Genomic DNA, 288,358 nt, shown 5'->3' with positions numbered 1-288,358 from the left:
CACTTCTGGAAAATGTTACTTTCAGGGAGGTAAGGGATTTACAATTAGGGAAAAAAAAAAAGCCAAGAATTACAGTATTATGAGCATGTCATCTATGTCTGAGAGTCCTAATTGCCAGACACAGAAATGCTGGCTCATACACCACATCAAAAAAAAAAAAGAGGAAATATCATTAAATGTAAGTTTGGAACCCTCATTTTCCTCTATAATATGGTATATTTCTACCAATCTGACAATGTGAGGGCGTCACGGAGTAACAGGGGGATAAGACCAGGGCAACCACAAATGAACCTAGGGGCGACAGGCCTGCATCAGGCGCAAGACCGTTAGCACAGCTGAAGTGCATTTACACCAATGCAAGCAGTATGGGCAACAAACAGGAAGAGCTAGAAGCCACTGTACAGCAGGAAGGTTATGATGTGGTTGCCATCACAGAAACGTGGTGTGATGACTCTCATGACTGGAGTGCTGCTATGGATGGCTATAAGCTCTTTAAGAGGGACAGGCTAAGCAGGAGAGGCGGTGGGGTAGCGTTGTATGTTAGGGAGTGCTTGGACTGTGTCGAAATTGAGGAAGATGGTGAGGATGACAAGGTTGAATGTCTATGGGTAAAGATCGGGGGAAGGTCAGCAGGGCGGACATTACTGTGGGAGTCTGTTATAGACCACCCAACCAGGATGAGCAGGCGGATGAGGCATTTTACAAGCGGCTATCAGAAGCCGTCCGGTCGCTGGCTCTTGTACTCGTGGGTGACTTCAACTTGCCGGATGTCTGCTGGAAATACAACATGGCAGAGAGGAAGCAATCTAGGAGATTCCTCGAATGTGTGGAGGACAACTTCCTCATGCAAGTGGTAAATGAGCCCACTAGAGGAGGGGCCCTGCTTGACCTGTTGTTTGTGAACAGAGAAGGACTAGTGGGAGATGTGAGGGTCGGTGGCCGTCTTGGGAATAGTAACCATGAAATGATAGAGTTTTTGACAGTGGGGGATGTAAGGAGGGGCAAGAGCAGAACTTCTGCCTTAGATTTCCGGCGGGCAGACTTTAGCCTGTTTAAGATGTTGGTGGACAGAGTCCCTTGGGAGTCGGTCCTGAAGGGCAACGGAGTCCAGGAAGGCTGGACATGCTTCAAAAGGGAATTGCTAAATATTCTGGAACAGGCTGTCCTGGTGTGTAGGAAGACAAGCCATCAGGGAAAAAGACCGGCCTGGTTAAACAGAGAACTTAGGCTAGAACTTAAGTGAAAAAAAAGAGGCTACTTGCCCTGGAAGAAGGGTCGGGTAACTTGAGAGGTCTATAGGGACGTTGCCAGGTCGTGTAGGGAGAAGATTAGAAGGGCCAAAGGTCAATTAGAGCTTGATTTGGCTGCTACAGTCAAAGATAAAAAAAAAAGCTTTTACAAATACATCAACAGCAAAAGGAGGGTCAAGGAGAGCCTCCCCCACTTGCTGAATGAGGAGGGTAGTGTAGTGTCAGGGGATGAGGAAAAGGCAGAGGTGCTCAATGCCTTCTTTGCCTCAGTCTTCAATGTCAGAGTCCGGTTGTCCTCAGGAGACTCGGCCCCCAGAGCCTGAAGTTAGGGACGGGGGGCTGTGTGAACCTCCCGTAATCCAGGAGGAGAAGGTTAGTAACCTGCTGTGCTAATTGGACACCCACAAGGCTATGGGCCCGGATGGGATTCACCCCAGAGTAATGAAGGAACTGGCAAATGAACTTGCCAAACCACTCTCGATTATCTAACAGCAGTCCTGGTTAACTGGAGAAGTTCCAGCTGACTGGAAATTAGCAAATGTAATGCCCATCTACAAGAAGGGCTGGAAGGATGATCCAGGGAACTATAGGCCTGTCAGCCTGACCTCGGTGCCAGGCAAGGTGATGGAACAGATCATCCGGAGTGCCATTACACGGCACATGCAGGACAATCGGGGCATCGGGGACAGCCAACATGGATTCATGAAAGGCAGGTCCTGCTTGACCAACCTGGTCTCCTTCTATGACCAAGTGACCCGCTTAGTAGATGAGGGTAGGGCTGTGGATGTAGTCTATCAAGACTTCACTAAGGCATTTGACACTGTCTCTCACAGCATCCTCCTAGACAAACCGTCTGCCCGGGGCTTGGATGGGTGGACTCTTCAATGGGTTAAAAACTTGCTGGATGGCCGAGCCCAGAGAGTGGTGGTGAATGGGGCAAAGTCCAACTGACGGTCTGTCACTAGCGGTGTTCCCCAGGGCTCAGTTCTGGGGCCGGTGCTGTTCAATATCTTTATAGATGATCTAGACGTAGGGATTGAGTGCACCCTCAGTAAATTTGCAGGTGACACCAAGCTGGGTGGCAGTGTTGATCTGCTGGAGGGTAGGAAGGCCCTACAGAGGGATCTGGACAGGTTAGATAGATGGGCCAAGACCAACCGCATGAGGTTCAACAAGAACAAGTGCCGGGTCTTACACTTGGGCCACAACAACCCCATGCAGCGCTACAGGCTGGGGGAAGAGTGGTTAGAAAGCGGCCGGGCAGAAAGACACCTGGGCGTGCTGATCGACAGCCGGCTAAACATGAGCCAGCAGTGTGCCCAGGTGGCCAAGAAGGCCAATGGCATCCTGGCCTCTATTAGGAATAGTGTAGCCAGCTGGTCTAGGGAAGTGATCGTCCCTCTGTACTCGGCACTGGTGAGGCCGCACCTTGAGTACTGTGTCCAGTTCTGGGCCCCGCACTTCAAGAAAGATGTTGAGGTGTTGGAGCGAGTCCAGAGGAGGGCGACCAAGCTGGTGAAGGGTCTGGAGGGTCTGACCTATGAGGAATGGCTGAGGGAGCTGGGGTTGTTTAGCCTGGAGAAGAGGAGGCTCAGAGGTGACCTTATTGCAGTCTACAACTACCTGAAGGGAGGTTGTAGTGAAGTGGGAGTCGGCCTCTTCTCCCAGGCAACTAGCAATAGGACAAGAGGACATAACCTCAAGCTTCACCAGGGGAGATTCAGGCTGGACATTAGGAAGCATTTCTTCTCAGAAAGGGTCATTAGACATTGGAATGGGCTGCCCAGGGAGGTGGTGGAGTCACCATCTCTGGATGTGTTTAAGAAAAGACTGGACATGGCACTTAGTGCCATGGTCTAGTTGACATGGTGGTGTCAGGGCAGTGGTTGGACTAGATGATGCCAGAGGTCTCTTCCAACCTGATTGATTCTGTGATTCTGAGTGTAAGCAGTACTTGCCAGAGTAGGAACAGGTGGCCTTAAATTCAATACAAAAACAAGGATTCAGGTATCTAACTAAATCTGTATGGATTTAACAAATGCCAAGGGAAAGAAGAAATAATTAAAAGGAAAATGCAATAAAAAATCTGTCTGCCAAATGTTTAGTGTCTGGCCCTGGACCCAGGCGCACTAGGACATGCCCTCTGCAGGCTGGGGCACTCAGCAGTAAGGTCCTTATCTGCTCTCTGGAATGTTTCTGGATTTTATCTGAAAATTTTTTAATACAAAATTTGTAAAAAATCCAGGAAATCTTAAGCCAGCCATTTCTGAAGAATATATTCACTCATTAAAACATAAAGTGACTAGCCCTAGGCAAATGGGAAAATAAATATCTGAACGTAAGCCAATGCTCTGTGCTGCAGCAACATGGGATACTGCAAACCAAGCTATTTCAGTGTTGTTGTGCAAAAACTCACAGTAGCTATTTAGGAATATGAAAGCAAAACAAACAAATTAGTAGAAGCAAATGCTGAAGTTCCTTTCGAGGCATAGGATTTTAGAATATAATAATAAAGTGATAAGAGGACTGCAATAATATAATTTTCTCCACTGTTCTCCAGGTCACCTGCTGCTGCAGTCCTCCTCTGCCAAAGCCATGTAGAAGTCTTCATAGAAATAAAATCCTAAAATAAATCCTCTCTCCTCCCCCTTCAAAGTGGGAAGGGTTTTCTTGCTCTCTTAAGCCCTGTTTCAGTTACTCAGGTTGTTATCTGTATAAAACTGACACATGAGACACAGGAGCTAAGAAAAACTCTCACCTTCCTGAACGAAAGGAAGGAGGCCACCTCAGACACCAAGGCCATCTCAGATGTCATTCTGTACCTCTGCTCAGGCAACTACACTGAGTCTTTACGAGGGAAGCAAATCCAGATGAAGAACTTTGGGTATCTGTATGTAGGTAGCTGTGTAACTCATAATCACGGTCTGTGGACATCTAGTCAATAGAGTCAGCAGTGCCTAGAGAGGTACTCAGCTGATCAGCCAGTGGCTTTCTGCTTCCAAGTGCCTTGATTTCCCCAGGATCTAAAGACTCTGCTTGCCCAGTCCCCATTGATCTCCAGCAGTCATCTGTCTCTTGTGGAAATGCTTACATGCAAAAACCTGAAGATGCTCGATCTTGTACAGAATCTATCCTTATTTTCGGACCCTACTGGATTCCTTTATTCTTGTCTTTCATGCATACTTCAAAGACTTGTGTGTAGCCCTCTAGTTAGTCAGATCCTTGGTGATGGGCTGCTGTTCAGCTCTACACTTACCAAGAGAGAATGAGGACAGTGGTGCCAGTTTTTGTGCAATCCTGTGTAGAGGGGTTTTTGGAGCAGAATGGTCATGTAATGAGCCAGAAGTATGAGAGTATGGAGTGAAGGCCTAGCTGCGTGAGAAGATTCATGTAGCTAGTGTCAGCAAGCCGACCTTCGAGAGATGAGGAAAAACAGCAGCTGAGCAAACAAGAATTGAGGGAGTAGCCGGTGGGAGCCGAACACGGAGGAGAAGAAACAAGAACTGATGGAGCCAATTAAGGAAGGACCAGTGGCAGAGCAGTGACCAATCAACACATCAAAGAAGAGTATGTTTAGTAATATTAACGAATAGCAATGCACATGCTTACAGCCAGGGAAAGTACAAAATGTATAAAAGGGACAGCTTATGCTTAATAAATGTCTTCACTTTGATTCACATTGGATTTTGTGGAAGCGTGTTCCTTCTCCTCAGATGGTGACCCTGATGAGACGCTGATCGACAGCAAGTTCGGGGAATAGCCCAGAAGGAGGTACACCGGCTGGAGTACTGCTCAGCAGGTCTGAAGACCGGGGCGAGACGGAGGACGACTCGCAAGAAAAGAAAAGAACGTTGCAACGGGACACTTAGTGAGGTGAGCAGCCGGGGGAAAAAGGAGATGGGCCAAAATATTTCTAAAGAAGAAAGTGCGATAGTAAGGCTTCTCCTACATATCCTCTCTAAGAGAGGAGTGAAACATGATGAGCATTTGCTCCGTAGACTGTTAGTTTGGTGTCGAGAGCATGGGTTCCCTTCGGACCCCCAGAGCGCTTTTAAGGTGGACACTTGGGAAGATATTGGAAAGGGTTTATGGGAAGCGATAAGCAGTGGGGAAAAGGAGGCAATAGAACTGGCAACTGCATGGAGGGCTGTTCTTACTGCTCTTCAAGAAATGAAAGCAGAGAGGGCTGTTGCAGCAGGGGCTTTTACGGCTCTGCGTCCAACAGAGTAACCTGGGGCGAGAGGTCTTTGTGTTTTTGGTCAGCCGCCAATACCGGTTTTTTCAAACCCCTCCGCACCACCAGAAGAGCAGGAGAAAATTGAAATACCCCATAAACCAACAGGGGAGCCCCCTAAACCGGAGGAAATGGAGGATGATGAGCATCAGCCCGAGCCCACCCCCCCACCCTTCAAGCCTCCGCGAGCCGCCAATCTCGCAAATCGCGCCGAATACGAATATCCCCCTCTGCCCCCGTCGTCTCCCCTATCGCCTGCCGGCGGTCCAGGGAAATTTAAGGATCCGGTGGCTTGGGCGGAAAAATTGTTAGCAAAATTACAAGACCTGGAAAGACAGACGACCTTAACAGAGCGACAGCATAAGGAGGAGCAGAGAAGAGAAGAAGAAAGGGAACGCCTACGCGGGGGGGCCAGGGGGGCTGGGGGGGGGTGCTGAGGCGGCTGGGACTAGCCGCATGAGAAATATGGATGGGAATGTTGGTATGCACTCTGTCATGGGGGACGGGGGAGGAGACGATCCGCGATTACGGTGGCGAGGAGTTATACAGAATGCGCTAGTGGAGGGGGAGATTCTGCCCACAGCTTTCCCAGTTATTTTGGGAAATCGGAGAGAACCACCGCGCTGGGTAGGATTACAGTGGGAGATTGTTAAGGAGGCACGGAAAGCGGTACAACAAAATAGGTTGCATGCACCTTATACCCAAGCATTTATAAATAGTATCTTTATGTCTACGCTTTTAACACCTTTTGATTTTAAGCAATTGATGGCGATGATTTTAACCCCAATGCAGGAACTCTTGTGGCGGACGAGGTGGCATGACGCAGCACAGGCTGCAGCTGTGGAAAACCTGGGGAGGGGAGATAATGATCCTCTTTTAGGGATAACATTTGACCAACTGGTGGGAGAAGGGCAGTTTAGTGATCCACAACGACAGGCACGACTTAGACCAGAAGCCTTGGCACTTACTGCCACCTTAGCCCGAGAGGCTTTTAAAACCCTCCCAGAAGATGGGAAAGTAATTCCTGCCTATACAAAAATAAGGCAAGGTCCATCTGAGCCTTATATGACATTTTTAGAAAGATTGCGTGAAGCATTGGAAAGGGCATCGCTGACCGATGTAGCTCGAGAGGCGTTGCTAATGTCGTTGGCAGTCGACAATGCTAATCCTACTTGTAAGCGCATTTTACAGACATTACCCAAAAATTCTAGCCTGGCAGAAATGATGGATGCGTGTGAGCGCGTAGGAACAACGGAAGAAACAGCAGGATACATGGCGTCAGCCTTTGCAGCTGCGGTGAAACCTCTAGTACGGTCAGAGAGAGGCAATCAGGGACCAAAATGTTACAACTGTGGCAAACTGGGACACCTTAAGGCTCAATGCTGAGTAAAAGGTCACGAGTTTGCAGGGACCTGCAATCGCTGCCGGAAATACGGTCACCGTGCAGATGAATGCCGATCTAGATTCACTAAGCAGGGAACTCGGCTGGGAAACGGGGGGGCGAGCGCGAGGAGACCCAGCGCGATGACACAAAACAGGTCTTCCACCCGGGCTGCCTGGATAGCGTCGCCGCTGCCACAAGAGGGAGTGCTGGGGTGGACATTGCCACAGCAGTAGAGGTGACTCTGATAGACCCGCAAGTGCAATGCATACCCACCGATATGAAAGGCCCACTGGGTCACGGGTTGAGTGCCTTACTTATCGGGCGATCCTCTACGACCCGAAAAGGTCTTTTCATTTTACCCGGTATAATCGATGCTGATTTTACAGGGGTCATATCTATTATGGTATGGACCCCCCTGCCACCAATTCATATACCCAAAGGAGAAAAAATTGGACAACTGGTCCCCTTTAAATCAGCTGTGCCCACAGCTGGGAATCAGATAAGAGGCGCTGGGGGTTTTGGATCAACAGGCCAGGCTGACATTTATCTGGCAATGGATATCAGCAAGGCAAAACCAACAGAACGGGTAACACTAAAAGAACCTGGTGGGAAAACTTGCGTGGTAATTATGCTGATTGATACTGGAGCAGACGTTACAATAATCAGTCAAGCAGCGTGGCCTCATTCGTGGCCATTGGAGATCCCCCCTACGCCCATTTTGGGGGTCGGGGGAATACAGACCACTAAAATCAGTACAAATGTGATTTGTTGCAAATTGCAGGATGGGAGTACCTGTACAGTAAGACCATATGTGATGCCTGTCCCCATTTGTTTACTGGGGAGAGATGCATTAAGTCAATTAGGGGCACGTTTGGTAACTAACAGTGAGGTTTTTTAGAGGCGGCCATTGATGAAGGGCGACCAATCCTAAAACTAACCTGGAAAACAGAAACCCCAGTTTGGGTTGATCAATGGCCGCTGTCTGCAGAAAAAATCGCCCACCTTGAAAGCTTGGTACAGGAGCAACTGGAAAAAGGTCATATTGAGCCCACAACAAGCCCATGGAACACCCCAATATTTACTATTCCGAAAAAAACGTGGCAAATGGCGTTTGTTACATGACCTTCGAAAAATCAATGAGGTCATGGATGATATGGGAACCCTACAACCAGGGCTCCCATCCCCCAATATGATCCCTAAAGACTGGGACATTTTAATCATTGACTTAAAAGATTGTTTCTTCACCATCCCTTTGCACCCTGATGACTATCAGAAATTTGCTTTTTCGGTGCCATCAGTGAACAAAGCTGCACCTATGAAACGCTATCATTGGGTTGTGTTACCACAGGGAATGAAAAATTCACCGACAATGTGTCAAATGTATGTGGCCTGGGCACTTGCTCCTGTGCGAAGGAATTTTCCAAATTTGATTATATACCATTATATGGATGACATTCTAATAGCAGGGAAACAATTGGATAAAAAACAATTGATTCATACACTGCAGGCTGAACTAACAAAAGGTGGATTGCAAATAGCTCCAGAAAAGGTACAACAGGAGGAAAACTGGAAGTACCTTGGGTGGGAAATTACCAAAACAACTGTTAGACCCCAAAACCTAGAAATTCGTGTGAATATCAGTACTTTAAATGATGTACAAAAACTGTTGGGAGACCTCAATTGGGTGCGAACCCTGTGTGGTCTCACCAATGCTGAATGGGCACCTTTGATGCAATTGCTAAAGGGAGGAGGCGGTGCAGATGCCCCCCGCACATTGACACAGGAAGCTGAGCAGGCATTGAAACACCTGAGTACCAAAATAGCTATGGCATACACTCACCGTTGGGACCCAGATTACAGTATTGGAGTATTGGTTATCAATCACGATCGCCACCCCCTGGCATTAATTATGCAGTGGGTGACTGACAAGGATCCTCTACATGTGCTGGAATGGATCTTTTTGCCTATGCAACCAAAACGTACCATCACTACGAAAGTAGAGGCCATAGCACAACTTGTAATGAAAGGAAGGCAGAGGGTTGTAGAGATAGCAGGCGTCGAACCTGCTTTTTTGGTTATTCCACTGGTTGCAGAGTATCTACAATGGGCATTACAAAATTCCATACCATTACAAGTTGCGTTATTGGATTATAGGGGCGAGTTGAAGGTACATCTACCCCCTCACAAATACTTCTCTGTGCTGTAATTGGGTCAATGGGAAGAATTACCAAAAAGGTCAGAACGTCCGGTCAGTGGTGTCACCGTTTTTACAGATGCTGGAGGCAAAGCTCAAAAAGCAGCACTAACATGGTTAGACAATGGGAAGTGGCATGATGTAATTTTATCTGACATTCAAGGGTCTACACAACAATTAGAATTGCGAGCTGTGGTAGAGGTCTTCAGGCGATGGAACACAGCACCTGTTAATGTGGTATGTGACTCTTTATATGTCGTAGGGATTGTCCAGAGGATGGAGCGTGCTCTGCTCAAAGAGATAGCTAATGAACAACTATACCAACTTTTTCATGAATTACGGCTTTTGCTGACAGAGCGACTGCATCCATATTTCATCACACATATCCGTAGTCACACAGGACTCCTGGAAGGCTTAGCTGAAGGCAATGCTCGGGCAGACAAACTTGTCGCACCTGCCTGGGCTGCGCCTTCAATTGATCGCTTCGCTCAAGCACAACGATCCCATGCCTTTTTGCATCAATCTGCTAAGGTACTGCGGCATCAGTTTGGGCTACGCAGTGCAGATGCACGTGGGATAGTCCAGTCCTGTCCAGACTGTCAACATCTTGGGGGTGGTTTAGCACCTGGTGTCAACCCCCGCGGTACTGGACCGTTGGAGATATGGCAAATGGATGTAACACACATCCCCGAATTTGGACGGCTGAAATATGTCCACGTGAGTGTTGACTGTTTCTCCCTTGCTACCTGGGCTACAGCACAAACAGGCGAATCCAGCAAACACGTTCAACGACACATGCGTTCTGCTATTGCAGCCCTGGGCATTCCACAGACGATTAAAACGGACAATGGCCCAGGCTATGTGGCACGTGCCACACAGGACTTTTTCCAACTGTGGGGTATAACACATGTAACAGGTGTCCCACATTCACCAACGGGACAAGCTATTGTGGAGCGCATGAATCAAACTCTGAAACACCTTTTACAAAAACAAAAAGGGGGAGAGCCAGGGCTATCTCCTCCTGACAGGTTGTGTAAAGCGCTTTATGTACTAAACTTTTTACGCTTGCCACAGGACTACTCTGTACCTCCAGCAGTAAAACATGGTGCAGGGTTAAAGGGACGTATGGAGGCTTTTCAGAAAGAACAGGAACAAGCCAAAGTGATGGTAAAAAATGGGGTGACTGGTGTGTGGGAAGGTCCAATGAAATTAATAACGTTGGGTCGAGGGTATGCATGTGTCGTTACAGATACAGGAGCCAAATGGGTACCAGCTAAGTGGGTGAAGCCGTGGCTACAAAAACAACCTGAACTACAGGAGCCAACTCAGGATCTGCCTCGGAACACTGACCTCTCGAGAGATCCAGTGCCCTGACTGCGGGAAGTGTGAAAAAAGGTTTGCGTGGGAGGTATAGAAAAGGGAGCAAAAGGCGCAGTCATGATGAAGCAAGGGGTTGTTCTTTCTGTGTTAAGCCTGCTTTGGATCCTGGACCTGACAAAAGGCCATCAACCGATAGTCCTTCCACCTACACCATGGAAGGGGAGTCACAACTTTTGGGTGACTCTGATGCGGAGCTTGAACCAGATGCAGTTTTGTGCCTCCTTAGCTCAGCCTGAACAACCCTTTCATACATTTCTAGTGGGGGTCCCCTTAAACAGATCTGAAAGTAAGGAGATAGTGGCAGGGTTGAATGTGCTGAAACAGAGCCTCTGTGAGAATGCAATGAAATGTGGTGAACATTGGGATTTATGGGACGATAGCTTGCCTGTCAGTCCCTTAGAGCCCCAAGAACTTGACATCCTAGGAACTTTAGAGGCAGAATCCTGTGTGTTTTTCAATTACACAGAGGGATCAAACATTTATCAGAACGACATAAAGAGATTACAAAATGTCACACCCAGTAATCCATTGTGGCAAAATGAATCTATCTGGTGTGCAAACGTAGGGCGTAGTCGAACAGAGCCAGCACCGGATTTGGCCATGCCTAGAAAATTACCAGAAGGTTTATTCCTAATTTGTGGAGATAGGGCTTGGCCAGGTGTCCTGGTTTGGCCTAAACCAGGCCGATTTTCCTTTCAGTGATTTTTACTTTCAGCTAAGTCTCCTCTAAATAACTGCACTTTCTGAAACTAACTGCATGTTTTTGCAGACAGTCTCTGCTTCCAGGACTGATAACGCTCGAAGTTTGTAGTTATCGCTGAGGCACCGGTAGGGATGTTGTGCAGTAAGGCTCTTGCTGTACTTTTTTCTTAGAGAAACCAAGGTCACCGCTGGATTCCTCACTGCTTACAAGTGAAAAGCTGAAGGGGGGGTCGCAGCTGCAGGGGGGAGCAGACAGGGCAGGTGACCCAAAATTGACCAACGAGGGTATTCCATCCCATACACGTCATTCTCGGTATAAAGCGGGGGGATCACGAGGGTCTCTCCCCTCTTGCTCGCTCTTGCTCTTTCTGCTATGGCCGGTGTCCAAGGAGGACTCCGACTGTTTTCCTGCTGCCCCCGATCCTGATCTGTGCATCCCTGAATCCAGCTCTCGACCGTCGCTAGGCCCAGCCTGGGCCTTCCCGGAGCCTGCCCTGCAGTGCCGGTGGTGACGTTGCCGACATCGGGGGAGCTCGATCTTGGTTTTGTATATATATTTGTATATATTTGATTATTCCAATATTATTATTATACTCTTTTTCATTATTATAGGTTTATTAAAACTGTTTTAACTTTCCAACCCGTAAGTCTCTCTCCCTTTTCCCTTTCCCTTTCCCTTCGGGTGTGTGGGGGGGGGAGGGTTAACAGAGAGCGTCTGCTGCAGGTTTAATCGCCAGCCCAGCTTTAAACCGTGACAGATTTATTGGCGCCCAACGTGGGGCTCGAGAGAAGCTCCAACAGGTTCCTCTGATAAGTCGAATCCCGGCTCCGACGGGAGGAGACCCGGAGAGCTCAGCTGAGAGAGTATCAGATTTCTTCCTTTGAGATTTACGAGGGGTTGGAAATTAAAACAGATAGCGAAGATGCTGATGTCATTTTTGAATGCTGTGTTATCTCATCTCTTTATAAAGCCTTTTACAGAGTTAAGTGTAATGATACCTTACTTGCCGTATGCGCTGTTTGTTACTGTTTATGTGCAGTTTATCACTGCTGGGCACTGGTCAATGTGCATTGTTTTGTTATGGCGTTTCATACTGATTTATGTCGTGATAAACTGGGCTGTTACTATTCTGACCGCGGTAGCAGCGATTTTATCTGCGGGCTCCGGGCGTCCTTTAGCTGATTGTGTTAATGATTACACTTCCAATTTTACTTTGGGAAATAGTACCTTCTCCTTTTCTGCCAAGCTGATTCCTCTAGATTTTGTGAAATTCGGATGGTGCTGTCTAGGTGGCATGTTTTTATTTTCGCTTGTCCTGAATGTGTTTCTGATGTGGGATAAGATTAAGTATCGGTGCAGGGACAGGTGTAGGTGTTATGCAGCCACCTCAGATCCTACAGCGTGTGCTGCCGCTACAGCCACTAAATCCACTGAAACCTCGGCAGCCTGCACCACAGCTGCTACACCCCCCAAGATGGCCACTGCAGCTACTCAGACTCTAACGAGTCTCAGCACTCCCACGACAGCCACTGCATCTACTCAGAACCCAGCATCTAACGAATCTGTACCAATTGCTCCTGTAACCAGGAAGAAATACAGAAAGAAATCAGCTCGTGAAGAGGAGGATGATGACTCAGAGCCTTCTAAGGCAGAGCCATCACAGGACCCAGGTGAGGGCCCTTCTCAGGCAGAGTCAGGGCCTGACACAGATGGGGGTTCCCTTGATCGTCATTTTAAAGCAGACCCATTACAGAAGAAAGGTCGTTCTAAAGCAGAACTATCACAGGAGGAGGACTCGGATGTAGAGATAACCTACCACTCCTTATCCCTGAAGGACCTGAGAAATATAAGGAAAGATTTCAGCCGTTATGATGGTGAGCCAATTATTACCTGGCTGCTCCGATGCTGGGATAATGGGGCAGATAGCATGCAATTAGATGGCAGAGAAGCCAGACAGTTGGGATCCCTGTCCAGAGATGGTGGTATTGATAAGGCGCTTGCAAGAAAGTCAAACACTATCAGTCTCTGGAGGCGACTCTTGTCAGCTGTAAAGAGCAGGTATCCCTATAAAGATGATGTTATGAGCCACCTAAGCAAATGGACCACTATAGAAAAAGGTATTAACTACCTTAGACAACTAGCTGTGCAAGAGATCATTTATAGACACCCACGGGACATTGTAGATCCTGTAGATCCTGATGAAGTGGAATGCAACCGATCCATGTTCCGGAAGGTTGTGAAGAATGCTCCACCGACATATACCCATACATTGTCAATATTAGTCTGGGGAGAAAATGCTATGGCACGACCTAGTGTGGATGAAATGGCTAACTGTATGCGACAGTATGAAGATAGTATTTCTTCCCCACTGCAGGCCCGTGTCTCGGCTGTGGAAAAACTGACAAAGGAAAACAAGGACTCATTTAAACAACTGTCAGACAAACTGTCCAGGATCGAGAATAAACTTGACTCTCTACCTACACAGGCACGTGTTGCAGCTGTTAAGAGAAAACGCCCTCCTACAGGACCAGCTCAAAGGAAACGGAACACATCACGAGGTATCCTGTGGTTTGCCCTGCGTGGTTATGGGGAAGACATGAACAGATGGCATGGACAACCTACCAGTACCCTACAGGCACGAGTACGTGAGTTGCAAGCTAAAAGAAATACCAGAGAGAATTTTTCTAGGAGGATGGCTGCTCCAGTTACCAGTGAGCAGGACCCCAGTCAGGGTAGATGGGCCTCAAATTCCTTTTTCCAAAGTGTGAATAGGAGAAATGAAGGTCCAGTCCCTGTGAGCAGCACGAATCCATTTCTTGATTAGGGGGGCCCTGCCTCCAGCCAGGTGGAGGAAAGGGACAACAGAGTTTATTGGACTGTGTGGATTCGATGGCCTGGCACATCAAAACCACAAAGGTATCGAGCCTTGGTAGACACTGGTGCACAGTGCACCCTAATGCCATCGGATCATAAAGGGGCAGAATCTATCAGTATTTCAGGAGTAACAGGAGGATCTCAAGTGTTATCTGTATTGGAAGCCGAAGTGAGCCTAACTAAAAATGAATGGAAAAAGCACCCCATTGTGACTGGCCCAGATGCTCCGTGCATCCTTGGCATAGACTACCTCAAGAGAGGGTATTTTAAGGACCCAAAAGGGTATAGATGGGCCTTTGGTGTAGCAGCTGTAGAGACTGAGGACATTAAACAGCTGTCTACCTTGCCTGGCCTCTCAGAGGATCCTTCTGTTGTGGGGTTGCTGAAGGTTGAAGAACAACAGGTGCCAATTGCTACTACCACGGTGCATCGACGACAATATCGCACCAATCGAGACTCCCTGATCCCCATTCATAAACTGATTAGACAATTAGAAAATCAAGGAGTGATTAGTAAGACTCGCTCACCCTTTAATAGTCCTATATGGCCAGTGCGAAAGTCTGATGGAGAATGGAGATTAACTGTGGACTATCGTGGCCTAAATGAAGTTACGCCACCGCTGAGTGCTGCTGTGCCAGACATGCTAGAACTTCAATACGAACTGGAGTCAAAGGCAGCCAAGTGGTACGCCACCATAGACATTGCTAATGCATTTTTCTCTATTCCCTTGGCACCAAAGTGCAGGCCACAGTTTGCTTTTACCTGGAGAGGTATCCAGTACACCTGGAATCGACTGCCCCAGGGGTGGAAACACAGTCCTACTATTTGCCATGGACTGATCCAGACTGCACTAGAAAAGGGTGGAGCTCCAGAACATTTGCAATACATTGATGACATCATTGTGTGGGGTGATACAGCAGCAGAAGTTTTTGACAAAGGGGAGAAAATAATCCAAATTCTTCTGAAAGCTGGTTTTGCCATAAAAAGAGGCAAGGTCAAGGGACCTGCCCGGGAGATCCAGTTTTTAGGGATTAAATGGCAAGATGGGCGTCGCCAGATCCCGATAGAGGTGATCAACAAAATAACAGCTATGTCCCCACCTACTAACAAAAAGGAAACACAAGCCTTCTTAGGTGTTGTGGGTTTCTGGAGAATGCATATTCCAGATTACAGCCAGATTGTACGCCCTCTTTATCAAGTGACCAGAAAGAAGAATGATTTTCAGTGGGGTCCTGAACAACGACAGGCCTTTGAACAGATTAAACAAGAGATTGTGCATGCAGTAGCCCTTGGACCAGTCCGTACGGGACAAGATGTTAAAAATGTGCTCTACACCTCAGCTGGGGACAATGGTCCTACCTGGAGCCTCTGGCAGAAAGTACCAGGGGAGACTCGAGGTCGACCCCTAGGATTTTGGAGTCGAGGATACAAGGGTTCCGAGGCCAATTACACCCCAACTGAAAAAGAGATACTGGCAGCATATGAAGGAGTTAGAGCTGCTTCAGAGGTAATTGGTACTGAAGCACAACTTCTCCTGGCACCCCGATTACCAGTACTAGGCTGGATGTTCAAGGGTAAGGTTCCCACTACCCATCATGCAACTGATGCTACATGGAGTAAATGGATTGCATTAATTACACAGAGGGCTCGAATAGGAAACCCTAATCGCCCAGGAATCTTAGAAGTGATCATGGACTGGCCAGAAGGCAAAGACTTCGGAATGCCACCAGAAAAGGAGGTGACACGTGCTGAAGAAGCCCCACCATATAATGAACTACCAGAGGATGAGAAGCAGTATGCCCTGTTCACCGATGGATCCTGCCGTCTTGTAGGAAAGCATCGGAAGTGGAAAGCTGCTGTATGGAGTCCCATACGACGAGTCACGGAAGCCACAGAAGGACAAGGTGAATCAAGTCAATTTGCAGAGGTAAAAGCCATCCAGCTGGCTTTAGACATTGCTGAACGAGAAAAGTGGCCAAGGCTGTATCTTTATACTGACTCATGGATGGTGGCAAATGCCTTGTGGGGGTGGTTAAAGCAGTGGAAGCGAAGCAACTGGCAGCGTAAAGGTAAACCTATTTGGGCTGCTGAACTGTGGCAAGATATTGCTACTCGGCTAGAGAAACTAGTCGTGAAGGTACGTCATGTAGATGCTCACGTACCTAAAAGTCGGGCAACTGAGGAACATCGAAACAACCAACAAGCAGATCAGGCTGCTAAAGTGTTCCAAATAGATTTGGACTGGGAACATAAAGGTGAACTATTTTTAGCTCGGTGGGCTCATGACACTTCAGGTCATCAAGGAAGAGATGCAACATACAGATGGGCTCGTGACCGAGGGGTGGACTTAACTATGGACTCTATTGCACAGGTTATCCATGATTGTGAAACATGCGCCGCAATTAAGCAAGCCAAACGGTTAAAACCTTTGTGGTATGGGGGGCGGTGGTTGAAATATAAATATGGGGAGGCCTGGCAAATTGACTATATCACACTCCCTCAAACCCACCAGGGTAAACGTTATGTGCTTACCATGGTGGAGGCGACCACCGGATGGCTGGAAACATACTCTGTGCCCCATGCCACTGCCCGGAACACTATTCTGGGCCTTGAAAAGCAAATCTTGTGGCGACATGGCACGCCAGAGAGAATTGAGTCGGACAATGGGACTCATTTCAAAAACAGTCTCATAGATAACTGGGCCAAAGAGCATGGCATCGAGTGGGTATATCATATCCCCTATCATGCACCAGCATCTGGGAAAATTGAACGATACAATGGGCTGTTAAAAACTACCCTGAAAGCAATGGGGGGTGGAACCTTTAAAAACTGGGATAAGCATTTGGCACAAGCTACCTGGCTAGTTAACACCAGGGGATCTATCAACCGAGCTGGCCCTGCTCAGTCAGACCTTTTACATACAGTAGAAGGGGATAAAGTCCCTGTGGTGCATGAAAGGAATCTGTTGGGAAAAACTGTCTGGGTTCTTCCTGCTACGGGCAAAGGTAAACCCGTTCATGGGATTGCTTTTGCTCAAGGACCTGGATGTACTTGGTGGGTGATGCTGCAGGATGGTGGAGTCCGATGTGTCCCTGAAGGTGATCTGATTTTGGGTGAGAATACTTAATTCTGAACTGCATGATGTTAATTGCTGCATAATACTAACAGTGTTCATAAGTGTCTTTCAGGTTAAGACAGTGGTGACGAGACCAGAGCTAGCTGCAAGTGGCGTCCAGTAACCTCCTCGAGACTGACATCTTTAACCTGCAACCCGTGGGCATGAACTGTGACAAAACTCATACCATGTCTCCTGCCCTGAGAGACTCCTAGCCAGATGGAAACCCACAATCCTGAACTAAATGAACTTGATGAACTTTTTTTTTCTGTATAGAGATGAATCATAAACTAATGTTATCTGTATATATTTTAAAATGAAAAGTTAGTGGTGATCTGAGTATGACGTGAATGGTATGGAATAAGGGGTGGAATGTCCTGGTTTGGCCTAAACCAGGCCGATTTTCCTTTCAGTGATTTTTACTTTCAGCTAAGTCTCCTCTAAATAACTGCACTTTCTGAAACTAACTGCATGTTTTTGCAGACAGTCTCTGCTTCCAGGACTGATAACGCTCGAAGTTTGTAGTTATCGCTGAGGCACCGGTAGGGATGTTGTGCAGTAAGGCTCTTGCTGTACTTTTTTCTTAGAGAAACCAAGGTCACCGCTGGATTCCTCACTGCTTACAAGTGAAAAGCTGAAGGGGGGGTCGCAGCTGCAGGGGGGAGCAGACAGGGCAGGTGACCCAAAATTGACCAACGAGGGTATTCCATCCCATACACGTCATTCTCGGTATAAAGCGGGGGGATCACGAGGGTCTCTCCCCTCTTGCTCGCTCTTGCTCTTTCTGCTATGGCCGGTGTCCAAGGAGGACTCCGACTGTTTTCCTGCTGCCCCCGATCCTGATCTGTGCATCCCTGAATCCAGCTCTCGACCGTCGCTAGGCCCAGCCTGGGCCTTCCCGGAGCCTGCCCTGCAGTGCCGGTGGTGACGTTGCCGACATCGGGGGAGCTCGATCTTGGTTTTGTATATATATTTGTATATATTTGATTATTCCAATATTATTATTATACTCTTTTTCATTATTATAGGTTTATTAAAACTGTTTTAACTTTCCAACCCGTAAGTCTCTCTCCCTTTTCCCTTTCCCTTTCCCTTCGGGTGTGTGGGGGGGGGAGGGTTAACAGAGAGCGTCTGCTGCAGGTTTAATCGCCAGCCCAGCTTTAAACCGTGACACCAGGGCTGCCCAGTAAAAAACTGGGAGGTCCGTGTACCATAGGTAAATTAAGCTTACTAATGCCTACACGAAAGGTCATATTAAACCACACTAACCTACACAAGATTAAAAGAAGTGTCACTACCTTAGGGAAAGAATGTAAAGATGAGGTAGAACTATGGTCTAGGACCAAAGTAGTTCTTTCTTCTATTTTTGCACCGGGTGTGGCTGCTGCACAAGGACTAACACAATTGCGAAATTTTGCTTGCTGGGTTGCAAAAAGAGCTGATCAAACTTCTAGAATTTTAGGAACATTAGCCAATGATGTAGATAGTATCCGACATGCTACCTTACAAAATAGAGCTGCTATAGATTTTTTATTATTAGTGCACGGTCACGGATGTCAGGAGTTTGATGGGATGTGTTGCATGGATCTGAACGATCATTCCAGGTCAATTCATAAGCAGATCAAAGAGCTCATGGATGCCACACAGAAAATACGGGAACAGCATGGGTTCCTGGATGACTGGTTGGGTAATTTGGGAATTGGAGGGTGGCTGGTCGGATTGATTAAAATGCTATTGATGGGATTGTTTGTGATTTGTATTATCATCCTTGTATTACCGTGTTTATTCTCCTGCTTGCAAAGGGCCCTGCAGCGGACAATAAACACGGCCTTTCTGGCTCAAGAAAAGAAAGGGGGAATTGTAGAGGGGTTTTTGGAGCAGAATGGTCATGTAATGAGCCAGAAGTATGAGAGTATGGAGTGAAGGCCTAGCTGCGTGAGAAGATTCATGTAGCTAGTGTCAACAAGCCGACCTTCGAGAGATGAGGAAAAACAGCAGCTGAGCAAACAAGAATTGAGGGAGTAGCCGGTGGGAGCCGAACACGGAGGAGAAGAAACAAGAACTGATGGAGCCAATTAAGGAAGGACCAGTGGCAGAGCAGTGACCAATCAACACATCAAAGAAGAGTATGTTTAGTAATATTAACGAATAGCAATGCACATGCTTACAGCCAGGGAAAGTACAAAATGTATAAAAGGGACAGCTTATGCTTAATAAATGTCTTCACTTTGATTCACATTGGATTTTGTGGAGGTGTGTTCCTTCTCCTCAATCCTGTAACTCTTCTATTGTATTTATAGTTAAAGGGCCCTACTGCTGTTATGTTTTAGATAGTGGATTAGCTGATGAGACTGTCTGAGATAGCAAAGGGCTGGCCCTCAACACCTAGCTAGTTTTATGGCCTAAATTCAATAAATGCTCACACTAATACCACCATGCTTTCCCAGAATACAGCCAGGCACAATTTACAAATGTGGTCTTGAATGTTATTATTTACTGATAAAATCTGGTAAAACAGTTCACCTCCTCTTCCTGGACAACAGATTTCAGAAGCTGAAACTGCCCTGCAAAATTCAAATTCGAGGTTGGATGTTAATAATAAACATGAGATCAGGACTAAACTCTGTAATTTGAATCCCTTGCTTACAGACCAGTTAATAATTTTCACACACTTTTCATTGAAAGCAACAATGTTGTGGATGCACAGACAGGTTCAGTAACTCTGCTATCATGAGTACAATTATAAAATAAACACAATGGAGTAAATGAGAAAGTGAGAGAATGAATTTGCCAGCTGGGAGTCTTAGCAAAATGGTATTCCATGACCTCAGGAACCATTCAGTACAATGAAACCTTGTCTATCTTTGGCAATATATTCATAGTAAATGTAATTGACTGTTCCTCTCTGAACTTTGGGACTGTATGGAACTGATCTTGTCTATGAAAATTAGATGTTCAGTAACGTCTTTGCTTTATCAGAGCAAATTGATAGCAATGGTCATGCATAAATGGGGAAATATTTCTGGAGACGCACACTACCTGCATTTGGGGAGGAGGAAGGGTAGATCAGTGTGAACCAACACATAGCCCAGGGGCATCTGGACTCCATCTGTGGCTGGAGTGGTCCTTGCTCTGTTTTGTCTGAAAGGAGTCCAGTTCAGGTACTCCAAGACCTCTCTATAACATGAACCAGAAAATATAATTAAGTGGGTACAATCAGGAGATTATCTTCAAGAGTGCAATCATAACACAGATGTGCTTGGAGTGTCCATGTACCTCTAGTCATTATTTGTTTTTCCCACAGTTCGGGGTGCCACAATCCATACACTGCCGTGGATCTGGCAATAGTGTGCAATATAGCATAGCACTGAAAACCAAGAGGGTGTGCTTTTAAAATAGAGAATATACAAGCTGTATGGAAGCATCCATGTGGGTAAGGGAGCAAGTAGACAAATAGCTACCATAGCAGACCTATCCTAGAAAGTTTCTTTTCATATGGGCCCTTCAAAAAATGTAGCTGATATAAACACACTGGAGAGAAAATATTAATGTATATAACAAAATGCTCAAACTTGGACGTGTTCAAAAAGTCCAGTTTTTCAACACTGCTGATCATTCCGAAATTCATTAATACTATTTGCATATGTTTCGCAAGTTTTGCTTTTTGCGTGCAAATCTAAAAATAACAACTGTTCCCTAATACACATTCATCATATTGAGAGAGAGAGAGAGAGAGAGATGTATGTATGTATATAAACCCTGGAATTTTTAGAGAAAGAGACAGTCTACATCTAGCCTCTGGCCTTTGTATTATAAATATATGTAAGACTCCATTTATATATTACTGAGGAGTTTCAATTAAAATCCTATTAAACTTTACATTTAGATGCAATTTTCATTTATAGTGTAGCTCAAAGACTTAGCAGTATTTAAAAAAGACCCATAAGAATTAGCAATAATATATGTTACAATAATTTTTGCATGATATATTAAAGATGAACACTTGATTATTTAGATAAGCCAACAAGTTCAATATTTTTACTTGCCTCCATACCCAGGAACTTCCTCTATCCCATAAGAAGTGAAACAAATCTTACTCTATTTCACTTTGATACAAAACCTGCTTCTTTTATTTTGGCTTCCCAAATAGTAAAATGAATTTTAATGCAGTAATTTGCTATCCGTGGAAGAAAGTACAGGAAGGGACCAAAGTGTGCCTCCCATGAAGTAAAATCGTATAGAAACCACAGTCTCACTTAGACATGAGTTCATCCCACCAACTGTATGGCCTTAACTGAGTGTCCCAAGCAGACGTCACACAGACCCATGGAATTTTATTTAATTGGTTAGAAGAAAGAGTTCACCTCTAGAGACCCATTTAGATGGTGTGTGGGCTGCAAGTGCAAAGCAAAGGGTTTTGTGACTGATGCGTCTGAGGAAGTGAGCTGCTCCTGCATCTGCACCAGCTGCAACTTTCCCAGGGCTGATGCTTTCCAGCCTAAGTAAATTGCATTGCTGTAACCAAAATGGGTCATACTGAAGGAATAAGTTATCATTGCTAGCGTTGAATCAGAGAAGACAGGATGCACTCTTGAAGCCAGTGGGAGATACTAGCAAGCATTTCTTGCAAACCCTGAAATATAAGAACATTATTACTCTTATAAATCATCTACAATATTTCTCAGCACTTTGTCAGCTAAATATCTACAAAGTAGGTCACACAAAACCAAAGGAAACTTAGAATCATCCACTATCTAGCTATTATCCTGTTAATTTTTTTCTAAAACTTGTTCACAATAATTTACTGAATTTGAGATGTTTATATCTATCGTTTTTTGGTTTTAATAAAAGAATTTCCCAGAACTTTTGACTTCCGTCTTTGCTCTATTTCCCCAAAGTTATTTTTAATTTCAACTGAATATAAAGTACTAACGTTAGGATGAATTATGGCCTTCATGTCAGAGCTAGAGATATCCACAGAATATGTTTGTTTTGGAGAGCTTTTCTTTTCTCTGATGCCCTACTATTAATAGAAATATTAATATTTGTCCTCCTTTGAGCTGCCTAAATAGAGGCAGTAAGTCACACAGACCACCTGGCCTCCAACTGCTGCTCCAGAACAATACAGGTCTGTAGGGCCTGTCTTCTGTTCACCAGTGACTCCTCGTTCAGTTGCCTTAGGACATCATAAATGGCATCAGGAGCCTTTGTTTAGGCAACTGAACCAAGTCTTTTCTGATACACTCATAATGTGTCAGGGAGAGAAAATAAGAAATGTTTGTCATTGTAGGAATCTTTTTCAATTGATCTTAAAATATCTCCTGAGAATTAGTCTTTTTCACTGAGGATTAGTTTTCTTACGGTGATGTGTCCTCTTGCAAAACCAAGCAGTCTTTGAGAACCACAGCCTTGGTAAGGGTTCATTTTCTACACTATGTAACAGCAGGAGGAAAAATTCTTCATTTTTAACAGAGGAGTAATAATGACCTGATTTGGAAGGCAATGAGGAGTATGACGGTCTTTGTGTGACATTTTTTAGAAATTGTCTTAAACTTACCAACATGTGACTTCAAAAATGGCAAACCATGAGTTGCACATTGCCCCAAGTAATCTGCATGACGTTTTACGTACCGCAGCTATTGAAGCATATTGGTATTGGGACTGACTCCAGTTGTTTTCACATCCTTTAGAAGAATATAAAGTCTTAAGTAAATCTATTTTTCAAGTTAGGACAGATGCCAGATGTAAGCTGTCCTTTTACATAAGTGTAACTCCAGTGATGTCAACGGAGCTGCCTCAGCTCCTGCATCATGCTGACCCAGTTCCCCCAGATGAGGTTCTTGGTGATTGTCTCTACGTTCCAGGTTCTTTCCACCTGCATTGCATTGTTCCTAAATAATTTGTTTTTATTTTAGGGCTTTTAAAATTCATGGGTTTTCATGAATCTTCGAAAGAGCTTCAAAACTGGAAAGATTTCCACAATGTTTGGACTTGCTGCTTAGTCAGTCAGTCCTTTGCTTGTGTTGAATTTAACATGGCAGTAGACATGCTGGTTTGCTATTTACTCCATTACAGCTTTATGTTGGAATGAAATCAGTACATGAAAAATCTGGAGATAATATAATAATCATGATGATTATATAATTTAGTTAAAAATATATGTGAACTTTTCTAGTGACACTTTATTCTTATTATATTCTTTCTGCATTTTTGGTAAAGGTACAAGTTAGTTCTTCTAAATTTATTCATATAACTTTGTCAATCTGTACTTGAGTGTCCAAAAATTATTTGGCTCTTGTGTCAGTTGAACATCTTGGTCCTAATGATGAGGGTATTCTCAAGACACTTCAACTCTCCCAGATGATGTCAGCCAACAGGCACATAGGTCAGCCAGAAAAAGCTGTTTAAGGATGTACACAGAAAAAGCAACAAAAGGGAAAAAATAAACACAAAGAACATCATGGGCCATATGCCTTCCAGTTAAAGGAAGATTCCCCTATGGGGAAAAAAAAGAAGTCTTTAACTACAAAAATAATTATCCTGTCCCTTTTGAGACCACTTTCATACCAAGAAATGTAGCAAAGAGATGTTGTAACGTTGGATTAAACAGCTTTTTTCACTACTAGCTGCCTCAACCAGTTCAAGCAATTATCCCAGTTTATCCAGTGGCTCCATGGCAAAAAAAGATAATTTTAAACGCTTTTACTTATACCAGCCTGCCTACAACTCTCGCGGCTTCAATACTGAGAGAGATTTAAAGGAAATGAAAACCAAAAGAGGCCTTCTTCAGTGTGTTGGTTATCGTCTTGCCAAAACAGCCATCTGTGTATAGAGCCAGTCTCTGTATTACTTGTGGCCTTTCCTTGGCTTCTGCTCAGAGACCTTAGGAACTGTTTGTTGTTTAATAGAGGCCTCAGAGATTATTCTTGGAGAGAGTTATTTCTGTAAATCAGAATACATGGACTGAAAATTATTTTACAAAGCCTTGAATAGGAGCAATTGGGTGCACTCTTCCTCTACTAAATATTTGCTGGGAAACAGCAAACCAAATTTGAGGTCTACACCCTCGAATTTTTGTTTGTCATTCAGCAATTTACTACACCCAGGGACATTGTCTGGTGTCTATGCAAAGACTTCTCAAGTGAATCGATGCTGTCATCACAATACGAAGGTTACTCGCTTTCTTGAAGAATTAGGCCAATGATAGGGAGCAAATTTCTGTGTCAAAAATACTGGCAACTTAACAAGAATTCATGTTTGAGACACTGCATGGACATACATATAAACATGCATGTTTACAATTACTATGTATTTGTCTGGGAGTCATGCATTAGAAATTTTTCCTTTTTGTCTATGATGTAAGATAAAAATTTAAAGGAAATCACTTTAAAAAAAACACACAAAAAAACTATTTTTTTGTTTGTTTCTTTGTTGAAAAAAAAACCCTAAATCCTGAAGTATATTGTATGGAATGGAGAATAATTTTTTTTGAGCTGAAAATAAACATGTTTGGTAATTTATCTTTGGAATGTAATTTTAAAATAATTGTCATTTTCTAAATGCAAAGGTTTGAAAAATGAATAGCTTAAATGTTTTCACAAATATCAATGTGAAATTTTCTGAACTTTCTCCTTCTTTGGCTGAATTTGTTCTCCCAGAATTAACCTCAAATTAAGGAATCATTTCCATCTTTCCTATTGTGTCTTTATGAGCAATTTCTCACTGAAGAAAAATTAAATTCCAGCATTACTAAACTGTGTCCACTGAATCAATAGCAGAGTTTTTTGGCTTTCAGTCTTGCTCTCAAAGAATAAATGCAGGCAATCTATTTAGATTACACTAATATTTATATTGATAATTTAATTATTGAATTCTTACTAGTGCTTGGCACTTTAGTGAGCTGACAGCTAGAGAAAGACCCACATCTCCATACCTGCAACAGGTCATAGCATGAAAGCTACCCTGAGTGAATTAGCTGGGGTACTGAAACTAGCATAGATGCATTAGTTACTCAGTTATGCTCACCTCCGTGTGTCTGTGGTACTGCTTCGTGCATATTGACACACTCTAGTGTACAAAATAGAGATTTTCAAAAGCCTGGTCAATTGTTTCTCACTGTGAAGATGCAGCAGAATGCCTCGGAGTCAAACATAGCAGTCATGAGCCTAACATTGCAGTCCTGAGCCTTTCCCTTCGTGGATTCATCACTTTAAGTTGTCATGATAAGTTGTCATAAAGTTATGGTAAGTTGTCATAACGAGTCCAGGGTGAGTGATGGCGGGGATAACCTAACAAGTAAAATGATCAAAGTTGATGTAAGGTGTCAGACCATTGGGTGAGGGAAAGTTTTTGTGTTCTTGATCTTTTTCTCTTGCAAGACATTGGGATACACATGGAATAAAACATGACTTGACAGAAGCACTTGTAACAGAATCAAAACTTTTAAAATCATCTAAATCACAGAATCACAGAATCACAGAATGTTAGGGATTGGAAGGGACCTCGAAAGATCATCTAGTCCAATCCCCCTGCCGGAGCAGGATTGCCTAGACCATATCACGCAGGAACGCGTCCAGGTGGGTTTTGAATGTCTCCAGAGAAGGAGACTCCACAACCTCTCTGGGCAACCTGTTCCAGTGTTTGGTCACCCTCATCCTAAAGAAGTTTTTCCTCATATTTATGTGGAACCTCCTGTGTTCCAGCTTGCACCCATTGCCCCTTGTCTGTCAAGGGATGTCACTGAGAAGAGCCTGGCTCCATCCTCTTGACACTTGCCCTTTACATATTTATAAACATTAATGAGGTCACCCCTCAGTCTCCTCCTCTCTAAGCTAAAGAGACCCAGCTCCCTCAGCCTCTCCTCATAAGGGAGATGTTCCACTCCCTTCATCATCTTTGTGGCTCTGCGCTGGACTCTCTCTAGCAGTTCCCTGTCCTTCTTGAACGGAGGGGCCCAGAACTGGACACAATACTCCAGATGCGGCCTCAGCAGGGCAGAGTAGAGGGGGAGGAGAACCTCTCTCGACCTGCTAATCACACCCGTTCTAATACACCCCACGATGCCATTGGCCTTCTTGGCCACAAGGGCACACTGCTGGCTCATGGTCATCCTGTTGTCCACTAGGACCCTCAGGTCCCTTTCCCCTACGCTGCTCTCCAACAGGTCTGTCCCCAACTTGTACTCATACATGGGGTTGTTCTTGCCCAGATGCAGGACTCTACACTTGCCCTTGTTATATTTCATTAAGTTTCTCCCCGCCCAACTCTCCAGCCTGTCTAGGTCTCTCTGAATGGCTGCGCAGCCTTCCGGTGCGTCAGCCACTCCTCCCAGTTTTGTGTCATCAGCGAACTTGCTGACAGTGCACTCTATTCCCTCATCCAAGTCATTAATGAATATATTGAATAGTACTGGTCCCAGTACCGACCCTTGAGGGACTCTGCTAGACACAGGCCTCCAACTGGACTCTGTCCCATTGACCACCACTCTCTGGCTTCTTTCCTTCAGCCAGTTCACAATCCACCTTACTACGCGATCATCCAGACCACACTTCCTCAGTTTAGCTGCGAGGATGCTGTGGGAGACAGTGTCAAATGCTTTACTGAAATCAAGATAGACCACATCCACAGCTTTACCATCATCTATCCACCTGGTTATGTCCTCATAAAAGGCTATCAGGTTGGCTAAGCATGACTTCCCCTTGGTGAAGCCATGCTGAGTGCCCCTAATGATCCCCCTATCCTTGATGTGCCTAGAGACAGCACCAAGGACAAGTTGTTCCATCACCTTTCCGGGGATGGAGGTGAGGCTGACAGGTCTCTAGTTACCCGGGTCCTCCTTCTTGCCCTTTTTGAAGACTGGAGTGACATTTGCTTTCCTCCAGTCCTCAGGCACCTCTCCCGTTCCCCATGACTTAGCAAAGATGATGGAGAGTGGCCTAGCAATGACTTCCGCCAGCTCCCTCAGCACCCGTGGGTGCATCCCATCAGGGCCCATGGATTTATGGACGTCCAGATTGCTTAATTGGTCCCTGACCCAGCCCTCATCTACCAAGACAGATTCCTCCTCTATCCTGACTTCTTCTGAGGCCGCAGGCGTCCGGGGCTCCTCAGGACAGCCTCCAGCAGTATAGACAGAGGCAAAGAAGGCATTCAGTAACTCCGCCTTCTTTTTATCCTCTGTCTCCAGGGCCCCCACCTCATTCATCAGTGGGCCTGCATTGCCTCTAGTGTTGGTTTTACCTGCAATGTATTTGAAGAAGCCCTTTCTGTTGTCCTTGACCTCTCTTGCAAGGTTTAATTCCAAGGAGGCCTTAGCTTTCCTAGTTGCCTCCCTACATCCTCTGACAACAGACTTCTATCCTCCCAAGTGGCCAGCCCCTCCTTCCATGATCTGTACACCCTCTTCTTCCACTTGAGTTTGCCCAGCAGTTCCCTGTTTAACCATGCAGGTCTCCTGGTACCCTTCTTTGACTTCCTACCTGCTGGGATGCTCTGATCTAGAGCTCGGAAGAAGCAGTCCTTGAATGCTAACCAACTATCTTGGGCCCCCTTACCTTCTAGTACCCTGTCCCATGGGATTTCCTCTAGCAATTGCTTGAAAAGGCCAAAGTTGGCCCTCCTGAAGTCCAGGGTTGTGATTCTGCTAGCTATTCTGGTCCTGCCACATGAGATCCTGAACTCTACCATCTCATGGTCACTACAACCAAGGCTGCCCTCAACCTTCACCTCTTCAACCAGACCCTCCTTGTTAGTGAGGATAAGATCCAGCAGCACTCCTCTCCTAGTTGGCTCATCCACCATTTGCATCAGAAAGTTATCATCAATGCACTGGAGGAACCTCCAGGACTGAGGATGGCTGGCTGAGTAGGCCTCCCAGCAAATATCAGGGTAGTTGAAATCCCCCACGACAACCAGGCCCTGTAATTGCGAGACTGCTCTCAGCTGCCTGTAGAAGGCCTCATCACCCTCCTCATCCTGATCCGGTGGCCTGTAATAGACACCCACAACAGTATTACCCCTGCCAGCCTGCCCCTTAATTCGCACCCACAAACTCTCAACTCGCTCCTGATCCGCCCCTGGACAGAACTCAATACATTCTAGCTGCTCACTCACAGAAAGAGCAACTCCACCACCTCTCCTAAAATTGTGAATCAGAACAGACTTCAGTAGATGAGCTTTGTCTGAACTCATAGACTAGGAAATACAGTAGTATTTGGATATCATTTTGTATTTTTTTGTAATTTTAGAAGAAATGAAATACTCACAGGTAAAACTCAATATGAAGTATTTTTTTTTAAGTGAAGTTCAAAAACATATCCGCGGGTGCTGAGGGAGATGGCGGAAGTCATTGCTAGGCCACTCCCCATCATCTTTGCTAAGTCGTGGGGAACGGGAGAGGTGCCTGAGAACTGGAGGAAAGCAAATGTCATTCCAGTCTTCAAAAAGGGCAAGAAGGAGGACCCGGGTAACTAGAGACTGGTCAGCCTCACCTCCATCCCCGGAAAGGTGATGGAACAACTTGTCCTTGGTGCTGTCTCTAGGCACATCAAGGATAGGGGGATCATTACGGGCACTCAGCATGGCTTCACCAACGGGAAGTCATGCTTAACCAACCTGATAGCCTTTTATGAGTACATAACCCGGTGGACAGATGATGGTAAAGCTGTGGATGTGGTCTATCTCGATTTCAGTAAAGCGTTTGACACTGTCTCCCACAGCATCCTCGCAGCTAAACTGAGGAAGTGTGGTCTGGATGATCGGGTAGTGAGGTGGATTGTGAACTGGCTGAAGGAAAGAAGCCAGAGAGTGGTGGTCAATGGGACAGAGTGCAGTTGGAGGTCTGTGTCTAGCGGAGTCCCTCAAGGGTCGGTACTGGGACCAGTTCTATTCAATATATTCATTAATGACTTGGATGAGGGAATAGAGTGCACTGTCAGCAAGTTCGCTGATGACACAAAACTGGGAGGAGTGGCTGACGCACCAGAAGGCTGCGCAGCCATTCAGAGAGACCTAGACAGGCTGGAGAGTTGGGCGGGGAGAAACTTAATGAAATATAACAAGGGCAAGTGTAGAGTCCTGCATCTGGGCAAGAACAACCCCATGTATGAGTACAAGTTGGGGACAGAGCTGTTGGAGAGCAGCGTAGGGGAAAGGGACCTGAGGGTCCTAGTGGACAGCAGGATGACCATGAGCCAGCAGTGTGCCCTTGTGGCCAAGAAGGCCAATGGCATCCTGGGGTGTATGAGAAGGGGAGTGGTTAGCAGGTCAAGAGAGGTTCTCCTCCCCCTCTACTCTGCCCTGGTGAGGCCGCATCTGGAATATTGTGTCCAGTTCTGGGCCCCTCCGTTCAAGAAGGACAGGGAACTGCTAGAGAGAGTCCAGCGCAGAGCCACGAAGATGATGAAGGGAGTGGAACATCTCCCTTATGAGGAGAGGCTGAGGGAGCTGAGTCTCTTTAGCTTGGAGAAGAGGAGACTGAGGGGTGACCTCATGAATGTTTATAAATATGTAAAGGGCAAGTGTCATGAGGATGGAGCCAGGCTCTTCTCAGTGACATCCCTTGACAGGACAAGGGGCAATGGGTGCAAGCTGGAACACAGGAGGTTCCACATAAATATGAGGAAAAACTTCTTTAGGGTGAGGGTGACCGAACACTGGAACGGGCTGCCCAGAGAGGTTGTGGAGTCTCCTTCTCTGGAGACATTCAAAACCCGCCTGGATGCGTTCCTGTGTGATATGGTCTCTGTAATCCTGCTCCGGCAGGGGGATTGGACTAGATTATCTTTCGAGGTTCCTTCCAATCCCTAACATTCTGTGATTCTGTGATTCTGTGATATATTCAGTGAATTTGTGGTCCATTGATACTTAATTGAACAATGTTGCAGCAAGTGAGTTTAATAATCAAATTTCACAATTTTAAAAGTAAATCCTCTAAGTATAGCTAAATGAGGCTGGATTTTCACATTTTATTTTTCATTCTCAGACACTCATCTGATCATTGTCAAGTATGTCCAAAACACATTTTGGTCACAGCTTTCCCTTGTGAATGTAAATCCAAGACATACTACAATATCTTACAGGACTTTTTGATGGTGTTCGATTCTCAGTTTCTTTTATAATGCTTAAAAATGGTATTAATCAACTTTATACTTTATTTTTCCTGATCCATTCTATTTCATTTTCTAAAATACAGTGCATGAAATATTAACTTTATTATTTTGACCCAGCCTTAGTTTTTCCTGAGTCCTGGAAAACGTTCAGCTGAAGGTTCCAGGGCACCACAGAACACTCTGGAAAAAGAAAACTTATTCCTCCATAAATATCAGGAAAAGCATTTCAGAGTAACAAAACAAACATGATTTAAGTATTCTGAGGTCTTATTTGATCATATTGCTCAAAAGGTTCCTCAGTTATTCTGTCTATTTGTGAACAACTGCCATGAAAATATACTGAAACCACTGAGAAAATAGGCATAGATACCTTCAGAGGCCATGCAACAGATGGAGTAATGCTGGATCAAAGGAACATGAACACTTTCCCTCAATTTCTCACCAGCTGAGACTCTTTCAGTTTCAAGGCGACTTATGTCTTTTGGGCAGAGTATTGCTTCTTGTCCTTACTGTTCAGGGACCCACAGGATGGGTCCTAGTCCTTTTTATTTACTAGTGTAGACATAGCCATAAAATCTAGGATGTTATGTCATAGTGAGGACTGGATCTGTCAGGAGCTGAGACATCAAGCAGTGTGAAAGAGGGAGGAACCTGATTGCCCAAGGACACTGCAGCTGAAAGCCCAACAGATCTGCTTTGGGAAGCAAAAAAAACCATGAAGCTGGTGAAATTACAGCTTGTGAGAGGAAAAGAAAGCTGGAATAGTTAAAGAGTGAGGTACTCTCTTATTCCTTCCTCTCTTTTTCTCCTCGAATCTTGTGGCCTCTTTGGGGAAGAGAGAGGGTATGAAAGTTGGAGAGGAACTTACAATTTGATCTATGAGTTATTTGGCCAACAGTCTCTTTCCATGCCCAAACCTGAATCACTGAGAAGCCTGATATGGCAACTGCAACGTGAAATCTGCCATCAAAAGCCTTCTCTGAGCCCCCATGTCCTCATCATTGCTACCTATCATGCGGTCTACATGGAGAAACTTTAACAAGAACACAGCAGTCCCCTTGGTGGCAAACACTGAATAAACACAATCCTTTACCAATATAATCATTCCCAGTTTTCTTACTTCATGAGTCCCACCTCCTTTCAGCACCAGCAGTTCCTCTTGCCTCACTGGCACAAGCAAGCTCCTTGCCCAACCTGGAGCTCATTTTCCTGTGGGCCTCAGGTTGTCTCCAAGGAGAGTTAAAACCAATGCCTTGTTCACATAGATGGCCACATAAACCCTGAATTATACCTTTGTGGCTTCAGTGTAGTATAAATATATTCTAATGATTTATCATGTATTTGCTTTTCTATTTCACATAAATAAAGCAGAATATTTGTGAAGCACACTCTGTCAATGTTAATATAAAAATCCAGATGTATGTTTTGTCAGACTACTGCCTTATGCTGGATATTTGAATAGAATAATTTGCTGCTGATTGGTGAGTTATTTAAGGGAACAACATGTGTGTACATGAGAGCGTATGCTGCATTGCAGCTGCTGCAGCTAGTGCCCCGGGTTCAAGATACGCACAGGTGAATGATTTCAAGTCTCAAGAATGAAAAATAGCCAGCCATTTGCATTGGTATTTCACAGACCTGTGAACATATCAACTTAAAATATGCAAACAGGTGGTGTTACATGAATCTGCTACTGTTATTTATTCTTTAAAAAGAGATACGGGGTTTTATTTTTGTCTTTCATGAAGTACTGCTACACTGAGATAAAGAAGCGTAATCTTCCCAACCCTTACCTCTTCTGCCAGCCATCTCCAAGTCTTGGAGCAACTCAGAATCACAGAATCACAGAATCAGCTGGGTTGGAAGAGACCTCTGCGATCATTGAGTACAACCTTTGACCTAACACCACTCTCTCAACTAGACCATGTCATTAAGTGCCACGTCTAGTCTTCTCTTAAACACCTCCAGAGATGGTGACTCCACCACCTCCCTGGGTAGCCCATTCCAATGCCTAATAACCCTTTCTGTGAAGAAATTTTTCCTAATGTATAACCTGAACCTCCCCTGGTGCAGCTTGAGGCTATGTCCTCTAGTCCTGTTGCTAGTTGCCTGGGAGAAGAGGCCAACCCCCACCCGGCTACAACTTCCTTTCAGGTAGTTGTAGAGAGTGATAAGGTATCCCCTGAGCCACCTTTTCTCTAGGCTAAACAATCCCAGTTCCCTCAGCTGCTCCTCATAGGACATACCCTCTAGACCCTTCACCATCTTTGTTGCCCTCCTCTGGACTCACTCCAGCACTTCAATGTCTTTCTTGAAGTGAGGGGCCTGGAACTGGACACAGTACTCGACGCCTTGTTGAACTTCATGCCATTGGTCTTGGCCCATCTATCTAACCTGTTCCAGATCCCTCTGAAGAGCCTTCCTACCCTCAGGCAGATCAACACTCCCACACAACTTAGTGTCGTCTGCAAATTTACTGAGGGTGCACTTACCCTCATCCAGATCATCAATAAAGATATTAAACAGGACTGGGCCCAGTACTGAGCCTGGGGTACACCACTAGTGACCAGAAGCCAACTGGATGCGGTACTGTTCACCACCAATCTCTGGGCCTGACCATCCATCCGGTTCTTAATCCAGCGAAGAGTGCACCTGTCCAAGCCATGGGCTGCCAGCTTATCCAGGAGAATGCCATGGGAGACAGTATCAAAGCCTTTGCTGAAGTCCAAGTATACTACATCCACAGCCTTCACCTCATCCACTAGGTGGGTCACCTGGTCATAAAAAGAGACCAGGTTGGTCAGGCAGGACCTGCCTTTCCTAAACCCATGCTGACTGGGCCTGATCCCCTGGTTGTCCTGTATGTGCTGTGTAATCGCACTCAAGATGATCTGTTCCATGACCTTGCCAGGTACCGAGGTCAGGCTGACAACTCCTGTTGTTGCATATGTTTGCAACAGGATTAAGGTTTCATCAAGGTGGCATATAGTCTAAATCAGAGCATTTTAAGAAAGAGCAAATTTGCCCTAAGTATTCTGTGATGGTATGAAGTTGAACATTTTGTGAGTAAATTATGTTACTCATTCTTCATGCAACGGTCCAGTTCTGGTTACTTTTCCCTACAGAGGCTAATGTTGTTGACTTATCAAATGACAATTTTTTTGTTAGCTAGAAATGAAAGCTTTACCATACAGTTTCCAAATGATTCATTCTCAAGAATGAAGAATTGCTCTCAAGGGTGCTGGCTGTACAGTAACCACCAAGGCCAGTGCTAATAAGTACAACTCTACTGAATTGGAGGTGCCAACTATGGCAACTTAAAATTAAATTTACATCGCAGTTGTATAAGGTGGCTGCTCTGTCATGCTCTGTTCTTACCGCAAACACATGACCTTCACACAGTGTACTAAGAAAAAGTTGGGTACTGCAGTCAAATACTCCTCCATTCCTATTTGGAAGTGATGCTGGAGCAACTTGATCTTGGTCTCAAAGAAAATATTTATTCAGCAGTACACCGTATGAGGAAAGTTATGCAATATCTTATATCTTAAGATACATTGTTAACACTCTGCCAAATTCTGATCTTAGATATATGTGGAAAAACTCATATTGCATCAACTGAATTAGTCAAAACTAACTGGTAGAAATGACAGTAAGATTTAGCACATCGATGCCAAATGGATTTGCACATATATATCTGAAGAGAGGAAGGAATTTGCAAATACAGGGCCAAATTGAAGATTTCCCACTGATTTTTCTGGGCTTTGTTTCACACCGTAAAGTAATTTCAGAGTCAAATAACACATATTTAGCAATGACTGTGTAAGGGAGAATACATCCGCTGTTCTAACAAGCTTTTTCAGAAGTAGTTAGCAACTTTTTGCTTTTGTCACATAAAAAAGTTTTGCTGAAAGAACTTTGTCAAAGTGCTACATACCTCCAAATATATCTGCTCTGCTGTTACCCTAGTTTTAAGTCAGTGCTAGTGAGTGTAGATTATACCTTAAAAAGGCTACTCATATGGGTAAAAAGAGTTTTTCTCTTTTCTTTAGAAATGGAATTGAAATTTTGCTTTTAAAAAGTAACTAACTTTCTGTAAAATTACTCTAGTAACTTTCTGTAAAAATATTCCAGAATCCATCTGAAATAACTTACAAGAACAGAATATAAATTTTATTTCTAATAAAATAGAAATATTTTTTATAAACTTTTTTTTTTCCTGGCTTTGCAAACTTGTATTTAAATTTCTGATTGTCAGCATTTGAAAAAATCTGGTCTATGACTGCATCTGCAAATATTTTACTCCATACATGTGTGTGAGAGAGAGCTCATATTAGAGAAGCTTAGAGCTTACCTTGTTATTTAATCAGCTAGTTGTTCAATAGTAGTCAGAAAAACAAATCAAGTGTTGGAAAGGAACAGAAGCGAAAACAGGAATTAAAAACCTTCTGCCACTGTACAAGACTATGAGACCTTTACATCTTGCATTCTGACTGCATTTATGTTGCCTCCATTACAAAGGAGAATACAATAGCAGAGGAAAGAGGAGGAGGAGGTCAAGAAGAGGAGGGCAAGAAGAATGATTAAATGTTTGGAACAGTTTCTGTACAACAAACGAAGAAGGAACCTCTACTACTAAGCAAGAGAGAAAGGAAGGAATATATAGTCCATTAAAATAATGAGTGGTGTAGAGCAAGGAATGATTGTTCACTGTCTTTCACTTTCCTGCACAAGATGATGTAAAAATAAGAATATCTTTAGCCTGGAACTCTGGAAATATTAAAAGTTCAAATAGTTTAAAATGCACGATTGGAAAAAATATTGGGAGAAAACCTATAGACATTAAATAAAAGACATCATTGCCTCTGAATGAAGTTGTTTCTGGAAACCATCCCTGCATTCTGGGCCTGATTTTACCCTTTGTCTTAGACTTCAACTGCTGTATAGGGGTTCTTCTGCAGAAAAACAGGATATAAGGAGGAGTTTGGTTTTACCTGATACAAGCTGTCCTATCTTCTCATTTGGAAACTGCCACCCAACTGAAGTTGTGGCCTGTAAATATCAGTTGTCTGGAGGAGGAAGAATGGCTGCAGTCCTCATAGGAAACGACACAAACTGCTAGGCCACCACTACAGTGTCAGTTTAGTTTAAAATGAAAAGTTAAAAGCACAAAAGAAAGACAAGAATAAAATAACACTGAAAGCTTGATAAGACAGACATAGAAATCTTTATTCAAAAGATGGTATTTTAAAAGGATAAAACTTTATCATGTTGCTCCTCATTTTTCAGTCTCTGCAACAGGATTAAACAGTGCACATGGGATTGTTGCATGTTCGATTTTAGTCATAATTCACCAAGCAATAATGCTATGTCCCAGCTTTACAACGCCTGCTGATCTCAGGAAAGATTACTTGTTGTAAGGACTGTCTGTGCAATGTTTTGGTAAATGTGGCTGGATACCCCCTTCTGTGCTGAGAATGCACAAACCATGAGCAAGGTACCACCTGCAGCTGCTTATAAATGCCTTTTGATACACCCTGTGGTCTGTGATTCTGTGCTCAGTGCACTGAGCAGGACAGCTGCCATCACTTGAGTGGAAATTCATGCGGGATTTCAACTGCTGTGGGCTTCCAGCTCTCAGTTTCTTTTTCCCAGCAGAGGCTGCAAGTCTCTGTCCCTTGCTGGGGTGATCTTCAGAGGCCTGGAGGCTGTGTCAGCTCCAGCGGGACTGTGCGAAGTAGTGCTGTACATGGTCTGAGTCAATGTGTGAACGATGCGTCAACTTGAAACAGAACAGCTGCCAGCCTGTCAGGTTTGACCCTTTTTAATATCTGATTACCTACACACCTCATCAAATCCCTTTGAGAAACATTAGTTGAGACACATTTACAGAAACAACAGTTACGCAGTTTTCCCAGCTATAGTGATTCAAAGTACCACACAAGACAGTAGAGCATGATTTTGAGACACACTAATCCATTTACATATTCTTTATATATTATTCCTTAAGCTTCCAAGTATAGTTGAATCAGTCCTTTGATATTCCAGAATAACAGTATTAGTGTCAACATGATATCTATCAGGCAAAATTATTCTTTCAATTTTGACTAAAAAGCAGCAGTTAGTGAGCTTCTCTCTCATGCCTTCATTGATTATAAACTCAGTTTAAATTCAGCCTTTTGACTCCAATTAGAAGTTTGAGATTTCCTGGGAACAGATGACATATTTATAACTCAATATGTTTCTCTCATCCATCTGTTCTCTGTTGGCAGGTTGTAAATTATTAGGACACATACTGTCTTGTGTGTATCTTTGTATGTGCAGAAGAGAACAAGGTGGGAATGGTTTCCTGCTCTAATTGGCATTTACGTTCTTCCATTGTGTGAAAGTTGTATAATAATAATCCATGGATGGCTTTTTGATCTTCTCTAAACACATTTATTTCTGTCCTCACTGAGGGTCACCTCATCAGTGGAGAGTCATAGTAAAAGGACAACAAGCACTTCTGCAGACTGGAGCGATGTCAGACATAAATTTCAGACTCTGTGAAAACTGACAGGTTCCAAAACCAGTCGCTTGTAAAAGCGAGGGAAAGCACAGAACCTGATTGGTCCTGACATACATTTAGGGACAGTTACATCCTCAGTAAGTGATTTAGTGGGAAAATAAATTGTTAAACTTGTACAGATAATTCCAATCACAAACTCAATCCCTGTAGGCATAGCCATCAAGCCAAAAAAACATATCTTTTTCATCAACCTAAAATTTGTTTCAGTATAACGTATGTAATTTTTAACTGCTGTAGTTTATGTGAACCCACTGCTGGAATCAATTTTCTTTGAGAATTCTCCATTTATCAAGTTTCTTTTACAAACTATAGTTACGTGGCTGGCTTTGGTGGATAGACAGTCGAAAGTTGAAAAGCAAACCTGTGGGAATAGCAAAGGTGTAGAATGATTGTGCTGTAAATGCTGCTCTAATTGCAAAGGCTGAGAAAGCCAAAAGAGCAATACAGCTTTTATGGAAATTAAATAAAAAAAATAAAGAATGCACCAGCCACCCTAGGCAGGATTATTGAGGAGTCAAGGGATGGTATTCTTGACAAGGCATCAAGCCAAACAGCATTTGTCCAAAGCTGATAAGGAAAGAGGGGTTAGAAATTGGAGAAGCTTAAGCAGATATTTTTACGATTTTGCTTAGTACAAGCAAGATCTCCAAGGACTGGGCCCTGGTTAGGATAACCCCATTGTTAACAAAGTGGTCTAGGGATTTACTTAGAAATTATATATCAATGCATTTAGCCTCATATGGGACAAAAGTGTTTCATGAGATCAAATAAAGATACCCTTGGAAAAATCGACAGCCTGAGAACAGCCACATGTTCTCAGGAAGTGGAGATTATGCCTGAGCTGGTTGGAATTCCTGGCAGATATTATTACTGCAGAGGTGTGGGGTGATTTGCTATAGTAGCAAACAAAAGTACAGATTTTGCACTGTGGTTATTCAGATATTTTGATCATATAAACATCTGAGAACTTTAAACTGATGTGGATGAATGTTCCTTGCTTCAAGGATGAGCAAAACTGGTTAGTGAAATTAAAGGTTTTTCTTACACTCTTCTGGCTTAATATTTTTAAGCCATTATCAGATTTAAACTGTGCATTTAGGATTCCTGGGATCTTGTAGTACTGGACACATTGAAAAAAAAGGCATTTGTGAATACTCCGGTTTTTGCACTATTAAGACCACGAGAAGCGCGAAAGAAACAGGAGGCAAAAAGTACTTTAAAACATTTCAGAGTTCTCTAAGATGTATTCTGCCACGTGGCAGAGCCAGCAGAGCAGCAGAGGGATAGTATAGTTCACTAGAGAAAACTGAGCTTTACTTTGATTTGCTTAGTTTGTGAATATGAGCAATGTTTAGTACAATCTTAGCAATGCTTAACAATGCTCTTGTGTAAGTATGTTTAAGGCTAGAATCACCTCAAGATTAATGGTTTTGTTTTCCTCTTAGTGCACCAAACCACAGCTGACCTACTGGGATCAACTGATTTCTTGTTGGCTGCCATTGTTGCAGTATATTCAGGTAACTTTTATTGGAAAAATGGGATATTAGGTGAGCACACAGAGAGGAGCCAACTTCAATGAATACTGAAGTTATGGCTCCACGAAGAACTTCTTCAGGAACAGTAAACTGTGCAACTTGGATGACTGTTGAGATTTCATTATCACTGTAAAATTCCCAGATTGCATGGATTAGACAGAAGAGTTATCAATATGAACAACTGTCAAATGAAAGCTTTCCAACAGACCTTAAGGAAAGAGCTTTAACCACCAAATCAGATTAAGAGTAAATTATTTTGTGAGTGACATGGGATTACAATAAGTCAAAGTAATAGTTGGATTCTCAAAATAAATATATCCCAAGTTATTCTATAAAGTTCATAACTCTTTATGTAGGGAAAATACTAGAGATTGTTACTCTAGGAGTGACAAATACACGTAATGGGAAGATTTTAACCTGTACATCCTAAATCATTTTGGTTTTGAAATGAAAAAAATACAAAAAGGCAATCTACAAAAAGTGGCTGCCATTTAAATATTTATTTTAAACTCTCACAATAAAGTCTTAACTCATGGCTGAAAATTAAGGTTGCTGTTCTCACTTAAAGAAAATGGGACAAGAGACCATGAAATCTCCCTTGCCTTTACACTAAAAAAACTGTGTTATAACATTCAAGAGAAGTGAAGATTTGAGAAGAGGAACATTTTTTCTTCTTCTCTGACTGCTATCAAGAGATCTTCAGCAAAATTAATCCTATATCTGTCTCCCAGATCTTTTTGGTTTCTTTCAAAGAAATGTCTTGCATACATCTCTCTGTCAAATGGCTACTAGTCTTACCAGGGTAAACAAGTGACTGTGAGAGTTGAGGAGCATTTGCTCTCTTCTTGATGGCACAGACTGGGTTCAGTGTACGCCAGTAGTGGTGAATGGGAGCAGCACTATCCCCAAGGTTTTGGTGAAGGTTTCAGATGAATGCTGCAGCTGCTGTGGAAATTTTCCTTCTAGGCATCAGGCTTAATCTTAGTCATTGTAAAATCTCACTGAGGGCCACTGTCCCTGAAGAAGCCACGAAATCTAGGGGTACACTCCTATGTTCAATAGCTATTTTGCCAATTTTTTAGAGTTGAAATTGTAACTGCTAATGATTCTTATTTTCTATTGAGTCATTGAAATGTTACCCAGATTTTCGATTTAGCACTAGACTTGTTTTTTTGGCCTCGGATGTATTGAAATAGTTAAGACTGTTAGAAGCAGATGCTAGTCCAGATGGAATTGAAACCAGATTACTGAGGCAAGGAGTCTAAAGTAACAAATTATTGACACATTTCATTACTTCCACTGCAGTCTACAATATTGGACAAATAAGTTATATAAATTCACAGCTTAGATAGCTTTTGGAACAAAGGAAGTCCATGAATTCTTTATGGTTAAACATGATATCTAATCACTCAAGTAACACTGCTTTGCTTAAAACTGCAGATGTCATTTTTGGATTATGTTTTATATTGGGTTTTTTTTGATGAGCAAAATTTGCATGATTTCTTTTGTTATAAGAATTATCCTGTGTTACAATCTGACATCTATTGTTGTGGGGTGGAAATCTATAGAAAACTTGGCTTCAGTCATACTGCTCTAATGGCTTAATTTTTATTTAGAACAGAAAATGGCAGTGTCGACAGATCAAAGTTCTCAAAACTAAAATGAATTCCTTGGATACTCCAGAGATATGTATCCACATTGGATCATATTATCTACAATTCTTGCAATAATCATTTTATGTCTGTCTATAAACACAGAGCAGATGCAAGTTCCCCCTTCTCTTAATGCCCTTATACATCCAGCATTAGGAGAGTCTGGCTTAGCGTGCAGTCCATTTACATAACTTTCTGTGTCCAGTAGATTTCATCCTGCATTATTAAACAATCCAAGTGTTGGCCTTATGTTTGACCTACAGTGGTGAGAAATTCCGTGCATTGTCTAGACAATACAGAACACCAGAACTTTGTTTTGAGGAATAGATATCTTTTTTTTTTTTTTTTTTTTTTTTAAATGAAGGGGCAGACCTTCAGGACACTATGGTGAGACTTGTACTTCCCTAATTATGATGGATTTTATTTCCTTGTAGGTTACTTGATTGAAGATATCACAGAATCACCGAATCAACCAGGTTGGAAGAGACCTCTGGGATCATCGAGTCCAACCATTGCCCTCACACCACCATGTCCACTAGACCATGGCACTAAGTGCCATGTCCAGTCTTTTCTTAAACACATCCAGAGATGGTGACTCCACCACCTCCCTGGGCAGCCCATTCCAATGTCTGATAACCCTTTCTGAGGAGAAATTCTTCCTAATGCTTAACCTGAACCTCCCCTGGCGAAGCTTGAGGCTGTGTCCTCTTGTCCTATCGCTAGTTGCCCAGGAGAAGAGGCCGACTCCCACTTCACTACAACCTCCCTTTAGGTAGTTGTAGACTGGTAGTTGTAGACTACAACCTCCCTTCAGGTAGTTGTAAACAGGTATGTTTGGAATCAGGCCAGAGGCAAAAGCAAAAGGGGTTATACAGCAAGAAAGAACTTGCACCATCATCTGGAAGTGGAAGAGGTTTCCTGTTACTTTTCATAGTTTTACATGTCATCTTGAGAGCTTCAGGAAGCAGAGTAGGAAGTTGACTGCACCTTTATGGATTCCACAAATTTTAATTGCTTTCAAGTCATGCGTTATTTTTTGGAGGGGCTTGAGGACAATAGTGTTTTTCCTTTAGATGTTGCTGAAAAAGATACACAGCAAAAAACACTCAATTTTTCCACAAAATTCTGTACAGGGCTCTTGATCACAGTAAGGAATACTTCCTCTGCTCAGCTTATTGCTTCTAGTTTTATGCAATTATGATTCTAGTAGGGTTGGATCAATTGTTAGTCTTGAATTACAAAGGCATTAAAACAGGAATACACTTTTACACACTTAATCACGTTCTTATGTTACCTAAAATATAGAGGAGAAGGGCGGGGAATGCAATTTTTCCCACAATTTTTTTTTCAGAAACTCAATAATTATTGTTTCTTATTTATATTTAATTGTTGATTTCCTTAGTGGAATTTGGGGGTGGAAAGGGAGAAGTCAATAAAAAAGCAGAATTCTTCCACTATAATACCAAAATATGCAGAACTTTCATTGGAAACCCAGACACTTCATTACAAGGTTTCCAGAGAAACCACAAATATTTCTAAAAAAGAAATCCCCCTGCCTTGAATATTTCTGTTTAATAGCAAATCTTCTGTGAAAATCCTTGTTTTGTAGAAACCGACCAGCATGCTTCTGATATTTGGTTGTAGTGGAAATAATTTTCAGTTTCAATTTTTTAAAACATCTTTGTTTATCACATCATTCACCTTTTTTAAACTTGGAAACTCTACAAACCAAATCTAGAATAACTGTCAGATACATCAGTCCTTTATAAGGTAGTATACTTCATGATATCATAGAAATCTCATATATATTTGGCCAAATCCTGTGAAGTATGAAAATATAAATTGCCTCAAAAGAAATACTTTGGAGAAAGATAATCAATGTAGGCCATTAACATTCCAGGTGTTAACATCAACCAAAGAACAATGTAGCTACCATAACAAAGAATAATGGATAGGAAGAAATATTCTTCAAAACTTGGTACAAAGCTACATTTAAACATAAAAATTACCCATGGATTCTGCAGCCATACTCTTCTTTTCACAGAAATTGTTTGCAATACAGATTAGTACAGAAGGAAAAAATAACAGATAAGTTTCAGCTGTGGTGTATTAATCCATTTCTATTTTATGTCCTACTTTATATATATATGCTGAGTATTGCCAAACCAATAGACAATCAGTTCACAAAAGTCTGATTCCCTTTTGTTCTAGAAGTAATAAGCTGCCCAGAAAAAAATTAAGTGGATAAGAAAATGCAGCCTGACACAACAAAACAGAATTCTGCTGATATGTGTTCTGACACTGAGGAATTAAAGAAAGCTAATTGCTATTGTTTCATTTTATCCTGTTTGAAAGGAAATAATTTTGAAGGGTCAAAACAAACCTAAGGTTATTCAGCTAAAGGATAAAGCAGTTAAGAAATAATTGAAGTTAGAATTATTTTGCACTGTCTCCTGAGAGAGAGTTTGTATATACTGTCACACACATTTTCTGTACACAGAGACATGCATGGGAAACATGTTTGCATGTGGAAGACCGCTGCCCAAATATGGTATTACTTATTGTAGGCCACCCATAACAACACTGCATTGAAGTAACTCTTCACCACCAGCAATGATTCCGTTAACCTTTGGTTAAACACAGGAATTTAAACTATGGAAAGGTCTGAAACCTGACACAGTCCTTTGACACCTCAGTGTCTGTCATTAAAGATAATCCTGCTTTAGGTACTGATTTCTGAAAATAGAATTAAACTACTTTGGTTTTTGATCTTAACCCTTCCATATTACAAATGTAACCCTGCTGTGTTAGGAGACTTCCTGAATTACTGCTTCTCCTTTCAAGTCTGTGTGTTTGTGAAGGAGCTTTGGGGGGAGCACAGAGGCACGCGAACACAAACTGGGCAACTCTGTCACCAGCAAATGAACTGACTATCTGGGTCGTAGTGATCGGTGGACCACAAAAAAAAACAGGACTTCAAAGTCTGATCACTCCCCATCCTTCCTTCGCTTTTTCACGCTTTGTATAGAGACATTGAATCAGAAAGATAGACAACATGTTGCTTGTTATGTTTTTTTTTTTAATCTTTTCTTGTTCTGAGCATCATCAATGCCATGTCACTATTTTTAACTTCATCTCCCTGGAGATTTTGCTCCATCTTTTGCCACGCTTTCTGGCAGGTAAGACCTCCCTGTGATGGAGGCCCTGGGATGAGCTGAGAGGCTCGCATTCTCAGATATGCTTTTACTCCGTTTTAACTACTACATTTTTTCCCCTCTTCCTCAACTCTGTTTATCCAAGTTGCTAAGAAAACCTCAGTGGGAATCTCCTGATATTTCCTCAGCCTGCTGTTCTTTTCCTCTGTGCAACATTAAACACTTTCAAACAGTCACATGGTTTCATTTTGCAGTGGTTGTGTCTCGCCTGGATATACAAAATAAAATAAAGAAGTCAGAGGAGCACAACTCAGCAGCAGATTTCCACTGGAAAATGTGTGGGGATCCAAAGTTCATAGCCTATGAAATATGAGAAAGTCTTTGGATTTATACTGTTTTTGAGAAATCGCCCATCAGTTTTTTGGGTAGGTTGTGCACTGCAGTTGAACTGTGATAAGCAGAGTCCTGGCTGAGAATAGCCCAGGCATTGACTGTCCTGCAGAGATAGCTCTTACACCCCTAATCACCGGAAATACTGTTGGGGAATAGGACATCACCCCACAAAGTGGCTCATCTTGGAAGTACAGCAATAGTCTGACCTGAGAAAAGCAAACCCTGGCTGACAGCAGAAGACTTCTATTGAAGCTGAACATGAACACTGACCAGACTCCACAGGTGACCGTGCCCTCCCCAGCCCTCTCCAAGCCACCTCGACTCCACTGGATGCTGAAGAGCCAACCAGTCTTTCCAAGCAGCTAACAGTTACATAACTTTTAGAGAGAAAACTTCTTTCTTTTTCCCCAGCAGAAACTTACCAACCTGCCTTGTCAGCCTGTAGCCTCTTGGCAATGCACATAGGATGTTCCTATCCCCCAGCTACTCACAGCAAACTGAAAAAGGAAAAGAAGAGGCTTTATGCTGTTTTCTTTTAGCTCCATGAAGTATGGGCATGCAGCCCATGAAGGACAGCTTGGTCCTTGACAAGTCTTCAAGTGGCACCTATTAACTTTGTCCCAAGGGGCTGTAGTGCAGAAAAAGTTTCTTAAAATTGAAGCCCATCTTGCATGTCTCTCTCTAGCCAAATTTCTGGTTCATCTTCACAGGTGTCATAAGAAGGAATAATCAAAAAGTTTCAATATTATTAGTTGCAACAGGGCTGTTGAAAGTTTCGATATGAATGGAGCTGGTTTAGGATCATGCCCATATTAACATTTTTAAAGCATTTCCGCATGCACTTTCTAGAAGGAAAAAAAAAGACAGCCAACCTAAGGAAGCTTCAGTTTAAAGCTGATCAATGCAAACAAGGAAAGACAACCAGTGTTGAAAAGGCTTCTTCAGGGATGTGGCCTTTATGGAAGGAGGAAGGTGAAATTTTACCCTTGTCAGTGAAGCTCGTTTCACAGTACCGAAGAGGGCATTGCATTTTGGCAGGGTCCTGCTGGCTGAGTATTAATGCTGTTTACTGTGCAATCATTGTTTCTGATAACAATTTGCAGGGCACTAAATGGAGATAAATACTTTAGGATGCATAGAGTAATCAAATATATCCTAGTGGATTACCAAGTTTATCCCTTCCATGACACTAATCTCATAATTCACTCACTGAGCACTAAAGATTTCTCTTACATATTAGATCTGTTTGATAATCCATTCAGTGTTTTGACATACTTAGTACATTGCTGTTCATGTTCCTTCCTGGATAACAGTTTAATACGGTGATTTGCAGATGCCAGCAGGAGAGTCAGACAGGTGCATGCATAAACAGAGTTTCTCCGTGTTCTCATTGATGATGCAGGAACCTGGTGGACTCCAAAATCCTTGTTTTCCCTGCCTTGCTATTTTGTATAAAAGCCTCGTTGAGTGTAGTTTCTGACAAAGACAATACATAAAAATAACTCCAACTAGCCTTTCCTGACTTAATTTTTGTGGAGAAAGGAGAATGTTTCATTTTGGTTTGGTTTGGTTTGGTTTAATTTACATTATGTTCCAGATTAAAGGCCACAAATTCAGGATCCATTTGATAGACACTGAACCTGTCCCAAAGTTCTGAGACACAGTGTTAAAACCTTCAGAAAAGGTATAGCCCAGAGGATAATTCAGTCCCTATTGAAGCACCTTGACTGTCCATGCAATCACAGATGTTAGTAATTCAAAAGGTTTTACACTGACTTCGTTATCTAGCTTCCTTTGCCTTTAGTAGGAATAGGATTGCTGTGCATTAGGACATTAATTTTCTCTTATTCACTAGGTGTGACATGCTCTGAAAGTACTGGTTCCTGGACGTGCTCTTAAAAGGGTAGACAATTATAAAATATCCCATTTAAGAAATATGTGGCATTAAGTACAAAGCTGGGGCCTCCACAACAGGGTAACACGAAGGTTTTTTGTAAGTCAACAAACTGACATGGAGAACCACATCCTCAAAACACTTCAGTGTCTGACTCATAAGTGGAAACGTCTAACTAGACACAAGCATGTGAAATAATGATGCTGATTTGGGTTCCTTCAGGTGTATATTAGTGGTACTGAGAAGGGTGGTTTCAATTAGTGTGAGATATGGTGCCTGAGCTCTTGCCTTCATAGCGAGAGCTTCATCTGACCCGAAGAAGACAAAGAGTGGAAGGAAGGACATTAGTCCCATCTTCACCATGGGGCCCCAAGCTCCCCATCACGTGCAGAGTAGATGAGAACTGAACTGCAGTCCCAGGGCATAGCTGCCATGAGAAATGGCCTTTCAACCATTAAACCTCCATTCAAAATGCTGCTTTTTCTCATGGTACATACTCCGCAAGCCTATGTTTCCTTACAACTGAGGTGATCAGACTGAAATCTTCACTGAGTGTGTAACAGAGCACCAGCTCCTCCATGCTGTACCATAGGCACTGTGTAAACTTGGATGTGGAGCCAGAGCACTGCCTGGGCAGCCGTGAGCAAAATCGTGTTTGTCAGTCGTGCTTGTGGCCCACGGGTAACCAAATTCCTTCTGGTTTTGTTTCATCTGCATTCATTTGTATTTGTTCAGAGCTGCTAAGTTCACATCTTTTGAAACTCAAAGTGGACAAAAGAGCACGAACAACTGTATTTCTCCAGCTTTCTAAATATTGATTCGCTTCTGGTTTCTGTAAGAAAATGACATGGAGTTCTAGTAATATCTAAGGTTATCTGTGGCCTTGTGACCTGTGAATCATAACCTCAGTGAGACTCTGGTTTGAACACTGGGAAGTGGAAGGTCAGAGAAACGAGCTATCTTATGTATGGCAACAGGATTAGCAGTTTGGGCTGCTCTGAAGATATTAATTTGAACCATCTTATGGCCAATATCACTCAAGTGCACTTAAGAGAATAAAAGGAATTCTTGAGCTCTTGAAAAGACACAGTATTTTTTATATTGCTAAATGTTATTCCAGAGTAAATAGAGGCACCAAAATGAGCTGATTAGTTGGGGAGTTAAAAATATAAAATTATAAGGATATATTTTCATTTTCCAATGAATTATTCCTCATGAGTCAAAAACCCTATTGCAATGTGATTCTTGGACCATGCAATAAAACCAGTGTATGAGAGAGTAATTAAAAGACTTTCAGGATAATGCGTTATGCATAAGTTGGCTAAATTTAGGTTAGAAGAACAAACTAAATTCTTACATTTACAACTGATGAGCATTTGTCTCGAAGACTAAATAGTGTGGGTTTTTTTTTTAAATATAGTTCAGTTCCCATCTCAGAGTATGACTTTCCTTTCTTTGCTTCTTTCTTAGGCCTCCTGACATGTGCTCCACATACATATCTCTGATCTAGTCAAATTGTAGTAAAACATGACTTTTTTAGAATGGTTTTGTGGGATTCCCCTTTCTCCATCACCTACATTTCCTGGAGCAACTTTTTACTCTGTAAATATCATTATTTTCCTTAGGGAAGGTCTACACTGCTATAAAACCAATGTATTTTTAGTCCATTTGGAATAAATTGAAATCAGTGAGAGTTCAGTACTTTTAAAACTGAAAGCACGTACCTAAATATAGACTTAACTTTGACCATCTATGCTGGAAATCTTAATCATTTTTATTAGTCGTTTTAGTTTCCTTTTTTTTAGATTTTTCATTACATGTTTAGTTGATTCTGGAGATGAATAGATCTTTGGAAAAGCTTCTTTTGGAACCATAGGTGGCAGCAGACAGCAGAAACTTCAGCAATAAAGGCTCCTCTGCATCTCGGAGTGAGTTGAGAGGGCAGGATAGCTTGCTTTGTTGTAGGATGAATTCTCTATCTATGTTTTCTCCACACATTGGGTGGCTATTTAAACTCTATTTTTTATACATTTATATTATACCTAATTGTACTGAAAATAGAAGCACTTTTTGCTTTTTTTTTTCTCTGAGTACTTACATGTGTAAAATGTTAACGTGAACAGGCCAGTCACCTTATAAATCTCCTTTGATTTCCTGCATCATGCGTTGTCTTGCAGCAGTATTGTTTCACAGAATCACAGAATCAATCAGGTTGGAAGAGACCTCTGGGATCATCGAGTCCAACCATTGCCCTCACACCACCATGTCAACAAGACCATGGCACTAAGTGCCATGGCCAGTCTTTTCTTAAACACATCCAGAGATGGTGACTCCACCACCTCCCTGGGCAGCCCATTCCAATGTCTAATGACCCTTTCTGAAAAGAAATTCTTCCTAATGTCCAACCTGAACCTCCCCTGGCGAAGCTTGAGGCTACGTCCTCTTGTCCTATTGTTAGCTGCCTGGGAGAAGAGGCCGACTCCCACTTCACTACAACCTCCCTTCAGGTAGTTGTAGACTGCAATAAGGTCACCTCGGAGCCTCCTCTTCTCCAGGCTAAACAACCGAGCTCCTTCAGCCGTTCCTCGTAGGTCAGACCCTCCAGACCCTTCAGACCCTTCACCAGCTTGGTCGCCCTCCTCTGGACTCGCTCCAACACCTCAACATCTTTCTTGAAGTGCGGGGCCCAGAAGTGGACACAGTATTCAAGGCGCGGCCTCACCAGTGCCGAGTACAGAGGGACGATCACTTCCCTAGACCGGCTGGCTACACTATTCTTAATAGAGGCCAGGATGCCATTGGCCTTCTTGGCCCCCTGGGCACGCTGTTGGCTCATGTTTAGCCGGCTGTCGATCATCACCCCCAAGTCTCTTTCCGCCGGGCCGCTTTCTAACCACTCTTCCTCCAGCCTGTAGCGCCCACCGGAAATCTAAGGCAGAAGTTCTGCTTTTGCCCCTCCTTACTTCCCCCCAATCTGTTTTAGATTATATCAAACTGAGGCAGGTTTTCTGATCTACTCTTTGGGCTGTGGGACAGCTCACGGTGGCCGGGAAGGAGATTCAGGAGATACTGGCGCCATGGGAATTTGCACAAGTCACACAACGGAAAAGAAGCAGTGATGGAGCTGCCAGCTCCTGCCTCAACATCTGTTAATAAACCCACAGCCACAGAAGTAAATTTTCCATCTCTTCATTTTACACTGTTGGATACTCAAAACTGCTCTTGCTTATAAATTTATTTTTACAACACAAAGTCCAATGTATTTATTATAGTCTTTTCCCAAAGCCTTGAAGACTCTAAACAAATGCCAAAGCTTTTGTAGCATGCTAAAGACGAGGGACTGTATCAGTCCTCTCTGACACTAGACACACCTCCACGTACATGTTTAGGGAAAGGCCTGTCTCCTCCTGTGGTAAACCTTGCATTAGTTTCTTAATCTAATAAACAGAAGAAATTAGTGGAAAAGCCTTTGCTGATGAGGCTGTACTTCTTAAAAATACTGACATGTATTTGTATTATCTTTGGCTTGTGACCAGGTAGTCTGAAAGCCATCACTTTCACTCCACAGGAGCTGCTTTACTGTGTGCGCAGCCCAGAGGTGTGCAGAGACAACACCTCATGAGAAACTGCCATCACAGTGGCTCCTGGGCCATGCTTCTCTCCACTCTTGGGATAGGGAGTTATTCTAGGACAAATGGGTAGGAGGGAAGCAGGGGGACTTTATGACTCCCCCATTGCCTGGACTAGGGTACATATAGCCCTGATGTGGCTTTCAGACAGAAAGATTTGGGCAGCTGGTGGTCAGTGCGCAGGAATGGGCCAGGATTTGTGGGACTCAGGACCTGCACTGATGTTGCTCCAAGGAGTTCCTGATTTCCTGGAAGGACTGAACAAAATCCCTCAAAAAGGACAATTTTTGTGCCTGGCAATGTGATACTCACTCCACATGAAGCCAGAGCAGAAGATTGGAGACAAGAACCACTGCATAAGTCCAGGAGGAGAATTTTGCCTGAGCGTTTTACAGAACAAACAGCACTAAGCAAAGCTATCAAAGAGAGATTAAATAATCATCTCTGGTGGATGGAAGATGAACTCCAAATTAGAAGATTTTAAATTAAAAAAAGAAAAAGTTTTACTTCAAAAGAAGAAAAGTAAGACGTATATCCAGGAGTTCTGCTCCATTACTCAAAAGAAAACAAACCAGGGGTTTGACAAAGCAGCTGAATGAGATCAGCTCTGAGATTTGTAGTTTCCTTTAGAGCAGACAATGATTCTAAATATAAGCATGAGAGGGCTGCAAAAGAATGGAGATCCGCATCTTTTAGTGGAAGAGTAAATATTATCCAAAGGTGATTTATCTACTGGTGAATTCTTGTCTCATGTTAAAAGCATGAACTGTTTCTCCGGCAGCATGTTACCAAAAATTCCTCTTAAGAAGGAACTGCTTTTTAAGTATAGCTTTAGCTTTTATCAGATGTCAAAGTATCTCCATTGCATTACAAATAGTAAATACAAGCAGAATGTAAAATGGTGACACTGTTCCTTTTAGGATTTGGAAAATTAATTGGATACTAATTCTCCTCTAATAAACATATTAACAGATTCCTCTGCCTAATTCTACTTCATTTTCCCCCTTTTCCTGTGCTTTCATCTCTGTCATTTCTGCATACACTTTGTCAGACTGACTTGTTCTTTTGCTGGCTTTGCCTTCAGCTTCCTAGTCTTACTCCTTTGCATTCTTAGCTGTATTATCCTATAACTGCCATTTTCTCACTCTTCCTTAACTCTTTCTTACCCATCTCAGTGTATCAAGATTCTCCAGTTTTCCTTTTCCTTGTTTCAGAGGTTTTTCCCCTCTTTTTCCTACTGGGCTTAAGCAGATGCATGTGAGTTACACTTCTGGGGTCCTATTAGGGCTCCTAGGGTTGACCTGGCAAAGCATCCATCTTCTGTTTAAGCAGAGAGAGGTTCCCCTGTGTGCATATGGGCCTATTTTTCCCTCCGCAGCCGTGCAGAGCAAATGACTGTCAAGAAAGGTCCCTTCCCTATGGTTTGGTAGGGACTGACTTTGCTCTCCCCATAGGTGGTGATGTGGTTGTGAACACAAGCATCTGCACATCTTTGGTCTTCTGTTAAATGTGGTGCTTTCCTTCCTGTGTTTATTTCCAGGCAGCAGAAGGCAAGCACTGCCAGCAGTTTAAAAGGAGGCACAGGGGCACTATTAAAGTGAGAGAAAGGTGAGAAGCATAATGAGAGAAAGAAAATTTATGGCAACACTTTGGGGCTCATGATTCTTTCTACCAAAACACAGGACAGGTGTCTAGGCCTTCATGTACTTTAATACGTCAGTGTTTTTGGGGGGCCACATTTACAGTATATATCCATTCTTTAATTTTCTTTAGTTGAACTCATTGGTTTGGAAAACTGCACAGACCATTTTTATGGAGAATAAGGTCTGCTCCCAACAGAAATTTTAGCTAGTGGAAGAATAAAGGCTCTAATTTCACAAGATTTTGGATGGGCATCGGTTCTATTTCATCATCGGGACTTAAAATTCACACAACAGGATACAGCATTTTCTAAAGGAAATTTTCAATTTTTAAAGGACTTGCTACAGAGCTATCTTGACATAACCATAAGCAGTATGTCTCCTCAAAGATCCATACTAAATTGCTCCCTCTGCAAAAATTAAAAAAGCACACAGACAAACAAACCCCTCAAAGCATACAAAAGCAGAGGAGGCTTTTATATCATATGGGTGGACTCTTCAATGGGTTAAAAACTGGCTGGATGGCCGAGCCCAGAGAGTGGTGGTGAATGGGGCAAAGTCCAACTGGTGGCCGGTCACTAGTGGTGTTCCCCAGGGCTCAGTTCTGGGTCTGGTGCTGTTCAATATCTTTATAGATGATCTAGATGTAGGGACTGAGTGCACCCTCAGTAGATTTGCAGATGACACCAAGCTGGGTGGGAGTGTCGATCTGCTGGAGGGTAGGATGGCCCTACAGAGGGATCTGGACAGGTTAGATAGATGGGCCAAGACCAACGGCATGAGTTCAACAAGAACAAGTGCCGGGTCTTACACTTTGGCCACAACAACCCCATGCAGCGCTACAGGCTGGGGGAAGAGTGGTTAGAAAGTGGCCCGGCGGAAAGAGACCTGGGGATGCTGATCGACAGCTGACTAAACATGAGCCAGCAGTGTGCCCAGGTGGCCAAGAAGGCCAATGGCATCCTGGCCTCTATTAAGAATAGTGTAGCCAGCCGGTCCAGGGAAGTGATCGTCCCTCTGTACTCGGCACTGGTGAGGCCGCACCTTGAGTACTGTGTCCACTTCTGGGCCCCGCACTTCAAGAAAGATGTTGAGGTGTTGGAGCGAGTCCAGAGGAGGGCGACCAAGCTGGTGAAGGGTCTGGAGGGTCTGACCTATGAGGAACGGCTGAGGGAGCTGGGGTTGTTTAGCCTGGAGAAGAGGAGGCCCAGAGGTGACCTTATTGCAGTCTACAACTACCTGAAGGGAGGTTGTAGTGAAGTGGGAGTCGGCCTCTTCTCCCAGGCAACTAGCAACAGGACTAGAGGACGTAGCCTCAAGCTTCGCCAGGGGAGATTCAGGTTGGACATTAGGAAGAATTTCTTTTCAGAAAGGGTCATTAGACATTGGAATGGGCTGCCCAGGGAGGTGGTGGAGTCACCATCTCTGGATGTGTTTAAGAAAAGACTGGCCATGGCACTTAGTGCCATGGTCTTGTTGACATGGTGGTGTGAGGGCAATGGTTGGACTCGATGATCCCAGAGGTCTCTTCCAACCTCTTTGATTCTGTGAAATCTGATATTCTGTGAAATATCCCGCTGATATGAGCAGGAGTCAGGGAGAGGGGCTTTGAACACTCCTGGGGGAGAAGGGAGTTCCTTCACAGTGCGACAGACGTGGCACAAGAAATATGGAGCTGCTATGTCTCATGAGTAACCCCTTCCTTTCAGCTGTCTGTCTTTTCTCTGTCTTCATTATAGTCCCCTATCCCTGTCTTCTCTCTTTCCTGCTACCCTTTCATGCTCCCTTCTTGCTGACATATGCACTTTTCATTTATTTAATTTTTGGTGCTTTCTGGATTTTTTTTTTTGGCCTGAGGCTGCAGTTCCTCTAGATAAATTTAAAAAAGGTGATTTTGATTGGCTGTGTCAAGCTGTCTTCAGACATATGGATTTGTGTTTGTGCGTACGCACACCACAGGTCAGAGTCAGGCGACACTAGTAGCATTGGCTATATTCAGGGGTTACTGCATCTCTCCTCAAGCTGTCCAGTAAAAGCTGGTAGGTAGGAATGCCTTCTGGCACAACTACAGCACAGTCTGATTTAAATTAAACTTGATCCTACCTATAGAGTTAAGCTCTTGTTGCTATTGCTGTTTCAGTTTTGTTCTTCCCAAGGAGAAGTGAGTGGTGTGCCAATCCCAAAGGAGGTTGAGGCATGGGCAGAGCTGCAGTTTGAGCTGCAGATCTACAGAAAAGAAAGTTGTTATTATAGCTGGAAGGTTTTTTTAAGGAACTGTGTCTTGGGAACCTGTTATACAGCTGATCATAAATGTAGATGACTTGCCTACTTAATAGGCCGGTACTGAATGCTAGGGCACTTAGAACATTGTGCATTTAAATTACATCTCCAGCCTTAGAAGATATTAAAAATTAAGGATCTATATGCTATGGAAAACACATCTACATCTATTGATCTGTGAAAATTTTGTGTATTCCTGTTTTAAAAAACAGGAATAACTTTATCTGTGAAGGGTTAATTGTAAGGTTACTACTACCATTAATCATATTGACTATTTTTTAAGTATCTTTCAAGGCAAGTGACATTTTAATACAAATCAAATCCAGAAAGACCATTTTTACTAATTGTAACTCTGCAATTCATGCAATTCATGTGCTTTTATGTATGTAGTTACTCATAGCTTTAGTATTCATTTAAAAAGCTAGGTTGGTTTGAATGAACACAATGAACAAGTCAAATTAAGCAAAAAATCCTGAGAAAATGAGGATAAATTGACTACAAAGAGACATTAAACCTGACCCCTGTAGTGTTAAAAGGCATACAAATGGAGCAAGAGGCATTTCTGGCTAAGAGATCAATGGAGGTTTGTCACTGCCATGCAACATGATCAAATGGATGATAGAAGAACACGTCATAAAGCAAGAGAAACAAGCATCACACTTCAGTTTACATCTTTGCCCGTGGAATTCAAGAAACATTTTATTTTAGAGGTTGATAGAGAGCTGCGTGATTTGAACTTAAAATGAGAAATATAGTTCCATGATTTTGATTGAGGAAATTGAATAAAAAATACTGAAATATGGATTTGAAAGGTTAGAAATTAATTTCTGGACATTCTGCAGGCAGAATTGCTTCAAGTCTGCTGCAGCCTGAGAAACCTTCACGCGAGTCACACTGGCCTCCAGGCGCAACTGCTGCACCACCTTCTTCATGGCCGCCACATTGGAGGAGCCCGACATGGTGGGAGCGGCGGCAGGCACGGCAGCCGGCAGCACACCCAGCCCCAACTTTCCAGACTCCCTTCCTAGAGTTTGTCTAAATTTATTAATATTTCTTACAAGGAGAGATGGTGGCTTGTAAAATGTTGTCATCCTGTTGTAGAATGGCATACTTAAAGTAAAGCAAATCATGGACTCCGCAATTTTAAAAAATGTTTTATTAGAAAGAATAGGAAACCAGATCCACTTTTTTTCAAACCCAGATAAATAAACAGTAAATATCATGCTTTTGATTTTAAATGTATTTTGGCTTTTGCAGTAGGATCTGCAAAAATAGCATTCTTGGAGACCTGCAAAAATATATCTTTTGAGAATATGAAGGAAGGCAGACCACATATTTTGCACATAAATGAAGACCATTTCAAAAAACTGCTGGAAACTGAGACAAAACAGCTCTGTGAAGAAACTGCTGAGTAAGGAGTAGTTTCGTAACTTATTCAGCAGAAACCAGCAAATTAACCCTTAGCCAAGATTATTTCAAATATATATATAAATATATACAAATACATAAAACCAAAGGTCTTCCCACTTAAAACCAAACAAACATCAAATTGTAACAAAACCAGAGAACCCTGTGGGGCCTTGTGATCTTTAAGAAGTGTTTAAAAAAATCCAAGCAGTTTTTTCTATTCTATAGAAATAAACTGGTAAAGGAAAAAAAAAAAAAACAAGAGGGAAAAAAAAGAAAAAAAAAGAAGTCGTTACTCTATTATCATCATCCTTTAAAAAAGAATCAGATCTTTGTTGTGCCTGATCTCAGGAACTATTTAATGAACGAAACAAAGCAACAAACAGACAAGTAAAAAACTCACCACATTCAGATTTTGCTTGTCATGTTGGTCCCATTTTAATTGATGAGAATGTTACTTTTGATTTCAATGGGTTCAGGGTAAACTTTTTCCTTTTACATGTAGCAGAAGTAGAATGACTGCAAGCTGCTTTCCCAAACAGACTTTATTCATATGACTAAATCACTATGTCTAAATGTAAACGGCAAGAGTCGTCTCTACAACCTCATGGGCCACACAGTTACTTTGTTGCTTGTTATTATAGGAACTTTATATTTTCCAATAGTTGAATTGTCCATCTTGCCCCACACTTTTAATACAACAAAATTACTTGTTAGCAACCTATAAGAAGTCTTCTAAGGTTCTTTTAACATTTATATCCTTTTGAGGCTTTGCACCCTTTGAATAGGGTCAGGGCTGCCTCTACAAATTAAATGACCATTATAGGAAATATAGACATGTTATTTACAAGTTCACAATTCTTTATTTTCTATACAGTTCTGATGAGCATTTTTCATAGTTGTAGCCTAAGCACTGTGTAGAACTGGCATGCTTCTGATATTCACAAAATGTAATAAAAAAGTAAAATAATTAATGATAAATTCCGCACATGCAAGGATACTGTAAAATGAATCCATTGCCTTAAACTATGCATTTATGCAATTTTTATATACCCTAACATATATCCTGTGTACTTTTGATGGAAATATTCCATGCAAAATCACATATTTTCTTTAGGATAATATTTCACATTCTTTAAACTTTCCATTATTTTTTCTACATGACATTCAGATTGCCTTTACTGAAAGAAAGGAAAAACCTTGAAACATAGCTACTTTTGTTATCACACTATAAATCCTAGCTCAGGGATTATGCCGATTATCTGATTTACCTCTACAGAGCAACTGAAGAATTTATGCTTGTTACCGTTATCGTTCTTCATACGTTTGACTCAGTTTATTTATGAGAAACTTGTCCTTAAAGAATTTAATGAAAAATAATATTTGCACAAAGTATTTGACTCTGGGATTAACATAAATCCATCCACCATTCAAATTCAGTTCATTTAAGAAAAACAGTATTTGGAGTGGTCACCTTGAGTGCTCTGAGATGAGTTTTAATGAAGGTGTCTCCATAATCTTTTTTCATGTTGGCATTTCGCTGCTGAATAACATTCTACTCAATAGACTGTGGCTGATACATTTCAGTTCTTCAAAATCTGATGTTGTTGCTGAATAATCTAGTATGGTTTTGCATTCTTATTTAAAAAAAAAAAAGACAGACAGACATCCACTGACTGGCACCAGATTCGGGCAGAATAACCAGATCCAATTGTTCTTTACTGGAAAATCATTGCAGCCACCTTCTTCTAAACGAAGCCTCCCTTAGTCATCAAAATGTGGGGTGGCTGTTGAAGAGTTTTTGCAGGTTATGGAGTGATAGCGAAGAGATTTCGCATCATCCCTATGTGTTGCTTTCAAGAAGCTCTTCATCTTTTATCTTCAGACTGTGACAGTGGTGCTGCTGAGGGCAGTGTAATCCTGGTTTGTTCTGGGATCCACCGCTGAATGCCTTTAAAAGTCCAAGGGCCGAATCATCATGGTGGTGGAGCGCAAGGAGTAGCTGGGGCCTTTGAAGTAATGCCACTTGATGCCATTGAGCTTTCCGTGGTTTTGCCCAGCTGTGTAGAACATCCCATTGAGATTGGAGGGGCCACAGGCATCAAACCACCACCCTGATAACATTAAGACAAACAATCAAACTGAAGTGCACTAAATATTTTTATTTTGTTTCATAGATTTAGCTAATTAGCAAATTCTGGTATTTCCAGGCTCACAAATACTGCTGGCATGGTGGTGGTGGGAGTATCTTCAAATTTTCCTTTTCTACTCTTTTGTGCCATTCTGTAGGCAGCAGTGCTGGAGAATGCACAGTTGTATTTACAGAGCTGAAAAGTATTTTAAGTCCTAACTCATTCTGTTTTTTTATGCATTATGTGAAGCAAGAACAAGGACAACAAAGACAAATAAACTGCTTTGATGTTTAGACAGTATTATTATTCACCCATCTCATGTAAACATCAGAAAAAGACTATTATTCATAAGTATGTTGCATAATTTCACTTGTTTCATTATTTTGAGTACAAACATGATTTAATTTTATTGACTGGTCCTTTTCTGTTACTTTAACTGTGATTGTTCAATTGCTCAGTTTGCTTTTCCTCTCAGGTTAGATGTTCTTAGCAAACATGGGTTACGAGTATAGTGGTACTGCCCTGTTATAATAATTACAATATTATAGATGATAATCAGTATTCAGAATGGTGTACAAGGAGACAGGTAGACTCTTTCTTTAAGACATGATAAATTTATAAACAAGACTCAGTAACTTAATGGAAGGGCTAAGTGAAGAAGATAATTATAACACTATAGAATGCTGACAGTCAGAATACCTATGTGCATGGATAGGTGATTTAGATGATTACCTGAGTGTGCGTGCATTTCTGTGACAGTATGGTCCACTTCAGTCAAGGTCTATTCATTGCATGTACAGTTTGGGCCAGAACAGTGGCATTCAATCCTTAATGTTACTATTTTGAATGAAAAAACCTATATTAAATCTTGAGCCTCTTAATCTTGATCTTGAAATGTGCCAAATGCTTTTGGGTCAGCAGTGTCAGGAAAGTCCTCACTCCGATCCATCTGACTTTTGTTCAGTTCTCTGCAAAGCCTCTGAGCAAGTTCACACTTGGCACTTAGAAAACTGACAAAAGTCCTTTCTTTTTTTTCTTTTTTAAAAAGGGGTTTATAGGCACTTTATTCACATGTCTACAGGTAGCAGAAAATTACTAGTTACCTGCCTATTATTGACTACAAAAAAATATTAAAAATGTTACTGATTGATATCAAAGTCAGGTTTAGAAATTTGCTAACTGCCTTTTCTTCCCCCCTACCCTGCCTGTGCTTTCACAGCAAGATATGGCTTTGTACTCATTAACCCTTTGTGCTCTGTGTGCAATTGCATATATTTTATTCTACTGGAAAGATAGGGCAAGAAACGTCTTGACCAGATGCTTGTGCTTCTAGTCCACTGCTCCAGCAGCTGCATTGTAAGACTGTTCTGAAAAGCAAGGTGACACAGATTTAGAAAAAAACCCAGAACTTTACTTTCTGAGGGCAAACCAGAAAACTGGTTTACAGAATGGCCCTGTGAACAGTTGTGTTGGCATAACTGAAGAGTAGTAAACTGAGAAGTTAGGTTAAAAAAGAAGTGTAACAGCTCAGGAACTTTTCAACCTGATTTTTCTGCCAAAGAAAATGCATGTAGAGCCATACCTCCACCTTTGTGAGTGCTCTGTTAACATAGCACTGAAAATAAACCAGAAGTATTTATCAAGTAGTTGTGAATATTACTAACAATGACAGAGGTTTTGCTACCATTTGTACAACTAAATGCAAAAAATTCAAACTTGCTATAAGTGTAGGTTTGGTTGCAAACTGTATGCAAAAAAGGTCATCTCACTTTTAGATGTCTGCAGTGAAAATATGTATATATGTCTTTAATCAGTGGAGAAAATGGAGTCAGTGGTGAAATACAGTGTAACTCTTCAGATCTATTTTAAATTGTTGCTTTAAGATAAAATTAGTCAGTCAACTCTACATCCCCAAGATCTTTTCTCGTTAAGGTGGATTTTAGATTGCCGCAGGAGTTAAAATTTTAAGGAAAACTCCAAATAATGTGAAACTTGGCAACCCTGAGATTACAGAACACAAACTGACAAAGATAAACTAGGTGACGTGCTGACTCCACTGAAAGCAGTGGGAGTTTTGCTGTATGTCTTGATGGGAATAGAATTTTCTCTCCAACACCTTACAGGCTATGTAATGTAATAGGAAGATGCTTGCTTCAAACTGAGGAAGGCAGAATGAATCCCCAGACTGCAAAGAGCTAATATTCCCAATGTCAAAAATATATTAACCTCAATGGCTAGGAACTCTATTTGTCAGGAAGGTTTCTGCTGGGTTTTTTTCATGGTAAGACCTATAGGCTCTGTGAGTCTTTAACACAGGTCTCACCTTTCCATGTGATATGGTTGTACTGAACATTTGCCTTCATGTATGAAGGCAAATAAGATCATAAAAATCAGGTAATGGCTTTTGCTTTTGGTGGTTAAATGCCACTTTATTTTAAAAAGTTATTTTGGCCTGCACATCACAGCACTGTAATCTTCCCAGAACCCCCTGCAAACCTTTTTCAAGCACCACCAGTAGTTATAAACTGATCATCCAGTGAGTGACTACTGAATTCTGCAGGTGTCACTGTGGATTGAAATGCAAAATTTTAAATTTTCAGTGTGTTTCCCACTCCGACTTCTGGAAACGGAATTAAACTGTGAGAAGCTCCTTTTAGTCAATGTGCACTGCCCTAACGAATCCTCCAATTTTGCATTTTCAGTAGTTAGCTTTTTATCTACCTATAACAAATGTATTGTACGAAGGTATTTTAAACTATGCTGTGTTACTACTGATATGATATTGACCATGATTAACCTTCAGATCCAGTGCTTACTCTCTCCTTTGTATTCAGATCCATGTAATTTATGTTTCTACTCTTGTAAAGTAATTTCTTAGATTTTGGATAATACTTAGTGGGTTTTTTTCAGAAGTAACACTTCATAATGAAATCTTGAGGGAAGAATTTATGCCAGATAAATTCTGGCAAAATTCTAATTTGATACAATTGAGCTCCCTTTGATTACAATGTTATACCTAAGGGGATAATAACCAAAGAAAGAGAAAGCTGTACAGCTTATGTTTTACTGTAACCAGAGCATAATCTTGTAGAAACTTAAGAGAAAGATAAACAGAGAAAATCTAATCCTAATTTTTCAAAACTGGAACAAAGATGCAGCTGGGTTCTGTTTGTGGTGTTGGGATGAAGACACGGCAAGCTGTGCTAGTTACCATTTCATCTTAAAGGAACAGCAATAGATGTGTAAATGGCATTTTTGGGAAGAAGGTTTTCAATGGTGCCCTATAAAATCTGTGTTAAAAATTGAATGAGTTGAAGAAACACAAAATTTTATAAGCCTTTTGTGTGGACCTGTTCAAATCTCTCATCATAGATTTCTTCTAAATAAATATTTCTTTCAAAATGTGTTTTAATGAGCATTTTTTTTTTACTATACGTTCCTGTTAGTGACACTGTATGATTTTTTTTAAAGATGTTTCCTAATACCTCATTACAATCTTGGGTTTACTTTCTCTCTGTCTTTCTCTTTTTCAAGTGTTTTTTCCTCCATATGGCTATTTCTCTCCGTCCTTCCCTGCAGTCCTTTAAAGGCTCTTAATTACCCATAGGGCCTCAGATTATCACAAGACTTCCTACTGCATGTCTCAACACCAAAATCAACAACTTTGAATGGATTCAAAGGGAATGTTTTTCAGACGCCTTGTATATTGGGGGAAAGAGGAATGGAAGGAGTGACTTTCTTGGTAGCTTTGAGGAAGATGGGGAACGGAAAACAGAGGTTTCTGAAAGAGATACCTGCAGCACTGCCATTGCAGAAAACACCAAATAAAGCAGCCCCAGAGCTGTGAGACAGTCTAACCCAAGGAAAGACTCTCAGTAGCTAGATGTTGGCTTATTTCATGGAGTTCACAGGATTTTCCTCCCATGAAGAATCTGGTTTATTTTTCACTCCAAAATAATGGTTTTCTCAAATAAGTATCAAGTCTTCACTGAACAGCAGTAAGATTTCATCCTCAGAGGTAACTTTCAGTAGTGTTTTCCATGGGATATTTGAATCATGCATGAGAATAATGAAGGATGGCCATGGTAAGACATAATAACAGAAGCAAGATTTTAAAGTGACTAATGAAGTGTTAAAGAAGAGGCTTTCATGAAAAGGTTAAGAGAGTTTTTATTCAGAAACACAGGTAGTTTCTTCAAGTTGTTGTGATCACAAAGTCACTAATTGCTTATTTGAACTGAGGGCCAGTTCAGTGTTTTGAGGTTAGCCCACCTCTAATAATTTGTATAGTACAAGCAACATTATCATCTCTGTTTGCAATAAAAATCCTTAGGTCATAAAGTATATTGTCCAAACAAAAAATAATTGAGATAATACACTGGCAAATTGTTTGAAGGTTCAGCTATACAAATAAACATGAATCCCCATTGTAGACAGCTGCTCTTCTGGAGCAGTTAAAGCATGCTCACGCTTTGTGGACTCTTATGCTTAGGTCTTTAATTAGTGTTACTATTATCACTGGGAAGCTGTTAAACTTCGTTTAGACTCTTCTCATTAAATAAATGTGTTTTTAATGCATCAGTCTATTTCAGCCACCTATCAACAGATAGTTCAGCTCCACATACCTGCTTGTACTATATCTTTGGCTGAATATGAATGTATATTGAGATAATTTCCACAAATTCTTGCAAAAAGCTAACTAATAACGGAGCATTGCTCAAATGAATAATGTTATTACACGAAAAAACCCACGACCATATTTTAGAATGTTTTTTTTAAGTTACAAGTATAATTTTTATATGATAGAATCTTCTTTGTTAAAAGCAACATAAAAAAGGTTTTTGTACGCCAAAGCTAACAGCTTTCCTTTTTTGGCTTGTTGTATAAATTGTAGTTAAGCATGTATGCATGTAAAATTCTTTGTTAGTAACCTAGTGCTCATCAATTCATGAGGGCACTGTAAATCTAGCATACATTGGGAACTTGCTGATGATCACTCAGGTTTGATGAGACGTTCTTAGTTGCCTTTTAGATACTAAAAGAATAGGTGTCTAAATCCTGCACATTTGATGGCAGACACTTTTTTCACATATCTGTCTCTGCTCTCCCTCCTGAGTACACTGAATGACTCCAAATGCAGTAAGATGAATACAATCCATTCAATAAGATCCCAAGTATGTTTGAATGGTACATTTGTATGGGTTTATGGGATAAATGAATCTTATGCAAAGTCAATACTTATTTCTAGCCCTCTGGGTTTGTCCATAAAATTTAGTGCATTTGGCAATAAAGCCAATAAGAACAATTTCTAATGCAAAAATATTGAAACAGTCTTCATTGTTCAAAAGACATAATAGTTTATGTTATGAAAGATTTCAATGTTCTGACATTCTGTACTTTAAAGAAGTTAGATGGTAATACTTAGGCTGTGTTTGACTTTGTATTGGTAACTTCTCAGCTAGAAAACTGGGTGCAGTTTTGGATGACACCTCAAGCTATATGGGGATCCACTGGACAGAGTCCAAAAGAGTAAATGTAAGAGGAAAGATTTAGGGCTGTTCAGTCCAGAATTCAAAAGACAGATTGCCAACAATCTCAAAATAGTAAAAATGCTACTGAAAAAAAGCAGCTTTTCAAAGGAATGCAAATGAATGATCTATTCACAGAATCAATCAGGTCTTTCCAGTGATGGAGGATAGGACAAGATGGAACAGACTTAAATTATCATAGAATTAGTTTAGTGAACAAGTAAAGATTTCTTATATTAAGTGTAGCCAAACTCAGTAACAGATTATATTATGAGAATGAATCTTTATCACTACAAGTCTTGAAGATGAACAGAAAGAGAGAAAAAAAATGGATTGAGAAGAGTCTGTTTTACAAAGGGACTAAATGACCTCTGGAAGTAACTTCCAGGCCTATGTTCTTTTATTTGTTCGTGTTGGATTGACCAGACTATCACTTAGCAATTGATGCTTGACATTCTGAAGATTAGATCAGAATTTAGCTGTCAGGACATAAGATGAAAAGACATTAGCTTTTCATATCAACTGGATAACACACTCCTTTTTATAAGGACCTTTTTATGAGGTAAAAATAACAAGAAACTTGCAGACTGGTGACCATGTTTTGATCTTCTAAATGTAGAGCAATTTTTAAGTTTGTCACTTCTTGGTGTTCTCCTAATACTTTATTACTATTGTCCATACTTAACCCTGATAAATATAGCAATATAGTAACAATGTTGTTAAAAGTCCTGAGTAGTCATATGTCTAATGAAATATTTCTAATATTTCTAGCATAAAACAAGTAATATTCCAATCACTTCTTATCACATGATGGTTTTATTTTTCTATCAAAATGTTAGGCAATATAAATAATACTTCATGAATGATGTTTTATAAGTAATTTCTTTATGAAAGCAACAATATGTATAAAACCTAAAAAATTATGTTTTCCTATGTAAGTAGGTGTATATCCAGGGGTTTAAGTTGGATACTTTTAAGTGTGCTGACATTGTTACTTTCAAAGTTTTTGTTTTAAACAAAATATACAAGAAACTGTAGCTTTTTCTGATTGGATGACATATGGGCAAATTTCTATATTCAGCCAAGAACTTCCCTCCAATTCATGACAAGAATCCTCCATAGCATTCTTGCCAGAGATTCATAAAATTTACCACTTTGAGAAAAAAAGCAGTGAAACAACAGGCAATGAGTGCACCACTGTTTGGGATTGTCACTGAGCAGTCTCTCACTTAATAGATGAGAAATCCATTAAGGATTACTAAATACGTGGGAACCATATCTGACTCAGGAAGCCCCTGAGATGCAAAAGATACTGGGAAAATACTCAGGGGAAGTATAATTTATTTGCATTGTTCTTATGCCCTTACTGAGGCATCTGCTGCTGACTGCTGTCAGAGACAGGAGACTGCATCTGGATGGACCTCTGCTTCCAGTAAAATAAAAAAGTTGTTACAATAGTCCTATGCTGTTTCAATGCTAGCTAGGCATCTAGAAAGTCTCCCCGTCGCTTTGTCCATCTATTTCAGGGATCAGAAGTTTAACAGTTCTCTCTTGTCACCTGAAGCAAGGTAAATGCCTGTTTGAACATCTCAGACTGCAGCCAAAGCAAATCATCTCAAGACTCTTTCACTATGAGTCAAGTTACCATAAGTCACTTTCCAGAGACCAAAAACAATTGCACAAAGAATTCCTGGGGCTCAGCTGACAGGTGGTATCCTGGCAGGATGCTCTAACTTGTCCTAGAGTCCACAAATCTGATCCAGAGACATTAAGTGCTCTTCTACTGGAAATCTATCTGAAGCGCCTTGGACACCTACTCAGTGCTTCATTCTGGTGACTGTTACATTTTAAGTTTCTTGCAAAAAGCTGTATATGTATCTCACTAGGGTACTCTTCAGAATAATGCTTGAAATGATATAGGTATATAAAGTTTTGTTCAGCTTACTGGCCTGAGATATTGTTCCAGTTCTTGACAGGTATTTTGATGATATAAAAATGTTTTACTATTTTGATAAATGTTAAGTTTAAATGAAGAAATTATTTGAATAAATATGCTTTGCATGCCTTTAAAGTAAACCAAACATGCTTAGATTAAATTTTCCAAAGCACAAAAAAGCAGCTAAAACATTGAACTACCATGTAAATTTCACGGGGGCTAAGAATCCAGCTCATGCATGTGCTTTTGAAGCCATTCCCTAAAATCAACGTTAAGATAGAGGCAAATAGCATAGCATGGCTCTTAAAAGGACAAGAAACACGCACACACAAAACTCTGTTGATGCTACTGTATTATTCTCCCAGTATTTATTTTCTTGTTCTGGGGAAGAGGGAGGACAGAAAGGAGGAGAGAGAATAATAGTTTTGATAGAGACCAAATAAAACTGACAACTAGTAAGATCACAGAGAGAAATGTGTGTTTTCCTTACATTTTTATTTTCAGTCTTGACTACAACCATATCACAGTCTTGAGCTTCACCTTATCTCAGCCTTTATTACTGACGTAAATATATTCAGTTCACCTCATAGAGATAACAAGCTCACCAAAACTGTCAAGATAGCTAGAAACCTGCCTGTAGATTTCATATCATTCATCATTAAAGATCTCTCTGTGATGTTGCCAAAACTAACAGAGGCTGATATCTTTTGGAACAAAAAAAAGAGTTTTTCCAAAACCTGTTATTGCAACTTTTCTTATTTAGTCTTTGTCTGTGCCACAAAACTGAAATCTACCCACTAAATGAATGTTTTGGTATTTAATTCAATTTCTGATATTTCTTAAGGAATGAGAAAGTAGTTTCAAGGAATAAAGCAGAGTGTTTGAGGAGAACTCTAGCATGATTAAAGTCTTTCTCTTCTTAAATGACTATGAATTATTCAGTGCTGTACAGTCTATCTCCAAAAGACTAGTACTCAGAGTCTAGTCTAAAAGACTAGACTCATCTATCTTCAAAGGCTAACTTCATCTCCTTTTACTCTGCAGTGATATGTTTTATTTGTGGTTTCCTCACCCTTTGGTAATTCTCCCCCTTCCTCCTTATTCCTTTCATTTGCTACCAATATATTCCAATATGTGGTTTTCCTGTTGATTTACAGGACTGCTGCAGCAAAATATATGTGAACCTTGTGGAATTGTTGTTCAACAGCAGTCTGACCTTAGCAGGGCATTGACCTGCCACAGAAGTCAGGGTAGCAAAATAAACAAAAACCCTCAGCTCCCAGATTTAGCTGTCTGGGAGCAGAGGTATTTCCAGGCAGCTCGGATACATGAGTCTGCACTTCAGCACAGGCACAACTCACATTTAGGAACTTCTCAGTAGACTCTGGCTTGCCCTGAAAGTAAGGCACTTTAATTACCATGGTCTCTCAAGGGAAAGGTCAACACTGTTAATTAAAATAAACTATTGACTTCTTATCCATTATCTCTCTTCAGAACTACCTGGTAACTTCCTTTTTTTATAGAAATTGAAAGGCAGTGTCTGATCACCTGTCTACTGGAAGAAGTTTCCCATGCTGAGTTTTAATAAGATAACACTAGATGAAGTTAGGAGAGTTTGAAAAATTGGCGCCTTAAAGACTTCCCCAGCTGGGTCATTTCCAACTGGCAAAAGAGAATGAGGAGCTAGGTTGTATATTTGATATAAATTCCCAGTGATGGGAACCCATCATCTGTTAGCAGATGATAGCTTTAGAGGCTTATATATGCCTGAATGTGGCCTGAGCTGGATTCAGTCAGAGTGCCAGTAACCACAAATAATATCAGTTTAACAGTCTGATCCAAAATACTGAATAATTTATATGCTATAGGATTATTTATATTTTTCCCAGAAAATTAGAAATCACTGAGGAAGAGTCTCTGAAGAAGATCAGAGGTGAAGATAAAGGCCTTTCTTGGTCATACAGTCAATGAACCAAAGAATCCCAATTTAAGCTTTCTGCTTTAATGTGGTGTCCTAAACATAAAAATGAGCTTGCCCATACAGGGACTAGGACTAAGAATAATTTGTCAAAGAAAGTTCTCACTCTTGTGCAGAGCTTTTGGTGTCTGTATGGAGAGATAATTTCAGATACTCCTTTGCATTGGAGGCAACAAATATAAGCTGTATACACTATACTTGCTGGTATTCAGATTGACTTGGTGCTTTAAACTGTCTTGATATAACTTCTCTGTGCTCTCCCTCACTTTGACTCTTCTTTCTTTCCTTCTTCAACTTGACTCAGCTCGCTAAGAATACTGTTTTAAATCTTCCAGAACAGCTAAGTGCCACAATTTGAACAGGGGGTTGCAGATCTAGTCTTTCACAGGTGAGTGTATTAGCCATTACATTAAATATGTCTGTATGTCTATATATATTATGCTCATATAAAAGAGAAAGCTGAATCATTATAATTATTTCAGTAACAGAATCACACCCCTAAGTGAAATAGATAATATACTGCAAGTCCAGATTCTGTTTTTTTTAAAAACTTTACCTTTTATTATCTATTTTTCTCTCTCCTGCATTTTCTCTCTTCTTTTTATGGCTGATTCTCCCACCTCTCACAGTTTTTTCCCCCTTCTTCATCTCTAAGCTTCATCTCTCTTACTTGGCCTTTCTTGCCTCGACTATAACACTAACTTATGCTTTCCCCCTTGACATTGTTGCAACAGCTTTAGTGCAGAAGTATACTGACTGCATCTCTGAATAATCCCTTCCCTGCTGATAGGAATCTTGAGGTACTGGCACTACCACAATATATATACAGAAAAGAGTAGAAATAATAATAATAAAAGGAATTTTCACACAGTGCTCACACATCCATGAATGCAACTTCATCCATGGTTGCCTTAGGGAAACAGAGTAGATTCCTATCATCAATGTACCACATATTTTCAGAGTTGTTGTACTCACCTCCAGTCAACATGAGAGCACATTTACACATGCAGTTGTCATTGTCAGCATCTTTTGTACTGAATTCAGCACCATGTAAGATCAGGCTACTCTGTTTTCCAGCTGTTCCACTGTGACCTTTTAGATAAAGCCTGAAACAGCAAGAGAAAACAATCAGTGTCACCAAAAAGAAAAATAGAAGATCCAGATCTCTTCCCACATCAGGTTTGCCTTGTATGAAGCATACTCAGAAAATTCAGAAATGTCTTGTGTTTTGGCTCCATCTCTTTGTTTCAGGTGTAAAATGGGGACATTCAGGGTTTTTCAGTGTATTTGTAGTAGCACATTATCCCTGCCCCAGAGCAGAACAGAGCACAAGGAATCTGTACAGGAAAGTGCAACAAAGTGAAGGGAGTCAGAGACAGAAAAGAGAATGAGGAGAGGTGCCCAGAGATCTGGAACACATTGACAGAATAATTGAGTACTTGAGCAGCTGGTCTCTTTACTGTGGCACAGAAACAGCACTCCCAGTTAACAGCAGCCACTTCATTAATCCCTGGGCTCGAAAGAGGATTTCAGCAGTTTCAGAGTTTTTAATTCCACCAGTTACAGCACAAGCCAGCAACCCAGTTCTGCCAAAGCTGTCTCTGAGTGATGAATGGAGAATAACTTAGAGTTCAAGCCACAAAAGTTTTCATGATTTGCAGTGCTAAATATCCCTTTTCTTGAGGAGCCTTGTCAACTAGTTGAAACCACAACCATGAACTAGGAGTCTGAATCCAGCTCCAGCAAGTAACAGAGAGTTTGTGGTGCTCAGTGCTGTAATGTCCAAAGCCAAGTGTGCCAGCTGCAGAGATGCTGAACTGAGTACCTCTGTTCTAGCAAGGAAACATTGTGGACCTGGACATGTCTGACCTGAGTTCATAACTGCAGGGACATGCACAAGAAAATGCTGAAGGAAGGGAAGGGAAGGGAAGGGAAGGGAAGGGAAGGGAAGGGAAGGGAAGGGAAGGGAAGGGAAGGGAAGGGAAGGGAAGGGAAGGGAAGGGAAGGGAAGGGAAGGGAAGGGAAGGGAAGGGAAGGGGAGGGGAGGGAAGGGGAGGGGAGGGGAGGGGAGGGGAGGGGAGGGGAGGGGAGGGGAGGGGAGGGGAGGGGAGGAGAGAAGGGAAGAGAAGGGAAGAGAAGGGAAGAGAAGAGAAGAGAAGAGAAGAGAAGAGAAGAGAAGAGAAGAGAAGAGAAGAGAAGAGAAGAGAAGAGAAGAGAAGAGAAGAGAAGAGAAGAGAAGAGAAGAGAAGAGAAGAGAAGAGAAGAGAAGAGAAGAGAAGAGAAGAGAAGAGGTTGCACACAATGGTTTCCTTTGCCTCTGCTTAAGCATCTCTGTGAGACAGACAGCACTGGGAGACTGATGCTCACAGCAAAAACTATTTCCTGTACATAGTTATCTACATCAGACATCTGACCAGTTTGTTCTTGTTTTTTCATAAAACATTGCTGGAAGAGGAAGGTACCCTTTGCCATAATAGCTTCATATGCAGGAAGGAGAAGACAGGAGCTCAGTGTCTACTGGAGAATTATGAAGCCGTAATCCTTACATCCCAGGAGCAATCCCTAGCCACTGGAGCAAGAGAGAGGGGAAGAAGCATCCCTCACCTGTCTCACTGAAGCTCTACAGGCAGGAATACATGAGCCACAGGGCTAACCAAGAATATGATTTGGTATCTAGTGGGATAGACTTCTACACTGAAGATAAGGTGAGAAATATCAGTTCTGTTTCTTCTAGGGTTATTGAAGAGGGGCAAGTATATTTTTTAAATATCAAATGTAAAATGCATGAGGAGCCACAGGAGCAGAAGCAGGACTCAAACGTGTAAAACAGAAGAGATGCCTCTTTCACTCTGGGATTTACAGCTGGGAGTGCTATCCTAGGAAATGCCTTCACAAATTCTCCCACAAACACAGTGAATAAGGAGAGCAGTTATGAGTCACTGATTGCTGTCGCTGACTCTTAGATTGCTGTTTATTTTTATCCAATAACTTTGGATGAAGAAAAAAGTAAATGCCTTTACCAGACTGTCATTCCTCCATTTGTTTGTACAGAAGATTGATACTTTGCTGCAAAGTGGTCATAGTGTTAACAGGAGGAGTAGAGAGCATCCCTAACCCATTCTAGCCTACACAGTAGTAGTTAAGCCATTGGCATTTTTCTGTGATGAGGAAGAGAGTCTGTCCCCCAGACTGAGATTAAACAAAACCCAGTTCTTCCGCAGAACTTTGGCTTTGGAGCTCTGCTTATGAGAGGGAGGAGAAGGGGCACATAGGCACCATATGGCAGCTTTCCTTAATCAAGTGCATGGCTGCTGACTCTTTTTTTTTTTTTTTTATCTTGCATGCATCTGTGGGTGGATATTAGATCCAAACAAAGCTTATCTGATTAAACTTGTCATGGAAACTTGTTACAGAAAAGCCTCTTCTGGATATCCCAGTGAGGTTACTGAGCCCTCTCAAGACATGAAGACACAGAATCAGCACTTGGGGCTCTAGTGAGTCTGAGATTCATGCTTTCAGACTGACTTAAACTTCACCTAATTTTCAAATAAATTCTTCCTGTGTGTTCTTTCTCCATCTTTAAAAATGGTGACAATAGATGCTAAGCATAAACTTGTTACAACAAAAATTTATTAAGAAAAGACAACTGTCAGGGCTATTTTTCCAAAGTAGTTACAATGTCTGCCTTCATTTGAGTTTAATGTTGTATGTCACCTGATCCAAGCCTGATGATTAAATACCTCTGGACTTAATCCTAGAGTTAATTTTGTAGATGGTTAAGTACACATGTAAAAATTCTTGGATTAAACATGAATACTATGGAGAGTCAAATACCCTTGGACAGCACAAAAATGTAAGGCAAAGTGTGAGCCTCAATAAATGATCATGAAGATTCTTAGAAATCTATCAAGGAAAAACCTAGGAACAGAAATCCAGGAAGATCATTGCATTATGCTGTTGTCCAATCACAGTGGCAGTTAGCCCATGATTACCATGTTACTCTGTCAAAGGATGCTTGTTTTAGACAAGATTACTCTAAGCTCTGTCTTTGCTCATGTTCATTTCTGTTCCACACAAACGAAAGGCTGGAATTGATCCCATCTTCATTCATTGGACTTTTGCCTTGCTTTGTAAGTTGTGCTTAATTTTTTGCAGAACAAAATAAACTTCCCTGAGGTTGTGTTGATAGAAAAATTACTTTGTCACATGATATCTACAATCTGATTTCAAATGGCCATACATCCTTACTATATCAGCAACACCAAAGCTCACAGAAGTCTCATAAAGTCAATATAAAAAGCAAATGCTGTTTACTTAAATCAGAAAGACAATTCTAGCCAGATCAGGTTATTAACAATCAACACTATAAAGCCCACTTAGTCCAATAAAAAAAAATCATACAATGTGAGAAAACAATAAAGAAATGAATAACACTTGGTGTGCAATGTTTTCCCCAAAGGGGTAGGGCATTAGGATTATTTACAAGCTCATATTCTTGCCCTGATATTTCATAAACATTCCATTCAGTACAGAATTAGATCTTGCCAGTTATGTTTGACTTTCCCTCAACACCATTTGTCTCGTAGGTCTCCAGTGACTTCAAAAACATAAAGCTTAGCCTAGCTCTAAACTCCAGGAGGCTTACCACACTGCAGCATTGTAAAGATGAACCACAGGGTGAAACAGTAATTCTCTTGCTTTGGGTCTTTATCCCTGAACTGGCATTGTCCAACAGTTAGGAAAAAATGATACTGCAAAGCTGGCACTACTTTAGGCCAAAATCATCTTTCAATCAAAAAATCAAAATCGATCCTGAAGCAGTCATTTCTTCTCTTTCTGAGCTTCCATTCAAGCTATATAGGTCTGAACTAGCCTGGCTTGGGATAGCAAGTCTGCATAGCATTAGGGCAACTGATGAGCCTGCTAGCTCCCAGGCAGCAGTAGATATCTTACCACTTAGTTAATTTTTTAGTATTCACAGATTCAGATTGATAGGATTGAACCTATAAAATAAGCTCTGAATAAGTACCAGAACAAAATTTCCCTCCCTTAGAAAAGATGACAATTCAGGGTAGAGTTCCTCTTGGTTGTTCTTGAAGGAGACAAAGGAAAGGAAGTTAAAAATAAAAAGCAACTCATTCCAGTCAAAAGTCAAGGAGCAGTTTCAGGACTACATCTCCAGTCTTCCCACTTGCTCACAGCAGGGAAAATCTGAAGATCAAGGAAAGCAGTGGAAACACTGCTCAGATTTACAAATTAGGTGGGAAAAGCAAATTCGTTCTCAAATAAGCAAGAAGAACAAGTCTACTTTATCTGTATACAGTGCAATTAAAATAGCAACAAAAAAAACATTAGCAAGTAAATCATGAGTAAGTAGGAGTAAGAGAAATACTGTATATGTATACTAAGTTTTGAGGACATCTAATGACATTTTTATGAAATTCTAAAATCACCATGAGGACCATAGCAGCTGATGGCATTCATTTAGAGACTAGCAGCTTTCCTAGTTGTTGCACTTAAGAAGAAACAGTACATTTAAAAAAAAATTGCAACTGTTACCTCTTATCTAGTGTTAGAAATTCCCTCCATATTTTTTCCATGTGATATTATAGCAAGGGCAGCTTTCAATCTACACACACAGATGGTGAGGAAGAACTCTCCTAAGCATGTTTTGCTTTTCAACATTCCTACTGTGCCACACAACTTGACTATCTGTAGTCCCTTGAAACCAAAGCAAGGTATATGCTGTGGAAAGGATAGTTCTAAAAATATTACATAAACAACTGCAGGGCAGCCTGAAAGCTGTTTCTAATTTACATCAGAAATTTTTCCTTTTGAAGTGATTATATTACCTGTAATTCTTCTTTCAAGTATATACAGCTTATCTGTGTTCACACCATGTTTGATGAGTGTAACAGATGAACCTGAGATAATTCCAAATAAATTACAAAAAGATTTGTACATTTCTGCAACATGCAATTATGAATATACAGAATGGGATATTAAAAAAATCCAGGAAGTAAATGCAATCATAAATCCATGTGAAAAAGTTGTGTGCTAAATATCATTAAAAGTATAGGAAATAGTTCATGCTTCAGTGCTTGCATATAGAGAATCTGATCTTAGAATTTGTATTTATTTATTTATTTATTTTTATTAGAACTAGTGAGAGGTCTGTAGGACTCCCTGAATTTAATGTTAGCAACTTCTTTCTCTAAATTTTTTTTTCCGTTAGAGTAATTAGGGAACACTCAATCCTTTATTTAAAGCAGTCCCTCAATGAAATAGCTAAGAAGTCATATCCAGCTTTGTTGGTGAGTAATGCATACTTTGTAAATAAACAAAAAATGTACTAGCTTACTGCAAGCATTAACAACAATCTGCTACTGACCGCCAAACCAAGATGATAAGGCAAATTAAGTAATATTTGGGTCACTTAAGCAAGCTTTGTGTCAACAGAACCTGATTCTTATGGGTGACTTCAACTACCCAGACATTTGTTGGAAGAACAGTACATCAGCTCATATGTAATCCATCAAGCTCCTGGAATGCGTAGAGGACTGCTTCCTCATACAAATGTCAGATGTGCCAACCAGGAATGAGGCACTGCTGGACTTTCTACTCACAAACCAAGAAAATCGGCTTTGTAATATCTCGTTTAGTGATAGCCTTGGCTGCAGTGATAACAATATTGTGGAGTTTGGGATCCTGCTGTGCACACTAAAGGTTAGTACTAAGACAAAGGTTCTAGATTTTTAGAAGAGCAAACTTCAGCTCGCTCAGAGCTCAGTTGGGAGAGACTCTGTGGGAAGCTTCCATGCAGGATAAAGGAGCTAGCGAGTGCTGGGATTTTTCAAGAATACTCTCCTGGAAGCACAAAAATGGTTCATCCCCTTTAAAGGTAAGGGAAGTAGGTGGAGCAAGAGATTCCCTTGGTTTAACTGTGAGCTTCTGAGTCTGCTCAAAGCCGAAAGAGAAGTGTATCAGAGATGGAAAAGCAGATGAATACACCTTGAGAACTACAAGGGCATTGCCAGGGCGTGCAGAGATGCAGTTAGAAAAGCAAAAGCTCAGTTTGAATTGAAATTGGCTGGAGATGTCAAAAACTACAAGAAAAGGTTCTTCAGGTACATAAACACAAGCAGAAACAGAGGAAAATATTGCCCCACTGCTAAACAGGAGAGGTGAATTAGTTACCAACAATGCTGAAAAGGCAGAAGTTCTCAACATTTTCTTCACCTCTGTCTTTACCAGCACTGTTGGGCCTCAGGTCTTGGGACCAAAAATCCAGGTTGATACAAACACAGACCCACCATCAGTGAAGGAAGAGTTGGTATGTGAACTGTTACAGGATCTTGACCCCTACAAATCAATGGTCCCTGACAGTATCCACCCAAGGGTGTTAAGAGAGCTGGCTGATGTAGTTGTGAGGCTGGTCTGCAGAATCTTTGAGAAGTTGTGGAGATCAGGGGACATCCCAGAAGACTGGAAGAAGGCTAATGTCACTTCGATCTACAAGAAGGGCTTAAAGGAGGATCCAGGAAATTATAGGCTCATCGGTCTTACTTTAATCCCTGTGCAAGTTATGGAATGAAACCTCCTGAGTGCTCTCACAAGTCAAATGAAGCACGTGATTGGGAAAAGTCAGAATGGATTCACCAAGGGCAAATCGTGCTTGACAAACTTGATTGCCTTCTATGACCAATAACCTACTTGGTTGATGTGGGGAGAGCGGTGGATGTTGTCTACCTGGATTTCTCCAAGGCTTTCAATACAATTTCCCACAGCCTCCTTCTTGAGAAACTGATGCTTTATGGTCTAGACAAATGGTCTGTGCAGTGGCAGGGGAACTGGCTGACAAGCCACACCCAGAGGGTGATGATAGCTCCTTTTCAAACTGGCAACCTATCACAAGTGGGGTCCCCCGGGGGTCTATAATGGGTCCAATGTTGTTTAATATCTTCATAAGTGATCTGGATGATAGGATTAAATGTACCCTGATGAAGTTTGCCAATTATACCAAACTGAATAGGGAAGTGGACACTTCAGAAGGGTGAGACACCCTGCAGGAAGACCTGGATAGGCTGGAAGAGTGGGCTAACAAGAACCTTATGAAGTTCAACAAGGACAAGTGTAAGGTCTTGCACCTGGGAAAACATAATCCAGGAATGCAGCACAGGCTGGGATCTACCCAGCTGGGGAGCAGCTCTGTGGAAAGGGACCAGGGGGTGCTGGTGGACAACAAGCTCAATATGAGTGAACAGTGCGCTGCAGCAGCAAAGAAAGCCAACAGGATGCTGGGCTGCATCAACAAGGGCATCACCAGCAGAGATAAAGAAGTCATTATTCCACTTTACTCAGCACTTGTCTGGCCACACCTGGAATACTGTGTTCAGTTCTGGTCCCCACTATACAGAAAAGATGTGGACAGGCTGGAGAGGGTCCAGAGAAGGGCCACAAAGATGATGAAAGGACTGGGAAGTCTGCCATATGAGAAAAGGCTGAGAGAACTGGGTTTGTTCAGCCTTGAGAAAAGAAGGCTTAGGGGAGACCTCATCACCATGTTCCACTACTTAAAAGGTGGCTACAAAGAAGATGGAGACTTGCTTTTTACAAGGAGTCACATGGAAAAGTTGAGAGGTAATGGGTACAAGTTAGTCCTGGAGAGATTCTGACTGGAGACAAGGGGAAAATTTTTCACAATGAGAACAATCAGCCATTGGAATACTCTCCCCAGGGAAGTGGTAGATTCCCCAACATTGGACAATTTTAAGATTCGGCTGGACAGGGTGCTGGGACCATCTTGTCTAGACTGTGCTTTTGCCAAGAAAAGCTGGACCAGACAATCTTTGAGGTCCCTTCCAACTTGATATTCTATGATTTTTTATGATTCAGCATTAAGAGATGTAGAGTACCATCTCAACTACCTCAGTGTGCATGGTCTTAAGCATTTTAATGAGTTAAGATAAGATCTGATTTCATCATTGCCACAATACTAAAAATTGAAACACAAATCTCCATGACTGGAATTCATAACGATAAGTAATGGTGTAAGATTCCTAACCATTAAATAGTAGGAGCCTTTCTTCTACATCTCAACCTTTCTTCTAAGCCACTGTTCGCTCCTTACACCTGGTGTGTGGAAATATGTCTACATCGGTAAGTGTGGACAAACACAAGCTCACACTGACTGTCCTCCATGTTAGGCATGTGAAAGGCATCTTTGTTTTTAAAACCCATATGACTGTCATTATTTTGTCCTCTAGTTTTGAAATGTCTGAGGTTGAGGAAGGATTTAACTTGAATCTTCCATCTTGTTCACACCTGCATCTAAATTTTAAATAGCTTCAGTTTGTGAAATGAAGCCCACTCCTAAAGATGCTGAATTTGGCGGTTTTATGAATTGCTGTGTTAGTCAACTAAATTCCATTTATAATGATACTTAGGTGATTTAAGTCCCTTTGTGAACCAAAGGCCACTAGCCTGCAACTATTTAGGAGGTCCCCGTAAGAGATTATCCTCAGGTTACTTTTTTAATTCTAGACATTAATTGTAATAATACTAAGTAAAAAACAAGACCCCCAGAAAAACCTCCAAGCATCCTCAAAAAGAGATAGCAGTTCTATTTTAAGTTCAGACTTTTTCTCAAAAATGCTTTGTTTAATTATTTGGGGATCACAAATAATTTGTTTATCAATAAATAAAACATAATGTCTACTGAAGTAATATTAAATGTTGTTGGCTCCTTGTAGTTTCCCAATGTGCCGTTTCCTGAATATACTACAAAATTAAATGAAGTCTCCCAATAGTAACAGTCGTCCCTGAATAGCAAAAGCACCTCTGTAATATAGACATCTTCCAAATATTTAATGATAGATAATGTGTTGTGAACAGGAGACAAAACCTAAACAATCACTCTAGAGAAAAACTGCCATCGCTGAGGTTGAAACTAAAATGTCTGCCAAAATCCTGTTAAACATGGAACTATATGTAATGTGGTAACTATCTGTGAAGCCTAACCTTGGTATTCAACTATTTCATCATTTGATACTCCCACTAAAGGATAAAGAGAAATATCCCTGGTGTGTGCTAATTTGTAAATTCAGTGGAAAGACCATCTCTGTGTTGGAGGTAGAGCATGAGCCATCTGTGGTGATCAGGGAGATCCTTGTGAGTATGAACTGTTCTGGGTTGCAGCGTAGAAAGCATCATAGTGGGTGCTTTTGTCCTTCAGATTACAGCTAGATTGCCTGGGCACCCCTTTGCATCCTTTATCTATGTTAGGAAATAAAGCTTCTTCTTAAACATAACATAATTTTTCAGGGAAAAATGTTTAACTTAGGTTTTATTTGAGCAGTGCATACTCTTCTTATGAAAACAAACAAAATCAAACCAAATCCCAATATTTCATCGTAAATCAAGATTGGTTAACTAACAAGAACTTAAGACCAGATGAGGTAAATAATCATAGAACCATAGAATCATAGAGTGGTTTGGGATGGAAGGGATCTTAAAGATCATTAGAAGTAAATTAAAAGCCACTCTCAAAGAAAGGAAAACAGTTTGGAGAAATTTAAGAAACTAGATAGGGTGCAAGATGACAAAAACTTCTTTAGTCACCACTAGTCTCATAAAATATTGAGCTGTTGCTAACCCATTTATCTGAGTTGCAAGAACAATTCACCACCTTTATTGCTGCCTGTCTTTGAAGGACTGACGTAAAAGTACCAGAGAGAAGAAGAAAGGGCATGTCACAGTTGGTGTCTGACTGGAGAAAACCAGCAATATTAACCATAAAAACCTAACAATACTAAATTTTTCCCACTCTTAACTTTAGTCCAATCTTGAGCAACTGTGTAGGTGGTAAATTCATGGACTCTTTATTTAACTTTATTGTATTCCTAATAGAGTTTGTAACTCTGTGAATGGTAGACATGATGGTTCTGCAAACTGTCGAAAACCTGAATAATGCAGTAACTAGCTCTGACAATTTGAATAGATTTTTAATTTGGCTCTTAATGTTCTTGCCGCCAGCACATGAAAATAATTTCTTCCCACAATTCCTTAAGAAAAGTGTAAGACACAATGACCTCTGCATTTCTCCATAACTGCTCTGTAGCAATGATTCACGGATGTAATTATCAAGTTTGACATTACTGTAACTCCTTGCCTATTGAGACAAGTGAAATGTGCCAGCCAAAAAAATATTAATTCAATATATCCAGAGTAAGAACACATATCTTCCAATTTTAAAGATAAAATGGTAATATAAAATACAACAATAAATGGATATGACCAGTTTTTCCTTAGAATTGTTTCAGTACAGCCTGACTATGGGACAACAAACACTACATGGTAGACAGATCCTTCCCTGGGACTGCACACTGTTAACAGAAAAGCTTGTTTTCTCTCTGAAGATCTTGTGCTAATTTTAGCTTGTGTTTGAGCCACGCACACCTGACGGGTCAAAGGAGAAAAATACGTTTATTCTGGACAATGAACAAGCAAACATAACCTAGCCATGAATAAGAATTACTGCAAACGGTACAATAGTCTAGTAAGTCTTGCTCTGGTATTGAATATGAATTTATACAAATAATGCCACAAATTTGCTTTTTCTATATTAAAATTCTTTAATAATTGACTAAAGATCTGTACTTATTGGGAACAGATATACTGAGCAGGGATAATTAAAAGACATCCAGATTTACTATCAGTTAAATTTTTCCTACTGTAAGGCATATGGCCTGTCATACTTCTGTATGCAGACAAATGGTGCTTTGTCACATATTACAAAAAATGTTTAAAAATATGTTTATTCTGGACACTGAACAAGCAAACATATGTTTCTACCACTTGAAATACATGTTACAGAAGCCACAGAAACTGTCACTGCAGCAGTGTGAGCTGCTAGGTTTGCAGCTGATGTCGGTAACATAGTGGTGATGGAGAGGAAACATACGGCAACACTGTTTTTTACTGCTAACAGGGACAGAAACATATTTAAAGTCTACTATCACAATGATGTGTTGAACAAAAATAATTCCCTCTTCTCTAATCTGTCACCAAACACAGCACAGAAGAGATACATTAATCTGATACTACCATTTTCTGTTAAAACTGTTTTTCAACACAATACTTATTAAAACAAAATCACCCACCAATTTTTTTTTTTCCCATGGAAATCTGAAAAGAAACTTTTCAACTATTCGATTTATTACTTTGTTATTAATGAAAAGTTAAGATCTTGCTACAGAAAAAAGAATCTCACTCTCCACCAGCTATATAAATGCTAAGATTTCCTGTTGCAACAGAAACTACCACTTTTAACCAGATTCATGGCTGCATAATACATAATACGTTAATTTAGAAAGTATAGGGACTGTATTAATTTTAAACTTGAAATAACTAGGGATGATCGATGTTTTAGACAGACACATAAACACTGAATATACACTAAGATGATAATGAAAATTGTTTCGATAACATTGAAGATAGATAGATGAACTTCTTAAAAAATAAAATACAAAATTAGAATTTATCTGAACATTTTCCCAGGACACAGGCAAAGCCAAGGTTAGAGAAATTTGGTTAACTTAAAATGTAACTTAAAATGTAAAAATATTTTTCTCCCTACTCAACTACACTTCCTAGGTTTGGCTGAAGCCAACAGCAGAAACGCCAAAATTGATTCTCAAGGGATTCTTCAGCACAGAAATACAGGGACCTCCAGAGAAACTCATATTTTAAAAGTTTCTAAGGTTTATATAAGTAATCAGACCTTCTGCTGCTTATCTTTACTGAATTGCTGAATCTTGTGATGTTTGTGTATTTTTATTTAAGGATCTTTTATTTAAGTATTTTTTACAGCCATTGAAGCTAGTGGAAAAGTTCAGTGAACATTGGTTTGAAATTTTATTTATCTGTAAATTGATTAATCCTGTTTGAAGATGCAGTAAGAGACGCACACAACTCCAGTAAAATTTAATAATTCTTCCAAAATATGCTTGAAGTTCCAAAAGAGTCATAAATATAGTTTGTTGAAATCCATGTAGATATATTGTAATAGTGGATTTCATAAATCTATGCTTCAGTTGTACTGAGGGTGATATTAATTACCCACTGTCATCCACATAGGTTGTACATTATCCTAATTAACAGTTTTAGATAAAATAGACATGGAAAACTTCATGTATCAGCATGCTGTTAATGCTAAATTTCACTCCGATGACTACTGCAGAGATACTAACTTCTTGTTACCCTGCAGTGTCATTGAATGACATCGTTTACAGGCCACAGTAAAATATTTATCACACAGTTTACTTAATTGAAAATAATTAATTATAAGTAACCATAAAAGTTAAAAATATAGATGTACGTTAAAAATTAATATAAATCTTACTGAGATATGTTGGTGTTTGGAAATTAATGTGTTTAAACAGTATATAAACAATGTGGTTTGGGGGGGTGCTAGGGTTTTGTTTTGTGTTTTTTTGTGGGGTTTTGGTTCGCTTTTTTCTTTGTAAAGGGTGTGCTGGAATTATGGCTGAAATTAGCTATGGTTGTGCTATAAGAAGGTTAAGTACCAAAAGTCCATCTCTACTGTTGAATTATGCTAATTAAAACTTTGCTATGTTATATGTTATTGTTTGCAATTAGAAGAAGAAATCTGTGAAGATGCCATTTAAACGTGTCATTTCTTTTCCATATACAGAGATGCAAAAAATATAGCTAATTGCATTTTCTTTTTTTCCCCAGCATTTACCTGAAGCTATGATATCAGTAAAACCTATTTAAGGATGTCTGTTATTAATTCATAAATACCCTTTTACAAAATAGAGTTTAAAAGTCCTAAAATCCTAACATTTTCAGAAAAAAAAACATTATCTGTGCACTCAGCAATTACATATTCTCGCTATTTTCAGATTCACTGAAATAACAAACTACTATGCTTATTACAAGAAAATTCAGAGGTTTATTCATACATCACTGAACTGGATGAGTTTTGTACATGCTTAATTCTTGAGGTTCCATAGATTATATATGTATTTTATTTAATTTTATTTTTTAAATTAACAAAGAATATAAGTAACTTTCTAAGTGGAGATAGCTTTTTATTTTACCTGGATACTGGACCCTCACTGTTTTCTTAATTGTGGAGGTTCAATCAAATGTTTGTACAGCTTAGCAGAAAACTGCAGTCTACCTGAAACAAGTCACTATCCCAATGATTTGTACTACCTTTCAGAGCAGACATTGATGTGATAATTTAATTGATATTGGCCCCTTTCTTAATATTAGGCTGTTTCTCTAAAGTTCCATGGTCATGCTAACATCTCAGGTCACAAATCAGGCAGTGAGATAACTAACTTCGAAACAGGCCTGTCCTGCAGAAAAAACAAATCAAGAGTAGTATATAGTACCACAAACTATTCAGTTTGCTATGAGAGCAAGTGGTAAGAATCAGATAAGAGAGGAGCAAAAAGATAAGAGCAAAACCAAGTACCAGCACTGAGATGATGCCTTTAAATTCCAAAGATTTTGCATAAAACAAAATGGGACAATGTCCTTGAAATAACCTGTTCCAAAAATGTCACTGAAGCTGAAGTATCTCTTATAAGGAGGCAGCCCTTGTGATTCATTTTATGGAAACATTTACACTGCTACACAGTGAAAGTAAAGTGCTGTCACTGTTAAAGAATCATGCCTGCTTCACACAGGCTTATATTGCTTAAAGTTGTGTGTAATGGCTAAGGCTGTTGGCTAAAAAAACAATGAGAGGCACACTAGTTCACAGAATTCCTGACTTGAAATATGAGTACTGAACTTTGTTTTTCTCAAATTGAATGTTGAATGAAGTGTAACCTGTAATCACCATTAAGAAATTATTTAAATACTGAATTGGACATAACAGCTAGATTGAATAGCCTTTTTTCCTGTGTTTCCACTGGCATGACAATTAATTGAAACTGTGTAAGGTATCTTTAAAATATCGATGTTTTTTTTTCTCCTTGTAAAGATCTTGTGTGTAAGGAAATAAATAATTATTGATAGAAGTGAAAACAGTCTGCAATTAATTTTTCATCCTTTTTTTTGGTTATTTGTACTTTATCCTGTACTAGCAGTGCAATCTTCTTTTACAATTATGCTCCTTTGATTATTTGAAGATTCTGGTTTTGAATTTTTTCCAGTGTCAATGGTTTAATGACCCTCTCAAATCATACTACAGCATTGCTATAATGTAGCTGGAATGGAATGAGTTTGCAGCTGCCAACACACTACGATTTAAAGAAATAACTTAATGAATAGGACATTAAAATAAATATTTTAGGTTCTGCATGAGATTTTCAAGATTTATGATGGGATTCACGTCAAGAGATGTGTGCTTCCCACTGGGTGAATATCAGAGGAAAATGCAGGGATGTTTTGGGGGGATACTATTTTCAAAGCAAAATATTAATCAGGGTTTCCATTCCCTTACCTATGTTTGAACCTGTTCAGCCCTGATGAATAATTAAGTTCACAATTTATTAATTTCTACTAGTTAGATTAATGGGCTTAATCTGGTGGCTGTGTACTTGGACTCACGACATCAGTAAACAGTAAAGGATGTTGAAGAATCACTTTGTGGAGATGACAGGATATGTAATCATTTCCAAATATAGAAACAATATAAGGCAGTATTGCAGAATCACAGAATCACAGAATCAATCAAGTTGGAAGAGACCTCTGGGATCATCGAGTAACGTAATGGTCATGATCTCTTTCTGACCATAATATTTTTTTTTATATATTTTTATGTCATCTTAAAGAGTATGCAATGATAATGAAGCAAGAGTGACTTGACCTTCAGTGAGAGCTCTGGTGGTCCTGCCTGAGCAAAGTACTTAGTATGTGCTTAAAATAAAAAAAAATACTTAAGTGCATTGCTGAATGACAGCATAAGTACACTTCAAAAAAAATTTCAAAAATGAGAGAAGGGGAAAGAGAAAATGAAAAAGGTGGGGAAGAGAAAGGAAAAGCTTCTCTTATTCATATAATATCATTCACACCAGCAATATGACATTTAGTTTTTTGATTAAAGTTTTGTGATATTGAAAACAGGATGTAGAACGGAAGTACTTATATATTCAAGCATGTCCCACCTCCAGCCTGAATAGTATGCAGCAGGTCTGGCTCATTCCCTTTACTCATTAGTGACTGTATTGTACAACATGCTATGCTCATCTTCTGGCCTTTATTATCATACAAAGGTTAGGCTTTCATTGTAAGGACGAATATCTAGGAAATGGTAACAAATTTTAAAAGTGACTGATACACAGAGGGTTTCTCTGAAACGTTCATGGTTATTTGAAAAATAAATATTGGCTTCACTGTTTGCTTGGTTTTCTTAATGCAAAATTAAGTTTAAAAAAATGCCAAAATGAGTTATGTGGCACTAAGACCTCTGTAGAAAAATATAAACAGACTGTTAAAACATATTTCAACTCCCTTGGCGTCATTTGTGGCCGATAAACAGCCATATATGAGTGAAAGGTTCACTGACTGTCACCCATTTTTGATCCAAGTTCTTTGCTGGTGCCACACTGACCAGGCTAACAGGGATCAGCATGTCTTACATAGTTTTTTTTCCCCCTAAAAACCCAGGTCGTGACCTTGTAAGAGGTGTGATTCACAATAATTACTTCTTTGGTTCAAATGGCATTGAGCTTGATACAATGAGGTTTTACTTCAGTGCAACTGAATTACAATGATAAATAAAAGAAAGACACAAATGATGCACGTGCATTTGGATCAAGTGTGGTGAGCTGTTCCAGCACTGGTTTAAAATTGAAAACGCATCAGCCTCTAGTATCTGATGAAACAGAAGACTGAGGACTCTGTATGGCCCCAGGCACTTATTTTTCTTTTTCTGATTAGGCTTCCGTTGTTATTGAGTACCTCCTTCTTCCACGATAATAAAGAAGGTTTATTTAAACTTTGCAGAGCAACCAAATAATAAAAAGTACACTGCATCAGATACCACAATATTTCTGTGTGCTGGTGTTCAAAGTTGTTATCTCTTTGTAGGTTTATGTAAATTGGTAGCTCTTTAGACATGGTGTATACCTCTGCTTTGTGCTCTAACTCACCTGCTGCATTGCTGCTGTGGACCAAATAATGAATAATATCACTTTTTATTACCATTCCTTTAGAGAGAGGCACAGCAAAATCAAGTATGTTTCCATTTGATAGGGAAAAAAAACAAAACTTAACAACAAAACAAAAACAAACTCTTAAAGACTGATGCAACAAATGACTCTGGAAAAATCTAGGATGATCCCTTTCCCAAATTCACAGAATCACAGAATCACAGAATGTTAGGGATTGGAAGGGACCTCGAAAGATCATCTAGTCCAATCCCCCTGCCGGGGCAGGATTGCCTAGACCATATCACACAGGAACGCGTCCAGGCGGGTTTTGAATGTCTCCAGAGAAGGAGACTCCACAACCTCTCTGGGCAGCCTGTTCCAGTGTTCAGTCACCCTTACAGTAAAGAAGTTTTTCCTCAAATTTAAGTGGAACCTCCTGTGCTCCAGCTTGCACCCATTGCCCCTTGTCCTGTCAAGGGATGTCACTGAGAAGAGCCTGGCTCCATCCTCTTGACACTTGCCCTTTACATATTTATAAACATTAATGAGGTCACCCCTCAGTCTCCTCCTCTCTAAGCTAAAGAGACCCAGCTCCCTCAGCCTCTCCTCATAAGGGAGATGTTCCACTCCCTTCATCATCTTCGTGGCTCTGCGCTGGACTCTCTCTAGCAGTTCCCTGTCCTTCTTGAAGGGAGGGGCCCAGAACTGGACACAATACTCCAGATGCGGCCTCAGCAGGGCAGAGTAGAGGGGGAGGAGAACCTCTCTCGACCTGCTGACCACACCCCTTCTAATCCACCCCAGGATGCCATTGGCCTTCTTGGCCACAAGGGCACGCTGCTGGCTCATGGTCATCCTGTTGTCCACTAGGACCCTCAGGTCCCTTTCCCCTACGCTGCTCTCCAACAGCTCTGTCCCCAACTTGTACTCATACATGGGGTTGTTCTTGCCCAGATGCAGGACTCTACACTTGCCCTTGTTATATTTCATTAAATTTCTCCCCGCCCAACTCTCCAGCCTGTCCAGGTCTCTCTGAAAGGCTGCGCAGCCTTCCGGCATCTCAACCACTCCTCCCAGTTTTGTGTCATCAGCGAACTTGCTGACAGCGCACTCTAATCCCTCATCCAAGTCATTAATGAATATATTGAATAGAACTGGTCCCAGAACCGACCCTTGCGGAACTCCGCTAGACACAGGCCTCCAACTGGACTCTGTCCCATTGACCACCACTCTCTGGCTTCTTTCCTTCAGCCAGTTTACAATCCACCTCACTACCCGATCATCCAGACCACACTTCCCCAGTTTAGCTGCGAGGATGCTGTGGGAGACCGTGTCAAATGCTTTACTGAAATCGAGATAGACCACATCCACAGCTTTACCATCATCTATCCACCGGGTTACATCCTCATAAAAGGCTATCAAGTTGGTTGAGCAAGACTTCCCCTTGGTGAAGCCATGCTGAGTGCCCCTAATGATCCCCCTGTCCTTGATGTGCCTAGAGACAGCACCAAGAACAAGTTGCTCCATCACCTTTCCGGGGATGGAGGTGAGACTGACTGGTCTATAGTTACCCGGGTCCTCCTTCCTGCCCTTTTTGAAGACTGGAGTGACATTCGCTTTCCTCCAGTCCTCAGGCACCTCTCCCGTTGCCCACGACTTAGCAAAGATGATGGAGAGTGGCCTAGCAATGACTTCCGCCAGTTCCCTCAGCACCCGCGGGTGCATCCCATCAGGGCCCATGGATTTATGGACGTCCAGATTGCTTAATTGGTCCCTGACCCAGCCCTCATCTACCAAGACAGATTCCTCCTCTATCCTGACTTCTTCTGAGGCCGCAGGGGTCCAGGGCTCCTCAGGACAGCCTCCAACAGTATAGACAGAGGCAAAGAAGGCATTCAGTAACTCCGCCTTCTTTTTATCCTCTGTCTCCAGGACCCCCACCTCATTCATCAGTGGGCCTACATTGCCTCTAGTGTTGGCTTTACCTGCAATGTATTTGAAGAAGCCCTTTCTGTTGTCCTTGACCTCTCTTGCAAGGTTTAATTCCAAGGAGGCCTTAGCTTTCCTAGTTGCCTCCCTACATCCTCTGACAACAGACTTCTATTCCTCCCAAGTGGCCAGCCCCTCCTTCCACGATCTGTACACCTTCTTCTTCCACTTGAGTTTGCCCAGCAGTTCCCTGTTCAACCATGCAGGTCTCCTGGTACCCTTCCTTGACTTCCTACCTGCTGGGATGCTATGATCTTGAGCTCGGAAGAAGCAGTCCTTGAACGCTAACCAACTATCTTGGGCCCCCTTACCTTCTAGTACCCTGTCCCATGGGATTTCCCCTAGCAATTGCTTGAAAAGGCCAAAGTTGGCCCTCCTGAAGTTCAGGGTTGTGATTCTGCTAGCTATTCTGTTCCTGCCACATGAGATCCTGAACTCTACCATCTCATGGTCGCTACAACCAAGGCTGCCCTCAACCTTCACCTCTTCAACCAGACCCTCCTTGTTAGTAAGGATCAGATCCAGCAGCGCTCCTCTCCTAGTTGGCTCATCCACCATTTGCATCAGAAAGTTATCAAAATTCTCTCAAAGTCTCACAGGTACACTTGACTTTTTGACTCATAAAAGAAGCGAACTCATGGAAAATACCACACCACTTTGCTGGTATTATCCTGAAAATATAGTGAATTAGTGCAGAAAGCATTCTCAGAATGAGGCTCTAGAAACACTTGCCAGTAGAGCTGTTAATGATAAAAGGGGTGAAAAAAACCCTGGAGTTGGTTGGCCGGGCAGCTGGTAACAGACTTTCGTGACTTTAACCACAAATTTACTAGATTAAAGAAAGGTCAGTCTAAGAATTTCTGCATGTTTTTTTTTGCAGGCAGATGAAAGCTTGCTCTGTCAGGTCTCTGAACAGACATGAGCTCATTCTGCCCACACTCCATCCTGGTTGGAAGCTGTACTGTTGCAATAAGCGCGACACTGAGGCTAGTTAAGGGCAGGATATATTAGCTTGGGCTTGATGCCATTTTGACAGGTCTACTGAACTTCTGTTTAGCTCAGAGTGTGGGCAGAGATTCAACAGCTATGTGGGCACAGACAGTGCACGTGTCTTTGTTAGAAACTGTACAGAAAGGGTCTCCAGGTCCCATTCTTCTTTGCTTCTGCATTGTGGAGAATTTAAGTTTGAATTTTTGGCTAATGGTGAAAACTCTGGACATTTTGGAAAATTTTCCAAGAAGCATTATTTTTTTTTATCTGGAGATATTGTCACTAATGCAAAATAAATTCATCATAATCTTGTAAACTCTTAGTGGTTAAGTTCACTCTGATGGAGGTCTTGGTAACCTACAGGAAGAATATAATTTTTTAAATTGAAGTCAGACCTACATCTCATTCTTTATATCCACATTCCAGCAGTTTCTGGACTGGCATTTGGAAGTGTCAGTTTCTTCAGTTTTGATCAAGGTTATGACAAGAATAATGTTCAGGTTAAAAATTTTGAGCTGGACCTGAATTTGGATCCTGAAAATGTACTCCACTTCCAGACATTCACAGATAATGGTGAAGAGAATGATGGAATATTCATTAAAGAAACTATTCTAACACAGAAATATTTTGTAATCCTGTATTTTACTGAGATTTTTTTCTCATTCTGCATTTTACTTTTACATTAGTCTCTCACAGTCCTTTACTGTTTGCACCCTTAAACTTATAGATTCATTATGTTGCAATCCTAAATCATCGACGTATCAGTGATTAACAATCATTAATGAAAGTAAATGTTCACACTGTGATGCTTTATCCACCTGTAACTTTTGACGTCTTTACACATATCCCTTACACTTCATACACAAATTTTCACTATGCTAATCTACATTCTGATAATCATTATAAGTTATAGAGAGTTTTAACACTTATGATGTTATACAAGAATTAAGTAAATTTAAGCAGTGAAAAAGTGACGTCACAGAATCACAGAATCACAGAATGTTAGGGATTGGAAAAGACCTCAAAAGATCATCTAGTCCAATCCCCCTGCCTCAGCAGGATTACCTAGATCATATCACACAGGAATGCGTCCAGGTGTGTTTTGAATGTCTCCAGAGAAGGAGACTCCACAACCACTCTGGACAGCCTGTTCCAGTGTTCAGTTACCCTCACTGTAAAGAAGTTTTTCCTCATATTTAAGTGGAACCTCCTGTGTTCCAGCTTGCACCCATTGCCCCTTGTCCTGTCAAGGGATGTCACTGAGAAGAGCCTGGCTCCATCCTCATGACACTTGCCCTTTACATATTTATAAACATTCATGAGGTCACCCCTCAGTCTCCTCTTCTCCAAGCTAAAGAGACCCAGCTCCCTCAGCCTCTCCTCATAAGGGAGATGTTCCACCCCCTTAATCGTCTTTGCGGCTCTGCGCTGGACTCTCTCTAGCAGTTCCCTGTCCTTCTTGAACTCAGGGGCCCAGAACTGGACACAATATTCCAGATGCGGCCTCACCAGGGCAGAGTAGAGGGGGAGGAGAACCTCTCTTGACCTACTAACCACACCCCTTCTAATACACCCCAGGATGCCATTGGCCTTCTTGGCCACAAGGGCACACTGCTGGCTCATGGTCATCCTGTTGTCCACTAGGACCCCCAGGTCCCTTTCCCCTACGCTGCTCTCCAACAGCTCTGTCCCCAACTTGTACTGGTACATGGGGTTGTTCTTGTCCAGATGCAGGACTCTACACTTGCCCTTGTTATATTTCATTAAATTTCTCCCCGCCCAACTCTCCAGCCTGTCTAGGTCTCTCTGAATGGCAGCACAGCCTTCTGGTGTGTCAGCCACTCCTCACAGTTTTGGAGGGGTGGGACATCAAGAATACTCAACTGCTGATTAAGAAAATTATTGTAACATTCAAAATTAGTTATTTTGTTAGGTAGTTTTTATAGAAATAGAACCAAATATCACATCACTTATGTCCCTGTGATGGATAGCCTGAATTTAAATGCCACCTGATCTTGGAGATATCTGGATATCCTACACATGATAGTTTTGATATAAAAAAAATTCCTCATGGGTGGCAAATATGCAGAAGTGTCTGAGCTTCACAAGGTTCTTTTATTCAGGAACTGTTTAATGTCAAAGCCCAGCAGAGATGAAGAAATTATGTTACTGGTTTCTATACTAAATTCTACACTTATGCAAACATCAGTAGGTTTAAGCTCTTTATAAATGCTTTGACAGAAGTAAATGAAAGAAACATGGCTTTTCTTGGTGTTGTTATTGGCAAAAGTGGGAGCTCTTACCTTGGGGACAGTGAGGTCCATTCACACCAGGATTTTATAAACTTTGTTAAAATACTTGTTTGACATTCTTTCTTAATACAAATATGTAGAGGTGGCATAAAGCAACAGAGGCTTAAAAGAGAGCAACACCGTGCAAGAAGAATAACAATATAGCTTACTCAGAAAGATAATACCAACAAGATGAGAGTAGTCATTTTATATTGGAGAACAAAAAAAAATGGCCATTACCTTATAAAATCCTGTGCAACTTGCTTTCAGGTACCCCATCATGCTCTGCCTGTGCCTGATAGCTAGGGAATAGCTGGTGAAATCTCCACTGAGCTACAATAAGTAACAAGTAAGACCACTAACGAGTTTCCATAGATATTTTTTCTGCCAATACTTTCACACATTGAAGAGTTGTCTCAGATTTGTGTGCCTGTGCAGTAGCCCTCAGAAGGGATTTCACTATACTGTTCTTGCTTTGCATGATGTTGTTCTCACATAAGTCTACTAAAATTTTTTTCTGTAGAGATCCTCACCAGGTAATAAATACTTGAGCTACCAGTGGTTGTTACTCTCCACTTTTCATGTAACAACTTACTGATCTAAGTGGTTACCCACCATATAGGAGCTGTGGCTTCTATTCACTCAGCAAGACAAAGGTTTAAAACCATAAAACTTCCCTCACAACAGTGCCATAACCAGCGACATGTGTCCCACTGCAAGATTCACTGAGCCTTAGAGGGAGTACAGCAGAATAAGTCTGCAGCAGAATTGTTTATATAGTGTTCAGAGTACAGGGATAGTCCTCACTGCTTCATAACATGTTTGCATCATTTAATCAGAGCCTATTTACTTCAAAATGAGACATAATCCATGGAGCAGGGAGCATAATCTTAGCATTCTCTTTCCCACATCATTGACAAATGACCCAGTACCTACTCATTCACTGAGCAGTGAATTCTTCCCTGCACAGCATCAGAGCTTCATCAAGGATCCTGTTCCCCTGCAGCACGGATTGCTGCTTTCTCTTGGGAAGCAATAACTATGGTCTGGATCCCCTCTGGCAAATGAATGCATTAACCCAGGGTCTTTCGTTTCTTTCCTAAGACAGGACATTGTCTCCTACCTTCAGGCTGTAGGCTGTGAACCATCAGTGGATATAAATGGATGCCTTGCTATTTTCAGAGTTTCCTAATGGTTAACTCTAGGCAGCTCTCTGCTCTCTGTGTTGCCCGATTTGGCTTCTGTCTAAGGAGCTTATCTCTCCCCAGGCATGCACAGAGAATCGAGTGTCTCAGCTAGGGTCCTGCAGTCTGTTCCTAGGGCCCAACAGCTTTAATGTTGGCACTGAAAATCTTTATTGCACCTACCTGTAGGAAACTATGTCTGATTTGTGAATAAACACTTAAATTCATTAAATCCAGGATGATGTTTAAGTCTAGTGAATTGTTACAAACCATTTTTTTTCCTTGCCTGAAGTAATTAGTACTTTGAATTTATGTGTTTATTTTATTGTAGATAAGCTTTATGGGAAAATAAGATACTTTTGTTCTTACTCATATATTTTTCTTTTCTTAAAAAATGAATCCAGGAGCCTGGAGGAGGAGATAATGACATGCTCACTATGTCCCATAGCTATAGCTGTGGTGGAACATATTGGAAAACAAGCTTCTCTCCAGCTATGTGGTCGAAAAGCCCTGAAACACCAAAGGAAAAAAAGTTTCAAGAAACATAAGAGCCAACCAAACTTAATTATGGAAAGTTTCTTATCAATAGCCTATCAAAAACCCCTGGAAGGTGGGTTCTTCAGGTACATGAAAATGAATATATGGAGAAGAGATATTCAGTTTTTGTGAAGGAACTACATCAATCTGGAGAAGGCAATTAAAATTAACTATTTGAGGGAAAAGGGTAGAGAAAAGCAAGACTGAAGACAGCAACAGTTTAGAAATGTCTTGAAAGATCTAATAATTAAAATAAACTAATAGATATTTAACTTTTATTGATGAATAAATGGATACACAAAAATGGTTAAGTCATTGTTATATCAGGCATATTCCAAGTAACTCACACTTGAGACTTTGCTTTCCTCCTGGAAAACAAGGCTGCTGTACAGCCAACAGTGTATACCTTGTAAAGCTTGTATACCAGCACTTTTCTAAAATCTCAAATAAAGAATTTCCCAGAGTTTATGGAACACCTCTGTTGGTTTCCCTCCATATCCTAGACATTGGTGCATTAAAGAGCTCTAGACTTATGACCAAAATAAAACACAAAAAGAAATGTTAGGGGCTTTTAATGGTGTGTTTTAACAGATACTGTCTGATAAATTGTATCATTTCAGGGCTGACCTTGCATATATGAATTGGTATTTGACTTTCTAAAAAAACCCCAATATTTTCATATTGCCTGAAATGCAGTTATGCCTGTGATCAGTTGATTTAGCAAGGTGAGGAGGTTTGTGCTCTTCAAAGTATATTACAGTAACTGAGTATGTAGATTATCTTTATCAAAAGGTCCCGAAGACTAACAGCAGCATTCATTTTACACGGAACTGTTCAGAACTAAGAAGGCTAGTGATGAAAACTGCAAATATCTAACTCTTTCAGAGGCAATAATACATCTTCTGTGTATGGAATTATTTGTGCCATGACACCTATAATGAACCACATAATACAATTCAAAATTAAATTTCTCACTTTAAAAATATTTAAGTTATGAGTCAAGAAAAATATTCGTCAATGCCTTTCTGTCATCTGAAAGAGAGTTTAGTGAACTATGTTAGTACAAGATCTCATTGGTAGTTCTGTAACAATTTGTAGCTCTTGGAAAATCAATTATTATACTTCATATGGACGGATATAATTTAGTATTGAAAGTCTGTTATAGCTGTGTCTGGTACAGCTGTGCTTTCATGGCTGCAGCCTGTGCTCTTCACTCAAACACGGCAGACAGTCACTAGATTTTGCAGATCTGCCAGCTATGAAGTTTCAGGGGCTTAACAAAGAATTACATACCACTTCATGGAGGGCCTATTTTGCTAAAATGAACCCATTTTCTTGCTTCTTGAAAGGAATACAAGTGAAAAATGCTTTGGTGCTGGCAACTGCCCTGCTGCTCCCCAGCCAACTTCCCACCAAAACAGGCACTAATCCACTATCCAACAAAGCCCTCTCCTCTCTCCTCAGGAGCTGCACATCATCCCTCTTCTATCCATTCCCATCATTCTCTCTCACTATTCACCTCCTCTTCTCTAGTCAGTCACTCCTTTACAGTATTCAGCTTTATGTATTTAGAGGTGGGAAATGATCAGCTGTGGATGGATAGTATACACAGGGATTTATGTGGATTAAGTTTTATTATTCATAAACTCCACAAGCATATTTGCATCAACTTTCAGTTAGTCAGAGAAAATGTTATATTTCTTTTCTGCTTACATTTGTAGATAGTGTATGGACTGCCAGTGAGTTTAGTCATTGATATAATATAGCAACACTGGCCTGATTCCAGAAAGACCCCTGGTTAATGGGCATCAGATTGAATCCCTGCGCTTCCAGTATTTAGACTTGATGTAATATTATTGGACTGACAGTGTTCTTAAATAGAACAAAGTTATTTCAGCCAGATATCTATATATACATATAGACATTAAATCTTTTTTTCATATTATCCATTTTATACCATTGTTTGGTGAAAAAATATTAAATAGATTTTCAAATCATGGAAAGTATGCACACCACAGATATCATTCGGTCTGTTAATAGGATTTTGCATGGGTATTTCCTCTGAAGTAGAATTGCAAATTGAATTTCAATCTTCCAAAGAAAAGTGAATTACTATGGTTTTAAATTTTTGCACCATGTCTATTTTTTGAGTTATTCTGTAGTTTTCATATTTGACAAGAAAAGTACTAGAATCTGGGCACAGGACTGGATCTCAGAGGATCTGAGATTTTCTTGCTTTGCTACAGATTTCCTGTGTGTCCTCCACCGTACTTTTTCTTCCCCATCTGAGAATGGTCCCTTTGAAGGTTTACTGTGATAGAAATAACACAGAAGCAACTAAGCAGATGGCTCAGAAAAACTTACAAGTCAGGCTGATTCCGTGTTTTACCTAAACTACTAAAGTGACACACAAAAAAAGTTACTTATGGCAAATGAACCACTGAAAAGCGTGGGTAGCAACAAAGAACCACACCAATATTTAAAAATGAGGTTTTATACGCTGGGGAAAGTGTCAATGGCCTGTTAATGTCCTATTGCTGAAACAGTAATAATCTCTGGAATAGAGTTTTAAATTAAAGATACACAAAACCGGTTGTCCCCATAAAAGTCACACTCTCAAATAATAATTCCTTTTACCTATTACAGCATTTTCCTTGGTACAATTTAAAAGACTGTAAAAAAATATTTTTTTCTCTACTTTACAGAAAGAAAAATGATAAATTTTTGTAACAAATTCCAACATTAGTTCAACAATGATGATTAAATAAATCAATAGCCTCCACCTTAAAAAAAATCAAAGATTAACATTACATCAAGCCCTCTGGCTCCAGGCTACCTACCTATTTGCCTAAGAAAACAGAGAGAAATAATACTATTGCTGAAACTAAATATACAAACTCTTAAACAAACAAGAGCTAAAAAATTCAATACTCTGGGGACACCTTATTGTGGCCTTTCAATACTTAAAGGGGGCTTATAAGAAAGATGAGGACAAACTTTTTAGCAGAGCCTGTCGCGATAGGACAAGGAATAATGGTGTTAAACTAACAGAGGGTAGATTTAGACTAGACATAAGGAAGAAATTTTTTACAAAGAGGGTGGTGAGACACTGGAACAGGTTGCCCAGAGAGGTGGTAGATGCCCCATCCCTGGAAACATTCAAGGTCAGGTTGGATGAGGCTCCAAGCAACTCAATCTAGTTGAAGATGTCCCTGCACATTGCAGACGGGGTTGGACTAGATGACCTTTAAAGGTCCTTTCCAACCCAAACTACTCTACGATTCTATGATTCTACTCAGTGAACTAAAAATTCTCTGCTACCAGCTTCCATAAAGTCTAACATTTGTTTACATTCAACAACTGATCTGGTTTCCCAAAGTAAAGCCTGGAGAGAAACAGTATTTTGGAGAGCTTGGAAACTGTACTACCTAGATCTGTGAGAATCACAGGACCCTGTAAGTGATTTGAAGTGACTTGAATCATTTCAATGACTCTTCCTCCTGTTTGCAACAAATTCCATCAACTTCTTGCCTCTGAGGACCCGTACATCTAATTCTTCTCTATGTAACTGATATTGTCCTGTCTACTTGCCTGTTGCTTGTTCCACTAATAATGTATCTATGCTCTCTTTCATTTTCTCATAAGATTTCCTAATCTCTTTATCATGCTGGTTCCAATATAAAGACTGTTCTCCTTAATTTTAACTATCAAAGGTCAGCCATCACCTTAAGTACATGATTCACAGAAGTTAGGATGCTCTCTGTCCATCATCAGTTTTTACCTATACCTACAGCATTTCCAAAGTGTTGCTCACCTCAGCAGCACTGCCTCATCATTTAATCATATTGCTCTATGGATAGGACCAAAGGTAGTGAGTCATTGCAGCAATAGAAAGCTTCTCTAAATAAAAGAATGACTAAATACTGGAATATATTGTCATAGGGAGGTGAGGGTATATTCAGCCTCTCCAAGGGTTCTGAGGTACAAATAGCTCAGCTGATTAAAAAGTGTATTTCCCCCATTCTCCATCCCATGCCTTGCTTGGAAGTGCTGCTCCTGTATCATGAGTAGTAAAATCAGATGCGTGTGCAGACTGAAATTACTGCTGTTCAAAATCCAGCACCAGTGTATCTGCTTTCATGAACTCATATGTGAGATTATGAAGTCTGGTTCCTGAAATGCCAACACATGGTACTTTTCCTGTTTAATTCTGGAGGATCTGAGGACACTGGTCAAAGCAGCAGTATGCCATATCTGTACAGCTCCTAAGAATGTCAAACAATGTCAATAGACTATCAAGAGTGGGCTAGGCAAAGTCCGTACAGGAGAAGAGGAGAGGCTGTGTGTCTTCTGGGAATCTCTTTCAACTTATGTTTTTGTAGTTCTATGAATAATTCCTTTGACTTAAATTAAGAAACGCTGGGCTAAATGGGACTTGCAAGACCTAACTCTTCTTACTCTGTGGACATTTTACTTGCCACAGTGTAAGACTTGCAAAGAGACTGGCAGAGATAATTTTCAGCATATCTACAGACAGCCCTCTGTGTAATCATTTGGTATAGAGAAGAAGCCTAAGGATGTTCTAAAGGAAATTAAACACTTAGATACTTCCATGTTATTGAAGGTTTTAGATGTGGTGTAACATTGATTTTCCTGTTTCAGTTTTCATTTATCATTATACGTTTACTGCTTCAGTATCCACCTTCTGTTCTCAACTTTCTTCTATGCAGTCATCATCTGGGTTAAATAGATTTTATTCTGCATTCCCAGAAACCCATTTGGAGCTGTCTCATTTTGAAAGAGAAACAAGTATATTTTTAACTTACAGGTGTTCTTCATTATTCTTTTTAATCATAGATTCTTTAGGCTAATAAAAAGTAGTAAAGAGAATACAAACAGCCCAGAGGAAAACCAGAACCCTTCTGAAATCACCAATTGGGAGTTATCCAGACTGAATCAAATTTTGCATAATGTTGGGGCTAGATTTTAGAAAAACAACATGAAAATGATTTCCCATATTTTCTCAGACACATTTTGTCACTTCATGGTATTTGTTTTCTTTTTTTTTTTTTCTAATTTACTATTTTCAAATGTGAGACCTGGAATCTTATTTTTTTTTGTATCTTCCAAATGTACAAGGTACTGCCACAGAATAAATGAAAGATGTTCCACTTCTTAAGCTTTTCCTTTCATTTCAAGACCCTTTCTCTATTTCAGGTCTCCTTGATCTACTGCTCAGACCAACTTGGAAACTTGTCTATTTACTGGTTATTATTTCTTAGTGAACTAGTATTATTTGAAACTAATGTAGAGTGCACCCAGCCTACAAATACTTATTTTTGCAAACAGTGTTGATGAAGCAACATTTAATGTGGATCACTAGCAGAAAATCCTAACTTCCAAAATAAGAGAGTATCTAGTTTGTTTGGCAAAATTATTTCAAATTAACAGCAACTGAAGTTTTGAAAAGGTATGCTGTTCTGTGTTCGAGGTATTGAAAGCAAACATGGCAAATGCCTGGCAACTGTGAAGGAAAGGCAGTGCAAGCAGGAGGTTGGGAACTGTGGTTTTCAACTTCAGAGGAATCATTTAAATTCTTAATGGCAGCTCCTCAGATAAAGACAAAACAGCATTCTCCGAAGAGTCGCCAGCTGCATAGGACTCAATAATCAGGCCTGCCTTCTGGTGTTGCTTCTATCACAGATAGTGATGCTGGCAAGCAAAATAAAGAGGTTTTATGTCATAGGATGCATTCTTGTAATAATTTCTAAAAGAGCCCAATATAATTTTGATTTGCAAAATGTCTGTTGGACATATATCTGTCTGGACTAGGGACTAGTGCATTTATCACACATGAAAAACCATTTAGATTTGCACGTGACTTACACTTTATTATTGCCAGAACTGTCACTGTATTACTCAGTTATTTTCTTTAAATATACAGATACATTTGAGTAAAAATAATTCAGGAATTCATCTGAAACCCACAGGGCCAACAGAGATAGACAGAGTCTTTTTACCTCTTCATGTTTCCCTCTCTGTTTATTCCAGAATAATGTGAATTGAATTTATTCCCTGTTCCCTAGACAGAGGAACTTCAGTTGTACCATAGAGGCCACACAGACAGCATCAGAGCTTGTTCTGTTCTTTAATTAGACTATGGAGTAGGACAGGAACCAAAACTGCAGTCACTAGTCCCAAGTCAAATTCCTTCTGATTTTTGCAGACAAGTGACTTGAACATGGATAGCAGAATTTATCCCTGTTACTCAACTTTATACTTTTTTTGAGGCCTGTACACCCTTTCTGATTTAATTTCTACACTTTTGAAGTACATCTCTCTTGCTTTTCTTGTTCAACAAGAAGAATTTTCATGGATCAGCTTTCACAATTGTTTTCGTGTTCAGTAAATATGGTTTATATCGCCAAAAAACCTCCCTTTCTTCTAATGAAAGTGGGTTTACTTTCCTTTCCTAAATATTTCCCTGTTCATATAGACATCCTGGAGACCTAGACTGATTCAGGATGATTTTCCAGGGCTACTCTGATGTCTATCAACACATTAAACCTAATCTATTTAAGAAATCTCCAAGTGCCTGTGTTATCAGACAAGGCAGAGAAGCAAATCCTATGCTCAAGTCCTTTAAAGGCTCTTTATTTGAAGCAAAGTTTATAACAAAGGACATACGAAAATTTGAATAAAGTTTAAATCTTGGGCTAGTACTTGCTCTTTGGCTTTCAAAGTTAGTGGCACACCACTCTCTTCTTCCCATGTCTATTGTTTCAGTTTCATGCTTCTGAGGTAGAAATCCTTCAAGTTGTAATGAAGAATCCATATCCTTTTTTTTATTAAATCATTTTTGAGTTCTGATTGTCTCAGATATGCTAAAAGTTATACAATTTTTAGCAGTTCTACCAGCCAGCATGATTAATAGATCATCCTTTGTTCTCAGATGTTACTTTTACTCTAACCTTCCATCACTGAGAAATCACATTTCTGTTTTACTTTCACCCTCTTTATTAATTTTCAATGAAAATGAGTATCATATTATTGTCCTTTCTCATATTTAACAAGTAAACAATGAACAATATTTATCACTTAGCAGAGTCAAAAGAATTTCAATAGAGTCTTACCTGTAATTCTGCTTTTCATTTCCTATGTGAAATCTGTCATACTGTGAATATGCCCGGTTTCCTTCCCAGTCCATTAATTCAATTCTTAGAGAATATTGCCTCTGACTTGTTATTGCAAAGATAAATTCATTTCCCAGCCAATGTTCACCTGATGGGCTACCAAAACCCTAGAAAAAAGTTGGCAAAATAACTAGATGTAATTACTGTAACTGATAGAATCTTCATACAATAATAAAACCATCATTATATTTTACCTAGACATTCTAATTACTGGTCATAGATTTCTGTGCTCCAGTTTGACTGTCTCTAAAATTAGTCTAGTAATACATACCATGTAGGAGTCTTGTGCAGTTCAATTGATATTTGAAAGTTATTGAGGTTATCAGTTGAAAATCACTTTCCAGTTACAAGATATTAATAGTATGATGTCGTATTTGCACATCTTTCAATGGGAATACTGGACATAGTAATATTCTGTAGTATAGTTCATATGGTGCTAATCCTAATTATCATTAAGACAATGAAGTCAAAACAGAATTTTGCTATACACTATAAAAGGTTAAAAAGAGTTTAAATTAGCCTAGATTATACACTGACTTCAAGTTAGCTGTGGATGATAGCTCATGTTTTAATCTCTAAAGAAGAATTCCTTTGCTGTCGAGTGTCTGCCACAACTGAACAAGGGAAGTTTTCAGTTTAAAATACTCTTCTGTATGTAAGACCTGCTGGACAGGGCAGCATCTGTGAGTGATCCCCAGTTATAATATTTATTTACTTCATTCTTGGTCTGCTAAAGCTCATATTGGTTAAGATTTTAGCTACTACGAAGTTATTTTTTTCTCACCTTGCTGAGGTGAAATAAGATACCTATGTAAGTTCTGATGTTTTGAAATTTTTAAATTAAGGAGTTAGGAGTATTTCTATAGACTATCCAAAACACAGGAGAGGGTACTGTAATTTTATTTTCTAAGAATGAAAAATAAACAGCAGTAGAATATTTAAGGTACCTAACTCTCCTCATATTTCATATATTTAGATCATATTATTTCCAGTTAAGAAAACTACACCATTTTCAAACACAGAAAAATAATAATAAAACAAAAAGTATAACCAGTTTTTGAAATGTATTCCCAGACCTGTATTTTTGTGCATCTTCCAGGTTTTAAAGTTGTTTAAATTTTAGTGAATATTTTACTAAATTAAATTTAAGGTTTTATTTAATGCAATTAATTTAATTTACTATTTATTAAAATTACTTTTCTTTATAAACTATTAGTTCATACCTGAGAACTCTTAGCTCCATTTTTGTTCTCTTTAAATAATAAAAAATATTTTAAACTGTAATCTTTACTTGTGAAGAACTATTTCAACATGTCTATGCTTGTTCATATTAAGATAGGAAAAATCGGAACTGGAAATCTCCTGATTTGCTTACGGTGATGTACTTGGACTGTTTCAGAAGACCCTTCTGAAAATTTCCTGATAAAATTAAATGAAAAATTGGATTATTTTCTTGCCTGTAATAAAAGTTCACCCTCTGTTACTAACCTATGACTGGCAGCTTTAGAAAGAAACAAACAATAAAACAGTCCTGGGTTTGGAATAGATTAGATTGCATCCAATCTCAAATATTTTCCTTTCTCATTCATTGTAGGAAGTTACTTTCCCTCTGCACTCCCCCTCATGGTATTTAACAGACAACATTTGCTCTTCGTTTCAGACCATGAATTAGACCACGTGATCTGCCATTGATTGAGCCAGTGTAATTTTCAAGAACAAGTTTGAACATTTCCAGAAAGCACATATTTTTTAAAAGGGGTTAAAATTAAGAGACTTCCTTGGGACTAGAAGTTAGGTAATGGGAGATGTGTCCGTGAGACACATTGGCAAGAAGTTGATCTTCAGACGTTTCAGTGATTCTTAATGTGAGATGGAAACACTGAAAGTACATCCCTCTCTCTGTTTTGTTCTTTATTGCATTGCCCTGACTCCAGCTTTAACTAGTTTCACAGAATCACAGAATCACAGAATCACAGAATCAACCAGTTTGGAAGAGACCTCAGGGATCATAGACTCCAACCGTTGCCCTGACACCACCCTGTCAACTAGATCATGGCACTAAGTGCCATGTCCAGTCTTTTTTTAAACACATCCAGAGTTTGGATGTGTGTAAACAGACCAGTTTGATCTATTGAAGATGAAATCCTGCCTCCCCACAGGCCATGCAGGAGCTGAGTGAAGCTGCAGCGTGGCTAACACTTCACTTAGGCAATGCATAGATATACCAGTTGCAAACTTCTAAAGAAACTTAATTTTAAAAATTTAGAAGCTTAAAAGTTTATGACTGGATCAAAAAAATATAAAACAGAGGGATTTGCTTGTTGTTCCTACAGGGAATTACATCAGAAAGCACTCTACTCAGGAGTCATTTTTGTTTTCACTAGCCTACCTGAGCAGATATTTCGTGCTCACTGATACTAGAGGCTGAGAAGAAATGCTACATTTGGCTACGCTGAGCGAAGTACACTAGTTTATGTTTCAAATAAGCATATCTGCCTTTTGGATCAGAGAACATCAAGTGATACCCACAGACAAAGTGCTTAGTGTGCAAGAATTGAAATTCAATAGTCTGTGGTGAGTCTCAGAGAAGACTCAAACTGAAATATGGAAGGATATTATTAATTGGCTTTTCCTTTTCTGCACATTACTTCATTATATCCTCCTTCTCAAGCAGATGATTTCCTGCATAAATCCCTGTAAATACTGGTTGTAGCTAATACTGGTGATATCTTGCTTTGACCACATCAGTCTTCCAGTGTGAGCTTCTGCTCCTCCATCTTTCCTGTGATGGTGCTTCTGTTCTCACCTACTGCTTTGATCACATTCACAGGCATATTTGGCTTCATACATACTTCCTAATATACAAAAGCCTGTTCCTCACATGTATAAACTCTGTCTACCACTGACATACCCGTCTGTAGTTTTTGCTGTTTTCTATCTGTTCCTTTGATCCTTTCCAACTCCTTGACTTGTCTCTCTGCCCTATGACTGTCACACATGTTGTCTCCTGTTCAAGAAGCTTTGGCAGCATCATACCAGAGCAGTCAGTGGTTTGTGGTCATTGCCACTTGTCTCAGAAGAAGGGAAAATATTCTCTGCAATGACTACCTAACAGGCAGTTTGTCTCCCTAAGATCCAGAAGGCAGAAGCTGGAACATAGGTGATTATATACCAGCTAAAGCACATTTCTTTGCAGTTTACATGGTTTCTTATTCACAGAAGATATATTACCATTATCAGCACTCTCCCTTTAAAAGAAGATTTTCAGGAAATCCTTTCTCCCCTTTTCCCATTGCTGGCAAGATGAGGGGGCTCCCCTTTGAACAGTGGCTCTATTGAATTACATTTGTCTTATCTTATTTAGATTACAGCCTATTCAGGATGTAATACATGTGGCTTTTTTAACATTATGTGTTCCCATATGTATTCTATATAAACTCCAGACACCATATATAATTATTCTGGAATAATAATAATTTTTCTTCTTTGCATTTACACTTCCTTCTCCCTTTTCACATGTGTTATTACACTAAGATGAAAATCTATCACTAAGTGGTTTGCTCTCCTGACCAGAGGAAATGAAGTTGCAGCAAAAGGGAACAGAAGGAATATAAAAGGGAATATAAAAAATTATGAGGGAAGCCACCACATTAGTAACGAAAAACTGAATCCTATTATAAGGAGCTACAATACTGAAACTGAGATTAGAAATGCCTAGATCAAGAATCACTCTTTTTTTTTTTTTCTTGTCAGGAGCAACTTCTTTTTAAACAAACTCATTGCTCTTATGGAAAGAAAAACAAGGAAGTAAGTGAGATATAAAACAAATCTCTGAAGCAAGGAATGTTCCTAAGGAGAAGTAGCGTATTTTATCAAACACCTAATACGGCTGGAAAAAGAAATAAACAAACAAACAGGCGCCACCATATTTTCATAGATCTAAACCAGAGAGGAGCAGTACATTTCTGTTAACCACAGAGCTGGGAACAGTTTCTTCAAGTATAATTTTATTATGCCAAATTCAACTGTTTCCAGCCTGTATTTAGTCTGCAGTTTACTGCCTTTATTTCAGACCTGAAGAAAGACTTGCATGCTTGTTGTTTTTTCCAGATACTTTGGCTGACTTAATAACTACACAGCCTTCCTTGTTTATATCTTACTTAGACTGTCGTTGCTACAAGAACACTACTACTTTGACAAGATATGTAAGCTTTTGTGTGCAGAAGAGAATAACATATTATTAGCCAAAAAAACCTGAAAAACATGATTTAACTTTTTGTTTCCTTTCCCAATGGTGAGGCTGGCAAAGAAAATGATTGTGCCAGGTTCTTTTGATTTGCCTTCAAGAATTTTAGACTTCAAAGTACACTTCACAATTTTATTGTCAAACACAAAACCTTTTTTTTTTCTTCAGCCAGAAAACTTACGGAAACAAGCTTGTGCAATTGTTACGTCCTTTATTTTTGTGCAATACTTTTTAAACACTTTTGAGGTTAGGATAGAAATCACAAAAACTTGAAGTTCAACAAGGTTTCAGGAGAATTAGCGCCTGGCATGAGCTGCTGCTGGGAGAAACACTGAAGCAGAAGCTCAGCAGTTGCCTATTCCAATTCCCTATCAGCAGGCACAGACCAACCAGCCAAGCTCAGATGCTGAGCATATATTGCCTTGGAGGATCCTTAGACATCTGGGAGAGATTTGAGGGACATAAAAGGGGAAATTAAGCTATTGCCACAGAGAATCTTATAAAATAATAGGGATTCAGGAGATTATTAGTAACGAGAATGGGACTTTATGCAGAACACAGGAAAAAAATCCACAGAAAAGCAGACCTCATTAATTTTGCTGTTCATGAGAAAACTCACTAATTGTTCAGTAATGAAAATTCAGTAATGAAATCCAAGAATTTTCATTAACAGAACGTTTATGTTTATACTGCTGCTCAAATCTGTGGGGTCCCAACTGGTAAGATGTCTTCAGCCTTGCCTTAGACTATGCTTGTCATCTTCTTTGGACAAAGAGTTTGGTTTTGAGAATGCCTTAGGGCATAGTGTTAAATCTTAAAAGTTAACATTAGCAGTCACCTATCTCCAGACCCATAGCTACCATTAAATGTGTTTGTTTCCCAGTACATATATACTCTGTCAACATACTAATTGTTTTTTGCATTCATATTGCTATAGCAAATACTTCCAGAATTATTTGTTAGAGTTTTGTAATTAAACTCAAGGAAGTACATGAGGTGATCCAAGTCATCTTCAGTTATCAATCTACTAGGAAAAGGAACATCTGTATTTCATGAATGTGTTTGTAGTTAACCACATTTTAAGTCCCTCTGAAACCCAGTGGGTCGTAAGCACAGTTCTAAAATTGCATTTTAAATGACTAAGAGAAACTATTTTGTCATTAGTTTTATATATTTTATTGTATATTTCCAAGTAGAGGGAATAATTCTTTAAACTACATTTTATTCCAAAAAAACTCATTTTGCTTTTCCTTTGAAATTTGCATAACATTTTGGGATGACTGGCAACTCAGAGTCTTTAAGTTCCCAAAAGAGTGCTTAACGTAATAGGGAAAGGTAAGAAATTTCCAAAAGTTTTCAGAGTTCTCCTGCTTTTTCCTCATTAGCACTTTATGGAAGTTGAGAGAATATAGCAGGGAAATATGCTTATGTTATCACAATATGGTTTCTTAACTGTCTACTACTAGCCACAGACAGGATACAGAAATCTTTGCACTGACATAGCATAGATTATTTTAATGTTTCATTTTATGGTCCACAAACAGAAAACATTTATATTTTTGCTGCTGAAAATTGCATTAAGATCATATTTTGGCAAAGTTTGATCTGAAATAAGTCAGTTTCACAACCACTTAGTAAAGTAGGTTTTTTATCAAGGAATAATCAGGTGACATTTTGTGCTACATTTAGAATAGATTGTTCTTGTAGACATGAGAATACTTGTTTTCAGAGCACAGAAACGACACAATATAGAACCTTACTAACAGTTTTAATCCCATTTATGTACTAGGATGAAGCAAAGGATCTTTCTGGTTCTTTATGCCTATAACTATATAGTAAATTGTGTAAATTCTGACATAGTGCCCAACTGTTGTGTAAAAAATTAAATAAATATTAATTTGTTGTTCTTTTGAATGCATTAAAATACTTAGAACCAGGAATCACGCACAAAAGTACATGATTTTATAATATTTACTCTAAATGACATCCGGGTTCTACATCACCTCATTTCCAATTGCATGGTGATTAACATAGTCAAAACTACTGATGCAGTCATGAGTACAAAGAAACGGAATTCAATACTGGTTTTAAAAATGACCTTAAGAATTTACAAAGTTGATACTTATTCAAAAATAATAAGTAGGGTGCAAAAGAGTTTTATTAGCTTTGGCAAAATCCTTGGGGGCATTCTGCTTGAATCATGTTACTCCAAGTTCATTAAACAATTATCTCTCTTACTTTATTTATTTTGTCTGATAATGCTTATAGGAAGCTTTGACTTTTTATAGACAAAACAGAATTGAAACCAGACACAGTCAATATATCCTATGGGTTCATCCCCTGTCAGACAATTCACTGAATAAAGCAGTGTTTTACAGCAGCAGTGTCTTCCCAGAAGCCATAAAGAATATTCAGCTCCTTTTGCCTTAGCTGAGCATGTAGAATGGATTTTGTTTAAGAAGACATTTTCTAAAAAGGTCATTTATACTTCTTCGTTCCCATCATGTTGAATTATTCATTTCATTATTTGAAATAAAGATGTGGTCTATAGAAATGACTTCAATTTCCTCAGAGAACAAATGTGTTAAATAATGTTAACGTATGGGAAAATAATGCTAAACATTCAGAATTATTTTTATGAAATACTAAGAAATGTTTAGTAGCAAGTTTTAAAAATATGTTCAGATTGAAGCCAGAGGTACCTTCTCAAAAGACTAAAACAAAAACTAACTTCTTATTGATTTAAATAAAGAACTAAATGCCTGTATAATCATTCCAAGTTTGAAAAGTGTGTCTCAAAATCTTGTTCGTATCCTGCAACAATTCAGGCTGTTGCACTTCATTCTAGACCAAATATATTATTAGGTGGACAGAAGTTAGGTTCACTTTTTCCTTTTTACTTCTCAAACATGCACAGCATCAGTAGTAGCAGACTTCCTGATGAGTAAGAATCACAGTGACACAATCCAGGTTTGAGGTGCAAACCTTACACAAATGTTACCTCTGGCTAGGCAATGGGCCCCAAACAGCTCAGTTTCCTACAGTGAACCATATACAACAGCCAGTGCATCTTCCTCAAGCCTGGATTTCAATCTACCTACCTTACTGTTTAACCAAAACCAGTATTGCCTGCTGAGACAAATTACGTTGAAAGCCTCTCTCCCAAACCACCTTCTTCACTCTAGGAGAAGTGGACCCTGGGAAGTGGGAAGTGGGAACTGGGACCTGCCTGTGGCAGGGGGGTTGGAACTAGATGATCTTTAAGGTCTCTTCCAACCCAAACAATTCTATGATTCTATGATTAATATACAGACACATAGTGTGGCTCCTAGTAAGTGCATAGGTATGGGTGTGTTTTAAAGAAAAGAAAACTCAGTTTTTGTATTCTGAGAAAGATGACTTGGGACCTTAAAAGAACTTTCTGGTTTGATCTTTGCAAAGAAATAAATTGTATGGTTTAGGGCTAAAAATTAAAAAAAAAATCTAAAAAAATGTACTTTTGTTTCAATTCAGGCGAAAAGAAAGAACCTTTGGAGGTAGGACTTAATTCACTTTTTAAAAGACATCAATTAATCCCAAATAGCAAAGACGCACATGACTAGGAGCATAGATACTACAGGAAAGACCAACGTTCAAACCCTCCGTATGTGAGTTTGAGCAGTGATTTGAATCTCAGCCCCATAATCTGTCTAAATACCCCAAGCATCAGACTTATGGGTTGCTCTTTTCTCTCTTGCTTGGGCCCAGCTTCTACACTAAATAGCTGAACAGGAATAGATGATGACTGACACCAAAGACAAAAATTTATAGTGCTAATTTGACACATGAGCCCCAAAGTGAAGGGCTGCTCCGGTGAATCCCAAATGGAACAGATCAGGCAGGAAATATTCCTCCCTGAAGAGGAAGTTGTTCTCTGATGAGAGCATACAACTATCATTTGGGATGACCTCTGCTACAATTCTACTGAATGTTCAAACTACTAATTTTAAAAATAACCTCTCAAAATCTCATCTGGCTCTTGTAAAATAGAATTTCCATCTTTTGGTTAGAAAGTTTCTTTGATAATATTAATCTTTCTCATGGTGCTCTGCTACAGGCTGTTGGCATAATTAAGACGAATCGTGATACTACATAAAAAGTATTAAGTTTTACCTGTAAGGAATACCTTACATGGTTATATTAACAGCCTTTGGAAGAGTACACAAGTCTTAGCAGTATACATTAATGGTGTTAAACTGAGGCACTGGTGGCAGAGTAGGCACAAGTATATAGCCATGTGTCAACACAACACTTGAAACTGATGTTATCCAGTACCATTTGCATAGGGAAGATTGTGCTGCGTATAACACATTTAAAACACAACTGTGTTCCAACACAAAACTCTGTTTAATTTTACAACCAAAAAAATTCCCCAAAATAAAGAAGATGCTTCCTTGTGTGGTAGTGCCTTCTTTGGTGCCCAATCTAGTGATCCAAAGCCCTTAAAACAAATATTGTTTCATTCTTGCCGCCTTAGATCATACTGTTGAAATGCACACTGCAGATTAAGCCTTGGTCAGGAACAGAATAGTTTCATGAGCAAGTTTTCATAAAACTGAATAGGGTCTCTCACCACTTTGGTATCATGTCTGTCTCCACTGGACATGCTGGATTTAGACCTCAGGAGAAGCAGAGAACATGCTGCCTCTTTTTATAACACTGATGAAAGTGACAATTATCTGAGTAACAGTTGCAGTCAGAAGTGACTTTTTATTAAACTAGAGTGACATGTCATTTTTTATCATAGAAGGGTGGGTCTCCGTGAAAGGCATTACTCACACAATATCTTAATACACATTCCAGTCACTAAAAATCATTTCCTTATATCCAAATTACTTGGTAAACATTTGAAAGAAACAAATGACTTCCATATCATCTATCCCAGTCCCTTGACATAAATGATTTTTTTCAGATGTAAGCAACTTATAACTCACAACTTTGAAGCACACTATCATAAGAAATGTATTTGTGACTATGTTACAAAATTATTCCTGTCTGAAGTGTGCCTTTTTTATCCCCTTGTACTCATAACTCACTCTCATAAGCTTATTCATGCAACATAATAATTCAACACCACCACCACCACCACTCCCAACCAGTCTTGTTTGTTTACAGTACAGAAGCAACATGGCTTCTGTCTTTCCTAAGGACATGTCTTCCCTAATTCTTGCCTTTCAGGCCCATCCTGTCCTCAAATCCTTCATTTCTGCAGGAAGGACAATGCTGATATTGCAAGGCACTTTATAAAATTCTTCACGTTACTGGCAGGGACAGAACATGAAGCTGTTTCTGGAGAAGGAATTGTGGGATATAAGTCCCGCTAGTCAACTAGCTGAATGGATGGATGTAGTAGAGAGAGTGTTATGAAGGCTTTCCTCCTTCTACAAAACTTTCTGTATCCCATTCCTATTCCTATTATTCCCAGGTTATCTTCAAAATGCCACCGCATATTCTTTGAACCAACAATTCTTTCCCTCAGAACAGTTTCACTAAGCCACATGGGGAAGGAGAAGCTGTGAAGAGTGTTCTGAACAGCCCCTACTGCTCTGCTAAGCAGAAGAAAGCAAACCAGAATAACCCATGTGCTAACAGTAAAAGCTTCTCTGTTCTGAAAACAAGGCAGCCCTGTGCAAACTGCCATTTGAGAATGGTCCATTACCCCTAACTGCTTGGACATTATTTGTGGAATGTTATTTGAGTCAGACAACCAAAGCTCCACTAAAATTAAGTGATGAGGATCTTGTGTCACAAGACTGTGTTCACACAGGCCATGGCCCTGATCAATATGCTAGTGCAGGTATGGCATAGGAGTTGAGAAAGAAGGAAGTGAGTCAAATAGGAGCAGGATCCCCATCCACTGGATCCCTCCTCTGCGAAACAGGGAAACACAAAAACTCTCGTTAGAAGGGTGACATAGGTTTTTCTTATAAAATCCAATTAGCTAGTTATCAGGAGAAGCTGTATATCTTTGCCCTTGGGATGATACTTCATAACCAAATAATTTGGTTCATACTTCATAACAGTGAAGATGAAAATTTATGTCCATATGAGATCAATCAATAATCATACTTCTAAGGTTTAGGTATCTGACCATATGTACATTAAGTGTAATATTTTGTTGCTTTGCTTATATTTCCTTCAGTTACTGTTTGTGACCAAAAAATAGATGACTTGAATATAGCTCAAGCCAAAATCAATGCAGGATTACTGTCATAAAATCACAGGACTGTTGGTAGCTAGGAATCTCTAGCTAGTATGTGTATGTGCATTTTCCACAAGACGATAAAGGCTTCCTAATTTTAAATTCCTGCCAAAATTACAAATAATTATCTGAAAAGCCAATGAATGTCTTAATTCCTGTGAACAACATCAGCTTCTTTCTAAATCTCCTTAACAGCAGTTAGGTGAAGTTAGTTTCAACAGCCATTTCAGTACTTGTCATCCTGTGAACCCATGGAGCTGTGTCATATGCTTGCAGTGGAATATATTTTTTAGTTCCCAGAAATCTCTTTTCTTTAGTCTAAAGGGAAAAATTTAGCATGAACAATAAGGTTTTGACAGACTCATTTAATTTGTAATAGTCACAGAAAGAGCAGTTACTATCTTCATAGCTCTTTGATAGTATTTGAGTTCTCTTTTAAAGAACACAAGTATACAGCAAATGTATCAATATCAGACTACTGTGAATGCAAGAAATGTGAAGATTTTGCGGCCATATCAGTGCATAACATAGCTTAAATACTTATAATCCAGAAAAACATTTAAAATTAATTCAGAATAGTTAGATTTAACAAAACTGAGAATTATGAAAGATATTTTTTCCACAAAATGAGCATTCAAATTATGAGCAAATTTATTTTTTCTGTCAAGAACATTCCCCTCAGCCAGGCCATATGTTTTATGTATTTTTTTTTTAAAAAAAAAACACATCTGAAGTTGTTTTCCAATACAATAGTGGAACAAGAATCATGAAGCTTGCACAAACAATTTAAAACCATGCCTTGTGCATTGCTTTTTATGCAGTCAGCCTCTCACTTGAAAAAGAAAGTGATGAACATAATAGTCTAATGTGACTGGAAGTGACTGGAGTTCTGTCTGTAGTTGTTTGATTCTTCAAGTGTTTGGGGAGAAAAAAGAATCTGCACAATCTTTGTAAATAGACAAAACTACACCAGAGAAATATCTATCATCAATTAATGTTCCAAAAGGGAACAGTACAACAGCTTGAGTTTTTGCCTCTTTGCTCAGGTCAAACACAATGTTAATTGTGGTGATGACCTATTTTGAAAAAGAAAAAAGTGCAAGTTAGTATTGCTACTGAAGCAATATGGAACAAAAAAAATATCAGAGTTTAGAAACAGGAAAGGTGGACAGAAAGAATGATAACAAAACTGAAAACTGGAACAGAAACTTTCACAAGAGAAATCCAAATAAGACTTAAAACAGATGGAGACCATAAAAGGAATTAGGAGACCACATTCTAAAACAGGAGCTGGACACTTTGCAAACAAAAATTAAATGTAAGTAATATCTGGAAGTTTTCAGAATGAACCAAAAGATGGTATTAAGAAATAAAATCTTTGTTGGAATGGTAGGTCTTGTTATGAATAATTCAGGTAGATCTAGACACACAAATACAAAACTTGCAGTCTGTAGGACTTGCAAGGAGTGGTGAGGTGAAAACATGAGGTGACCAGCAACCTGATTGTCACAAACTAGAACGTCTTCCAGGAAATGGGTGAGACCTAAGTCCAAACTAGAGTTTACTCGTAGAGGTCAATTGTAGGAAGTGTATCAAAGATGGTAAAAAACATCATACCTAGAAGGAAATCAAAGACTTACAGTCTGAAGAGACGGTCAGCTGTCTTTTAGGGAAGTAGTGAATCACCAGACTTGTTATACCAGTTATAATTTACTGAGGCTCAGAGGAAAGTCAGATTATTCCAGACGATGTAATGTAAATGCCCACTAGAACTGCATCCAGAAATATGTCCTGAGAAAGTTCTGGTAACCATCTCTGTGGTCCAACTCTCAGTGTGCTGCAGAATTTAAGCCACGGAAGAGAATAAATTATCCTGCTCTGGCATCATACCGTATTGGCACTATGGAGTTAGCCATCAACTTCACCCAACAGCTTTAAGGAGAAAAGAAAAAAAAGAAACCCTAACAGAAATGGAAGTGGTTTTGTAGAGGTGCTTTTCAGTCACACACAAATGCTAGTGATGACTTCTGAGATAAGTTGGCAGCAGACTTGTTTTAAGCACCGAACTAGTGTTGGACTCTTAGATGTTAAGCAGGAAGACGAGATTAAGGGGGTGTGGAATTTACCAATGAACTTCATTCTTGCCTCAAAGAACCAAAAAAAAAAAAAAACCAGCTGCTGGTCAGGAAGATAGGAGGTGGTTGCCATAAAGCTTAAAAATTCAGCTGTGAGTCTAATACATACAAGTGATCCTAATCTAGCTCATGACATTATGAATGATTAAAAAAGTGATCGCTTTCTTTCATCAGAGAAAGGAAAATAGCATTACTGCAGCAATAAAGGCATGCAGTTCAACTAAATACTGACACGCAGGAAAAAAAAATGGCTAGGAAAAGTATTGTTGTGGGCTGGCCAAGGCACGTAATTTGAAATACCTATTGATAGTCTTTCTCCAATGACAGAAAGTAAGAAAATAATTTTAAAGGTCTGAGGGAGCCCCCAATAGACTCGTAACCCCCAATAAGCTCCCCTAGAAAACTGACAGTGAATGTTGGGCTATTGAGTGTGGAACAACTGCGAAATTCATGGGAATTATTAAACTAGACATGGTAACAGACTAGAGAAGAGGGAATCCAATACTCCATCACCTAATTTGGCAAAAACGGAGACAGTGACTGGGAAAGGTGCATTCATCCAAGAACTGAAAAGATGGAATTTGAGCAAGAAGTCTTGATAGCAGAGTTAGCACATGAGCTAATAATTTGTTTGGATTTGATTATTGTTAATGACTGCCTAATAAATTCCATAAACGTTGTCTTAGAAAGTAAACTTGTGGAAAACTCCCTTCTAAAACTGGCTCAGGTTTGCAGATGGTAAGCAATGGTTTTATAAATTATATTCTCCTTTTACAGATCAAAACTCTAATAGTGTTTTACATTCCCTCCTCAGGCAAGGAAATATGAAAAATGGTTGAAACATGCTTCAGAGTGATCTTAGTTGCTGCTGTTAAAGAAATTACTTGTTGCTCCACTCCTGATTTTCTGATAAGCAACAAATAGTATAATGGAAAATCCATTGCAAAATGAGAAAGAACAAATGTAGTAGATTCTGATAAGAAAAGGATGGGAGGATGAACTCTCAGGGTTTCCTCTGAATTTCTTCCAATTAGTATTGAATGTACGAAACTGAAATGGCTCAAGAGATTTCATAGTCGGAAATTAGTTCTTAGAAGCAAAGGCACAAATTACACTGCATGGCATAAGACTAATAATAAAACAGAACGATACTGGTAAGCATATGTGTCACTAAGGAAGAAGACAGCATATCCAGTCTTGCATGACAGTAAATCTGTGTAAAAGGTTTTGTATTCATTACCTATTGTTTTAGATAACAAAGAAAGTGTAACTTTATTTTCCACAGTGGAGACTGGATGCCAATGGAAATGGAACCAAAAGAACAAGGAGAAAAGTTAGTACCACTATTACTGTAATATCACTGATTTTGTGGCAATTTATGTATGGATGAAGTTGTATATTTCTTACTTTCAAAAGGTTTATGGCTAATTTATTTCTCTCTTAACCTGTTTCCTGTGTTAGTGTCTGGAAAATATATAGAACAGGAGTTGAAGTACTTCCATGTAAGCTGAAGATACCTGCATGAACTGAATCAAACACAATGATTGCTTCCAAGTTTATCTGCAGGGTGCGTTGGTGCCAGGTACCTCCTGTAACCCATCAGTGCTGTCACTGACCTTTGCAGAGGATACTCCATGTGCACCCTTTCCAAGCTACCTGATGTAAGAATCTCAGCTTAGAGTCAGAGAAAATGTGCAATGGCCTGCTAAAACTGTAACAGCCAATAACTTGTGAGAGCACTAGCAGTACCACTGGTTGGTGGCCTGAGTCCCTGTTCCCTCAGAAGCTGGCAGTCAGTACTTGCTTGTAACTGAATAACTTCAACAGTTTTCCAGGTTCTTTTCCAATAAGAACTAAATTCACAGAAACTAAAACAAGACCCAGAGACTTATTATTACTGTTACTATATTATTATGATATTACACAGAATCGCAGAATCACAGAATCAGTCGGGTTGGAAGAGACCTCAGGGATCATCGAGCCCAACCATTGCCCTGACACCACCACGTCAACTAGACCATGGCACTAAGTGCCATGTCCAGTCTTTTCTTAAACACATCCAGAGATGGTGACTCCACCACCTCCCTGGGCAGCCCATTCCAATGTCTAATGACCGTTTCTGAGAAGAAATGCTTCCTAATGTCCAACCTGAACCTCCCCTGGTGAAGCCTGAGGCTATGTCCTCTTGTCCTATCACTGGTTGCCTGGGAGAAGAGGCCAACTCCCACTTCACTACAACCTCCCTTCAGGTAGTTGTAGACTGCAATAAGGTCACCTCGGAGCCTCCTCTTCTCCAGGCTAAACAACACCAGCTCCCTCAGCTGTTCCTCATAGGTCAGACCCTCCAGACCCTTCACTAGTTTGGTCGCCCTCCTCTGGACTCGCTCCAACACCTCAACATCTTTCTTGAAGTGTGGGGCCCAGAACTGAACACAGTACTCAAGATGCGGCCTCACCAGTGCCGAGTACAGAGGGACAATCACTTCCCTAGACCGGCTGGCTACACTATTCCTAATAGAGGCCAGGATGCCATTGGCCTTCTTGGCCACCTGGGCACACTGCTGGCTCATGTTTAGCCGGCTGTCGATCAGCACCCCCAGGTCTCTTTCCACTGGGCCGCTTTCTAACCACTCTTCCCCCAGCCTGTAGCGCTGCATGAGGTTGTTGTGGCCCAAGTGTAAGACCCGGCACTTGTTCTTGTTGAACCTCATGCGGTTGGTCTTGGCCCATCTATCTAACCTGTCCAGATCCCTCTGTAGGGCCTTCCTACCCTCCAGCAGATCAACACTCCCACCCAGCTTGGTGTCATCTGCAAATCTACTGAAGGTGCACTCAATCCCTATGTCTAGATCATCTATAAAGATATTGAACAGCAGATATTGGCCCCAGAACTGAGCCCTGGGGAACACTGCTAGTGACCGGCCACCAGTTGGACTTTGCCCCATTCACCACCACTCTCTGGGCTCGGCCATCCAGCCAGTTTTTAACCCATTGAAGACTCCACCCTTCCAAGCCCCGGGCAGACAGTTTGTCTAGGAGGATGCTGTGGGAGACAGTGTCAAATGTCTTACTGAAGTCTAGATAGACTACATCCACAGCCCTGCCCTCATCTACTAAGCGGGTCACTTTGTCATAGAAGGAGACCAGGCTGGTCGAGCAGGACCTGCCTTTCATGAATCCATGTTGGCTGGCCCCGATGCCCCGATTGTCCTGCATATGCCCTGTAATGGCACTCAGGATGATTTGTTCCATCACTTATTCCAACAGAATATTGTTTATTTCTGGTAGATTTGTGGCCCTAGTAAGATGCAAGCACAAGGATGTCTTAGCAAATCCAGAAAGCTGTATCTGAACTATGGGCTGAGAGAACACATATTAAGTTCAACCACTCCAAGTAAAACCAAGTACCATTTTGTCCCCCACCACACTACCTGGTTTCCATTGGAAGAAACACCAGGTAGATGTGTCAGGAAGGAGAGGGGGTGTGATCCAATCGACACTGCACACCTTCTTTGAACAATGAGGGAATTAAGTTAGTGGTATCCTTGCCTTGAAGCTCAGACTCTGTCACGTATTCCAGTAATCCACAGAGCACCCACTAGCCTCTATCATCCAACATTTGGTGATATAAGATAATCACAAAAGGGTGCCTAAGGTAGTTACTTTGGTGAAATGGTTCACAGAAGCAGAGACAAGCCTAAATCCCATCTTTTCTCATCACTTACTTATAGGATAGCTATCAGTAAAAGTCTAAAACAGATCCTTTTTATTTGGTAGAAGTAAATGATCTCTTAGAAGACTATGGCATTCCTAAAGAGAAGCGAAATTAATTCAGACTGCTTGAACTACACAAAACCAACATAATCTAATCCTGAACAGTCTCAGGATAATTTGAGGAAAATGTTTGACTAAGTGAAGTGATATATATGAAAAAAGGCCACATGGGAAAACTTTTAAAAGAAGGGCTGTTTTTATTAAATGGCCTAAGAAAAAGCACAGGAGAGAAAAACTGATTAAATCTCAAAAATTCTAATTTCCTCATAAGTAGAAATGGTAGAATCTTCAACTTTTGGTTCCCCCAAAATAAATGGATGTTTTCTATTTTATTTGAATCAATCAAAATAGAGCAAAACAGTTTTTAAGTTTCCTGCTAATGTAAAACTTTATGAATTTTAAAAACACATTTCCAATTTTGCAAATCTATTCAAAAATACTTATTTGTCATTTTAATATTATTTTTACTTCACATATATTGTGAAACAGATTACATCCTCTGGTTATCCATAGTAACAGAGGTCTGACCCAAATGGTTAGTTTTTACTCATATAATTTATATTTTCAAGTAATATAAAAATATTAAAAAGAAAGCATCCATAAAATCGAAAATTACATTTTGGTTCAATAACCTGATACTACATTTATTTCTGAAATGTAAGTTCTGTAGCAGAACTTTTTCCCATATACCTTTTTACTGAACTGACCTTGCTTTTATTTTTAAACATTTTAAATGTTCTCTTAATATAGTGCTTTTTGAAAACCGTTGGAAAACAGATTTTGCTTTTCCAGGCTGATAGCGCAGTTCTGAAAACTTCACTGGGAATGTCATTGAAATCCAAGCCAGTCCTCAGGGACTCAGAGAAAGGAGCTCCATCAGAAAGTTTGATCAGGCAGCGAATTAAAAACCACAGAAGTTATTTAGATTAGAGTAAAATTTTTTTGAGTTGGCAAAGGAAACATAGCGTGCTGAAGTCATGTCATCTGTAATTTGGTAAGTTATTTATTTTCTTTTAATCCTATTTGAAGTATCAACATTTCCAGTACATTGACTTGATTGGCAGAGGTGTTGTATGACTTGGGATAAACCCCAGTAAAAATTTTCACGTCTGTCTGAGATGCTCCAAGTTCTGAAGGAGTTCCCCTCAGCTGAAAACATCCATGCATTAGGAACACCATTACATGCCTATTACCCCTTAACATCACAGCAAGTCAAAACTTCAGAGGGACAGACAGCAACATTCGTTAGTGCGTACACCTGGGCCTGACCTCATTTTAATCTCAGTAACTGATCTGAAAGAAACCCTAAGTCAAGGAAAATAATGTTCAACTAATTGAGTAAAACGAATATTATGAATTTTTAAAGTAACAGACATAACAAAAGGTAGCTCATAAAAAGCTGCAGGACCACACCACATCACTATAGGGAGAACTGTCTGCTTAAGATAATAGGAAGTACTATTTGAAATCTAACAAACACTTCTATGAACTGTACAGCTATTACACATTTTTCACCTTACCATTTTGTATTCTTTCCAGCTTTTTTGAAAATCCAGACTCCCATCTTCTCGGTGCTGTATAACCATCCATCCTCCTCCAGCAATTTCCATATTGCAAAAGACCTAATCAGTAATAAAAAAAAAAGGCAATAAAACAAACTTGCATTGGAATCCTGTCATCTTAGGGGAAAAACTATTTGTGAATAACGGAACTAAGGAAGCCTGTTTTCCTATGGCTTCATGCCCTATGCCCTCAATGGTATCCTCAATCGCTTGATTATAACCGGAGCTCTCCTTATGTTCAGTGTAATTCTCCCACTAACGTTTCCTGTTCTTTCAGCACATTACCCAAGAACATCTGCCCATCATCCCCCTATGCATCCTCAGCTTTCCTCTTCACATTCCCTCCATGCTCCTTTTCTATTTTCTCTACAGTGCCCCTGAAATAACTTCCTTCCTCTTAACAAATAAGTATTTTTTTCAGTGATAATAATGTTTTCTATAGCTTTTAGCAGAGTGTCATTCTGTCTAAGAAAAAATCTTCAGGAATTCTTACAGAAAATACCCATTCAAGTAGTCCAAAATGTGGCACAGGTGAGATTATTCTGTTTTGCTTTGCATTGTAATGTTACCTACAGTACAGAGTGCCAGGCAGCGTCCCAAAACAGAAACAGCTGATCTCAGTCTAAGCTGCCTTACGGTTGACAGAAGACATAGACAGGAACAGGCTCAAGAACAGAGGTCTGTGCGACAAGCTCAGAAGTTAAGACCTATACTGAATATGTAAGATCATACCCTACCATAATTGCACTAATAAAATTCTAACTTAGATATTGAGATTCTGTATATTAAGGATAATTTAACAATTTTACAGTTTTGCTGAAACTTGATGTTAGAATACTGCATCAACTGAAATCTGTTAACAATATTAAATAATCCATATAATAACCAAAATGGATATTTAATTTTCATTCATTTTTCACTCTTCTTACATTATCCTTTCAAAAATATAGAAGGTAAATTATGAAAAAATGCAAATATTGCTTATCCATTCACTTTTCTTGGTACGTGGCAAGTGATAGTATTAATTTCATATTTTTGTATGACGCTTGATTTTAAGACCAGGCTAAGTTTCTCGGTGCTACTCACTCAAGCAAATTTTCCTGAGTTTCATTACCATGTAGTCATCCGTGCCGTACTGGCACTGCAGCTATCTTAAATTTCATTTGTCTGTGCTCTTGAATAGTTATATCCCTCTTTTTAAATAAGATGTCAATATGTAAGAGAGTTGAAGAGGTGTCATCCATCAGTTTAACTTTTGGCATTCACATCAACAAGAGTCAATCCATTCAGCATTGGCTGGTAATTTAAAGCTTTAAGTTGCTTTGCCAAATTGAAGGTTACTATCCAATTCAGTTAAATAAAAATTCATCCCTCAGTTGACTAGAGAACCATATTCTACCCTCAGGCAAATCAATTCCAAATCTTTCCTACTCATAAGCATTGTCATAGTAATCCTGTCCAAGTGCTTGTGCTTTTGTTTTAATTTGCTCCAGGCATGCTGAGTGAAGTCCCTGTGTAGGTACAGGAAGGAAACAGAACACCAAACAGTGCAAACATGTGAACTTGATTTAGGGTAACTGCAAAAAAACCCACAATTTGCTAGACAAATATTTTGGCCCTATTCCTCCTTCAGGGAAGACACTGTGACTCAAAACATTTATCTATAGGATTTAATTTCTTTAGTCTGATTTACAGTGAGAATTTCTAAATGATGAATTTACTTCCCTTATAAGTCATTTCAAGCTCCCGTGAATCCCTGCCAATTTTTAAAACATTAAATCCTCAACTCTATTAAGACTACTCATTTTAAAGATGCACACAAACAAATGATGGGGTTTTCATACTAAAATATAATAAAATACCTTTAAAAAGACTTCAATGGTTTCTGAATAAAATAGCAAATTAAAAGAGAAAGCTGCGTAGTGAAAGAAAGATTTACAGTAGCACATTGTTCACTAGCCATCATTGTGTGGTCTGGCACTTTCCAAGGCGGTAGACACAAACACCTGCCATATTAACAGGAGTGCCAAGCCGATTATAGATGTTCATTGTGCATAGCTCTAGCCAACAAATGTCCTGGACTGGCTTCTGTCCTAGACAAGGTCAAGGCACTCAGCCATTAAACAGCTTTTAACATGTTCTGATATTTCACCCTCTACCAGAAAAGGAAAGTATGAAGTGACTTTGGATCTGTATGCATCTTTAGATTCTGAGTTTATGGTCAATAATATAACCTGATTTAGGTTAAAAGGGCATCCAAAACATTGCACTCTTGCTCTTCCTTAAATTCATGGGTAAAAATGTTCAAGCTACTAAAAGGCATATATGAGATTATTTATACATGTTTTAACTTTATGGACTAAATTATTATAAACTTCATAATAATCATTTAGAGATCAGCCTGATTTTAAAATAAACAAAAGGAAAGGGGTTACCACATACTGGTTTTTAAGTGCATGCACACTAAGACATCACAAATCTACATTGTTGGCATGCAGCAACAAGATCAAGACCAGCCGTTTGAGAGTCAGGGAATGTGTATCTGCTATGTAGAAACCAAGCCTGAAGGTAACCATGCCAGGACAACAATCTCCACAGTATATGTGGCTAACATACACCTAATGGGTTGAAATTCTGGCAGATATGCTCAGAGAGACCATTGACACTAATTTGGTAGGAAGTCAACAGGCAGAATGTGGAGGGGAAGGAGTGCAGGCTGCATTCATGGCAATGGTGGCAAATGCTTTTGCAGAGCCATGAAGACCCAGATATATAGACCTCACTCGCAATTAATAACATTACATTTTCTGTGAAGTGCACCCAGAAGTTGGTAGAAGTCATGCTTGTGAGGCCATTAGAGGAAACAGTAAGACAGTCCAATACATTGATCCAAGGGGAGATACAGAGGTTCTGTGTGCACTTAGACCAGCCCACCTGGCCTACTTTAGCTCCCAAATGTGACATGGTTCCTTCAGCTCCAAAATGGTGCCAACCTCACTCCCACTGTTCCTCTGCTTATCAGCAGCCTCTGATTCCCCTGTAGCTGACCCCACCTCTGCAGGGGACTGAGAGGACTCTTCTTGCCTTGGCTCTTACTATGGCCTAGGGACAATCATTTGTCAACAGCATCAGGCATTGCACACATACACACATCAAAGTAAGCCAATTAGCTTCATACTTTAAGCCTATCTTTTTTTCTTCCCATCTCAAAAATATGGAATATTAAGATCCTTTTAAACAGAAATGAATCTCTAATTTTTGAGGCAGGGTTGGAAGCCAATGAACTAAACTAATGAACTGTTGAAGCTAGGAACATGAAAGAAAAATTGCAATCTAAATTAGTAAGCATATAAAAATGAGGCATATAAACGGTATGGAGCTGTAAGCACGGAGGATAATTGTCTCTGAATATATGAAGGTAAACCCAGCAAAATACTAGAAATGACAGTAACATTTGTATATATGACAATGAGATATTTTCTATTGAATGTCAGGATTCTAGTAAGTATCCCTTAGGAAATATAAAATGAAATTAAGGTATATTTTTGTGACCTGAAGTATAAAATTACTATAAATGAGAGAGTTGCCAGTGGCTGCAAGTATTACAGAAGGTAACAATATATTAGGCCTCTTAAGACACGTCAGAGTTGTGCATTGCATTAATCCAGATAACTAAGCTGGCTTTAAACAAGCGGGTATGTCTCCATGGAGTACAGATCAGGTTACTATCTCGGGTCCCAAAGTAATCTAACTGTGTCAGCATGGTGCTACCTCTGGGCTAATTAGTCCTGGCACAGTGCTGCACTGATGTGATTTTGAAGCTATCTCAGTTGGAGTTAGTTCAGCTATCTCTGCACAGCACTACCTTGCAGACTGTTAATACAACCTTAATGTCTGAAAAAACATCTGTTAAAGCAATCACACTCCTCCCGTGCCTGGGATCAACTCCTGCTGTGCTATTGCTAGGACAAGACAGGAACAGGTGGTAGCAGAAATGCCCCCAAGACTCTCCGCCCCCCATCCCCCACCCCCGCCGCCCCTCAATTTTCTTGCTAAAACAGGAAGCCTCCAGGAAAAAGTAATGCAATGATATCAGCTGAGTTGTACTGCCTGTATTGATTGATTGCAGTGTCTGCAAACAGGGATACAGCAGAAACACAGGGTGGCTTCCATAGTGTCACTGTCCTTGTATTACCAGTGAAGTGGGCTTAAGGTAAATATACCAGAAGCATCAGTGCCACAGTGCATTCAGGTAACCATTGTTTTTCATTGCAACCCAGCTTCGGGGGATGGTTTATGAACTTTAATAAGGCAAAGAAAAGCCACTGACAATTTGTACATTCAATTTGGACTTTGATGTTACATCTCTGTTCTGAGTTGAACAGCTTCTACAGAACTGCTTTTATTGTTGTCCTGTTCAGTAATGCTTAAAGGCGTCTATGTATTTTACATCATGTCAATTATTTTTCTGTTCACATTCACCAGAATTATATTGTTCTTTGCCCATAGCACTCTCCCACCTCAATTCTACTCATGATTTAATGAACTCTTAATTCCTTAGTAAACTATAACACCTTGGCATCTACAGGCTTCCAAAGGCCTCTAGTAAAACCAAATTCAATTTAGAAATAAGTTTTACATATCTTAATATCATCATAAAATGACTATAGACAATAACATCAGTAATATTATTGCCTTTTTCTGTTTGCAGGGTCACCATTTTAATGCAGTAAGAAGTAATTCTCCAAACACATGTGGCTCCCTTACTCCAGGTTGGCCCAGTTTCTGGACACCACTGTGTTTTCCTCTCCCAGGTAATCAGATCTTAGCCTTGTTGGGGACTGTTCCTAATAGTGCCCCATCAGAGAGACAGACAGCATTCCTCCATGTATTAGTTAGGCTTAAGTTATTCTCTCACGTTCCTAGCTTCAGCTGTCTCAGGTACCTCCATGTATTAGTTAGGCTTAAGTTATTCTCTCACGTTCCTAGCTTCAGCTGTCTCAGGTACCTTAGCACCAAAAGCCTTCCAAAGAATCAGTCTCCTTTACTGACTACTGTTTCATTTTCATCAAAAATAACTCACAAAGATCTTTTTTGAGAACAGGATTATATATGCTTCATCATTTCAAACAGTGTTAATATTCAGTATGCTGTGTTCTTTACAGTCAAAAATACTTTTCCCTGCTCCCTGCATAAGAAGCAAGATTTTTGTAAACCTTTATCTTTAAAAACTACTCATTCTACTATTTCTTTCTCTGTGCTACCAGATAATCCCCCATCTGCTTCTTCATTACAGCACTTTACTAATTCTTTTCTAAACCTTATTGTAGATTTATTTGCAGCCATATTCTGATTCAACTGAACTTGCCAAGTGGGAGGAAGTGAGTCAGCTATTGAATGTATGTTGGAACTTAGGAAGGATTTTCTGTCAGCAAGAAAGAAGAATGTCTGCAATAATACAGTTTATCATTTTCTTCACTCTATTGTATTTTTTTCAAGACTGAATACAGCCCAGGTTATTTATACCAGCACAACATTTTGCAGAATGAGAATTTCAATAAAGGCTTCAAATGTTCCTTTAAGGCCAGAGCAACACCATATTAACAAAAAAGAAAATAAAACAAATATTTACTTTACCTTTTTAGGATCTGACACGTTGTTAATATAAATAGTGTAGACCCCACTTTTGTTAAAACCAGATTGGTATACATCTGCACAGTCTCTGAAAGGCTTTTCTTCCTCTTTTTTTGCATTCTTTAGTAAAACTGCAAAACAAAAAAAATGTGATAATATAAGTTACAACAGCAATCTTAAGCATTTCTGCATCAAGGAAGTCCACTTTTGCACATGGTATTCCTTTTAAACATACACAGTAACAACTGTCCTATGGTCCTTACATAGTGCATTTGGTAAATTCTATTAAAGAACTAGTATGAAACCTTCAGACAGACAGCAGAGTAGGCACCAGTAGAAGTAAACCATGATGCAAATAGCTAAACAGCATCCTGTCTACCGAGAGGTGAACATCGCGTGTTCCTTCTGAGTACAAAGGTCTGTGCAGCTGCAGGTGTTGCCCCTGACTCAAGCTGTATCTGGGAGGTTGCCAAAGAATGTCCCAGAGATGGCACATGGAGGCGGACAAGCTTGTTCAGTGTTGTGATCTGAGAGAGATGCACACCTAAGATATCAACACAGAACCCTGGAAAGAAAGATCCTGTGCCTTTCCTCCATGAGGTACTGCCTTTTGAGCAGCCTAAGGGCTTGGGGCAAGGGAGCTGTTTGCTTAAGTTCATTTTTTTGGCAGAGAATTATTTCATCATTTTCATATCTACATACATAAAAGTTGTTAGTTACAATTATTGGAAAAAAGAAGAAAAATCAGTACTACTGAAGTCAGTTGTTTAGAGTCATGATTTATTGACTTTCATTTTGGCTCAGAATAGGAAAACAATGTTAGAACACCAGTGCAGATCTTGATACTGTATATTGCAGACAGACCACATATGAGTCTGGGCTGAGAAATCAGGAGGACGAGATGTTTGAGGATCCCAGTCTTGAACAGCCAGGAGATTCCCTGTAGAAGGAGTAACATCTGAGAGTGTTCCTTCACTTTCACAAACAAAAGTAGCGTGACCCCACACGATACTGAGGGATATGACTTCATTCCAACAACACATACTTTAAGCACATCAGTATTCCCATGGAAATCCATCAGTCTACTCAGATTCTTAAAGTTAAGCATGTCTTTAAGTGCTGTGCAGGGCCTGGGCCGGAACTTCATTAATCCCTACAATAAGGAAACAATATTTAAGTCCTCCAGACACAATCATCATCTGGTGACAGACACATCTTTTTAATTTTTGGCTTGAAAACGTGAGTTATAGGTACAAAAGGGACTATGCCTTATTCACTCTCAGTGAAGTGGCCTATGCTGCAAAGCTAGTGCTTAATGACAATGGTGTGTACAAAAGCAACGGCCTTGCACAGCGTGTGGGACTATCCAGGCCATGAGATGATATGCAATAAAGCCAAGGCTTCGTAGCTTGATATACTATCTCCCCATTGAAGACCTCAAAGCAGTATTATAGGATGGCAAATTTCTGCCAGATCAATTGGCATAAATACCGTTTCACAGATGGGGAAACTGAGGAAGAGAAAGGTTAAAAGTTTTACCTCAGTGATTTTGTGAAAAGGCAAAAATAGAAAAATAATGAAAATCCATCCCTGAACTGTAAGACTAATCTGCTCTCTAGGTAGGCATTTTACACATGTCATATTCTTTTTTCCCTTTTATGTGTTTTATTTGTTCTTTTACAATTTGATTTTAACAAACACAACCCCTTTACTTCTCCCTTTCCATGTATTTGCTGCATATTTATTATTTTTATCCAACACTATCAATAAAAATAAAACCTGGTTCATATACTTGCATATGAATTTCAATTGGAAAATCAATGGCTTTGAAACTTGGCTATATTTGGAAAAGGTAGTGCTGGCAATGCAGCAGGTGATGATGTACTACCACTTCCCTGTGAGATGGCAGGGAATGAGATCCTCAGCACGGTACGCATCAACAGTGCGCTCTCAAAGGTGCCTTTTTTCAGATAAGACCTAGAACTGAGGCCTTTACGGTTTATGTTAATTAAAAATTTCATGGTACTTTCTTGTAGGCAGATGGTGTTAGTATCAGTAGCCAAAGACTAACTTGAATAATTACCTGGGGCCAGAGCCAAAGTCTAGAGGAGTTAAAGCAAAGCCTCTCATTGATTTCAGGGGGCTTTAGATTAGATCCATTCTTCCTGGTCTGAATTTCTCTAATACTGTTGTTTCAACTGCAGACATCAGTCTCTCATCTAAAAAATGCATTTAGTTGTGCAGAGGCAAAGTGCTCATTTCCTTGAGTTTTAAAGTACTTATATTTTAATATCTATATATAGAGAGATTACCTTACCTCTATTTAACCATTATACACACATCAAAAACCACTTGGAAATAACTACTTAAGAGGCAATCATGGAAATTTGAATTTGGTTCATTGTTAAGTGAAAGTTAGACAAAAAAATCATGAGAATATCCTAAAGTCCATATTATTTAAATTTTAAACAAGTCAAGATTTTAATTCAGAGTAATTAGAATTAGATTTGAAAATAATTTTCTAAGGAGATAGATCTCTAGGATGCATACTTAGAAAAATCTGGTGAGTGAGACAACTAGGGAAGGCGTCCCACTGGACCTTTTGTTTGCAAACAGGGAAGAACTTGTGGGTGATGTGATAGTTGGAGGCTGTCTTGGGCATGGCAATCATGAAATTTCGATTCTCAGAGAAGTAAGGAGGGGGGTCAACAGAACTGCCACCTTGGGCTTCTGGAGGGCAGACTTTGGCCTGTTTAAGAGCCTGGTTGGCAGAGTCCCTTGGGAGGCAGTCCTGAAGGGCAAAGGAGTCCAGGAAGGCTGGACTCTCCTCAAGAAGGAAATCTTGAAGGCACAGGAGCAGGCCATTCCCATGTGCTGAAAGAAGAGCTAGCGGGGAAGAAGACTGGCCTGATTGAACAGAGAGCTTTGGCTGGAACTCAGGAAAAAAAGGAGAGTTTATGACCTTTGGAAGAAGAGGCAGGTGACTAAGGAAGATTACAAAGATGTCGTGAGGCTATGCAAAGTTAAAATTAGAAGGCCCAAAGCCCACCAAGAACTTAATCTGGCTGCTGCCGTAAAAGACAATGAAAAATGTTTCTATAAATAATTTAGCAACATAACGAGGGCTAAGGACAATCTCCATCCTTTATTGGATGCGGGGGGAAACATAGTGACAAAGGCTGAGGAAAAGGCTGAGATGATTAATGCCTTCTTTGCCTCAGTCTTTAGTAGTAAGACCAGTTGTCCTCTGGGTATCCCACCCCCTGACCTGGAAGACAGGGACAAGGAGCAGAATGAAGCCCCCATAATCCAAGGAAAAATAGTTAGTGACCTGCTATGCCACTTAGACACACACAAGTCTATGGGGTGAGAAACTGGCTGGACAGCTGGGCCCAAAGGGTTGTGTTGAATGCAGTTAAATCCAGTTGGCGTCTGATCACAAGTGGTGTTCCACAGTGTTCAGTATTCGGGCCAGTTTTCTAATATCTTTATCAATGATCTGAACGAGGGGATAGAGTGCACCTTCAGTAAGTTTGCAGACAACACCAAGTTAGGTGGGAGTGTTGATCTGCTTGAGGGTAGGAAGGCTCTGCAGAGGGATCTGGACAGGTTGGATCAATGGGTCGAGGTCAATTGTATTAGGTTCAACAAGGCTAAGTGTCGGGTCCTGAACTTGGGTCACAACAACCCCATGCAACGCTACAGGCTTGGGGAAGAGAGGCTGGAAAGCTGCCTGGCAGAAAAGGACCTGGAGGTGTTGATGAACAGCCAACTGAATATGAGCCAGCAGTGTGCCCAGGCGGCCAAGAAGGCCAACAGCATTCTGGCTTGTATCAGAAATAGTGTGGCCAGCAGGACTAAGGAAGTAATTGTCCCCCTGTACTTGGCACTGGTGAGGCTGCACCTCAAATATTGTGTTCAGTTTTGGGCCCCTCACTCCAAGAAAGATGTGGAGGTGCTGGAGCGAGTCCAAAGAAGGTCAATAAAGCTGGTGAAGGGTCTAGAACACAAGTCTTATGAGGAGCGGCTGAGGCAACTGACATAGTTTAGTCTGGAGAAAAGGAGGCTGAGGGGAGACCTCAGACCTTATCGCTCTCTACCTGAAAGGAAGTTGTAGCGAGGTAGGTGTTGGTCTCTTCTCCCAAGTAACAAGCGACAGGACAAGAGGAAACAGCCTCAAGTTGTGCCAGATGAGGTTTAGATTGGATATCAGGAAAAATGTCTTCACTGAAAGGATTATCAAGCATTGGAACAGGCTGCCCAGGGAAATGGTGGAGTCACCATCCCTGGAGGTATTTAAAAGATGAGTAGATGTGGTGCTTAGGGACATGGTTTAGTGGTGGACTTGGCAGTGCTGCGTTACTGGTTGATCTTAAAGGTCTTTTCCGATCAAAACAGTTCTATGATTCTAAATACATTTTTTCCTCATTCTTAAAGACTAGAAAAAGCACAATAAAACTGCTGTTGATGTAAAATATGGACAGATAGGTATTCCCAATTCCTTCCATCGTTCCTCTCAGTATCAGACAGCTGAAATACCTGAGATCACAGATGTGTTCGTTTCCTATAGACTAAGCAACCCAATATCCTTCTTTTGCAGCAGTCGGTTTTATTCAGTGAACCACTCTAGCCAGCAGATGGCTTTCCTTGGGTGTCTCTCATCCCCCTCTCAGCAGCTGATGCTCCCACTGGAAAGAAAGCTCAGCTCCTTGTGAAGGAGTTGAACTTTTACAGATTGCAGCATAATATATTAAGCATGACAAGCACAAAGTTCAGTTTTTCATAATATATCAGACTGCAATTTGCAAGAACAGCCCAAAGTTATCAGAAAATTAATACTCAGGAATGTTACTAGTAATGTTCTTTTAGGTTAAAATATGTTTTTTCTATGGTTTGCTGTTGTTTTTCTAACTTAATATTCCATACAATTTCCAAACCACTTCTACCTACTATAGCTCCAGACTGTTTTTTCTATAACATTACATAGACCTTGAACTTCACCAAGTGAAGTTCCTGAATGATCCATTGGCTCACATATGGGAGATGTGTAAGTAATTTTTTTTAAAAAGTAACAAGGCTCAAATAAAGTAGTTCTAAAACAAAATATGTAGCCATTACATTTCAAGATCTTAATTGACTTTACACAGATTTGTAATGTTAGTTTAACTATTTTCAAATACAGTGTTTATGCCAAAGTTTTATGTACCTGAAGAAAAAGATAAGCCTATGTCAAGCAAAATAATATTATCATTTTTAAAACCTGTGTGCTTAGCCAAAATTTGGAACCCTGGAGGGGCTTTTTTATTGCCTTTTCTGGATGAATAAACTGGTGCTGAAGTCATGCTCCTTTGAAGCAATGATGCCTATGTGGAAAATCCTGCTTTCCTGAACAGAAGGAGAATTAACAAGAGAAATAAGTTCTTTCATTGCACTTCTAAAAGTCTTTTGGTCAAGTTTTATCCCAATAATTTTCTCCTTGGGCTATGCTACCTGTGTTCCCCTACTTGATGAATTGTTTCTTTCAGTTATCAGTCTTTCAGCTGTTTCTTTTCCTAGATGCCATGGATGATGATTTGAGTCTAGGCAATACAGCAGGTGCCATCCATAACTGCCCAGAGCTCTGTCAGATGGTTGCTCCCATGTAGAGCCAACAGCCCTGGCAGTGAAACTGCTCTGTGGCCTCATGGAGGAACAAGAACCCAAATCAATGAGGTTTCTGCTAAACCAGAGGCTGTGAACTGCCAGGGCTGAGCAGATGTTCTGCTGCTCCTACTAACAGGATATTAACCTTCAGCAGAAAGCCAGGGTCGGCATCTGAGGTTGTAGCCTCTTAGTTTTTGTAGAAAGGGTTACTGGAGCTTGCAAATGAGAGAGCTCAGATATGTAGCGACTTTTCCCAAAGCAATAGCTAGGGAAAACCCTTACCTGATTGTTAGTTGTGTGTGCCTCTGTGTAGGGCGAGACTATTTTTCTGCTATCAGTCATGAAAACAAGTCAATAGTAAATGAGTTTACTAGTTCCTAACAGCTATCACAAAGGAAGAATGCCTGTTTTTCTGCCTGGGTTTAAAGAAATACAAACTGACTACTAAGAATAAATAGATTCTGAAATATTTAGTAATCTGAAGTTCTCCTCTAGGAACATGAAATTTAAAACACACAATATTTAATTTTTTTCCTAGCTATACAAAAATTATCTAATCTCATCTTTACTAGAAAAAAAAATTAAAAATAATATACTTGATTTTTTAAATTGAGATTGATGATTGGTTTTGAGAAAATGAAGTGGTTATCTCATTGCTTTTCAGGTTTCTGTCAGATATTTGATGAATGAATTTGCAGTTTGCCTGCAAGCAATAAAGAATGTTAAACTGCAATTCATTATGTTGACTGAATCAATAAAATCACATTCATATTTACTAAATTGTTTAAGATCTGAACTGCAATATTTGTGAAATCATTTGAGACTGAGTTAATCACTAGTGTCTTATGTCCTTTAGTGATACTGCCAGCAAATGGAAGGCAGCTGTTGGGTTTTTTTGCCTGATAGTGACTTATTTGGACAGATATGCAGACATTTCTGTAGTGTCTTAGTGAATTATTATATTTTCATTGTTTTAGTGTTTTATTTAGATGAATCTGATTTTCTTATAGGACTTAATAATCACTGTACATATCAAAATGCATTTAAAAAAATTCTTCATGCTTTTGAAGCCAGGAAGTAAAAGTCTCTCTCCATATCTTATTGGCAAAGAGAATTGATCTAAATTTTAGCTGCTCTATCAGAAGCATCTGAGGTGAAAATTTCTGTCCCCAGATGAGCAGCTTCTAAAAAAACAAAAAGGAGAAGTTTGTAAACTGATGGCTTCTGCCTACAGCTGTAGCATTCCAGGACAGGGTCATTCAAGGACTACCAAATGGTAGTTTCTGTTGCAGAAGATCTAGATCCAGACTGCAAATAAGTTTTGCCTTGATCTTGTCATGGTTCCAGACATATGGTGGGGAATCCTATGTTTCTATAAGAGACTCTGTATCTCTGACCTCTTTCCCAGCCATTTGGGTGCAGCTGCTGTGCACCACCACAGTTCCAGTTATCATGGCAAACAGCGCCTGGCTTGCGAAGAATCAAATCAGGAACAGTTTGCTAATGTTATCAAAAGGATGTCAGTCAAATATCCCCAGTGAACAGGCCTGGAACATGGCCCATACATGTATATATGTTCCCAGACTTAGCAGCAGGAACCACAAACAGATCTGACAGAGAAAGGGTGAAGATTATTTTTGTTTTGAGGAGGAAAAATATGCAAAGAGTTACAGCCACTCAGTTTTTGCTGACTTACAGCCAGAGGTATGGTCTGTTTTTTCAGTGGCCTAGAGTCTCCACTTGAGAACAAACATTAAACTGCAACCTAATAGCTGGCTGTCATGTGCAACTATTGCCTGCAACAAGACAACCCTGTGACAACACAGTTGTGCTGCAAATCTTACACAAACTACAGGGAAAGGCACAAACCTGGAGGCCGACTTCAAGTCAGATATGCTCTCCAGATAGACACAGTGTTGCCTACAAACTAAAATGATAGCCGTGGAAGAGCACACTTGTGTCCCTGTCAAAAAGGACTTGAAAAGTGCATTTTCTGGATTCTAGTCTGTTCAGGTATGTAATACATACTATGTGTTTTTCCTCTCCAAAAAGTATTTCTGGATTATTAAAACTACCACCGTCACCCAATATAGCCAATCTGAAAATGAGTTAGAAAATTACAATCTATTGAGAGTCATGAAATTAAAAAATATTGCAGTTACTTGTTATTGATAAAACATCAGCAACTTTTGATGCATCTAACTAGTTAAGTAAATGTTTTAAATGTGAACTTATATGCACTTAGTATCCAAATCTATGTTATTATAAAGACAAACTACCACTACCTCATTCAAAACTTTCTCCAATGTCATCTTTATTTCCTCCTGTATTAATATTATGTTTTATTTTCATCTCCACAAAGTCTGAATATCATGTTAAAAAAAAAGGAGGGGGATATTAGTATGAAAGCTGCTTGCACATATCTTGGAGTTCAGCAGTCTTCTCAGGTAAGTCATTGTTTGTGCATGCTTGTGTACTCACGTTTACTTATTAGGGAGATGAGAGAAACTTTAGGACTGGAGTTTGGACACATATTTTCCTTCCAGCAAAGTATGCATTCACTAAAATGCGTTTCAAAGTAATATTTCTTTGCGAGATTGCTCTGAATCTGACTGACAAAAAGAGCTGGCCAAAGGCAAACTGGAAAAAAAAAAAGTTCATTTTGACATACTGGAATAAAATATTTCTGTTCTGGGAACTGTTGCTCCATAATCAAGTTTATAGATTATAAATTATCAGATTCTAGTTTATAAAACTTTACTGTCAAAACTTTATTGTCAAGGCTCCCATTAATCCCAAATGAAGTTATGAGAGTGGCTATACCAGGTTACATTGCTGCTCCAGCCTCTCCAGTGTCCCATCTCCAGCATCAGAGGCCCTAGAGGTCACGGGGCTTCCGCACCAGACTTGATCTTTTAACCCTCACTGCTCTTCTATTTTCTTCTGTGCTTGCACCCTCATAATTGCTTATTTTCTCCTTATTTTTTTTCTCCTTTAGGCCTTTCCCTCCCCAGGAGGACCCTAAGGTTTTGCAAGGGCTGGGCTAACACCTGGAGCAAAAGAGAGTCTTCAATAGGAACAGATGTCCAAAGCAGATGACTGGAGAACAGCAGAACAACAGGCAAGCATATCCAGGAATTTACAGCATAGGCGCTTCCTCTGCCAGATATAATATCTGTATATTTATAATATCTGTATATTTAATCGGCTTTGAAATAATTTTCTTCTACTATTTTCTCCAGTTGCTTTTTTGAAGCCACATGAATTTTAATCGTTCGCAGCGTCCTATACGAAGGAACTCCATACAAGTACCATGTGAAGGACATTCCCCCATTGTTAGCTTTTAACTTGTGTATTTCAGCTGGTGACCCTTCATTCTTGGCTGTAAGTGTCAGTAATTGTGCATCGATGCTCTACAAGCCACCTACAATTTCAACTGCATTCTCCTTCTATTATCTTCTACGCTGCCTGAAGTATCTCTGATATGCTTAATGAATGCTATTTCACATCTTTGATCATCCGTCTTTGTAGCTTTTTCCATCTTTTTTTGTTTCGTTTTTTTTTTTTTTTGAGACGTGTGGTCCAGTATTTCATACAGTATTTGAGCACATAATGAATTATACTGTGGTACAATTTTTTCTGATTTCCTTTCTGTTCCTTTGTAATAATTTATAGAACACTATTTTCATTTTGACCATTAATAGGCAAATAGCAGCTCTTGTGTCTTTCATTCAAGATTTCCTTGTGAGCTTACCTTGAACTTATATGGGTATTTTAGAAGGTGGGAGAAAACATGAGCTCTAGAACTCCTTCCTCAGGCACGCTCATCTGCTGAATGATTAGAATGGAAAATGCTGGCCTTCATTTAAGTGTTCAGAGTTTATGGCAGTATAAGTACATATATGTATACACACACATTTTTAATATCTAAAGGAACAATCAGTCATAACCCATAATATAATCCATAATATGGATTTCAGATCCATAGTTTTAAGGTGGGGATAAAAGAGAAAAGGTGTAGCCATTAGATGCCTCACATTAACATGTACAGAAATGTTTTAGCAGCTAACAGAATATTACTTTTCCCTCTCACACACCCTCTAAGAGTCTGAAGTAAGAAAGGCAAACAATTGCATAGCAAGAGCACTCAAGCTATCCAACTATGTATTAAATAAATCATTTAAAGCAGAAGTTCCCTCCTGTAGTGCTGCATGAATTGACTTGGTCTTGGAAAACAGCGTTAACGTAGTGAGCTTTCACCCTCTCCAGGGCATAATTATTTACTGCCTAATAAATTATCGACAGTTATCAAGTTTGTTTCACAATAAATCCAGCCTTAGTGACTGGTAACAACAATAATACTTCGATTCACTGTGCATTTGAAAGACATCACTTAGGAATACCATAAAGTGGTCCTCATTAGTGAGCTGAAATAGAATGCCTTATTGCCCATTTACAAAGAGATTAAGACACTTAATTATCCAGCTGCAATATAGTTCCTTAATAGTTTCTGTTTGAGACAGCAATTTTGTGAGTAACCAGCCATTCACTGGGAGATGAGAACTAAAGAAGTCTTTCACAAACTGCTACAAGGGAAATTAACCCACTGGCTTTGTTTAATATTTCTAGCGTCCATATTTCTTTAACTGTTTTATATTTTTTCCACACAGGCACCCTAATGTGCATTTAGTGTTTCCAGCTGAAGAATGGTAGGCATACAAAGAAATTTTTCACTAACAAGCCATTTGAGTGACACCAGTAGCATTGTTAGTTGGTTTATATATGCTGATATCCCTTGTAATGTCTTGGGTGTGAGTGAATAATACCATTTTCACAAAACAGAGTGAAGAGGGGTTTGGCACTAACGTGTACTCTGTAAATGAGGGTGGGTAATTGATTTCAATATTAACAATCAAGAATTTAAATGTAAAAATATGTACTTAAAGTATTCATTTTTCAGTACTAATAAATATTGACCTCCTGCTGTGACCATCAACAAGTTAATAGGGATAATTATGGGAATCTCCAATTCTGTTTTGAAGAGTTTAAGTGTTTTCTGACTGACATAAACTTCAAATGCTCCACATTCAAATTGACTTATTTCAGTAATGAATCTCTATTAAACCAAAGTCTGACTTGATCCTACCTAATACACTTTTTTGCATTTTATGTTAAGGTATCCTTGCCTGAGCAAGGTATGAAAATAATTTTATTTTTAAATTATGATGATTTGGAATTAATATTGTTATTTATTTAGTTTTAGAAAAAAAGAATATAAAATTAAGCTGCCCCAATGTAGATACTGATCATATAAATAGCAGCACTAATATCATCACCCTTTAACAGATAATATGGAGAAAAAAGGTACTTGCAGATGCAATTCACCTCATCCTAAGACAAGCCACTTGACAAAAGTGTCTTTGTTGACTCTAAAGGAAGTCTAGACCAAGACTCTACATCTACACTGTAAATGTTAGGTGAGTCAGGTGAGGCTGACCCCCAAAACCCCTTACCTGAGCTTTCAGAGCATCTGTGAAAAATACATTACAATACAGAAAATCTCCAAGGGAAACAGGAAGTCTATAGCACCTGAACAGAATAAACAAGAAATACAAACTGAAGCTGGTGCTGATGAGTATGTTTAACTGAACATCTACACAACTGTACAAAGACAATCTTGCCTCTGACTGCAGCCCTGTAGAGCTTTCCACCTCAGTGGGACCATATGCTCAGTTGGATCCAGCTACAGTAAGGGTAAGGGGACCTCTCTTCCATGGCACTAAGTGCAAAATTAAGATCCAATTTTTCGCCAGCTTTCAAAATATAAATAAAGGCAGATCAAAAAGTGGAATGCATCTTTATAATAGTGAGCTTTTTGACATTTTCTGATAGTGATGTTCTGATCTCTTTTTAAACTAAAGGTATTTCTGTTATTGCTTTAAGATGTCTTAAAAAAAGGAAACTGCTTGCTCATAAAATCTCTAAAGCAGGAGGAAGTAGAGAGAAACTGAGCAAATGGATATTTTCTGTATTCTCGAACACACATACTGTCAAACTTTGCTGAAGCTATTTGCTTTGAAACCTTTGGTGATCAAAGTACTTCATGACAGAATAAGATAAGTGTGAAACACCAGATTCAGGCTTCAGTGCTCTGGTGTGGTCACTCCAACTTTATCAAGTCTGTAGTTTTTAGTTCATTCTTAATTAATATTAAGAAAAATAACAATAAAAAATTGGAATTCATAGATGAAAAGCATCATGTTTTGTTTTTACATTGGTAATAAAAATGCAATTTCAGGTAAAAAAAAAAAGTCTGTCACTTTATTCATGCATTCTTTTCTCATGACCATGTTTCAAGCACACTCCTGATCTACCTCAGATCTACAGCTTGCAGCCAAAGTTGGTCAGAAAATTCTGTGCCTCTAACAAAACTCTTTTTTTGTTTCTATGCTTCAGAAGAAAAATAATGAAGTGACTGATATGCCGTACTCTAGGTTTCTGCCTCACTAGTTATGTCTCATCATGTTGAATAAAACCTTAGCAGTGTCAAGGATGAGGTAAAAAGAGGAGGCAAGTGTTTAAGGAATGAAAAGATATAGTTAGGGAAATGGTACCAGACAAAACATGCTGTCACCTCAAAATATATCTCAGATGAGATATTATTCTTTCTGTGCACAGAAAAAAGATTACCAAGAACTGTATCATACAACCTTACTCTTCTACACTGCTGTCTAAAATCTATTAGATTTAAATATACTGGTTATTGTATTCCAATATATGGCTGAATCATTATAATATAGAAAATTTTTCTTGCTGAATACAGTCCAAACATTAAGATTTAAAATTACCTTTCAGAACACCTGAATCTGCTGTTCTGTCCTGGGATTCCCACTGGGATTTTTTTTTCAAATTCTGGCTTGTATTATATAAGGTGTCTTTGAAGTCTTTCTAATGAAGTAGGCCAGCATCACTGCTGGGGTAATTCTGCTCATGTCAAAGGAGTTTCCCTGTGCCTGTAACCTTTGGGTCATTTCTTTGAAGTTCTCGTTCTATTCTCACTCTTTTCAGCATAAATTTTAACATCATAACAACTGTGGTCTAAGAAGTGGAATAGACTACTTACTGATTAATGTTTTGAATAAATTAATTGCTATGCCTTTTAGAAGCATGTATTCCATTAAAATAAATTTTTGGACATATTTACTTTTCCTGCATTATTTTCTAAAATATAAAACCTACCCACAAGCCAGAAGATTTGTACCTTTTCAGAAATGCCAGACCCACTAACCGTGTTATTTACTTCATGAACTCAATAGGCACTTCTGGGGAGGTAAATTCCTAGCATATATGTGTATTATTTTGAGAATTAAGCTTAGCTTCTTGTCAGCATTCAAGAGGAAGTTAATGCTTCATTTCTCTGCTACTAGGAGGTAAAAAAACCCAGACATTCATGACAAAGCTTACTCTACTGTTCCATTACTCCTCTGAAGTATACAAGTTTAGACCAAACATTTTAACAAGGTATGTTATTATGCAGTCTGACAGACAACATAAAAAAACAGAAAAGAAAACTAAGTTTATGGTCAAATATACTTTTCCATTGAATTTTTACATTCCCTTATCCTGTGGGTAGGAGTACTCAGGCAGCTATCTCAAGTTATGCAAATTAATGTTAACGCAACAGACACTCTAGATCTATTTTCTTTACTGGAAAACAAAAGGACAATGTGTTTGAAAATGTATGTGACTTTTGACTGGGCATATTTTGTGACATTTGGCTTGAAGCATTATTTCCCACTGGACTAATACAATTTCTGAATTACTTGTTTTGAACTTATATACACTTCTTTGACGATGATGTTATCTATTTCTTAACATAATTTGTAGTGCATTCCTTGTATTTTTCTTTTTAAGTAATATTTGTTATTACTTAAAACTATAGTAACTATAAGTTACTACTACTTAGCACTACATACCCTTTTCATAAGTAATATTTCTAATGTGGAAGCTTAGAAAGTCTGTCACTAAACTAGCTACTGTGTTACAGATTTATTGCTTGACAGTGACAGCAATGTGACAAAATGCTTTATCCATCCTCAGACAAATAATATTCAAAGTATTGTGAGGAATGAACAGTTTAGAGAAAACGATAATCACAAAATCTTTTATGACCTTTGCAAAGAATGATGTGGTGTCTATCCAAATCTTATCTTCTACAGGTAAAGGACTTCTATAGCCTTGGAGATAGTCGTGCAATATCTCTGTGGTAATTAATTAAGTCTTCACCTCAATGTTTCTATTTCTCGGTCTTTTTCTTTGGAAAAAATAAAAGTTTCAGGCAATTAGCTATGTTTGAATTTGGAGACTACTTAACCTTTAAAAAGTTTCTTTGCATTTTCACCATAACGAACAATCATTTCAATTGGAAAGCTTGTGTCTGAAAGTGTTGCTTTTTTAGAAATTCTATTTTAGAAATGTATTGGTAGCTGCTGCCAAGATTGTTACCCCTGCCTAAAAAATACATAAACAATGTGACAAATCTATTTAGCCATAGACACAGGCCAAAAGGGAGATATGTGAGTCCCCACAGTATCTTGCATATATTTGACTTTCTGTAGGCTTTGTGACCTATTAGAATGTCAATTTTAAGGATTACATGCAACTGAAATTCTAGAATCACTCACACTTGGACAGAGGTGGGTGGTATTTTGGAAACCAAACTCACAAACAATTCCAAGTTTTACGGGTGGCCCCCATCACAAAACCAGTCTGTACCAAAACTGACACAGAAAGTGGGATCTGGATTTTGTATTTAGGTCCATCTGTATTTTAAAAATTTATCCTTTGTGTGGCTTTTACTTTTTTCTCTCTTCCTCATTTGCCTTTATATCCTTCAGAAAATCTTTTAAAGTTTGTCTAGCTACGGTGGAAGTACCAAAGCAGATTTTTTAGGGTTGTCATCGAGTACTAGGGACTATGTTAGGCAAGCTTCTCAGAGTGTAAAACTAAACAAAAGCAGTTTCTGTTCAACCCTGTCTCTCTACACTGTTCAGCTACATTATTCACAGGCTCGTAGCAGGCAAACTTCTGAAAGTTTTCCAACTTATTTAAATGAATCTAAAAATAAATCTTCTGATATGATTATGTCATTACTGGAGGAAATTCATCTCATGTTTTGTAATCAAAAAACAATGGTTATCACCAGTTCGTTTGAAATAATGTTGTTTAGCTGTATTATTATTATTTTATAAAAAAAAAGTTATAAAATTACTAATTTCAGTTTCACAAACGGGAAAATCCTGAATACTATGACTTTTAAAATACGGTTTTTAAAAATACATATGCATACATGTGATACAAAATATATCTACTTACATTTTAAATTTATGGTTCAAAATCCAACAAAGCTACTTAAAGCCATTCTCAAAATATCATAGGGTTTAGTCTTTGCAATTCCTCTCAACTCTTGTGTTCATCCTTAGGAAGTTACTGATCTTTGACAATCTGGCCTTCTAGTCTTGATGCCTCACTTAGGTTGTGCTTCCTTTCAAAGATGAGTGTCCCTGGTTAAAAGCCTGAAGTTTTTAAGGGGACCTATCCTTTGCTAGCTCTTCAGCTTTCTAATAATTCAAAACTCTTTATCAATCTCAATGATATCTAGCAACTTTAACTTAATCAAGTACTATCTTTTATCAATGGAAAATATCTCTCAGTGTTACTGGCTCTTCCTTTTCTCCCCACCATTAGTTATTTTGTATGCTTCTGTAACATCATCCTACTGTTGCGTTTAAGGTGTGTTGTGTTTAGCAGGGCTAATTTGGCAGAAGTTAAACCCCCTTGCATTCCAGCGTGTCCTCAGATACCAGAGGGGATGGGGGTGGCTGAGCTTAGCTTCTGAGCGATGCTCGATTTGACACTTTGGATTTTGGCTGAAATAGGCAAAAATAGGCACTATCAGTCTGGCTGCGTTCAACAGCTAATATGTTGAACTAACACAGGTCCTGCAGGGCCCAGTCATGGTCAATGAACTAACACCGTTACAGATTATGCCATGAATCTGGGCACGTCCACCGAAATAAAAGCCTAGTGACCAGTTCCCCAGGTAAGGCAATTTATTTGAGCAACAGATAGAGATTCTTTTAGATTGCCGGTGATGAATACACTGTCTGCAAAGCATGCTTAGGTACCTATGAACGTATATATGTTGCAGGATGACTATATAGCGCTATTAATATGATTACAAATACAAGCTTGATTTCTAAGTTTCCCGGGGAAGCACCTGGTATAACCAAGTGTACGAATCACAGAATCACACAGAATCACAGAATCAATCAGGTTGGAAGAGACCTCAGGGATCATCGAGCCCAACCATTGCCCTTACACCACCACGTCAACTAGACCATGGCACTAAGTGCCATGTCCAGTCTTTTCTTAAACACATCCAGAGATGGTGACTCCACCACCTCCCTGGGCAGCCCATTCCAATGTCTAATGACCCTTTCTGTAAAGAAATTCTTCCTGATGTCCAACCTGAACCTCCCCTGGCGAAGCTTGAGGCTGTGTCCTCTTGTCCTATCGCTAGTTGCCCGGGAGAAGAGGCCAACTCCCACTCCACTACAACCTCCCTTCAGGTAGTTGTAGACTGCAATAAGGTCACCTCGGAGCCTCCTCTTCTCCAGGCTAAACGACCCCAGCTCCCTCAGCTGTTCCTCATAGGTCAGACCCTCCAGACCCTTCACCAGCTTGGTCGCCCTCCTCTGGACTCGCTCCAACACCTCAACATCTTTCTTGAAGTGCGGGGCCCAGAACTGAACACAGTATTCAAGGCGCGGCCTCACCAGTGCCGAGTACAGAGGGACGATCACTTCCCTAGACCGGCTGGCTACACTATTCCTAATAGAGGCCAGGATGCCATTGGCCTTCTTGGCCACCTGGGCACACTGCTGGCTCATGTTTAGCCGGCTGTCGATCAGCACGCCCAGGTCTTACCCAATGATGTCCCTATGGCTGGCAAAGAGACGTTCAGCCTCTTGACTGATCCTAGAAGTCGTCTCCCTGACTTCTCAGTGATGGTATCTTCCCTACCTTGCCTCTTTCTTAAGGGGTTTTTTTTTATACTATTTGTCTATGTTTAGGTGGAGCTTGAGTGACTCTAGTCATACATTATTTTTGATTGGTGTAAAATGCTCTCACTTTAATTTAAAGGTATAGGCTAAGAAAAATTCAGAGCACATGATCAGGGGTTAGAGGGAGGCAGGTAACTTTTGGGATGGAGGTGTGTTTTGGTATTATAATGAGATTATAATGAGTGAAGTTCATCCACAGGACACGATTTCGCCACAGTTGCTGTCTCAGTGACCAAGATTCTGTGTGGAACAGGGTATAACTTCTTGCTGGACAATGGCTATGTGATTTGTCAGCTACAAGCTACCATGGAGTTCTCATACCTGCTTTGTTAACAGAGCCTGGACACAGTTATCTCCACACTGTTCCAGCCTCCATTGTCTCAGATTTGGCTTGCCAAGCTCCCTTGGTGTGCAAACATCTAAGAATGCATGTCAGGTTGTCTGGGGAACTATTATGGTACATGCCGACCATGTCCCACCCTAGACGTTTTCTTAGTTCTGTAAAATGTGTATATAACTTTACTGTCAAGAAATATGCCTCCAATAGTTTAAGTAAGTCATCCCCCCGACAGTTAATTCCACACCCACATACCTTTTTTCCCATCTAATAGTTCTGTGTGCTATAGCTCTCTCTCCTCATATGAAAATCGTTCCACATCTCTAATTATTTCCATTGTCCTATTCTTTTCTGGACCATTTCCATTTCTGCTATACCCTTTACGAAATTAGATGACTGAGATTTACCAAAGTATAAGACAGAAGTGGTGTCACTGATTTATGTATCACATATTGTTATTCTCTATCTCCAAACAACCACCAGTTCTCACAGAATATTTTATGTTTTGAACATTAGTGCACACATAAGAACTTGTGTAAGACTATCTAAACTTCATATTTTTGTGTGAATGTAGAGTAGTTCCAGTTCTACTTCCCAGCATGCATACTTCTCCATCTTCAATATATATTTGCACAGACTGAAGCTGGTATTGTACTTTGGTAAAACCAAATGCTTTAGTACTCAGCCTTCATTAGAGTGGTCTTGTGCTCCAGGATAATATTATTATTATTTTAATCTAAGCTGTCTGGTTCCTTTTTCAGCTGTGAATGTGCTTACCAAAAATTTTGGTCATCTAGACTCAGACAGACAGTAAGTGGAAACTTTTCTGCAATTATTTCTCTTTAAATTATTCTCTTTAAATAAAAAAAGGTATCCAAGGAAAATTCTGAACATGTTAATACAAAAGTTAATGGAGCCCAAAATCAAGAGTTTGAGTGAGGCTATTAAAATTATATTTAGGCATTTAACTGTGCTGAACATCTTTTGCTTCCACACTTCCTCAGAAGCAAAAAAAAAACCTGTTGAAAGTTCATGTTTTCATGCACCTGGATTTGTACCCAGGAGCCCAATTTTAAACATTCACTTCTGTAATCCTCACTCAAAGTTTTTATTAGAAGCAGCTGAGGAAACTAAATTTAGGAAATATGTTGGTTTAGTTGTTTTTTTTTTTACTTTGAATCAAATTCAAAATTATTAGAAAATCTGCTTCTAACCTCAAAAAGAACTTACAGTATATCTTTGTATAGGAATAATATATCTTTCATTTTGATATTAATTTTGAAGTACTCCTGAGCTCTATTAGGACACTCTGAACACAGCTTTGCCAGGTTTCATTGCCAAAAGACTGTAAAACACAATAAAAGATTTGCATTGCATCACAATGTTTCTCTCCTGATATGAGAACAGCCTCCTATGAAGAATGTTATTTAATTCAAAATGCTGGGGAACAGTACAACAGAATAAGCAGAAGGGAACATTTAGAATGAACATGAGGGGGAAAAAAGTTTTTTTAAAAAAAGTAGTCTATCAACACAGGCGAGAGTATGCAACACTTCCAAAGGAAGAGATACAATCCTCATCACTGGAGCGGTTCAGATTTAAGCCACACAAGTTGCATGGGAATATATAGTAGAGAGCAAACCCACACTGCCTTGAGCTGAATAGTTTGAATGATCTAATATGTCCTTCTGCCTTAAATGGAGTATTGAATAATGATGCAGGTGACAAGGTTTTGATTGGGGGATGGGGTTGTCGTTTGGGGGTTTTGTTTGGGTTTTGCTTTTTGTTTTTTAGATAATTTATGGCACTTAGACGTCCAGAATTACAATGAGCAAATATGCTGGGCTCTTCGGACTGCTGGTACTTAACCTTGTATAGACCTCTTTCATACATGCTTCCACACTCACTGAATGACTAGCACAATTTACACATCTACAGTTTCTCTCTGAGTTGTACCCTTTCTCAGAAGGGTTTTGATGGCTTCTTCCCAGATGGATATTATTTTCTTTCTTCAACTTTATTTCCCCCAGTATTTTTAATCCTCTGCATGCCATACCAAGCACAGCTGTTAATCCCCTTTTAGCTGTTATTCTTAGCATATACCTTTTCTCTTGTATTCTCCCTTGCTTTTCTTCTTACCTCCATTCTGTATGACTTTGCCTTATTTTTTGTAGTTACTAATTTGTTCTTTCCTGTGTCCCATTTCCATTCTTTGCAGTGGTCTTCATTCACCTATCTCCCTTGACCAGTTCTGATGAAAGGAATTTCTTTTCAGAGGCATTCTGCATTGTCTTTAGTATTTGAAAATTGAAATCCTACCTGAATTTCTTTCCCAGTCTCTGTAAGAAACCTATTTACTAAAAAAGGCAGACTTGAGGAGAATTGTCGTAGAGTCTTTGTCAACCTCTTCTTTCAAAAGATGTTGTTTCTATCTTTTGCGTTTGTAGTGTGCCTAATGCACCCAGAAAAAAATAAAGAAAAACCAGCAAGGCAGAAGGAAGTAAAATGATCCATTATTATAAATAAAATCTCATTCAAGAGAATAAATTAATTTTTTTGATGTCTACAGCACCATAAATGCCCACATCCAAGTTCATCAATTACAACCCATATATATGTGCAAAATTCTGGGTTACTTTCCTTTGTTTAGTACCTTGTTCTCTCCATTGGTTGTAAAGGAAGTCTGGAGTAAATTAGATATAGGGATCTCTAAAGTTAACATCCACGGTTTGTTGGATTACTCCCAGCAGAGGAGAGAGATGCTCAGAGGAACAAATCAGTATTGCTAATGTGAAGTCAATGGAATTATGGTCTACATCAGCTATGGTCAAAGTATAACAACTCAACGATATTAAATTCAAAAAATCAAAAATGGCCGTTAGTAAAAGGGTCAGACTCAGCACCGTCTGAGCCTTATTTGATTTGTGGGTTCTCATCAGTTCTTTTGTCCTCGATTATAATGTCCTTTTCTTTCTTGCAATAAACTCATTAAGTTCTCCTTCCTAAAAATTCAGGACTTACTTCAGAAGAAATTTCCTAGTACTTCTAATGTCTTATAATGCTACTTTCTTACCTCCTTCCTTGGAACAGAGGGTGATCAGAGTGTGAACTGTATCCATCAATTCAAGCTGTTGTTTCTGCAGGACACTGTTATTGCTTGTTGCCTTGTTTAACTGCTTCTCTAGTTCCTGGATTATGTAGTTTTGTCGTGTGACCAAGCTTTGTAGAGTTTCTTTTTCCTCTTTCAAAGTGTCCAGCTCCTCTTTATGCCTTTCTTCCATTTCTAAAATTCTGTGCTCAAGTAAACTAAAATGAAATAAAATAATTAGTAGATATTTTTTCATGCCAACATATTTATTAATGCAGAAAACAGAACTATTTCATTTTTCACCATAGAATTCAGTACATAAATCATTTATACTAAAAATGTCACATCTACTAATTCAGCCCATTGATTTCTTCTATCAAGGAGCCAAATATAACTGCTAAGGTTCTATTTTGTGATGTTTGCATGGTGTAATGCTTAGAGTAAAGTACATGAAACTGCATATCTAGTTGTTACGCTCACCCAAGTGCTCAAGCATAGGGCCAGTAACACATTTGTATATAGAAGTTCAGGCAGAAAAGCCTAAGGTAGGCAAAGAAGGGAGAAGAGCAGGGCATTGAAGAGGACATCATTGGTAGTATGGATGGGTCAACATGATAAGAGAAAAAAATCAGGGGTAAACTAAGGAAGAATTTGTAAAGCATCTTACCACTGAATGGAAGATAAGCATCAGGATCTATGGAGTACCATAGGGGTATGGAACCCAGAATAAAAGTACCATTTGATGTGGCCTGTGAAGCTGGGAAAGGAATTGTGCACAAGATGAGTGGTATCTGCTTTCACATTAAGAATATTACTATTTCCCCAAAAGATAAATCAGAAGTTTGTGTTTTAAGGTAGGATTCCCTTGTTTTCCTTGAGTCCTTGTAGATATTCCCCCCCTTGCCTTTTCTAGTTCCGTAAATGGCTCCTCGGATAGAAAACTGTTGGGCATCATACTACGCAACCTGTTTACATCAATTTTTATAAATAATTTTACACATGTATGGAAAAACATTCTCCAGAATAATATTCTTTTCCTAGTATCTTCTCTGTCCTGAGTCAGAAGTGTACAATTTACAAAGATCAAGCTGACAGCAGCGGCAGCAGCGAAAGCGGCGGCAGCAGCAAAAGCGGCGGCAGCGACTTGAGGTTAGTGCGGGGGCGAGGGCGACATCGGGCTTAACCGGGCGGTTTTTCGTACTCTGGCCCCCCCCTGAGCCCCCCGCGAGCATCAGCCCCAAGCTGCTTCCTCCTGACCCCGGACCCAGAGGTTCCCGGCAACGAATCAGGAGAGGAGGGGGCGTAGCCGGAGGCACCGTGGAGGCACCGCGGGCGATTTAAACGCTCCACCCCCTGTTATCGGGTGATAAAAAACCTCCTGGAGGGCAGGGACTAGTCAGAGGGGAGTGGGAGACTCAGCTGTAACTGTGTGAGTCAGCAGTGACTGAGTGTGTCCTAGGGCAGGAGAGGCTGCAGTTGTTTGCAGCTTGTTGGGGAGGGCACTGACTCCCTCCCAGTGCACAAGGTGAGGAAGGTACCAAGGAGCTGTGAACCAGGGGTGGCACCAACAGGTATTTCCCAGTTCAGTGGAAGAACAATGGTATCTACCCGGCGGAAGAAGACCAAAATGGATGTGGGAACCCAGACAGAGCTCCCACGGAAGGAGGCGATGGTGCAGGTTGCGGGCTGCAGGGAATGCTACACCGTCTCTGTGGTGTCAGGGGGCTGTGTGCGCTGTGAGCAAGTAGATGATCTGCTCGGCCGAGCGGCACAGCTGCAAAGCCAGGTTGAAAGGCTTCAAGCCGAAGTAGAAAGGCTTAGGAGCATTCGGGAGGCTGAAATGGAGATAGACTGGTGGAGCCAGGCTCTGCCCTCCCTGCAACAAAAATGGGAGCACCTGCAGGAGAGCTCCCAGGATCGAGGGACCCCTGTACTCTGCCCCTCTCAGGTGGAAAACGATAACCTAGAGGAGAGGAGTGAGTGGAGGCAAGTCTATGGCCGTGGCAAAAGGCGAGTGCCCTCCTTGCCTGCCTTGCCTCCACAGCTGCCTCTGAGCAATAGATATGAAGCCCTAGTGGAATACAGCCGGTCCAATGGGGATGTGGTAGAGAGGCAACCTATATCAGAGGTCCCACCACAGTCAGAAAAACCTGACAGGCGTATAGCTACCTCCTCCACAAGGAAGAAGAGAAGAGTTTTAGTGGTTGGAGACTCCTTCCTAAAGGGATCTGAGGGCCCAATATGCAGAGCTGACCCCCATCACAGGGAGGTCTGCAGCCTACCTGGAGCCCGAATCAGGGATATCACCAGGCAACTCCCCAACCTGGTGAAGGCCACAGACTACTACCCCCTGCTGATCTTCCAGACAGGTGGGGAAGAAGCTGCATCCCATAGTCTGAGGGGGATGAAGAAAGACTACAAGGCCCTAGGACGGTTGGTGAAAGAGTCTGGAGCACAAGTTGTTTTCTCCTCCCTCCTTCCATTTTCAGGTGATGAAGTGGGATGGAACAGTAGGATTCTCTCTATTAATGCCTGGCTAGGAGACTGGTGCTACAGGCAGGGCTTTGAGTTCTTTGATAATGGCTGGTTTTATAAGACAACAGGCGTGACAGTGATACATGGGAAAGGTTTATGTCGTAGGGGCATGTCCTGGTTTGGCCCAAACCAGGCCATTTAGTCTTAGAGAAACCAAGGTCACTGCTAAATTCCTCACTGCTTACGAGTGAAGAGCCAAAGGGGGGTCGCAGCTGCAGGGGGGAGCAGACAGGGCAGGTGACCCAAGATTGACCAACGAGGTATTCCATCCCACACACGTCATTCTCACTTTCCTATTTATCACTAACCCACTGCCTCCTGGAGGTGGGGCCCAGGAGGGAGGGGCCCTCCTGTCTCCCACTGATTGGTACCAGCTTTGCCAGTTTCCAGTTAAAAGCCTGCAGGTGTGATGGCAGTGGGAGCTACTGCATTTTCCCCTCTGCCCGTGCTGGGGGGAGCTACTGCATTTTCCCCTCTGTCCATGCTGGGGGGAGCAACTCTGCCTGAGGAGGATTTCCAAGCTCTCAGTCTTGGTTTTGTATATATTTGATTATTTCTATTATTACTATTATACTCTTTTTTTCATTATTATAGTTTATTAAAACTGTTTTAACTTTTCAACCCATAAGTCTCTCTCCCTTTTCCCTTTCCCTTTCCCTTGGGGGGGGGGGGGGACAGGGTTAACAGAGAGCATCTGCCACCTGGTTAATAGCTAGCCCAGCTTTAAACCGTGACAGGGCAAAAGGGTTCTGGGACAGGAATTAGCAGGGCTCATTCGGAGACCTTTAAACTAGATTCGAAGGGGGATGGGGTAGTAGCTGGGCTTGCACCACTGGGGCAACGCTCTAGTGTTGAGGTAGACCAGGAGGCCTCCCATCCCCCTGGGGTGAAATCGGTGTGCCCAGCTCGATCCCTGAAATGCCTGTACACCAATGCACGCAGCATGGGGAATAAGCAGGAGGAGTTAGAAATCCATGTTCGGTCGGGGGGGCTATGATTTAGTGGCAATTACAGAGACTTGGTGGGATGCCTCGCATGACTGGAATGTGGTCATGGATGGCTATGTCCTGTTCAGGAAAGACAGGCCACTAAGGAGAGGTGGTGGAGTTGCTCTTTCTGTGAGTGAGCAGCTAGAATGTATTGAGTTCTATCCAGGGGCAGATCAGGAGCGAGTTGAGAGTTTGTGGGTGCGAATTAAGGGGCAGGCTGGCAGGGGTGATACTGTTGTGGGTGTCTATTACAGGCCACCGGATCAGGATGAGGAGGGTGATGAGGCCTTCTACAGGCAGCTGAGAGCAGTCTCACAATTACAGGGCCTGGTTGTTGTGGGGGATTTCAACTACCCTGATATTTGCTGGGAGGCCTACTCAGCCAGCCATCCCCAATCCAGCAGGTTCCTCCAGTGCGTTGATGATAACTTTCTGATGCAAATGGTGGATGAGCCAACTAGGAGAGGAGCGCTGCTGGATCTTATCCTCACTAACAAGGAGGGTCTGATTGAAGCGGTGAAGGTTGAGGGCAGCCTTGCTTGTAGTGACCATGAGATGGTAGAGTTCAGGATCTCATGTGGCAGGACCAGAATAGCTAGCAGAATCACAACCCTGAACTTCAGGAGGGCCAACTTTGGCCTTTTCAAGCAATTGCTAGGGGAAATCCCATGGGACAGGGTACTAGAAGGTAAGGGGGCCCAAGATAGTTGGTTAGCATTCAAGGACTGCTTCTTCCGAGCTCAAGATCATAGCATCCCAACAGGTAGGAAGTCAAGGAAGGGTACCAGGAGACCTGCATGGTTAAACAGGGAACTGCTGGGCAAACTCAAGTGGAAGAAGAAGGTGTACAGATCATGGAAGGAGGGGCTGGCCACTTGGGAGGAATAGAAGTCTGTTGTCAGAGGATGTAGGGAGGCAACTAGGAAAGCTAAGGCCTCCTTGGAATTAAACCTTGCAAGAGAGGTCAAGGACAACAGAAAGGACTTCTTCAAATACATTGCAGGTAAAGCCAACACTAGAGGCAATGTAGGCCCACTGATGAATGAGGTGGGGGTCCTGGAGACAGAAGATAAAAAGAAGGTGGAGTTACTGAATGCCTTCTTTGCCTCTGTCTATACTGCTGGAGGCTGTCCTGAGGAGCCCCGGACCCCTGCGGCCTCCGAAGAAGTCAGGATAGAGGAGGAATCTGTCTTGGTAGATGAGGGCTGGGTCAGGGACCAATTAAGCAATCTGGACGTCCATAAATCCATGGGCCCTGATGGGATGCACCCATGGGTGCTGAGGGAGCTGGCGGAAGTCATTGCTAGGCCACTCTCCATCATCTTTGCTAAGTCGTGGGCAACGGGAGAGGTGCCTGAGGACTGGAGGAAAGCGAATGTCACTCCAGTCTTCAAAAAGGGCAAGAAGGAGGACCCGGGTAACAAGAGACCGGTCAGCCTCACCTCCATCCCCGGAAAGGTGATGGAACAACTTGTTCTTGGTGCTGTCTCTAGGCACATCAAGGATAGGGGGATCATTAGGGGCACTCAGCATGGCTTCACCAAGGGGAAGTCATGCTCAACCAACTTGATAGCCTTTTATGAGGATGTAACCCAGTGGATAGATGATGGTAAAGCTGTGGATGTGGTCTATCTCGATTTCAGTAAAGCGTTTGACACGGTCTCCCACAGCATCCTCGCAGCTAAACTGGGGAAGTGTGGTCTGGATGATCGGGTAGTGAGGTGGATTGTAAACTTGCTGAAGGAAAGAAGCCAGAGTGGTGGTCAATGGGACAGAGTCCAGTCGGAGGTCTGTGTCTAGCGGAGTTCCGCAAGGGTCGGTTCTGGGACAAGTTCTATTCAATATATTCATTAATGACTTGGATGAGGGATTAGAGTGCGCTGTCAGCAAGTTCGCTGATGACACAAAACTGGGAGGAGTGGTTGAGATGCCGGAAGGCTGCGCAGCCATTCAGAGAGACCTGGACAGGCTGGAGAGTTGGGCGGGGAGAAATTTAATGAAATATAACAAGGGCAAGTGTAGAGTCCTGCATCTGGACAAGAACAACCCCATGTACCAGTACAAGTTGGGGACAGAGCTGTTGGAGACCAGCGTAGGGGAAAGGGACCTGGGGGTCCTAGTGGACAGCAGGATGACCATGAGCCAGCAGTGTGCCCTTGTGGCCAAGAAGGCCAATGGCATCCTGGGGTGGATTAGAAGGGGTGTGATTAGCAGGTCGAGAGAGGTTCTCCTCCCCCTCTACTCTGCCCTGCTGAGGCCGCATCTGGAGTATTGTGTCCAGTTCTGGGCCCCTCAGTTCAAGAAGGACAGGGAACTGCTAGAGAGAGTCCAGCGCAGAGCCACGAAGATGATTAAGGGAGTGGAACATCTCCCTTATGAGGAGAGGCTGAGGGAGCTGGGTCTCTTTAGCTTGGAGAAGAGGAGACTGAGGGGTGACCTCATTAATGTTTATAAATATGTAAAGGGCAAGTGTGATGAGGATGGAGCCAGGCTCTTCTCAGTGACATCCCTTGACAGGACAAGGGGCAATGGGTGCAAGCTGGAGCACAGGAGGTTCCACTTAAATTTGAGGAAAAACTTCTTTACTGTAAGGGTGACTGAACACTGGAACAGGCTGCCCAGAGAGGTTGTGGAGTCTCCTTCTCTGGAGACATTCAAAACCTGCCTGGATGCGTTCCTGTGTGATATGGTCTAGGCAATCCTGCTCCGGCAGGGGGATTGGACTAGATGATCTTTCGAGGTCCCTTCCAATCCCTAACATTCTGTGATTCTGTGATTCTGTGAAAGGCATGTCAGATAGAATAGAGGAGTTGTAGACATAAAGGAGAGCTAATATCTGTCAACAGTGAACAGGAACTTTTTTCAGGCCAGTGCTTTGATGCTGTGGTGGGAGTTTAGCAGAAAGATTTTATTAATATTAGATAAAGAAATTAATTCAATCCCTCTGCTGCTTTCTGTTCAGTAATTCTACTGTATACTCCAAAAGAGGTGTTTCTCATGCCCATAAACCAACTGGTGGTTACAAACTTGCCAGCAAACTGCTTCCTGTTCAAGTCAGTCTTAGTATTATTTATTTGCACTCTTCCTCCACCTTTGTTTTTACTTCTGGATAATAGATCAGTGGCAAAATGCCTGCATAATTTCAGGTCATTTAACCTAACCGAAGAATGTAATAAAATCCATATGGAGTTGTTCCTACTAGATATCACGGAGCCTTAATATGAGCTGTTACAAATGATAACAATACAAAGATTAAATTCAGGCCCTGGATTTGCTGTACAAGCTACAGTAATATAAAAATTTTTCTTTTTTTTTTTTTTTTAAGAAAAGAAACCAAGCAGCAAATCTCTTTTTCTGAAATGTTATAAATGTTGGACTTACTTATAAAGATATAGGAGAAAATATACTTTGTAATATCAGCATATTTAGTTCTGTGAAAAACAGAAGCATCTGGATAAAGAGGGGAAAAAATAAAGATGGGAAGGGAAAATGTTTTTTTGTGGGGTCCCAAATGCAAAGGGGAATATGATATCTCATTCTAAAATGCTCATGAATTAGTAAAGAAAGCATAACAAGATTCAGTGGACTGGAATCACATGACAAAGTTTCAATCTGAAACAAAGTACATATTTTGAAGCCAAAGACAATAAATTATTTTAACACCTTATCAGACCTGTAGCTGACTTTTTTCATCACTTGAACTCTGACATTAAACACGATGCCTTTATACTCTAGACTTATATGGATTTTTTTGAGAATATTTATGTGAAAGTCTTGAGCTTTGTTATGCAGAAGGTCAGACTAATTAGTTTAGTTAGGCAGAAGTGGTTGAAAATATTCTGAAGGGACAGGTTTTAGTCATAAAATACTGTTAAAAAAAATTCTATGTGAATTTTATCTGTTCTGTGCACTTTTTCATGGAAATCATTGAAATGCTCATTTTGATTGTAGGTTTTAACTTTTCTGATACACTATAAGTTATATCAATGCAGTCTGGATAAGAACAAGGTGGGTCCTGGGCACAGTCTGTGATAGAATGGGTGCTAGGTATGACGGCATCCCAGTCTGACATCTTACAGTCCATTGAAAATGTTGTATATTGTCAATGTAAGAGAAGATGCCATTCTTGAAGCCAGAATATCGCTTTATAGTTAAAAGGTAAGTAAAGACAAAAAAAGTTCCCTTTATCTTTGTCCATATCTTAGTACAGTACAGGGCATTTTGCTAATTCCACAACTTCCTATCTGTGTGTGCACATCTAAATGATTTCCATATCTGAATGATTTCATGCAAAGAAAGAGCCTTTGACAGCCACAATTTGTGTATTTCATTATTTGTTTCCCACCATAGCCTAAGACCACAGTAAATGAACCCATGGTGATGACAGTCTTATTTGTATCAACACTGGCCATGTCAGCAAGAAGGAAGAATGTTTAGAGCTTCCCAGTTTGGCATCTACAGAGACAGACAGCAAGCAGATGTTTTATGGCTTTAGTAATAATATCTCCTAATATTTATGAGTAGTGTGTTAACAACATGTGGTAGAAAGATGGGAGTGTCACAGCACTTGGTTCCTTTACAGTTTTCTATGTAGATTAAAAGTCCTGTTATTATAAACTGCAAAACTAAGTTATTTTAAGGAATGCATATGCATATATGCAATAACCTTTCTATATCCATAAATCTACATCAGATAAGAATAAGTCCTCAGGATAAGACCACTTCCTATGTTCCTGGGAGAAATCCAAAACATTCATTGTGTTTTACTAAAAATCAATGAAAAACCTTTGGTTAAAGCTCCAAATGAACAAAAGCAAAAACTTCACATAGATTGGGGATTTCTGGACTGGCCTGTTCCAAAAGGAAGAAATCCTTAAACAGCGCAAAAAAGCTGCTCTTACGGCCCTGAACTCCAATGTGGCCAGAATTTTTCATTTGCATTGTTACATTCATATTTATAGCTCATTTAAATTAAAAAAAAAAGTGCTAGAAACCTCATAAAAAAATCTTGAAACAGGTTGAAACCAATTACAAAGATATTTAATTTTATTTTTTTAAGGGTTGTGAGATCACTCTGTTCTCTCTTTTTCCTTGTGACATCACACAATTTCTAATAGACAAAGACCACAAAGAAATAATTTTGCTGAGTGCCTGTTGAAGATATTTTCTCAATTTTTTAAAAAGGCATTATGAAGACAGACCTAAAATGAAAATATTTCTACTAGTTTTCATTAATGAGTATTGCTGACATAAAATATTAAAGAAAACAAAAAGAAGGCTGTCTCTATACCAATTAATCCAACAATCTGTAAAAGCTGACTGAAATTGTTATATAACATTCTTTTATAAGACTTTCCAGTAAAATGGTATGGGTATGATGTAATGACTTGATTTTTTTTTACAGTAGTTTTACTGTATATGTTTCCTATACATTTGTAATTCCTATACATTTACTATATTCAAAATTCCTATATGTTTGAAAACATTACTGACCTAGACAGATGAAGCCTTCATGGGAACTGAAATACTCACAATAAAAATAAATCATCATTCACCAGAAGCATCATATATATACATATATATTTATGTACACAAGCACATACATATATGTATATGTGGTTTTTATAACTGTAGCCTTCAATTTGGGGAAACAAATCAGGCATTTGGGGAAGAGAATGAAGTTGTGAAGAAACAAATATTGTTAACATGGATAAATACCAATATTATCCACTGGACAATGACTCTTTGGAGTCATTATCTAGAAGACAAACTAAAAACAAACACACACACACCCTCCAAACTCAGACAAACTTAATTTTCCTAAAGGTTAACTATGTTCAGTGTCTACCCTGGCAAGGGTGATCTTGGCAAGGCTAGGAATCTATTTTCAACCATACAAATGATGTGTTAAGTTTGTCAGGATATAAGCCAGTGGGATGCCTCAGTGCAACTGTTCTGTGTCCAGCTGATTCAGAAAAAGCCCTCTGATAACACTGGAGAGGGTAGAAGGCCCATACAGAAGTCAAAGAATGACTTCCAGTGAAAGCTGCTGTCATTTTGAAAGGTGATGAAGTAGAACATATAGAAAGCACTCTGGTAACTCTCTGGGGAGGAAGGAAAGTCTGGTTTAGACAATCTGCCTTATAAGGTAGGTAGTTTATTCACTAATCCATTCCAGACCATGGCAATTTAAGAGATTTTTTTTTTGTCTTTGTTTTCAGAGGCCTCAGTTTAGACATGTGAGAACAGGATATAGACCAGATCTTAGAGATGGACATCTTTCGCATTAAAATAATCTTTTAAAAAATCTGGATTTATTAAAAATACAGATAAAAGCACTTACTTTGTTGAGCTATTCAATAAGTAAGACAAGTAATGTCACACTAGAAAAAAATTCTTTGTCTGTATGCATGTGGTTCTCTTTTATTATGTATGTATGCGAAGACAAACAGGTAAAGGATTTAAATGCTTATTTTTGACTGCAAGAATGATATTTTCTCATTGAGACAGCTTCTTTGTACTTGCTTTTACATGAGCAAAATTTTCCCTGTATTGTTAGGTGCTGACCACTTATACTTACTTACTTTGGTGGTCTGATATTGTCTGATCAGTTTAAGGAAATAGAAAAATATGTGTCTCCATATTTCTCAAGGCCAGTAAAGTAATTGGCCACTTAGCATCAGTAAGCTTATTTTTATATCAGTGACAAGATAATTCCCTTGAAATCACGAAAATGAAGTCAAAAATTTGGATTTATCTTTTTAGTATATCCAAAACCTTCAAATAGACATATTGTGTTTCCTCATCTTTCACACAGTCAGATGGAAATTCAAGAATTGTTCTTGAGCCCTCACCTTTCATAGGATACAATTGTTTTTGTACTGAACGTGTTAATCTAGTTTGTCTGCAAATCCAAGCTGGATTTTATGTTTAAATTTAGCTTCCACTATTTATTGCTGGAAGATCCAGAATTCCATTATATTTTCCCTCATTTTTTTCATTTGGGTCAATAAAATTTGTTTTCACACTTGCATGTTGAAAGAAATGGCACACAATAAGTTAAATGCAGCTGGTACACTGGAAAAAAAAAGGGGGCTCGTAAAGGCACTAAAGCAGGGAAATCTTTCAAGAATAAATCAAAATAGTTTTTAGAAAGTTCTTGTGGGAGAAAAAATTGCAATGGAAGAAACCACCATTTACATTATAGTGGGTGGGAACCCACAAACCTAATTATTTATGGCATGAGAGCAGTCAATAGAAACATGATTCTGGGGCAAATGTGACTCTACTCATGCCATGGAATATCTTTCACTTCAGTGAGATAAAAAGAAAAAAATTGGCCACTCTTCCCAGCAGAGGCAGGAAATAAAGAGAAAGGTCAATAATAGATATATTTCTAGTTTAAAGAACATGCATTAGTCCCGTGTTTATATGCAGTGTTCAATTTATTTAAGGATAATATACAAGTTACTGTAGTACATCAGCAATCGGTTATTATTATTACTATAAGATTTTGCACTACTTTCATCCAAAATCCAGTTCTTTGAAAGTGATTAAGATCATTATTTTTACTTTATATAGAGGAAATTTTATCACAGAGAAGGAAACGATCTGCCCACAGCACACCGTTTTGATTATTTTTGTGATGATAATAGTTCCTACACTCGTTCTCACTGTGGTATATACCTATGCAAAAGAAAGGCCCTTTCCAAAAAAGCTTACAGTCCATGTAGGCAGTGGGGATAAAAGGAGGTTTTGTTATTTTATTGATGTGAAAGTGATATAGAGAGGAATGAAGACATTTTAACTGCAAACAACTACCGAACATAGCCTGACGGGTAACCTATAATTATTATTTAAAGTTAAGCAAGCTAAAATCATTGGCATGTCCAGAAACCTAATATTTGCTGAGATCACCAAGATTTGTCCCATAGTGAACCTGACACACAAATAATCGGTTTCAGGATCAGGACCTACAAGGCCAAGATTACACAGTTCTTTGTTAGGAGTAGATGATGATACAGGAGCTGATGATCCATATTTAAGTGTAATCATAACAATGCCCTCTCCCTAATTTTATCACTCCCAAGGAAAGAGTAACAGAAAGTGGACAGCATATGCCAGGTTCTTGCTTCATTACAAGATAAAACTCTGTGTGCTTTTTCATTAATCCACATACAACTGTACTTCTGAGAGAAACAACTGGGTATAAAATGTGCCTTTTAACATATCCCTCCTTTTCTTCTGAAAAACCAAGGCAGACCATTTTGTCATGTCTCAGACCATTTCATCATAAAGTCAGCCAAGTCAAAGGTGAACTTAAGTAAAACTTATTTGTTTACTGACATGAAGCCTTTACACCCTGACACATTGCTAAGATAAATAAATTCAGATTGTTAAGTACACGAGTCTCAGTCTCTTGAGCAGTCAATAAAATCTTGTTGCTAACCAGGTTGCAGCAGATAAAAATACAAGTATTGATATACTTAACCAATGCTTGGGTTAAACCCAAATTGAAATAGGTTTGTAAAATATGAAGAATGAACTGCCTCCTGCACATGCCTACTCTCTCCATGGACTGCAGGGAGAGCCCACATACACAGTTTAGGTGAACTACTTAATTTTGAGATGGCTGAAGTCGAAGTTAATCCCATACTAATCTATTCATATTTCCAATCGGTCAAGGGAAATCTGTGGAGTTGAAGAGTTTTCAATGTAATCCAACTTCTCCACAGTAACATTTGCTGGAATCCCTGCTTATAAACGGTTGTTAGATTAAATACATTAAGCTGGTTTTCATAACCAGTAGCAATAATTGTACATTATTTGACCAGTTTTGCAACTAAATATTTAGCAAACACATTTCTTTGTAACAATATTTTCTATTTTTCATCATTATCTGGTTCTTTGCCTTGTTTTCCCAGTAGCTCCTTGCCTATCGTGGTGTTAATCTTCCTTACACATAACCCTGGGCAAGGTCTTTCCACCTCAGTTGGTGGTGCCTGTCCTGCAGCACCGGAGTCACGCCACCTTTTTTGGCAAACTGATCTCATTTTTAACAGTCCACTAAAGCTTGTACAGGAAAATTTGGTAACCACCTCACTCTTAAAGCTGTTTGCCTTATTTCAATGTCAAATGTAGATACAGGAACTAGAAACCTTAGATCTAGTCAGACTTACCTCACAGTTGCTCTTTCTAGAAGGGAGCTGAGAATGAAGCTGCGGAGTGACAGCACTCTCTGTCCTCCCTGCTTAAATCTGGCTGTTACAAAGGCAGGAATATGAGCCTTAGGTCTCTAGAAGGGCAGCCGAGAAGTAAAATGGCTTTACCCACTGCATTGAGTGCAGGTGTCCATGTTTGGGCAGCCTGGGGGCTGCAGGGCGGCCTCTGTGAGGAGAGGCTGGGGCCGCTCGATGCCGGACGCAACCAGTTTCAGACGGTTCCAGCCGGCTCCAGTGGACTCACTGCAGGGCACAGCTGAGCCCAGCAGCCAAGGTGGTTACATCTCAGGGAAAATATATTTAAGAACGGGTAAAAACACCACATGACAGTGTAAGGAGCGAGGGAAAAAAGTGAGAGAAACAATGCCGCAGACACCAAGGTCAGAGAGGAAGGAGGGGAGGAGGTGCCAGAGCACAGAGTCCCCTGCAGCCTGTCAGAGAGACCATGGTGGAGCAGGTATTTCCCATGGAGGTCCCCACGCCGGAGCAGGTGGAGATGTCCAGAAGGAAACTCCAGCCTGTGGAGAGCCCACGTTGGAGCAATCTTATCCTGAAGGACTGCAGCCCATGGGAAAGAACCACGCTGGAGAAGGGAAAGAGCATGAGGAAGGAGAGGCAAAGTGTTGTGAACTGACCCCAACCCTCATTACACATCCGCCTGCACTGCTCGGGCGGGGAGGTAGAACAGTCAGAAGGGAAGCTGAGTCTAGGAAGAAGAGGAGGTAGAGGGGAAAGGTGGTTTTGGTTTTGTTTTTATTTCTTACTATCCTACGCTGTTATTAATTGGCAATAAATAAGGCTGGTTTGCCCATGACAGTAACTGGTAAGTGATCTCCCTGTCTTTATCTGAACCACAAGCTTTTTCATCATATTTTCTCCCTCTGTCTTGATGAGGGGGAGTGAGAGGGTGGCTGAGTGGGCATCTGGCAGCCAGACAAGGTCAACCCACCACACACACTCGCTGAGATAGATTGCAGTGACTTCAGGTACCGAGTCTCTGTGTCACAGAAGACCTCTCTCACAGAGGTGTTTCTGTGTAGCACAGAAAGGGACAACACTGGAACTTCATGACTCTCACTTCACTGCTTAAAAAGTTATGTGCTGATAAACAGTTTTTTCTTCAATTTCAACATAAACCCAAAATGTTTATCATTCACTTATTCTTTAAATGGAGCATGGCTCTAAGTATACTGTATACAATTGAGTCCAAAAGGAGAGACAGATCCTTCTTAGTGTTAGATCTTTATATCCATTAAAATTAGAAAGATGAACTACTGAAGATTTTCTGTTTCTTATGCACTTTAAGGTAGCTGATAATCTCATAATTTATTGTTAATATTTTTCTATTTGAAAGTGCTCATAAAAGTTATCCCTGTGCTTTTCAGTAGCAGGAACTGTGGTCATATGACTAAGTTGCCATGAAGCAAACTGAGATGTAAACTTACAGTGCACACAAAAATTAGTAAGAATCAACTTTCATTTACCATGCAGGAGTTAACACAGTGTAAGTTCACACCCTAGCTCTTTCACCTATTTCATAAATACTACCTATCCTTTCCACTTATCATATTCACTTCTTCCATTTCATTAGTTGCTTAGAATAAAGTATGCACAGACCACTTTGTGATGGACAGAGAAAGAGTGTACTCATTCTTACCTGTTTTTCTCATGAATTTTCAGGATTTCATGTGTCTGTTGCAGCAGCTGTTTTTCTAGCTTGTACGTTGACAGTGAATTTTCCAGTAGCTGAATTTCAAGTCTAGATGTTTGATTCAGCACCTTAAGGATAAATTTAAAATATTAATGCTTATATTGTCCTGGTTATGTTGTTATAGCAACATAATGCAACCATTTCATTCTGATTTGATGATTCGTCAAAAATTATTTCTAAATTCTTTTTTAACCTCAGCTGCTCAGCTGGTGCAAATGAACTTAATCAAGCTACACAGATATGTACCAGCTGATATTCTGGCACCCTCTTTACTGTAGAATAATACACGACCAGCAGAAAATGGAAAAGTGACTGCCAAATAAGCTTTATTTCAATGGAAGGAACAAGAGGCATGCCTCAAACATGCATTCCTACAAAGCATGCTTAAACCAGAAGAGGGCAAGAGTACTTGAACTGAAGCCAAAATGTTGCATCTGCTGTTTTGTAAATAGAGCTCCTACTTTAGCTTTCCCCTGAGTTCTCTCTTTTGCAGTGTTGGCAGAAGTCTGATGTCTGCTTATGTTATCACTACTTGCACTCTTACACAGATTTTTAAGATGAAGGCTGTGATCCTAAATATCACTTTATGCAATTGTCTTTCACTTTAGTGGTGGGCTCTATCAATAGCACAAGTTTTACTAAGTACATCAGACCAAAAGAAGCCTTTTTACTAGATGATATTTTTTAAAAAAAAAAAATAGTTCAAAAGTGGAAAACCAGAATACTTTCAAGAATGAAAGCAATAATATTAATTAATGTTAGCTGATTTTGTTGGTATATCGTCGTTCATTACATAGAGTCTGGAGGAGTGTGTATAAATTCTTTTTGTAGGTATGTGTGCACACAATAGCTGAGATGCAATCACTTATGGAACTGAACACGATGCCTCTTTAATGGAACCTATCAGACCTTTATTGGAAAGAGTATTTATCGGTATCATCATAGGATTATATGGTAACATTTTCTCATGCATGTCTGATAGGAATTTGTTACAGAACATAAAGCAAAAAAGAATGTCTCTCAAACTCAGTCCAGTGCCTTATTTTTGTTTGAAATTGTTGACATTCACAGAGCAACTTGAGTTGTCCTTTTTTAAGGGTAGAGATATTGAAAAAATTGTAAATTCTCATATGCAACTCTTATGTTTTCAAGATGGATATATTTGGAAGTGCCAGGAGGCATCACCACAGTTTCAGAGGGACCTGGCAGAAACTGAAGGTGTATTACGAAGGTTGGCAAGGGGTAAGAAGACTGGAAAGCACCAATAGGTTTCCAAAGAGGATACATCTGTGGAGCAGCCTACAAAACGTCAGTCGAGCTTCAGGTAGAGAAGAAAGCCTAAAGGGAATCAGTGGGATTTTGGATGGATCAGGGATGGGAGGGGTCAGTGAGATTTTTAAGAGGTGGAGGCTTTATCTTCAGTCCTTCAGACTCCTCCTTACTCTGGTATGAGCACTTCTTATTACAGGCCTGTCTTTCTCCTCCTTGTATCCTGCAAACCTTCACCTCTCTGCCATGCAGCTATCTACCTCCATCACTGTCAAGAGCAGTCTCTTTTCACTTTCTTGAGCCACCTGCACCACCCTTTTCTGACTGATGGTAGAGCCAGGGACTTTTTCGTATTGCTGAAAGAGGAGAGGTGGGAAATGCCATCACTGAGCTGAAAGGCAGAGCAAGTACTGCAACAAGGAAGAGCCACTCCCACTGATATCTTGAACATCCCTTAAATTCTTCAGCAATAGGTATAGAAGGAGGAAGTCATCTGCTCCTTCATACAGTTGCCAGGGATACCTGTACCTTGAAGTGGTTCCTCAAAGTAAAAGTGAGACAGAGGCAATGCACATTTTTTCCCTTACATGCTTAAAGGAGAAAAACATAAAAGAGTACTCAACACTTACACCTAGGCAGGTCTTTTGGGATATAAGAAGAGTTCCCAGCAGTGTGCCCAGGTGGCCAAGAAGGTCGACGGCATCCTGGCCTTTATTAAGAATAGTGTAGCCAGCCGGTCTACGGAAGCGATAGTCCCTCTGTACTCGGCACTGGTGAGACCGCACCTTGAATACTGTGTTCAGTTCTGGGCCCCGCACTTCAAGAAAGATGTTGAGGTGTTGGAGCAAGTCCAGAGGAGGGCGACCAAGCTGGTGAAGGGTCTGGAGGGTCTGACCTATGAGGAACAGCTGAGGGAGCTGGGGTTGTTTAGCCTGGAGAAGAGGAGGCTCAGAGGTGACCTTATTGCAGTCTACAACTGCCTGAAGGGAGGTTGTAGTGAAGTGGGAGTTGGCCTCTTCTCCCGGGCAACTAGCGATAGGACAAGAGGGCACAGCCTCAAGCTTCGCCAGGGGAGATTCAGGTTGGACATTAGGAAGCATTTCTTCTCAGAAACGGTCATTAGACATTGGAAGGGGCTGCCCATGGAGGTGGTGGAGTCACCATCTCTGGATGTGTTTAAGAAAAGACTGGACATGGCACTTAGTGCCATGGTCTAGTTGACATGGTGGTGTCAGGGCAACGGTAGGACTCGATGATGCCAGAGGTCTCTTCCAACCTGATTGATTCTGTGATTCCTACATCTCCTTTTTCTTTCCTGAACATATGATACTACTGTCCATAGGTCTTCACCTCTCATGTTCCCATTTAGATATTCTGTTGGTACTGAATTGAAGATTTTCCCTAAAATTTTCATAAGCCAATATACTATGTTTTAGAGACTGAGGTCATTTGCGTTCACAACACTTATAAGTGAGTGTTGATCTATTAACCAAGATGTAGAAAAAATGGTGCAGGGAACCTGTGTAAAACAGCATATCTGTCCTTCATAATTACGGTTGTTTCTCAGTGTACTGTAATGCAATTACGTAAGAACTTGGTAATGATGTTGTAAATGTGAGTAAGGACATTAGAACAGAAAATATGATCTTTCAAGAAGTACATATGTAAATAGAGCAAATCGAAAAAATGCAATACTTTAATTTCCCTGTTCTAAATAAACAGTGAATGCAGTGCAGCTGGTAATATACTGTGAAGATCAAGAGGAAGTCAGCAAAAATAAGGAAAACAAATTTGCATCTTAAACAGACAAAAGAATTCAAAAGGCAAAAGGTAGTACGTATCTTTACAATAAACCCAGTATGAAATTGTACTCTGTGTTATGACAGTGATACTCTTTGTCACTTCAATCACATCAGTAATTTTAGTGCTAGGAATCACATAGAGATGGCTCTTTAAATCCATGTGAGATATAATTTTACAGTAATAACAAGTACACAGTGTTTTATAAAGAAGCCTATTCTTGTCCCTCTTTTTTCACAGTTTAAAAGCTGCCGACATACACTACTTTTCAAAATGCTGGAAACATCTTGCAGAAAATAAACAAACGTTCTTGTTATAGTAAAGAAGGAAACAATGGAGATCAATGACTGGTTTAGCCTGAAACTCGTTATTTACCTTGACACTTGTATCATTCACAGTTGGTAGCTGGGCTCTTTATTTGAAGTCAAATGTTGATTTAGTTTCCTGGACAGTCCTTCCCACCTTACCCACACAGAGCTAAGTATACCAACCAAATGAAATCAGAAGAAAGACACATAATAAGGGTCAGTCAGCACTGCTGTTGGTACCAAAAAACAGAGTGTGTACGTTTCTTGGAGCCCTGTGTTGAAATGTTTTGAGTGGTGATGCATTAGAAAAGATGGAGGATGGGAAAAGTTCTCTGCAATTAACAGCTTTTAGAAAACTGCTCTGGGAACATACCTGGGTTTCAACGTCCGTGAGTTTTCTCGTCTGCTCTGCTGTCTGACTGAGGAGACTGGTCCCTATCTCGAGCATGGTGGCGGTGTGGTTCTGCACAGCATTCTGCTGCAGCTGCACCATCTCTGATTTCATGTTTTCCACAATGTAGTTCTCAAGCTGTAAAAGAGAAAAGGTTGTAGCTGTGATATTTTTACCTGTTTAGGCACTCTGGTTACATAAGGGTGCATAGCTGGCATTCTTGCCAGAAGTGGAAATTTCAACATTTTCAGGGGGAGCCCAAGTCTCAGCTGACCCTGTGACTGCTGGGGTAAGGACCTGACTATCTGGGTATCCCCTTCCAGTCACAGATTCGCAATATTTTTCCAAGTATCATGGCCTGCTGGCATGAGCTGGAGCAGCACCTGTCTGACTCCATCTGTGTCAAGGTTGCAGTGAGCATCTGTGGTAAAGATGTCACGGCAGCTCCAAAATAAACCCCTAAAAGAACAAAGCTCACCACAGGGAAATACCAGGTCCTACTTCTACAACATAACTTACATGTGAGTCCTACCTGGAAGAGATCCTACCATGTCCTGTGTCCCCTGGATTGTTCCTATCTCACAGTCATAGAATCATAGAAGCATAGAGTGGTTTGGGTTGGAAGGGACCTTAAACATCATCTAGTTCCAACCCCCCTGACACAGGCAGGGACACCTTTCCACTAGACCAGATTGCTCAAAGCCTCATCCAATCTGGCCTTAAACACTGCCAAGGAGGGGGCAGCCACAACTTCTCTGGGCAACCTGGTCCAGTGTCTTACCACCCTCACAGTAAAGAATTTCTTCCTAATATCTAATCTAAATCTACCCTCTTTCAGTTTAAAACCCTTCCCCCTCATCCTATTGCTACTTGTCATTGTAAAAAGCCCCTCTCCCACTTTCCTGTAGGCCCCCTTCAGATACTGGAAGGCTTCTAGAAGGTCTCCCCGGAGCCTTCTCTTCTCCAGGCTGAACAGCCCCAACTCTCTCAGCCTGTCTTCATAGGATAGGTGCTCCAGCCCTCTGATCATCTTCATGGCCCTCCTCTGGACTCGTTCCAACAGCTCCATGTCCTTCTTACATTGGGGATCCCAGAGCTGAATGCAGTACTCCAAGTGGGGTCTCAGGAAAGCGGAGTAAAGGGGCAGAATTACCTCCCTCGACCTGCTGGCCACATTTCTTTTGATGCAGCCCAGGGTACGGTTGGCCTTCTGGGCTGCAAGCATGCACTGCCGGCTCATGTTGAGCTTCTCATCAACCATCACCCCCAAGTCCTTCTCCTCAGGGCTGCTCTCAATCTATTCTCCTCCCAGCCTGTATTTGTGCTTGGGATTGCCCCGACCCACATTCAGGGCCTTGCACTTGGCTTTGTTGAACTTCATGCGGTTTGCACAGGCCCAGCTCTCAAGCCTGTCAAGGTCTCTCTGGATGGCATCCCTTCCCTCCAGCGTGTTGACCACACTGCACAGCTTGGTGTCGTTGGCAAACTTGCTGAGGGTGCACTCAATCCCACTGTCCATGTCGCCGACAAAGATGTTAAACTGGACCAGTCCCAGCACCGACCCCTGAGGAACGCCTCTCGTCACTGGTGTCCACTTGGACATTGAGCCGTTGATCATAACTCTTTGAGTATGACCATCCAGCAGTCATTCAGCAATATGATTTTTTACTGTGTTAGATCCCCACAAAGAGTTTCACAAACTCAGCAATGAATGCAGCTTAGTTTAGCTGTGACCAAAAAATTGTATAGGAATGGAGACACTGTCATGGTAATAAAAAAAGGATGTTATTGACCAAAAAACATAGAAAGCTGGTTTGCTCCTTTGCTTTTGTTGCCCCAATATTGTTTGGTTTGCACTTGCACTCTGTTGAACAGAATCTGAATTAGGACCTTCTAAATAAACTGGGCACCCCAGAGCGAGGGTCACTTTTTTTTCGGTTTGTTTTAGTTAACATAGGAAGGGTCATTCCTTTCTAGCTACCTAGATCCTCGCCTTGCCACAACAGACCATAAACCCAGGAGTAGTTTGCAATATGATGAGATTGTTTCTTACTTATATAGGCATTGTTCTGGCATCTTGCTTGATGTGCTCCATAAAGTATTAACATAAAAAAAGGTGGCCCAGAACATTGTTTTCAATACCTTTCACTGAAATCAGATGGAGTCCAGCCGATTTGCACCCAGTGAAGGTTTGGTCCTCAGTTTCATTTTGTGGCTGATCATGTTTTTTCATGGTTAGCTGATTCCAGACTTAAGCAACCACTGTTTTACCTAATAATTTTAATCACATTTGACCTGCTTCTGCAGCAGTAAGCATGTTTCATTGTGAAAGGTAAGCTGTACAACTAAATAGTAAGAACCAGATGGAGTTGATTTAAAGACTGAAGAAAGGAGCAGGAGTCAGATATACAGTGTGATTAATAAGAAGGACTGCTTTCATCTTATCTGTAAGCATTCCTGTGCTTAGGGGTAGCTACTGTTAGATGTTTTGATGAGCCACATCAGCTGAGCTCACAAAAGATTTATTACAAATTTGATCATTTATGTGCACCTCCTACTAGTTTTAAAAGCATTTTTACAGAGAAAAAACTCTGCCACTGTGTAAAATATTTTTTACATAAGACAGTTGTTGTTGGTCCATTTGTTTATCCCAGTTTGGAGAAGCACTTAATACCTATGATGGTCAAAACCAAAGTGGATGTCCCACAGTTTTAGACAACAAAAACATTTGCTTGAATTGCCAGGTAACCACTCTGGGCTGGAAACCTGCAGAGTGTTTTAAGTTGTGGGGAAAATTTATTGTTGAATACTCTGTTAAGTATTAAAATGGGATTTAACAGCCAAGGAATACTGTGCATTGCAAAACAACGTCCGCAATGGATGTCACCATTTTCCACTCCCAGTGTAAGTTTACTCTTAGTTTGTTACTGTGAGATAAATGTTACAGATATTAAGCTAGTTCAAGGGAGATTTTACAGATCCATCACATTTTTACACCATGCTTTTATATTCAGAAGTATTTTGCTTGTATATTTCTTTCCCATCAGATAATGTATTTTTAGCCACCCTTTACTTCTTGTTGTTTTCTAGCCAGCATTTTTTTTTTCCAAACTATCCTTTGGTTGCGAATAATCCCTATGAAAGAGCACCACAAACTAGATGGCTGTGCTTCTCCATATTCTGGTCCAGATACTGGAACATCTGAACAATAAGGTCAAATTTCTCCCACAGCTTTCACCTCCTAGAGAAACATAGGGCTCTCAAGTACAATGGTACAGCCCATGATGGGGCACCAACACGTATATTTCCTCACATCCAATTTTTTTTGTTTCCAGATAGGATCGTAGCGTGTCTGTGGTGTGGCTGTACAGTGTTTGATTTGTTAGTCCGTGGCTTTCTGAAACTGCCTTGCCGTACATGGGCCATGTGGTACATGTGTGTAATGGAAGTCTGGGAAAACCCATGCAAAAATATGGTGGCTACACTTATTACACATCAGAAATCAGAAATTAGATATTTTCATACATCAATAAAAAGAAATACAGATAGGGATATAAATATAAAAAGACATTTATATTTCTAACTAAATCTTTTGCCTATTATTTTACTCACATTACAGAAAGGATCGTTTCTGAAAGATCTAACTGCATCTGAGTGGAGCTACAACAGGTTTCGACTAGCAAGAACACAGGCATAGACTGAGACATATTGGATAACTTGTACTTTTAATTATTGTAGTCTATCACACTCCCCATGGTATTCAGTCTTGGGCAATTGCCCTTGGTTACTCACCCATAAAACAACCTCTGGTTGAATCTGAGACTGACTCATTATAACAACAAAGCTGATTTTCCTGTTTCAGAGTTACTCATTATACGCTTTTGTAAATATTTGATGTTCAGTACACTGCCACAACAGTTTCTGGGAGCACATCTCAGGAGTATCAGGAGCTATTCACTCAAGCAAAGGAGGGTAGAAAAAGAACTAATATAATGTATAGGTTCTGTTACATTAATTCCCCTTCCTTCCCCCACTTCTGTTAGTTTGCTCAGTAGATTTATTGGTTGCAATACTGGCCTTGCTAAAATCAATGGCAAAATTCCCATTCACTTCAATAGGCCAAGATTTCACCCGTTGTTTTTATTGCAAGAAACCAACATTTACCAGGTTCGTTATAGCCAAGCATTGAGTTTTATCTGAAACCTTCCCTTCCTTGGAGGCTTTGTATTAAGTCTACTGAACCTTAGACTGAGCTTTCTTTGTGTTTACCTAAGAGGAATAGCATCTATTTAACAGGTGATAAAAGGATCCTTGCAGGGTGGCCTCACAGGAAATATGACATGCAGAAACCTATTCACAGAAGTAAATTCAGGAACGTTTAGGGTTTTAAGCCATTTTTTAGAATGCCTTCATCTTATAAGTAAGTTAAATTCAGTTTTACGGAGACTCTGCATTAAACAGTAAATATACAATGCATGATTAAATACGCCTTTCAGGTGAATCTACTTTTTACATTTAGATTTTCAAATCCTTATATTACTGTTTCTTCTTATTTCAGTTACTTTTTGTTGCAAAAGTGAAACAGAATTCTTTTCTGCATTATTTTCCCTCCATTCTACCCCTTCCACTCTATGACTTTCTATAGTGCATTGATGTCCCTGTTATTAATTCTGCTGCATCTGCTTTCAGTAAGACTCATTACATTGCACAGGAGTTTTCACTAATGCAGAATTACCGGTGGGATGCATAATAACATTGTAACATTCTCAGAAATAAAACTGTCAGAAGGTTCAGTGTTATTGTTTAATAAACATTCCAGAGGATTATGCATTAAAAGTATCTAGCTTTTTCTGGACAATGTTTGTTGAATAATCTTCATAGAAACCACCCAAACACTAATAAAACTATTAAAATGGAAACTGTAACTTAGGGTCTAAGTAAATGATAATGGTTTGTGGCAGATGGCTTATAAATATAAAATAAGAGCTTTTCCTTTAACTTTGATCAAGTAATGTTGGTCCCATGCAATTATATGGTAAGGACTGCTATGATATCCAGATGACATTAGGTTTTCATACAGTGCCTTTGAACAAGAATGCAAGTTAAAGTAACAATAGGCTGCTCTCCCTCTCCTACCATTAACCACATATTGCACATCATTTGGAAAAAAGAAAGACAATGCACCAGTAATATTTTGTGTTTAGTGGGAATACGCTGGAAGAAGTTGAAATATATAAAATGCCTTAGATTTTCTTTGACTTTTGCAGAAGACAAAAGGGTTAGGAAGGAGTTTATCACCAAGAAAAGCAATTTTGCTTGTGTATTGAAAAGGTCAACATTATATGTATTTAAAAAAACCAGCATCTTCTACGAACTATTTCTCAATGGGAAAAGATTGATAAAATAACAAATTTATAATGATACAGCTTTCTCATATTACAGATTCTAGGAGTAGAGACCAAACAGAATACATCCTTCCACTATTTCTGGCCATATGTTGTCAGTGGGAATCAGGGGAAATGAACACGGATGGCACAGAAAGACAATGAATAATGTTAGCACGCTAATCTGCACCTGATTTGGAACAACCTTACCTGGGCTTTAAGCGTGTCAAGGAAAGTGCACATCAGCCAGAAAAAAAAATTGTAGGTATACCATCAAATAGACACTAAAGATGACTACTTTTCCAAATCTATCCTCAATTAGACTTAGGAGGATTGCAATATAGATCGCACCAAAGGAGACAAGAAATCATCTGCTTGAGGAAGAAACTTCCTCAGATCTTGTGTAACTGATTATCTACATTAAGATGATACAGAATGCATACTGATAATTCCACTGAATTTATGAAATCAACCATTGCTGTGCTAAAGTGAAAGCTTTAAATGACTGGTACAAAAACTGGACTCACAGAAAGGCCTGTTGAGATATGTAGTACATGAAACTTTCACAAAGAAATCATTGGTTATGAAATATATATAAATATTTGTGGGTTTCAATTCTATAATGTGTCCTGGTTTGGACTAAAACAGAATTAATTTTCCTTTCAGTGATTTTTACTTTCATTTAAGTCTCTTCTAAGTAACTGCACTTTCTGAAACTAACTGCATGTTTTGCAGACAGTGTCTGCTTCTAGGGCTGATAATGCTCGATGTTTGTAGTTATCGCTGAGGCACCAGTAGGGATGTTATGCAGAAAGGCTGTTGCTGTACTTATTCTTAGAGAAACCAAGGTCACTGCTAAATTCCTCACTGCTTACGAGTGAAGAGCCGCAGAAGGTTCGTACATCCAGGGAGAAGCGGACAGGACAGGTGACCCTAAATTGACCAGCGAGGTATTCTATCCCATGTCATTCTCAGTATAAAATGGGGGGATCATGAGGGTCTTGCTCCCTTCTGCTATGGCCGGTGTCCGAAGAGGACTCTGTCTGTGTTCCTGCTGCCCCCGATCCTGATCCCTGCATCCATGAACCCAGTTCCTGACAGTTGCTGGGCCCAGCCTGGTTCTTCCCGGGGCCTGCCCTGCAGGGTTGGTGGTGACGTGACCGGCATCGGGGGAGCTTGATCTTGGTTTTGAATATATTTGTATATATTTAATTATTATACTTTTATATTATTATAGTTTATTAAAACTGTTTTAATTTTCCAACCCATAAGTCTCTCTCCCTTTTCTCTTTCTCTTCCCCTTCTGGCGGGGGTTAATAGAGAGCATCTGCCACCGGTTTAATAGCTGGCCCAGCCTTAAACCGTGACAAAGGAACCAGAAAGTAATCCAGCAACTCTATACATAGCTCAACAAACACTTTTGAGGAAAGCTGGCTATAGAAACTGTTTTATCTTTTTTTTTATGCAATATATCTAGCAAGAAAATAAGACTGTTAGTTTTTCTGTTGCCTCTCAATGATAGTAATTATTTGCATAATACTTGTGCAATTCATTATTCTATACTATTTCTGCGGTTTCATAGATTTCTATAATATTGCAACTTATCATTTTGATTTCTTACTTAGATATTCCTTATATCTTAATCCTAAATCGCAATATTTTGGTTTTCCTGATTCTATTCCTGACAGAGAAACAAACAATGACTTGCCGAGTGTGTATATCCTCCTAAAATACCTCATGTTGAAATGAATATATGCAATTCTGAACTGAAACATTCAGTTATTTTTTCCAAACTTAATGTTGCAAACACATCAAGGATACTTTTCTTTAAATCCCTGAATCTTTGAATGCCTGAATCTTTGGCATTTCATTTGTTTACTATCTGCCTATAAAGCATAATTAATAGACATAATTAAATTCCCATCAGGAAAATAAATGATGGTTGATTATAGAGTTGTATAATCATGGAATCATTTAGTTAGGAAAAGACCATTAAGATTATTGAGTCCAACTGTTAACCCAGCACTGCCAAGTCCATCACTAAACTAGTACTATTCAATATATTCATTAATGACTTGGATGAGGGAATAGAGTGCACTGTCAGCAAGTTCGCTGATGACACAAAACTGGGAGGAGTGGCTCCCACACCAGAAGGCTGTGCTGCCATTCAGAGAGACCTAGACAGGCTGGAGAGTTGGGCGGGGAGAAATTTAATGAAATATAACAAGGGCAAGTGTAGAGTCCTGCATCTGGGCAAGAACAACCCCAGGTATGAGTACAAGTTGGGGACAGACCTGTTGGAGAGCAGCGTAGGGGAAAGGGACCTGGGGGTCCTAGTGGACAACAGGATGACCATGAGCCAGCAGTGTGCCCTTGTGGCCAAGAAGGCCAATGGCATCCTGGGGTGTATTAGAAGGGGTGTGGTTAGCAGGTCAAGAGAGGTTCTCCTCCCCCTCTACTCTGCCCTGCTGAGGCCGCATCTGGAATATTGTGTCCAGTTCTGGGCCCCTCCGTTCAAGAAGGACAGGGAACTGCTAGAGAGAGTCCAGCGCAGAGCCACGAAGATGATGAAGGGAGTGGAACATCTCCCTTATGAGGAGAGGCTGAGGGAGCTGGGTCTCTTTAGCTTAGAGAAGAGGAGACTGAGGGGTGACCTCATTAATGTTTACAAATATGTAAAGGGCAAGTGTCATGAGGATGGAGCCAGGCTCTTCTCAGTGACATCCCTTGACAGGACAAGGGGCAATGGGTGCAAGCTGGAACACAGGAGGTTCCACATAAATATGAGGAAAATCTTCTTTACGGTGAGGGTAACTGAACACTGGAACAGGCTGCCCAGAGAGGTTGTGGAGTTTCCTTCTCTGGAGACATTCAAAACCCGCCTGGACGCGTTCTTGTGTGATATGATCTAGGTAATCCTGCTCCGGCAGGGGGATTGGACTAGATGATCTTTCGAGGTCCCTTCCAATCCCTAACATTCTGTGATTCTATGATTCTGTGATTCTGTAAACCATGTCCCTAAGCACCACATCTACTCATCTTTTAAATACCTCCAGGGATGGTGTCTCCACCACTCCCCTGGGCAGCCTGTTCCAATGCTTGACAACCCTTTCGGTGAAGAGATTTTTCCTGATATCAAATCTAAACCTCTCCTGGCACATCTTGAGGCCATTTCCTCTTGTCCTATTGCTTGTAACCTAGGAGAAGAGACTGACACCCATGTCAGTACAAACTCTTTTCAAGTAGTTGTAGAGTGCGATAAGGTCTCCCCTCAGCCTCCTTTTCTCCAGACTAATCAACCTCAGTTCCCTCAGCCGCTCCTCACAAAACTTGTTCTCTAGACCAACCACCTGCAACAGCTTCATTGCCTAGCTTCGATTATGTATGTTTAATTTATAGCCTGCATAAGATATATATGTGTATATATAAACTGTGAACATATATATCCTCACATGCTTGGAGGCTTACAGATACAAATAGCCACTACTTGTTTTTTTAGTATGTGACCAGTAAAACCATAGCTGCATTCTCAGCACACAGCGGCCAAACACTCTTCAATTCAGCCCCAGCTGACTGATACTGAGATTTCTAATCCAGGTGACTTCCAATGTACTAATGACACTTGACCTCATGGTGTTTGAGCTTGGTTTTATAGCAACCTTCTGTTAAATAAAAGCTCGCTATGAATATAGAAGAATCTTTTAGCTAGTTAAAATAATAAAATGAAAAAAAAATCAGGTTTTCCTCTTCAGATAAACAAAAAGATGACAAAACATCTTTTTTTTTTTTGTCAGAAGAAATCAGGAATAACAGATGTAAGAGTTTATTCCAAAACACACAAAGTAATCTTTTTGCCGCATTCAGCATCAGTAAAGTGTCTGCAGTAGTTTTGTCTCCTGTTCTGAATGTCACAACTCAAGAAAGATGTACATTATTTTGGTAGATATGGAAGGCAAAGAATGGTCAGAAATCTATAAAACTGAAAGACGTAGGAAAGTTTAGCTTAATAAGAAGACTAATGAGAAAATAACTGACTAGAAGGTCATAAAACTGCAAAGACAAAGAGACTAATATTCTTTTGACATCCATAAGGCTGCAGTAAGTGAAGTTTAACTTTTACATATTAGGGGAAAGTTTTTATAACACTACAGGTAATAAAATACTGATAGGGATTCTCTGGGAAAACCATGAAAATTCCATCACTGAGGATCTTAAAAGGATACTTTAGGTAAAGATCAGGCAGATTATACATTATTTTATGGCTCTTTCTAGTTCTATTTTTTTCATTCTTCTCAGGTTTTTCATTGCTTTACTTCAGACCTAAGCTCACAGACTCAATATTTGGAATCAAATTGTATAGTAAAATCTCCACTGGAAAGTTATTGAGGATGTTTCTGAATGTATGAATATACCTCAGCAGGGACACAGTCTGCAGAACCATCTGAGAAACTATTGTGTGAACCAGCTCTGCAACTATAAAATTGCAGCACTGTATTGTACTCAAGTTATTTCTATTAGACTGCTTTAGAAACTACAGTCTCTGAAAATCTATCAATTAGTGGATACTCAAGCTTGTGTCGGTGGCAACTTGGCATCTCTGTACCATGCTATGTTACGCAGTAAAGTACATAAAATGTAATAGACAGTAATAGATAATGATGGTGGAAGCATATGTTGTATGCATTCCACTGGAATCTTGGGAAACTGGAAGCAAAAGTATTTTTATTAAGCATTACACTTTAATGCGAATAGAAATAGTCCTTACTATGCCAGTCAAGACAAGATGTGTGGAACAGAGTTCTTTGTTTCAAGATATCAGAAAACTTCCTCAGTTAGGTTTGCCCAGTACCATAATATTCAATATATGAGGAATTTATGGGAGCAAGAAGGTTAAGTTTCACCTCCTCACAAAGTATCTGGCATATTAAAGACAGTGTATTGACTTAGGCCAAGTATAGGCTGTACTGGCCTGATAATTCAATCTGAGATTACTACTAAGGCATCTTCAAGAAATCTTTCCAATTTGTTTTCAAAGTTTTATATCACTAAAAGCTTGCCCAATTCTAAACTAAAACACAAAAATCCATATAAATGAAAGTTGTTTGTCATTTCAAAAGTAATTAATTACAGTTATTACAAAAGCGTACAAAACACTTTAAGAGTCAATTTCAATTACTTTTGTATGAATATTAAATCTCTCTCAGTTTTTAAACCTTAAGGCTTAATAAAGTCAATAAGCAGCATAACAGAGAATCATATCAAATGTGATTAAATGGTCCCTTAAGGAAGCTACTTATAACAAGTAAATCAGAACAATATGTTCCTATTTTCTATTGATTAGTAATATTTCTGGTTCAAAGAATTATCCAGTTTAATGTTAACATTTACAGATTTTATTACAGCATCAACTATATTTTTCTTTCTTGATCTAACTTTCCAAACCACTTAATTTTATAAACTAAATTAATTTATGATTAGGCAGTTGAACCATCCCCAATATACACTGAAGAGGAAGGCATAATTGTAGAAAAGGCAAAATCTGCAGTCTTACTCTAAACACATTAACATCTGGGGGGATTTTTAAAAAAAATATTTTTCTATTAGAGTGTGGAAATAATTAATTTTCTTTGGCAAAGATACTTTTGGTGAGCAGTACTTTTCAGAATGACTAATTTTGTAACAACTTCTCTTTAGAAGAATATTTAGACACCTTATGGCTCATTCCTGAGGATGGACATATGACTTATAATCAAAATTAATTCCACTGAAATACCTCCTCACTACATTATGTACGGTTCTTGAAAAACATAATCTTAAACTGCATGAATAGTTCTGGTTACTATATTGCACTGCCAGCTTATAGCTAAAGTTTCAGTGAACCTGGGAAGCTGTAGCATAGATTGGGATCTCTATATAACTTCTTACTTATGTTATAGGAGGTAGTATAATGTTTTAACATTATATTACTTAATGTATTTTTAGTTCTGCTTTGTTTCTTACATTCATCACCATGACATATGAGTGTATGGTTGGTATTCTGTGTAAGAAAACACTTTTCAAAGAAAGGCTGTGAAATTAAGACTCAACGGGCATTGCGTTCTAGTCTTTGCACAAGTTTATTCTTTCTGTAGTGCCTTGTATGAATGTCACAGAAGGGGAACCACTTTATTCACTGTCATGAGCTCTGCCTTCAGCTCTTAGGTTCTCTGTTTTAGGTCTTCCCTGACAAAGAAATCACAAATCCTTTTTATTACCATTTGTCTGTCTTTCCTGTGTAGGTTGTAACTTTGTTGGAGATGATTATCCTTCTGCCTCTCATCAGTGTGTGATACAGAGTCTCAAAATCAGCTGAAGACCCAGGACATTGTATTATGATGATGACTGTCAATAATCTACGGTCTTAATTTGTGATCTTTTTTGAAAGCGTAAATGGGCAGTTTAGATGCACTGAAACCACTGAAAGTACTACAATTTTAATACTTATGGGGCTACAGGAATGCAAGGGGATCTCCTGGGCCATCACACACCTTCCCCACTGTTCCAGGCAACTACTTATTTTTACCTTTAACCCAGAGAGATCCACAAACATCCACTCCCTGCATCCCACCGGTCTTAAAATACTCAGTGGAACTCATGATCTGTGCACTATGCATTCACATTCTCCGTGTGTGTGCTTCTATCATAAATAACCTAGTGGTGAGGAAAACTGAAAGTGATCTCATGTCATTTGCTAGGTGACAGGGAATAATTCAAGCTTCCTGAATTTTCAGTGCTACCAGAAATGTAGATCTTATTGTGTACTCCCTGCCTGTGATGCCTATTATGTTTCACAGGCACTTGGCAAGGACTGAACCATGGTAGGGTTTTGCCTTGTCCAAAAACAGATGAAGTGTGGGGCCAGTGATCCTTGTGGCTATGATCAGTGTTCATGTGGTTAACTTCACCTCAAAATACAGGGAAAAATGGAAGCAGAACATACCTGCAGTGACAGCACGTGTTTTGGTCTGCTCATTGGCAGAGCATGCTGATACCAACTTCTGACTTTCAGTGAAGCTTTTGACAAGTCAGAGCACCTGAGCAACCAAGGTGTTTGTAAGCAGATGAGATCCCTCACCTCATCATGTCTTATTTAGTGAAAAATGTTTAAAAGAATCCTATCTACACAGCACAAAATGAGAATATTTTGATCAAGAGCCCTGCTCTTTTCTCTTCCTTTCCCTTGCCTAACAAAGGCAAATATCCTATTTTGCTTTATGTCTTCTGTTCAGCATTTGGCTTCAACACCATGATTCCAGTTTATGTTGAAGACTGATGTTCTTGTCCGTTGATACCTAATACAGCAAAGAGGAAAGCCTCTATGTGCTGTAAAATCCATTCCCCTGCAGAACCCAGAGACGTAGAGGCCTGAAATCTGCCAAACTACTTCAGACTATCAGCAATTAATATCTAGGCAAGAGTTTATGTATTCTCACACACAGTATTTATGCCAATAGATTTACATGAGTATATACATAATAACTCCCTTAAATTATGGGTTATAAATGTAGGTAGACAGCAATATTCATTTGTGTCCTATAAAGTTTGGCTATATTTATGGTTCTTAACTTTTGTTACAATAATCTGGGCACATGCGGTTTAATGATAGATATTCTGGATACATGAAATTGTTTACCTTACTTTTACTACAGACGTTAAAAAATGGTATTGATACATCTCTGCTGGAATCACTTTGTAATTTTAAGGCACAAATAAATGAAATTTCCAGAAATAGCTGTAGCAGTAAACTAAGAACTTTAGTTTCCTACAGCACTATAAAAAAGTTAACTACTAGTACAAACTCTAACACCTTTTCTTTCCATTCTTGAAATTTTATGTATACTCATTAATCTCTAAGTGCCTCCAGACATACCTATAATTCTCAGCATTATAATGAATGTGTAACTCTGCATACTGGGAAGATGGTCCTGCCAAAATATGTGCAGCCCCAGAAAATTTAGTTTCTTCCTGTGCTGATGAAACTGATTGCTTGGATACGTGTCAAACAGTGAATTAAAATACCTAAATAAAATTGTTGCCAAATAGTCCCTTCTAATAACTATTAAAATGAGAAACATGCACAAAAATCTCAGATTGAAACTGTCATGTGTTCGGTATATATGTACATATATTTACATATGCACATACATGTATGTATATATAAAATAAGGATGAGTTAATTCCATTAAATAGATTATAAAAACCCTGTTTTAGAAGCAGCAGTGGAAAGATCTGAAGTTCACTAAACCATGTAATGAAATATCAGGTATTCAAATTAGCTTACAGAAAAGTCTATGAAAGTTAATACGACAAAAGTGCCTTCGTTTATCCAAAATGGCACAGTCCAAGATATATATCCTTTTATGGCTTTAATAATTGTATAGAAAGATAAGACCTTTTTTATAGGAAATATGAGAGCAGCCAAAGCATATAAAGACAATTCTGGTCCCTCTTTTCATTAAATTCCTCTGGGGATTTTGAAAGGGAGCAATCACAGGTTTCCTTTAAGTAAATGTGTGCTAATACAATCTCCTTCATCCCCAGTTGTTGGAGTGAGATTCAGGATATGATTATGGGGATCAATTCCTTGCCCCAGTTCACTTCTTGAGTGCTATAGCCTCTGAGAGAGAAATGTAAAACTTCAGGTTTCTCTAGAGAGCTCATATACTGGGAATAACTATTATCATTTCCATTAGCTGCTAAAGGAATAACCGTACTGGAGTTGCAATGACAAGGAGTAGAATCAGGCTGTTCTGTACTTAACACTGAGCACAAACTCAGCAGTAGTGACAAGAATACTGGGTTGAAAATATCTTCTTTTACTCTAATTCTGTAAAACTGGTCCAAACATGTTACAATTTAGGGAAAATCTGAAAATTTAAATCTCTTGGAGATATTCCTGCACTTAAATCACTATAAAGAGGAGACAAATGAAAAGGCTTGATGAAAGAGTCTCCCTCCTAAAGCCTTACTTTAGGAGCAGCTTTTTTCCCCTGGTTTTTTTTTTCCAGGACCTGGCAAGAATATTCCCTCCTACTTCAATTTATCATAACCACAGCTCTTCCTGGAAGTCAATGTTATTGTGAGGCATTCCTTTGTAAGTCATGAAATCATGAGCTAAAGTGGGGAAGGTTTCAGCCTTCAATTTCATATCTGCTAATTCATTGTCAATACTTTCTCTTTCTCTGGCTGATTCAGTTCCTATTGCTGTTGTTAACAAAGATAGAACAAAAAATTCATAGATGAACAAAGATTATGGAAGTGCATAAGCACACATACAGAACAATAGATGTAGCAAATGATAGACAGAGGAAGAGGGGCGTACATTAGAAATGGATTGCTAGACAAAGAGATGGGCAGTTTGCATGCAGCAATCTGAAAATATATCTGGTTTTATAAGGGAAAACAGAAGCCACCAGATATGTATTCACAAATGTTATGCTTAATAACCAAGTTAAGAACAATTAGACACGAATGGTTTAAGATTTATGCATGCTTAATACAGATTCAAAGAATTCTAGAAAAAGTGAAGTGGAATGGTTTTAATTATTTTTTAATAGTAAGAAACTCTTTGGATATATCCTTTGAACAATTTAAATATTAACATCTTTCCAGTGATCCCAGTCGTACTGGCACCTGTGGCTGCTCCTGCATTCCCAGAGAGGCGGCAGGGTGGCTGTCAGGCTCACTGTCTTGCTGATTAAGTTGCTACTTTTGTTTGCAAATCTCCACAGAGTGTCCCCGTGCCTGAAGTGATAATGATCACAGTCATTTCCGATTTATAATCCGGGAACATGTACTGGCCCTTGCCCTGACGGAGCTTCACAGTTCGCAAATATAAAGTGACAGTCCTTCTGGCATGATTAAGGTAGTGAAAACACAGAGCAATGAGTCAAAGATGAGACACGCCAGTTATTTCAAGTCTGTCCTTCACTCAGATTTTCTATGAATTCTTAGCATTTATCGTTGGTTTTGCTTCCTCAGTCTTCCTCTACAATACTTTTAATTTTACAATAAATCCCAAGTAGGTCATGTATAACAAGAAGACTAATGTTTTCTTGCCAAGTAAAACTTCATTCAGAACAGTGGTTTTGTAATAACTCAGAAGGATTTACAATGTAATCAAAAATACATTAAATAAACCAACATACCAGAATAACAGAACTATTAAATAAAAGGAAAATATCCCAAGCCTTTAAAACATGTTGTAACTCTTCAGAATCAGAGATGACCAGGGCTTGAAATCAAATACAGATATTCCTAAACTTTCAAGTATTCAGATTCTGGATTTTAGTTCAATCTCATTTTCATAATGATAGCCATGTGGTACTGTTCTTCTCCCTCGGGGGTAGGGAAAAATATCTGTTGTACTGACTTTGTAGTTGCTGTACATAAATGCAAGCTTTCAGGTCATTAGTTTAACCACATGTGCAGAACATATAAGAATTACGATAACATTTCTCATTACTACAGCTATTTGATCAAAAGAAGAATTGACATCAATAATGTTCATATCTATCACACTTTGTACCATAATAGTAGGGAATAAAGTGTTCATGAATCCTTAGGAAAGTTTGGCAGATGTTTCACTGAGATGTAGGTTGTAATTATGTTAATAGTTATACATTCTGCCCATTAGATGTCAATAACTTTCGTGCCCTGTAGTCAGAACATTATAGCATGGCAATTTCTTCAGTACTGAACACAGATAAAAAATCTTATCAGACACTAAAAGATGCTGTGACTGTGGCTCTAATCATACTCACATCTGTTGCTCCCAGAGGACCCAAGAAAACAGTATCAGTTACTGCAAAGCGCATCTGAACCCCACCGCAACCTGCAAACCCCTGTGCCCAGCGCAGAAAAAAACTAAATATAGGCCATGCAAAAGTCAGGAATATATGTTCCGGGATAAGGGTTCTCTTTTTCAGGACACAGGTTTTCCATCCCTGGTATTGATGCTGATGGAAACAACGTTAACACTATGCCACGCCTGAAGGTCTGATCAGGTGTGGGGGAGACCAGAGTACTAGAGCCAACAGAGCCATACAGGAGACTTGCAGGGTCAGGAAACCCCTGATTCCCCACTGTATCCCTGTCTCATCTGGATCCAATTCTTTCCATTTAGGTAATGCTGTGGTTTCATTTCCATGAGGTCAAATAATATGAGGTTAGGACACACATGGATTTATCTGTGGAAAAAAACCCATATGATCCTCTACTGGGATGACACAGGAAGGTTAGATAAAGTCTGGAATCCTGACATATTAAAGTCAGTGGAGGTTTTGCAGTTAACCTCAATTTGGCCAGGATTTGACCCCTGAGACTTCACTTTTCTTTTTGACTTTCAGCTCTGGAACAGGTAAAAATATCTTCTCAAAGCCAAGAGGAGTGCTATTATTTTATTACTAATTAGCTGTCTGCAATTCTAATCTGCTCAGAAACCAAACATTAGGGTTTACCATCCTACTATAAACCTATTAACATGCTATCCAAGATTATTTTCTTGTGAAAAGTATGTTGTTAACATTAATGCAAGCATGCACATAGGGATTATTGACCATTATCACATTTGGACTAAACTACTAGCTTCCAGACATGAAAAGAAAGCTAAAAGACAAATGCTTCTGTTCCCCTTGAAATAAATTACCATGCTACCACAAATTCCCAGCAGGAAAAGGGAAGGGGAGACGTAAATTTCTGCACAATATGTAGAATATTTAATGGATTTCTGTGTGATAACAGCGGAAGTAGTGACACTGTTCATTTTGTCAGTGTGATGACAAAAGCAGGAAAACAAGACTTCGCTCCTTTCTTTGCAAGTGAACTGCAAGGCCATCACAAAGGTGTTTTCTTTAAAAGGAAGAATACAGGAACAATTATGTAAAATGAGCAAAAGCTGCAGAGTTCCAGTTGAGAACTGAACTTCCTGAAAGGTCGGGGTGTTAGGGATTTGTTTGAAGCCTATCTTTTTGTCTCTCTGCATTTCCAGTAGCAGATCTTTCACAGTTGGGCAGCAGCAATAGCTCTGCTTTCACGGCACCCCAAACGAGGGACCATTCCAAGCAGACCTGCAGTCCTTTGCTGCCGCACAAAAAAAGGTCACGACATGAAAGCATCATCTTCATCATCATCCACAAACCTGTGGCATGTGGGACTAGAAGCTCAGCTGGAACACTGCAACAGCTTGGCTGGTCTAAACTACTTTTCCAGGTAGGACTTATTCTACTTGCCAAAGAAAACTAGATAACAAATCTCAAAACTTCCCACAAAACTGTGCTCTAGTTGAAGGTTCCTTATTCCAACCGACACCTGAGTGTTTAGAAAACATGGTTCTCCCCCGTCTTGTTCATGATCTTATAAACATCTGTGTTAGTCTGGGTTACTGCAAGATTCTCTTTTATCTGGAACAGTTGCACAGATTTTCACTGACATACAGACAAACCAGCCTGCTTTCACGAGTGAAAGCAGATTTTTGCAAGAATTGGAAAGAAATCCCTCTAGCAGTACTACCAAAATTTCCTCAAAGATTTCTTTTTGGACATTACAAAAAGGTAAGAGAAAAGTAGTCTAGCTTTTTTCCCTTGTTCCAGGTCTCAGAAACTCAGTGCAGATCAGGGATTCACCCCACCCAGCTCTACTTGAATGCAATGCATTCATAATCCTGCTTCTGTTTTTGTTAGGCAGAAGGGATATGGACTCTGGATCACTGGTGGTTGGAGCTGATTATTCTTGAGACAGCTCAATACAAAGTTTAGTCTACTCTCCACTTTCCTGGTGATGACAGGATACTCATGTATGTGACAGTCAGTTCTGTAATGTGTAAGAAGTAGCTTCTGTTCCCATCCTGCCAAAAAAGATTATGTTCAACAGATGAGTCAATGAATTTATCAGGTAAAAAGGAAGCTGACACTGATAACTCATCTGCTGCTAAAATTAAGAGTGTGAGTCCCTGTTTAATAGTGATGACTGTAAAACACATTGAAATATAAGGAGAAGCTAAAAAACAAGTGACGTTTAAACTTGTGGCTTCCTGACTTCCATGAACTTTCAACAAGACTGCTAGCTTCTCTGACAAGACGTATCTGATACACTTGTGAAATAAGAAACTAAAATATGGGCTGTCCCAGTAATTTTCCTTCATGTGGCAGCTCTAATTTCCTTTTGTACATGTAAGGTAAACACTGGCTTTCTGAAGGTAAGCTCTGTGTAGACTACCAAAATCACAATGCTGCAATTACATGTCACGTAAGTGTTGACAGAAAAAAGATTTCCTAGCACCTGTTTCTTACTCCAGTGCTCTTTGGTATTGGTTAGTAAACAAATATCCTCATAAACATGAATGGAACTCTGCTATGTACGATTCAGACATGATGCCAGCCCAATTTGCCCTCTTGTTACCAAGATACTCCAGACAAACAATTAGTAACATTTAAAAAAATGAAGTGACCAGTGACAAATGTGAAAAACAGCTCAGTGGTGGATGCGTTTCATCTCTGTGTTTAAGAAAGGCAAAGGGTCTTGGCACAGACCACGCTGCAGATCAGCTGAACCAGCAAAAAGAAGAATGCTCGAATCCTTTACTGCAATGGATCTTCATAATCCCCATCTTTTAACACATGGTTCGCAAAGTCAGAGCAATAAGAAGATTTTTTAATATAAACTGGTTTTCTGAGTCCTGAAATGTTAATCAGATTGGTATTTTGTTTTATTTCTTTTTTATTTAAAGACTATTCTACTCTTGCATGAACTCTAAGCTTTTATTGAGAAGGGTGAGATGAATGTTAAAAATGAAATATACAGCATAGAATTAGCTCTGGTGGGCTTAATGGTTGCAGGGGTATGCTTAAGGAAATAATCTTGAATTGTCAAGGAAGGAACTAGATGACCAAATAGTTTTATTCAATCTGTACTTCCTAGGATACTGTGAGTAGCTACCCCTTGGTACATCAGCAAAATGATTGCTTAATAATAAAAGATTGCCTAATAACAAACAGGATGACTTTTAATTGCTGTAAATATCCTTTCAGAATAATTTTATGTAAAATAAAATATAAACATAAAAAGACACTGGTTTATTGTCTCTTACTTGGATGATTTAAATTGATTTTAAACAGTTACAGGTTATTTAAAAATAAAACAGTATGGTTTCTGCGCAGAAAAAAGTGAAAGAGAAATACATTGGAATTCAAAGTGCAGGACAGTCTTTCTGATAGAAACAGTTTATCTCACTTAAAAAGAAAAAAACGTGTAACAGAACATCAGAATTGTTGAAAAAACATGACAGTTGTACTTCAGTATACTTATGTTAACTTCCAAAATCGGGTAAAATTAGTTGTTTCAACTGTCCCACTAATTTTGTTTAAAACTACATTTGCTTCTTAAATTTAGTGAAACTTTGATACCATTAAAGGACAAGTTAGTTAGCTCATTAAATTAAATTTAAATTCATACAGTTTTTCCAACATAAATAAATAATCCAAATATTTTCATCCAGACAAATCGAATGTGATGCTCAGTTAAGGGAACAGAACATTCTGTAAGAATTTAAATCCACAGAGTGACTGGAAATATTTTTATAAGACAATGCCAACTTAAAGTCAACCTTATATTTATCCCTTTTTTACCTTACTTATACCCTTTCCAAGTATTACCAACAGTGATATGTAAATGAGTGGTGAGAGAAAGAAGGTCTTTCTGGTGATTTTGTTTGTTTTTCATGGTTAATGACATTTTGTTTCTGCTCAATTTCTACCCACTTAACTGTGCCCAAGAAGGGCCATCAATAAAGCCAAGATGACAACGTCGGTCTACACATAAGCCCAACACTTACCACATCCAGTCAACTTGCAGACAAAGACAAAATTGATATAATTTATGATGGCTTTTCTTTGAAAAAGAGGTAGGACTTCTCAGTCCCAACCTTTGCATGCATGTATAGACCAATATTATCAAATGTACATGGCTGAAATTATGAACATCTGCTATTATACAGTCTCCTCCCATGGAGATCTCAGTACAGGATCAGGGCATATGAACTGAACCGAAGACAGCAAATTATTTCATTAAAGCCCCCTGAAATCTAGTAAGTGAAAATGCCTTTGACTGTTATTGACCTGAGCTGTTATTTTACAAGTGAGCTGTCTGTGATGGGATCTCCAAACCATTAATAATTTTCTGAGTCATGCAGTTAAATCATAGGGGTCCTTCTTTTCCTTCTTAGTTAACTGCGTAAAAGGGCTAATCATGATCTCATTAAAGACAATGGCTAAAGGATTTTTTTTGCCGTGGTGTTTTTTTTTCCTGTTGGTGATCTCCCCTTTTGCAAGGTAGTTCATAGACCTTTCTTAACTATAGGAATCCACATCAATTAGCTCTTCAAAGAGACCCTCAACTTACTTAAAATCAGCTCCTTAAAGATTTATATTTACTTGAAAAGACTTAGTATCTGTTTAGAAAGAAGCCTTATTTTGGCTGCATTTCCAGTGCTGGATTTTTACTGGACTTGTTTCTGCCACTGCAGCTCAGTACTAACTTTGTTAGCTTCAGCCATAGAAATGTTATATCACCATCGGTACACCGAATCAAGCACACTGGACACGCTACTGCAAAGGGTTGGACATTCAGCAAAGCCTGAGGCCATCACAGGCCTCATTTAAAAATGGAGTGTTTCCATGATTACTGAGATGATTCACAGGCATACACACATCTACGTAATGAGGGGGTGTGGAGCAGAGTGTTCAGAAGTTTGATGGATTCATCCTACATGCCGCCTTCTTTCCAAAATTGTCCTCAGTGTGTTTAATACTCCACGGCTTTTCCCTCCTCACATCTTCAGCTTTTTTTCCAGTTTCATTGTCCACTTGGAAAATGGAAAGTTAAAGTTTAAAGCCTTACTTTGATCTAAGATGTCATAACATAAACAACAGATGCAAATACTTCTTTGGTGACCACTAATCTGTCTGTAAATCTGTTGAATCAGAGCTAAAAATAATTACATTCTGTGTTATTTGGCATAATTCATCTCTTCACTTTTATACTCTGGGAAAACAGAAAAATATTGCTAACTTTAAGGAATATGTGATTTTAAGATGTCTCATAGCTAGTTCATCGTATACCTTAGTGACATGGAGGGCATGGAGCAGGGAAGTCTAAACTCTGTTTTAATGTATTTATAAAGAGTAGATTTTTTTTCTCTTTGCTTTTCTCAACAAGGAAAGAGTGTGAGTCACTCTGATAAGTTTGCCAGAATTAGCCCACTCAATTCACCTCTTTTACAAGGATATTCCTTTAGGTTTGTGAGATAAGGGTACAGCTTAACTATTGTGTTTTACTATTTCCTTTATCCTCAGCGCTAGAACAATTCAGCATTAATACTGTCATTTCACTAATACATCCCAATAGGCCATGGTAGGAGCAGTCATATGATTAATGGTTTTAGAGATGATTGTTGAAATCCTAAACTGCTATTAAAGTAGCCAATCTAAAACCAAAAAAATATTATTGTTCAGCCAAATGTTGCCAGATGCACACAGATTTAACAGTGCCAAACTAAACTATATACATAGTGTTGACTATAGAACATGCACCTTGCCTTTCTATCGCTTGTATTAGTCAAGTTAGAGAAGGTTCACTGTCTTGTTCATAAAAGATACTCCTCTACAGTATAAAAGCTATTCAGTATGCCTCAAGATTGTATCTCTTATATAAATCAAAAAGCATAGGAACATTTTTAAAAATAATCTTTTAGGTCAAGAATCTCAAAAGTGCTAAAGTTTAGATCTATAAGAAAGCTTTGGAGCAAAGATAAATATGTGAATTCCTCATACATTGAAACTGGCTCATTAAACTCTTAAGAATGTGATTCATATTCACAAACACAGTGAGCAGAAGTTCACTCAAGCCAACTGGCAGGTGTGTCTCACTGGGATTAAGCTGTCAATACTGTGTTAGATATTTCCTCCTGGATTAGCTGTCAGTTACTTAGGTACAGCAAATTGAATTATCAGATTTTCTTTAAAACACCGTTACATGAGAGAGTAGAAAACAGGACTTCTATTCCCTCCTCAGTTTGAGGGATTACAGGCCTACAAATTCTCTTCCAGGCAAGGGTTTACTCCATAGAAATACAGACTAGAATGGGTCAAATATGTTCTCCATGCCCCCTGCAGAAGCAGGACCATTAAGCCATGAAGAGCACAAGGTTCATAATGCTAAAGAGAAAGTGCTCGAGTAGGATTGTGATGTGGCAGCCCAGTGACATAGATGTCAAGTGTCCTAAGGCCCTATGTCTTTTCCCAAGACTGTTTATGAATTTTGCAAGAATCTTTGAATATACAATTCTGCTGCTTCTCCCAGCAATTAAGCAGTTAAATTATAGAAACAATGCCACTGTACTTCATGGTGAGTTTAAGATTTCAGGTATGCATTAGGCAGTCTCTGGAGACAGTTTTTGAACATAATTGTGAAAACCTACTGCCCGAGGGTTCTCAGGTTGAATGATCCCATGCCAGATCCACCACAGATTTCTAAAATGCTTAAATTTAAGTGCCTCCATACCACCAAAATTCCACTGTAGGCATCAGACTTTTCTAAATCTGTGGCTTAGGGCCATACTGTGTCTCTGTACCTAATTCCTGCAGATTTCTTATTTGGGCACAATTCAAAGTGGGAAGACATTCAGAAAATTACTCCACAAATTTTCTGCATAAAGACTTTTGTCTTGAATTGTTGTGATTCCAGGAGTTCTCACACCCCACATATGCAACAGTTGCACAGCATTCAACTCTGGCAAGCCTGTCTTCCAAAGAAATCAGAATAGACAGCTACACACACAAAGTGGACATCAAGTCTGTGATTTTTTTTTTAGAGACATAGCTAGCTATCCTTACAAAAAAAATAAGCATTTAACAGGATTTGGACTTGACAGGATTTCTTTGAAACTGTCTACCTATTATGCAGATGTCTACACACAAAAAACAGACCAGAAATGCTCACCAAAACCACTCAATATTGAGTCATGGACATGTTCAACACTAGAAGAGATCCAGCACCTACTTTTAAGAAAATAATTTTTCTATACAAAAGAGGCATTGAAAGGGATAGCAAGACACAGCCAATACAAACAGGTTTTAAATTAACTGCTTTTTATCAGTCATCACTTGAATGAAATAGAGCTTCTTGGTTTCCTTCTTCCAAATACTGTGGTTTCTGATGTTTCGTCCACTTGAAAGTGGTGTTATCAGCTTGTGATTGCCTACATGGGTTATGGCTGTGGAAACAAAAGTGACAGCAGAGTCTAGATTTCACATGTAAAAGATTTCATTATTTTTCGGAGAATCCATTTAGTTCTTTCAAATGTTTGCTCATCATTGTGTAAGAGGGCTTTTGTTTCCTGTGACTCAGATAAGGAACATGGGAAATAAAAATATCAAACTATCACATTTCAAGAACACAATTAAAGCCTTCACCCTCAGCAGTGACAGCATGATTACTGCTGAATATACTCATCTAAGCAGATCTTTAAAGCATGGCTGTTATGATTCGGTGATAGGGGACCACATCCTCAAGTGATATATAGCATCACTGAGCTCTGTGAATTTGCTGTCAAGGATCAGGGATAGAATTAATAAGTTGGGGAGCTACAGGTTTCAAAAAAGTCCATAATATATCACCACCTCCTTCTAACAAATGCATAGTTTCATAGATGAGGTAATTTATAGATGTCAGATAATCACCTGCCATTAAAGTAATCATGGAAATTTTCATTCCCCTTCCCCCTCCCTTTCATTTTCTTCCTTCCCCTTCCCCTTCCTCTTCTCATTCTCTTCTCCCTTTTGCTTTCACTTCATAATATGAAGCAGGGCTAGACATTTCTTCTCCCGTCTTTCCTTCCAGATGAAGATATTCCCAGTACTATCAACTTCTTCCAGCTATCAGAGCAGTATGTAAACACATTGGCCAGTCTCTTTTAGTGCAAGCACAATTTGAAAAACCAACAAAGCAAGCCACTGGCACAATATTTGTTAGGCTGCAGGAAAAAAATATCAAAAATTCGGCATTGGGATGATTAAATCAGATCCCTCAATCTGACAACAACTGAATTGCTGCAAGAATAACTCAGAAACTGGAAATGTGTCATTCATTATCCTAGTCTTTTCTATTAGATGTAACACAAAAGTTTTGTCTACTGGTTTCTTAATCTGTTTTTCATTGTGAAATTTATAGTATTCATCTTATTAACTTATTCATTCATTGCATTTCCTTCATGAAGACCTGATCCCAAATACAGTAAATTTCTGTTTTCCCTCACCAAAATTTCAGGTTCCCCAGAAGTTTTAAAAGAGAAGGGATGCTATACGGTGCTAGTACTTCACCTTTTAACTGGTACTTTGCTGGTATTTAGCCTTTTAGGGGTTTTAGGATCATTTGCAACCCTGCCCTCAGGCTGTGAGTGCAACTGTACTTACTCATCACTTGCTGGGTTTTACCTACAGCAGATCCTAGAACAGCTCAAGCACTTCAAAGAATGTGACATTGATAGACTTTGGGTTGAGGCAGTGTGGTTCAACGTGTGACATTAAAGATATTTTCAACAACTGTTTATTTGAAAGAGGGGAAGGCATTGATAAGCTGATGTGGAAGTTGTTTTTCCTCTCCTGTTGGCTGCCAGGATATTTTGTTAACAAGTTATAAAGACAGAATTTACAGGATTAATACAGAAGTGGAGATTTGCAAAAAAAAAATTGTCTGATCTCATTGATTTCAGCACTATTTTGCCATCCCTCTGATCTCCTCATTGGAGATGCTGGGCATACTGGAGGCACCGGGGATGCTGGAGGCACAGAGGATACTAGAGTTACCAGGGGCACTAATCCTACATAGTTTGCATTCCATTATTTACAGTAGAGAATTTCCTTTCCTGACACATTTCTTTTCTTTTCTTTCCTTCTCATATTCTATTTAAAGCTTTCCTTTTCTCTGTGGCTGTCTTACTAATTATGTATCCTATGTCTATATGTTTAAGCAAAAGCATTTAACAGCATCTTTCAGCACTTCATTATCTCTTTTTACAAAGGAATCTCCTGTCCCTGTCTTACCAAAATGACAATTTATTTCCTTCAAAACCAGCTTACTTCAATGCTGTGAAATTGAGTCTGAGATTGTATTTAATGGAAGAATGAATTTGAGAACCTTTTATTGAAATGCATAGTTACAGAGTATATAGTCTTTACTGTATCTGCCTCGTAGGGGAGATTTGGATCAAGTGTTTTCTATCTGAATTAAATACTTAAAAGAACTATTCTTCCATCTGTGCATGCAGCTCTACAGTGTAAATGCTGTCACTGCCACTTGAAATTACATAGCATCCATAAGTCACATACACAATTCCTACTGATGTTAGAGGGAACACTATAGTTATATGGAAAGAGGCTAATGTGTGGTCCTTAAATTTGGGGGAGGGTGGGAAGAAGTCAAAGATTCAAATACAGCAGAAGAATGAAACTACAGGCCTGATTCTGCTTCCATTACAATCATTTGGATTTGTGTGACTTCGTCCCAGCTTACTTCATAAGCAGTTAAGTTATTAAGAATTTCCAAGATTAAGAGGGGTAGTCTATTTTGAGGGGAAAAAATGACCTTTAAAAGTAAGCAACTGACAAAGAAGAAACTTTTAAAATGTATTATTTCAGTGCTCAACCTAAATCTCTTCACATGATGTTTTTGTGTAAATGTTTATTTTCTACACTTGTATTGTTATTCAAATTTCAGATCTTATCCTCAGCTGTCTGACTCAGCTGGAGATGGTGGAGCTGATTTGCACCAGATAAGGATCTGCACCTTTAACAATAGTCAATATTCATAAATCTGTAACCAATTGCACTCTGGACAACCTTCCCTGGGCAGTCTGTGTAGATAGATGCCAGATCAGTCAGTTCCTGTAGATTCTTGCTGGAATGCAGTTGTGTAACTATAAACCAGTTCAATATTTAGCAGTTTTTAAAAATTATTGATTTTTCCTAAAGAGCAAGGGAGATTTTCTTCCAGTTAAACTATTGTGTTGCAGCTGTCTTCTTGTTGCATAGGATTAGAGACTGATTGAGTAAGACGGCTTCCATCATCTGTTAGAGTATAAAAATCCACTGTGGAAATCTGAGGACAATTTTATGGAAGAAGTTGACATTTTAGTAACATTTTCTATTTCTTCATTGCCTTGGGAAATAAGTTAGTGGGTTAAAGGAGAAGATAAATAAGAAAACATACTAGAAGACTTTAGCACTGACAATAATTAAAGTATTTTCTCAAGAAATTAAAAAAGACAAGAGCAGAAAGACACAAAATGGCTATACAGATTTATGCCAAAGGTTTATCTTTTTTCAGAATCCTATTTCTGACAATGGTCAATAGTAGAAGCCCTATAAGAACAGAGCATGTGTAAGTTCTCCAGGATACTATATTCTCCAAGATATCCACAGCTTAGGAACTTCCTGAGGTAAGTTTATATGTAGATAGTTGTACTTCACAGTCACTGCTGGACCCAAGCCTCACGCATTTATCTAATATCAGTTAAAAACCATTTATATTTTTGGCCTCCACAACATCCTGTGGCAATGAGTCTCATAATTTTATTATGCATCATGAGAAAAAGTACTTCCTTTTGTTTGTTTGTCCCTAAGGGAAACAGGGACAAATTAAAAGGCGCTGTATTTACCCAGTAACGTGTAATGCTGCTGTGGGAGATACTTGCAGAACTACACAAAGAAGATACTGATTCTGACCGCAGCTTTGCAGCTGGGAGGGTGAGGGGGCAGTCACAGCACAGTCCAAAGACTGAGCTGAAATTTTGCAGTAGAGGAAAGCAGAGAAGCCCATGCTCATAATGTGTCATAGAGTTTCTCCTTTTGTCAGTACTCTCTATTCAGTCCTGGATATCTGTGTGCCACAAGCCAATGCCAGATGTTTATCCATGTGTATCCAGTGAGTAATTTAAGTGACTGGAAAAAAGGCTTTAACTCATGTACATTCCACTGAAGAGCCCCAGTCTGCTATGGAAATACATGAACAGGAAATTGTATGGATCCTAAAGGCAGACCAGAATACAGCCTGTGGTGTGGCGAGCTGCATGTTTTCGTACGCTGTGGTTTGTCCTTTTTGAAGTGGTCATGTAATAAGCTGAAAATATCCACATGTTTAGATTGTAAACATGCATGTAAGACTTCTGGTAGTGAATTTCCACTTTGAAGAGTGCGACTTGCTAAATGGACAGCTACAGCCTGACAGCCTCACACCTTCCCTTTCTAGAAACAAAAAGCAAAAAACCCGACACTTCTCCAACTCATTCCCACATTTCTTGTATTTACCAAATACAAAGCAAATGTGCTCTACGTACTTTTTCAATGCCCAAATGATTGAATCTTCACACTGCTAACCACAGAATTTGAAAACTGTCATTGTTTAACTGGGAAGTATTCTAAGTGCTTTCAGACAGAAAACATATCTTCATAGCCAAACACTAAGGAATGAAGGCAGTGGCAGCACTTTGAAATATAAGCTATATCCCATAAGCATTGATTTTCAATAAAAATAATTGGCATTGACCAAATTGCCTAGTGCCTCTGTAGGTCAGATTCTCAAGGCTTTTCCCAGGCTTGAAAAGGAGGACTACAGTACATGGTACCAGGTAAAAAATGCTGCTTTACCTCTTTTGGCTGCATGTAAAGTTTCTGGTAAGTAATAGATAAAATATGAGCACTGCAAGTAATTGATGGAGAGAGGGAGGTAGAAATATTGCTCTGAGTTTCCAACCAGTGGCTACTGCTTAGACTCATTCTAGGAACCTGAGTGCCTGAAAAGCATAAAATAATGGTAAATAAATGCAGCTGAAGATCTCTGGTGCTTAGGAATGTGAATTAGCCTGTTGCACATTGTCATTCTTTAATTTTTTTGCAGTACTTCAAGTAGTTCCGATCAGGTCTGGATTCCAGTGCTTCTGTAGAAAAAAGCATTACCAGAAATGCCCTGTAGCTAGCAGGGGGAAAAGGAAGAGGAAGGTTATAGACGTAGGTTACATAGACTTGGTATCGTATCTGTCTTTCCTTATTCTTAGTATTTTATGAACAAGGGTATATTAACATCAGCAACAATTCACATAAACTAGTCACATAAGAGTGAACTCTTCCATACTCTTGACAGCAGAAAGGAATCCAGAGAAGATATATGGAAGAAACCAAAGTACACTGAAGTTCAGTACACTTATACCCCAAGAAAGTAAGGGATGATAAAAGCTTCTGCACTGAAATTTCTTGCTCCTCATTCTATTATTCAATATAGTCTTTAAACAAACTATTATTATGCCATGTGTCCACATACAAATAAACCTCTTTGGGGACAATTCCCCATGAATTAATATTCGTGTATGAAAGTGAACAAAAACTCGTAATTCAAGAAGGTAATTCAGCGGTGTGGCTGAGCAAATACAAGGTCCAATGCAAGACAATATTATCACATTTAATTATGCCAATGAATCAGCAATAAGTAGAAAAGGAAAGTTTAGTCCTTGCAGATGCAAGGAGATATTTACTACTTAGCCAAGAACAAGTGATAACACCAAATCAAACAAAAAGACACCTTCTGGGAAGTGAAAGAACTCTTACTTCAGTTGGGAGGAATAGTAAGGGTAATTCTTGTAGTTAAAAAGGGAAGAAATTAGCTTGAAGGCAAGGGATCAAAACCTGGACTTCAAAGAAGATTTCAAGAGGACAATGCTGCAAAGCTAACTTGCATCACCAGTGCACAGTGAATATTCAAAGGACATGCTCCTGGAAGACCCCTCTAATGGAAAGCTCTCAGGCTTTTCCAACAGAGGACCCCAACTGGTATTGCTCCAGATTAGGTCTTCTGGATAAAGACTTATGCCATGATTACCACCTTCCTGGAAGCTGAGAGCAAGTTAGCTCGGCACAGAGAGAAAGCCCTAACCTATACAGCCTTAAAACACACTGGTTAATGTACTTTCTTTTTCAATTCAATTACGGATTTAACAAACTTCTTCAACTGTATTATCTATTTTGGATACAATGCCTTTATTTAACTGTTACCTTAAGCTGATTTAAAGTAAATATTATTTGAAGGTAACTGGATAACACAAATCTCTGCGGGTAGTGTGGAAAATTTATAAATGGGGGACATGAGGCACCTTTTAACTTCCCTGTCTCCACAGTATTTCCTCTGCTGTATTCGAAGAATAATAGAGGACATCTCAGCTTCATGAGCCAGTGGCAAGTTATTGACATGCAGCAGGACATTGGGATATATGCTTAAACCTAAAGGTCAAAAGGAACATGTGACAGATGTGACAGGCCGTCTGCAAAGAGCACAGATCTAGATATTATTCAGACCATCTGTCCTAGGCATCCCACACCAATGTCTGTAAAGGCAGGCTCACAGTATAGCTGATCTGCATTACTGTTCACAGATCCCTCCTCTCTTCACTGCTTGTATAAGGCTTCTGCACTCCTAAGATACCCATATAGCTCAAGCGCCTGGAGCTGGACAGTACACATAGTATGTTTCCCTTTCCCATTCTGGATGTCCCATCAAATAATGACTGAGCTGGGGTAATTACAGATAATTTTGGCTTGCTCTGCTAACCCCTTTATAATTTTAAATAGATGGGATTTTAACTAACTTCTAATTTAAGCTGTTAGAAAATGTGATCATATGGTGTTAACTTTAACATTGGGCTGCCCATGTCAATAGCAATCTCTGCATGACAGTGTTTGGCATGCTGATCCTTGAAAGGAAACTGAAAAATAGCATGTGATTATCTGAGATAAACAAGCATGATGGAAATGCTCATTTTATAGTGCCAAGCTCAATAGACAGAACAATTTAGAAACTCCGGTGGTCTAGAGCTTACTGTGCCACTGTCTCCATTTGGCATCTCCATGCCTTAGTTTCCTTTTGGAAAAATGGGGGATTAACTCACGTTTACACATGAATAAAATAAATCCTGAGCTCTGAGTGCTCCCAATAGGTCTTTTTTTATTTAACTCTTTTATTTGGGACTGGGAGTACTTTTGTTACAACCAGGGACAATGGAGTAAGTATCAAGTAGAACAAGTCTGTAAAAAAAAACTTGCTACAGAAGAACAACTCTAAGCACCAAAGCTCTCAAAACTCAATAGATCAAGAATAAAAAATATTTTTAATCATTAATCACTTCTTGTAAAACCTCAAACTACAGCTGGGGGTATTAGACCATTTGTAAAGGCATTCTAAAAACAATCATAGGGTATGTTTCACCTTAAAGCAATTACATTATTCTAACTACTGAAGGCTGGCACGTAAGATCAAATTTTAGACATTTTTTATTCATCTCTGTCTATTTCTTGGTTCCTGTATTTTCTGAAACATTTAAATTTAATCTGTAGAAAATGCAAATTAGTAATTAAAATTAATCTGAAGAGTCCTTTCGTTTTCCACTTTCTCATACAATTAAAGCAATACAGGCTCTATTAGTACACATTTGATAAGGATACTGTGAAATAGATTTTCTAGAGAATAAGGTGAATTAACAGCAGATCAGAAAAATCTGTGTGATGCATATATTCTTACTCTAAGATGAATGTGACATTTTTATTCTACCTTTATATTCCAAAGAGATTTAGTTTAAAAGAGATAGGATAGCTGTGTGTTACAGTTCTAGTAGATTAAGCTTTATGTGTGGATTTGCAAAGGCTTGCACCCTAACCTTAGCCAAGTGATTGATAGCATCAAATTTTTGAAGTGGCTACTAATTGAAACTACTGTCAGTTTAATGTCCCCCTCTGTGTTGCATTTTCAGATCCCTATGTGTTTCATTCAAAAATTAAGACTATCAGAAAATTCTGCTGTAGGAAGCATGAATTTAATCCTTCCAATGAGTAACAGACTAGTCAGTAAATCATTGTATTGACTAGATTGACCAGTCTGGGCTTTGAGCTCACTAATTCTTCAGTATTTGAAAAAAATATCTGTACATAACTATGGCACAAAGAGGTTTTTCTCCTGAGTGTGGGTAAATCCATTGGTTTATCATCATCTACTGTGAAAGCGTCTAATAACAGAAATTGACCCAGTTGCCACTGACGACAATTGATCAGTCACTTATTGCCTACAGTTCAAGGATCTGTCCTTTCAGTGCTCCAGTGACTGCCTAAGTTCTCTGTCTGTCCTTTTGCCAATTTCTGAACGAACGCAGGAGGCTGTAGCTGGTGTTCTTTAGGTTAAACTCAATGCCATTGGTATGCTCCAAGCATGCTGCTGCACTGAGTCTACGTAGCTATAGGGATACCCAGCTTGAATACCCAGATAAATTTGCCTGCAAATAGAAACTGAAAGATTTGCCTTATCCAAGGTCATCTAAACATAGGCAGCAACACAAGGTAAACTGTTCATTGCTTCCCTTGAATAAAGGTATTGTATCTCACAAAAAAAATATGCAAGCTGTCATTGTTTGTGTTTGCCTCTATCATTGTAATACAAATAAATTCCCAAATACGACTGATTTCTAAATATCAGTATATTTCATTATCCAACTCACTTGTGTGAAGTAAGTTCTATATCCTCCAGGAAAATATCTGTGCTTGGGAAGTGTTTCCTGAATGGGCTTACTACTTTAGACATCACTGGTAATTTCAAATAGGTTTTAAATCTTTCAACTACTATACTCCAATTTATTTTATAAATGTGTTTTGGAAGATGATTGCAAAACCTTGTTCAAACCAGATAAAAAAACAGGTTGCTGATTCTGTTAAAAATCCACTTACAATATGTATCCAATATCTAAACCTAAAGGCAACAATTCAAGTCTGTAAATAACCACACTCAGCTTCCCATTTTGCTAATAGCATCATGATTGCTCTTTACTTCTGCCTGTGTTTTATATATTACAAAGCATCAGCATTTGGAGGAAAGCAATTTATTGTGCATGGGATATCACAAAACTCAAAAGATATTTGCGTATGTATAAGTATGTATGTATGTATAGTATGCATCCTGGTAAGCCTATTTCTAGTTTTACATTATTATTATTCATATAATCGGACTTTTTACAAGGGCAGGTAGCAATAGGATGAGGGGGAATGGTTTTAAACTGGAAGATGGTAGACTTAGATTAGGTATTAGGAAGAAATTCTTTACTATGAGGATGGTGAGACACTGGAACAGGTTGCCCAGAGAAGCTGTGGATGCCCCCTCCCTGGCAGTGTTCAAGGCCAGATTGGATGAGGCTTTGAGCAACCTGGTCTAGTGGAAAGGTGTCCCTGCCTGTGGCAGGGGGGTTGGAACTAGATGCTCTTTAAGGTCCCTTCCAACCCAAACCATTCTATGATTCTATATACATATAATATATATATATAAATACACAATAATTTTTACAGTTGCTATGTACAGTGTCTTGCCACTGAGTTTTGTTTTTTGAGCTTTTAAAGAAACCATGTATTTGTGTCCTTTCCTGGCAAAGTTAATAAAAATGCATTAGAATAATTATGATCCATTGTACCATATCTGTATACTCTGCCACCTACATAAAATAAATACCTGCTATTTTAAGCTTACTGACATAGATGTCTAATGAAATATTTTCAACCAATAATCCATTCTTTATGACAATTCCTGTCTTTTCAGTAATGTCATTGATAACTATTAATGTTTATGAAATCTAAAATGCAGTCTGCTGTGTAACATTATACAATCAGGTAAAATGTAAGCCACTCAGTCAAACTCAGTGAGCAACTCACAGGGGAAAAATATTTAAATGTTAAACTTTTACTGATTAAAAATATTTATTGAAAACCATTTCCTACTGCTTGGGTTAGAAGGGATTCAGACGTGAAAGAAAGCCCAAATCTGTCCAGGAAATTGATTTATTCTCCACTCCAAATCCTTGTGAATGTAATTTTGCCACACTTAGCCACAGAAAACCCACATCAGAAAAGTGTCTCCTTGTTGGAAAATATTGAGACTAAAGTCACAAAAAATTATCTAAGTGGGCAGGAGCAAAACTGAGAGGGCTGGATCCCAGTCCCATTTTGCATAAAATTTTTTTGCCATGGTAAAATCAATTAAACTATATGGTAACTTAATTTTCTTTCTTTGAAATAGGGCTTGCAACTGCCTACCTGACAGAAATTGTGTCAATGGTCCAGAGTGGTCCAGAGGCACTTAGCTATTGCAGCGGTGAGGGGTATGGAGGTTCTCGAGGTAGATACATCTCTGCTTTTTGTACCAGAATTTTTTTTTTTTTTCCCTTACTCAGAGGGGATGAATTTTATGTCTAAATTACACCACTTGCATGTTTGCAGTCCAGTGCTGTAACTCTGATAGTGCCTGAAACACAGTAAAATGCCACACATTCAGAAAGAGGAGAGGGAGAGACATTACCATAGCGTACTGAGCTGAGCACGGCACTCTTCAGAGGCCGGGTCACACTGAAAGCCTGTTAAAAGCATGATCACTTAAACATCTGACTCTATTAAGCCATCAGATCTGTAGTGATGATCCTGAGAACTGTTTTTTTCTCTGACACATGTACTGCAAAAGACTTCGGTCTAGGTGTGTTTTTCATTCTCATTCTCATTAACAGAAAATCACTCCCAGAGCAATGTGACAGTATCTCATTTAAACAGTCACTTCCACAGACAATGGTGCAGAAATATGATTTTTAATTTTGGAGAGTTCATTCATTTCACATTGACTGATCTAAAGTTTTGTTTTGGTTCTTTTTTCACAGTTAGCAAACCAAAATAATTCCATTTCAATGGGAGAAGAGGGTTAGCCATTGAATATTCTGGGTGCTGAGCCATACTTCTTAGATATACACTTGAAGATGTGCAGGTAGCTTAAAACCTTCATTGATGCAGACAAAGTTGATTTTTTAACATAGGCATTCTACAGATAAGTGGCATTATCTATACATTTTTGGAAGGCAAAACAACCCTGTGCTGGTATTAATGAGAGTGCGTGAATGTCTTTGTGAATCCAACCACCCTCAAATCTGTGTGGTTCTCTTTGGAAAATTGAAGCAAATGGAATTGTTTTAAAAACCTTTTCTTTCATATTTTATTTGTCAAACAGTTTCAGTCAAACTATACTGCATTATTTAAATAAAAGTGTATCCAAACCTCCTTATGTTTGTTTAGGGCCAAATGGATCTCTCAGATCTATTCCTGCGCCATCAGCTTAGCCTCTTCTAACTACGGACCCATTATTTTCTTATCTCACGTTCTTTAATGTATTTATCTATGCAACACCTTTTGGAAGTAAGAAAATGTCATTATTCTCATTTTGCAGAGGAGAAAACTGAATCATGAGATCTCTGTTTCATACAGTAAGTCAGTTAAATAAATGCAGTTTGGACCCTATCTGACTCAACACATGCAGCTAAGACGGGTCCATCCTTTCAGACTGCAGACATGACAGTAGTAGGTTAATGGTCCCATAGTGATGAAAGTGCACTAATAATGTGCCAATATAAGTGTGATCCCTGACTAGAAAGTATAGAATATTAACACAGCTGCTGGCAGGAAAATCTGTCTGGTGCACTGAGTTGATGAAATGTATTCTTTCATCACTTGTCAGTTCTACAAAATCAGTGCAATTGAATAACAAAAAAAATAATCTGGACGCATTACATGGTTTTTCAAAGATATTAAAGCATCAAATAACTGCACTCCAAACTCCCAGATGGCACAGACTTATCTCACATTTTGCTATAAGATTCAAACTATCCTGACAGCTAAAACTAAATGTTGTTAAAATAATATTGGCATTAAAATGTAAGAAACAGACACAGACACATAGAAAATGAGTACTTGAGGGAGTCTTGTAGCTTCATGCTATGTACATGTTGCAGAGAGCTGGATAGTTGGAAATAAAAAATAAATGACAAACCAAGACATTTCTAATCCCCACAGGAGTCCACAATGATCGAGTGAGTTTTGTTCCTTGCCTGCACAGCGTACTGGAACTCTGGGAGTGTTGAAAGACCATGAGGTAAACACAGACAGTCCCTAAACTTAACAAAGTCAGTCCATGAAATAAATGTTAGCTGCACTTCTGTATCATGTTTGATGTTGTAACAAGATAAACATTAAGAATATTATTCATGAAATATCTTTCATTTAAATTCAGTATCAGTTTCATGACAATTTACGCACTAGTATTTGATAAAATGACAGAAAAATGACAGAAATTTACATGAAAATGTCATGAAAATGTATGAAAAATGACAGAAATTAATTTACAGACCTGTTTTATGTATTCCATTGAGCTAAAATGATAAGTCCAGTAAGTTTTATAACTTTAAAAAGTGGTTAATTTGGGCATTTTAAAATGCATATATTAACCTCTGACACTGAGAAAAGCCATGATTAACTGTGACAAATTAAGACATATTCTAAAGGCCTTTAAATAAAAGACAAGATAACAATGTTTTGTTAATAAATTATAATCTTTCTAAAGGCCAGCAAATGCAAAGACATATGTGAGAATATATATAAGAATGTTAAATATATACATGCATAAGAATCACCAGCTATATCTATGTGTTCAGCCTCTTGGAAACTTTAAATGTGCGCCAGCTTTAATCTTTCAGTGTATGAGGAAGACATAGCTCTATCTCATAATTAGTCTGACAGGATCAGTGCTGGCAGGCAGTGATGCAGGTCAGCAGTTCTGGCAGCAGAGCTCACGCGTGACTTGCTAAGCCTTTCAGAATTTGCTCAGACAAATTTCCCAGCTGTGCTGATGGAGCCGTGGCTGAAGGAGGATTGGTACATAGAAATCTTTGAGAAACGTAGAAATGTTCACCAACAAAAACCTGTCTGAAGATGAAGATATCTGATGAAAAGTGCTGCTTTCTGTTGAACTGCCTTTGAGGGGTGGGGAGGGACTGCTGCAGAGCCTGGCAGGAGGTCCCGAACCTGCTGAGGAAGTGCATCTGCGGCAGCGTGCATTAACATGTGCCATGCGATCCTCTCCAGTGACATTCAGACCAAGTCAGTAGAAAAAGGTTGGGCCACATTACGAGAGCTTGACAGGACCATAAATGCTTTATTTGTGCTACTGTGCTAGGGGAATGAAGAGAAGGGAAAGCCTTTAACCCCCTGCTTTACATGCAGATGCAGAAATTGCTAGGGTCAAATCCTTACAAAAACTCTACTCTCACTGGAATGTAAATAAAGAATATCACACTCTCTCTGCCCTGCTTCCTCTCCTGAACAATATGTCTGGTCCCCTATTGATGCATATGGCAAAAATATCATTCATTTCAAAGAAACCAAAATGTACACCCCAGCTAGTCCAGCTGAGGAGTAAGTCACTTGAAGAGCACCCTGCAGAGCAGGATCATTGCATGTGCACTTGCCAAAACGGGGGGCAGTCTGAGGCTGGATGTGATATGCACAGAGAAAAGCATGAATTCTTTTCTCTGCACTTCCCCTGAGAAAGGAGAACTCAAGGCGAAAACCTGAAGTGTAAATAAGGATCCCAGTATTATGAAAATCCTCCCTCCCCCTTTCTGTGGAAGGAGCACAATGTCATCCTGGCAGAGCTGTCCTGGGATCAGGAAGCTGAGATTTCCCACTCAAATACATCTGTCTAACATCTAAGCCAGTTCCTAAGGCCAGGCACTGAGCAGACAACCGGCTCCCAGCAGCGTCATCCTTCATTCTTTGCTCAGCCAAAATGCCCTTTTGGTCCCACTGGCAATTCTGCCTACATGCATACATAAGGTCAGTCCTGAAAGCAATAAATGGCTGGGAGCTCCAGGCACTCTGAATCACTGCCATTCACTTTCACACATCCAGATGACATAGCAACCTTCCATGGAGTAGCCAAAAGGTGACCGTTTTGGGCTGAAATGCTAATAGCCGTCTTAAAGTGATCTTCACTTGTTTCCATAGCAATATGCCACTGAAGAAAAGGTGGACTGACAAGAAGAAATATGCAAATTGTTTACTTTTTCAGTCCATTGATGCTATTTTGTGTATTCTTTCATTCAATCCATTAAAAATCTCCTGTTGCCTCTGTGCAATCATTGGTCTATGTGATAAGGTAAACACTGAAGTCTTTATTCTTCTGGTAGCCAACAGCTTCTCTCCTTGGGGAATGAAAAAAAATTGTCTTTTTTTTCCTCTTGTCAAATAACAATAGAGTTTGCATTAGTCACAGTGAATATGGAAATCTGCCAAGAAAAGAAAGTAAGTAGTACCCCTGTAGAAACCTAATAAAAATGTCCATTAGGCTTTTGGAAATTACATTTAACAACACAAAGCCAGCACAATGAAATTGGCAAAACACGAAAAGGAAAGTCTCACTTTGCTTTGCAGCTTTCAAATGACCCACAAACCTCATTAAAAGGGACCAGCAGTGGCAACATAGGCTCTGCCAAAGTTCTTTGGCAACATGTCCCAAAAATCTGAAAGAGAACAGGTTTACATAGAAGCAACAAGTTTGCTGGTAAGGTTAACTGCTGTCAACATCTCTCACACTACAAACAGAAAAATTCCTTTTGACTTGTTTTCTTAATGAGTTATCCTGTTGAATTTATTTCATCCACAGTCCATGGGATCAGATCCTGCCGTTCTTTATTCAGATAAAATCCAGATGAAAGTAATGAAGGGGGGTGCTGCCTGAGAAAGGAGGACAGGATTGGACTTTCAGGAGCAACTGTTGTATGTTAGTTGTAAAGATACAATTTTTTTAAAGAAGAGTGCTGTATAGCATTTACCATTTTATTGTACACATTAGTGTTCATAAACTAAAATTAACAGCAGATTTTACCTTGAATTAAACCAAACAAAAAAATACCAGAAAGCAATTCTCCACTTCCCGCTAGCTGCTTATGTCTGCAAGAAGGCAGGATCAGGATTTCACCTTAAATTTCCTTCTAGAAAACACAGCACAACTCAAGTGCAGGCTGTGGGTTTGTACAGGAGCTATTGATGTTATGAAGGAGTTCTAGCTAACTGTTCCTCTCAGGTCTTAAATTCTGTTAAATTTTTCAAAAAATTCAGTGTTTTGCTGTCAAGTTGTGAACAAAAAAATCCTACCCTATTTCTTAACACAAAAATTGCAAATAATATCATGCAAAATCATCCTCAAGTGCTATTTCATATTTTCAATCAAAAAAAAAAAAAGAAGAGAATAAGACATATGCTTAGCCATACTGAGGCAACAGGGTGAAGAAGGAGTGAATAAGTGTTGTATATTTGGACTGATGGGTTTTTTTTGATGAGTCTGAAGAGCTGATTTTTCTTTAGATAGTCCTGAGGACTCCATCATGTGATTGAAGCCAGTAGGAATACTAGTGAGAATATGGTTTTCAAGACTGAACCATCAGGCTATAACAAAGCAATCTGATTTTCCCCAAAAATCCATGTTTGTACAGACCTTCATTCACTGTGTGTCCTGCTCTGTTTGTGGACCATGACTGCAGAATTTTAATGAGCCCCATGCAGAGCTCTTTTCAGAGCCAGCTTTGCAAAGAGGCATGTCACACTGAGAAATTCCTTGTGTGCCACTGCTTTATTGTTTTGTGCACAAGTTTAAGTCTGTCTTGATTTCACTCCATACAGTTCCTTGATCCTACTGTATAAAGCTGATAAATTGTCCATCTGTGAAGAAGTTCAGCTTCGCAGTTATTCATTCTCACTCACCCTCCCTGTTTTCCTTTCATGCTGAGGCAGGTAAAAGTGCCTTTGAAATCTGCCAGCCTACACAATTCAAAGGCAGCACTGGACTTTGGGCATTTCTCTCCTTGTTTAAGACTGAAGTTCTAAAACACAGAAAAGATTCAGCTATAAAATTCAATCTGAGATCAGCTAAAGTAAACGGAAATGTCTTTCTGAGTAAAGATTAAAAAGGGAAACTGTTAGCCATTGACTAGTCTAGACACAAAAGAGGGATGCTAAGTACCTTAGTAGTCTGACTGTTCATGTTTTCCTTTAGATATCATATGTTAATACATATGGTTAGATATGGGGCAGTACAGCACTTAAAAATAACTGTTGCATACAAGGTGTCTTTATTTTCTCTGCACTTCATAGCAGAGTAAAAGTTGTACTCTCCGCCATGACTTTAAAAGCAGCCAGGACTGGGGATGTGAGACCAGGATGGGCACAGAAGGAGAAGATGACACAGGTCAATGTATGTGCTGTGGCTTGGGTGTCTAATCTAGCACACTGGGGAGTTCAGAGATTGGCTGTCCAGCTTCTCAGGTGGTCTTCTCAGGGTGCAATAAATCCACACGACGTTTACGTGGTGTGCAGACCATAAAGGCAGAAAATATTTGGAGTTATGTTCTCATTACAGAGGAAGGCTTTGTGGCAACCTTAAGATGTGATCAAAGCACCAGGATAAAATCATCTGCTGATAAGCATTACACGCCTAATTAATAAAGGAAAGGAAGAAGCATACACTTGATTTCACTCCAGATTCAGCTTTAACTTTGTACAAATATTCTGGTATTATTCTAGCTTTCTTGTTCCCATGAACTTCCTGCTCTGACTGGAAATGGAAGGGCCAGACAGTTCTCCTCTTCTCAAGGGATTTTCAGAGCAATTCTGAACAAAATAAGATGCATTCGAAGTTGGTGCTAACATTCCACTATAAATCATAGATCATCAGTGATTCTTAACAGTGAGCTCGAATGGCCAAAATCTGTAAGAGCTATCACCAAAGGCAAAAAAATCTTTGTAATCAACAGAGGGAAAATTGAGATCTGCTTAAGATTTTATGAGAAATTCCATAACGTTCCATTATTTTCTTTGAACAGGAACATTTGTTGGTAGGAATGGCTTATATTATAATTGAGAAAAACTCTATGGATGAGCAAAGGTGAAAAATCTCTCTTAAAAAACAATTTTACCAAAGTATAACTTGATTCTATTTTACTCTGATCCACCTTTGTTTTTTTACAGGGTTTAACTGCCATTTTATCTGTACTCAATATATTGTTTCAGAATACACTTTTGGCAGTATTTTTAAGGTATATTCTGCTGATTTTTTGGTTCACAGCCTTTGATTAAGGAATTGCTGAAAACTGTCAAAGAAAAGTAAGTTAGCTTCATATCAGTATACAAATGTCCTAATCCACTGAAAAACATTGGAAAACACCATGCTTTGCAAATCCCAAAAGTTCAAAATCCTGTTAGGTAAGCAAAAGAAGAGAATGGATTTACAAATACTTATTCAATTATAAAGTTGCTCAGCTCAGCTCATTACCAGTTAATTATTAAATATACATTACAGTCATTCTTTAGCTGAGATATTTGGGAAGCAGATGGCTCCTATCAACAGAGTTAAAAATAAATAAAGAGCGTCTTCAGAAACATCTGGTACTGGCAACTGTCAGAAACAGTGCCAAGCTTCAAAATTCAAATACAACCATGGAGTTTAAGTGCTTCTGTCTCTACATTTATGAGAGAAAAGGACCAAAGGAAAGATCTAGCTATGAAATTTGATCTGGAATCAGATTCCAAACTCTTTCTTCAAGGTATTTGCTCATATTGAGACCAAAGCATTTTTTTTTTCCTTGACTTTTACCTACCACAGCTAAATACCAAAGTACAGATAAATCTGTCACTTCATATTTTCTCGTGACTGAAATTGAAATGTGCAACTTGGGGATTTTATTCTGTTACCTTTTAGCAACTGCACTTCACAAAAGCTGTTTAACCTTTGTCAGCTTCCTGAACCTAACCTCATGAAGTCTTTCAAGCATCTCTCTCACTTCAATTTCATCAAATTTTCTGATGAGAACGGAAAAGCATTATTTAGCTTGTTGATATTTGGATTAGGCTCTAATTCATTCTATGGTAAGGGACAAAAAAACATCCACCAAAATGCTATTTAGTTGTTTCAGTGTTCTCTTATTCTTTTATTTGTATTTCCAAAAGGACAGTCCAGTTTCACACAAAAATATTTCAGCCTGACTACCTATGGGTGTTGTCTTCTCTTTCCAAAGAGTATCTCCAATTTAACTACTGAATTTCCTGCTGAATCAGTCTCCACTTTTGAAATTTATTTTCAGAGAAAACAGAATGTAGGTGGGGAGATTCTGATCAGGGTCCATCTGGAAATGTTCATGCACTAAAACATCAGTTAGACAAATGATTTCCAGCATATATAGGGTACAAGTCTTCCAGGAAACTGGAGCACTAATGAGGAACTCTAGAGCAGATTTTCCCATTCCTATTATGAGTTTTCCCAAAATGTATGTTAGGACTTCACAACATGGTTCTCCTGGAGATGCTATGGAAGCAAACTTCCTAGAGATACAGACATTCAAATCACAACTTTTATCACACTGCAGCATTTGAAATATTAGAGTACTTCCAAATTTCGCCTTAGAATATTTCCTGTACTTGTGATAATTCTATGCAGGAAAACAAGATATTTCAGTGGTTCCTTTTCAGCTGTTTGCAGATTTACAAATTCATAATTGAAACATTATGAATTCTTATCTGAAAAAAACTATAAGAATTTAATAGTAAGGTCAATTTTCTGTGTTTGTTTTTATTTTTCATTTTTCTTCTTACTGTCTAGTAAATGCAGGTTACATTTCAATACTTTTTTCCCCTAAAAGTATGAGTGATTAGTCAGATAATTTTGTTTCTACATGAAAGGAAATATTTTTTCATAATATGGTAATTACAAGAAATTAAGCTTTCTGGAGGGAAAAAAAAAAGCAAAGAAAAAAGATTTTTACATTTAGAATAGAACAAGTAACAAAAGTGAAATCCTCTACAGGAAATTCTTATCCATTAATTATGAAGGAATACTGTGAAATAAAAGAGCTCTCCTTTTAATCAGTGTTAGAATTTCCTAGCATGTTATGAAGAATGAGTTTACTATTCATTCATCTCAAGCTTTCTGTCAATTGGATTTAAACCACTTATTTGCAGCATTTCTTAAATAAATAAAAATAAAAACAACACAAAACCCCAACCAAAATAACCCCACACAACCTCCATGCTTATTTTAACCATATCTGACATTCATCAGAACAGCAACAAATTAGCTGCTGTGACAATTATGAAAATACATTAAATTTCACAGATTTTAAAGCCAAGCATTAATTCCATAACTGGTCAACAGAAGAGTGTGAGAGGGACTAACCTTGCCCTGTAAAAGAAACTCTGGGCATCCTCTTGCTTGTCCTCTGTTAACTTAGTGTGTCTGAACAGTCTCTACCTTCTTGGCTCCCTCTTACCCAGAGTTAATGCACTAATCAAGATAATTAACAATTCGTCAGTCTTACCCAACTGTCCAGCTGTGGTGAGAGGGTGCGAGGTGTGGTACACAGCCACTGGCCCTGGTCAGTGACTACCATATTTGTCACTGTCAGAAACTGCACCAGAGAGCCACTGGTCTCTCCTGTGCCACCCACTCCACAACCGCAGGCTGTGCATGTTATTAAAAGAAGTATTTTTAGACTTTCAGGTTAATTTTTTTTCTTTGTTTCCCCTGGTGCGGTCTGTGCATGTCAAGTGCAACTCTGATTAGAGAGGTCTGCAACTATTTTTTTAAAATGTTCTCTTGCTGACACAGAACCCATGCTGATAGCACACCTGAAAGCTGGCACAATGTGCAGTGCTGTCCAGAAAGTTCTCTCCTTGCTGTCCCAGCTCACAGAAGATGTTCCCCTGTGATGACCCTTACTGTATACCCTTCAGAGTTATTGTTTTTACAGTCAGCCGATGCACAAGGTCCCATGCAGCTCTGCTGGGGAGTAGCTGTGGAAGGGATTGGAAGTCCTATCACTTTCAATTTGAAACATTTATTTTGACTTTTTTTCTCTCAGCAGAGTGTGCCTCAGGACTGAGCTTTGGTGGTCTGGTGGTTAACACTGCTGTCTAGAGTTTCACGATACTGGGATTGCATTTTCTGCTTTACCACAGATTTTCTGTGTGCTTGAGAAAGTCACTCAATCTATTATTCCCTCAATACTGTAGAGAAAATGATGTTGTTCTTCTGGAGTGAGGGTGTCAGGACAGTTTTGCTTCCTCTCAGAGAAGAATGTATGGCATTATGGCATTTAGATATGCAGAAAAATGGAATTTTCTTAACTCATTGAAAAAGTTGGGACATTCATTATGACACAAAGTCATCTGTTAAAGACAGAAAGGACCATTTTGTCTGCCCATGGAGGACATGAAATTATTATAAATTCATTTGTATGTGGATATTTAATTTTGTATTGGCTTTTTAATGTAATATTTTTTTAAAGTTCTGAATATTTTCTTCACCATAGAATAAATCCCTAATAAAAATACAATGCAGTTACAATTATGCCTATGTAATTATCTGCAGAAATTTAAAATAAATCTGTAAATACCTTTCAGCAAATTAACTCAATGACTTTAGTTGTGAAAGGATTTTTTAAGGTAGCTTTGCCTCATCTTGCTTCATCATAATCTGTCACATTTTCCACCTAAAAAGCATCCTGGCACATCTCACATGGTGGGACACACAAGTTGTGGCCTGATACACTTTGGAAGATGCATTCTTCAGTCTCCCCAGATGCTCTGACTGCTGGCAGTTTGATTTAGATGAAAAAAAGTCCTAATTTGTATTCAGTCCCTTTATTTTAAAGCATTAGATCTTTGGACACGCAAATAATGTAGCACTGGGTTTGGACTTTGTTTCACAAGAGATGTTGGATTTTCAGAATTAGGAACTGAAGTGACCTAAGTGCTGGGGGTCTTTGACCAAGAACTTCATCAAACTCCAAGGGACTGTTTGAACAAAGCAAAATAAAATTGTACCAGTGACCTGTGGAGGAGGATGGTGTGTACCCAACTATTTTCTAAAGCTGAATATTTGCAAAGTGTGTAACACCCAATGTTTGGTCATTTAACTTAGTAGCTTATTTTAATATTTTAAAATTATTAGTAGCATGCTACAGATGTTTACATACTAAAGAAGAAACAGAAAGTAGAATAGATAATACACAGTTTACAGCTTGCTGTAACGAGGCCTCAGTCAGTTCAGATGACTCCTACTTATCTCTTCTGCTTGCCTCTCATGATGGCACGGCTGGCTGTGGGGATGAGGGGGCAGTAGCAGGTACTGTGTACCTTGACTTAGCAAGACTTTCAGCCTGTTCTCCCAGTAGCCATAGTGGGGAGGAGGGGACTGAATAGGTGGACTAAGAGGTAGACAAAAAACTGGCTGGTCTGCTTCAGCTAAAATATAGCTGATGGATGTCTGCAAGTGCTGTTCCTCAGGGTCTGTACTGGAGGCCTGTACTGCTTGATGTCTTAATTATCAACTCGTAAAAAGAAATCAAATGCATCCTTAGCAAATTTTCAGGTGACATCAAACTCAGCAAGTAGTTGATATGCAGGAAGGCAGGACTGCTGTCCAGAGGGACCTCAACAGATCAGAGAAATGGGCTGATGGAAACCTAATAAAGTTCAGCGTTGGTGAGTACAAAATCATTCACCCCGGAGGGGACAGCCCAGAGCATTACTGTAGGATGGAGGTCAACTGGTTGTGGAGCAGCTCTACAGAGGAGGCCCTGGGGGTCCTGGTGGAGTTGAGTGAGAGGATACCCTTGCAGCAACGAAGGTCAACCACAAGCACATTAAAAGAGTGCATAGTCTACAGGCTGAGTCTTCCTCCCTGCTTGGCACTTAACTGCAAAAGGTCTTGAACTACTTGGAACTCATGAGACCACATCTGGAGTCCTGCATCCTAATTTAGGTTCCCTGGTACAAGGAAGCCATTAACAAACTAGAGTAGTAGTCTTCAAGCAGATCCATAGTAGCAGAGAAAAGACTATGTAACCTGTGACTTTAGAGCAAAATAATTGAAACTCTTATACTAAACTACCTTTGAATTCAACATTTCTGTTTTTCCTGAAATGTCTTCAATGTTATAATCTAATTTTTTTCTGTTTCCAAGGTTTAGCCACATACTCCATTTTAGACAAGTACATTATGGTACAATTTCCAATGCATCTCTAGGTGCCTGTATAATGTTGTCATATATACCTACAGCATATGGTTACATATGCTCAGGAGAAAGAGGAGATGAGAAATAAAAGGAAAACAAAACAAACTAATTAAAAAAAAAAAACAACACAGAGAGAAAGAAGGAGAGAGTATCCTGAAACCAGTACTTGGATTCATATCAGGTAAATATCTAGACTAAGAGATTACTTGCTATCTTAACTTGGATAAGTCTATCTGTTTTCTCCAGAATAATTACCTCTCTTAAAAATAAAACAAAATGCTTTCAATACATCCCCTTCACAGAAGGAAAATATTTCCTTCAGAAACCTCCCTTTCTTGATCAGATACTCATTCTCATGTTCTTGAACCGTAAATGGTATGTAATTAAACATATTTTTCAATCTCTTATCAAAATAAATTGATTAACTGAACTGTTAAGTGATGCGAACCTGTTTGTTAAAGTTTCCTTTCTCTGTAATGCTTTAATTTCTTCTGTTGGGGGAATGGCATGGTCGTGCTACTTATTTTTTTGAGTAGTTGCAGTGCTGTGTTCAAGCAAATGCACTGTATTATCACACAGCTATGAAATTGCAACTTTTAATGTGATTTTTAATTGAAGTAGTCAATTAAAAGACTTTTTTTTTCTTGACAATGCAGTACTTCCTTTTGCTAACGTGACATAACACTTGTCTGGAAGTATTGTGACATGATTTCAACTAAACGCAGACAAGCTCATGAAATATGAAAACTTTTCATGGCCTAGTTTTAAGTTTTGTGAATGGGTATTGCATGCTTAAGCAAACCTCAAATTCAGTATTTCATATATATTAAAGAACATTGTCTAACATAGCAATTTTATTGTTTGGAATTCAAATCGAACACTCAACTTGCCAATAGCTTGGTCAAACATGTCACAAATAAAATCAGTAGGAATTCTTGCAATAATCTGTATTTTAAATAGTTGATTTCTCATTCATACACATATGGCTATCTTGCATTTTCAATTTCAGTACAAAGCATGGGAACTTTTCAAATCTGAAAAAGGTTACACAGGACACAAAACCTCTAGTGACCATCTAATAATACAACTATTAACTTTTACTTTTTATTGTTTATTATTAAGCGTATGAACAGGCTCAACATTTCACAGGCCCAAAGGAATGGTGGAGGGAAAACAAAAGAAACATGGAAGGTGGAACAGGCTGTAGACAGAAAAACTGGAACTCATATTTAAGCTAAAGCTAAATTTAGCAGGGGGCACTTCAGCTGTCTTTTTTTCAGAACTTCCTTCTACTTTCCTTTTTTTGACCACATTTCTCAGCAATTGGTAGGAAAAAGATCCTCACTCTAGACGATGAGACTGAAAATGAAAGCAGTGATAGAGAAGACAGTATGTGAGAAATTTTTAGGGGAAAAAAAGTTAGGCACAGATGATAGATAAATGCTAGAGCATCCTGGCAGACATTCCAGAAGCATGTAGCCTAGACATTCCATTTATACGTGCCTACTTCCAATTACATTTATGTAACTTTTACAATATATATTTTTTCTAGTATAAATATTTTCCCTTTTTTAAGTGACATTGACTTTAATGCATAAATTACTCTGCATAAAAGATTTTTCTTAAATATTCTTATTCCCCAAATATTATTGAGTGTAAAGATTTTCAGTGATATGTTTTTGAAACATCGAAGTTGTTAAGGTCAATTTTCTTTGGTGTAACAGGTATCTGACACCTAACTACAACAGATTTAATTTATGGTGAAATAAAATCACAGATGAAGGTCTGCCTTTCCTATAAAGCTGGTAACACTAGAAGTGACAGATGCATTGGATCCTTTCACATTGTATCCTTGAAAATTTATTCTGTTGGCAAAAAGAAATTAGTATCAAAGCACTTACATGGCTAGTTTGTTGACAAAGCTTGACCACTGTTCATCTTCAGGCTCAGCTTTTGGTTCTTTGAAACAAATTCTATATATGATATAAACCGGAAAATCAAATATTTCAGTAGTGTAAATACCCTGCAACACTTAAATGGCTATATTTTCATGACAACTACAGTAAGTACACAAAGCTTTTTTTTATTGCTGTGCTTAGGACATGGTAAAGTGCTAAATGTGCAAGCAATTATGAACTTGGCACAGTAGCAGTATTTATTTTAAGCCCTACTTATTCTGCTTTGGTGGAAGATGTTTACTTAACCAGACTCTATTAAACATGCTGAAGACTTTGTACTCTAAAACATTTTTAATTGATGAAACACAGAAACAATCCATCATCACAAATGGTAAAGAAAGGCAGACAGGTCCAGGCAAACAGAATAAGATCTGTAGGTGTCTTTTTATCTTTTAAGGAAAAAAAAAAAGCGCCTATTTGTGCTGCTGAATTAAGTGTTTGTGAAAAGAGAAGACTTGATAGTGGTGGAGACTGAAGTCTTCTATTTATTTACAAGTATAACATAATGGTGGGAACTCTTGCATGGTCTCTTGCCTTTCCTATTCAACCTCTGACCTAATGGACCTGATGAGCTTATCCTTTTTCGTGACAGGAAAAATCCATGCTGAGTATACAACCTGTGGGTCTAACTTACCCAAACAATGCTGAACGGTGATGCTTTTCATGCACCATTTGTAAACATATGAAAGCCATTGCACTGCCTCACATTCCTGCTCCAGGAAACAAATTCAATATAATCCTGAGCACCAGTAGATGGGAAGTGTTTCTCCAGCCACCTTACTCTCAAACTGCATCTGTTCTGAGCTTCCAGATGTTCATTTCTAAATTATGTACTTATGAATGTGTTTTTAAAGTGAAAGTTTAAAAACAGTAAATTAGCAGAATACAATGCAGAAACTGTTTCAGAGCATAGTCTTTCTTTGAAAAGGGGATTATTGACAGCTGTTTCTCCATAAAATGCTTAACTTTAAAACACTTTCTCCGATGAAACTTCTCCTGATTTCAGTGGGAACTATGCCTGAAAGACAACGGCAGGACTATATCCATAGTACAAAAAGATTAAATACTTAACTTAAATCATACAGAGAGGTATTCCAAAGTGATATAGTCACTTGCACATCTCATAACTGTGAAGTTGAAAGGAAATATATCTATATTAACTGTATATAAATGTATAGATTTCCTTTCAACTTCACATGAGTATATTTGTATTGACTATAACAAGTGTTTCAACTTTTTTTTCACAGACTGAAACATAGAAGGCATACATATACATGAACTCATGCATGAATGCATACATACATTCATGCATACATCCCAAACAGCTTCCCTATGAACAAATATTTGTACCCTAAAAACAGGAAATATTAGTGATTTTTCTTCAATTTCAAAACACATAATCCTGTAAAGACAGTCTGCTTAAAATGTATGTAGATCTTACTATTTTACTGTGAGATTTTGCCTTGTATTTATATTTTTCTTCATTTCTCATATATATGACTTTCACTATATTTATGTAAATTAAAATGTTCTTTTACTACCTTCCAAGAAAATTAGAATGCCCTCTGCTGTTAAACACTCTTAAATTCTTGTAAAACTTACTGAATATTGTATAGAAAAGTGATTTAAATTACTGTCTTCTGTTCTAACAAGTGTAATTGTAAATGTTGTCAAAAGTATATTTGCTATTAAACCTTACATTTTTTTCTTCATGGCAGAGATTGCCGAAATTGTATTTTTGAGATCTTGATCTGTGAAAGTGAAGAGTAATAACACATTTTGTCTCTACCTCTCTTCAGAGTTCAGAAACATTAGAATTTGATTGCAGTTTTCTCAGATACAAACAAATTTCATGTATATGGTGGATTTTTTTTCCCCAGAAAAAAGTACCTTCACTGTGGATTACTAATTGAGATCATAATGTGGACAGTATTGCTTGCTTCTGTTTGGGTCAGCAACAATACATGAGAAATTTTTGAGAGCTTTGTGCTCTTTTATTATGGAAAATTCCTATTGTGGAATAATTAGAGATAATAAATACAATATCTAATTTCAACTAAAATGATTTTAAGTACTGATTCATACTTCTACTTTTTAAAAATGAAATCTACATTTTAATATGACATCCTATTTAGGTTCACAAATAGGTGTGACCTAGAAGCATATCTTCAAGGGCAATTGATTTTGTAGTACTGGTCAAAATTAAGGATATAATATATTTAGCATAAGCATAGACAACTCATTCAGAAATCTGTTACATACTAACACAGAAGCAGTTTGTTCTTTTTAGTTGAGAAAATGTTCAACCACTATTCTAAGTAGGTAGCCTATATAGGTACATTAACAACAAAAGGAGGACCAAGGAGAATCTTCACCCTTTACTGGATGTGGGGGGAAACATTGCCACCAAGGATGAGGAAAAGGCAGAGATACTTAACGCCTTCTTTACCTCAGTCTTTAACAGTCAGACCAGTTATCATCAGGCCACCCAGCTCCCTGAGCTGGATGACAGGAATGGGTAACAGAATAATCCCCCCATCATCTAGGAAGAAGCATTTAGTGACCTGCTGCTCCACCTAGACATAAACAAGTCTATGGGGCCGGATGAGATCCACCCGAGGGTACTGAGGGAACTGGCGGATGAGCTCGCCAAGCCGCTCTCCATCATTTACCAGAAGTCCTGGCTAACCGGAGAGGTCCCAGACAACTGCAGGCTGGCCAATGTGACGCCCATCTACAAGAAGGGCAGGAAGGAGTATCCTGGGAACTACAGGCCTGACAGCCTGACCTTGGTGCCGGGGAAGGTGATGGAGCAGATCATCCTCAGTGCGATCACACAGCATGTCCAGGACAACCACAGGATCGGGCCCATCCAACATGGGTTCATGAGGGCAGGTCCTGCCTGAGCAACCTGATTTCCTTCTATGACCAGGTGACCCGCCTAGTGGATGAAGGAAAGGCTGTGGATTATAATATTATATACACGTTTCATTAAATTCATATGGATATGAAGCTTAGGCAACAGTGAGATAGTTAACTCAATGTTTGATATTGTTAACAAAATAATATTTGTGAAGAATTAGTATCATGTCTGTGTTATCCAAGAGTTAGCCTATATAAAAGCTTGTGGCATCCCTCAGCTGAGAAGAAAAATCAGCCAAGTACATACCTTTGATTATTTCATAACTGAAATGTAAGTATTACTCTCAAAAGCTTTCGTGTTTATGTTATTTTAAAACTATAAATTCCCACTTTTTAGCCTAAAACCAGAACGTCTTTTTTTTTCTAACCACACACACAGAGGGTGATCTGACCCGACCCAATTGCTGTATACAAGAATATAACGTGAAATGAATTATTACTTCACATTTCCTTGATGTTATTCAGACTTAGAGAGACCAAAAATTTTATAGAGATTTATTTATTTAATTTCACAATTTTTTTCTCGGAATGAGTCACATAAGAGCCTGTGACACTGTTAGTCATAAAGCAAGGGATATTGACCTTTAAATCTCTGTCCTCAGGGCAAAACTACCCTCTTCCATTTTTTTCTCCAAGCAGAAGGTGAACAAACATCTTTAAAATCTACCATCTTTCATAAATCTTGACATTACCAAATGGAGGGACAATCCCAGGTCAATTAATCTAGTCTTCTGCATTTACAAGTGACAGTGTAATAGCATGCAACTGCATTATTATTTATAACAACTGCATTATAATTTATAACAACTGCATTATTTACATTTATTTCCTATTTTGGCAGAAACAAGTAAACAAAATCAATCCCTTCAGACCCACTATATTGGTTTCTTGACCTTTGATTCATGTAGCTGGCCAAAACAAGTCAATCATTTAAACCATTCTATTTCTTGGACTAACCCATCACCTGTGGTTTGTGTCTATCACTTTTCCCATATCACAGAAGCAGCAATATGAGGAACATGAAGACACTTATTGACTGCATCTCTCTCATGGAGCCCATGAGCATGGATCCCCCCTGCCAGGGGATAATGCTCTTTGCTCTGCTGCCCTCCCTCTGAACACACCTGTGTGTCCTTGTGTCCAACATGCTCCCCCCGTGGGGCCATCAGCAGGAGATTGGGACTGTGGTTCGCATGTGAAGCACACCTATCTCACCACCTAGACACAGCCCAGGACTGACTGAGTGGCCTGGTGCTTTAGGGGATATGTCAGGAGGAGGCAACCCCAAGAGTGAATCTACTCCTTAGGCAAATGTACCAGGGACACATGAACAACACACTATTCACTGGAAACCAATTATAATATTTTTGAATGTTATCTAAAATAAAGCATATTTTTCAAAAATGTTCATGGATCTCATAAACATCTGTGATAAAGTTGGATTAGTTTATGAATGTCAAAAAAGGAAAGAACAACTTCAAGGGAGGTTTATAATGGAAAATATTGTGACTCCTTAACTGACAGGTCATTACTAGTGCCCTGTAGATTAATATGAACCAATCTGTGTGATCTACAGTGTTATATTCTTCCATTGCATCATTTCAAATGTGTTTGCTGTGTTCAAATCATGCAGGAGTGATACAGAATAAATTTTAAAAGACAGTTTTTGTATAAGAACATGCTGGTTTATGTTTAAAAATCAGGCATTTAGGAATACGGATAGTCATTTATCAGCTTTTAAGAAAGATGCAGCTAGGGTCTAGTTCTTTGTGACAGAATATTTCACGCTGTAATGTAAGAGAAAAGGAAATAAATTTTATCTATGTCATTCTGAAAAACAGATAAGCTTATTATTGCTGTTTATTTATATACCACTTCACAACCAACTTCCCCCAAAACCCTGAGTTTATTTTCCTTACCAATCATATCTGTTCATGGTAACTCATGTCCTTATCTGACTTAGCTTTTTACGTGTCATCTATATTAAATAATCTCAATTCCTATTCATTTCAACATGATATAAAAATAAAAGACTACAGAGAATTCTTTTTTTCTAATATCACCAGACCAAAAAATCAGATTTCACTGTCAGACTTTGGCAACTTATGGAACAAAATTGTAAAAGGAACCTCCTCAAATTAATGTTCTCCCTTTAATGTTCCTTAAAAAAATTCAGAAAAAGGCTGTAGAGAAACGTATTTTCTAGCTGTTTATTTCAACTGACAGAAAACAGAACACAAACTTTGCCAATAATGAAAAGAATTCCTAGCCAGGTCCTCTGAAAGTGTAAACTTTTCTAAAAATCCAATTAATGATAATGAAATAGTTTGACATCTATTAATGTACACATTCAGCACAAAGTAAACTGTCAGGAATATTTGGGATTGCTATTTTACTTGTATAACTTTTGCTGATTATGTGTTTTGCAACATTCCATAAAGTAGGCAGAAGTGAGACTTGAATACAATAATATTTTTTATAAGTAAGAACAAATCAACAAAGAGTTTTACAAATATTTTTACAAAATTTTTTACAGAAATGGTATTATTAGTAATTATTTCAAGTTTTTACTTGATGTTGCCTTTCTCTTTTCATTTTCCACTCAGTATTTGCTTTTTTCTTCTCTAACTGCCTAATTAGCTACATGAACATGAAGCACATTATTAATTTAGAATCGTATCTAATAAGACATTTAGGCATCTACATCCTAAGGGCTGAAGGTAGAAGGATATAGCCTTGAGAATGATGTTTGAACTCAGAGACTGAGCCTGTGTTCTAGCACTTGGTGTTTAGTTTGAATCATGAGTTGAAAAGATGTGCCTTTATATACTCGGCATCAGGAGCCCAAATATATTCTTTTCACAAAAGACATCCAGAAATTTTCTTAAAAGGCTGTGACTTGACTTCATATATTCCATTATACACCAAAGTTGTGACACCTTTCTGTGCTTTATAAATTGGCCCAATGAATACAACACACTAACAAAAAGTATAAGACCTCAAATACCTTCTCAGCAGGTGAGGATTCAGTCCTTCATCTTCTGTCTCACACCTTACCAGCATAGAGGTCAGACTGAGTAAAGTTCTTAAATAGGTCTTTTTAATTCATTAGAAACATTAAAAAGGTAGCAGATGTTTTGATTAGTAAACTGTGAGAGATAAGATGTTATCTCTGTTTAGGAATATTTTTTGTTAATTAGAAGAATGTAGTTGCCTATTAGAGAAAAACCCAGTCAGAACAATAAGAACCTATTCAAAGAAAGAAGACCTTAATACTATCACTGATCCTTCCATATACTCCTGTATGCAATCTTGGATCCACTACAGTCCCTATAGGTTTAGCTGTTGCTTTCACTAAATATGCCCTATATGTTAATCTGTAGTTTAAGATGTTCTATAATTACCTGAATGATTTTAAAACTAACAACTAACTTCCCTTGGCACTTTTGTTTAAGAGATGACCGCAATGAGTCTTAAGCGTATTCTTAACATTAAACTTTATCTTTAATGTTGCTGAACAGAATCTTGGCCAAAAAAAAAAAAAAGTAATAAACATTATGTTTCTGCTTTATCTGAGACACTTCATTTAGCTATTTATAATATCCTCTTTATTGCAAAAAAAATATTGTTTTGATGTTTCCTTTTCCTATCCATCTTAGTAATTGCATACTGTGACATTCTATTCTGGAGGTCTCTACTGAGCAGCAAATACATCTCTATTCCTTGTAATCCAAACACAGACTGCATTGCTTACTTTGACAGCTAAAAATGTTTACGATAGAAACTCAACCACATCACATCTTTTTTTTTCTCTACCTTTTTTTTTAAGGGTCAGGTAGGGTCTCTGAATTGGTTTCTGTGCCTCACAACATTTTTAACTGCTTTCCTGCTCACTGAATTTTAACAATATGCCTGAAAAAAAATTAGGGTTCTAAACCTTTGTTTCAAAGACTCTTTTTCCACTGCTCTGTCCTACCCCAGGAAGCATTATTTCAGTTAACAAGGGTTAACTGACATAGTTAAACAAAGGGTCTAGCAGAGCCCCCTCCCATTGCAGTGAATGCTTTTAAAGCACAGACCTCTCTGGTCACACAGAGCTCCTCTCCAGGAGCTCTCCCTACTTCATAGAAGATGGCTTGAGAGACCAAGGCTGTGGCTTCTCTCTCAATTCAGGATTGAGAGGGAGAGCCTGGCTAATCAGAAGACCCAAGAGTCCAAACAGACTGGACTAAGCAGGACTATTAGGGACATGGTTTAGTGGTGGACTTGGCAGTGTTAGGTTAATGGCTGGGCTTGAGGATCTTAAAGGTCCTCTCGAACAAAAACGATTTTATGATTCCATGATTCTATGATAATATCTAGCCTTTTTTTCCCCTCATATTAGATCACACACTGGAAAGTTCAGAAAATTCAGACCCTAGTAAAACAGCAACAATGTCTGAGAGAAAGACTGTTTCACAAGCTTTCTGGCTCCTCAGGTAAAAACTGTTAGAAAACATAAGGACAAAATGCTTTTCCTATAGGATTCTTAGCCAGGATTTTGCATAGTAAAGATGACAATACAGTTTTTACGCAATAAGCTACAGTAAGCATCTGTATGTTTGGAGGCTAATCCAAATTGAATTTGAACTCTGATTTTGTCACTAAAAGTGACTTTCACACACATAAAGTTCTGGTAATCCTAAGTGCTAAGGAAGGGTAACATTCTGCACATGTAGCCAGAGACTAAAGATGTATTTTATTCCATTAGGAAAACAATAATTAACCAAAACCTGTAAGTATCCACATTGCCAGAACCCTAACAACCTTGTCACTTTTATTCTGGAATTCTTTTTCATTTTAGTTTATGTCCATAAATTATACAAACCACATTCCAGTTTTGAAAAGCAACAAGCCTCATAACCATTATGAAAAGACACAAGCTCAACATGCCAAAGAATCTGTTTAGTTCTGAATGAACGTCTAATTTGTTTTAATTGAAATCAGTTGCCAAACTCCAGCTGATTTCAGGGGAAGTAGAATTACGATCATTGTGGAATTCCAACATAAACACATATTATACACACATCTGCATACTCCCTTATGTGAAAATGACCTTGGTGTCACCAAAAATCACAGACATGTCTTGCTCTCTAGGGAAAATCCAGAGCAAGAGTTGAAATCAAACTTCTGGAGCCATGGCAAGGTACCTCAAATGCTCTTCTTCCACACGTCAGTGTTTCCAAGAGCAAAACATCCAGAAACTTACAGAGGCCCTTCAAGCTAACATGCTTAACACTGCTCAAAAACTGTTTCCCCTTAAAACAATTCCAAATTATTGCTGTAAGAATGTAAAGTTCCAATGGAAACCTGCTTTCCAGGAAGGATTTGTCACCTCCACATCCAGGCTCCCATGTAGCCCAACACAAAGACATTTCCAGGCTCCCGGTTCTGCAAAGAGCCACTGAATGGATTTGCAAGGACCTCTGACCCAGCAAGTCCTGGGATTGCCAGCTGCAAAGGTCCAGACTCCCAGGTCTTCCAAGGTTAGCAAGCTCTTGGCTCAGTTTCAGCCTGGACAGACATAAAGCCAGGACTATTGAAGCTCTTGGGAGCCATAGCATCCAAGTGCCAAGGTTTCTGGGTCAGCTTTGACTCCTAGGCACTCCAGTTCCTCCGCACCCTGGGATCTCAGGAAATCCAAGACCTGCGGCACAAAGCCAGCTCATCAGACTGACTGTTTCTGAGTCAGGATTGCATTTCCTTTCACGGATAATTGTGAATAATAATCCCTGATCAAACTGAAACATAATTTTAAAATGTTGGAAAATTCTTTAAACTACCTGAATAGTAGAGTGAGAACTGGAAAGTTACCTACAATGAATTATCAAAGGAAAAAACACATTAATGAGGAAAGAAAACTATGTCATAAAGAACAGAGACACTTGCATAGATCATCTAATGTCAAGGTATAATAAATAGAGAACAAGGAAGAAGGAAACAAGGCAGCTAGGTGGTGAAGGAAAGCTTGCAAATTAAAAGCTAATCTCTGTATGGCTCTAGAACTTTTTGCTTCAGTTTTCCATAAAAATATTTCTATGGAGATTAGAGATGCAGATGGTTATTTACCATCTAGAAATGGAAGTTTCTGCCACCAATCCTCAAAAAATTTATCAAAGACAAGTGGTCCCCATCCAAATTTTGAAGCAATTTTTACATTAAATGTAATTTAAGAAATACAAATTTTTTGTACATTTATCAATTTGGGAGAGTGAACACATCATATTTGGGCTCAAATACAAACTAGACAAGTACATGACAAGACTAGAGAATAAGGAGACTAGGCAAGTACTAGACAAAAAGCAAAATCCAGTTCGTTACTAACAAAATCTGGCTTAGAGTATCCATGAGATATTTCTAATATCCCCATTGTAAGGAGTTCAGAGACTCCTGCTAAAAAAAAAGAAAGATTTTTGTTCCATTCCTTAGGCACTTGCTCTTGGAGACAGCGTGCTGAGCTAGATGTAGCTTTCATTTGAAAAGTGCTACTGCGATGACTGGAAGCATGCAGAACTAAACCAACAAAAAGTTAAAAGCTATCAGCTTATTTTTCTTAGTAAAAAAAAAGCATGACTTTTTCTCTATAAAATGACCTGCCCTTCCTATCTTTAAAAAGTGGTTTCCTATTCATTTTCTAATTGTTCAGGATATTCAGCAGAGGTGTTGAAGCTCTGTGTGTGTTCATCTCTTACTGCTATATAACCTCTTGATGTGAAGAATAAGAAATTAAATATTTAAATCACCCTATTAGTTCCACTAAATCTGATAGATTGAGAATAGCATTTAATGACAAAAACTAATCTTAAACCAAAATTGTGTTACTAAGAGCTATGCCTTGCCCTCAAGGCAATAGAGGTCAGTATTAGTGTGATGGATACATATAAAATTGTCAGTGCTTACAACAGAATTATTATATGTCTCAATTTTCACTATCATCAGGTAAAAAATATATATTTTCTAACAGGATAGTTAAACAGCACACTCTGCCACATTATCTTTGATGACTTTAACATTATGCCAACTTTCAATCAAATCAGCCTGTGCTGAAAAGAGATTCCTTTTCACACTTGTAATACAGTTAGCTAAAGTTATTTCTGAAGTCAGTATAAGTGGATTCCATGACAGTAAATAATAAACAAAATGTGATAAAAGGATTTTTCCAAAAGATATATTCTGTCATTCAAAATTGCAGATGTTTTGAGTCTCATTCAATATACTTCTGTTACAGCACTTGTTAATTCCTAGATGGGACATAATCCTTTTTGCATCTTACTCTTCAAGATAGTATTCTCAACTAAGACGATTTAGGAAGGTTCTTTTCTGCTAAAGAGATACTAAAGTCTGCCAAAATGTCTTTGGATCCTGTGTTGAAATAAGAGGAAAATATATTTTTTTTCAGTCTCTCCCTGGTATGGTGAGTATCTGAAAGAAAAGTTGTCCTCATCAGAAGTTAGACTACCTCCAGACAAAAGCTGATCTGTAGTAACTCTCAAAATGTCCTGTTCTAGTAGGGATTGTTAATTCAGATTGTATTCACCACCCCCAGTATCACTTCTCATCGTAGTCCCTTGTAGCAGGAAACCTAAATATCTTTGGGTGCCTTCATACAACAGAGTTTTCTAGTTGCCTTCATTTAAGACTTTCTGGGCGTTGCCCAAAGAAGGAGCCTTCCAGCTGCCTATGAATCTCTTGGGCAACAAACACAAAACATAAAAGTAGAATAAAAATGAAAAACAAGCATGCATTGAAGTTAGTGACAATTTAAATCAAGAATATGCTTGGAACCATATGTTCAAAATTATGTGTACATATGCAAAAAAACCCAGTGCCTGTTCTGCTTGTAGTTACATTTTGAACTCAGAGATGCTATACTGATCTACAGCCAACATAAGCAGAAACAGAAGCAAGACCAGTGGATATTCCAGTAAGTATAACAAGAAAGAGAGAATATCTTATGTCACTAAGAGAAATTAATCAAAATCAAAGGAGCATTGTGGGGTTCCCACGGGACAATGGTGGGAACGAGGTACTGAACGAGCTATGTCCAGGCATGTCCAGGGGGTGGTAATGGGGTGGTAATGAACTAGCCAATCATAATAAAGAACAAGGACTTTGGCTATGAGAAAAATAAGATATGGGGAAGTTGAAAAATAAGAAAGAATGCTGCACCTGCAAGATATAGCTTTTTAGCATAAGCCAATCAGAACTAATATAGAGGCGTGTGAACAAAGCATACTAACCAATCATAATAGAAATGACATGTACACAGAGTGTGTACAAAAACAGAATAGTATAAATGTACCCTCAGATACGTAAATAAACGAGATCTGCTTAACGATCATATTGGTCTGCGTGCGGTGTCTCCGTGCCCTCTCGCGAACACTGATAAGTGGCGCCCGAACAGGGACTCTTCAGCCCGGAGACTGCGGAGAAGCAGCGGACAGCGGACTGAAAGGGGGATGAGAGGAAGCCAGCTGTAGAGTGCTGCCCCGGCACTGGATTTTCGCACCGGCAGGAACGGATGCGGTAAGCCCGAGTGTTGCTAGCAAAGGAAAACCTGGGTAGGGCTTCCCAGGCAGCTGGGGGAGGAATGGGGTCTACCCTGACCAAGACAGAAGTGGCAGTGGTGAAACTCCTCCAACATATACTCTCTGAGAGAGGAATTAAATATGACGAAGCTGCGTTAAAGCAGTTACTGCTTTGGGCAAAAGACAAAGGACATTTTACAACCTTTAATGATGTCTTTGAAGTGCCTTTATGGGAGAAGATTGGTGACTCTCTCTGGAATGCGGTGTCAAGTGGTGATAAGGAAGCCTTTAAATAGTCTGCTACATGGAAGCTGGTTAGTGAAGCGTTAAAAGGAATAAAAGCAGAGAGAGAAGTTACACATTCAGCTTTTATGGCTTTAGGACCGCAGACGTCTACTACCCCCTCACTGTTTGCGGGACCAACACCTCCCACGGCCCCGGTGGCTGTACCGGTGGCAGCTCCTTTATCGCTGTCAGTACGGACGGCTCCAAAGAAAGCTGAGGAGCGGGGAGCGAGTAAAATAGATACAGATCCATCAGGACTGATAGTGCGCCCTAAAACACGAGCTCGATTTGGACTAATTGATTCAGACGCTGAACAGGAGACTTGGCAGAAACCCCCTCCGAAACCCCCTCCCTCTCATTGATCTCTCTACGGATGAGGCTGAGCAGGAGGACAAGAAGGAGGGTAAACCTGCTTCGTATCCACCTTTACCGGATTCGCTGTTTCCTGAGTCTGTTGAACTAAGTTTACATTCCGGCACTAAATGACCACCGTTAAAGTTGCCATTTAAGGAGTCAGCAGTACCAGAGTCACAAGGACTTAAAGGACCGTTATCATCACGAAATGGACATGAACTTGACATGACAGAGCTTGGTAGACGACTGGAAGAATTAAAGACGGAATTGCAGCAGCATCGTACAGCCAACGCCTCAGGACACGTGACTATGTCTCCCCAAAACCCCCCTCTGTGTTCGGGACAAGTATTAGGGCCACCTCAACCTCCTTTGCAAATCCCTACTCCACCTTTAGATCAGGGCGGGGGGGGAGGTTTGCGTCCATCTGGTAATGTGGGAGGTGGCGGAGAGGGTCAGCGTCTGCCCGCGTATACAGGGGAGTGGGGGGGAGGAGTGAAATGGAAAGGGATCATTTGAGATGTGTTATTAGGAGTTATAATTCCACAAGCATATCCAGTGATTGTGGGTGCGGGTCCTGAGGGAAGAAATATTTGGCAACCGTTACATTGGAAAATTGTAAAAGAAGCATTGTTACTACAGTTAGCGAGGGACAACACAGATGAGGACTGCAGAAAAGTTGTTGCAGGGATGGCAAATCGTAATGCCACCTTAACTGAACTAATGGATGCTTGCGGGAAAATAGGAACCACTACATTTCAGATGGAGCATTTAACAAAAACTTTTGCGGCGGCAATTAAGGTAGTTCATCGTTGTTATACATGCGAGCAGGAAGGTCACTTTAAGAAAAACTGCCTTAAGAAGTTGAAGCTGAGTGGGAGAGACAACTCTGTTTTGATGTGTCATTGCTGTGGGAAGCTAGGGCATTTCGTGAAGCTGTGCAGGTCTAAGTATAATGCTCAAGGTCAGCTGATAACAACCAGCTGCAGAGCGCAGGGCTGGTGTTTCCACGCGGGGTTAACCTGTGCAGCTGCCAAGCCTTGGACCTGTGGCAAACAGGGATAATACTAATGCTGATTGTCAAAAGATCATTGAAGCTTTACCTGGAAAAACAGATTTGAATGTTATGACAAAGGCATGTGCAAAAGTGGGTACTGTGGAACATAAGGCTCAAGTTATGGCTGCGGCCGTACTTGGGGCTTACGTCGTCACAATTGCAGCCTCTATTCCAATTATTAGCAGGGGACACAACTTTAACAGCACCACGACACACTACTTCAGAGATACAGCAACTGATTACAGAAATAGAAAGCAGGCTACATTCCAAATTTGTACATCGTATTGATTTGAATCAGGAAATACAAATTATCACTTTGTTTGATAGGCAAATTCTGTATGCAATAATTGGTCAATGGAATTCAGAATGATCAGATTCGTTACAGAGCTATTGGCACAGATTATCATCAAAGGACGGATGCGATGTTGGGAGCTTGTGGCCAGAGATCCTGCATCACTAACTGTTCCTATTGCAGCTCAATATTTTGAGTGGTGTATGGCTAATAGCTTTGCTTTACAAACAGCTATGGAGAATTTCTCGGGACAGGTTGTTGAGTGCGGAACTTCCAATTGCCACGGGAGTGTGGTGTACAGACACTCCCGTGGATGGAATTACCATTTTTACAGATGGATCTGGGAACACAGGCAAGGCGGGCCTTGTCTGGTATTCTGATGGCAAGTGGGAATCTATGGTAGTACAACAAGAGGGTTCACCTCAGGTGGTAGAATTACGAGCTGTATTAGAAGTATTTCAGAATTTTCCCATTCCCTTTAATTTGGTTACTGATTCAGCATATGTAGCTGGCATTGTAAAACAATTGGATAGATCTGTTATAGACAATACATGTAATCAGTGTGTTTTTGAATTGCTGCGAGCTCTGTGGCAAGAAATTCAAATCTGAACTGCATTGTTTTATGTTTTACATGTAAGAAATCATACTAATTTGCCTGGGTTTATTGCAGAAGGCAATGCTCGAGTGGACTCTTTGGTTTTTCATCCTAAAACAACAATTTGTACCAGAGTGGAAGCAATAGCACAATTGCTTATCAAAGTACATAAAAGGATTACAGACATTACCGGACTAGACTCAGATGCTATCTATTTACCTATCAGAAAGGAATATCTACAGTGGTTAACAAATCAGTCAACTCTTTTTCAAATGGCCTTACAGGACTTTACTGGACAATTGGTAACACATTTGCCAAGAGATAAAAAGCTACAGTTTATTTGCAAACAGGATTGGGAAGAAAAACCTATCAGATCAGAGATACCTGTGACTGGACTAACTGTTTTTACTGATGCAGGAAAGCGATCACATTCAGCAGTTATTACCTGGCAAGAGGATGGACAATGGAAACATTACAAATTCTCAGGGCAAACTGAGGACTCATTGCAGACACTTGAACTTTTTTGCAATATACCAGGTCTTTTTTAAATTGAAGGATTTACCTGTAAATATTGTAACAGACTCTCTTTATGCAGCAGACATTGTAAATCGAATTGAGAGAGCTTTTATACGACCAGTGAAGAATATACGACTTTACACCATTTTGCTACAGCTGCATCAGGCAATAAACCTCAGAGAGGTACCTTATTTTGTTACCTCACATTCGTAGTCATCAATTTGATCAAGATTTGAGCATTGGCAATAATAAAACAGCACACTTGTGTCCATATCGCAAATATTACCAATTTATTTGAACAAGTGCGCCTATCCCATCAATTCTTTCATCAATCAGCAAAAATGCTAGCGAAACAATTTCACCTCACCATGGCACAAGCACGTGAATTAGTTAGTGTTTGTCCTAGTTGTCAGAAAATTGGCATGGGAATTGGAACAGGGGTAAATCCTCAAGGATTGAGTGCGTTGCAACTGTGGCAAATGGATGTTACTCACATTACAGAATTTGGAAGACTCAAATATGTTCATGTATCTGTTAATACGTTTTCATATGTAATATGGACAATAGCACAAACTGGGGAAACAGGTTGTCATGTCAAACGACATTTACTTGCTTGCTTTGCAAGTCTTGGGGTTCCACAACAACTTAAGACTGATAATGGACCAGCATACTGTTCACAGATTTTTCATCAGTTTTGTCAACTATGGGGTATTACATATGTCACTGGGATCCTCATTCGCCTACAGGTCAGGCGATTGTGGAACGTGCTCATAGTACATTGAAACAGCTTCTGCAAAAACAAAAAGGGGGAGAGGTGACTGAACCTTCTGAGAGACTTGCAAAAGCTGTTTATGTACTTAACCATTTAACTTTAGCAGGAGATAAGGAGCGACCCCCAATTGTAATACATTGGGAGGCAGATCGACAGGGAGCAAGCTATGTGCAAAACAAAGGCAAAGTGTGGTATAGGGAATCAGGTACTAACGAGTGGTTAGGACCAGGGGAACTATTACTAATGGGTCGAGGTTATGCTTCTGTCTCTACAGGAACAGGAGTATGATGGTTTCCGATCAAATGTATTAAACCATATGTGGAGGTGGAATCCAGATCCGGAGATCCGACAGAGTAGCAGAAGACAGCAGGGCAATCAGGGATGCAGCAGGAAATAGTTGGTTCAACAAAATCCTGCAAGAATTAGGTGGATTGTCTCTAAAAGGATGGTTAGCCACATTATTAGAGGGAATAGTTTATATAGTTGTGATTATAGTTATCATAGGGATCTTCGTGGGTTGTGTTAAGACAATCATTGAGAAGAGTATATGGAAATAGTGAGATAACAAATCTAACTACTTCCAAAGCGGGAAATTGATACCGGATGGTTTAGCAACGGTTTAGCAAGAGTAGGCCTCAGAGTAGGCTCTAAAAGGCCTGCTCTGTGTTACCTTTATACAGAATCAGCTTTCCTGTCAGTAATTTTCCTTTCAGCTAGAATAATAGAGAATAATAGTATGTTCTGGAGTAAACTGCATGTTTTGTAGATAGAGTCTGCTTATGGGAATGTTTATAATAGGCATTATCCTACTTGTGTTACCCTGTTTGTTTGCATGTTTGCAGAGAACTGTACAACGAATGGTCAATACAGCCTTTTTGGCACAACAACAGAGAGCAGGACTTATGGGTAACCAAGGCTGGGATTCTCTGACCGGGCTCTGCGAGACACAGGGAACCAGGTTTAAATAAGAAACGAAGACAAAAAGGACGAGACAGGACATGGCTCGTTCAAAAACAAAAAGGGGGATTTGTGGGGTTCCCACGGGACAATGGTGGGAACGAGGTACTGAACGAGCTATGTCCAGGCATGTCCGGGGGGTGGTAATGGGGTGGTAATGAACTAGCCAATCATAATAAAGAACAAGGACTTTGGCTATGAGAAAAATAAGATATGGGGAAGTTGAAAAATAAGAAAGAATGCTGCACCTGCAAGATATAGCTTTTAGCATAAGCCAATCAGAACTAATATAGAGGCGTGTGAACAAAGCATACTAACCAATCATAATAGAAATGACATGTACACAGAGTGTGTACAAAAACAGAATAGTATAAATGTACCCTCAGATACGTAAATAAACGAGATCTGCTTAACGATCATATTGGTCTGCGTGCGGTGTCTCCGTGCCCTCTCGCGAACACTGATAGAGCATTAACATTCTGTAGCCTTTATAACATAAAAAAAAGATATTAAAATATAAATAATCCTACAAGTTCACATAAAAGCTTCTTTTTCTGTTGCAAGGAGTGTTTGAGGTATAGATAAAAGACCTGATCATTTTAGTGGAAAAGTCTTCTACAATTTTTTAGACATAACAACATTGTTGCTCGGTATTTTCTTATCTTTCCTTCTTCCTACGGAAAATTTGATGTGTTTTCTACTCAGCAGTGGGGTAATGTCTTTACTGCTGATGTTCCTTATATTTTTACCAAATTTGTTTGTGCTTATGTATTTTAATAGTTCATTCCTTTACATGCTATGTGACAGAGATAACAGTGGCTTGACCTAATAAACTAGCTCTTCTGAACTAGAAGACATTTGAAAAAATTGTAATTCAAATAAAAGTATGCTATTCTAAATATTTATATGAACACAGCTTTTCTAAAATAGAAAACATTCAGAAACATATGAAGAGTCAGATAAAATTGTATACAATATAGTTGAAGGTCGTTGTTAAATTTGGAAGTATGCACATAATAGCAATATAAAAAAAACACACTGTTTTCCTTTATGTGTCTGAAAACTCACACAATGTGGGTTTAGGCAAATATGTACCAACAACAGGTTCACTCATAAAAAATCGATTAAATATCCATATTGTCATAGTTCTGCAGTTAGTAACATTTTGCCAGGGAACCAAGTCAAAAATACGTATCAAACAACACAAGAAGAGTGTTGAGGAATTTGATCCAAAACTCTGTGTAGAGACAAATCCCTTTGAAAATGTTCATATTTTGTAACCACTTTACAACAAACTATTCTTTGCTATTATTCCACTATCTCTGTTAGAGATATGCTACCACAGGCTTGATGCAAAGTGGATCCATTTGGTGGTTTTTACACTGAAAATAAGTCCTATTCACGGGTTCAATTTTTGCTTTCAGTTGTAAGTGGAAAAACAGAAGCAAGTCTATTGACGGGATGGAAGCAACTTTCCACCCAATTCTGCAGCAGCCCAGTGCCCAGACCTGTCCTTTGACTCTGCTGCAGGTCTGCAGACCAGTCTGGGACATGCGGGTGTGTAGCTTAGTGCAAGCAAAGCAAATTTATCTCAAAAGCAAAGAGACCAAGCAAACAGCTGAGCATACAAATGTGTTTGAACTGACTCTGTCTTAGGTTCATATAAGGCAGATTCATTTACAATGTCCAGACTGGTAGAGAGTTTAGACGTCCTGTTGAATTCTTGGTTTAGTCTTCGTAAGGATTACAGGCAGGAAAAAGAACCAAAACCAAACCAACCAAACAAAAAACCCAACCCCATTCCAAAAAAAACCTGTAGGGAAACTCCCTCATTTGCAGCCTAGAACCTGGATAACAATGTGGAAGTTTGCTACCTTTGTTGACATTGTTGACTCACAAGACTGCTTTACATACTATCGACCTGGGACTGCTCTCATTTTGGAGAACTTCTGACTTTCTTAACAGGTCTAGTTTCAATAGATGGCTGATTCTGTAGCTCCAAAGAGAAGAACATTGCCAGCTTGTGCACCCTGATTACTAGCCATCTTTAAAAATGTAATCTATGTACGGGTTTTCAATTACACTAAGCACCCACCTATCCTTTTTCAAGTCAGGGGTAGCTGTCACAGCCTCTGTGAAAGTCAGATTTTACATTTTTTCTCCTAAAGCATTTCTATGTTTTGGAATTTACAGGAACCTCTAGACTTCAAACAACACATATTAAATGGAAAACAAATAAAAAATTGCTTCAAAACTATTGTTAAACTGTGTGATTTTCCTACTGGTTATTAAACAAAGGGTTTCAATGTACATTCTTTATGTGAAATAATACGAGGTCTATACATTTCATCAATCATTTGGATAAGTTTCTAGTATGATTTATACAAGGTGGCACGTGCTCTATATTTTACCTGTCATCACATTGAACCCCAGTGGAGTGATTTTTTGCTAATAAATTATACAGAACATCGTAATGCATTTTCACAAATTTCAGATTTTACTTTTTTTTTAAAAAATTAGTGCTGTTAGATGTTTCCATACCTTCTCTACAGCAATAGGAAGCAATGGGCTATAACATAACAAGATCTTTTCAATTCAGGAAAGGTCTTTACTTGCTAAGAAGAGGAAATGACTCTCTTGGATTAACAACCAGAAATAGATGTCAAATAGTATGGTTTTTCCATGGGTGGTGCTGAGGATATACTGCTGAAGAGCATCACTGCCCCTTTGCACATCAGATTGTGTGACCAGGGCTGGTCTCTTAAGAAAAAAAAAAAAAAAAAAGCCACTTTGGAAATTGAGTGAGGAAATGAAATAGTGTGCATGTGTTCAGGAGCTCTGGCCAGCTTAGTTTTCATTCCACTAAAGTGGGCAAATCCATTGACGCATGGGGTTTGATGCACTGAGAAAGAGGTTTTGATGCAAGTATGAGCATCCAGATGCCTAGCTGATTTAAAACAACACCATTCCACTACTCTAGGTTGAGCAGCATCAATTTAAAGCAGCTATGAAATTAGCCCATCATTTACTGCCACAAAAAATAAAATTTCTGGACAGCAATGAGATGAGTAACCTGAGAGACAGCTGGATATTTACCTGTCTGCATTACTGTGTAAGGTTTTGATAACTATCATATAAACACTGAAGCTGCCTCAAGTCTTGGTTTTATTGTTGGATGTACTTAGATTTCCCAAGTGTCTAAAGGTACATCAGCTACCCCTCATGTACCTTGGGTTTTCCACTAGATAATGAGAACAAAATCAATGCCATTACCAAGCCTTCTGATTACTATGAAGCTTTATTCATTGATGTCTGTAAAATGTGTTGAGATCCTGAATACAAAAGGTTATACAAGTACAAATCCTTGTTGCCGTTATTTAAAAATGAATGCAGGATATAAAGCAAGTACGTAGCGTCTGTCAACATTAAAGACCACTCTAATAGATGTATGCACTGAACTTACAGTACGAACACTACTTCTTTCATAACACCAGAAATTAAACCAGCAGAGTTTGATATGCAGTCTTGACTGCACTGAAATTATTTAACTTCTGCTTGACATCACTATAGCTAGGATTTCTTCCTAAATGCTTCTTTATATCCAAAAATGTAAGTAAACTGTAGTTTATAATTTGAAACATAATCATTGTAACATTTTCTTCTCAAGTTGGTCCTAATTCTGTAAACTTTGTTCTAAGCTAAAAATCCTGTAAATGTTTACTGCAATTGCATTTCACCTGTATTAACAACAGATGTGTTCCTTCTCCACTGTTTGTTGTGTTTAATGTACTTTATTCAGTTGTGATGAATTGTAAAGGACAAGTGGTTTAATTCTCATCTTCTTATCTGTGCTATGAAATTAAAACAAATATTAAAAACCTTCATTACTTGCTTCCAGGTAGTAATACTATAGAATAACTTCTGGATTTAAGAATTAGGCAAACTATTTTCTTCCATATACAAAAGAAATCGCAAAAGTAGGCAATAACAGTCAAATTTTTTTTAAAAGGATATCTTTAATAAACAATCATTTTGTAAAAAGCACTATGCGATAGAATCACAGACACCTGAATTTCCTCGCGTGTTACCAAAGATAGCAAAAGCTGAAAAATATGAGCAGGTTAAAAATTCAAGCAGAGAGATCATTTATGGGGACTGACACTCAAGTAGCTCTTACCATTTTAAAAATTTTATCTAGTCACCTTCACAGTAAGATTTTTTCTCAGCATGTTGTAATGTAGAAACACAAAAGTAAATGTATATGGGCTTGGTGACTGGTATACAGTATGAAAAGGCATCATCATCATAAGATGGCGGAGGGATGACAAGTAGCCCTATCAGCCAAGACATATAGGTTTCACCAAGTTCAGAAAAATAGAGCCCCTCTTTTTCAGATCATCTCTGCAACATGCATTTCTAGTATATCACTAAAGAAAACAGTGGAATATTATCATGTGTTCATCACGGATCTACTCTTTTGTTTCACAACATAATTGCTATAATAGCTTTTTCTCACACAGTTTGATGATTTTTTTTCCTTTAGCATGAACTAAATTAGTCAGCTAAAAAATATTTTTCTTAATTAAACCAAAAACCAGGGCAGTGGAAGAAAAGTTACAAATAGTTCTCTTTGAACTCAGATGCCTCTAGTTCAGTGGGGACAGTTAGCATGATCTTTTCTGTATCAACAACATTCCGCATGCATATTCTCTCTATCTTTCTCAGAAAAAAAAAGGAACTGCAGAAGCAACTGCTCTCAGATAAATAGGAGACACCAATACAGTGCATCCCTTTTCTAACATCTCCAACTGTGCCTGTACACGGATATTACGCTTAGTCTTCTCCTTCATATCCCAAGGTAATACTGGAACTTCATTCTACTTTTACTCAAGTCAGCCCTAAGGCAGTCACTTTGTAGCAGTCTGCTGATTTTCTCTTTATCAGTGACAAAATGTTTTCCAGCGACATTTCTCTCAGTTTGTGAAAAACTCAATTTTTTAAAAGAAAAGGAAGATGAATTTGTAAATGAACAAGTAGATAAAGAAGAGACAGATGACATTGTTTAACCAAGAATTCTAACATTTTGGCTGAAAACCACAACGTTTAGGTTTGCAGATGTTGCGCCCTGTCACATGGCTACTTTTACCTGAGGTCTCAAGCCCTTGGGTTGGAAGGTCTCTAACTGGATTACATCTGTTATGTAGCAATTCTGTCACACAAATATCTCATGGAAATGTCCAAATAAACTGCAGAAAATGTGAATAAAAAGGATTTTTCTATTTTAAAACATTTCAGAAAAAGAAACAAAAACATTTCCTGACTGGCTTCAGCAAAAGAAACCCAAAAAACTCAAATGTTCCCTGAAAATACAGGCCAGAGAGACTCTGAGACTAGGTTTAAATTTAGATAATCTGCCTGATCAGTTTGAGTGCTTTTGTTTCAACAGGCATCTCAGTTCTTTGGTGTTTTGAGGTACTGGGAAGAGGAGTACTGAAAAAAACTGATAGGTAAAGGTGTGTTTATGTTCTTTTTGACACAAACAAAATGGAAATACTGAAATGTCTTTATAAATTGTTCTCATGAGACGTACATCTCACTTTCAGGCCTGGGGAGCACTGAGAGAAGGCTGTGCACACAGTAAAAGCTGTACACAGAATCCTATCCTCAAATGAACAAAAAAATCTGAGTTTGTCTGTTTCTCATAGACGGCTTGAGTCTTCTTTCGGCTGCAGCAGATTGACATTGGCATCTCTCCATTCATGCCACTGACATGATTTCTGACTTATACTATTCCAGACCTTTCCAAAAGCGGTCTTTTTTGTATTACAAAACCACCACTGCACATGGTGTTAGCTGGTATCTTTCTAGGCATGTGAAGGAAAGAACTGGCTGGGGATAGAGACCATACTGTCATCTCAGTTCTTGATGTGGTACCCCACAAATTTATGCTGACACAATGCAGTGATTGTAGAGCATATTGTGAGGAAGCACACCATCTGTTTTCTGCCTCTGCTTTTCGATAAATAACAGACTTCAGTCTCTGTGGGTGCCAGGCTAGCATTTTGCAACATACCCCTCCAGCCCTTTAAAATTCCTCCTGACCGTCTGGGAATTTCAGGTTCTGCCAAATAGGTTTGTCCAGATACAGCTGAGGTCAGTCTCTTACCATTAAGAAATCTTCTTACACTAGGGCAAAGAAGTTTTCAATTGGGTGAATCCAGAGAGCCAGTAGACCTGGAAATTCTGCCACCTCTGAAAGCGCAGGGAGAAGGAGGGGGTGAGGGGTCAGCTTCAGCTGGGTGGCCCTGAGATTGGGAAATGCCCTTTCCTGGACAGGAACTGAGCTCACATTTTTACTGCTGATTCACTGTGAGCAGCATCAGGCCAAGCTCCACAGGAATTCATTAACATCACATGCTCGGTGAAAGTCAAGAGACCTTTTTTTTTCAGTTTCTAATGCTGTTGAGGCTGTTTAATGATAATGGTTTGAGTTTGTAGAATGTGTTGAAAATCTCCTTTGGGTTCATGTTCCCATAGGAAACTACTGTTTTTTCTAGTCATACTTTCTGGTAAGGGCTCATGCTAGCAACACCTGGAAAATGTGATAGCAATACCAGCCTAAGCCTGATAGAAGCAAATCCAAAATTAGTATCCACTCTGAGAGAAAAAACACTGAGCAATTCTAACTTAGGATGTAAAGCTGTCTCGCAATATAAAGCTTGTATTGCATTATGAGTAGTATTTTAAAAATAATCTTGCTGAAGATTGCTTATAGCCTTTCAGAAGGATTTTCCTATGTAACTGAAAACATGACAACGTTCAAAACCACACTGACATAACTAACACTGAGGTGTCATCTTGAAACTTAAGAAGAATGAAAATGGGAAATTTAACCTAAAAAACATTTCCACTGTTCCACCATGGTGAGTTATAGCCCAGAGAAAAAAAAACAAGGCTCATTCTAGTGGCGGTGGACCAAAGAGTTTTGATTGTAATCGCATCGAATCATAGTATCATAAAATTGTTTTGGTTGGAAAAGACCTTTAAGATCATCGAGTCCAACCATTAACCTAGCATGGTCAAGTCCACCACGAAACTATGTCCCGAGGCACCGCATCTGCACATCTTTAAATACCTCCAGGGATAGTAACTCCACCACTTCCCTGGGCACCCTGTTCCAATGCTTGATAACCCTTTCAGTGAAGACATTTTTCCTGATATCCAATCTAAACCTCCCATGGTGTTTCCTCTCATCCTATCATTTGTTACTTGGGAGAAGAAACTAGCCCCTGCCTCGCTACTACCTCCTTTCAGGTAGCTGTAGATGCGATAAGGTCTCCCTTCAGCCTCCTTTTCTCCAGACTAAACAATCTCAGTTCCCTCAGCTTCTTCTAATAAGACTTGTGCTCTAGACCCTTCACCAGCTTTGTTACCCTTCTCTGGACTCACTCTAGCACCTCCATATCTTTCTCGGAGTGAGGGGCCCAAAACTGAATGCATTATTCAAGGTGCGGCCTCACCAGTGCTGAGTACAGGGGGATGATCTCTTCCCTAGTCCTGCTGGCCACGCTATTTCTGATACAAGCCAAGATGCTGTTGGCCTTCTGGGCCACCTGGGCACACTGTGGGCTTATATTCAGCAGGCTATCAATCAACACCTCCAGGTCATTTTCCAGCAGGCAGCTTTCCATTCATTCTTCCCCAAGCCTGTAGTGGTGCATGGGGTTGTTGTGACCCAAGTGCAGGTCCCTACACTTGGCCTCGTTGAACCTCATGCAGTTGGCCTCAGCCTATCAATCCAACCTGTCCAGATCCCTCTGCAAAGCCTTCCTACCTTCAAGCAGATCAACACTCCCAGCCAACTTGGTGTCATCTGCAAACTTACTGAGGGTGCTCTCTATCCCCTCGTTCAGATCATTTATGAAGATATTAAAGAGAACTGGTGTCAACACTGAGCCCTGGGGAACATCACTTGTGACCAGCCACCAACTGGATTTAACTCCATTCAATACCACTCTTTGGGCCTGGCCATCCAGCCAGCTTTTACCCAGCAATGCGTACGCCTGTCCAAGCCATGAACAGTTAGTTTCTCCAGGAGAATGCTGGGGGAAATGGTGTCAAAGGCTTTACTAAATTCCAGGTACACAACATCCACAGCCCTTCTCTCATCCAGTAAAAGGGTCATCTTGTCAGTGAAGAAGACCAGGTTAGTCAAGCAGAATCTGCTTTTCATAAACCCATGCTGACTGGTCCTGATCACCTGGTTGTCCTGTACGTGCCCCATGATAGCACTCAAGATGATCTGCTTCATAACCTTCCCCAGCACCCAGGTCAGACTGACAGGCCTGTAGTTCCCAGGATCCTCCTTCCGGCCCTTCTTGTAGACACATTTGCCAATTTCCAGTCACGTGAGACCTCCCCGGTTAGCCGCGACTGCTGATAAATGACGGAAAGGAAGCTCTGCATGATTTCGGCAGGAAAATAATGAATGAAAATGTTGAAGTAGTCCGTAAAAATGCACAAAAAGGAAAAGGATATCACATTTGGTTCATATTTTACAAATCAAGAATTCATGTCATATCTTCATGCCCATAACAGTGCAACAAAAACATTTTCAGTCTTGCTCAATTCCGATTCTAGGAAATACCCCAGGGGGTCAGTGACCAAATTACTAGATGTTTCCAAGATGTGTAGGAGTGTTAAATCCTGGATCACAGAACTTTTTTTTTCTTTTTTTCCCCTTCATTTCTAGCATTTATAATGCAGGGGTTTTTTGCGAGGAGCACCGGGAAGCAGTAAGGTAGAAGGTAACAACTGCAGCTTTATTTGGCTTACTGGTTTAGCATTACAGAAATACAATCAGTAATCCTAGCTTTAAGAACATGAATTCTAGACAAATTCTTTTATTTCTGTCTGTGTTTAATTTTATAACTCTTTTTAATGTTGGTACATCGATTGCACTTTAAAAGTCAATATATAAATATATTGTATAAATAATACTTAAATATATAATTTATTCACTCACTGTGTACATAATAATAATGAAATATTTTTATGTTTTTAAGACTTATTGGTGGCCAGTACAGCATGTGCCATCATTGTTATCATGCATTGGCAAAGAAAAGGTGTCTAAGGTCATATGATCCCTTAGGTGAACTGTGCAAGGAATTATAATTCATCTTTTTTTGATACTTTGAATTGTGACATTGTTCTCTATAGGAAGCTTCTATAGCAAGTCTCTGGGCTTCCCATTCTCATCCACTTATCCAAAAGTATAAAATAGATCACAGAATCACAGAATCAACCAGGTTGGAAGAGACCTCAGGGATCATCGAGTCCAGCCATTGCCCTGACACCACCATGTCAACTAAACCATGGCACTAAGTGCCATGTCCAGTCTTTTCTTAAACACATCCAGAGATGGTGACTCCACCACCTCCCTGGGCAGCCCATTCCAATGTCTAATAACCCTTTCTGAAAAGAAATTCGTCCAACCTGAACCTCCCCTGGCGAAGCTTGATGCTGTGCCCTCTTGTCCTATCGCTAGTTGCCCGGGAGAAGAGGCCGACTCCCACTTCACTACAACATCCCTTCAGGTAGTTGTAGACTGCAATAAGGTCACCTCTGAGCCTTCTCTTCTCCAGGCTAAACAACCCCAGCTCGCTCATGCTTGGGTATGCTTGTTTAAAGTAACAGAGCACTTCCCCCTCAGTTCTGCCTCCTCTTGAAGTCTACTGGAAAGTAGCTACATGCTTGTAATAACACTCTCCAATGGTGAAATGAAAACAATTTATTTTACAGGGGTAAAGCTTGTAATGTGCCAGATGTTTCCTGGAAAGTTCTGAGTACCATTAACTCAAAACAGGACCCTTGGCACCTTTAGGGTCAAGACCTTAGGTCTTGTAAAATCTAAAGTTTGCAAATTTGGGCAAATGCCTGGCGGAGGTTCGTACGGCGGTAGAAGCGGCGAGCTCCCGGGAGAAATGGCGCAGTAAGAATTTAGAGGAGGAGGTTGCGAACAAAGAACCACGTGGTGCTCCTAGGACCGCATGGCAAGGGGAGCGGAAACAGGAGGGGGAGGGGTGGTCAGCCCCTCCAGACGCTGCGCGGCTGGCCGGCGGAGAGGCGGGCGGGCTCATCCCCTCCGCGCCGCCGGAGTACCCGCCCCTTCCGCCCTCGCCCTGTCAGTCAAGATCCACACCACCTGACCGTGGGAACCTGGAAACGGATGTCACGAGTCTCCTGCAACAGGTTTTGCGGGAATTGAAGGATTTAAAGGTACAGCAACCCGAATTAAGAGCATCCGCTCCTGGATTACAAAACAAAGACAACTCCAGGGATGCTCCGCTTCCACCTGCACCTAGGGCAACGAGGTGGAGTGGGGTGATTCGTGATGCCATATTAGAAGGACACTGGAGGGCAGCAGCAAATCTAGGAGGAGTAGGAGCTTTTCCAGTGCTACAACAGAATGGAGTAGCTACTTGGGAACCACATGATTGGAAAATTCTCCAACAAGCAAAAGCTGCAGTTACCCAGTATGGAGTAAAATCAGATGCTACAAGGAATATAGTCTCCTGGATTTTTTCTGCGGATCTTTTGTGCCCGCATGACTCCTGGAATTTAATGAAACTGTTGCTGACACCTACTCAGTTCCTGTTGTGGGGTTCAGAATGGGCACAACGAGCAGCCAATGAAGCTGCACGGAGAATGAACGATCCAAATGATCCTTTACATGGAGTTACTATGGACATTCTCACAGGCCAAGGAGCTTATTCTACGGTGCAAGCACAGTTACAGTTACCAGCAGTAGTACTACAAAAATCTGCACAGCTTGCATTTGAAGCATTCCAAGCCTTGCCTGGCTCCGCGATCCCGTCATTCGGATCGGTGGTTCAAGGAGCTACGGAGAAATATGAGAACTTTATTAATAGACTATGGGAAGCTGTAATGAATCATCCTGATCTTGATGAGGATAACAGGCAGCAGATGTTAAAGATCCTGGCTTTTGATAACGCAAACAGACAAACTAAACAGTTGCTCGCTAGCTTACCTAAAGGTGCAGGAGTGGAAGAAATGGTGAAGCGAGTCGAACGTTCTGATATGCAGAGAGCTAACAATACCGTTGCTGCTGCTGTACAAAGTGCTGTTAAGGAGGTGGTTCAACCTTTGGCAGTGCTGGTACAACAAAGAGGGACACGACGACCAACACGAGCGGGACAATCCTTTCAAGGAAATTGCTATCGATGTGGAGAGAACGGACATGTCAGAAAAGATTGCCGAGCTGCTGTCTGGTGTGATACCTGCCAGAGGAATAATCATACAACTAAGGCGTGTCAGGGAAACTTCCAAAGGAGCGCGGAGAGGGGCCGCGTGAGGAAACAAGTCAACCCATCATACGAACCAAAGGTTTTTTACAACAGCACCAACCAGCAACCCGAGGAAGCCTGGGGTTCGACATGGAAATTACAGTAGATGTCACCTTGCGAAGTCAAGAAGTACAGAAGGTCCCTACTAATGTACAGGGTCCGCTAAGCGGGGATTTCAATCCCATGGGAGGACTTCTGTTAGGACGATCTTCTGCTGGTATAAAAGGACTTATAATACTTCCAGGAATCATAGATGCAGACTATACCGGGATCGTATATATTATGATGTATACACTTAATCCACCTATGTTTGTGCCAAAAGGTAGTCGAGTTGGACAAATAATCCCCCTTTCTGCCTATCAACAAGGTGCTAATAAGACTACCTACCGTGGAGATCGTGGATTTGGCTCCACAGGACCAGCGGTATGTTTTACCACGAAAATGGACAACAGACCAAATATGTCAATCACAATGTCTCAGAACAACACTCGTATAAAGGTACAGGCCTTGTTGGATACAGGTGCCGACGTCACCATTGTCAGTCGACGCGTCTGGCCAAGTAATTGGACACTAGAAACACCTGATTCACACATTGCTGGCATTGGCGGGAATTCTATGACAGCTGTTAGTCATCACCCTGTGACCTTACACTTTCCAGAGGGACAGCGTGTAACTTTGAAAGTTTATGTCTTGTCCTTGCCTGGGGTTTTGGAAGCACACGTAGGGCGAGATGTTTTAAGTCAGATTGGTGCGGTTCTCACAACCACCCATTTTTGATAATGGCCGCTGGTGAGCAGTCGCCCAATCCACCCTTGACTTGGTTATCAGATGAGCCTGTGTGGGTTGACCAGTGGCCTATGACTGAAGAGCGACTGCAGATTACTAAGGGACTGGTAGAGGAACAGTTAAAAGCAGGACATATCAAACCCTCAGTTAGTCCTTGGAATACACCCATTTTTGTCATCCCTAAGAAAAGCGGAAAGTGGAGATTATTACATGATTTACAGAAAATTAATGAGCAAATGCAAGCAATGGGAGCATTGCAACCAGGTATTCCGTCACCTAACATGTTACCAGCAGGATGGCATATATTGATTGTAGACTTGAAGGACTGTTTTTTCACCATATCTTTACATCCTCAGGACACCATAAGGTTTGCCTTTTCTATTCCTGTTATCAACAAAGCGGAACCAGCTCAGAGGTATGAATGGGTAGTTCTACCGCAGGGCATGAAAAATTCACCTACGTTATGTCAGCTTTATGTGGTATGGGTACTGAAACCATTGCGCCAGCTATGGCCACAGACTATCATCTATCATTATATGGATGATATTTTGTTATGTCAGACCGATCCTTTTTCAGAAGAAAGTCTCCACAAACTAACAACAACGTTGGCGGAGAAAGGTCTCATGATTGCACCAGAAAAGATTCAATGAACTGATCCCTGGAAATACTTAGGATGGACAATTTCGGATGCTCAAATCCGGCCTCAAAAGGTGGAGCTACATACAGATTTGAAGAACCTGAAGGATGTACAAACACTTCTCGGAGATATTCAGTGGGTCCGTAACTGTGTTGGTATCTCGAACACCGAGATTGCCCCCCTCACCGAACTGCTGCGACGATCACACCCTGCTGACACCATACAGCTGTCTGAGACTCAACAAAGCGCGTTGCGGTCAATCATCGCCAAATTACAAACTGCATGGTCATCGCGACGCATTCGTGAACTACCTGTGTCTCTGCTTGTAATTAACAGTGAAAATATGGTTTGTGGTGTCATTTGTCAGTGGCAAAACAAAAAGGGGGAACTCCCCCAGGGCTACAACCAATGCCACTACAAACGCCACGATAAAGATGAAGCTTTTTGGGTGTTGGAATGGGTATTTCTTAGTGTACAACCAAAGACAAGCATACAGACTAGACCAGAAGCCATAGGGGAACTAGTGAGAAAGGGTAGATCTAGGATTGTAGAATTAACAGGACTGGATCCAGCGGACATTAGTATTCCTGTTAATGCTGTAGACCTAGAATGGTGGTTCCGTAATTCTCGACCCATTCAGGAGGCGTTTTTGGGGTACGAAGGAAGAGTCCATTTACAGCAACCGAAAGGTAAATTATGGCAGATATTACAGAAAAATCAATGGATAGAAAAATCTAAAGTACAGAAAACACCAATAGTGGAAGGGTTAACGGTCTATGCAGATGCGGGAAAGAAACAGCACAAAGCGGTGTGTGTGGGGCAGGAAAAAGGGAATTGGGTACACCACATGCTGTATGGTCAGACCGATGATACCTTACAGACACTGGAACTATCTGCCGTAGGCTGGGCCTTAACAAATTGGCTGGATGGGGCTATAAATATAGTCACAGATTCTATGTACATAGCAGGTGTCATCCCACGATTGGAGGAGGCATTGCTCCGAAACACACAAAATCCCCGCCTTGGGCAGTTATTCTTGCAATTACGGTCTATTATGCGACAACGCAGTGCGCCTTGTTGCATAATACATGGGCGGAGTCATCAATGGGATCTTGGTCTGGGGAAGGGCAATCAGGTGGCAGACTCTCTGGTTAGCCCTGCTTGCCATATTCCTCCTTTGGACAAATTTCAACAAGCCAGACAAAGTCACGAGCATTTCCATCAAAATGCAAAAGGAATACAGAGACAATTGGGAATAACAGAAAATGAGGCAAAATCTATTGTTCAGGCATGTCCGAGGTGTGGGGCTCAGGGACCAGGCATTGGTATTGGTGTAAACCCGAAGGGTTTGGCAGCACTTGAGCTATGGCAGATGGATGTAACACATATTCCAGAGTTTGGGAGACAAAAATATGTACATGTCACAGTAGATACCTTCTCGAGGTTAATCTGGGCATCTGCAATGTCCGGAGAAAAGGTGCAACAGGTTTGTAAACATTTGTTGGCGTGTTTTGCTGTTATGGGGGTGCCAGAACAGATCAAAACAGATAATGGGCCAGCATACACCAGCCAAAAGTTTCGTGTATTTTTAACACTCTGGGGAGTGAAACATGTTACTGGTATACCACACTCCCCGACAGATCAAGGGATCATCGAACACACCCATAGAACCATAAAGGAATATTTAAGGAGACAGAAGGAGGTAGATATTGATCCAACATCGTGGTTGCATAAAGTGTTGTTTACTTTGAATTTTCTGTGTTTAACAGGGGACCGAGAAGAACCACCGGTTGTTGTACATCACCAGCAGTTGAAATTTAATAACAACACCATTATACCTCAGTTACAGGTGATTTATCAGGAACCTGCTACAGGGGAGTGGAAAGGACCGGTGCCAGTGATCCTTAGTGGCCGGGGATATATGTGTGTGGCCACCGACCAGGGACCACTTTGGGTGCCGAGCCGGTCAGTAAAACCACACCTCCCCGAGAAATCGGATGGGTGATGGAACTGGTAAAAATGGTTCTTACAGGAGTTCTTGTGATTGCAGTTATATTGTTAATGTTACCATGTTTATTTTCTTGTTTGCAGAAAGCATTAATGAAACTTGTGAATCAGGCCTGGCTTGCTCACAAACAAGAAGGGGGAATTGTAGAGGTTTGGTTAAGTGAGAAGGGGCACGATCTTGTGCCACTGAGCAGTCTGAGCAACCCAGGCTTTGAGCAAGGGTTAAGCCCAGAGCTAGCGACCTTGGACTCCCCTTGCACGGTGCAGAACAAAGAACCCCGTGGTGCCTGCTTCGCGGGAAGCAAAACTACGTCCGGGAGGGGGGGGCGGTCACGGCTCTGAATATGTAAACCTATGGACCAATCACAAGTGCGATCGGGGCGCGTGATTAACATATGCATAGTCTATATAACCACTGCTTTCTTTGTTAATAAACGAGAAGCTTCCATACTCACATTGAGATCATGAAGTTTACTCCGGACCGTTCCCCAGCACCCGCGAGCGCGCCTCCCCGGTTTTCCCCTTACTACAAGGCAATAGTCCGCAGTTACAAACTCATCTTCAGTTTCCTTGGGAGTTACCTGTCCCATAACAACTATTTTATGGAATACAAAACCATAAAAAAGCACTTGAAAAAGCTACATATATTCTTATTGTGTTTACTGTTTACCCACCCACAGACTCATCACAGATATCTCACATAGTTTACCCAAGCATTACATTGTGTGTATGTAAGCATGCAATGGGTGCAAGCATTTTGCCAGTGAGGTGAGATGCAGAAACTCAACTACTATCCTGTTTCAGAGAAGTCAGTGGAGTGTGAAACAAAGTCAGCTTTCTCAGCAAAACTCAGCTAATGTGGGTTTGAAATCACTTATTCAACAGGATACTTCTCAGTTGCAGACAGACCCATGTATTATATCTTTTTACAGTGACTGGTACAATGGCTCATCAAGCAGATCAAACTATAAAAATTTATCTTTTATCAATGATTATTGAATACATCCTGCTGTAATCATCCTTCACCTTTAATTATAACCCTTTGGTACTTCTCAAACTCCTCTTGCCTTGTGTGCCTCTGCAAATACAGTTTTCTTGCTTATGATTCCCTGCATAATACTCTGGTATTGTAACAGGTACAAATAATTCTTTAACAACTGACATGAAGGCAGAGGCCATAACAGTTGATCAGTACGGTGTCATGGAGGTAAACAATGTCAGAGGAATATACAAAAGGATATTTATTGCATCAGCCAGAATTCTTGGAAAAGCCAAGAGACCAAGCTGGATCATTCAAGAAAAATGTGAAGAGAAACAACCTTAATCATTGCCTCTGTAGTTAACAGGCTAAAGTGATAAAGAATTTTGCAGTCCATAGCTCTTCCGCACAAAAATAGTAACACAGAAAAACTTTCTAGCAGAGCATTGATGGCCTTTCCCATTAACAGGATAGAAGCGACGCAGGAAAGATAGGTGGCCCTTGACCATTTATCTCTACTGTGGTAAGTCACACACAGAGTGAAGTATGGAGTTTTAGCCAAGGAACAAAGGGGAATAGTTCATTCAGGAAGAGATTAGATCATCTCTTTGAGCAATTTTCCCTCTAAGTAGATCCTCAAAATTCCAGGCACAGCACCAAAGGCATCATGGTTTGGGGGCTGCCTGTTACTGTGTTGACTTGCTGATGTGGCCTAGAAGGCCACAGGAATTTCCTGATGAATTAAGATGTATGTATAATATACAAATATATATATATATATATACAAATATAAGATGTATAATAATGTAGAGAGTAAATATTTAACTATGACACAAATGAATATACTTAGTACTTAAATGATAATGGCAGTGATCCTAAATCCTCATTGCAGCTACTTTTATCTACGTATGAATGCCCAGTTTTCAAAGGTTGCAACAGTCTTCATTGAGTCCTTTGATGTTGGAGGAGACTTCAGAGAACCAGGTTGTATATAAAGTGTTTCTGTGAGATTTTAGAAATATAAAGTCATTTCTAGACAGGTTTTTCATAGAAAATATTAGGTTTTTAGGAGAACTAGTGCTCTGACAGTGATAGTGATAATTATATGAAGATCCTTGCCTTCTTGAGACACAAACACATTACTTAGAAGAGAGAAGAGAAATTCATGTAAATGACCCTATTATTCACCCTCACTGTTACCCACGCACTGAGCTGACGGGAGAGTTTTAAAAAAGATATTTATTTAACACGGTTCTCTTCCCTGCAAAAGACTTCTGCATGAGAACCAAAACGCCCAGAAGATAATTATTGCTAAAGCTATTCAAAGCTGAAAGTACTTAAGTGAAAATCAGCACATTTAAATAGAGCCATAGGTGGCTTAATCCATATTGAAAATTCATTCAATACAATGCTTAGAAAAAAAATTACAAAATCATCATTTAACAACAACTGCTTTATCTTTTCCTAAGTCTCCACTGTGCAAGACCATATTTACAGACAAGAGATTCAGAAAGAAAAAGAAACTTTTATAAGCATAGGCTGACAACTTCAAAAGATTCATAAATAATATGATAAAAAGGGCAAGCAAGTCTACCACAACCCTAAAAACAAATGTAAAAGCATCCCTAGAGACTGTACTAGGACTGCTCCTTTGATTTTTGTGGGTATTTAAAATGTGCTCTGTGGATTTGGATTGTATTAAAGGTCAAGTATTAAAATATATCTCAAAATAGTAAATTTACACATCAAGAATCAGGTTTTTTTCACATACAGTCAGGAAGTAAGAACCTCACTTTCAAGGCTGGAGGGCCTTTAACAATGACTGAAAGTTTGTTGTAACATTTAAAATAGTGGGCAGGAGCACTCAAATGACACCAGCGCTTTTCTCTTTGAAATCTTGCAAGATCCCTCTGCAGGTTTAGGCTAGTGTGGATCATGGATGAGGAAACTAAAAGCCTGGCCTGCTAAACAATGTTATCCTTAAGACAGAAGTTTCGTAACATAGATGTTTCAAGAAAATACTCTTGCACACAGAAAGCCTTTAAAGGAAGTTTAGATGTGAAAGAAGGCATGGCGTATCAGCCTGCAGCAGAAATAGTTTTTAGATTCAAAATTGATTAGCACAAATCTGATCATCTATGCTCTAGTGTGAAAGAAGCCATGCTGTCAAAAAGAGCCAAATTACCATCTAAGGCTGTCTGCTCATACTCCTTCCAGTTTTCTCCCACAGTTCTCTAGTTTTGCCTTAATTTCCTGGCAGAGATGCTCAGAGCTTATCCTATCTCTAGGGTAATCTCTCAAGCCTGTTTGCCTGCTTGGTACAGAGGAAGAAGAAAGAATGCCAGGACCCAAATCCTCAGGCAGGACAGACTCAGAAGGCAATTCTGCTAATGGGAACAAGTGGATTTTGGTTGTTCCCATACATTCCTATTGCAGAAGGAACGCCTGGTACATTATTTGCAACAAGACAACTAGACAAAATATGACAAAAGGCAAGAATTTACTGCAACAAACAAAAATTCTCAGAAGACCTGATGAAAAATTATAGCTATATAGTTATGCCAAGTCCTATTAAAGAAGCAGATGCCATGCATGCACAGAGCACAATCAAGTTTGTCTTGCAACATATGCCCATGTAAGGACAGAAACATGTATGGGATGGGGAGTACAAAGGTCCAATATTTTTTCCAGAATATATGAATATTCTCACTTCATATACATTCTGGAAAGGATAAGAGCAAAGGCACACATAATTTATAGGCAACACAGTATGGGGACTTGTTCACACAGAATTAATGCATGTACAATACGCAAGGTTTCATCTTGCTACAAATTCTTGTAGATTTTTGAGCCAACAGGTCAATTCCAGGAGAACGATAGACTGACAGCAGGTAAGTTGGTATAAAACATAAGAATGGATTTAAGACACAACACTTAGAAACAGATTTCCATGTACCTTAACACCAAACACTCCAAAAGTCTAAATGCATATATGTGTCTATGTGCATGTATATGTGCATGTGTATATGTGTGCACATGCTCACATACCAGGGTGGGGTGTCCAAGGGAAAGGAATTCAGTAGACATCTTACAGAATTTTTGATCAGCTAGTTTTCACTTATGGATCTTCAACCCAAATTTTCCAACTGCAAGATCACATCTGCACTTTCAGCCTATTTCTCTCTCTTTTAAGACAGGAACAGTAACACAGATCATATGACTGACCATGTGCTACCATATAACAGACCTTTAAAGTGCCTTTGCTAAAGATACACCTATTCAACCACAAAACTAGCATAGTTCTCTATTACCCTTTTCTTACTAGATTTTTTTTTCTTTTTTCATTTCTGCTCCTAGAAGATAGTCAAGGGAGTATAAGAAATTTCTTTCAATCATGTAGCTCCATGGTCTAGAACACTGATTTTCTATATGACTTCCTCTGAGGGATTATAAAATTGTATTAATCCATTTTTTTTTTGTTAGTTTTTTTTAATTCTGAAAGCAAACCATTTTTAGAAATGTTGAATAGTGCAACTTCTTGAGCATCTTTCTAGCTGACTCCATACCTGTCTTGCTTTGACTGACTGTACCCATATGTTTGTTCAATGTTTAGCGTAGCCCCACTGTTAGGTCTTATTTAGACAAGGAAGTTGCACTAGTTTGACTTACATCAGTTTTAAAGAGGGAAAATTAAACTGGTGCGAGTCCTTGCGTAGACTTCTTATCCCAGTTTAGGAGTGACTTACTCTGTTTTAGATTAACCCGATTCCTAACTAAGGTAATGAAAAGCAAAGCTTGATCTTTGTGTGGTAACATTGATGAGAACGTAGTGCAAATGTGCAACAATTCATGGCATTTTTAAGTTACCCTTCCAAGTGAATATTAACCACCCTGGTGTTTCATAACACGGTCTAAAATATGAACATGTGGTTACACAAGAATAACCTTGTGTTAAAGTACAACTTGTTTCATAAGAAAAAGAACTCTTCCTATGAAATACAAAATTATTTTAATTTCTTTTCCGGATCAAACTTCAGCCCTCTAACAAGAGAGGAAATCCATGTGCTACTGGGAAGACTTTTACACCAGGGCTGTTTATTCAAGGCACTTGAGCTGCTGGTGCTGAAGATGAGGTTCACTGCACAGCTAAAACTATGATACTGGTTCTAGAAGGTCCTCATTGACTAGCTTTTCTTTGGCTGTATCTTACTGCAAATACAGAGAAGAGGACTTAAGTAAGCTGAACTGTAAATTGAGATGAATACAAGCAGGTTGTTAAGTATCTTCACCTTTCAGGATATGCTTGCAATAAATCACACAAGTGAGCCTAGTTTTGATAATGACAAGTTTATTCAAAGTGTCTGGTAACAATAGCTCTGAAAAACTAACCATTCCTCACCAGTCTTCCTCAGAATCTGTACAAGACTAAGCTACAGTCCTACTCATCTTCAATGAATACAAGTTGGAGCAGCAGCTGCTCGGTGGGTTGTAAGAACACTGCAAGAATGAGGACCATTCTCACTGTTAGCAGGACATATATAATCCGTTTACTCAACTTCAACCTGCAAAATATACTTAGCATTATAGATTCATATTCATTGTATGTATCTGCTTTTTAAAATAAATTTAGTTACTCAATTTAAAACTTATTTCCTTCCAAAAGATTTTTTAATCTCATATTGTTTTCTATAAACATTGGAAGTATTATTATCGTACATAAACTGCCAGTAGCACAAAATACCTTCCTCCAGGAAGACTCCAAAAGCAACACAAAAAATAACATATTAAGCCTCCCAACAGCCTTGTGAAATTGAGTAGTAGTACTATATCTATGTTAGAAAAGGGAAACAGGAATACTTAAAGTTTACGATTTCCTTTCAGTTACAAGGGAAGTCTATGCTACAGCCATGGACAGAATCACAGAATCACAGAATCAACCAGGCTGGAAGAGACCTCAGGGATCATTGAGTCCAACCATTGCCCTCACACCACCATGTCAACTAGACCATGGCACTAAGTGCCATGGCCAGTCTTTTTCTTAAACACATCCAGAGATGGTGACTCCACCACCTCCCTGGACAGCCCATTCCAATGTCTAATGACCCTTTCTGAAAAGAAATGCTTCCTAATGTCCAACCTGAACCTCCCCTGGCAAAGCTTGAGGCTACGTCCTCTTGTCCTATCGCTAGTTGCCTGGGAGAAGAGGCCAACTCCCACTTCACTACAACCTCCCTTCAAGTAGTTGTAGACTGCAATAAGGTCACCTCGGAGCCTCCTCTTCTCCAGGCTAAACGACCCCAGCTCCCTCAGCCATTCCTCATAGGTCAGACCCTCCAGACCCTTCACCACCTTGGTCACCCTCCTCTGGACTCGCTCCAACACCTCAACATCTTTCTTGAAGTGCGGGGCCCAGAACTGGACACAGTGTTCAAGGTGCGGCCTCACCAGTGCTGAGTACAGAGGGACGATCACTTCCCTAGACCAGCTGGCTACACTATTCCTAATAGAGGCCAGGATGCCATTGGCCTTCTTGGCCACCTGGGCACACTGCTGGCTCATGTTTAGCCAGCTGTCGATCAGCACCCCCAGGTCTCTTTCCACCGGGCCGCTTTCTAACCACTCTTCCCCCTGCCTGTAGCGCTGCATGGGGTTGTTGTGGGCGAAGTGTAAGACCCAGCACTTGTTCTTGTTGAACCTCATGCCGTTGGTCTCGGCCCATCTATCTAACCTGTCCAGATCCCTCTGTAGGGCCTTCCTACCCTCCAGCAGATCGACACTGCCACCCAGCTTGGTGTCATCTGCAAATTTGCTGAGGGTGCACTCAATCCCTATGTCTAGATCATCTACAAAGATATTGAACAGCACCGGCCCCAGAACTGAGCCCTGGGGAACACTGCTAGTGACCGGCCGCCAGTTGGACTTTGCCCCATTCACCACCACTCTCTGGGCTTGGCCATTCAGCCAGTTTTTAACCCATTGAAGAGTCCACCCATCCAAGCCCCGGGCAGACAGTATGTCTAGGAGGATGCTGTGGGAGACAGTGTCGAATGCCTTACTGAAGTCTAGATAGACTACATCCACTGCCCTGCCCTCATCTACTAAGCGGGTCACTTGGTCATAGGAGACCAGGTTGGTCAAGCAGGACCTGCCTTTCATGAATCCATGTTGGCTGGCCCCGATGCCCCGATTGTCCTGCATATGCTGTGTAATGGCACTCAGGATGATCTGTTCCATCACCTTGCCTGGCACCGAGGTCAGGCTGACAGGCCTATAGTTCCCTGGATCGTCCTTCCGACCCTTCTTGTAGATGGGCGTTACATTTGCTAATTTCCAATCAGCTGGAACTTCTCCAGTTAACCAGGACTGCCGGTAGATAATCGAGAGTGGTTTGGCAAGTTCATTTGCCAGTTCCTTCATTACTCTGGGGTGAATCCCATCTGGGCCCATAGCCTTGTGGGTGTCCAATTGGCACAGCAGGTCACTAACCGTCTCCTCCTGGATCCTGGGAGGTTCACACCGCCCCCCGTCCCTAACTTCAGGCTCTGGGGGCCGAGTCTTCTGAGGACAACCGGTCTTGACATTAAAGACCGAGGCAAAGAAAGCATTGAGCACCTCTGCCTTTTCCTCATCCCCTGACACTACACTACCCTCCTCATTCAGCAAGTGGTGGAGGCTCTCCTTGACCCTTCTTTTGCTGTTGATGTATTTGTAAAAGCTTTTTTTGTTGTCTTTGACTGTAGCAGCCAAATCGAGCTCTAATTGAGCTTTGGCCCTTCTAATCTTCTCCCTACATGACCTGGCCACGTCCCTATAGACCTCCCAAGTTACCCAATCCTTCCTCCAGAGCAAGTAGGCTCTCTTTTTTTCCTTAAGTTCTAGTCTAAGTTCCCTGTTTAACCAGGCCGGTCTTTTTCCCCGACGGCTTGCCTTCCTACAGACTGGGACAGCCTGTAGGAAGTAAAGCTGAAATCCATCCCACTTAAGTTGAGGCATTTAAATCAGGAAGCGAGCTGCTCAGTATTTCCCTGGAGTCAACGAACAGAAGCAGGGACTTCCACAGGTCAGTTTAGAAGGCTGGCGCTTCCTCTGGGCTTTCTACTGTCTCCTGACACAGCACTGAGAAATTACCCACAACAAAGGAAAACCTATCTTGGATATCTCGGCCAGAAGTTTGGGTGGGATGATGCAGGCCTAAAATACCCAGCTCCATACTTTTCCCACATGGGCTGTCTTTTTTTTTTTTTTCCAAGGCACCCAGCACTGTGAAGTAGAGATTGCTTCCAAACCACAGAAGGGAATGGGAACCATGAGTTCTCAGCACCCTCAAATGACACGCCATTTACTTTGAATCATTTTCATTTAGAAAAGCTCTCAGTGCTCTAAATGAGATCTCCCACTAGACATGTTGGTTGGACAGTTCTGATGACTAATAAATGTAATATCTTATTGTTACCAGAAAATTCCTACTTACAGCTGTCATCACTGAAAATAAACACATTCAGGTTCTACTGCACATTACGATAAAGTCTTCTGTCCAACCATGGGAAATATTTTTTTAAGTAATTTGCTAACAAATATGGCAACATGTGAGACTGCCTTTCAGTCTACTTCTCTGAGTTTTTGGCTGCTTAAAAAAAACATTGCCAAATAGATTATCCCCCAATAATGTAAAGCTTTCAGGCATTTTCATGTTTGAAGATTCGCCTCTTTCTTCTGGGTACCTCAGAATGTCCCAAGGACTTCAGCAATTTGATTAATAAAGCTTTGAAATGCAGATATACTACTGGCCAAGAGATTTTTTGGGATGTAAATAAACAATTTTGGTTTTACACTCAAATGTGTATTTTCTTAGAACCAGTTTGTTTCCATTAACTTATTTTTGCTCCTTAAATTTGGCTTTTATATATACCTACCCACTGAGTAGTATACACAATATAAATAATCCCGCTAATTTGATTTCCACCACTTGTTTTGCAGCTTGTTTGTGGGAACTGAACTACAAATCACAGAATCACAGAATCACAGAATGATAGGGATTGGAAAGGACCTCAAAAGATCATCTAGTCCAATCCCCCTGCCGGGGCAGGATTGCCTAGATCATATCACACAGGAATGCGTCCAGGCAGGTTTTGAATGTCTCCAGAGAAGGAGACTCCACAACCTCTCTGGGCAGCCTGTTCCAGTGTTCAGTCACCCTTACAGTAAAGAAGTTTTTCCTCAAATTTAAGTGGAACCTCCTGTGCTCCAGCTTGCACCCATTGCCCCTTGTCCTGTCAAGGGATGTCACTGAGAAGAGCCTGGCTCCATCCTCATGACACTTGCCTTTTACATATTTGTAAACATTAATGAGGTCACCCCTCAGTCTCCTCTTCTCCAAGCTAAAGAGACCCAGCTCCCTCAGCCTCTCCTCATAAGGGAGATGTTCCATTCCCTTAATCATCTTCGTGGCTCTGTGCTGGACTCTCTCTAGCAGTTCCCTGTCCTTCTTGAACGGAGGGGCCCAGAACTGGACACAATATTCCAGATGCGGCCTCAGCAGGGCAGAGTAGAGGGGGAGGAGAACCTCTCTCGACCTGCTGACCACACCCCTTCTAATCCACCCCAGGATGCCATTGGCCTTCTTGGCCACAAGGGCACACTGCTGGCTCATGGTCATCCTGCTGTCCACTAGGACCCCCAGGTCCCTTTCTCCTACGCTGCTCTCCAACAGCTCTGCCCCCAACTTGTACTGGTACATGGGGTTGTTCTTGTCCAGATGCAGGACTCTACACTTGTCCTTGTTATATTTCATTAAACTTGTCCCCGCCCAACTCTCCAGCCTGTCCAGGTCTCTCTGAATGGCTGCGCAGCCTTCCGTTGTGTCAGCCACTCCTCCCAGTTTTGTGTCATCAGCGAACTTGCTGACAGTGCACTCTATTCCCTCATCCAAGTCATTAATGAATATATTGAATAGTACTGGTCCCAGTACCGACCCTTGAGGGACTCCGCTAGACACAGGCCTCCAACTGCACTCTGTCCCATTGACCACCACTCTCTGGCTTCTTTCCTTCAGCCAGTTCACAATCCACCTCACTACCCGATCATCCAGACCACACTTCCTCAGTTTAGCTGCGAGGATGCTGTGGGAGACAGTGTCAAACGCTTTACTGAAATCGAGATAGACCACATCCACAGCTTTACCATCATCTATCCACTGGGTTATGTCCTCATAAAAGGCTATCAAGTTGGTTAAGCATGACTTCCCGTTGGTGAAGCCATGCTGAGTGCCCCTAATGATCCCCCTATCCTTGATGTGCCTAGAGACAGCACCAAGGACAAGTTGTTCCATTACCTTTCCAGGGATGGAGGTGAGGCTGACCGGTCTATAGTTACCCGGGTCCTCCTTCTTGCCCTTTTTGAAGACTGGAGTGACATTCGCTTTCCTCCAGTCCTCAGGCACCTCTCCTGTTGCCCACGACTTAGCAAAGATGATGGAGAGTGGCCTAGCAATGACTTCCGCCAGTTCCCTCAGCACCCGTGGGTGCATCCCATCAGGGCCCATGGATTTATGGACATCCAGATTGCTTAATTGGTCCCTGACCCAGCCCTCATCAACCAAGACAGACTCCTCCTCTATCCTGACTTCTTCTGGGGCCTCAGGGGTCCGGGGCTCCTCAGGACAGCCTCCAACAGTATAGACAGAGGCAAAGAAGGCATTCAGTAACTCCGCCTTCTTTTTATCCTCTGTCTCCAGGGCCCCCACCTCATTCATCAGTGGGCCTACATTGCCTCTAGTGTTGGTTTTACCTGCAACGTATTTGAAGAAGCCCTTTCTGTTGTCCTTGACCTCTCTTGCAAGGTTTAATTCCAAGGAGGCCTTAGCTTTCCTAGTTGCCTCCCTACATCCTCTGACAACAGACTTCTATTCCTCCCAAGTGGCCAGCCCCTCCTTCCATGATCTGTACACCCTCTTCTTCCACTTGAGTTTGCCCAGCAGTTCCCTGTTTAACCATGCAGGTCTCCTGGTACCCCTCCTTGACTTCCTACCTGTTGGGATGCTCTGATCTTGAGCTCGGAAGAAGCAGTCCTTGAATGCTAACCAACTATCTTGGGCCCCCTTACCTTCTAGTACCCTGTCCCATGGGATTTCCCCTAGCAATTGCTTCAAACTGAAGTCCAGGGTTGTGATTTTTCTAGCTATTCTGTTCCTGCCACATGAGATCCTGAACTCCACCATCTCATGGTCACTACAACCAAAGCTGCCCTCAACCTTCACCGCTTCAACCAGACCCTCCTTGTTAGTGAGAACAAGATCCAGCAGCGCTCCTCTCCTAGTTGGCTCATCCACCATTTGCATCAGAAAGTTATCATCAATGCACTGGAGGAACCTCCTGGACTGAGGATGGCTGGCTGAGTAGGCCTCCCAGCAAATATCAAGGTAGTTGAAATCCCCCAAGACAACCAAGGCCTGTAATTGTGAGACTGCTCTCAGCTGCCTGTAGAAGGCCTCAACAACCTCCTCATCCTGATCTGGTGGCCTGTAATAAACACCCACAACAGTATCACCCATGACAGCCTGCCCCTTAATCTGTACCCACAAACTCTCAACTCGCTCCTGATCTGCCCCTGGATAGAACTCAATACATTCTAGCTGCTCACTCACATAAAGAGCAACTCCACCACTTCTCCTTACTGGCCTGTCTTTCCTGAACAGGACATAGCCATCCATGACCACATTCCAGTCATGCGAGTTGTCCCACCAAGTCTCCGTAATTGCCACTAGATAATAACCCCCTGACCGAACACGGACTTCTAACTCCTCCTGTTTATTCCCCATGCTGCGTGCATTGGTGTACAGGCATTTCAGGGAGCAAGTTGAGCACACCAATTTCACCCTAGGGAGATGGGAGGCCTCCTGGTCTACATCAATACTAGAGCATTGCCCCAGTGGTGCAAGCCCAGCTACAACCCCATCCCCCTTCGAATCTAATTTAAAGCTCTCTGAATGAGCCCTGCTAATTCCTGTCCCAAAACCCTTTTGACCCTACGACATAAACCTTTCCCATGTATTACTGTCAGGTCCGGTGTCTTATAAAACCAGCCATTATCAAAGAACCCAAAGCCCTGCCTGTAGCACCAGTCCCGTAGCCAGGCATTTATGGAGAGAATCCTTCTATTCCATCCCACGTCATCACCTGAAAATGGGAGGAAGGAAATGTGACCCGAAAATGTCACTAGGATGAGGCTCTGCTTTGGATATGAGAATTCATTGACTCCAAAGCAAAAAGGAGCACCTAGAATAGTAAACTGCCTCTGAGTCTAGACAAGAAATCCAGGTTCGAGCCAAATGCCAGATAGGAGGCTAGTGGCCAGTTTTCGATGAAGCTTTCTCATTGTTTCCTTTTAGCCCTGATCCACCTTAAAAAAAGAGAGATTTACTGGAAAGACATTCCTTACACAGCCGTTAGTAATGCTCATACAAGCAGAATGGCAAATTCCAAATCTAATGACCTGCTTTTATTTGTGAAAATTAACAGGAGTTCATCATGCATCTCCTGGTTGCACTTAACAGCCAAATATTATGTGGACTTTAAGGTTACATGTTACATTACAAAACTCCCAGTGAGACATAACCATAAATAATATAGAATTTTTACTATTTCTTGTAACAGTTCAACTAGGGAAAAATTGTTCCTTAATGTGACAAAATTTTACACACACTATGGACACCTCCATCTTTATATTGATATAAATTTGCCTCATAGGATATTATGGCAGCACTTTAGATCTATCCTCTTCAGGGCAGCATCTGTCACACTTTCACACAGCTTCACGGCAAGAGTGACGTGTTAGGAATTTTCCCATCTTCAGCACAACCGTATAAAATCCAAGGCAAAATCCAGGCACTCCATACACATAAGCATATAATTACTATTTCATTGCAATGCTAGGCCCTTCTGGTAAAAAGAGCGGAGAGGGGCAGACATTCAATGGAGCCACAGCACACATTAAGTGTACACTGGTCTTTCCAAAAGCCAGTTTCTTCTATACAATGACTGGTCCCCCTCAAAACCTAGATTTGTTACACATTTAAAACCCAGGTGAATACTTCCAAATGTTACTTCTGCAAAATAAGGAAGTCAACAGAGAGCACAGAGAATGCCATAGACAAATAGTTTATCAAAACTATGGTAAGAATAAACTTTAAAGTAGACTGTCAAATGGCTACAGATATCCCAGAAAAATTGCTCGTAATTTCTTTCTTTAATGACTCAATCCAGCTCATCATTTTATACTTCTTCTGTTGCAGCTGGTGACTGGCACTTTGAAGGGAAAGGGAAGTGAGCTGAAGCTTCTTTTTTTTGGTTTAAGTGTAATGCTGCCATCAATATTTGCAGAGAAAAGGAAAATAAATCTAAGTTTAGATATTGGCTGACCAGAATGATTGTGGTTCACTTTCAACTCAGACTTGTATGTCTGTGTTAGCTTCTTAGAGTATACTATTATTAAGAGTTCCTTTTAAACTTTTATGGTGTTCTGCTTAAGTAAAAAAGAAAGAGCGGATCATGTAAAATTCACTTATTAGTGTAATAACATTTATTACTATTTGGACTGAGGGACAAGTATATATGAAACACTCATCTATATAGATATCCTGAAAGTATAGTGAGTCCATCGATACCGTAAGTTCAGCAAGTTGACTAACAGAAAGTTTCCAAGCAAGACATGATGATAACATTTCGTGTAACTCCTCTTTGGCAATATTTAGACACAGCAATTAAATACCAAACAGTATCACGTGTGTCAGTCAGTTACTGCAAGAAAGAAAATGTGATGAACTGTTTGTTTTGAACTATTAGTATAAACATATTGCAGAAATGAAACCCAAGCTTAAACAATGGGGAAAGTTATCCGGTATTAAAATAAACAGTTCTAGGAAAATCTCTAAAAATGTTTACCAAGTCATCTTCTTTTGAGTAGTTTCTGCAGAGAGCATTTTGACATGTCCGTGGTTTGCCAATCAATCCCAGTTACACTGACTACAGATACGCAAACGCTAAAGGACAAGGCTGGGACTTAATTGCCTGTAACTGGCTCCCCAAGCAAGCACATTGTTATCTATAATCATCAAGCTTGTAGGTCATCAAAGAAGCACTTTCGGTTTTAAGCATTAAAAAATTGATTTTTTTTTTTTAAAAAGAATATTTGTTTTGCTTCTAGAAATCTGCTAGTTTAGATATCAAGGGAAATTTTTTTAAATTAAAATACTACAGAGTTAAGCAAACCGTGATTCTTACAAACTTTTTTAACAAATGCTCTTTCAATATTGCAGGCTAGTATTTGTGATGAGAAAATAATTCACCCTGCCAAACGTTGCCTAGATATAATTTTAATGAAAGTTATATATATTATCTGAAGTAATAAACATTTCCTTTATGTGTCAGAATATATCTCAAATTCTTAAACTTTATTTCTTATTATAAATATTCACATCCAGTCATAGACCTATAACCATTAATTATTCTTTACTTTGTTCACAGCAGGTGCATTGTAAAATGTTGTTTAGTGTACCAGCAGTTATATCTTATATTAAAAATCTAGGGGGAAAATTAAATACACAGTATAAAAATGAGATGCGAGATATCTACAAAATATATTCATTACTCTTAAGCATTATGATTGTTTTGAAAGTAAATGAGTTATAGTTGAGATGCTTTGTAATAGCAACAACAACAAAGCAAATTCAGTACTCAGAGATGCTCTAATGGAGCTGCATCAGCCTCATTTGTTCAGAGTGAGCCATAGTCCGTCACACAGAGAAACGGGACCTTTCATTCCAGGGAAAACTGACACATGGGGATACGTGCACAATCCCAGTTTTATGTAAACCCCTGGGAGCAGAGGGTTGGGGGCTGGGAAGGAAAGGAGGAGGGGGGTGGTTCTGCCCATAGCCAGTTTTACAATCACTGCAGAAAAAAAACAGTCCTCAAATATAAACCCCTTTCATTGGGCTTCCCACCTGTTTAATCACTTCCCTCCAAAGTGTGAGAGGACTAACCCTAACTCAGACATTCACACTCCAGAGACTCATATTCCTTCGTGTTCAGTTCACAGTGAAACAGTGATCTTAGTTCAGTCTCTAGTGGACAAACACAGAATAAGTGAAGACTTATAAACATGATTCAGCAGGCAATTTGCTCAAGTACAATCACGTGTGCATAAACACAGATAAAAACTTTCATCTTTTTAGGGCTTGCCTCAGCCTCCTGAGATACAGTAAAACAATTTCTTAAGAAATGCTTTCCTCTACAAAAGACATCCCCTCACTTCCAGACTTATATTCCCCAAAGCAGACCAAGATATTAAAAAATGAAGAAAGTAGTCTAAAAAATAAGTGCTTGGTTATATTTTGTTTTATAGTCACATGCTTACTGGACAGAGTCTCTCCTCTCTTGCTAGAGCCAGATACGCAAAGAGCAAATTAATTTACCAAGCAATCAGGAAAGCCTCTCTGAAGATTTTAGTAGGTCTAGGGGGATGAGGATGGCTCTATGTGCTTTTTAAAGTATTTCTGTCTTGTATACTGTCTGGATGAAACAGAACTTGTAAATGGGAAAGGTAATAGTAACTGTGCTAATATGAAGTTTTAGCCCACCTGGCAGAGTCTTCACTAGATTTTTATTGATGATCATTCTTACTATGAACTTGTGTTACAGTCAAATCATGTATCTCTGAAATGGGTAAATACAGCAGTTTTCTCATGCCACCTTACATGACTAGTTGCATCACTCAATTGCTCCATTTTCTAAGTTTTGCCAGGTCAAAATGCCAGTGTGAGAATGGGAATATTACAAATAACTATCTACAAAGACTGTTTATTTGTTTATTTTTACTGGTCAGCTATCCCAAGGCATTTTCATTAACAAGGCATGGACAAGATCCTGCAAGGTGTGTAATTTTACACAAGTGAGTAACCCTGTTAAGGTGAATTGGACTATTCATATAAGTGAAATTATTCACATATTTAAGTATTTTCAAGCCCAAACTTCAGCTCATACATGAAATACTGAAAAGTTCATTAGAAGTTTAGATCTATTGCACAAATTCTTAAAAATAATTACTTCTGCTAAGTTACTGCAACACCTTCAAACCTATTTTTTCCTTTCTATGAAAGAATGCACATATACACACAAATTAAAACAGGCTGTTTCAAGTCCAGTGTAATCTACACAGTTAAAAAGTTTTACTGTGATGTTTTAGGAGTGTGAATGCCTCTATACTTTCTTCTTTCTTTCCAGCAATTAGCTGGGTAGAATAGTATTACAAGATCTATTCATGGAGGAACAATGATATTCTTAACCCAGTGCCTTTAAATGCTGCGTTTTTTTTTTAATGCTCCCTTTTGCTGTCAGAATAGCAGGTATCCTGCATGGCATCTGATCTGAAGCTGTGAACTATAAGTAGAGTTTATAGGAATACTTAGTAAGTTCAGTCATTAAAATCTCTAGAGGATTTTTGTGTTCTCTGGCTCACAAACATCCATGGTCTCTTGAGATAAAGCTTTAAGAAAGTTGCATATTTCAATAATGTGAAGAAAATTCTGCTCCTAAGAGCAATGTCACTAAGGGTGCACACTGGCTGAAACACTTCTCCCCTACACAGCTACAAACTAGATCAATACTTATTACCTCAGTTCTCATAGAAACTAATGAAATCTTTGAACAGCATAAGCATCACCAGAAAAATCCATTTAGTGAGAAATGAAAAAGAGAAACACTTACTTTTTGCAGCCACTGAGTGTAATTTTCCATCACATGTTCCAGATGTTGCAGTTTCTGGGAAGAGAAATCCTGTTCCACGTGAGGAGCATCTCTCTGAAGAGCGTTTGTGTTGTACTGGTCTGTTGTGCTTTCACGACAGTTCCCATCCTGTTCTGGCAGAATGAAAGTATAGGTGCACTGCCCATGCTGAATCCGGTTAAATCTTCTCCCACTGGGATCTGGACCCCGACGCTGGTTATTACAGCCTATATGAGCAAGAATTGCTGCCAGGAAAGCAAAGGAAAGGAAAACTGACATGTTATTATTACTTTCCTTTCCTACTTTAAGCAAAACTTTTTCTTTCTGTTTCTTTAATTTGTTCTTAATTTCCCTTAAAGTCTTTGGAAAAAAGGCTGGAGAAGCATACTTTAGTATTTAAGCTTGGATAAACTGTTGGTTTTTTTTAATTTCACTATGAAGATAGCTTCCTTAGTTAAAATTGGGAATATTTATTGCATAGTAGTTGAGATTTATTGTTTCCTCTCTGTTACAGTCCAGCATGTAGCCTGCTTTAGTCAGCTGCATATGCATATCCCAGTCTCTTTCCCCTACACTATCTGCTGCAGAACTGCTATTTTCTCTCAGACTTCAGTGAGTTTTATTAAGGTTGCACTTTCAAGCCAAGCTGGAAGCAAGCAGCCTTTCACAAGATGACTTGACAGGAATGCGTGTATGAGTGCGCCCCTATGCTGAGGATGGCTGATGGCTCGGTACAGAAGGATCAGCTTACAAATGGGCTGGATGCGTGACCTCAATCATGTATGGCTTTCCAGCCCCTATTGCGTACAACTGCGAAGGGCTTTTGACGAATTCACATAAGTTTAACAAGTAAGGCAGTCCACCTTAATACAGTTCATATGTTCACACTGACCTATTAAAATGTAGATAAAGTGTAGAAGTTTGTTGTAATCCCTCTGTAAATATACAAAGCACTGAAATCAAAAATACTTTCAGTTCTGTGCTGTTCAGTATCTGTTAAAGAATTCTAAGTTGGGCGAATGACACTTACGGGAAAAAAGTTATGTTTAACCCTCACAAACTTTAGCTAGTTTTCTAAGACAATTGTGTTTCTTCAGCAGAGTTTGCAGAGAGGTTTTTTTTGCAGCATATAATGAAATTAAGGCTGCCAAATAACAACGGGAAACAGCAGTTCAGAAGGATAATAATTTTCTTTGTTTGGCGTCTAAACTAAGGTAACTAATTATAAAACAGTGAGGGTTGGTGGCTGAACTATTCCAGATTGTCTTCTGTACTACTGCGTAGTTATCACATGCGAAACACTTCTTCCAATTTGCAAGTCTGTATGGGCTATACAGGCACCTCTTATTTTATGTAGAAACTTTCTCGGGGACAACTTCCTCAAAGATTGTGGTAACTAGTTAATAAAATACCTTATATTTAAATAATGCCTTTGGTATTTGCTAGATACAAATCAAAAATGCACAGAATAGAAACAGGATTGGAATAATCCTGAAATTCAGAGGAATTTGGATCTGAGTTCCTGCTCTAATATTTGTTATTGTTGCATAAATATCGGCCAACTGACGAAGCAGACAACTTTGCACAATTTTTCCTATGAAAGCAAGTAGTTTTCTAAATAGCAATGCTGCATCAATAAAAAAACAACCTGCAAGTTTTTTACCCACGAGGAAACCTGCCTGCAAGAGTACTGAGTGCAAGCACCTTCCGTGCTCATGCAATTGCCACCTGTGTCACAACTACAATTTCGTTCTAAAAGAAATACCTGGAATATTTACACAGGCATCTGACCTGCTCCTGAGGAAGATGTTCCTGCTCAAAACTGGGGGTGGAGGCTTTTCATCTTTCATCTGGAAAGAAACCACTGCATTTTAACCAATAAGAAATATCCACTACAATAACACAGAGAAATGAGAAAGTCTCATCTTGCTTTAAAATGTCTGTGTGTCCAATATATATAGGGAAAAAAAGGAAAGAATACAAAGCAAAGAGCAAAGCATCAATGCTACTGTTGCTTTTAGCAAAATCAGAATATCCTCCCACCTCCGAACTGTTCAGCCCACCTTTGCACTCTGTTTTTTTCTTTTTCTGCCTCTGAAAACCACCTTCATATAGCTTTGTTTCTTGCTTTCTCATAATTGTCCACCATCACCAGAAAAAGTTCTGCTGTGGTTTGTTACACTGTCTTTGCAATTATTGTGAAATGTAATTGCAAGATACTTGCTCACGTAAGATCAGAGATCTTCAGTCAGGAAGAAGACTGTAGGATCAGACACTGAACTGAAGGGTTAGCATAAAAACAGCTATTCCCTATGAGAAAAAGCAAAAATACCAGAGCACAAACATGGTAACAATACATGCTTTTTTTAAAAAGTAAAACCAGAACTTTATGAAAGGGTCTCATAGCAGAGAAATAAAAGAGGGATAGTAAAGGCGGGTGTACAAAGGCTTCCTAGATTTTTGGTTCATATTTTAAAATGCTGTTGTTTACACAAATGCCTCATTCATTTTCTGCAGCGTATTTAACAGACTTATTCTCATGCAAACATGGAAAAGTGAGATAGTAAACTTACAGCTGATGTTTTTCAGATGAGAAAAGACTTCACAGAACAGGCTCACTTTGTTGCTATTGCATGACCTCTTCCCACTGGCTTAAGGTGACTTCTATTTCCCCCTCTGTCCCTCTTCCTGAGGGGTAACAGCCATAAGGACCTTCAAGAAGCACACAGAGTTATCAGGCATCTTTAGCATTTGCTCATTTGTCTCCTATTGCATGACCTCTTCCCACTGGCTTAAGGTGATTTCTCTTTCCCCCTCTCTCCCTCTTCCTGAGGGGTAACAACCATAAAGACCTTCAAGAAGCACACAGAGTTATGAGGCATCTTTAGCATTTGCTCATTTGTCTCCAGTTTAGTTTCCTGCCACAGCACCTGTCTCTCAAAGCCGGTTTCATCCCTGACCCCAGGCCCCAAACTGATAGGTCATGGGCAGGACATAATGGTCAGGTGCCACAGCAGGGAGATGTGGCAGAGCCACGCAGCAGCAAGAGCACCTCCTTCCAGCACACTGCACTATAGGTTTCCTTACTAGAGAGAACCAGGTCCCCCCACTCACTCAGTGACCACATACTGCCACATCTGTGTTATGGGAGTAGTGCGTCTGAGACATCTTGTGTGCCTGACCATGTGGGATCTCACGAAGAGGTGAGGAAGGGATGGCAGGAGACTGGGGGAAGCCCAGGAGCTATTCTGTCACTCCCAGTTTGCAGCCTTTCTAACACAAGGGAAAGCAGAGAAAGGGACTCATGAATTGTGCTGGGATACACTTAAATCTTTGCAAGGACCCAGAGTGATTGCTGAAATGCCAGCAGCTCTGTCAGCTACACTGAAACTCAGCAAGCTTTGGGGCTGCTCTTGCTGATACCAGAGACTGAGCTAGCCACCAGGATCCCTAACTAGAAGCACAGACACTCCCAGTCCTGTGACACAGGGATCACCGAGGTCAGCTTGCTGTTCCCCCAAACATATAGCAAAGTAATTTTGACAAGGACATTGAACCAGCCAGGCCAGGTTCAGTTTACACTCTTCCCTGGCACGCTCATGGTCCCATGCATTCACAGGCAGAAGAGCAACAACAGATTTAGAAAAAAGCCTGTGTCCAGATCTACAGACACTTAATTCCACAGTACAATTTTCTAAGGAATTCCATTTTAGCTAAGGAAAACAGGTTCAGAAATGAGAAGAGTTTTTATCTTCTAAAATTCCCTATTCCTATTAAGGTATTTGCTTTTTTTCTTTCCAAAACCAAACCAACCAACAAACCAACAAAACAAAACCTCTTGCCCCAAGAGTTTCAACGGTTTGGTGTCTTCTACCTGACTTGATAAATGTACAGTTTATTATCCCAGTACTACATGGTGTATGTGACCTGTCCCAGCTTTTCAAGACCTGAAAATTTCTGTGAAGTGACGGAAAAAAAAGTTCTTAAGGTTCAGCCAAAGCCACTGTGGGTACGTCTGCAGGATCTTATATTATATACTATAGATATAAGCCAAATGGTTTGTTCAGGATTGCACAGAAAATCAGCAGCTCAGCCAGAAACTAACCAGGGACATGGATGCGTTTAAGACTCTATTTTCCTGAGACCACTTCCTCCAACACAATAACTAGCTTCGTATTCCCTGAACACTTCCTTGTGTGTATCAGGGAAGGGATGGATCCAGAGGCTTCCTTCCCAGACCATGCAAAGTCTCATATACATTGTTTATTTAGTAGCTATACAAATTTCTGTAACTCATTATGTAATCAGTCCTACAAGGCAAAATAAATGGGAATTCAATATCCAGATAAAGGTTACAATCACATGATATCAGTTCCCATATATCTAACATTAAAATAATTTAATGGTTTTTGTCACAGAATCATATGCATGCTCAGAGTTCAAATACAAATTCTAGGAAACCACAATCTATTTCTGTTTCTTTACATTTCTGCTGCAATATGTGTTATTGCTGCAGATGGGTTGCAGTAAGGTTGCATCATGTCACACACTGTAACTGGAGTTACTCCAACTCAACTTCCTCAGTGTGTAAGGGAAGTCACTGCAAAATGACCCCTAAGTATAGGTATAAGAAGCAGGCTTTTATCTCTAGGTAAACCAATGCTATACAATAAGACACAAAATGTTTATTCTTAATGTAGCACATTCCAAAGAACTTCATTCTAAATATATAGATTTGAATGAATAAAATAGGATCTGAAGTCCCAAAAGTCTGACTGGTTACGTGCTAATGATTCTCCAGTGACTTCAGTGGAGGTGGTCCCAATTTACTGTAGTGCTGAGACCAGAATGGGATGCAGGAGATTTGCCTGACCACACAGAATCCAGATGGTGTTGAGTCCAGGTGAAGGGAAAGACTTACTGACCATGCAATAACTCTTTCTCCTACTACCTGTATGCTTTCTTTTCTTACTCTCCTGGGAACAAGCAAGTAGTCTTCTCAGATAAATTACTTCTAAGAACTGAAGTTTGTATATTTACATGTGCATATTTAAGGTATGATCCCACATAGTGCTGCTTGCCAGATCCTTTCTTCAAAGGAATACAGCTATGGGCACTGAGTCATGCTGCAGCCCAGCCCGGCTCTCCCGGCATTTGATTTCACACCTGGGAGCAAGTAAACAGCTGGGAACATTAACAGAGTGGCAAAAAGCATCAGCTCTTAGAAGAACATGGTGGTTTACCACAGAAACATCTGAGCTGCTGGTTATGCTGCATGACCTGTCTGAATTTTGTCTCACACAGAGTCTGTGAGTCTTCTCAGAGCAAAAGGTTTATAGGACCCTTTCCAAACATGTCAGCAGTTAGGAGAGCTAGGTGTTCTCTGAAAACTTATTGTCATGCTGTCAAGAACATGGGAAAATCAAGTTGTTCCTATATTCATAACAAACCTTCAAGCTTGCACATGTAGACAAAAAGCATGTAGGTCAGTTAAATTTGTTCTCATTCACCGTGGGAAGGAGGGAATGCCGCCAGCATCCTCTTGTTATCTGTCTAGAGTAAGTTTTGTCCTTAACTTTTACACTTTCAGGATACTTGAGGCATTTTCAAAGACCAACTTCCAACCCTATCAAACAGGAGTGATGCACAGCAACTGAATAAGATGGGCATTTCTGTTTGCAAATAATACGAATAGATGCCCTAATCTAAAATGGCTGATGAGAGGAGCAACAGCAGTGAACTACCACAGTAAAACCCAGCCAAAACCAAACAATTGCCTGCTTTTAAAAGAAAAATACTTCCTATGGCTGCAAGCTTTTTAGCCCTATCATGTAAATGTGCCTTCTGTTGGAAATTACGTAGAAAGCGCAATTTTGTGGAAATGATTTATCAGCAACGTTGTTTGGTTGAACAGTTTACTTATTCTACGGACTATCTATCCCCAGGTCTTATTCCTCACCAGGGAAAGGTACAGGAGAGAAACAACAACTTATTGGTGTGTTACCTTTAGTTTCTGAATTAATTTAACACATAGCCCCAAGTACTGTGCAATATGTGCATCTATTCTTGAGGTCACGAAGGCAGGAACCATGATAGTATGATTCGCCTGGGAAAGGAAAAATTGCAGTCACTCAGTCAAGTGTAAATAAAAAAGATTATCCTAAATACTGGTAAAAGTTGAATATCTAGCAACAAAAAAATCAAAGTTTCTTCAGACTCTATGGGTTAGCAACTTAAGGTCTCTCCTTTGGAGTCTTAGAAGTTCAGTGCTGCAAGGCTACAGCCTTCCTACTTATTGGAGACCAAAATCCTGAATCAGGTGCTTAAAATCCCTATTCATGAGGAGCATTAGATACATAATGATTAGAGATACAAAAGCCAACATGTTGGTGACAGAATCCCTTATGCTATCCCTAGAAGGAAGATGAGACCCACAGATCATTCCTGAGCACCCTAGTCTGGTGAGCTCAATCTTTCCATCCCCATTAGAAAGTCTTTTCTTCATAGGTCTCTCTGTATCTCTGCTCTTTTCAACTCAGGTGCAATAGAGAGGGAAGTGATCTCACTGCCAAAGATGGTCAGCGCATTTGGAGGTGAGTCCCAAGTTTAAATACTTCCGCTGCCTGATTTGGAGAGAGAGGAATCAGACTCTCGTCTTTTTGAGCATACATATTCATAGCAAGGCATGAATGAACCTTCTGATTTCTTCTGCTGGTTCAGCCACTTTCTTCATCAACCTGAATGACACACTAATCAACCAATTGTGAAAGTCAATCTTGGCTGCTGACCTAATTAAAAATTAGAATGTAAAATATTCTTCTTCATTTTCTCCACACAGAAATAGACATAAATCTAGATCAGTTCTCAGTATTTATGTCAATCAAGAAACCAAGTATCTGGCTAAAGTATACATAGCAACAATATAGCATTTATGAGATAGCACTGTCCTACTTCCTTAGAGGTAGAGACTTCATCCTAATTACAACTTTTAATTACAATTTTCCTAACAAACCTAACTTTTTCATAGAGTAGACTTAGCTAGAATAATCCACAGAAAAACACTTTATTGGATATAATGATGTGGTAGAAGTTAAGGACATCAACATTTGCTCTTGAGTTTCTATGGTGCTCTAATCAACTTCTATCTGCCTTTTGAAAAATACCTGCAAATCAAATGGTCTGGGAAAAATGGCCTGGAAAAAGTGTAATATATACACCAATGGACAAAGAGGAAAAAGCTACGTAGATTACACTGATTCTCTGTTTTACAAGATTATGTAAAGAATCTGGCATTATTGCTTTCATAGAACAATCATAATATATCTTCTGCTTTCAGTCAAAAGAACGATGAAATCCCTCCTTCAACCGTACAAGCTAATAGTTAATTACGTGAGTGAAATATCTAGCTTTTAATGTAGCTTTAAACTGGGAAAACATGGGATTAAGGGCTTGAATTTCTATTCTTGTTTAAATTCACCGTCAAAAACATATCTTAACAGCTTTAGGTGTCTGGTTAAAAGGAGAATGTAAAGGCAATGATGTTTCTGAAATTTATTTCATTCCAAATCAGAAACCTAGAGTCCCTAGACTGAGCAATCTCAATATTACAGCTTTTTGAATTCTTACCCTTTCTATATTTTTCATGAATGGGCACACTCAACTCCATGAGTGCTCTCAGCGTTCATCCAATTTAGCTTAAATTTTTGGCCAGAGTTCAACTCTAGCAGGAGCAGGAGCAGCCAACAGTAACGATATTACCCAACACAAGCAGCCCAGTATTCCAGCATTCAGGATCACTTTCCTGGTACTTGTTCTGGAGAGGTAAATACTAAGAAAGGAAGCAGAGATGAGAACATAAACGATATAGCTATTTTTGAGATTGACCAATGCCAAGAGTTATAGTATAGGCAAACTAGCTTGGAAGCTAGAGAATCACGGGCTGAATGGAAATCATAGAATCATGGTTTGGGTTGGAAGGGACCTTAAAGATCATCTAGTTCCAAAACCCCTGTCACAGGCAGGGACACCTTCTACTAGACCAGGTTACTCAAAGCCCCATCCAACATGGCCTTGAACACTGCCAGGGAGGGGGCATCCACAACTTCTCTGGGCAACCTGGTCCAGAGTCTCACCACCCTCACAGTACAGAATTTCTTCTTAATATCTAATCTAAATCTACCCTCTTTCAGTTTAAAACTGTTTCCCCTCATCCTATCACTACATGGCCTTGTAAAAAGTCCCTCTTCTGCTTTCCTGTAGGCCCCCTTCAGATACTGGAAGGCTGCTAGAAGGTCTCCCCGGAGCCTTCTCTTCTCCAGGCTGAACAGCCCCAACTCTCTCAGCCTCTCTTCATAGGAGAGGTGCTCCAGCCCTCTGATCATACTTTAACAAAATGAAAAAAATGGAACACAAGCAAAAAACCTGGCACATTCTTCTAGAATCTGGGGACAAACAGCAAGAAATTGTATTTCAACTCAAACTGCAGGAAATACAAGCTCACCATGACTATGTGAACGTATGGTAGGTCTGATGGAGCCCAGATTTTGCCAAAAAAAAGTCCTTAAAATCTTGTTTTCTCTGTGTTTTTTGAGTTTTAAATATGCTGAGCCAGAATTTCAAGTGCTTTCTCCAGCAGTACTAAATAGGATATATATCTGTATAACTACACGTATTTTAAGGAATTAAGTCAAATACTAATTGAATACTTCGATATCAAGACTAGCATATTGGACTTCAGTCTACCTAAAACCTTATAGTCTCTAGGAACATGGCAGCTTCCTTACACTCAATCTATTTATTAATTTATTCCCAGTAGTTAATAGTTAGGTTCTGGGTGACAGATACAGCAGACAAAAAGGCAGGAATTGGCCAGCAGGGATTTGAAGCACCAGAGGTAAGGAAACAGCAGTGTAGCCATTGAAAGGGAGAGGCACAGAGAGACAGTCTAGAATTAAGAATTGCAACTATTTCTTATTTAAGAAGGTGGTTTATAAATAAAATATTTTTTATATTTTATAGTGTACTTTTCTCCCCACACCTATAATTTATTTTTGTGAACAGCTTCTGTTGTCACATTCCATATAAGGGTACAAGGCAGAGGCTTGGTTTTCTGTGCTCCATTCTGGCAGCATCTCTATAATACCAAAATTTGTGATTAACTAATCAGAAACCTCAATCAACAGGTGAAAATTATTTTAAGAGATCAATCAGCTTCTTCACAACTGTACATGTCAATTTTAATTAGGAAACGAAAAGTCAGATGACACAAATAAATAGCAGCGAGGCAAGAGACTAGCTATGGTTTGTGAGCAGCGTCCCGTGGAATTGCAGCAGCAAGGCACACCAGCTGTGCCGTGCTAAATAGCCTTGCTATATCCACATGTCGCACTTCTCGGCTGAAGTATAAGATTCACTCATGCTATACGTAGATAGAAAGCTGTCATAGTTTAATACGGGAGAAACATGTATCTCAAGTTGCCGCTGACTAATTCGCCTGCTAGAACCTAGTCATTAACAGTAGTCAGAGACAGTATTTTCCAACAGAGCTGGAGAACAGAGACAGGAATCCGTGTCCTGGGGGGTAAGGTATGCCTAGCACTGAGGCTCAGGCACTGTTCTGCATAGCTACAACTAGCCCTGTAGCTTAGACATCTCGATGTCGCACAGCAATCACAGTGAAGACATACTACCTTCCCCTCAGAAATTCCCTCTAGCACATTTGTACAACCTGCTCTGGCACAGATGGCCAAAGAGGCATGTAAAACTCACTTCAATGCAGTTGTGAACACTGCCAGGTTGTGGTTTCCTTCAGAGAGCAGGCGTAGGCACATTGTTTGAGATAGGAACCTATAGCAGGCAGCTAGAATATAGATCTCAGGCTTCTGATCACCCTGAAGATCTCAAAATGCCTAATCACCAAGCAGTAAACCCAGAGATAATTAATGACATTACAAATATCTTTGGTTTCCTCTAGTGCCAGTGGTCATACAAACACTGTATTGGCTGTATTGAATCCAAACAACATTTTTATAAGTGTAATGAGTTTTGCAGCTGATTCTTCAGCCACTTCTGTGAACACAGTGCAGCGTAGGACCTGTGACACCCTGGCAATACTTCTTCCAAGCATGGTACTGTGTCCCATGGAACAACAGTGCTGAAATATGAGCACCAGAGACTGGACTGTGTCCTCGGGAGCATATGTGCTCAGGCACAGGGTCACTAGAGCACCAGTAGACTGAGTGCTTTGTTTCCAAATGTAAATAGAACAGAAAACAGTCTGAAGTACAATATTTAAAAATGAACATTTTCCTCTCTGTGTGCACCAGTTACCGTACATCGCACATACATTAACCCAGGGTACTCAAATGACCCAGTGCCTCTAATAACGTGCAACTCAAAGATGAACTCCTAATTCACTTTAATCATCATAAACCCATCAGCACACTAGCAGGCATTTAACTACTGTATGCCAATAAAAATGTTGTTTAAACTGTTAACTGCCTGTTTAAAGCAGCAATTAATCCCCAAGATCAACACCTTTGACGTTACTGCCATGGGGCATAGATAAATATTAACCTCAGCTCTTCGGGAAAGTGTTGGGCTCATGACCTGGGAAGGGATCACTCTTGGTAGTTTAAGGTTTTATCCCCTGCTCTGCCATTGAGATGTTGTATAAATCTTAGGAAAAAAAAATGTCAAAAACACTACTCTGTTTTTAGCATCCTTGATGTAATCTTCTAATTCAAAATTTGGAGATAAAGTATTCCCTAACTGCAACTTTCTTCACATGTTTCCTATGCACTAATTAAATCGATTCCTTTGGAACAGATGAGGGTTAATCTTGGTATAATGATGAAGACTGGGAGAGATATGACTTGTGAAAACGCACATTCTTCCTTCTAAAAGGACCCGAGTCCCTTTCCTGCTTGGGGACTGTGCTCAGCAGATGCCCACTGAAGAGTTATCAGCTATTCTTGCCCAGGCAGGTCCTGGAGTAAGAGCCAAGCTTGTGGCACTGAGTTAATTTGAGCAGTAAGTGCTGGAACAGGAGAGCAGGAGACAGAGAAAAAGCACAGAAAGCAGGAGACTAGATAGGTCGATATCCACGTATTACTGTTAGTAAAGTGCTTTACATCTCTTGTAAAAAAGGCATAAAATGTACATGTTTATATAATCTCATGTATTCAGTCAGTGATTTGCAGTCATTTATAAAACACTGTTACTTTAATTTATAAAAAGTACCATCTGGCCAATAATAACTTTATATAGAAAAACATTATTTTAAAATAATGGAGGGAGCTGGCGGAAGTCATTGCTAGGCCACTCTCCATCATCTTTGCTAAGTCGTGGGCAATGGGAGAGGTGCCTGAGGACTGGAGGAAAGCGAATGTCACTCCAGTCTTCAAAAAAGGGCAGGAAGGAGGACCCGGGTAACTATAGACCGGTCAGCCTCACCTCCATCCCTGGAAAGGTGATGGAGCAACTTGTTCTTGGTGCTGTCTCTAGGCACATCAAGGATAGGGGGATCATTAGGGGCACTCAGCATGGCTTCACCAAGGGGAAGTCTTGCTCAACCAACTTGATAGCCTTTTATGAGAATGTTACCCGGTGGATAGATGATGGTAAAGCTGTGGATGTGGTCTATCTTGATTTCAGTAAAGCATTTGACACTGTCTCCCACAGCATCCTCGCAGCTAAACTGGGGAAGTGTGGTCTGGATGATCGGGTAGTGAGGTGGATTGTGAACTGGCTGAAGGAAAGAAGCCAGAGAGTGGTGGTCAACGGGACAGAGTCCAGTTGGAGGTCTGTGTCTAGCGGAGTTCCGCAAGGGTCGGTTCTGGGACCAGTTCTATTCAATATATTCATTAATGACTTGGATGAGGGATTAGAGTGCGCTGTCAGCAAGTTCGCTGATGACACAAAACTGGGAGGAGTGGTTGAGATGCCGGAAGGCTGCGCAGCCATTCAGAGAGACCTGGACAGGCTGGAGAGTTGGGCGGGGAGAAATTTAATGAACTATAACAAGGGCAAGTGTAGAGTCCTGCATCTGGACAAGAACAACCCCATGTACCAGTACAAGTTGGGGACAGAGCTGTTGGAGACCAGCGTAGGGGAAAGGGACCTGGGGGTCCTAGTGGACAACAGGATGACCATGAGCCAGCAGTGTGCCCTTGTGGCCAAAAAGGCCAATGGCATCCTGGGGTGGATTAGAAGGGGTGTGGTCAGCAGGTCGAGAGAGGTTCTCCTCCCCCTCTACTCTGCCCTGCTGAGGCCGCATCTGGAGTATTGTGTCCAGTTCTGGGCCCCTCAGTTCAAGAAGGACAGGGAACTGCTAGAGAGAGTCCAGCGCAGAGCCACGAAGATGATGAAGGGAGTGGAACATCTCCCTTATGAGGAGAGGCTGAGGGAGCTGGGTCTCTTTAGCTTAGAGAAGAGGAGACTGAGGGGTGACCTCATTAATGTTTATAAATATGTAAAGGGCAAGTGTCAAGAGGATGAAGCCAGGCTCTTCTCAGTGACATCCCTTGACAGGACAAGGGGCAATGGGTGCAAGCTGGAGCACAGGAGGTTCCACTTAAATTTGAGGAAAAACTTCTTTACTGTAAGGGTGACTGAACACTGGAACAGGCTGCCCAGAGAGGTTGTGGAGTCTCCTTCTCTGGAGACATTCAAAACCCACCTGGACGCGTTCCTGTGTGATATGGTCTACGCAATCCTGCCCCGGCAGGAGGATTGGACTAGATGATCTTTCGAGGTCCCTTCCAATCCCTAACATTCTGTGATTCTGTGATTCTGTGAAAACAAATGGCAAAATGAGCACAAATTTAACTATCAAAATTCTAAGTATATCTTTGAAAATGGAATCCAGATCCAAGAAAGCCAAGCTCTGGAGAGTTTTGTTGCATGGTATATTCTTGTTCCTTCAATTCTGAAGTGTATAAAAGAAATATCTTGTACTCTTCTTTTTCTTATCTGCTAGCTGCACAGACATCCATGTTCAAAGTGCCATGAACTCAAGTTCCCTTCATTAACCACCCCACACAACACTACATAAGTGCGTAGAACCACATCATGTGGCTGGAAATATTGGGGGCTTGTGCAGTGAGACAAGTCCTCTCAACTATGTATTCATGTCAGAACTGGGAACTGTAAAAAAACAGCAGTAACATGACAAGACCAGTCACAGTGGTGAGGCTTTGGTAGATGACCCTGAAGGGACGAAGTGTGGAGTGCAGTGATATCTGATATGGCTCTGCTTTCTCCACCCTTGGTCAGTCTGCTTCTGCAAATTCTCTATTGCTCATTTGGTATTTTTAAATAAATGTTTTTATAAATATGGAACCATCACTCTAAATACTACCATAGGCAATAAGCAAGCATAAACTCACAGTTCTTAAATTACACATGAAGGTAGCTGTGCATCTGAAGGCACTTTCTGTTGTAGGAAGCAGGGAGGGTGGCAGGCTTTGTCCAGTACAGTAGAAGCAGGCAGAAAGGTCTACAGTGACTGAGCAATGCTGGGGAAGTTGTAATGTCATTGGTATGTTGCCATCATATTGTTGTTCGGACTTTTTGAAATAAATTGCACATACTATTTCTGTTTTATTGGGGCCTTTCAATGTGTGAGGTATGAGCATTAGGAGGTAACAGGTGCCACTTGTTCCACTCTGTGCTGTGCATGAGAGAAAAAAATCATACCACCGTTCCACAATTTCACCAGTGCTGTATCCAAACAAGAGGGTGAACCAAATTTTCTGTAACAGGCACTATCAACAATTTGTATTTTGAAAGCTGCTTTGTGCCATGCTCTTTTCACACTACCTATGACTCAGCCTTTCCCAATGTATCTTTTTACCATATCATTCACTCTCCACTCCATCAGAATTAGGTCTTACGAAGTATATCACTGTTAAAAGTGCAGGACCTCAGAAGACAGGTGGAATCTAAAACCTGAAGAAGGACAGTAATATGTTCTCACCTGGGTTGTGTCATGGAGACAAGGTGCTGATGGAAAGCAAATCTTTAATTTGAGAATTTCCTGCTCTGAAGACTTTTTGTATGCTCAGTCTACTAAAGGATTTGTTTGTGGAATTTGAAAATGTTGTTTATTGGAAGATAACGGAATAAGAACAAAGATGAGTAGCAGCACTGGAAGAGTAGAGAAAGGTGGCTTCATTGTTCTTTTTGAAGTGTGGCACACTCTTGCAGAAAGCTAGGCAATCCATATTGCTAACACAGAGCCTTAATGGAAACCATGGATGGAACATTGTCATCTGTCCACCAGTACTCCCCAATGTCAACACATGCACTCAAGTTCTCAACATCCTAACAATGCCTTGACCCATTCCGTGTTAGATTACCCTGATTCTTACTGGTCCATGAGAGACTGACAAACAACAGCTATCAGGGTATTACCAATATAGGCAGTGAATCACTCAGATAGGGCATCCCCTCTCCCCAGGTACACCACTGTTTAATTGACATGGTCAAGATCAACATCATTCCTCAACACCCAATATCATATCTCTTGTCCCCAGTAGTCCCTTAGAAAATCCAGGCGAAGGGAAACCAGTTCTAGTAAAGAGAGGTGACCTGTCAGTATCAAGGCCTAGGATGGTTGGTAAGACTTGAGGTTGGTTATTAAGGTTATACCAATGACGAGAGTTGCCATTAGTATCATCAATCATTGGAAATAAGGTAATCATCCCTTCTTATCCTCCTGGACATCTCTTTAGCACTAAACGCTGATGCCCATGCATTACTGGTGTCTCACATGAGAAGTAGCAGAAGTCCCTAATTGCTGAACAAGCAGCTAACCTAATGTGAATTGTTTTTGAGGAGAATGCATCCCATAAGAAGAGAAAGAAAACACCACCACCACTGCTAGGTCTATTCACTTACAGACTCTTAAAAAGAAACAATTCTTCCTCTAATGCTTTTTATAATCTAATTGACCTATTCATCTGGCAATATTATGAAAAGACATCAGGTAGCATCATTGTTGCATCAGAGATTAGACAAAACAAAGAATAGTTGAACTTGGTAAGAAGACAGATCGGAACTGATAGGAGTTCAGCTGCACAGTGCATTCTCCTTTGTTAACATATAAAAGAACTCAATTTAGACTGAAATACACATAATTTACAGAAAGACAACCAAATAGCATCCAGACAGCTAGTGATCTGCTCTTAGTCACTTTTCAGCCAAACCACAGTGATGCAAGGTACTTGAACAGGAATTTTGAAGCTCAGTCTATACTATATGCTGTAGAATGCCTTGGCAACATAGGTTGCTGTAAGCAATCTGATATTTCTCTGCACACTGACAAAATTTCATGCCAAGTTCAAGGTCTTGGTCCATTTGACTAGTGTGTTGCATGAACTTTGCCGAAGAAATCTAACTGACCTTCTAAATCGCATGTCTAATAAATGTCTTTCAGTGCAAGGGAGCTCAAAACAATGAAGGCCATCTTTTCAGGGGAAGATGCTGGTTGTTTGCTTGTTTTTAATTCACTCAAGGACTTTGGATGTAAAGTACCTTCACAAGCTTATTATTCCAGATGGAAAGCACGTTTCTTTGCCAAGTATTTAAGCAAGGTAAATGCATATATGCACTCTTTTTGTTATGTTTTTAAATCTATCTGTTTGTCCAATGCCCTGTAGAAATGCTGCTCATACTTGCCAAAGACGAGAGAAGAGTATTATGATTCCCCAGCCTAGACAACACTCTGATGGCATTGTGATGAGCACCCTATAAGAAAGCAGAAAGGAACAAATAAGAGAAAGGAAGTATAACAGGCTATATTTTGCAAAAGGTTCATAAGTTAGCATTTATAATCAGCTAAAGTGTTTGCATATACACAATCTGCAGATCAAATGAGTTATATCACTTTAAAAATACCCCCTCAGATGAGCTGGAAAAAAAAACAGTGTTAGAGAGGTGAAACTGGAGGTCAGGAAGCTACTGGGAATTTGGAGTGAGATCCCTGTCTAAATATTCCGCTGGTGGGGGATTTGTAAGTGGAGAAATTGGAAGTATGCTGCCTGTGTGCTATCAGCACACTTACTTGCAGATGAATCTCAGAATAAAGCAATTCTAATTAATGTTAGATCACTCCCACCCTTCTTTTTCGAAAGAAGAAGAAGGGAACTGCAGTGAGAATATGATGCTTGTGGGTAGCTGGGCCGAGAAACAAAGCACAGGCACTCCCTGTAGTATGTGGGTCTACCTCAGTGCTTGTCTAAGCAATAAATGCGGAAGATTTGAGCTAGATTGATTATGATGGGAAAACCATTGTCTGAATGTATATAAAAGGAGAAATCCTATAACAGAACACTGCAGTCCTTTGCTTAGTACTACAGCTTCATGCTGCTGCTTTACATTTAGGCACCTGTCTGATTTAACAAGAATGATTTTGCTGTGGTAGTAACAAAAGAAAAGGACAAGGATCACCTATGACAGTTTTTGCCTACTATACAGATCCTGCTACAAGTTAAAAAAGCCATTAGTTATGTTTCAGAAAAGATAAAGGTATCTGAACTGCATTTAAGCAGATACAAAACTGAACAAGTTACTCACAGTGTCTTTCATGGTCATGTAAGATTTAACTGATGCGGCGGAGGCACATTTATATTTTGATCTTGAAGAAATAACCTAAAATTAAATCCCCCCTGGAATATTCATGCTTGTAGGAGGGGCTACTTCAAAAAACATTAGTTGAGAGAGTTTCTGTTCTCATGCACTTACCAATACAGGCCTTTTGTTCATGTTTCAAAACCAAAGACGTCCCACTCACTGCAGTGCAGCAAAGATCAGGTTGTCAGAAGTAAGCCTGATCTCAACAACACTGTCATTGCTGCTTTGCTATGTATTTGAAATAGGTATGTTTTAAATGCTGGAAAATGATTTTTATTGTTAGATTTTGGTCCAAAAAGGTTATTGTTTTTTTGTTTATTTTAGAGATGTTAGAGGGACCGTGACGAACAGTTCTTTCCCACTGGACAGGCGGATTCTGCTACTGATTAGCTGCTGATATGCTTCTGGACTCAGTTTCTTCTTCAACTCCTGTTATTCAGACATCTCCACACGTTCCGGTGGCCTGTCACCGGTACCGACGGACCTCCCCCGCCGGGGCGGCGCCAAGGTGTCCCCACCGCCACCGCCACAAGGCCCCGGCGGGCGCGGCGCGCGAGCGACCCCTGCCGGCGCCGCCGCAGCAGCGCTCCCGCCGCCCCTCCCCGTGCCGCTCCGCCAAAACGGGAGAAGCACAAGAAAAAAAAAAATCTATTCCTGTCTTTGCAAGGAGTGAACACACACCTGGTTACATTAGTGGCAAAAAAGCGGAAAATATGCATCACTGGTGTGGAACAAAAACGCCACACTTTAAAACAAAATAAATCAATTAAATTTAAGGTTTTAGTGAGTGTTTTGAGATGTTCCGTATAATCCACAGTTCCTGCAGTCAAGGTAACCACTTCCTCTGTCTGTAAGTGTTCAGAGCAGCTGCTTTTGGGGTTCGGCTACGACAGCAAAAGAGAGCATATGGAGCACAGGGCAGCCTGGGCATGGGCAAAGAGGCAGAGACGCTGTTCAGTGGTGAACCCTCCCTCAAACCAACCCGGTAAGTACATCCTGGGATACGTAAGACCAATTTCTGAATATCAGCAGGTATCACTGGTAGATTACTGGTAAAAATATCTCCTTTTTATGTCCTGCGGAGCACACAAGAAATGAATCCTCTTCTTTTTCTGCATCTTTTCTCTAATTTTCTTTCATTGCCTAAACAAAGTTTAAAAACAGGGAGGGATTTATATTCAGGTTACCACTGGAACCTACACATTGGCTTCCAGATCATTGTTATTTCTGCCAGTCTATATGTAATTGACAACTAAGAAATACCTCTGATTGAGCTTTTAATTATGAAATTCTGTAATGGGAAAGCTTCCAACTTTGAGATCAATTATTTTCACGCTATTGCATGTTTCATTATCAAAAGTATTTCAGCTACTGTTCTCTCTACAATGTTCATAGCAAAAAATTGTCTAAAAGATCAACATAATATTATACCAGCATGTGATTTCACCTTTAGAGGCTGTCTTAGCAGATCCAATCTTCATAAATGAAACTAAAAGTAAGCCTTTCACTCAGCCCAGGCAATGTCAAATTTCTGGCATTAGAAAAGGTTTTTATTTTAAAAATGCCCTATACAAATGATACACCAGCCTCACAGTAGGGATCAAATCTTGAAATCATTAATGTTAATGAAAATTTTGCCATGGAACCAGGTTTTTACCTAAAAATTCTTCTACTACTTTTTCAACAACTCCCTAGTTACAGTCTTACAACACACACTACTGCAGCCTTGGTAAAAGGATCTGGGCTTGGACCCAAGCCTCAATCCCTTATCAGACCAACTCAACTTCTTGTTTCAGTCAGCTGTAAACAATTGATATTATCACTGAAAAGTGCAAGAACTCTATTATAAATAATATTATCTGTCCTTGGAGAAATGTCATTCTCCGCTTTACACCTAACTAACTCTGACCTATATGTAATATTAAACTATTTGTAGATATATTAGCATTTCAATGTGCTCAAAACTCAGAGCCCATATTACCGTGGTATGTGACAAACACATGTAGCCATCTCCTTCCTAAAGAAAGAAAGATTTCAAGCTCTAGCTCTGCACTGCCGTACGCCTACACAGGTCACAAGGAAAGAGATAGGAGGTGCAGGATGTTTGAAAACAAGAACAAATGGCCTAAACGAACTGATTCTTACAGAATGGCTTAAAGGGGTTGAATAACAACAGAGATGTTGGTGAGAATTCTTAACGTCCTGATGATTTTAGAAAGGCAGCGTTCATGCGCATTTGTACAGGATTCTGCTGTGACTTCTTTATCCTTGCAGCTTGCATAAATATGGAAAAAAACTTTAACCGTAATGGTTTATATTTTGTATCAGGTAAAAAATGCAGCAAAAATAGACGCTGAGAGCAAAAGCAGAAATGGGTGAACAACATTTAGATATTTATGACCAGGTAGCATTGGAACTAACTGAAATGCCTGAGTAAACAATGGTGCTAGTGCCAATGTAAATTTGCACCACCAAAAACTTCACAAACACAAGCAGAACTTGTAAGGAAGTGTGTAACTGCAGGGTATGATTCTGAATCAATCTATGCCAATATGTTTATTATGCAAAGCATTCCAAGTACCAAAATAGCTGTTTCTTATTAGTGTAGGGGACCAAGACCTATGACCCACGCAAATTCCACCTATCATTTCTTCCACTGAAGAAATGGCACTACTGAAGATACTTCTAGCCATATTTTTTCAATCAAAGATTAAGTAATCCAGCCTGTCCCTCAATATCACAGTATTAGCTTCTGTTAAAAAAAAAAGGTTTTGTATTTTTGCATATTTTTTGCCATTTATCGCTATGTTCCATACTTTCTTTATTTTAATTACATGCAATATTGCTGAAGAGCAATTGTAAATGCTTTCCCATCTGTTTGACTTCTGAAAACATTTTAGAAGTTCTCTAATAACTTTCTCCCCACTCATTCACCCCACTCAGTACTTTATTATAAAATCTAGAGGTTTTTCTCTTTCCCAGCAAGAAAGAGGACTAAAAGGACTGCCATCTTTGCTACAAAGCCAGACATAAGTGATTTCAAAGTTCTAGTAGTAATTTAGAAGAGCAAGTAGACAACAATTTGCTAGTGTGAAGGACCAGTAAAGGAGTGTAAAGTTCTACTGAGAGGACACTCTATAGGCTATAGCTCTTCTGACAAGAAGTTCTGTGAATTTACTCTACTTTAGTGATCAAGTCACCCTACACAAAGTCTGAAAAGCAGAAAAAGGAGATAATTATAATTTAAATGTGTGTTTACTTCTTGCAGCCTAAAACAGTACAGTCCATCATGCTGAGAAGCATGAACAAATCTATTTTAGAAGTTCAAGAGATAAAGAAAGCTATGAAAAAAAAACACAAGTCTGAAACACAGAAAGAAAAACTGAAAAGCAGACAAGAAATTATTTAGAAAATGTTTTTCCAAGTCCACTTAATTTTTATATGGTTTCTTGAATCCTCAATATTAGCGTGTTTATGTTGTGTTGAATAGCTCTATTATACATGACACTGCAAGAACGGATTCACCTGGTTTGCAGTGTGTGCAGGACACAGCTGTCCCATCAAAACAAATTATGGAGAGGTTTTAAAAATATATCTCCTTCTCATTAACTGTAAGCCTTGCAAAGCGCCAATATATAAATTTACTACTTGCATTTCACATTAAATCTTCCTACTTACATATTTATGATGGCCAGAATACATTAAATGTTGGAAACATGTTTAAGATGCTAACATACTTTAAAAGTTGATTCTTTAATAGCACTATATGAAAAATATTTATAGAAAAACAAAATTATGAGTATTTAAACACTCTATAGAATTGTTTTTTAGAAAAGGAAAGAAGACATTAAGTGTTTGAAGGTTTAAATTGTAAATTTCCAGTTTTCTTATGCTTTTCTAACAGTTACAGCGTTTACATGCAGCATTCTGGCAGAAGATCACAGACAAAAAGACTTCTTTGAAAAAAATCTATTAATATATAGACTAGCCCAGAGAAACTACTTGACCAAAAAAAAAGTTCAGTGATCATTACACTTTAAATGACACCCTTATATTTAAACCAGGGACATTTTGTATAATGAATGATTTAATTACTTGGGAAAGATCTTTGATTATTTGCATGTGGCTGTAGTTGCTTTGTGTTTTGATTTCTCTGTTAGGAAGGTAGAAGTGAACACCTGTATTGACACAGAAATTTCTTTATTTGAAAGGAAGGGAACTAAGTATCATTTGTATTTTTTAAAATACCCAAAGAAAAACATCAAAATTGTATTCCCTAATTACATACTTTCAAACAAATTTGGTCTGAGAAGTTACTAATACATGATCTTGTTATAAATATATACATGTGTGTGTGTGGTTTATGTATAAATATATATCAAAATATGTGCATACCTATGCCAACATATGTATAAAAATATAATAAGATATAGAATAACATTTTTATATATAGTTACATATATATATATATGTATAAAAAATGTAGACATAGATATAGCTGCTTTGGCTTCGCATCTCCAAGAAGGCATAGGTCCTTGCTTGTGATTTCTGTGATGTGCAACTCCTTATTGAACACTTCACTCCAGAGGCAGGAGAAGGCTTTCATGTGCATTTAAAAAGTTGCCTTCAGTGAAAGTCAAATCTCGAATGGTGCTACAGACCCCTTGTCACTCCCATCCACAAGTCCTCTGGTAACATATAGATGGTACATCCTAAATGAGCTAGCACCCAGTTTTGAGCATGTGATTCCTTCATTTCAGGACCACCGGCACACACTCTTTTCCCTCAGTGCAGTTCCATTAGAAGCTAACAGACCAGCTTTTTCTGGCTTGCTTGCTTTATTGAGGCTTTTGGTAAAAGAAGAGCATTCCCAGTGTTGGAATTCCAGAACTAGTATTTAATATCCTGAGCACAGAAGCATTTTCTTCATATAAAGAGTAATTTCTTTATTTTATTCTTTTAATTTGTTTAAATTCTTAAAGATATAGTGTATATATAGTCAAAGAAGATATTTCTGATTTTCCATTACTAACAGGGCCAGTAGTAATGACATCTTAGTATATAATGTCAAATACCTATAGCATTATCTAAAGTAATTACTTTAAAAATTGAACTTTTACTACTCAATTAACAATATATTCTTTTACTGAACAGTGTAAAATAAATAGATTTTCCAATAAGGTTATGTTATCATGCACGTGCATTACATTTTTAAATAACACAATAAGTGCTAAATACTTTCTAGATTATTTTACATCAAAATAAATGCTGAAATAGATCTGTGAATTATTTTTAGGGAGTGAAATGTAACAGTAGGAAAGTATTCCTTAAAGAGATACTTCTGTAAGTGCTTTGAGTGACTGAACAGTTTGAGAGAGTTACAGTCTGCCCACAAAAACTTTGGGAATTAAAGGGAAGCTATAATTGTTAGTTAAGATATCTGCTGCAAATTAGTTAAGCATCCAGTGATTAAAAGCTCTTTGAGGTCTACATATAAGTGGTCAGTATGAGTATTGCTCCTCTGAGTTACACAGCCTTGGTATATTTGTGATAACCCTTTACCATGGAGATTTTCACTTTCCTAAACTGGGAGGCAAATCAATTGAAAACTTTCAAAGCCTGACATATAGTTTAGAAATACACCAGACCTCTGCCTAATATCTCACTAAAAACATTTTCCTGTGACACACTATTATGATCTTCTGGCTATTCTACAATTGTAACAGCAATGACGACCCTATGTCTTTTCTACCAGGGCCTCAAGAAAGTAAATAATCAGGGAGCTTTTTCCTTACTTATAAATGTTCTTTATTAGAAGAAAACAATAAATTCTCTAATAAACCAAGTAGCAATGTTTAGAATAGATAACATATATATTTTCAGAAACAAACTTTGTTATTGCTGTGCTGCTAATGGCAGACGTAAACCACAGCAGCAACTTCAGCAGGAGATAATAGCTACACACAATTTCTCCACACCAGTAAGTGGCTCTACTTTGTTTAAAGGCTTTTAGTCTTCAAACAAAGACAGGTCATGACAAGTTTGAAGTAAGAGCCAGGAGTTTTGGTTTCTCTTGGTGAGGCCGCATCTGGAATATTGTGTCCAGTTCTGGGCCCCTCAGTTCAAGAAGGACAGGGAACTGCTAGAGAGAGTCCAGCGCAGAGCCACAAAGATGATTAAGGGGGTGGAACATCTCCCTTATGAGGAGAGGCTGAGGGAGCTGGGTCTCTTTAGCTTAGAGAAGAGGAGACTGAGGGGTGACCTCATTAATGTTTATAAATATGTAAAGGGCAAGTGTCATGAGGATGGAGCCAGGCTCTTCTCAGTGACATTCCTTGACAGGACAAGGGGCAATGGGTGCAAGCTGGAGCACAGGAGGTTCCACTTAAATTTGAGGAAAAACTTCTTTACTGTAAGGGTGACTGAACACTGGAACAGGCTGCCCAGAGAGGTTGTGGAGTCTCCTTCTCTGGAGACATTCAAAACCCGCCTGGACGCGTTCCTGTGTGATATGGTCTAGGCAATCCTGCCCCGGCAGGGGTATTGGACTAGATGATCTTTCGAGGTCCCTTCCAATCCCTAACATTCTGTGATTCTGTGATTCTGTGATAGAAAAGCACAATTTCAGTTTCTGTCCTCAAGTCAGGTGCTGCTGAGGACTCCAGATAGGAGGACTCAGGAAGTTTGTAGCATTGAATACAGCAATTTGTCTCTGCAGCAGTTCCAGGCAGGAAAGAAGTTTTAAGGACCAGAAGTACTGTATCAGCATGAGTAGAGAGAAGACATATCACATTCTTGGTGCCACAACCAATTCAAAATCCAGTGTGGATTTACTGGGATGAGAAAGCTTTCACTGCTTAAGGGTTTCAGATGCTGATAAACTAGGAAAGGTAACCATAAACAGTATCTGCTGTTTACATATTTACTTTTTTTTTTTGGATTATATACCAACAAAGAGACATGAAAAAGCCTACAGCATGATAATTATCAAAGTACACATTACTCCTGTTTATATGCACGCTTTTAGGTCCTCATTCCCTACACACTCCAAGGAGGAAGCTTACACTGAGGGATAAACCGTCTTGAATCAGTTCTCACGTTTGCAGGGCAGCAGACATTTGGGAAGATGCTGTTCCTGTATTCTTTTCCCTGCCTTGCACACATGTGCATATGTGCACACAAATCCTATCTACCTCTTCATTTAGCCTCAGCCACAGGTAAAGAACAACTATCCTATATGGGTGAAAAGCATAGCTGTCTGTCCCTGTCCTGCAACTTTCCTCAGCGTCTGAAGATGTCCTGAGAGATCAGATAGATCCAGGACAGAACACGGAGAGAACCAACTCAGCAACACCATAGCATGACCTCTTTTTAATCCTATAATGGATACTTTTTCCTCTGGTCCAATTACAAATTGAATCCTTTCCAGTGGGTTGTTTCCCTACAAATTTAGTTCACAAACTCCCTTAGCGGGGATAAGTTCATTATCATAAGGCTGAAGTTTACCACCTTACCCTCTGCTGCCTGTGGTTCTCCTTTCAGTGCTAATATTACAGTTTTTGGCATAACACTGTCTTCAACAACTGTGTCCAACTTTTAAATTTAGCTTTCCTTGTGCTTTCAGACTGACAGCCCATCCATCTTACCCTTTAAAATTTCCTTTTCTTCATATTAAAACTTATATGGAGTGCAACATCCTCAGAATTTTTGTAATGCAGTTTTACAGCTAGCTTCCTCTGCCTGCAGCAGCCAAAAACCATCAAGATCAAGTGCGTCAGAATGAAGCATGTGTTAGGAATGGAGTAAATCGTTTTTGCCTGCAGTATTTCTTTTGTCCCCAGAACAAAGCAGTTTTTTCTCCACTCACTATCTGTATTTGTACAGTTTCTGGACTCTTCATTTGGATGAATCTTTAGTATAAGATGAAGAGCTCATTTTTCTTAGATCATTTATTGCAGTATCAGCTACTGGTCAGTAAGTACTCAAAAGCAAGAAAGCTAATAAATATTTGCTTCAATCAGTATCAGAATTTTAACTGATCACTGTCACACAGCGATTTTGAGTATACAATATCATACCTTGTTCCATTTGTTTCATATCAGAGAGTCTTTGATATTTCTTTCTTCATCCCTCCTAGGCTCCTCTTCAATTCGGTTCTTTACTGGTAGAGTCACTCACATGTATTTTCCTGCAGTCTTTCAAAAGAACTTTAAGAAAACAGAAAAGTCACTGCAGCCTGACTTCAGATTATTCCAGAAATCTTACTTTTTTCCTTTTATTCTACCACAAAACGTGCCAAGCTTCAGGGTTGCTTTTCTGGAGCTCCAGACCAATGCCAACTATCAAAAAAAATTACATCTGACTCTCCTGTCATTTACTCATAGCAGCCTTTCCTATAAAAATTGAGCAGATTTTTTTTTTTAACTAGCTGTCCTCTTAAGAAGAAAGTATGAAAATGTGTACTTCTCCCCAGACCATTAAATTCTTTTCATGTTAATACTCAGCTGCTTGCACCTGGATTTCAGAATGAACCAATTGCTCCATGTGTATCAGGTGCACGTGGATAACTCTCTGTCTTCTGTAAGCTATGTGAGAGTGACTCTGCACTCTTGTGAGCACCAGGTAGCTGTTCCCTATAGTGAACCCTAGATAAGAACTCCAACTCACTGTAACAATTTTTCCTATTCTATCTTCCCGTGTTAGAGGGGGAAGAGTGAGGGATCACTTGTTATTACTGCAAAAGGGATACTCTCAGAGCCTGCTGAAGCAGCTGCACGGAAACCACAGCCTGACCACAGCCTCTTCTGCCCATCCCAAACGCACTTCATGAAGTGCACTTTCACACAGCTGCACCACAAGATTTGAGGAGGTCTGACTCCCGATATTCCCAACTGCAGCTATTATGTGTAATATTAAAAGTGTAATTTTATGAGTTTAGACTCCAGTCTGTGTCTAGCGGAGTTCCGCAAGGGTCGGTTCTGGGACCAGTTCTATTCAATATATTCATTAATGACTTGGATGAGGGATTAGAGTGCGCTGTCAGCAAGTTCGCTGATGACACAAAACTGGGAGGAGTGGCTGAGATGCCGGAAGGCTGCGCAGCCATTCAGAGAGACCTGGACAGACTGGAGAGTTGGGCGGGGAGAAATTTAATGAAATATAACAAGGGCAAGTGTAGAGTCCTGCATCTGGGCAAGAACAACCCCATGTACCAGTACAAGTTGGGGACAGAACTGTTGGAGAGCAGTGTAGGGGAAAGGGACCTGGGGGTCCTAGTGGACAACAGGATGACCATGAGCCAGCAGTGTGCCCTTGTGGCCAAGAAGGCCAATGGCATCCTGGGGTGTATTAGAAGGGGTGTGGTTAGCAGGTCGAGAGAGGTTCTCCTCCCCCTCTACTCTGCCCTGGTGAGGCCGCATCTGGAATATTGTGTCCAGTTCTGGGCCCCTCAGTTCAAGAAGGACAGGGAACTGCTAGAGAGAGTCCAGCGCAGAGCCACAAAGATGATTAAGGGGGTGGAACATCTCCCTTATGAGGAGAGGCTGAGGGAGCTGGGTCTCTTTAGCTTAGAGAAGAGGAGACTGAGGGGTGACCTCATTAATGTTTATAAATATGTAAAGGGCAAGTGTCAAGAGGATGGAGCCAGGCTCTTCTCAGTGACATTCCTTGACAGGACAAGGGGCAATGGGTGCAAGCTGGAGCACAGGAGGTTCCACTTAAATTTGAGGAAAAACTTCTTTACTGTAAGGGTGACTGAACACTGGAACAGGCTGCCCAGAGAGGTTGTGGAGTCTCCTTCTCTGGAGACATTCAAAACCCGCCTGGACGCGTTCCTGTGTGATATGGTCTAGGCAATCCTGCCCCGGCAGGGGTATTGGACTAGATGATCTTTCGAGGTCCCTTCCAATCCCTAACATTCTGTGATTCTGTGATTCTGTAAATGCAGATAACCATGCGGGCATATTTGAAACTAAAATTATTACCTCATATATTTTGCATTGTGAAATGCAAAAAGATCTCAACTCTGTTTCAGACTCTGTTCTGACATGCAATGTGGGAACTGTATGCACAAAAGAGACCTTTCTTAATGGAAAACATTATTTAATGCATTCTTTCTGCACCAGATGTATAGCTTTCCTTTCCACACAGTCCCAGGAAATCTGTTAACTACGTAACACAAGCATTTTCTTAACTCTGATACTAAGTACCATTTATAACTGTCTATCTCTGGAGTATGGTTAACTAATAGCACTCTCCAGTCCTCTACATTACCACTGCAGTGTCAGATGTGATAGGGTCTAGGCAATGGGATCCAAAAGAGGCTAGTTACAACTCTGTCATAGTGCCAGATGTAAATATAAATCTCTCTAATTATATGTGTTTGAAATATAGACGGATCAAATGGCTTTATGGTAATTTAAAGCTTAGGAATTGAAACTGTTTAGAAATCTGGGTATAATGTATGACTTTGTGCCTTCATTTCTTTTAGGAAATTCAAAGGAACAAAGAACAAATTTCCTGGAGGAAAAGTAGCTATTATGAAGTCTTTAGAATGAACTGGTTTTCTGTTATTTTGAAAAAGATTAGGAAAACACACTAGCCAGCAATATTCCTGGAAAAAACATATATTTAAGATATTTAAATATAATGCTCCCTGTTGAAGGGATACATAAAATTTTATTGTGCTTGAGGACATATTTATGATTTCAGGCAAGTTCCAGGACAGAAGGAAATACAATGAACAATGATTTTGTGTACACGCTGTAATTATGAATGTATAAATGTATATATATGTGTGCATATACCCATTATAATATTATCAGTGATACACCACATGAATTCTGGAAACAAAGAGCCTTCCACCCCATTTTGATTTCACTGCACATCTACAGGTGTTTTAATCCACAAACATTAAATAGTTGTCGTATTATCTTAAGGTTTCTATATGTATTTGTCAATCTGTAAGCAGTTGTGATTTTGACTGGAGCAGACAGAGAGCACGTTAGCCTTTACAACAGTCATGAGCGGTGTTCAGGTTATCCCTTTCCACCCTCACAGTAAATCCATTTGAGATTTTACATTGTTTGGTGGCAACAAGCAGGCACTGTCATTATCCCGGATGTTAACACTGGTCATCTACAAGTCAATGGAGCACGGTGAGCACACAGTGCATGGTGCAGTCCTACCAAAGCACCCAGGCCTGTTGCTGGCCTCCATCTCAATAGCCTTTGTAACTGGGAATTCAAAACGGACCAAAACACTGCAACCATACATTTGCCACCTGCATATTATTGTAAGTGTCACGGCTCCTGTCACTTTTATCTGACACTGATTAGACTTGAGATAAATCTTATCTGATTTTTACACTTAGGGAAGCAGACAGGTTGGGAATGTTTGGACCAGCCAATTCATGTAGACAAAGTCATTTGATGCTTGTGTCAATAAACATGCCAATAACTCAATTCAATTTGGTACTGTTTGTGAGGCAATTTCATCAAGAAAATATCAGTGTACTCTTGAGGATTGACATCACAATTGAAAATAATTGTGAAAAGTTTAATCTATTAGCTCACGAAGTCCTGCAACAGCAGGTGATTTTCATAGCTGTTTCTATGACAGGAAAAAGTAAATATTATTTTTCCAGTGCCTAGTTTCCCCCTTTAACTTTTTTATTTTCATGTAATGAAATCTGAATCAAATTTCTCTAATGAAGTTAATAACTCTTGATTTCCTTTCCTAATCTGAAACACTTTTGTCTTCAAATAATTATTAAAAACATTTTGCATAAGTCGCATTATATGACAATGCAGGTTATCATGGATGCTTTCACATGTAACAACATGAAACTAAACCATGAAAAATGCTTGCTTGGAGGTTTATATTTAGCACATATAATCGCCCTTAAAGAAAGTACAGAAAAAATATGTTTCTCCAAGTCATCTTTATGATTATCTTGATTGTTTCCTCTTTCTTTCCATGCAGCCAGTAATCTATCTGGTATCTTATGCTTAGTCTTTTATTTTGGCTTATTTATCAGTCATTCAACTATCTGTTCTTAAACTTACAGAGCATAGAAAATGCAAAGGTATTCAGGCATACAAGCATTTCTATGCCTTAGGAAAAGCAGTTTACCTGAAGATTTACTTGCTTTTTCCGACTCTGACAGTTGGTCTGGCAGTAGACATTATGTCTCTTCCCAAACTTTGCCTTACTTATATCTTTAAATCATGACAACTATAACACTAATAAGTCTCCATTAGAGTATCCAAAATACTATTATTTAAGATAATGTTATATCCTAGAAAAAAAAAAAATGACCAAAAACTATTGCTTTAAACAATCTAAAAAATTAAATTAGTTATCATCTAGCAACTAGACAGATGAGTCGGTGGTATCAGTATTTCATAGTCTTCTGTATGACTGTGTCTTAGCTTATTTTTCAAGAAAAGTCTTAACTGATTTTTTCAGGCTAAATCCAGAAATAGTCATCTCAACGAAACATTCAGTCTTCAACCTTTGTTAAATTGTTGTTGATCCTTGCACATTGCATTACAGAACTTTAGCCCATTTCCATTACTCTAGTCCTTGAGTTTGCATTGTTCTTCCTGTACAATATGCTGCTCCATGCTCATTGACTTTGTTCCATCAGCAAATTTCATGTTGTTTCCTGTATTGTAATATGTCATGTTATGTCTTACACATATATATTCTTAACTACTTTTCCACTGCATGAGTCACTCGTCTAGCAAGTGCCGTTTCTAAACAGATAAGGTCTATCAAAAGGTAAGTAAATTCCAGACTCCTTTCCCATAGTTGCCTTGAAGTAGCTGCTAAATAAAAACGGAATTGTTTCAATACTTGGAAGGCAGTAACCTTCACCACGCGACTGTGTCATCTGCAACATAACCAAGTTTGGGACTACAGCTCACAAATCCTTTGAAGTCAAGAGTGTTTTCCAAAGAAATTTGGTAAATTCATTTTTCTCAGATGTTCTGAACTTGTTATGAGAACAGGACTACTTGTAGAAGAATTGTCTAAGATATGAAGCAAGGTCAATCAGTACAAAAGGTCTGTGGAGATTATAAATTTCTATTTGTTCTTTCTTTACTGAAAAAGCATAGTATCGTGTGCTTTGTCACTACCACTTTGCTTTTGTCCATCTTACCTAAGTACCAATGGCAATCACCATGACCTACTGTCCCATTCAAGCCAGTAACTGCCAACATACATTTATGCTAATTAGATGTTTATCATACATATGCTTTCTAAAAGACAGAAATCGATATAGGAGATCCAATGTAAGACACATTTCACATTGAAACATGCCAGTGAGTCACCTAACAAGGAAGAATTCTAGCCCGATGAAAGTGTGGGCAGCTTTATTTTCCAGATTACCAGTAGTGTAGTAGATCAAGAATATGAAACAATTCTCTATTTAACAGACAAGTACAATCAAACTATCTCATAATTAAGAAAGGAACAGAATGAATATTAGGATGAAAGAGGTGTCTGAATCCCTCTAGGAATTTAAAGGGAGTTTGTCTGCAAACGTTAACATACTCCACCCAGCAAACATGCTGATGCAATCTGAGATTATCTGAAGATAAATCCTGCAGGGTGGACCTGAATTTGGGAGCTGATGGAAGTTCCTGTAGGGAACCTTCTGAAAGTGTCTCTCCAACTAATGTGTAAGGGCTGGAACAGGCACTTTGTCAGAACCAGGAGTCACCTGAATAAGGCAGAGACCTTTCTGACATAAAGTTAGCATGAATAAGTGAAATTGGTTTTTCTCTCATTTCTTTGGCTACATCTTTATAAACGCTAGTAACTGCATTGTCTGTCTGGGGTGTTATGAACACTGGTAATTTCTACTTGTCTTTACCTTGTTTGATTTAAGTGCAGTCTAAAACATCCTAATAACAACAAGATGTTGCTTACCTAAAGGAAAAAGTGAATCTATAAACTGCAGAATGGGGCACTTTTTCATACACTTTAGTTCTCCAGAATATCCTTGAGTGGATTCAGATGGCATCAGAGTGGGTCCTCTGCTTAGTTTCATGGCTCAGTAATAAATAAGCGACACTCAAGGAAGGCAGGAGAGACTTCCAGTAAAATTAGCAACACTGACGTTTTTCTGGCCTGCAGGGAATTACTGGTGTGATACATGAATATTAAGTATCACAGGGAGCATGTCACAAGCTCATTCACTGCATTTTTTACTTGTCTTTCCTACTGCGAAGGCTGTATATTTCAGCTTCCACTGGGCCATTTGCAAAACATTTGTCACAGCATGCTCTGCACTTGATATCCATAGGAATTGTATATGCTGTGTATAACACCATGTCTCTATAACCACTTGATATTTTGGATACTTTTCTTTTCTGTGCTCAGCGCTTATATTTGCCAGCTTGCTCCCTCATGCTGTAATGACTTCTTTTTTCCTGAATTTTTACCATTAGTGCACTTATCCATTTTCTTGTTCAGTTACAGGTCTCACTGGCTATGTCTATGGTTTGGCTGTAGATTAAATCCAGACTCTCCTAGAGTAAGAACACTCCCACTACATGATCCAGAGTGCTGATAAACTTACACTTGAGCCAGCGAGTAGCTTTATAGCACTCCAAAAATGTTGATGAGCTAACTTTGTGCCAGCTGACTTTATACTAAAAGTCAGGACTGTCTGACCACGCCAGATCTCCCACAGCTAGTGAACCTCTTACAGATAGGCTGCAAGCCTTCTCACAGCCCCTTCTTGCTCCTTTTCTGCCTGCTTGCCCACAGAGTCATTGTCCTTGGAAGCAGCCCTGCATCTTTTATATGCAGGCACAGGGCCCTATATTTCACTTTGTCTTTGGTTTCCATCTGTAGTCACGGACCTCATTGTGGACTTGCCATGCATTGTGTCTCCACGTTGGGCCACTGCCTCAGACTTTGCTACTGCCACATAACTGGATGTTAGCTACACCACCATGGTTATCATCACAGAGACAGGGACAGGATTTGAGCCAGATCAAGGCCATATGTGCCTCATTTGCATTATCTCAGATCCCACTGTGTTTATCTCAAGCCAGAATGAAGGTGGGTAGATCTAAAACAGCTGCTCTGGCTCTAGAGGAAGACTCTTCTACAGGTCTCCTATTGCCAGCACGTACAAAGGTTCTGTATGCTGCATTACAGCAGTGCATTAAGTTTAGTTTGCCTTTGCAGGACCATAGCATGGCATTGAGTCTTGCCCTGCAGTTTAGCTGTTAGCACTCTCCTTTGCACGGTTTTGGCCTGAGCCAGATGAACTTCTCCCACAGGTTTGGAAAATACAATTGGCCAGGGACTGGTCCACAGGAACCACAGATAAAAACATTCTTTTTTTTTTTCCTGTAGAGGAGGGAAACTTTTAGCCATCCAAACCTGCTGTGTTCAGGGCCATGGGAGAGGCCCTGGCTTTGCTTCATTTATTGGCATAGGACTAAAAGGACCAGCTGTGCTTGACTAAGGTGAAGGCTCTGAAGAAGGGTTAATATGAACTGAGGATAATAATGGCTGCATAGATGATGGGAAGGCATCCTGCAAGTACTATGAAGAGCTTGGCAACTGCCCGACTGCAATGTAGTGAGAAGCAGATGTTTGAGATTTTAGGCCTTCTGTTTGCTGCCCTCTTTGAGGAAAAGAGGGGGCATCTGAGGATCATTTTTGAAGGCCTTTGAGACCTATTTCTATTTTCTTATCACTTTCTAAGCATACAGCCAGCTCCTAGACATTTTGCCGATAGAACAGTCTAGTGTTGCTGGCAATTCTGTCCCTGCTCATCTGTCAGTGACTGGGAACTGGCCTTATGCTACCTAAACACTTTCCTTCTCAAAACAAGCTTTCCCGGTCCAGTGTATGTCACACCTGGAGGCTTTGACTTCTTGCTACACTTGTTTCACCCTGGGAAGTTTGTTGAATCACCCAGCCCTGTACTTGTTTCTCCTCCAAAAAAGCCCTCATTTTCTTATTTTAGTGGAGTTGCCTGGTAGACCATATTAAATTTAAAATGTAGATAGAAACATACATAAACTGCAAGAATGATGAATTTTCCTGCTCAGAAAGAGTATTTAGAGAGGGAAAAAGAGATTGAACTGACGTCCTTCCTGCCCAGTTATCATCACTTACTATTCTCATTTCAGCTGTGTCAGTAGTTACACAGCTATACTTCAGCTTGAAATAGGTAGAGAGTATAGCCAGATGTTTCCTGGGATAAAAGGCTTCTCCATGGAGGTAATTTTTTTCTGCCCAATGCATTCACTATTTTGGAGCATTTTGTGTTGTATAGGATGGATGCATGCTGTTGAGAAAGTATTTGTGTACCACTGTAATTACATGGGTGACTGCTATCATGAAGTGTAAAGAATTGCCTGCCAGAGGTAACAGGGGAACTATCTGCATCTGATGGTCCCCATGATTCATCATGGGTCTATCGAAGTCTTTGCTCTCCATGTACTGGTCCCAGACATGGAAAAGTCTGGAGAGAGCATGCTGGATCCAGAAGTTCACAGAATCACAGAATCAACCAGGTTGGAAGAGACCTCTGGGATCATCGAGTCCAACCGTTGCCCTTACACCACCATGTCAACTAGACCATGGCACTAAGTGCCATGGCCAGTCTTTTTCTTAAACACATCCAGAGATGGTGACTCCACCACCTCCCTGGGCAGCCCATTCCAATATCTAATAACCCTTTCTGTAAAGAAATTCTTCCTGATGTCCAACCTGAACCTCCCCTGGCGAAGCTTGATGCTGTGCCCTCTTGTCCTATCGCTAGTTGCCCGGGAGAAGAGGCCAACTCCCATTACACTACAACCTCCCTTCAGGTAGTTGTAGACTGCAATAAGGTCACCTCTGAGCCTCCTCTTCTCCAGGCTAAACAACCCCAGCTCCCTCAGCCATTCCTCATAGGTCAGACCCTCCAGACCCTTCACCAGCTTGGTCGCCCTCCTCTGGACTCGCTCCAACACCTCAACATCTTTCTTGAAGTGCGGGGCCCAGAACTGAACACAGTACTCAAGATGTGGCCTCACCAGTGCCGAGTATAGAGGGACGATCACTTCCCTAGACCTGCTGGCTACACTATTCTTAATAGAGGCCAGGATGCCATTGGCCTTCTTGGCCACCTGGGCACACTGCTGGCTCATGTTTAGCC

The 288,358-nt window shown here is 39.8% G+C and overlaps 1 protein-coding gene across 1 annotated transcript; it reads right to left on the bottom strand.

The window, feature by feature from the left end:
• Positions 1–56,349: 56,349 nt before the first annotated feature.
• On the bottom strand, positions 56,350–254,826 carry ANGPT1 (angiopoietin 1). Its single transcript, XM_068396654.1, has 9 exons — positions 254,530–254,826; positions 159,279–159,434; positions 155,475–155,596; positions 141,058–141,290; positions 120,882–121,009; positions 115,203–115,304; positions 97,227–97,393; positions 66,946–67,076; positions 56,350–56,510 (listed from the first exon to the last, which is right to left on the bottom strand). Exons 1-9 carry the CDS (start codon positions 254,824–254,826, stop codon positions 56,350–56,352), a joined length of 1,497 nt encoding a protein of 498 aa, XP_068252755.1.
• Positions 254,827–288,358: the final 33,532 nt, after the last annotated feature.

Source organism: Nyctibius grandis, chromosome 3, assembly GCF_013368605.1.
Source record: "Nyctibius grandis isolate bNycGra1 chromosome 3, bNycGra1.pri, whole genome shotgun sequence".
NCBI lineage: Eukaryota > Metazoa > Chordata > Aves > Nyctibiiformes > Nyctibiidae > Nyctibius > Nyctibius grandis.
This window is presented reverse-complemented; position numbering and strand designations above follow the sequence as displayed.

Bases quoted from the DNA above. Each gene is read 5' to 3' on its own strand.
- ANGPT1 (XM_068396654.1), bottom strand. From the start codon at position 254,826: ATGTCAGTTTTCCTTTCCTTTGCTTTCCTGGCAGCAATTCTTGCTCAT. The intron at 155,597-159,278 runs GTATGTTCCCAG...TTTATCCTTAAG, and splicing joins TCACGGACGTTGAAACCCAG to GTGCTGAATCAAACATCTAG. The intron at 115,305-120,881 runs GTAAAGTAAATA...ATTACTGATTAG, and splicing joins ACGTGTCAGATCCTAAAAAG to GTCTTTTGCAATATGGAAAT.